The sequence below is a fragment of the Chamaea fasciata genome, unplaced genomic scaffold (genome assembly GCF_029207755.1).
Source record: "Chamaea fasciata isolate MVZ Bird 193981 ecotype frontalis unplaced genomic scaffold, bChaFas1.0.hap1 SCAF_6, whole genome shotgun sequence".
NCBI classification, from domain to species: Eukaryota; Metazoa; Chordata; class Aves; order Passeriformes; family Sylviidae; genus Chamaea; species Chamaea fasciata.
In genome coordinates, this window is record NW_027094091.1 from 31,331,004 (window position 1) to 31,564,254 (window position 233,251).

At 36.9% G+C, this 233,251-nt stretch overlaps 1 protein-coding gene across 7 annotated transcripts; it reads left to right on the forward strand.

The window, feature by feature from the left end:
- Nucleotides 1–84,529: 84,529 nt before the first annotated feature.
- SORBS2 (sorbin and SH3 domain containing 2) lies at nt 84,530–232,990 on the forward strand. 7 transcript variants are annotated; one of them, XM_066185869.1, is made up of 30 exons: nt 84,530–84,820; nt 103,240–103,363; nt 153,011–153,060; nt 159,934–160,026; nt 160,625–160,651; nt 161,655–161,779; nt 162,778–163,395; nt 170,800–170,835; nt 176,162–176,306; nt 178,655–178,830; nt 184,151–184,217; nt 185,023–185,067; nt 186,246–186,429; nt 189,522–189,636; nt 196,806–196,889; nt 198,992–199,048; nt 202,772–202,824; nt 203,496–203,683; nt 210,171–210,262; nt 212,710–212,756; nt 214,070–214,184; nt 214,279–214,407; nt 216,126–216,329; nt 219,569–220,055; nt 220,101–220,357; nt 221,550–221,660; nt 223,680–223,787; nt 227,306–227,355; nt 230,090–230,196; nt 230,957–232,990. In XM_066185869.1, the coding sequence occupies exons 3-30, from the start codon at nt 153,051–153,053 to the stop codon at nt 231,016–231,018; spliced, it is 3,792 nt and encodes a 1,263-aa protein (XP_066041966.1). In that variant the 5' UTR covers nt 84,530–84,820; nt 103,240–103,363; nt 153,011–153,050; the 3' UTR covers nt 231,019–232,990. The 7 variants fall into 7 exon arrangements, with proteins under 7 accessions (XP_066041966.1, XP_066041967.1, XP_066041972.1 ...); XM_066185870.1 differs by lacking the exons at nt 162,778–163,395; nt 170,800–170,835; nt 219,569–220,055; ... (1 more) ...; nt 221,550–221,660; nt 223,680–223,787 and having other exon boundaries at nt 84,535–84,820; nt 210,174–210,262; XM_066185875.1 differs by lacking the exons at nt 159,934–160,026; nt 162,778–163,395; nt 170,800–170,835; ... (2 more) ...; nt 221,550–221,660; nt 223,680–223,787 and having other exon boundaries at nt 84,536–84,820; nt 210,174–210,262.
- The last annotated feature ends 261 nt before the right edge of the window (nt 232,991–233,251 follow it).

Consider the following 233,251-nt stretch of genomic DNA (forward strand, 5'->3'; position numbering starts at 1 on the left):
CCTTTTAAAAGGGAATTTAATTATGAAATACAGTAATAGATTTAATTTCTAAGAGAGAAAATAAAATAGTTTGTATTTTAAACCAACAAATTGTTTTTAAAAGTCCAAGTTAAAGTTTCAGGTACAGCTTTCAGATGTGTGTTCTCTTCATACTGTTTGTGGATCTGTGTGTCCCTGCTTTCCCAAAGGAGCTGACCATCAGTATTCTGGAGGGGACTTTATCAGTACCAGCTTCTTGACATGTCAAGAAGTACATTGCTTCAACAACATTGGCATTCATGAATATTCTGCAGAACTGATCCAGCTATATGTACAACACACTAATAGCTGAGGTCATCTGACATCTTTAAGTAGTTGTGTGGTCACCTCTTAAGTGAAGAGTGGGTAGCTGCAAACTAACCCAGAAAATAATAAAGTTGGGCTTTAATTCTTTATTGGAAGTGTTTGAAATTATAACCTGCAGCAATGTGTTAACTGCCTGCCCATCTGGAGCTCTGGGGAGGGAGGGATCTTGTGCTGGTTTCTGCCCTAAATCTGGGACTACCAACAAATTTGCTGGCCGGGAGGTAGGCTGGGTAACAAAGAGGTTGAGGCCTTCACTTCTGTTGGGGGTTAGGGACAACTTCCTACTTCTGTTCTCTGAATTCTTTCAGCAATTGCCAGATGGAAATCAATTTTTATTCTTGAAGTTGGGACACAAATTGAGACCAGAACCAAGACCCTGTGGAACTGAAAGACTCTAAAGCCTTTCATTCCATTTCACAGTTAAAGAACTTAACTTGACCCTCCCTTTCTTCTTGGTGTGGGAATGGTAAATTTCTCTTCCATCCTGTCCAGTGTTCTCATGTCAGGATAAGGTCATTTGATCAGAAGCACAGCCAGCTGAAGTCACATTAAGTTAATCTTAGAAAAGGATTTTCGCTTTGTGTGTTATAATTCTGCTGCTTTAGAACATAGAAGATCACATTGATGGTAAAAAACATAATAATTAACAACCTTGCAGATCACTATTCCAGCATAACAATACTGTCTGGTATTTTATCTTTCCCCACTCCATACTCATAACTACAGATAAAGTGTGCTCTTTCATCTCACCTCACAATTTATTGCTTCTCAAACCTCTCTTTCCTATGTACAGAGGAGACTATTAGGAAGCTGCAGTTTTCCCAGGCACAATGGAGGAAAACCATCTGATGCTGGTGAAGCTGTTAATTTTTTCACTGAGGCCTTTTCAACACTCTAGCCTCTTGAAAATATCAGTGGCTCAGGGAGACAACAGACCATGGGTGGTCAAAAGCTCCACTCTTCTGGAGCTCTTGCACTGGGGTTAAGAACATTTCTTTTAGTACAGAAAATTTCAAAGCAACGAAGCTCTTGTAAACATTTTGCAGTGTGATTTACAAGAGCCAGCAATAGTACTGTGCAAGGTATGCTCTAGGGCATAGAGAGCCAGTGCAGATCCAACAAGTATGGTTGGTAGTTCTGAGGCAGGCAGCACAGTGGATACATTTATGCTTACTTCAGTGGTGTGCAATCTCATTAGGTTCCCAAGTTGCCGTAACTCCACTGTGTAGCCTACTTTACGCTACGCTTATGTTTTCAAGTTCTGGAAAAAACATGACAGCACATAATGGAGGGCATAGTCAAGCAATCCACATGTCCAGAGAAAAATTTAGAAAAAAAGCAGTAGAAAAATTAGGCAAGGCTCTCACATTGTGGAGAGGGTAAGCTTGAGTGAGGTGGTTCTGAATGGTGACAGAACACAGTCAGGCAAAATACTGGAGATGCAGCCATTTCACTTACATGTTTAAGAGCAGAGTAACCAGCTGCTGCACAGACCCAGCTTAAGCTTATCCAGTCTACAAACACAGAAGAGTGGGAATGTACGTGCATTATCTCACAGAACACACCCAGAGCTAACATGCCGCCAAACTGAGCCAAGAAAAAAAGGAAGTCTACTGATCTTACCTGTTCTTCAGATACAAAAAAAGAGTGTATTATCTTAGCACATGGCTAATGGGAATTCAGCGTTTTTGTAAACAGCAAGTCATGCTGCTAGCGTCAGGGGGAAGACCTAAAATGAGAGAACACACGCAGACACTTCAATGACTGTCAGCCACTCAAGAGGTGAAAGCACCTTTTTTTGTGATTGGATTCAGACTTCCTATGCAGCAATGGACAGGTTCATGGAAACAGAATTTAAAGATGTCTGGAAGTGAGCACAGCTGCCAGGAGAAAGAAAGCAGGGAAGAGCAGACCTGAACACTAAGGATCTGAGTCAAGTTTTGGTAGGGGGCTTCCTGCAACATCAAGGCAGCTGGAAGGGAGGACTGTGTGGCAGACAGGGTTAGCTTGGATCTGCCTCCTGAGACAAGAATAGATACTTCTTCTCTTGTGATTACATGAATTTGGCTAAGTTTAACTGTACTCTTGAAGTATCTAGCAGGTCCTGTGACTTAGGGGTGAGTTAGTTCCTCTAAGGCTGCTCAGTCAATACTGCTAATTTACAAGTTGTAAAAATTAAATTAATTACATTGGCTTTTTTTTGACACAAAAAGGGGGAAAGAGTATGCAAGGAATCACAGGCAGAATATGTTCATTAGCATCCTCCCAAACTTCAAAGGCAGAAGAATTTGCTTCCATGGATTTCTTCATTTAATTCCTCTTGCAAAAAAAAAAAAAAAAAAAAAAAAAGACAAAAAAAAAAAAAAAAAAAAAAAAAAAAAAAAAAAAAAAAACAAACCACTTTGTGAATAAAACCTAGGAACATTACCTGGGCAGATAGCTAAGAACTCCAGGCATTTTTTGGGATTTAAGCTATCTAGTAGCCAGCCAAGAGCAGTGACTCTGACTGAAGTGTTTGTCACTTGGAAGGAACATTAAAAATGCCAGTGAACATGCAGAAGAGATAAAGTACAGCATTGACTCATCAGCTTTGACACCGTGGTGTACACTTTTCTGATGTGTTGCACTGACTGTGAAGATCAACTGCAACTGCAGAATAGGTCGCATTACCTGAGCAGAACAGGTATTTGAAATACAACAGCATTCACAAAAGCTCATTTCACTACTGTTAGGTTGCTTTACTTAGCCTAGCTAGGAGGCGCATTAGAGAACTGAGAATTCAGCTCTAGGATGGATTTGTGTTCAAACATTACCTCTCCTCTCTTTATTGGGACAGGCAGCCTTTGCAACCCTTTTCACTGCATCTTCCACTGCTCCAGCAAGGATGCATCAATACTAGCACACATATTATGTCAATGCCTTTTCTTTTTATTCAGAGAATTCTAATCCCAAAGAGAGAACCCTGGAGCCAGACAGAGATGTCAGTAACTTTTAAGTTAACCTTTTAGACAGGGTTAGAGAAAGTCAAAATATTTCACTTCATTATGCCACCATTTTGTAAAGGAAGTCCCTCAACATTTCAGGTTTGCAGCACTGAATTCATGTATATATAACTATTGCACCTAAATGTTTTACCCTTTTTTCATAAGGAAGTAGTAAAGAAGCTAGGATTTAGGACTTCAGTACTCTTGTGTTGTGGAAATATTTTTGTACCTCCAAGAACTCTCCCCAAAAGGTAACAGCCTTCCTAAAATTTCTTATCCAGATTTCTCAATTAAGCATGCATATTAAATATTTTTGATTAGAAATAGTTTCTATTTAAGAGCATGTCCCCACAGTATTTATTTGTCTGGTTTCAGAATCCCTTCCTTCTTTTTCTTCCCCCTTTTTCTGGCATATTGCCACGCATGTTTTCACAGTATATTCCCAACAGGAAATCCATATCCCAGTGTGGGTCATGTACAGTGGCTCCCATGCCAAGTGGTTTCACTGTGAACACAGCAAACTTTAATAATAAAGTAGAAATTCCATCAACTGATTTACGCTCAGGCTTGCAACACAAAGGGCAAACATTAGGACAAGCCTACCACTTTAAGAAATATTTTCCCACTGTGCTTTGAAGACAATGTAGTCTCTGGCTTCTGAAGGTAACCTGTATTTAAAAGAGCCACAGCTGCATTTTAGCTTTCTATTTACTGAAATCTCTGTCCAGTATCTTTCTGCATTGATGTTTTTTCCTGAGGAATCACTGTGGCCTCAAAGCCCTACATGCTCAGGTTCCCTTTGAGCTCACACCAGGTAAGATGCTCAGAAGTAAACAGCTGTGAAAACACAGCATAGTCCACATTTTTAAATTCCTCATTCCCAAGTATTTGGCTTTACTGACAGCTGACTTCAAGTCCAAAATTGCTTCTTTACAATGGCCCAAGCACGTCTTTTCCACACTTATTTTCGAATGTCTCTCACTGAAAGTATGAAAATATGGAAACAGTAGCAATAAGTTATTCATTAGGTTGTTTTTTCCTCATGAAAATAAATGTATTTTAAACTCTGTCAAATTTCAGTGCAATGAAAGGAGACAATCTCAGCTGCCAGGCATTAAAAAGTATCTAAGGTGTATCACAACAGCCATATACGTGTGTTGCTACATCTAACTTCCCTTATAAGGTGGTAAGAAAATCATGAGCATGCTTTTAAATGCAGTGAATATTGATTGTGAGCCTTCAGGAAATATCACTGTTTACATGGACTCCACACAGATGATCCTTCTGTGTATTCTACCTAACTGTGTGGGATTTTTGGCAATGCTTTGTTTTATTGTGTAGAATTCAAGGATATTCGCACATTGCTCTTAAGATAACTTTGTTTAATTTGCCTTCAATTAACTACTAAAATCAACATAATACAATTGTAGTTACAGATTTGAGGTTGCTGAGCAGGATAGCCAAAGAAATTGTAGCAGTCCTTATAAAGCCAGATTCTGGTATCTGGGGAACAACTACTTGGACAAAATTATTGAAGAAGAAATACTAAATAATTTCATCTTCCTCATTAAAATTTGACATGTTAGAATTTATTTTAGTAATGGCAAATGTGACCTATGTAACCTTAAATGTAATAAATATAACACAGAAATAATGAACTCAGTAAAAGTATAGGACGAATTAACATGATTCAGTGTTCTTAAAACAAAACTTTGGTTCTACAAGTGTTTAAAATTTCTATTTTTCATTCTGAATCCAAGTGTACACAACAGCTATTTGAATCCAATCAACAGCTCTTTTAGGTCCATTGTCTACAGTGCCGTTGTAGCCCTCTATTTGCAAGACAGAGTTAGAAAATTATTCACAGAGAAGGAAAAAAAGAAAGGTCAATCATAACTACAAGAAAAAATATCAGGCTTTAACTGTAATCTTGTTAGATTGAAATTTGAGAACCTGTGTGTTAGATTATTACCAAATTCGTCTGCAGACCTTAAATATCTGTTGCTTTTTTTAAGATTAAGAATATGAAAACTTTTTTCTATAAATAAAGCATAGAACAATATCTTTCAATTCCTTTTCCTAGCTCAGAACAAGGGCACAAAAATAGAGAAGTGTGTCTTATTGTGACTGGCTAAATAAATACTAGGTTTAACAGTTGATACACATTTACAATTTCACGTAATTAGTATTTCAAATTTTATGTAAGTAGTGGAAATATTAGTATTATAGGCAGAAAATTTATCTATTAAAATTCGTGAAATTCAAGAAAACATTTTAAAAACAATTTGTAAAGTGCTGGGCCTGATTCAATGCCTTGAAGCTAGAGGCTATTACGGTTTTTTTTACTGTGTTGCACAAAATGCATTCCTTGAGGTCAGTTTCTTCTTGGCTACAGCTTATTGCTTTGAGCATACAAAATAAATTTGGAAACAACTGTTTGTAAATTCAAATAGGCCTTTGCATATAAATATGTTCCCCTGCATGGTAATAGCTCTGCTGTTCTCCATTAACCATCCTGATAGGTGGATTTAATTACCTAATGCACCAGTAACTTGGCTGTAATTTTGACCCAGTGGGGAATTTAATGGAATAACAGCATAACATTCAGACTGATTTGCATTAGGGAAAGCAAAACTGCAGAACAATGTTAAGGAAGTGTGAGTCACCTCTCTGTTTAGCACAACTAAAACAGCATGTCTGTAACATTGGAAATGGGTTATCTGTGGGGTTTCCATTTTCTAAAGTATGAGGGGGTGCTTGACAATAATACAAATGGGCAGTAAAGACAAGAAGAAATCCTGCAGTGTGTTGTACATTTATGCAAAGAACAGAAAATGAGATATAGAGTTTATGTACTTGAAGTATGGGTCCTTGCTGCAGTAATGAGACCACCCTAGGCACACAGAAGCTTAAGAAGCATAAGGACCAGGGATCAGACGAGAGCATATAGAAAAATTCCATCTAAGACAGGCATCTTGCTTCACAGCAGGTTACATTGGGTGAATTCTGACTTGATTTACCAGAAGTAAGGATTTATCATTCGCTGCTAGTAACACAGGAAATAAGCTAGGTAACCTGACAATTGAAGGTCACCACAGAGACTACTTAAATCTGTCTAGTGAGTTTTTAATATCCATTTGAAACATTGTATTATGCAACCAATTGCTGATCATTGTTAATTTAAAAAAAGATACTGAGAGCTGGAAAGATTCTGCAAGAGATGATTTTATATTCTACGGAAAATCTTGCCAAGCGACACAGCCAAATAAAACCTGTAAGTGACAGTCCGTGTCATTGGGATCTGCTTCCTGCTTTTACAGTCTACATCAGGAGGATCTGCCAAACATCTGCACAGGTCACTGTCACAAACCACAAAACACTACCTACAATAAAAGGCACCACAAACCTGCAGTACAAATTGTAAAGCAAAGGGAATGTTGCACAGGAAAAGTGCAGGAGAGAGAACATACATTGAAAATGGTAGCATCCCACAGTTAGAAAATTTGTTATAGACCTGTCAATATGTACAGGGCAAAGAATTATTAGAAAATTGTCGCATGAAGCAAGACATTGCCACCTGTCCATTGATAGCTTGCTTATGGTTTATAGATACTATACCAGTTATCTGAATTGCTGTATTGCTCAGAAATGCAGAGATTAAGGCATTACTTTTTCAGGAAACTAAAGCTATTTTTAATGGAAGAATAAGAGATTTTAGAATCCCTGTATTCTATTTCTCCAAAATGAAAATGCAAATTTAACATGTTAATCTATTGGTTGTAATCATGTCATTCACATTATGCACAGTCAAAAACTATCTTTTAGAGACAAGTTTATAAGCTCCTTGTCATTTGATCAATAGAAATCAAGTGAAAACTAGCACTCTGATATTTTTCTGGATTTGAAGGTAGCCTGAAAAAAAATTCACAGATTTAGTTTATAATTTTTATTAAGGTTTCAATTCTGTCATCTGCTTATTGAATGGTGAAGGCAAGGCTGCTCATTTGGAAGTTGCTTAAGGAGAAAGCAAGTGTAAGGAGACAGACAGCAACAGGAAATTATAAGAAGAGCATAAAAAAGTTCTGTGAAAAGCAGTTACATTAATGTTACAGCATTACAGTCTGTAGAAGCAACACACACTGGAAAAGAAATAGGGACAACTTGCCAAGCAGTGATTTTTGGACTGTCTAGAAGCCTTCTGAAGCACCAGTTTCTGCATGTGCCTTGCATGCTGAAGGATTTGGGAAAGTTTTGGTGGGTTTCACCAGCCTGCAGCTCATTGCCCTGACATCACTACTGAAGGTGAGGGAAGTAAACCGAGAACATGGATTTACCCCAAACACCATGCCTACATTCTGGCTTCCTTGGAGCCCTTCCCTTTGGAATATTGCCTTTTTTGATCACTTCAACCTTAGTGCAAATCCTTTACAATGTTGGGTTTCCATGTTTATACTGTTTCTGATCATGTACACGTGTGAAAATAGGACTTGAACACAAAGATCATTGAGAGTTCAAATTTACAGCATAGACTGACCTTCTGAAGGTCATGTACTAGGCAGTAGGAGCATCTTACATCCTTGCCCTAATACTGGCTGAATGAATAAACAAAACCCATCAGGAATTTCTTATTAATTGTCCAGAGATTGAGTCTACAATTGTAATTCAGCCATTTTCTGCATCTATCTAAGTTAATACCTCCAAAGCTTTTGATTTCCTGGTATTTAAGTGAGAAATGAAGTCTCAGTATATCTAAGTAACCTACTTCAGTTCAGCATGCATGGCTATAGCAAACATAATGTATAATCCATATTGGGGAAATAAAGTACCTAGGCTGTATTTTCTAAAAGGGACTTCGCATCAATTTTTCCTTTCAATTACACTACATAAGTTAGGTGCTGTATTATGTTCTTCATGCCAGATCACTTCTGATCAGACTGTGAAATACTTTGTAAAATCAGGGTCATCTATCTACATAAACATGGCCATAAATCAATTTAATTTCTCTTCAATTGAAGTTCAGCATCTTAACTCTATATACCTAATATTTGTACTGGTAATGAAAACAAATGCATGTGTATATTGCATCAGCCAGAGTATCTCAAAACCATTATTTGTATCCTCCAAACTACATAATTGAGGTTTCTCTAACTGCTAAGAATCTACTTCGAAAGTGATATCCCTTACTGTACTCTATAAACAGAAAATGGATACTATGCATCTCTTCTGATTTGAAGTCCTTGTGTTAACAGTATTGGAAAGAAAACCCGAACAAACCAAAACCTTAAATTAAAATTAAAAGAAACAAAAAATGAGCTTTTCAATTGAAGAAACCATAGGAGGTAGAAAAGACAACAGATTTAATCCCTTATAGCACTACCTGGCCAAATACATAAGCAAATACTGAAAAGGTTTCTTGAAATTTCTTGCGATATTTAGATCTGATACTATTAGTCACTGCTTTACTATGGCTAATAGTTGAAATACAAATAGATTGATACAAAAAAAATAATGGATCCAGATTTTTTTTTTGCACTTCATTATTTAGCAACTGACCTAATAATGGAACTTTGAGAAATATTTTATTTTAGGTACTTTTATTATAAGAAAGTTAGGAGAAATGCATTGAATCACCTTTTCTGTGTGAGAAAAGCATAGAGCTGCAGTTGGTGCTATTGGCTCTATTCCACCCCACCCGTCCCAAAGAAAGCTATTTACAACAGGAAATGTCTCATTTTATTATTTTAAAAGGCAGCATCGAAGAATCAGGTTGGCAGTTGCACTTAGTCATGAAGGTGTCAAATTTGTCAGGGTTTAGTACTCTCAAAGAACACCACTAGATGTCAGCAGTAACTTTCTGCAAAATGCTAACCAACCGGTTGGTTTCTGTTTAGAAATCGGTACAAACCCTAGAAGTAGCTCATGAAGTCCAAAGTTCGTTACGGAAAACATGTATTTGATCCTTTGCCTCAGAATGAGGGCCACATAGCTGGCCTGCTCAATTTGTTGAATTAAATTTAGAATTACAAGAAATTTCACAGTCTTATCCCTAGTAACTGAACATTTAAAACACATAGAATGAATCAATTTATTCAGCTGGAAAAAAACCCCAACCAAACAAACAAACAAACAAACAAACAAAAAAAAACAAAACAAAAAAAAAAAAAAAAACCAGGACCACAGCATATAGAATCTGGTATATGTATTGCAGTCACTGCTCCTGAGCCGCCTGCTGCTGCTACTGAATTTGCCAGAATTTTATCCAAATAACATAAGGAGTAACATATGGACAGAACTGCACTTTAACAGTTTTATAACAGACTACATCCTGTAAAATTCAGAGGTGCGTCATTATGACAGTGCTGAGATACCTAAAATACATGGCTTATTATTCCTAAGATACAAGGCTTAACTTTCCCCAAGACTGCCCACAAACTATTCGTAGGATTTTCTGGTGGTGGATTAATTACAATTAGGGAAAAAAAACAAATAAACAAACAACAAAACACCAAACCAGAAAGCTGCAAGCACTTGGAAGTTTTTTTTGGCAACAGACAAAGGACCTGAGAGTTTCTCTTCTGATTCAGCTAAGTGTCCCTTCTGTCAGCTTACTTTACTTCTTGCCATGAGGATATATATGCCTTACTAAAATGCCTTTGACACAGTTTTTCTTTCTGAATTCTTATTTTCTTATTATTCTTATTTTCTGAATTCTAACTTGTAGAAACAAGCAGATCTGAACAGGAAGTGTGAAAATTCACAATGTAGGAACACTTGGTATTGGAATCTAGACTTTTGCACAGCTCAACAAAGCTATCTATGAAATCTATTCATACACAGCCATAAGTTGTTTTGAATTGGCAGCATAGGTAGTGGAATGTTTTTGTACTTAAATTGCAATACAGGTTACTGTATTTAAAAAGACATGAGTTGAAGACAGAAGTGATGAATAATTTTGATTTAATACTTTTATTCCAAACAATGTCATTAGGAAGTCATGTTATTAGTTTTGTTTCAGATAAGGGTAAGGGCAAAGTGAGTTGCAAATAGTATGCAGATGATAAGAAATTCTGTCCTTTGATATTCCCCTACAGTGTAAGTCTGGGCTGGCTATTTTACTACTCTTTTATCATTTTCTCTATCCTGTAGGTGGAGATGAAATTAGGTTTCAGTTTTTAGAGCAAACATGGGCACCTGTAGATAGAACATACTGCATATTATCAGCTTATTTGTGTGTGCAGCCAGGAATGAACAGCCTAGAACTGAACTGGTTTTCCAAATCAGTTCCTTCCATGAGATTTTTCCCACCTGTATTTAAAGTGAGCTGCCCATGAAATCCAAGGCCTTAACAGCTTCCTTAAGCCGATTATTGTATTGCGATTTTCTCCATTCTCTCTTTTTCCATTGAAATGACTCTTACAGGCAGTTGGGTATTGTGTGATTTAAGTTTTAAGTCCTTTAGCAGAGAGAGTATCTGGATTTTTAGAGCACCTGACAGCCTTAAATTCTGAACATTACCATAGTGTTAGTGCTGGTTGAAAGATTCAATTTTGAAATGTCAAAAAAATCTGCAAAAGAGCCATAATGCAAGTTCTACAGTCCTTGCAAGTTCTGTAGTCCAAGAACACTTCTGGGTGTGCAACAGCATTGAGCTGTCTTATCTAAGTCACAATGGCTGGACATATCTAACCACACAGCAAAACTGGTTGAGTCAAACAGTGCTTCCTTGAGCTGTACTGTTTAACTTCCAAATCATTTCTACTACTAAGACTATTACAGTTGGTACTCAGGAAACAATAGGTAAGAGACACCAAATACTTCAAATTCCAAATAAAATCACTTCTGTCAAGAAGCAAGATGGTTCACAGCACAGTTCTCTAGTTTGACTACTTTGTAGACAAGTGCAGAGGTGAACTGCAAAAAACAAATTTAAAATTATGCAGGGAGACAAAACATTTACAGATTTAGAGATAAAGGGGTTCAAATCTTATCTTAATTGTCTGTTGAGTTACCTGGATAAATTTTTGGCTACAAACAGTTACTAGGAGGAAAAAAAAATTTCACAGAATCCGGAATCTTAAAGCTAAAATGAGTGTTATGTCTTGAAAAAATGTCTTTTCAATAGGTAATGTTTACTTTAAGTTAAACAAGTACAGAGAGGAATCCAGGGCAGACCAGCAGATCTCACCAGTATTGCCAACTGGAACCATGACATACACATAATTTAGATTCTCAGAAAAAGTATGCTTGGCTTGAAATTGACCTTACATCAGGAGTAATACTTAGGGCTAAGAAAGCCTTATTTCACATGTTAGTCCAATTAAGTTGACAGCTGGAAGCTGTTACATAAATATGACAGCTAATGAATAACCTTCCCTCCAAACATACTGACATTGTTTAGGGTTTTTATTTTTTAAAAAAATAATTATTATTAAAGTTATAGCTTTAAACACGAAACAGTGAGACAAGCAAGAAAGCTGTGGATCAAGAACACCAAATGTACAGAAAATTTTTGTCAGTTCTTCTACACTTTAAAAATTCTCATGGTATTTTTAAGTTATCTCATGCCTCCTTGCTACAGAGATACTTGTTTGTACATTCTCAGAGCAACGATTCAAAAGCAATTTCTCTCCATCTGAGGCCATGCCCTTCACAATATTGACAAGGTCAGTGAGGTCCACAGGAAGTCATTTGCTGAGTAAGTGCTAGTCATGCAATTTACAGCTGCTTGGATGAGCTGTTTTAATTTACAGCACAGTTTTTCAAGTTGTCAACCTGCTTTAAAGAAAAACGCTTAAATTATTCTCGTCACTGTTGTTGTATTCTCTCCACAATTGAGAATGTTATCCAGATTTTTAATGCCACATATAAGTAGGATTGTAGTTTTATGTATACCAGGAACTAGAATTGGAAGTAGAGCCCACTTCTTTTTTACAGCCACTTTTCATTCCTCTCACATGTAGTGTGAGATAAAGAAATAAGATATCAGAGCTCTGGAAGCAGTTCAGGGACATAATTGAAGGAGTGATTAATGCTGTTGCATAGACAGGATCTCCTTCATCATTTGGATACAGAATAGATCGTGACTCTTCAAAAATACTTATAAGCAGGCATTAGAACAACATTCTCTGCCAGTTACCCTGCTTTGTTTCACAGAAGTTTTACATCAACAACTTGAAAAGTTGAAAAGAGGGAGTGGCGGGGGGAAGGTCAAAGGATATCAAAAAAAATTATTAGTTCTCTTAAGCAAATAAACCACTGTGTGCATAAATACATTCCTGAACAGTGCCTGGAAACACATCACAGAAGGGTCCTCTAATAAAGTAATCATATTATTCATTAACATTTAAAAACTATTCCAGCACTATGCTCTGTGGTATGTTCTCAGCCTGCTTTGCTGCAGTTAAGAAAAAGGTCCAGGGTTCATAGGGGAGGGCTTGTAAGCAGCTCACAAACAACGTGCTTGAAATTCCTTCCTTTTGTAGCAGGAGTGCAAAACTACAGTTGAATAATCAAGCTATTGAACTAGGATTTATGCCAAAAAGACTAATTTGTAAGCTGTGTCCAAAGTGTCTGGGTTTGAAGTGATTTGCATATTTCTTCCTCTGTTATTCTAGGAATGCGATGGGAAACTTGCTACCCCAGGTCTCAGCAGTAGGTTTCTCATGCATACCTTTCCAAACTTGTCTTTTGAAACATGAAAGCAATGAGTGTGACAAGCATCAATGTTATATTCGTGTAGCTTATGAATACAGGTATTCATGAAACAGGATTCTAACTTGAAATTTCTTACAATGTACAATGAGATTCTGTTTATCTAGGTCACATTGAAAACCAATCATAATGATTTATGCAAAAGCATAGGGGCTGTGATAAACATAAATTATGAAAGTCTGCCAAATGTTTATGTGCCAAGATAAAAGGCAGTCTTATAGCTGTGAAATAGGAAATAGAGATGACACTGCATCGAATGCTGGGCAACCCTGGGCATTCCCCATCACAAACTTATTATTCATTACTCTTCTACAAAGCCTGCTCTTGCAACTGGAACTGAGCAAAAGTAGATTTTTTTCTGTGACACTTCAATATGCACATTGTGGTCCTTATTTCACCACATAATAAATTTACTATTTTAGTCATGGGAAGTCATTAAGCTAACAACTTAAGTCACTTATCCCTATGAAATTACTTTCAAATGCTACTTTAAAGAATGGACAAATGTTATGGCAGAAGTGTTCACTTTGCTCCAGTCAAATTACATTGAATGGGGAAGCTGATGCTCTGCAGTGGATATTCAGTTTCAGTTAAAGAAATAAGCAAGCAAGCTAGGCACTAAAGGCACAGTTGGCTATAGGCTTTTTTTTGTTTACTTCAGCCCACACATACAGATGTATCTTCTTCCGAGGTTTGACATTTTACCGGGATGTTTTGCTTTTGACATACTTCACTTCTTGTGTGAGCTATTATGTTTGTATCTCCTACACAGGCTGAAGCAGAATCCTTTGGAAAGAGAGTGGAAGTTGTGCTGAAGGACAAGTGAGCATGCCTAATGGAAAGAAGGTTCAGGACACTGCAGAGAGTATTGAAGTACTGCCTCACTGCACTGACCTGCTAAGCACCAGGAGCAGGGAACCTTTCTAGTGCTGAGTGTGGCGGGGAATGTATTCAGTCATCCCTGGTGAGTCCCTAAGATGCTAAAAGATAACTTGTCATCACCTCTTTTCAACATCAACCTTGTTGTGCTGTGAAAAACCTTCCTACAACCACAGTCCATTAAGGGGGTGGAGTTACAGACCCTTAACTTCAAAGCACAGCAACTTAAAGTTAGTCCTCTGAAAAATCATCCTAAAAGGACTTATGCTGTAAAGACAGCCTCTTGCTGTTTACTTATAATTGAAGTAAATATACCCATTAACTGGTCAAAAATACAAAAGCTTCTTCCTCTGCATCTAAATTGATGCTTGAACATTTCAATTTTCTTGGTGTCATTGTTATTTAGAATGTCTCAAAAAGATGCTTTCAGTGATCTTTAATACCACATTTATCTACAGAAGACAGAGCAATATAAAAATCAAATTCTTTGCAGCTTGTACAGTATTTTATGATTTTTACTGCATTTTTTTATTGATTAGCAAATTTTTCCACAGCTTTGCTGTTTAACCAAACTTATCATGCTTTTGTCAATGTGTAATGAATTGAAATTAATTTAAGGCCATAAGATAAGCACAATCATCTCATTTCTTGATAGCAATGAAGCCATATTAAGTCTTTCCATGTTGGAACTCTGGAAGCTGAGGGTTTTGGGCTTTCCAGGCTGCTTCCTTGACTACTTCCCCAACTACTCAAGATCTCTGTTGCAAATCTGTCATTGCAACAAATACATATGTTGTGGCAAATGCAACCTAGTTGGCTTTTACGCTCTTTAACTTTCATTTTGGTGCTTGGAATGGTCTTGCAAAGACATGCAGCAAAGAAAGCTTTCACTTATGATTATATTACTACCCTGGATCAAGCATTATTAAAAGGGAAAGTATCTTTATAGATGCACATACACATGTGGCCAGCAAGGGTAGGAGAGCAGTGACATTATAACTAATCACTCAGACTGGAAGCATAGCCTAAGCTCACTACCAACGGCTGCATGAAAAAACTAAACCATCACAAGAAGCTGATTTTAGATATCCTAAACAGGACGTTTGGGGGTTTTGGACTGAATTTTAAGGGTGGTTTTGGATAAATATAACCTTTGCAGATGCCAAAAACCAGTCATGTGGTTTGGAAAGAAGTATTCAAAGATCATTGCTTGAATGGATTTTGGCAGGGTCAAGGCGAAATTCCAACAGTACATACCACCAGTGCCACCCACTTGCAGCACTGCACAAATCGTTGTAGAAAATAAAATCTGGAAGAGGCACTTTGTACGAAACTACCAGCCCTCACTTGCAAACTGCATTTTCTAGGAGATATTGGGGAAATACATGGTGAAATTAGGATAAAGTGACTGTCTATATAAACTCATTTTACATCTGTACTTACCCAAAAGTTTTGATTTAAGGTTGCAGTATTTAGAGCTGGCAAGGTCATGATTTGTTTTTCTGATTCCTGTAGTCCTGCCCAAACTCAAACCATTTTGCTATTGCAGCTTTATGTAATCTCTAAGAAAAACAGAGTCTTTCAGTAGAAATACTTTTTAAGGCTAATCCTGATAATCTAAGGGATGTGCAAAAATCCTTCACCTGAGGAGAAATAACCCCAAGTACCCAGGCACACAGGGATGCATTTGAATGGAAAGTGGCATGGTAGCAGAAAATCTGGAGATCTTCATGGAAAATGAGTTGAACCCAACCTGTGCAGCAAAACATGCCAATATGTTGTGTTGCATTAGCCAGCAGGCTGATGGAGGCAGTTCTCTCTCCATGCTCAGCACTGCTGACACCACTGCCTACAGTCTGGGCTCCCTGGGTACAAGACAGACATAGATATGCCAGAGCAAGGGCAGTAAAAGCAAGTAAAGGATTGCAGTGTTTTTCATATGACAGTTTGAAAGTACTATGAATGTTCAGCCTGGAGAAGTATCTGATGGGAGCATATGGATTCTGTACCAGACTCTTCTCAGCAGTATCCAGAGAAAGGATGGAAATTCTGGGAATTGTTTAAACAAAGAAGTTTTTACTTAGGGTGATGAAACACTGGAACAGGTTTCAGAGGTGATAAAGTCTCCATCCTTGGAGATATTCAAGACTAGGCTGGACACAGCTAATATCAAGCTGCTCTACATGACCTTCCTTTGCACAGAGCTTTGACTAAATAGTCTTCAGAGGTCCTTCCTCCATCTTCAACTATGACTTCAATGATCCATTCCAAAGAGATCAGGCCAACTTAGTTTCCTTTTAATGTGTTTTCACTTGGTCACGTTTGAGTTTGATTAAAGGAAAGCACCAAATGTACCACTTACAATGAAAACAAATTTCAGGCTCCCCTTTACTTTATATGTGATTGAGGAAAATATTTTCTGATAATATTATTAGAAAGGCATGAGCTTTAACTGAGATCTTTACATGATGCTGATGAGAAACCAAAACAGCCAATGCCAATGCACTTATTTACACATTTAAGCATTATTAAGCATGCATTTAAACAGAGATAGTGTAGACTATGCAATACTCCAGCAAACTCAGATGAATTGGTACACAGGGGTAGTCTACCTCTGTATTCAAATTTAGATTTTAAATGTAGTTTTATTCCACCAGGAACAGGGTATAGTGATTAATCTGAAATCAGAGATTAACATCTGCTCCAACAGAGTCTGGAATTTTTGCTGTAACCCATTTGTATTCACTGGTAGCCTAGGGTGGAGAAATAAATACCCCTTTCAATGTCTGGCAGTAGGTAAGAATTAGAAATGTGACCTAAGGCATGGTATTTTCAGCTCTGCAGGCCTCTATATAATCTAGAGGGAATAAGTTATATAGTGCATCAATTTAACTAGCCATTAATACTCTCAATGTCCTGAAATGAGAGCTTCTGTTGACTGTTCTCTCTGTCAGAAGTGCTGGATCGAAGATAACTTTACCTAGAACTGCTTCTGATCAGCTCTGTGTACAAATGCCAAGACTCATTAACATTCTTTGTCTTATAGTGTACCTCATGTAGAAGTCTTCAGAGTCATCACTGAAGATATAAAATTAAATATTCAAGAACATACAATTTAACATCAGTAAATATGTAATGCCATTTTCTTGCTGTAAATACCTGTGCACTAGAAAAATGTGAGGGAGCAAGAAAGTTTCCTCCACTGTCATTTTAGCTTTCGCCTAAAATACAGGGAAAATGATACTAAATAGTATATAGCAAACCCATAAAATTAGTATATGTAAATCAATATTATAGCATTAGAAGACTGTTGGATTTTTATTACTTATATGTAGGTGAAAACAAAAAATTTAAATTTTTTTAGGTAGCAGATATATTCAAAAAATTATGAGTGACATGTTTAATTTTGACACTCTTCTAAATATACTCATTATATATCCCAAATGATGCACATATGGGAAAAATATGATCATGTAATAGAATAAATTTCTTCATATTGGCAAAGCCAAAATATTTACTGAGCTTTAAAAACCTGATTTTTCAATAGAAGCAAACATATCTTTACATCCTTTTATTCCTTCTAAAGAAACTGATAATATAACTCTTTCACAGGCAACTGTTATATGGTGTTTTCTTTTTTTAACTCTCACCATTCTACCACATAGCAGTAAGCAGCCAACACATGCATAGGAAATCTAATGCTTGTTTTGTCTACAGTCATAGAGCTGGACCTCTCCTATTCCAACTCTTCTGAGATGATATTAGCTATTGACTCTCCATGCTGGACCTGGGAGTAAAAGTACAGGAAGTAGAGTTTTTCTCGGGGTTCTGGTGCTCTAGAACTTCATGGATGCTCCAGTAAATTAAGAACCTCATTTCAATGACTGGTACTACTGACCAGGCTGACAATACTTACTGAGCAGAGGAAAATTAAAACTATTTCATTCACTCAGCAGCATTTACTGAAGCCTGTTGCAAGCAGTTCTATAGGGCCTCAAGAGAAAACTTCGCAAGACTTCTTTTCAACCAAACCTGATTGTGGGACGGTAACAGCTTTCTACCCAGTACCTTGTTGTATTGTAAAGGCTCAACACAGCCCTGTTGGAATCAATGGAAGTTATACCCATTTGCATCAGCAAAGGAAATGGTTGCAACTATTTAGTGATCAACAGCTGCTCAAGTATATTCTAAAGAACTTGTTTGTTTTGCATTCTCTTGACTTTGAAAACTGTTCAGTTCATGTATAAAAACTTGCACTGTTCAGGAACATGGATCTATTTGCAAGAGGTGACTCATGCTTTTGCTGGAGACAGAATTAAAAGTAAAACAAACTGAACTTAAGTTAGAAAGGAAATAAATACACTGGCAGACAGAACTAAAAGGCTCACTGATGTCACGCTATTAAGTCCTAGAAAATTACTCTATCATTCTGCTGCCTGAGCTTAGGATTCTTTCCTTTCTTCTTAATCTCACTTTCTGGACATTATCCAGCTTACTTGATTCACCTCTCAACTTGTAGCCTCTGTCAATCTTTAGAAAAAGAAGCCTTTTAGATTTTTTTTCCCTTTCTTCTTGTTGCCAAGGATTCTGTTTAAAAAGCATGCTTGCTTGACTTTCAGGAATTTGCACCAATGTAGAATAGCGATGAGTTACAGCATGTTCAAGAAATGCACACACTTCAAGCCCAGAAAAAACTGATGACCAACAAGGCAGCTACAGTATTATGGTGCATATATTGCACAATTTCCTTCTTATCAGCAAGAAAGTTTATAAATATTTAGTTGGATTTGTTTGAAACTAACAACCAAGATCCTAATAAGCCTGACAAACATTTCAGTTTGCTTTATCAAGTAAAATATTACAAGCCAGGTGGATATGAAAAGTATTTCTGGAAAGTTAAGAAACTCCTGCTTAAAAACAATACTGAAATCCTTTGCATGGATTTTTGCATGCATAAATTTTTCATGGTAATTGTCAAAGCAATTGGGCATGCTGTCAAACATTAACTTTCAAAGTCATGTCTATGTATTTTAAATTCCAAAATTTCTCACTAAGCTCAAGCATAAATCAGAATTTCTGTCTTTAAGGGAAAGGCCTAAACCAGAAGACAAAGACAGAGAAGCAGCCTTCCTTCCTTCCTTCCTTCCTTCCTTCCTTCCTTCCTTCCTTCCTTCCTTCCTTCCTTCCTTCCTTCCTTCCTTCCTTCCTTCCTTCCTTCCTTCCTTCCTTCCTTCCTTCCTTCCTTCCTTCCTTCCTTCCTTCCTTCCTTCCTTCCTTCCTTCCTTCCTTCCTTCCTTCCTTCCTTCCTTCCTTCCTTCCTTCCTTCCTTCCTTCCTTCCTTCCTTCCTTCCTTCCTTCCTTCCTTCCTTCATCACCTAGGACAGCAACCTGTGCCTTCCACAAAGTGGGATTATCCTATGCACCTCCCTTGACTAGGGTTTGTCCCCATGTCTTGTCCTGGAACTATCTTTCCCTGTGGAAAGCTACTAAAACTTTTTGGCATAAATTCTTGATCCTGAACATCTCAGATCCGTGGACACAGCTTGAAATTAAGTCAATGTCCTCATCAGCCATTATTTTATTTCTGACTGAGGTGCTCTTAGACTTTCTATCTTGACATTCAGAGACTCCCTGAAGAACAAAAAAAAATTTTAAAGCCCTTTCACTTTGTTGGTTTTTTTTAAGTTTGCATTTTCTGCTGCAAATTCTCACTAAAGACATCACCGGCTTCATATTTTAAATATTCACTTGCATGCCATGAGGAAAAATGCTGCTACAAGATATCAGATGAAGTGTGTTTTTCAATGCACCATTTCTCCAGTAATTCCAATATATGAACAACATCATCCAGTGTAAATTTCACTAACACCCCTTCAGTTAATGCTCACTGCTCTCTGGCCTTCGGCCTCTAAATATGTTCAATAGCACATGCTCAGTGCATGGACTTAGGGGAAAGGCAGTAGCAACTTCCTTGGCCTTAAAGCTTCTTGTCATCTTCATTAACATAACTTCCCATTCCCTGGCATCTATCTTTTTACAATCCTGATTAAGAATAATGCTTCAAGTTTATGATGCAATTCAGATACAGATAGTCAAATGGATTTCTGTTGGGTTAGAAGCAGATTAAAAATCTGGTCCAGAATAACGCTCTAGTCTAAATAGAAAGGTTTTAATGTTAGTTATTCCACTGTCAGATGTGTATAACTTCCCCACACCTTCCCCACATCAAGAGTTCTGTGTAGGTAGCTTCCTTTATTGTGAACATAGCTTTAATGTAACAAAAAGTAATCCACCTTCTGCTAAAATTACCAGTTATAGAGATTGGAATAATATACCTCAGTTTCTCTCCTATCACTTCACGAACTATGTACAGTACAGAACACTTACAGAACATTTTCAGAAGAGACATGCTTAATGCACAGATTGCAGCACTCTTCGCTACTTCATTTTGGTCTTTGGCAGAGAAAGAAGGTCAAGACTGTCAAATAAGCAGCTACCATCAGAATATGGGTTTGGCCTGTGATTCATTCCCTTGCCAGGACAAGAAATTCTTAGATGGTCAAAAGGAGGGTGCAAGCCAGGTGAATTACCTTGGCAGCCTGGGTTATGGTCCATAGACTATTACATCACTATATTTATCTAAGTGTAAAGTTATGCAGGGAGCACAAGCAAACACCTGGGCATAGATAAGGCCTGCTAAAAGCTAACAAGATTTTTCCCTTTTTGCTGGACTCAGAGCTTTCATAGTTTTCCATTGTCCAAATTATATAAAGTATTACAGATTTCAGTACTACAGGTTATGAAAATCTTGTTCTTTTCCATTACTCTTAAGGAACTTAAATTTTTCCTTCTAAATAGAATCTACTATATTAAGTGTTGTGCAGAAAAAAACCACTCAAATCAAAAACACTTTCCTACCCAAAATACATTAACATGCATTTACTTCATTGTCATATTTCATCTACTACTTCTGTCCTTGAATATGACCACATTTCATTCAGAATTTCATTCAGGTTGCTTGATGTCAGATAAAATCTTGCCCAGGAAGGGTTTCATGGAGACAAAATGCTCATGCATAAAAATGGACATTACAGGGTATCTCAGCCTACCAGAATTTTACTTGTTCTGAGTTTCAGGGTATTAATCCCCATCCAGAAGTCCTACAAACCGTTTTATTTTATGGCTGACAGAGTGGTTCAGCTCCACCTTTCAGGTGAGCAGGTGCCTGCACTGGCTTGCTAACTGGGGTTAAACCACAATGCTTGGCTTTAAAAACAAGACACAATACACTGAAAAAATCAAAACAACTTTGAAGAAACCCATTGTGAGCAACACTTAATCTTGTTTTTCTCTGTGCCAACAATCACTCTGGAAAATATTTTGAGGATAATTAGCCGGGCTGTGAATTAGACAATAATTTAGGACACTGTTCTCAAATTAAATTGTGAGTTATGGGGGCATGTTTCACAGAACAGAAGGAGTCGAGTATGGAAGTCCCACTAGGTTTTCCACAGAAAGAAAATGAAGCTGATAAATTGAATCAAGATGGACAAATGGAAAAATTATAATGTAACTATTCACAACAAAGTCTCCTTTTATTCTTTAGTCAGACATTTTCAAGACACAATTCAAGATTAGTCCATCAGCAATAGAATAGTTTTATGCAGAGGAGTGCTTGTAGCAAAGTCACCTTTATCTTTCACAGTGAGAAGGCCAATTGTCTTCAAATATGTGGCCACCAGTCACTATTGTTATTAGTGTAAAAATATCTGACCCTTGTTGCCAAGCACCATTTTTAGTTACACCTCAGCAAACACAGCACTCCAACTGTTAAGCAAACATTATGATGTCTTTCAAAAGCAATAAAAAACCAGAAGGAATCCTGGTAAAGAAGCGGGACAACAACATAAAGGTAGAATTGGTGTGTGCTTTACACACATTTTTATCCTTGTGAACTCTTATTATCTCTGCTGTTACTGTTCACATTACTTTGCAGCTACTAGCAAAGGCAAGAGAAGTTATCTGGAGATGTAGGCAGAGTCCTTTGCTTTCTAAACATGTAACTAAACACCTTCTAGAGATTTGAACTGTAATTATAACACATCACTGAACCTTTCGTTTCTGTTAAGAAATTTATACCAAAATATTATTTAATTGCAATGTAAATACCTTTAATCAAACACAAACTATTGTAACTATAAACACCAAATTTTGACCCTCACTTGGTGTTTCTGTTGGCTCCTGCAATCTTTTACATGCTGTGAAATGTCAGGCTGGCAAAAACTTTGTTACAGTGCTATACAAAGTGTTATTGCTCTTTAGAAGGGCCACTACTTGTGGTATGAGAAAGTCAAGCTGAACGTGATGCATTTGAGGACAATCTTCCTTTTCATCCAACCATTACTAGAAGATTAAGCAGGACAGAACAAGATAGAATCTTCATTTAAAATAGGAGATGCCCAAATGCAGCTTTCTATGGAAAGTATACTACTGCAAAGTAAAGAATCTCTAAATCTGCACTACCCAACTCAGAAAGGATTATTTTAAACTTCTTTGGTAACAACTTAAAATTCTTAAACTTATTCAGTATCACCAAAACTGAAACAACTACTGGAAAAAAAACAGAGAGCCTAATTTCTTATGAAAAATAAAGTAAAAATGGTACAAAATATTAGTACGAAAACATTCTGCTTTGAGAAGGGAAGACACCCTTAAAAGATAGCACAAGTATCTAAATTGCCTCGAACATGTTTAGAAGGTGCTCTCTGTAATTTATGCTTCATCCTAGCCCCAGGAAAGATGTAGAAGTTTCCATATTTTTTATGCTGGGCCACAAAGAAGGGGTATTTGTTGCAAGTCATTGCTTGCTATAAGAAGGCATCTGAGTGTTTCAAGCACTACAGTTACCTCACTTCTGAACCATTCACCAAGACAGGATGGCTGATGGCAGCAGTACCTCCTTTTCATAAGCTCTGCTTTGCCATGATTCCAACTGAGTCATTCATAGACTGCTGTCTTTCTAACAGGCAAGAGTAGACCTCCAGTGCTGGCTTACAGCTTTCTACCTCCCCCAGTGATGTAGGCAACAGATTGCTCACTCGGCTCCTTTTCAGATAAAAAACTCTAGATGATGAAAGCAATCTGTTCCATCTAAAGAAAATCAATGTTAAACAAAACCATTGCAACTCTTCCTACTGACTGCAGTGTCATCAACTATATCTGCAGCCACTGAAGTTGCCTGAGTGTAGGTGTATTCACAAGCCTACTGTATGAGCAGGATTACCATAGCAATCACAGCTCCCAGAAGCACTACCTTGAGGCATTTAAAGATCAAGCTGATTTTGGTGGAATTAAAATTTAGCACTACATGCGAAGATCACAGCAGTACAGAGTGCACCACACCAGGCAGAATCAAGCCTAACACTTCACAGGACACTTCTCTATTTTGATAAACTGGGTCAGTAGCTGCATTTCAGAATCTAGATCTACAAACACAGCATAGGTGAGTAACAGCCCAGCAAAGAGAAGTCTTCAAAATAGTGCTGTTAAGACAAGAGCACTGAAACTTAGTGATTGCAAGAGATGACAGATCCCATCTTTACCTGTTGCTGCAGCCAAGCACCATCTTAACTATGCCGAAGAGAATTCTTAATAGCCATAAAAAATAATGTAAAACAATATTATCTTTTAACTGCTATGACAGCACACACAGTATGTCTCAAAACCAATAAATCCATACAGTTACAGTTGCAAGATTCATCATGAAGACACTTTATAATAAATTCCTCCAGTGCTATTACTCTTGGTAAGTTTTCAGAAGGACGAACCTATAACCAGCATCTCAAGTAAGAACTGTTTAGGTGTTAGAGTACCATACTCACTTGTCAGATTTTCCTCCTTCTCTGCATTTCAACTTTTGCCCACCACCTCTTTCTTCTACAGCAAACAAAAAAATTTGGACGTTATCGGTCACCTTTACCCTCTCTCTGAACACCCCAAGTGTAACAGTGTGCTTGGCACAGCAAGCAGTATTTGGAATGAAACTAGTTTCATACCGATCAAGTTAAATTATAACCCATACTAGCCTCAGTCCAAATTCTAAAAAGACCACCAGCATTAGACAGAAAAACGTCAGTGATTTCTAACCTGGGAACTTTAGCCAGCTGTACCACACCAGTAGAGCCTTCCAGGCATCACAAGTACTTGCAGCTTCAGAAAATCACCTTGCAAAACCTAACTGCACTGCTTTATCCTTCTAGTTCCATCTGGATTGTGCATTAGGACAACAGCAAACAAAAATCCCTGCTGAATTGAAGTGACTGGAAGCAGGTAGGTGCTGAGAGGGGATATGAGCTGGCTGGGCATTGGGTAGCTTGTGTCTCTGCTAGACAATAATAAAGTTGTGAAGGATGGGAAAGAGAAATAACAAATTAAAGTGTAATAATCCAAAAAGTTTGTGTTCTAAAGCAGTGAGTCAGAAGAGAATAGTCAGAGTAGAAGCTGAAATCTGAATTGGGCTAGAGCAGCTTTCTGTGAACTTGTTTTAAAGTGGGTCTCAAATCTTTCCAGAGAAAGGTGGTCAGTTTAAGTATTAAGGAGGCAGCTAAGAAAAGCAGCATTAAAAAATCCATAGATGATAAGATAACACATGATTTTTAACTTTTTCTAAGGTTGTTTTTTGCTTTGTTTCTCCCTGTAAATAAACCTAAAATGTGGGCAAGGGAGGTGGGTAGTTAACTAAGAAAGTCATATACAGAAGTTCAAGTCATCCCTCATGCAGCTTGTCATTGTTGCAGGCACCTGCCATTCACAGGCACCCATCCCCACTTGCTAGAATGGCCTTTTTCCAAGATGAGACTCCCTCAAACATAAATCACTGCACTCATCACACTATTGTTGCCTACAAGGCCCACACAGCAAATGGAAGTTGCACAAAAGCAGTGGTCACTCCAGGGCAAGGTTTTCTCCTTACCCCATAGGACATGCCTTTTTGCATGCTACAAGCCTGCCCTAACAGGATTCACTTTGCTCACAATCACCACAGCAAGCTTTTGCCCACCATGTCTTGCCTCACAATCCCGTCACCCCTAGACAAGGCTCCTCCCTACATATCCCCAGTCCTTTCTCAAGACCTTCTGTCCCACTCAGTGGTGGCTTCTGCTTTCCAAACAACCACTTTTCACAAGACTGGAAGCCTGCTCCAAACACGAGGCACTCTGCACATGGGTTAGGCCCCCCCACATAACAGGTCCTCTCTTGGAAGACAAACCCACCAAAACATGAGGCACTCAGCCCATGAATAGCATCAGTGCGCTCTCCTGCCACCCCCACCACCTTCATACCATATGGAAGCTGCACACATGCATGTGCAAGCCTTTCAGAAGGCTGTCCTTCCCCCAACAACTCACTGCTCACAAGCCCACAAGCTTTCCTCAATCCCTTAGCCTATGGACCTTTGCTGCCACAACACACTTCACCCTGCCACCTTCTTCTTCTGGACAAATCCATTCATCTCTTCCCAGCCATCCCCACTGCACCTGATCCCTTTTTCATAGACTGCAAGTCCACCCAAATGCTTATACAAGGGCCTTTGCTGGTAAACACCATCTGGTGTGCACCCTTCCTGTGGAAGGCATATACTGCTCTGCATCTTTCCTGTAGAAACCTTTCCCGACATCATCCAGTGAGTACTTTCTCCACAAGCCCAACAATCTGCTTCAGAGGAGACCCTCAGCCTCTGAACACTACTGCAGCCTCACTCCTAGTGGTCCCACAGCAAGTAACTGCTCACAAGCATGTGTCACTCGGATGAGGTTGCACTGGTCACTGGCAGTTCACTTATCACAAGAGTGCAAGCCTGCCCAAAAGCTTCACTTCAGGAATACCACCATGGGATCTCCTTACCCATGACACCCACACAAGCATCTGCCAATTCTTAAGAAGGCTTGTGCCCAGCCCTGCAGGACATACCCACCTCTCCTGCACAAGGTCTTTTTTCACCATTCCATATTCTTCCTTCTCTAACTCCACAATTTACTTCAATTGTGAATGCAATTGTGAGCAACACAAAATTGTTGTTTCCATGTCTGCAGTTGCAAAATAGTTGTCATTACAAAGAGCATGAGAAGTGACACAAATGTTTATTCTTGGCTTTTCTTGGGGTGCTAATGATTGATTCTTAATGTTTCACACTTCCCCCTTAAACATTTTAACACAGGCCTGATAACTAGAGTGGAATGGGTAGGTCTTTGATGACTATTACTAGGTATGATAATAGCTATAAAAACAACCAAGAAAAGGCTTGGTTTGAAGACTATTTTAACTTAATTCCTAGAAAGGTTCCAATACTGCTTTGTTTTATATCCTTTTTCTCTTGTCAACCTTTTGACAGTTTCTTTAGCAGTAATGTGCCAAAACTAAAGAATTAGTTTCTGTTAGAAAGCAATCATTTTCTAACCTTTTATAATTTTTAAAAAAGTTTTAATCTAGTAGTTATATGAGAGGCTAACATTGTGAGAGACTTAACTATGGAGAAAGATAGCACACAGATATTATTTGAGATAAAGAGCCATACCAATTTCTATAATCTAACAGTATCCTTTACTTTCTGCAAGATGAGGGAAGTGGATTTTGGTATTTTTAAAGAACAGTTAAACACCTTAAACCCTAGAGAAACTGAATTTCTCAGTGAGAACTTAGTGGATGTTGCTATAGTATTAAAATAAAAAACTTGGTATCGTCTACGAGAAAGCAGAGCATTTAACTTGGCAATATTTGTTCCTTGTGGTAATGAGTCCAACTGTTTGCTGTAATAGCCACCCAATGGCACACAAGCTTTGGAGCACCAATAGCTATGAAATCTTGTTTTCAAACCACAAAATCTCTGGACCTTGGGGCTGAATTGTAGGCATGGTTAAAAATCTTGTTTTCCCTAGAAGTTAATTCTGTGGTGTGAATGAGGTAGGCTTATTTCTGTCCAGTTCCCTCCTGTTTCAAGATTTTTCAAATTATGCGGATGTGTGATGTTTACCTCTATTCTTTTTACCACACCCTCTAATAACATTGCTTATGGGATTGAATAGAGTCTTATTTTTTTTCTTAAAAGGTGAAAAATTTTATGCATAAAATTTAAATGTATACCATACTAAGCTTCTAGTTTGCTGGCCCTGGTAGATTGTCACTTATTCAACTTTCATATATTTTATTAAAGTCACTCATTGAGAAACTCTTTCTGTGAGTTTTCATTTCAGTACTGAATGGCTTACTGATAGAAGCCTTGAGTTGGGTTGAGAACATGGTCAAGATGTCTTTTCTTTAAAAATACCAACAAAACAAATGAGTGTTTTATGCTTACTGCTGAGGAGAGGAACAGCTTCAGTATCTCTCCTAGTCTTTTTCCAAGCCTTTTATTGCTTTCATAATATTGGGTTAAGGAAGGCAGAGTCAACTAAAATAACATGAATTGTATGCTTACCAAAATGCAGTAATTCAAATTTAAAAAACCATATTGCACAGAACATGACCAGGCTTCACACTAATAAAAACTTAGTATAGACAAAATCACTGTAATATGTCAAGAAATAGTGAAAGTTAGAACAAGAACTAAGTTGTCTTCACCCTGGATAAAGCATCTGTAGATGGAATTTCATTTTGCTACTATGAACTAGTATTATTTTCTATGGCAAATGTGCTTTAAGAATTAACTCGTTCATGCTGATAGAGGGATTTTTGGTGCCTGTGGCTCCTGAGCTTTTGAGACAAGTGAGAGGAAACTAGCAGAGCACTTACTTGTTTTGCCGTGGCAAGATATTGAAAATTCAAACTCTGCTTGTCTTATAAATTAAGGTAAAAGTTAGCCACACAACTGATCGCAATGTACCCCCTCTGCCTAGTGCTGCTGCGCAGGGCACAAGAATTAGAGTGTAACCCATTTATTATGAAGCAGCTGAATTCTTGTGGTGTGGAATATGAGCTAGAGTTATTTGCACACTTTCATTGGTGCAAGGCTGGAGGAGAGTTTGCTTTTCATGGAAACTGTATCAACTTTGGCAGAGGAACACAACTTGAGTTTCTTCAGAGAGTCTTACATCTTTAATATTTTCATTTCTGAGGAAACAGTGAACTGTTTCAGTGAAGATTTTGAAGTGTAATGTATGTGTAAAAATAACAAGTCTACCAAATACCAGCTCGATGCCAAAATAAATCATAGTTACAACTGCATTTACTACAAGAAATGTAAAAGTGACCTTTCAAAAACCAACTGATAAGTGAAAAGACTCTGTAATAGCATAGAGTCAGAGTAGGTATTTTCAGATTTTCCTGCATGTGTGTGTGTGTGTGGCTTAACTGAAGAATCTCTATCTCTTCACTGTTACTGCTGTTACAGTCATACTGCTGTAACAAAGTTAGCTGTTTCCTTTGCACTTGTTGAGGGTATGGTTTTGTCTGGGTACAATCAAAAGTGAGGATTGTAGGCAACAAGGTTTAAAACTACAGTGGTAAAATATCTTCTCATTAGATGTGAAAGGATAAAAAGTTACTTTTAAGTCATGGAATCTGCCTAGTATCTGTTGACAGGTAAAGAAAAGCACAGTTTTCAGTCCTGGTTGCCTCAGGTAGTCCACTTCTGTTTAACAGTATAACTAAATAGTAGAAATAATTACATCTTATATACTGCTTTCATTTATCCCTTTTGAACATCACCTGTCTCCTGGAACTTCCCATTTAAGACATTGCATCTGATCTTAAGTTAGGAAATACAGTTCTGAGTGAAAGAAATGCCAAGTGTCTACTGTAGTATAAATGGTATTTCAACACAACTGGCCACAAACCTCAACTAATTTTCTGCCAATGTATTCTTAACCCGGGCAAAGTGCTATAAGTAGTCTTACCTGCTGTTCCTGTAGTTGCCCATTCTGCTCTTACATTCCATGTTAACTCCAGGGCATTTTTATCTAGATTGATATCAGTGATAAGGGAAAACTCATACAGCAGAAGCAAGGCTGGGAGGAGAGGAAGTGTCAGGTCTGGGGCTTCTGCTGTGTGAGTTGTGAATTGAGGGGTAAAGATGCTTCTGTTTTTCTATTTACACAGTTTTACTATTGTGTAACATTCTGTTCCAAGCTCTTTTCTACTTTTTCTCTCAGAGACAACAAGTTTGCAAGTACTTCCAAGACTCTGTCAAATTTGAAGTAGGCAGTGAAGACTGATGCTATTTCTGCCCTAGACAGCTGCTTGCCTTCTGCCTTACAGTATTCAGCTGTGACTAATAGTAAGTGGGGGGATATAATGAACAACTGGAAGCTTGCACAATAATGTTATTCAAAGTAGTGTGTACCATTGTCAATATAAACTCAAAGATATTAAATGCTATCATAATAACCTAGCAGCCTTCCAAATTGCCTGGTAGACTCTGAAAGCCCTCCTTAATTGAGACTTCTTAAAACCCTGGCAGATTATATTAAATAAATGGATGTTGTGCTCTTAAGCTTTTCTAATGGAGATTAAAATCTTTGTCAGTTTTGCTTTCTACAGTGTAACCTTACATAGGCCCATATGTTGTACTTGGATGTGCTAAAGAGTCTTGCTGTGACTGGAGAAAATGCCAATTCCCTGAGGACTTGAGCACCTCCTAGGTTTTTTCTTTAATCTCATGGTTGTACTTTTTATTCATTCTTTGAAGCAGCTGCTGTTTTTTCTGACATTTTTCATTTTGACACATAGGATACTAACACTGACTTCTGGTCAAGGCTTTGCATTCCAGCAGTGTTGAAATCTGGCTGCTAGTACATCATGTACTTTGAGGTTGGGTCCCATGGATAATTTGGGTCCCATGGATAATGTACAGAAACACTGTATTTAGAAGCAGGGTGCTAGTTCCACTAGCTGTTTACCTTTTTGAATAGTAGGTGCTGTGAAAATAAGCGAGAATTGTTTAGAAGAACTTGCGGTTTAAGAACTACACATCCTGTGACTTGGTAGCCTAAGGGTACAGATCAAATTTATTTGTGGGAATGAGTTTTCAAGTGACGGCTACTGCACAGAAAGGAGGCAACAAATTCTCGATTAGCTGCAGATAAATCTGTCTGTGCTTTCTTGAAGCCCAACTGCCTCTGTCCCTCATAGCTCTGGGAGTGCCCCAGATCTGCAAACAGGGCTTATTCTATGCAGAATTGAGTTTGCTGTAGGACTAATGCCTCAGATAAGAGCAGCATGTCTGCATTGGTAGCTTTTAGCCTGTTAACACACTAACTGGTATTTTTCAAGTGTCCTTCAAGTAGCACACAACATTTTTCAAGGAAAAATAGAGGAATATTGACTCTGTTGAATATTTATAGCATTTACTTGATCAGTGATTGTTTCAACTCAGTAACCTGCTAACTTTTGATAAATCTTGCTTTCACTGGAGGCAAGTGGCTTTTTTAACATTCAGAGCTTTTGGAATCATATGACACTTGACGTCCTGCTTTTTATCTTAAAAAATAATTTCTAGTTCATGAAAACATAAACCAAGTGCACTGTAAAGGTGGTGCAAAGACAAGTTATTGCAGACTCATTAGTAACTTGACCTATTTGGGAAAGGTAAGTAGCTGATCTTTGTTTTTAATGTTGAGATGCAAGAAAATTAAATTGTGATACACGCCGGGGGGCGGTGGGGGTGTTTCTGTAATGCTTTTCTTGTGACTTGAGACACATTCCCTGTGTTCTTTCAGGATCTGTTATGATTACAGAATTGTCTTCACTTCTTCATGCTAGTCTCCAAAATATTGCTTTAAAAAAGCATAAAGCCATTTTACATGAAACCTTTTAGATTCATTTTCTCAAGACACATTTAGGAAAAGACACCATTCTTGTTTAAGGGAACTTCATGAGGAATTCTGATATAACTTGCCGGAAGTAACTTAGAAGTCAGTTTAAGGTACTTTCAAACTGAAATATACCTGTGTTGCCTAACGAATACCTGTGCCAAAACTTCTACCATATATGAAACGGCTTAAAAAACACCTTTAAGTAGAATAGTGAAAACTAGCAGTGTACTGAGATTAATATACTAGCTCTTTCTAAATGAAGGTTAATTGGAGGGCTTTTATAGATAAAGCTCTTCTTTAGTCTTGATGTTTGATCTCTTTAATGAAACTAATGAGTCTAAATTTTCTTCTGGTTCTATAAATGCTGATGTTATCTGAGTGATGAATTTTAATTTCACATAATATACTTGCCTTGAAATTATGTGTTTTGTCACTAGCAAAGATTCCACTTCATATCTCCACTGCAACTTTCTCTACTGAATAGAAATGAAAGTGTATATGTGATTGACCAAACACAGATTTAGAATGCTAATTCTAATCTCCTTTCCTTCTGAGTGCTGATTGAATTTAGTGTTAGTGAATTATACTGCTCCGTTAGATATCAGTTCAGTTACTTTAAATCCTGGTGGATGGCTAGAATGTGCCCATATAGATATTGTTAGTGCCCTGCAGCTGGGAAAATGTAGCTGAACATTTCAATAGGTGATGGTTGACTTAGCGCAGCTCTGTTATACAAAAATGCATAGGGAAAACTTCAATTATGTGGATCTCTGTTAATAGCTGAATGCAATTTGTAGCTGAATAAAATGCTTTGTTTAATCTTACAAAGGCCATGAAATAGACAGGTTGATTCCTGATCACTTTGCATTTTCTGGTGCAACAAAAGTAGTAAAGATGTCAAAATCATTAGCAAATTGTATATTAAAAATAGGTGTTGGGTCATTTACTTTCAAAAATAGATACATTGAAAAATTTTGTAAAGCCTCAGTCAGACTTTCAAACTTTAAAGTTTACAGTGGCCGAACTTTAGATGTTAGGTGCTCCAGCTGGATTAAACTGTCCATGTACCTTTGACCTTGATGTTGGAAATCCTTGAAAATAATTTCCAAGCTGGTTGCAAAATGGGATTTACTTCAATATAGACATCTAAATTCAGAAAAGTGATTCTGGAAGCCAGTTCTGTTACCCAATCTTCAGTTAACCTTGGGAACTTGGATTTGTTAGTCTGGGGATTGTAAAGATGGGGGCAGGGAAGGTTTGAAAAAGATACTTTATGGCTTTTGTACATACATAGCATTGAGATAGCATTGTACCTTTGACAAGTCTCAGCATATTAACACCTATTCATACCCAAACAAGATTCATAAATCCTTTCTCTGCCTGGAAGCTGGTTCTGGCACCTCTCCTCAGAAAATGTGTTTAACACGACTTCCTGCTTGGGTTTCTGAGCAGCCTGTTGTCTCCCACAGCAAGGGGAAGCTGCATAAAGGTGCCTTTGCAAGATGGCCTGGTGCTAAGAATTTACCCCGTGCATGTGAGGTTTTTCTTCCTCTGATATGAGCAGGATCTTCACCATGTTTCTCACTTCATTTGTATATGACTAGAAGGCTTTAAGCTAGTCTGGCTGCTTATTGAAAACTCTTTACTGAGCTGAAAAATTTTCCACGGGAAGAAAACATGGTGTTGGTACAGGAGTGGAAGCTTGAGGCGAGGTTCCCACTCCGCTTGTGTAGACCAAATAATGAAATATCACAGACATTTTTATCATAGCTACGGTAGCAAGAACAAGCCCTTAAAAGGCATGTTAATAGCTGTTGCATTTAAAAGACAAGATTGTTAACTTAAATTTGTATTACACACTTTGCACAGGTAACAATAACAATGTGTTGAAAGATTTGAAGGGCTTGGGGAGTTTTAGGTTTTGTTTAAAAGAACATCTGAGAAGTCTGTACCACAATGCTTGAAGGTTTTAGTGGTAGAATTCTCATTCTCCCTAAATAGATACAATATGCTGATTTTTAGTATGCTGATCTATTGTGCTCACCGGTGAGCATTCACTATGTACTGCAACATCAGAAGAATTATTACCTTCCTTGTTAAAAGATCTGTATGAAAGTCTTTCAATATCAGGAAACATCCTGGTTTTTCACTAAAAAATGGAGATAAGTAGGCATGTATTATGTGCAGGCCATTGGTTACATTGTGTTGGTAGTTTCATTTAGTCTTGTAAAATCAAAAATAGATACAAGAGTGCTATTCTTGCTTAAGTGATGCAATTTATAATACCCTTCTAAGATGGATTAGGTAACCTTATTTAACTCTATCCTTTAGAGGTCTTTAATAACCTTAACATATCTGTCATTCCCATCTGTTTTAATTTAAGGCTGATTATGCTAACATGCTTTAAAACTGCAGGCCACCTGACCATTCAATATTGTTTTAAGCAGATAGAGCTCACAGTATTTTCAGAATATAAACACAAAGCTTGCTATTGTGAAGCAATTAATTTTATTAGGCTTGTACTTGTTTAGTCTGCATGTAAGCTTGGAAAGCTATAAACCTTTTTTGAGAGGCTTTTCTTGGTTTGGAATTTCCCCGCCCCCAGGCGAGCTCTGCTAACCTGCTACTGTTCCTGTAACTATCAGTTTTCTGAATGTGTCTCCTGGGAAATAAATGAGCCCAGCTGAAGGTTAAGGTGTGAGTAGTGAGCTCAGCAGCCATCCTGTCAGGTGGACAAGGAGGTAAAGGTTTGATGCTTCCTAACAAGTAACAGATTTGATTGTGCCTCTTCAGTGTGCATGAATGCAACACATACGTCGTAAATGCCTTATGGGGTAGTAAAGGCTGCCATGCAGGACAGAGAAGAAAGGGCAACACTGGAAGGGTACAGGCATATGCTGAATTATAACCCTGCACACTGTCTGGCATGCAGGCTGCAACTTTTTTTTGCTGGAGTCTTCTCCTTTCAAGGTATTCAAATTTTCATTGTAATTGAATATTTCCTGCAAAATAGATTTTTTGGGATTGCTAGACTATTGATGCATTAGGTTAAAGGATATATTTCAAGAAAGCACTTTTGTAATGTAAACTATCGTTTTTTAAAGTGATTAAATTGCATGTATTGGTAATTTATCTCCATTGAATATTTTGTGTCTTGAAATTTAAAATAAGCTGGAAAAGATGGCTAATTACAGAAGCCTTTTTCTGCTTCTAGAACTTGGTTTTGTGTGTTGCTGTAAAACAAGTGGCACTTAAATACATAGAATTGAAAAGAAACTGCAGCTGGGGTGACAAGGCGTATCTTATTGATGATCTACATGAGCATATTTAAGGAAGGGTGAAAGGAGACTATAACCTGCAGACTAATAACTGAGTCAGACCATGGCTATGCAGTGGTTTATAGTAGTGGAAATGGAAGTTTGGTGAAAGTGGACTGCTTGAAATATGCTTAATGGTAACTCTGAGCAGTGACATGAGGGCTATCATAGTAACGTAGTTAACAGTTATAATAAAAAAGCTGGTATTAGTATGTGGAATACTTTTGTTCATCTTAGGACAATTTCAAAAGGCAATTCAATAATCTGAAGCTAAAGATGTAGAGAAATTTATTGGATCAGAAACTCTATAGGTTTTTTTTTCCTCTCAGTTAATGTCATCTTTTGTCAATAGCATCCATCTATCAGATAGGTGTAGTGTATTTAAATGAATGCAATACTTCTAAACTGAGGCTGGCATTTCTTGTTTTGATATTTCTGTTGCTGCAATACTGGAAAGTAGCAACAGTTGTATTCAAGTAAGTGTTTACTACTAAAATGTGACAAATGTCAAGTCAGTCCATGTGTGCCACATGTGGGTAGTGTGTATAAGTGTAATACAGAAACTGATGACATGTTCTGAAGTTATAGGGGCAAATCAAAGTTCTGATCTTTGTTCACTTGCTAGGATTGCATCTTCAAAGCTCATTTAAGTTTATATCCTGATTTGACATGCAGGAACAAATTGGTTAACTGCTTACATCTGTCATTTTCTCAACTTGAACTAGTTCATATTCTTACCAAAGCACTGGCACATCTGAACTTCAGTGGATGCAGGTTATATCTTGTGTTATTGGTCAAACACCTTATTTGTGAGAAGCTCACCAATCATTATGATAGATTTTCAGTTCTAGATACCATACTTTCTTTTAAAGGCTTCCAAATTAACTAAAGGATACTCTCTAATATAGCTGTACAGTCTACAGATAATGTGTTCTCAGATGAACTGCTAAACACAGGCAATTTTATTTATTTCCCTGTCAATACTCTGATCACACACTTTTGTTACCCTGCTTTATTTTAGCTGCCTATCCATTTCCTCATGTTTAAATACTTTGTGCTTTGCAAATATTTTGATTTGTGGATTCTCTACAGAAAAAAAAACCAAAACAAAACAAAAAAACCCCCAACAAACAAAAAACGCCCTGTCATTATAGTAATTAAAAGGCATGCAGAGTTAGATATAGACAGGAATGCAAATAGATAATAATTAGATTATCTGGATAGTGAAGCCTAAATGTTCAATTCCTTTCCTTCAGACATCTTTAAGTGGAAAGAAGGAGAAAAAAGGTCTCAGTGTTTTTCCAGCTGTTCTGTGGCAGTTTGGAGTATTTCTGTTTCATGTACATGAATATAACTATATGTATGAATGTATATATATATATATTCAGATAATAGGAGAACTGGGCAAGTACTCAGCCCTTTTTTGTGTGTGTGCCAAATTTAAAAAGTCATCAATGATTTACACTTCATAATAACAGTGCTTGGAGGAAAATTTCTTGGGGTTAAGTAACTTTGAACTGTATATTTATGTGGAAAAAAAAAAGCATTTATTTTAAATAGATTTTTAATTTTTTTTAGTGTTCAACTTTTTTAAGGATCACTTGCCTTTGGCACTACAAAATGGAAAACCTGATCTTAAATAAACATTAAGAAAAGGTGTGCATGAACCTGAAAACTGATTTCCTGGGGTAAATGGGGTAAGGGTGAAGATGAGTTCTTTAAAAGAACAAATGGGAGAAAATAAACAAGAGTACCAGTCCCACTTAGAAAAGTTAATGCACTTCATTTTTGTAGTTGTACTTATCTTCAAATGTTTTTTCTTTGCAAGGAGACAAGGTTCATGGGAAGTTAGTTCCAGAAAAGTTGCAAAGACTAATGGACCTTAGGCACTAAATTTTGCTAGTTTTATGGAGGAGTCTCCATAGTAAGTGGTTATTTCAGAGTCATCTTACGAGTGTGTCTTTCTAGAGACACCTTCTTCAGCCCATAGGTTGTTTCAGTGTGATAACTGAGCACCAGAAAGGACTGATTTTTCCTATAGATCCACAAGAAGATAGAGAACTATAATACTGCAGTCACAGATTGGGAAGCATGGGAATATCTTTATTAAGGCCTTATTAAGAAACTGCATTAGAAAAGAAAGTCAAGGCAGCTGTTCCTATTTCATCTGTATATACTAAGACCAACAATGCTTCTTTATAATTCTAGTTAATATCAACACAAATTTAAGGTCCCTCTATTAATGGCACATAAAAAAACCATTTATGGAGGACCTTCAGGTGTTTCCATTAACAAGTGATGTAATTAGACAAGACGGATCTGTAAAATATGTGATGCCACAGATCTATTATCCACACAGCACTTAAGGTGGAAATACTCCACAGGATCATGCTAGAACTAGCCCAGACTGAGTGAACCAAGATGGTATATCTACCAAAAAAAAGACCACGTCATTTGTGTTCTTGGGGAGTATTTTTCAATATAGCTAATAAAAGATAAAATCCAGACTTCAGAGCACATCACACGCTAGGTAGTCAGAGTTCTATAAAGTTAGGCTTTTTATATTTCCATGTTTTCTTACTTGTGTAGGCCTTCAAATTTATTATTTCTTGTATCTTGTTATGTACACCTCTGAGCTGATGTATCATAGATTAAAGTTAGTTTACAATGTCAATTACTTAAAGTTAACAAATTAGAGTATCACCTAAAAGAAATACTAGAAAGTCTCTGTGTAATCAAATTAAAAAAAACCTAATAAAGAACTACCAGATAGTTATTTTGTTCTCTTAGTATTTACTGGATTTTAGCTGTCTGAGTAGGCAGCTTTGGACAACCATTTCTATTATATGCCTTCCTTGAAAATATATGGTCTTTAAGTAATTTAACTATTACTGGTAAGGAGGGAAAGGTCAATCTTTATATAGAGCAGTGAAGGATAAATTGACATAGTCATCAATGCCTCAGGGCTATAACAGAAATATGTTTCCTCAGATAAAGTAAAGCCAGACTTCTATAATATTTGCATTTTAATTTGTTTTGCTTGCTAGACTTAAAAACAGGCAGTGCTTTTTTTATAGACATATAGGCATTTTGTGTATACTTATTTGGATATTGAACACATGTTCTCTTTCTGTAGAAATGTGTTTTCTTGCAAGCCTGACGAGTATGGCATACAAGATATGCCAAGCTGGTTTTATATAAAGGTAGTGCTTGCAACTGTGCTATAAAAGCTTGAAAATTGGGCCCTGTGTTTCTCAGCAACAGACATGGGGAAGCAGAGGTTTGAAGCCCTTGCCAAAAAGTCTCTGAAACACACCAAATATTTCATAAAACTATTGAAATAATATTTATATAGACTTAGAGTTCTAGTGCTTCAGGGAGTCCTTTCATAAAATCCTGTTTATGTTTGGCAGTAGTGCCTCTTAGTGCTGTAGGTGTCAAAGGAGCATTTAAATATCAAGGAATTAATCTGCAATATTAGTTTATAGAATAACTATTAGGAATAATGCAGAAATGTTAATATCACTTTCCACTGTACAGATGAAAACTTAGATGCATCATGACAATTTAGATGTAATAATCTGAAATCCAGAAAAGCAAAACTGCTTTAGTAATCTGTGCAATTGATGAGTTCTACTCGAGGTAAAACTATGAGGAATCTTGCCAGTATGGGTCAGAAAATTATCTGTGTCTAGGGATTTTAACAATATTTCTCAATTGTTGGATCACTTAGCTCCATTGGAGTAGTTAGGGAAAAGTGTCTTTGGGAGGACCAGCGAATGAATGGTGTTCTTGATGAATGGTGTAACAGTGCTTTCAGTTTTTCCATGTGAAAATTGATGAGTTTATTCTGAGCTATAGGTGATCTGGGGAATGGCTCAAGTGTGAAATGAGGTGCTGCCATAACCTGGTGAAAAAGAAAACTGCTGCTTATACTAGATTTCAATGACTGAGGGGGAAGAGGGTGTGTAGTCTCTCTGTGTATACCTCACTGCTCTACAACAAGAAAATTCTTGTCAATCTCCACTAAAATAAGGAAATGTCATTTGAGTTAGCTTGTGTTATTAGCTCACACTCTCAACTCAAATGTGTTTCACTGAAGTAGCCACAATCCTTGCAGTATTGCTGAGAAAAGGTAAAATAAACTGAATCAATACCATATAATTATAATACTTTTTATAGTTCATTGGCGATACAATGAATATAACCACATCTTGTCAAATTAATGGAAAAAGCTTTTCTGAAGTATTCTAATAACCATTTTTTATTTATTTTATATTTCCCCAGAAGGTATTGTTATTTTTCATTTCTCCAGAAGACATTTTTTCCTTACGGAACGTTCAAAAATATAAAAGTCGTCTATGTCTGAGGGCTACTACCTACCAGTTGCTGTGAGGTACAGGCTGATAAAATTAAGTAGCAATGTCCTGTCTTCTCAGCCATGTTGTTCCATGTAACAACATCAGAGTGATGCAGTGTGGTATTCATAGATGTGGAGATCATGCATATACATTTTATGTAGAGTGCTATAACCACATGCAGGCTGTGCACAGGCACTAGAATTTTAAGTTCTTGCCCTTTCATAATGTCAGCATGGCTTTTGGTATAAAGTGTTTTTTTGCACTTGTAGACCTTGTTTGATGCATTCAGAATAATGATTGCATGTCTTCAGTGAAGAATTTGGCTGAGATACTGGATCAGAAAATAAAGGAACTAGATTATATTTTGTAGATGTACAGTGATTTAACTAGAATCTGCTAATTTTGCTGAGAAAATATAGTTAAAAACAAATTAGTATGGATGTAATGCTCAGTTTTTCTGATGGAAGAAGAAATGCATGTTAGCCAGTTACCCCAGACTACCTACTCAAGGACCTGTGAGATCACATTAGACAACAGGTTTGATTAGAATAATGTTGTAGAAGAACAGAGAGCTCAGTTCTTCCTCCACCACAGAATTTTGGACCTAAAACCATTTAGAATTAAAATTCTACTGTGGCCTTTGTTACTTAGAACTGAACGTCCTAGTCTTTGCTCTAATGCCATTATATTTAGTACACTGTGCTCGGTCTTAATTCACAGTGTATAAATGAGAATTTGGGCCCTTAGAACTAAAGTTAGAAAACACCTTGAGCTGGTACCTGGAACTATTAGTTTACTGTTTCCTAGGATGATAGGAGGGTATCTTGACCCATGAATTAAGGTATGCCTCAAAAAACTGGTTTACAATTGTGAGAACTAAACAGGGAGGAACTCCTGTTGAAGGTCTAATAGAAACAGTTTTACCTATAATAAATAACTTTTGCATCCTGCAAATGAGTTGATGTAAACACATACTAAATGTCCTGTAAAACTGATTAGGTTTACAATTAGCTATTGCTCTGAGATTTCTTTGAACACCTGAAAATTTACACTTGCCTTTTTAAATTAGTTGTAACTACTCTAATTTCTATGGTATTTTACCTTAAAAATTAAACAGAAATAATGTTTTGCAGTTTCCTGTTAAATGAGAAAGATCATATTGGAAAGCTGAAGCCAAAAAGAATTTGCTGCTCTCAATTCTTTGTGAATTGGTGGATTCAGATTACTTTAAGTAGCTATGTAATATGTTGCAAAGGTGGAGAGCTAATGAATACACAGATACTAGAATAGAAGATACTGTGTGCTGAAGTAAACTGATATTCTTGAGTTTCTATTAAACTATTCCCCTGAACAGACCTGAGCTAACATCATAAATTGTGGGAACTGGCTTGCATTCAGGATTCTGTTTTGGTCTATTCATATTTTGTGAAAAGGGATAGATTGAGAGAAACTCTTTTATATGCAGTGTAATGGTTTACTCAGAAGGTATGAAAACATGAATAAAGATTTTTTTTAATTGAGATGATTGAATGAAAATACACATGCTTTTGAGACTGATGGTCACAAGCTTCTTCTAGCTTTATGTCAGCATTCAGATGCACTCAGAGAACTGACTTAGCTTCACACAAGCTAACACAGGGCTAGAAGCACTCAAACAGAATTTATGCTGCATTTGAGTCCAATGAGTCTTACTGACATGGTTACACTGTGTCCAGTCCCCAAACATCTGACCTCTGAGAACCTGTTTGTTGTGCTTTGGGAATTTCTAATGATATTTTTCTGCATTGCCCTTTTCAAATGCAGCATTCTGAAGACATGAAATTATTTCAATCCAGTGAATAATCCGCTCACAGTAAGGCAAGTGACATCCTGGCCTGTATCAGCAATAGTGTGGCCAGCAGAATCACAAAAAGGATCTTTAATGATACTGCATTCCAGTTGTACTGAATTTTTTCATGTATAACTACATGTTGAAATACAGTTATTTATTGGAACCTGCAGAAATTCTCAGAATGGTGTCCCATAGGTGAAGAGTTGCAGCACAATAATGTCTCTTTAAGCACGGTCTCTGTGCAGAGGGCTTGATAGAAACACCATATCAGTTACATATCAGAGTCATAGAAACTAATTCAAACACTACATAGCTTGGCCTAACTACTAGGCTATTCATGGAGCTGAATTAGCAAAATACTTTTCATGGAAATAACTACTTTTCAGGATTCAGGTTATAATGATAGATGGTGTGTAATAGCTCTGCAGTTTGTAAAGATCTTTAAATGCCTAGCGTCTCATCCTGGCCTGCTGAAGCTGTACATAGAAAGTTTAGTTATACACAATAATTTCAGCATTTAGTACAGGCATCCAGACAGGTGGGCCAGGAGTTCTATATGTCACTCCATGATTAAAGTAAGTCAGAACACTGCAGAAACAGTCATATCAATATCACTTCAGTCTGAGTATCATATCCCCGAGCTGTAAAAAAGATGTGTGTGCATATTTTTTGGTCAGCCTATATAATCTGAAATAGTGTCACGAACACAGATGTGTGTGTGTGACACTGCTTTAGACAGAGATCTGCCTGGAAAGCAGGAAGGGCTTAAAGATTCAATTCAAACTGAACAGCACTTTGAAATGTAGTTTATGCAGAGCACTGTATGTGCTGTCTGAGCAGCTAAACTTGCTCTGTAATGCATGGACTGACACAAACTGGTGGTGCCACCGTTAGACAAGAGTAGTGTGAATCGGACTGGGTGAGAAGGTTCTTCATGTGTGACACTGAGCCTATGGACTGAGGACTCTCTGCACCTGCTGCTGTAGTCAGTATCCAAGCCTGCAGAACCTAGCCCCCTTCCTGTAAATTAAATGTGTGCATGCCTGAGAAAATCCTGTCTGCATGACATGCTTCTTAAAAGGAGAGAACTTGCAAAGGCCTGTAGGTAGCCTGCCCAACTGATACTTGTCTTTGCTGTTATTTGAGAAATCTTGGCAGTCTTCAAAATGAATCAGTCTGCTTAATCTGTCATTTATGTCTTCAGTAGAACACAGGGAAACTGCAGAAGATTCTTAGTATGCCCATCTGTTCCAGAAGCATGGCAGGCTTCAAGACAGCTTTAGCTTAATATGCTGCTTGCTTAGGATGTGTATTGGAGGGTAAAAGATATTGAGTGTCCCTTTCTCAAACAGGATTCTCTCTTAGAAGTCAGGTGAATAACTTTGAAGATACTAATTTTGAGTTATCTGCTGTGTTTCTTTAAGATCCAATATTAATCAGATCAAACCCAACTATTTTCCTCCTACTTAGAGTGGGAAATAATTTGAGGTTTTACTTGCTGATGACTACTAGAAGTAGTCATTGTAGCTGAATAATGGTCTTTAAATCTGGACTATGACGAACTTCCAAATACTTTAGGAAGTGAGCCATTTTTTATGAAAAGAAAGCTTTAGAAATGGTGTTTCAAAACCTACTTGTATGAATTCATTAAAATTATTTAAACCAACCAGGTAAAATTATGTCTGTGTAAAAACAAAGAGTATAATGCTCAGTCTGCTGTCTCCAGCAGACCTTTGTTTACATGTGATGGATTTGTTTTGATGAGTCAGATTTCTCTGCCAGGGAGCAATTTTCAGAACTGTCTTTGGATAGAGAACCTGAGGCACTGCATTTTGCTCTCACTCTATCAACATCACTATTTAGAAATTTTACTGTTGCTGTAAAGGTGCTTGTGTCAGGAAGTTTTTATTAGAATTAGGATATCACTGTAGGAAAGCTGTATTTACCATGGGATTTATTGGTGCGAGTCATGTGCTGGAATATTGACTATTTTGTAATTTCATATGTAATACACCTGGCATGTCTGTTCAGTAGCTTTTTCTTAGCTTAATTCCAGCAATACTAATTATCTGCACATTGCAACAGCCACCTGTTTCCAGGCTTTTGAATATCATTGTACTGATTTAAGTGCAGTATCACACCTCAGTACCATAATACAACACACCCTAATTTCTTCTATACTTCAGTAACTAAGCTTTAATATTTAAAACAGAAGCGGCAACTCTACAGTTGTTTATCTTCAGAGCACAAAGGAATAGAACATATGTTGATATAAGTTGCAATACTGTAAATCATTACAGAATTTTAACATCAGGTGTGTCACCAAGAAAGCTGTGATTTATAAGGCAGTCTACACAAAAATACTCTTTCTATTTTTCTAGTTTTTCTACTTTTCTATTTCAAGGACATGTGTCCTTTCATAATCACATGCAAAAGATGAATCTAGTGGAAGCTAATTCAGAATTCTTCAGCACTAATTAGGGGGAATAGACTTTAAAGAAAGCTGGGATCAATGGTGTCATGAGATTTATTTCCCCTGGGTGCACTCTCCCAAACGGTTACTTGATTGTGAGAATGATCATGAAAATTCCCTACTTGAAAAATGTATCTATTAAAGATAGAGTGAACTTTAATGTTATTAGTAACTTATTTCAGGATCAGGATTGTTTCAGCTGCTGACATTGGTGGTAATGAAAGTACAGCAGAATCTGTGTAAACAAATGGAGGCAGTGGCAACCACCTGTATGGCCTTTCCCCTCTCAGTAAATTTTCACACAGTGATTTCAATATAAGGCAAATTCCTAGTGAAAAGTGGGAAATGTGTCCAAATTTTAACACAAGTTGTCAGGCAAAAGATTGAATGTCTGTTCCCCAGTTCAAATGTTTCCTAATTAGTTGAAATGTTCCCTGTTTTTCTAGTGTTAACAAATCCCAGAGCAAAAGTCTGGGGAAGCTGAGAACATGGAACTGTCAAGAAAGAGGAAAGGAGCTTTATTTTTTGTATAATTTGCACTCCTTCAACAAAATTATGATTTATTTTGTATCTTACATAGCAGTGAGCAAATATTTGTAAAATAAAATGTCTCATCAATAGTACATTATGTCAGGTATTAACAAACTGATAATTATAACTAAGCAGGTGTCCTTCTCTTGAATCTTCAAATTTATCACCAGCCTCAATCTCATGTTTTCTGTTGTTTTTTTTTAATATTTTCATCTTTGCTATCTGTCTTCTGTGACCTTGTTTATCCTTGGATGATCTGAATGTTCATGACCCCATCTTGCTTAACAGGGAGCATGTCCTTTATTGCTGTCAGTTTTCTTTGACCTCATCTTAGTAATGTCTGAAAGATTTTTCTGCTGTATTTTTGCACAACTCTAATAAAGCAGCTTCAATTGGTTCTGCTGTTGCTCACTCACCTGTAGCTTTTTGTGTCTGCGTCAGTGTGCCTCTAGGAGAAAAGTCTGTCCTACCTCTAATGTGACTTACCTTTCCTGAAATGAAGCTCCTTTGCTTATTATCTGATTGTCCTTAGCTTGACTGAGACCTGTTTCCACTTGAATAAAGTATTTTAAGTATTCACAGTTCAAAACAAAGGGCTAAATTCACATTGTCCTCAAAATGGGCAATATTTTATTTTTTAATACTTTATGTAAGAGGAAACAAAGCTCTTCTTTTCCAGAAGAGCAATGAACTGTATTGGGACTCGCTAAACCAAATAACAAGAAGCCCTAAAGAATGATAAACTAGAAGACCTAAATCTAAGATCCCAATTTACCAGGTTCTCAGCTATGTGTGTTTAGGAGCTTAAAGGTTCGTCTGGAGCCTCTTTTTCCAGATGAACAGAATGAAATCTCTCATGCTGGCTGGAATGACTGGAAATCTGCATTCCATGGCTGCTGGTAAGGACATAGGCAGATTTCTTTGATCTGAGAAAGTTCATCAAAATATTATTGCCAAGTATTGAAGCATCTATTTTTTTGAGGAAGAAACTATGTTGGAAAACTTAGAGCCACTATAGTTTCATAAAACTTGTTTGTAAACAATTATTTGAAGGGATCCTTTGGTGCCAGTGTCTTGTATTTATGTACTGACATTTTTATTTCTGGGAGTTTACATGTTGCTTTATATAGTACTTACTCTGGAAAACTTAGTCCTGAGTTGGATAACTGTTGGACAATTGCTAGTTACTCATCTTTGTAAATTAGTTCACCTCTAGCATAGCAGTGGACTTAAAACAAGTATTTTTTTCCTGTGATCTCTTAATTGTACATCTCCTACAATGACTATTAACTTTTTATCATTTGTCCAGAACTTAATTTCATGTTGATAATCATGTAGTATTTTTAACTTAACTCCATTTTCTTCTCTGCAAAAAAATCAGCTTTTGACTTTCTGCTGTAATTTTGAGTACTTATTCTAATGAGTTTCATTTCAGCACAGCTGGATGCATCTGAAATTAGAACTCAGTTATATGTTGAAAAAAAAGACTTAATATTTCCCCTGTGTTGCTCTAGGAACTGAGGTCTGTTAATTATAAGGTCTTGATGGCTTTATAGGTAAAATGAAGTCTCACTATAAGAAGGTATTTCTGCCTGCATTATCCCATGTCTTCATTTATTTTCCTTGAATAGAAATGTAATATATGGTTACATTCTAGATTATGAAAGCTACCTAACAGTTCAGAGTTCAGAGCATGTAAAAGGTAGGTTTGACAGTCAAAATGGTCTAAACCAAAGCAATTGTTAGAGGACCAGCTAGTCCATTTGATTTTTTTATTTTTTTTGGGGGGGTGGCTGTTGGTTTTGTTGGTTGGTTGAGTTGCTTTGTTTTGTTTTTAAGTCTCCACCACCACCATCAAGTGATCATTATATTTATTGGTGTAGGTAAGCCTCTGAGACAGTTAACTAAAGCTCTTGCATGGATGGAAAAATTCAGCGCTTTTTGTAGAATCTTTGAAAATTCTTTTTTGAAAATTCTTTTATTAAACTATGGATTTCTTTTCCTTTTTACAGTATTGATAATTAAATATTCACAATTAGAAAGGTTTTGACACAGATTTCTAGATCTCCGTTACTGTGGAATTGTAATCCAGAGCAGAAATAGCAGAAGCTTTCAAGAGCTGTGGGTTTAGGGCACCATTACATTAACCTAAAGTATGAAGCTGGAAGGACAATTTTCCAGCTTCAGCTAAATTGTTTGCTTCCTTCATATGCACTAAACTTGGCAGCTATTCTTATAATCAGTGGGTCAAAATATGTTCTTGGCTATGTTGACCCAGCTGTGCACTGTTACAGTGTGTGGAAATCGGAAGGAAGAAAATAATCAAATAGCTCGTGGAAACTGTTCATTTCAAGCTAGATGACTAAATTGCAAATACATGATTCTTTGCAAGGTAAATCACAGTTCTCAGTAAGGGAAGAAACAGCCCTTTAAAAAGGGAAACTGCTGCTGAGGGGCAGAGATGTCCTCTATTACTACCACTGCCAATTGCCTGAATTTTTCTTCTGAACATTTAGCTGTTTGTGAAGCATATGGTAAGTGGTTTTATTTTCAGTTTACTTGAGGAATTTTTTTTTGCTTAACGAATGAACAAAAAGCTTTCCTCACTTAGGAGTAGTGGTTTGGTTACTGAAAGTAACTCCTAATAAAAACATGCCAAGGAAGCAGTTACACCAATCTAGGCCTGTTCACCGAGTGTTGCTCTGTGGATTTGGTACAAAGAGCTTTTGGGAGTCTGCGAGCAAGAAAGGATCACTAAGGCTGGTAATAAAAATTGCCAGAATGGCAAGAAGTTTCATATGGAACACTGACTGATTGACCAGACTGGCAGTTTGATGCATTTGCCCTTCCTGTGTTTGGACAAGTGAGGACAGCTCCATAAAACAGCCCTGTGACATGATAGTAGGGTTACTTCATATTCTAATTCAATAGCGAGGAAACCTTCCTGTAGTGTCTCTAAGTAGCTTTACAGTGCTTTCTTGTGTTAATTTTTATTCTTATGCAGAAAAGCCTGAAAGTCACAGATCTTACTTAAAAACCCAAGAAAGTGTGTCCTGAGCGAAATCTTAATCATAGTAACTTTATTGCACGAGTGAAAGTAATCTATCAAGACTTCCTTGTTTTATATTTTCTACAGATTTAAGAAAACCAATGGATCACAGAGAAATTTAACAGCAAAACAGAACTACAAAATGTATAATTTCTCTAGCCAGCAGCACCATGAATACTGCCATCCTTCCTTTGCCTTTCCCATTTCTGGATGGGATAAACACTCAAATCACTATTGTGTAGGTTGGTCTGGTGCAGAGCGAGGTGAAGGAAAAGCACCTTGCAATCTCTAATAGAGGGAGGGTATTTTTACAAAACACTGTTTGTTGGGTGGAGCTTTTCTGTTTTATTTTGTTCTTTTTTGGTGGGGTCTTTTTCAGTCCAGAAGGTAACTGTAAAATATAGTTACAGAATGGCTTACATTGGAAGGAATATCTGGAGATCTTCTGGTCCAACTTTTCTGCTGTCTGAGCACATACAGCTAATTCAAGTTGCCCAGGACTGTGTTAAGATGGGTTTCAAATATTTCCATGTCTAAAGTCTCCAACATCTTCCTAGGCAGGCTGTGCCAGGAAGGGAGAGTGGCACTGAAGTGTGGAGTTCTTGTCTTATGTTTAAATTGAATTTCCTGTGTTTCAGTTCGTGGCCTTTGTCTCTTGTCCTATTCCTTCAACTACTGAGAAGAGCCTGGCTCAGTGTTTGCTTTTACACCATTGGGGAAATAGATACACAAGATCCCAAACATGAAACCTATCTCCAGGCTGAGCAGTCCCAGCCCATTTTCATACGAAAGATGCTTCAGTTCCTTAATCATTTTCCTGGCCCTTTACAGGACTTCTAGTAAATGAGGAGCTTCTGTGTAAATGAGAAACCCAGAACTGGACCCAGGACTTCAGATGTGGCCTGACCAGTGCTGAGGGGAAGTTTCACTTCCCTGAGCTTTTTGACAGTGCTCTCTCTGTTGTAGTCAAGAATATTGTTTACCTGATTTGCAAAGATGACTCACTGTTTTGTGTTCAGCATTTTCTCCACAAGGATCACAAGGTGGTTCTCTGCAGAGCTGCTTTCCAGCTGGTCAGTTCCCAGTGTGTGCTAGTGCAAGAAGATAGTCCTCCTCAAGTACAGGACCTTACACTCTCCTTTGAAATCTATTAGCTGTTTCTTGGCCCATTTCTTCAGTCTGTTGAGGTCCCAGTTATCAATATTGGCCACTTTCCCAGATTTACTTTGGAGGCAAAGAAGCTGAAGGTGCCCTGTTTGCATTGTCCAGACTGTCAGTGAGGATTGACCACAGGGTGCACCCCTGTGCACACCCTGCTGTGAGCATGCTGTTGATCATAATTCATTGAGCTTGGCAGTTCAGCAAGTTTCTTTGTATATCTCATTGACCACTTGCCTAGTCTGCATTTCATTAGTTTGAGGATTTTATAGGAGACTGAAAGAATCAGTCTCAGAATCCTGACTGTCATGTCGAGAGAAACTGCTGTTCTCCCCTCCTCCACTGAACCAGGCATTTCATTGTAGGTCATTATCAGTTTGCTAAGTGTGATTTTCCCTTCATAAATCAATTATGAATATTTGTAATCACATTATCCTTAATTTGTTTGGAAAATAAAGAAGCTAAGATACTTTGAAAAAAGTTTGAAGACAGGAACCCTTTAAAGTATCGGATCCCTATGACTGTTTTTAAAAGATATTGTCAACCTTATTGATGTCTAAACTCTTTTAAACTGGGTTGTGTATGTAGTGTGAAGTGATCCTGATATATTTAGGCTGCAGAAAATCCAGGGCAGAAAAAACGTTGATGCTACTCTTGATATTGAACTGATGCTTGCTGGATTTTATAGGTACATGAGGAGGAATTTATCTTTAGAATGATGCAAAATATTTCAATTCCTGTCAAAGACAGCTGGAGTTCTGTTTCTGGTGGACACACTGAGCTCATGAAGGAACTTTATTTTGGTGTCTAGCAGTAAATAATTCAAGTCTTCTATGTTTTTCCTTTCTGTAAACTGGAGAGATTTTTTAGGTTATATTGAATTCAGTAATGAAATCAGCCAGTTACATTTGCTACATAATGTGAAATATAATTTTGCTCTGGCTGACTCAGGCTGTTTTTCACAGACATGCTAATCCTGTTAAAGGATTATTTGCGATTATTTCCACTTTTGCTGTAAAAAGTAAAGTAAGGCAGAAACTAGTTATCCTTTTTCCTTTCAGTGTGATATCTTGTCTTCCAGTGCAATTTGTAATGATACAGGTGTTCTTGTAATGGCATACATTGTGTTAGCAGTGTTATTCTTCAAACGAAGGTAGGAAGCAATGTTGAGTGAGCTTTCGTTCAAACAGATATATTTTTGCTTAGCAGTAGCGGAAGGAAAGAAAATAAGAAATGTCTGGAAAATGATATTAAGGACTGAAAATCTGCATTACAAACCAGTAATTTACAAAACATATTTACCTTAAAACACATAAAAAATAACAGCACTGGCCTATCAGCACTGCAAACAGTGGGAATTTCTTTATAGAATCTGTTGATTTTACCATTTGCTTCCGTGCTAGCCTACCTTGAAGACGCAGTTGAAGTTGTGCTGTGAGGAAGCTTGTCAAATGGGTATTACTATGGGTATTTTACAGCCCTTTGGTCACCCAAATATACCTTCCCTTTCCAGAACCTGAAATTTCTATCTGTAGCTGTGAGTGGGACCAGATGACCTCCAGCAGTACCTTCCAGCCAGAATTTTACTTGGGTTTTTTTGGTAGTTCTTTCATTGTTGCATCAAGGGATGCAAAAAATGCTGGTGAAAAAATCCGCTAACACTTCTCTTGCATGGAAAACCAGGCATGCAAAAACCAGACAGTCTGAACAATACTTTCAGCTGGTTATTACTGCGTAATTTGGGAAGGCTCTGAGAGCAACAAGGATGTTAAAATAGATGATGTAATAAATGTTGGATTAGACAGGCAGATAAGGACTGATGTCCAGTGTGCAAAATGTTCAGGACTGTATCTTACAACATAGTTCAGTCGGGTTTTGTACTAGATTCTCCTAGAGCACTTGGCTTAAAAGCTGTTGCCCTTCAAGCAGAACTTTTTGTGATGGGCTTGAATGCTGCTCCTGCAGACAAAAATACAGAATACTTCAGTCTTGTCTTTTTGATACTGAAGACTTTTGCTGCACTTCAGTTACTTGTTTGTCCTGAATATTTTTTGTGTTAGGTAAGCAGGCACTAGTAGGAAGGCAGTGCACTATTTCAGACTCACAAAATATCACCATTTTGTAGACTTCAGGAATTCTGCTCACTCTCTGTGTTGGGTTTTGTTTATTTGCATGTATGTTGAAAGCTGGAAAGCATATAACATTGTACTGAAGATAAACCCTTTGCAGAATGGAAAATCTACCTATGTTTAATCAAGTTTGAAAACTGGGAAAATTTCCAGCAGTAATTTCATTTAAATTTTTAATTTTAGTCCTTTCCCTTTTTGCCTGTTGCACAGTGACTTTTTCAGTGCAAACAAATAAACTTTTCAACTGCTATATATAAGGGAAAAAATCTAATGATGTATATCTAGACAGCACTGCTCATGTTACTGTTTGTCCATCAGCATTTTTTTAGCAAGAAAACAGAGCAAAGCACTTAACATTCTATTTACATACAAGAAATTGTTAAAATGAAGTGGCTATTAATGCAAATTAAATAATTGTGCCAATACAAATTGTTCTTGTTTCAAAATAAGACTCAGAGATTTTATTCAAGCAGGTATTCAAACTTTTTACACACAAATGTTTCATCAACTCTGTCACCATATAGATATGGGTTGAACTATATCTATTACTATATCCATTATTATTGTGTTGCATTCCTACTGTGTTTCTATTTTTCCTAGTTTTGTTTAAGGTTATTGCAGTGTTTTTAATTGGATAAGACAGTTTTACCAAGCCCAAGTACTTCTGAGAAATATGGATGCACAAGATGAAAAGAGAGTGCTCTTGCCTTATCATCAAAACATTCAGGAGACAAGATAATTTTGCAAAAAATTGCCACCACTGTGCATGTAGCTCAGTGTTGTAGGTCTCAGTATAAGTGTAGGGGTAAGTAGGTCCATTCTACTACCCTGATATGGGGATATATGTGTAGTCTTTTTGAGAACAGTGTCATAATAAATGACATGTGTTTGGGGTGTATTCCAAAAGCCATTCTTTAAAAACAGTACTTGAATTTTAAAGTTCATGAGATAAAATGAGAAGGAAATAAATACTACACCCAAAAACTTGTAGCGGCTGAATTTCCTTGAAACGCGCTGTCAAGGCTTATTATTTAAAAGATGGGTGACCATAAATAATTCACTTTTTTGCTTTATGCCAAGTGCACTCATGTTTCTAAGTGGACTGTGTTGATGGCATATTAAAGAACTAGTAATATTAGCAATTTCTGACAATTGGTGCTTAACAGTATAAATGTGTTTTCTTTTGCACCACAATGCTGTGGTCACTTAAACTGCAGTATAAAATTCTGGAGTTCAGCATTCTGAACATGTAGTAACCTAAAGCTCATTATGAGCAGCATTATAAAGAATTGGATCTTTCTTTCAACTAGAATTACTTCATAGCATCATCTGAAATTGCTAAAAAATCTCCTAGTTTTCTCCTATATTACCTTCTGCAGGAAAATATTTCAGCTGCTCTGGACTTGGAACCTTTCAGTTAACTCTGTGCTGTAATGTCATAATTATTCAGGTCAGACTAATGTGTTCCTTTTGCCCAGCAAGGAATTAGTACTGACAATTTAGATAACCTTCTTTGGCTGATGAAAAATATAAATGTAGGAAATGTAAAGCTGTAGATCCTGCCCTGGAAGGGTAGGGCAGGGGGGTTTACTAGCCAAGGATTTACCTAAAAGTCAAGTGGATTGAGGGAAGTGGCTGGAAAGTTAAGTAGTGAAATACTATTACATTTTACTGCATTCTTCAAGCTGAGGATCTCTGGATGATTAATAAACACTGAGCTCATTCTAAACTGAGAGAAAGTCTTTTGAAAGGACATTTTAAGGAGAGAAATTTTGGATGTTGTTGCTGTCTTGATCCAAAATATCTCTCCTTTCACTGAGATGTGTGATTAAAGTTTTGAGGGATGGGATGGTACTGGTTGGGTTAATATGTATGATGAAATATAATATAACAAAGAGAGAAGGCGATTATATGCATCAATAACTGGAAAATGTATTGGAATGTAGAATGTAGATTAAAGTATTCTTATATTAATTCTTCATAAACTGTTATATTAAGCATGACTCTTGTCCTTTTTATCATGCCACATGCTTGACTACCCTGAATTTCAATTAGCTAGTTGCATTACAAGCTTTAACTTTATAGTTTGTCCCAATTTTCTTTTTAAAGAACTAATTCTGTATGTTTGCTAAACTTTGCAAAGTTACACTTTGTTCTTTATCATAAGTCAAACATCTCTGCTTCTGGCACTGTGTAGCTCTTTTATTCCAGCCTGAATGGTCTATGTACTCTCTCCTTCCATTTATTTAAATAAATGGGGAAGCTTTCTTTTCATCTGTGGTTTCTACCCTGCTATAATATTCCCTTTGGCTTTTTTAATTAACTTCAGAAGGCTAAATTTTTATCCACCCGTTCTTTGGCTATCCCTTTTTTTTCTTATTTGTCCTAAAATCTCTGAGAAAGCAGTATGAAAGCTGCACTACTGGTATTTGAGTAAAATATTTGCTCACTGTCTTTTTTCCTAGTGCTGATTTAAGTTTTATAAATTGTACAGTTCATGTCAACAATTTTTTAAAGATAGTATAGGTGGTCAGCATGGAATGTTGCTGATGACTTCTATAGTGGCAAAGGCTTTTGAAACTTCCTTTCATGTAAAATTTTATCTATAGATTCTGAAAATCTGAGTTAGTCTCGAAGAAAGCCTGTAGCACTTTCGGGGCATATACAGTTGTAATAGTCTCCAGCTATGGCATACCTATGTTTTGCATCATATGTATGTCTATAGTTGAACAAAATTATGAGAGTTCACATAGCAGTCTAGTAGAATAATTCATAACATCAAAAATACAGTCTAGTTTCTGAAAAACCTGAGAAGGTAGACTTTGATCTGCAGCTATTTTAAGTGTGTGAACACATGGGCTGAGATATTCTTGTCTAATCATACTGGAGGTGATTTTCCAAGGGCGGTCACAAACTATTTCAGATAGTTCTTAGCTAGAATGGACAGATCCTAGAAAAGATAGAGCATAAAGGGTAGTAGAAAAACTCTATTGTTTCAGAGGTGGGGATGATAGTACCCAAGGCCAGAGGTCACATTCTGAATGGAGAATTGCTCTTTCTTGATAAGACTGATTCTTGTTAGTGGCTCAGCTCTTAAAATGATCATGGAAAACAATGGGAACCAGAGCACTATTGGAAAATTGATTTCCATGTACTCTGCCAAGTATTTCAAATACACTACAAAGAAAACCAAAAGTCACAAAAGAAGTTCCCATTTATTAATCCAGTTCTTTTTGTTAAAAAGACCTTTAAAAACAAAATCATCTAACCCACAAAGATACAAATATGGAGAACACTGATCTCTTTATCCTCATTACAATTATAAAATATCAGCTTTTGTAGCTTCTCCATGAATATTGAGAAGGGTAGAGTTTTCTTAACATAGCACTGAACTTCTTTTTGATAGATTTAATTAAGCCAATGGGGTAGACTGATTCTCAACAGTCCACTTTAATGTAGATGGAAGTTTTGTAATTGAAAGACAAAGACCTTGGCCTTTGTAGAAATCTACATACATGGAGTATTTGACCAGCTCACATCCCTGTAGTTATGATGCTGACAGCAAAGTAGAAAGTACTGACATCACTCTGTTCAGACAATCCTTTTTATGGATTCAGTTGGACACTGGAGAAAGCCTGGTTTTATTTAGGGTAGTATGAATTTTAGTGTTAGAACAGAAATGTTTACACAATTTGTGAACAGAGATTTTTTGTGGTAGGAGAGTTTAGAAACTATTTAGTGAGACTGGCTTCAAACTTTAGAACAAAACATTTCTAAGTTCAAGCATTAACAAAAGAGTAACTTTTTGCCTGTAACAATAATGTAATTATTGTATGCACCAAACTGCTCTTTAAGCATGTCTTGTGCTAGCTTCTTTACAGTCCTGTGTACTTATATTGTTCCACATCCTGGAATTTTAGCGACAATGCCTCCAAAATGCAACTAGATTGATGATCTGGACAAGGGGATCAAGTGCACCCTCAGTCAGTTTGCAAACAACACTGAGTTGTGTGGGGGTGTTGATCTGCTGGAAGGTGTGAAGGCTCTGTAGAGAGATCTGGGCAGGTTGGATCCGTGGGCTGAGGCCAATGGTATGAGGCTGAGGAAGGCCAAGTGCCAGGTCCTATATTTGGATCCCAACAACCCCCTGCAGCACTGTGGGCTGAGGGCAGAGTAGATGGAAAGTGGCACATCAGAGCCAGGACCTGAAGGTGCTGGTTGACAGCCAGCTGAACAGGAGCCAGCTGTGCCCAGGTAGCCAAGAAGGCCAATGGCATGCTGGATCACATCCAAAATATTGTGGCCAGCAGGACCAGGGCAGTGATTGTCCCTCTGTACTCACCACTGGTGAGGCCTCACCTCGAGTGCTGTGTCCAGTTCTGAGCCCCTCACTACAAGAAAGACATTGAGGTGATGGAGTGAGTCCAGGCAAGGTGAATGAAGCTGGTGAAGAGTGTAGAGTGAGTCATATGAGAAGGGACTGAGGGAGCTGTGGGGTTTTAGCCTGGAGAAAAGACCTTATTGCTCACCACAACTACCTGAAAGGAGGTTGCAGCCAGATGGTGGTCAGCCTCTTCTCCCAGAAAATGAGTGACAAGGGGACATGGCCTCCAGCTGCACCTTGGAAGGTTCAGATTAGACATCCGGAAGAATTCCTTCTCAGGAAGGGTTGTAGCACAAAGGAATGAGCCACCCAGGAAGATGCTGGAGTCACCTTCCCTGGAAGTCTTCAAGAAATAGATGGGTGTGACACTTTGTGCTATGGCCTAGTAGACAAGGTGGTGATTGTTCCAAGGTTGGACTCGATGATCTTGGAGATCTATTCCAACTTAAATGATTCTATACATAATTTTATTTATACTTTTGATGGTCATGTTACCTGCGATTACATAAAATAGTTTAGTTTGGCTGCATTGTTAAGTTACAAGGTATTTGTGTGCTGTTTGCTGTGTTTTCTGTAAAATTAACCATTACTTTCCTGAAACACAAATATTCAATATATCCAGATTACATGTATTTATGGATATCACAGCCCTGTGCTTTTAGTTATACAGGGAGAAACAGAAAACCTTCTGTTTATTGAATGTAAGAATTCAATTAATTTGAATCTCATCCTGATAGTACTCAAGAGGAGAGCACTTCTCTCATAAAATGAGGGTGAGTTCAATGATGTTTTAATGCAGTCAAATCAAAAATTAAAATGAAGAGGAAAAATTTTAAAAACCATCAAGAAAAATATTCACTTGACAGGTTGACTAGAAAGTGGATCAGGGCTATTAATGAATAATTGATGAATAATGGCCAGAACATGAACTCCCTGGATAATGTTGTGGTTAAAAGCTTCATCTCCTTTTAAGTTCTGATAACAGCAGAGGGGTTTACTTCTTCTATGTGTTGAAAAGACCTACATTTTCTGAAGAAAATGAAGTGTGAAGAGGTAACTAACATGCCTTAAAAACAAAGATTTCCCTACAAGAGAGTTTTTCAGTCTACTGCTAAACTGGGAAATAAGATAAAGCTCTGTCTTATCCAGAGCCTGTTATATAAATCTAGGCTCAGGGAATTTGTATACATATATGGGTTCTGAATCTATATACATACCAAAATAATATGAAAATACCTGATAGTGGCCTTGTCAAAAATCCAGATATCAAATTGTCTATCATGGAGAAAATGTTAAGTCATGTTTAAATGTCTTTGTTAGTAGCTGTGGACCAGTTGCTTATGTTGCTGGCAAGAGGAAACTTAAACTCAAGACTAAATTATGGTTTATTAAATATATACCCACTCTTGTCATAGCAACAATTCTTGTTCTATATCACATGTTTAACAAGATAATGCAAGTCATAGTTGTTTCATGAGACTTTTGTAACATCTCCATACTGCTTCTTCTAGTACACATAGCAATTTAGAATTGTGGTCCTGTGAATCCATGACCTAAAACTCTCTTGACAGCTTGTAATTGAAAATTTTGCTAAATTTTGCCTATTTGATCAGTAAATTAGATATACTTGATTTAATCAAACTTGATCTTGAGGCTGTTATTTGTTCTTCACAGTATTATAGAATACAGTAAATGATGAGCACAAAAAAATTGTCTTATCAATACTGTAATTTCAGAAATCCAACCAATGTTACAACCATTTTTCAAATTTTATTACAACTTTTCTAGTTCAGTGCCTGTTCAAGAATACTGAATAAGTAAGACTATAACCGGAAGAAGGATGTAAATCAGGCTTTTTTATGAAGATGTGATTTCTCTAATGAAGCACTGTTTTTTCTACACTGCTACAAAGAATCACTTACCAAACCCTTTGGTTATAGACATAGCTATTCTTAATTTCCAGGATAAACTGGATTTTATTAAGGCAAGTTCTGTCATCTGTATACAGATCAATATGATTATCTATACAAGGAGAATGGTCTTTCTAGGTCAGTTTTTTACTCCACAGAGTCAATAACAGAAGCATTTGCTGTGTCCTTGTTCTATCCAGGTGTGAGGAAAAGGCAGTCTTTCCTTAGCTGGTAACACAAATGAGGTGCATCAGGAGGGTGAGCAAAACAAGACGGACCTTGAAAGCCAAGCAGACAGCATGACTTGATTCTTTTGAAGCACATACTGAAGTCAATTCGGCAGCACGTGCTACAATAGGTATTATCAGCCAAAGAATCGTGTAGTTTTCTTCAATGAGGAAGATCTATCCAAGGGACAACACTGAGGGCAGGACTGTACTTGATTCCCTGCACTTCTGAGCAGGGAAACATTCCGTGTTTGTAACGTAGGTTTTTCTGGTACTGGTCATTTAACTAATTTCAGTTGAATAATAGAACTTTACCTTATTGTATAGCAGCATGATAAAATATCAGGAAATTAAAGAACTTGACTCAGTCTCCCCTTGCCTTCGGTTTTAGTTCCCTGTTTTGTCTTACAGAATACTTTAATTGTTGTGTTTTGACTTCTGCAAGACAAGCTCTCCTTTATGTGTTCAGGAAGATGTCCTTCCTTTCATGTTTCCACATACCAGCGAAGGAACAAGAGCATGGGTACCTACCTGGAAGGGCCAGTCCCAGGTTTGAATCTAATTGAAGGGCTATGATATTGTAGCCTTGAATACTTGAGGGAATGCCCACGGTAAGCTGGAGTGTCGCAGAGCCTTTGTCTGAGCTGTTCTGTATGGGCTGACATCTCAGAAGGCAGTGCTACTGTGCTGCACTTTGGGACTCAAATATCTGTGTATATCAGAGTAAGCCAACTGTCTCTGGCCCCAAGCTGATATGCATGTAATCCTGTCTGAACACAAGAAAACTTATGTAATGAGAGTGATTAAACACTGGAAAAGACATGCCTGTTGAGGCTGAAAATCTCCATCCTTGTAACTGTTAGACCCAACTGACCCAGACCAGAAAAACCTGCTCTACCTCATCCCACTGGATGAGCTCCTAAATTCCCTTCCAACCTCACTGCTGTTGTGATTATGTGAATATGTTATAGAGATCTTTGGTGTTGAAGAAGGAGGGCAAAACAACTAAAAATAATGTAATGCATTAAAGAAGTGCAGTTATTTCATCTAGTTGCTCCTGTAGTAACTTTTGCTCAAAATCTTAACAGTGATAGAAACAAAATTAGTACAGCTGATGTATGAGAATAAAGCAAATACTCCAGTATCTTCATCTGGGGATGAATTACCCGGAAATATTTGACACTCATAACCACAAAACATCACTGTATCTATGATACTCCTAGGCATTGCAGGAAAATTTCTACACCAACTTTTCATATTATGTTGGAATTTTGCAACTCAAAGATATCAAAGTCAATCCTTAAAACATTAGGGAATGAAATGCACTTTTTGAGTTGTAATAGGAGAATATGCTCCTGGCTAATTTTTCTTTCAACTCAAACAAGTTGTGGGCTTACTGGGGGAGTATTCCATAGCAAAACTGTTGCTATTGAACAGAAAACTATATTAAACCACTCTTCAGTATTCTAGTCCTTTGAGCTCATGTTTTCAAATCATCTTGTCTAGCTTTTTCTAGTTATTTCAGTGCATATGAGTGTCAAACAGACGCTGTCTGCGTTTGTCTCCAGTTTCCAAAGGCAATTATGGAAGTTGTGCAACAAATCTTAAAATGCAGTGCTAATACATATTTTTGACAACATGTTTGATATATTATGTTAGTACTTCTAAATAGCACTGTGTGCCTCTTGGGGAAGGCACAAATCATTTGTTTTGTGCAATGACAAGCATGTTCTTAGTAGTTGGTGGTCCGAATAAACCAAAAGTTAAATAATTGTTAAGGATTCATGTATAGAACAAGTCAGCAAGAGTATTATGTTCAAGCTTAAATGATTTTAGGGCACTTGTGAGATGAGAAATAAATAATTTGAATTTCCCTTCTGTACAGAAAACATGCTTAGCACAACACCTGTACTTTTTAAGTAGTTCCTAATTTTACAAAGTAGAATTTGAAAGGTATTTATATGTTAACAAACATGGCTGAGTATAGATGTCTCTGAGGTGGCCCTGCTGTTATACTTAGGAAATGCTTTCTCCTGAAAATATAATCTAGATTTCTCATTTCTGCCACTGGGTAATTATGCATAATTACTTTAACTCCCAACTGTTTTTCTTGCCTAGTCTGTCCTTAAAAGGATACATTTCTCAGTTCTCAAAAGATGAAGTGTAACAGCTTACATACAAGCAGTAATTCCTGTGTGGATTCTGAGGTTTCTGTAACAGCTAGGAAGGAAATGCTGATGTGTGAAAAATGGAGGGACATAAGTGTTCTCGTGCCTTCCAGGTTTTTTCTGTCATCCCTTTTGTCTCTTGGGCTGGCATCTCCTAATGTATGAGGCCTGATTATATTGCTTGTCTGTGACAACTTTAAAAGTATAAAAATGAAATCTGGTCTAACTGTGATAATTTTCCAAAACTTTTAAATAAAATAGAAACATACCACATGCCATCTATATTCCTGCTCCTAATGAGATAAAAACAGTTCTTCAGGATTTACCACAAGTGGGATTTTCTGTATTTGTCATCTGAACAAATATAGTTATAGACTGAAGAATTCAAGAGTACCATGTGTGTTCTTTCTAGAAAATCTCTGCTTCTAGTTCATGAATCCTAAATGCTTTAGCAAGGATATAATAGGCTTTGAAAATGTAATTATTAAATGTTGTTTATGTTTGAGAGTGGCTGAAATGGTTCCCTTGTCAGGCAGCTACTTCTATGGTGTTTGCTCATATTCCTGCACAGATTGCATACAGGCTCTTGCACACACTTGCACACTCAAGTGAGAATACTGACTGCACATACTCTACCCTCTATAGACTAGGAGTAGGCAGGTGCTTGCTCAAACCCAGTACTTCCCCTGAGGTGCTTCTTTACGGTCATTTGTCTGAAGTAGCAGCTTTATTTCCACAGTTCAGAGCATTCAGAGAATTGTTCATTGTTACTGTTCATGCTGATTATTGTAGCTAATTGAAATTCATATTAGTGACTTGAGCTTATTTTGCACCAAAAAATATCCAGTCCTCAGTTCATTAATCAGTTATGTCAATTCAGTGTTTTCTGGTTTGAACTCAAAAACGCCAAGGCTTCTGTAGTAAATATTTGTAGTCTAATAGCACTTCCGTAGAAAGAAATTGGGTTTTTTTTCATTTCCATACTTTGTGGTGAATCTTAAACTGAGACCTAGAAAATCCCACAAAATCCTAAGAAACAAGCTACTTGTAAAACTGTGTTTTGAGCTTTTCAGCTAGAGTTATTGGTAGTATAATTAATTCCAAGGTTATATTTCCTTTTTGCTGTATTTTGTTTTAATTCAAAGGAACTGAATAATAAAAGATATCAGATACGTACTGGAACCTTTTAAGTGCTTTAAGGTTTGCCTGTTCTCTGTGGAGAACTGACAGTTGCTTGGTCTTAAGTGAATCTGCTCTTTCCATCTGATACATAGATCACAGGCTGGAATGAACTTTGTGCTGCTTCTAGTAGGGATTCCTTAGAGAACACCTATTTCCAGGCTGGCTGTCACTCTGCAATGTACTTACCATAGGAACTGAGTTTATGTGCAGTTTTACGTTATTAAGCTGTTAAGTGAAACCATCTAGTTATTCAATATCTTATATTTCAGCTCAATATAGCATTTTCCACAAACTTGTGATGAATCCCAAATTGTGCTCTTGAGGAATGATAGACGTGTAGTACAAGCTAAAGGATGTCGTGTAGGATCAGTGACATAAGCAGATTAATCTCTAGCCTGACCAAGTAAAACTTACTGAGGCTGAACCTGGTGAACTTCTGTTCAGACCATGCTAGTACCAAGGCACTTTTTTCATGAGCTTGAATCATGCTGGTTTACAGTATGCAACCTAAACATATTTTCTCTACTGTCTGGGGACCAGAGGCAACTGGTAGCCACAAAGAATATCCGGATTTTTCTCAGGGGTATGGTTGTGATTATATTGGTATGGGTTGACAATTGGATTAGATAATTTTGAAGGTTTCTTCCAAACTTGATTCACTCATTCTGTGTGATATCTCTAGTGCCAGACTACCCTGTTTTAAGGTGCCCTATTTGGCCTGCATATTTTATAAGATGGGTGAAGAGCAAACTGATTCTCGAACATTAGGACCCTGTTAAAATTTCCTACTGTTTGCTTGAATCTAGGCGATCAAGAGGGGGAAAAAAGCAAGAAAAGAAATCTGAAGTTCAGAATCAAAATCTTTTTACATTTTAGTCATATTCTTAAGTTCTGTGGAAATTCAATGTAGTGAAAACCAACTATTCAAGCAGCCTTAGGAAAAACCAAAAACCTCCTGTGTCTGGTTTCTGGAATTCAGACATCCTCTTGTTTTACCCTCTGCTTTTTTCTTCCTAAATTGGGTTAAGGTATCCATACCAAATCTTCTGTTGAGATGGGTGGTTTATTTCTATCATGACAGTACATGATGGGTGTAAATTATGAAAGTGCTCCAAGTGCCCTAATCTTGCACTCAGGAATCACTTACCATGGGGACACTACTATTAATGTGGATTCCTGGTGAGTAGTAATGGACATTTTATCAGTTTCCAGAAGCATTTGAGTGTACCATATGAGTATGAATAAAAGAATATTTTCACATTTTAAACACTTACTAAGATTGTGCTCAGAAGTTAAAAGACTTAATTAACAGTTTGTCTCTGAACTGGAATTTATTCCTGCAATGAAGAATCCTCTACTGTGTAAATTCCTATGGTTTTTGTGATTATATTGGGTATCCATTAGCCTGAAAGGTGATCTTGACTGTGGTTACTCAAATGCACTGAACATCTCTTCCCGTATATGCACCTAAAACTTGGGCAGAACAAATTTATCTGTCTTCCCTGGTGACATTTATCTACTACTCTCTGGTTTTGTTGTCTAATTTGTGTTCTGTGCATTGTCACAATTCATAAACTACTTTGTATCAATCCAAGTGAAGACTGCAGGAAAGGTCTAGCTAGAAATTGCTCTCCAAGCATTTAATACAAATACCACTTTGCTATTCTAAACTACTTGGAATGCCTTCCTCTTGAACAAGGAAGTGGGCTGAGGCACTATTGCTTGTATTGCATCTCAAAGTATACTGCTATCTCATATGAAATTAATTAATTTACATTTTTTAAACTGTGAGAGTCAAAAATGCTTGTTTGAATTTCAAGCTTGACACAAGACACATGATCACAAACTTTTAAATTATTATTGTAGTACTTCGGGTTCAGAATTAAAAAAAGATAAAGGCAAGTGCTTCAACATCAGGGACCCCATATGGGGATTCTGGTTAATTTTTGGTGTGGATTGTTGTTTGTTTCTTTGTCCTCAGGCACATCCTATTTGCTACGCTAAGAACATTATTGTAAAAAACAAACAAACAAAACCAAAGTCTTTTAAGATGCTTGGGCAGATCAATCAAGAAGTATTTGAACCTTAACTTGTGACACAAAAAAAAAGTTAATGGCATAACTGGTTAATGTTAGGGTTTCCGGATCAGTAGAAAGAGGAGAGAATGATCTTCTGAAACTGCCCCTGAATTTGATTTATAGTCAATCGTGACATAATTTCATTGTATGAAAGAGACATATCTTTGGTTTTCTTTCTAATATAAATAAAAATAGAAGTGTAGAAATATTGGCTTTACAGGACAGTTTAACTACTTAATGCTATACTGAGTGCTATACAAAAGGAAAATCTGCCTGTGGAGTATTAAAGGCAGCCTTACATTTCCTAGATTACTTCTGTGCAACATATGCTTTGTTTGTCCACTAAGATAAACACCTGTAAATCACAAATGTTTGCAACAAATGTAGTAAACTTCGGGTTTGTCTTGGTTTATTATCAGTTTGGTTAAACTGTTGTCTGCTGCTTTAAATACAAGGGCATGTCTTCTGCCACATCTCAAAACAGTCGTCTTGAAATACTTAACGCTAAATAATGCAGCAGTGGTATACTCATGTTTTGGAAGTTCAGGACTTCTTTTTGAGTGTTTAGTAGGTTCTGTTTGTTTCTTGTACTTCTGTATAGAAGATAGGTCTTGAAGTTTATTTCTTAATTCCTTTTTGTTTCTCAAAGGAAATGTTGATTTTTTTTTTTTGCTGTCAAAAACATATAGACCCTCTGCTTTTTGTCAGGCCTTGTCTGACCTCTCACTGGCCAAGAAAATAAAGCAGTCCTGTGGGGCTGTTGCTTTTGGGAGGACACCAGTGATTAAGGGCTTTCCAGAGCAGTGGGCATTCCATACAACTTGATCAGTACAGTACAAGCCAAAGTAAATTTGGTGTGTTTTCTCTCAATGCTCCTGGTGAATTACAGGATTGCAACATAACTGAGGTTTAAAAAGACTTAGGGAGACTGTCTAGTCCAATCCACTCTGCTCAAATCTGGATAAGCTGCAGCAAGTTGCTCAGAACAATGTCCAGACAGATTTTGAGCATCTCCAAGCCTGGAGATTCCACAACCTCCCTGGGAAACTTTCTCCAGTGTTCAATCACAGTTAAGTTTAAAAATGGAATTTTTTGTTTCAATTTGTGCTTTTTGCTCTCTTATTCTTTCACTGGATGCCAGTAAGACAAGGGAAAGGAGCACTGCAACCATATACTTAGTGAGGTTAGCCTTGTTATTTTTCAAAACCATGCATGGTACATTTATGTCTTTTAATGGTTACTTACAGAATAAATACTTCCAGTGCAGTGCTTTCTGTCTTGTAGGCTTAGCTCACCATTTTAATCAGTGACACAGGCTCATCTTTATGACACAATACTTCAAATGTGTTAGTGGTTTTGAGTTTTTATGAGACCAATGCCTGTGCTGTAATGCAGACTAAGGTTTTCATCCACTATCATAATGAAGACCATTTCTACCTTTTCTAATTCTGACGCTAGGAGGTAGATACTTTTCCATGTCATGTATCTCCATTCTCATGGTGTGATCCTGAATCGAGAGTCCTTTACAGTTTTCAAGATTGCAGTGCTCATGTCCAAAGAGCTATGGGTACAATATGTTTTGAGATTATGCACTGTATAAAAATGACAGCCAAAACCTAGAAGCAAATAGAAAATTTGTATCACTGCAGAAAATCTCAGAGATGGACCTAGCAGATCATAAAATGGGTGTGCTGGTGTATTCACGTATTTTACCCCTGCAATCTAACTTACTGTTTTGGTATGAGTGAATGCTGTTGAAACAACAAAGTATTCTTATTTTTTGAGAAATGCAATCCACTGCATGTTGTTATTCAAACTACTTTTGCTCAATTTCTCACATTATCACTGAGGTAATTGCACACAGAAATACACCCAGGGTATTTCAGATATGGGTGGTGTTTTCAGGATTGGGAGTAGAGATGTGGAGTTGCTGCCATGCCACTGACTACCTGCTGTGAAACTTGACACGCATTTGGCTTCATCCTTGGAACTGCTTCTGTAAAAGCTGTGCTTCTAAGAATGGTTGGAATGAGCTGCTCAGCCAGGAATGCCGATTTGCCCAGCATAGTGATATACTCCCAAGAAAAGCTTCTTTTGTGTTTAAGGGATGCAGATTAAAACAGATAAGAATTTGTAGTAAGCCATCTAATACCAGTTGTCAGTTACTTACTTAAACATTTATCACATGAAAATGCAACACACTTAAAATAATCAAAATTAAACAGTCTAAAGTAGCTGCTCTGTCAAAAAGCTGAATATAATTATGGACCTTGGGATTCTACACCTTTAAATTTCAGTCCCACAAAGTTACTGTATCTTTCTCTATATGAGCTGTCTTCCCGCCAATCATTGTAACTTCATTAGGTAAAAAGGATATTTATCTTACCTCGAATATTCACATAGCCTGGTTCTACTCAAGACAAAATAGGTACTCTCTGCATTCATATATGTGATTGCTACTGCATAAGCAAACAGGTTTTAGTGCACTTAATGTTTGTATTTCAGTGTTCTGAAATGTCCATATTCTTTTAAAAATGTTTTGAATGGTACAATGTCATTGGGTGATAGTGATTACTGAAAACCCTCAGGATTGCCTAATTTCCATGTGCATCGCTCACCATTGGAAATTAGCTGAGACTAAAGCTTGTTAGTGAGTGTAAATGTTTATGGTTTACTAGAAAACGCTTCTCAAAACATTGCTTCTTAAACAAAGCTCTTAAAATATCAGTATGAGTGGAAGAGGACCACAAGGATCCATCTTGAATAAGGAAACTGCCAAAAATCTGCTATGTCAATATTCCAGTTTATTATGCTAAACCATAAACAAAGGGCTCTTGGCCATGATTTATGATGATCTCTGGCTAGACCTACCTGTCAGAAATTATGCCTTCAGTAATCCAATTACATGAGTGAATATAAGAATCCATGGTCAGGGCAGTTTCTAGCATAAGAAAGGCTTTTTAAATTTTTATGGCTTTTGCCAATTAAAATTATTCATGAAAAATCATAAGCAAACAGCCTTGTGATGGATCATACCAGTGTGGCTGTATCTGTAATCATAATACTGGGAATCCTGTAGTAAGGCCTCAAGTAGAAAATGGAACTTTCTTCTCATGGGAGTGGACATGTTGCTGCTGCATTACTTTACACTGGAAAGACAGAACTCTGGAGGAGAGTTCCTTTCTAGCAGGACCACGTGTGGTTGCACACTTGAGGGTTTTTCTAGTGATGTTTTACATGTATTTTTTTGAGCTTAGATTCAAGACTAACTAGGTTGAAATAATCAGTGCGGGGACGAATTGCCTTAATGCTTAAAGTTTTTCAAAGAGGAGAGAGAATTTTGCTAATCTTTCCCAGGCATATCCTGTTTCCTGTAACAGAGAGAGGTACAGTGCATACAAAAGAAATGCTATATATTAATGTCGTTAGGTAACCTATTTGCTGTGCTAAAAATCGCCATAATGAAATCTTTGTGGCATCCTAATTTTCTGACCCTTAACAGCTGATGTACTACTTGAAAAAAAAAAAAAAAAAAGAATTATAGCTCAAATTCTCAGTAATTTCATACAGCTAAAATATTTGTCTTCTCTTAAGGTTTGGGATCTCTCCTCTTGAGAGGAGCAGGGAAGCAAGAAAATTATTTAATTGCTTTAAAGAGAATAATTAAATTCAGAGCTGAAGTTTAGTATTTATTTTCATCTCATTCTGAGTGTGCAAGCTCTCCCAAAAATGAAGTATTGATGCTTTATGCAGCAGGTCAGGGATGAAAAATACAAATCTAAATTTACTCACTGATTTAAAATGATTAATTTATCTGGTTTTGTGATGTTTCAGTAAGTGTCATCATTGCTTTATTAATACATTTAGATTTATTTTTTTCAGATCAAATATATTTATACACTATTTTTGTACAATAAATACTTAATATGCAATCGTTATACAGATCAAAATACTCTCCCCATTTTACAATTGTTATTGAGCTCCGAGTGTTGTGAGGGAGTGAATTTTTTTCTGCATCTTAGATCAATTGGTTCGTTTGAATTCAGTAATACCTAGACCAACCTTACTACTTAAAATTGTACCTCTCATTACACACAACTGAAAAAAAAAATGCATTGGCTAAGGGAAGTGAATTTGCACAGATGGGACCTGGGATGATATTGGGCCTGAAGGATGTCTTCTGTGATCATGTGAATCTGTGTGACTATGATTGTAGTATCAAATCTCATTGTGAAATGAGACCTAGCATTTGAGAAAAGAATTTTACTGGTAAAATGGAGTGAAAGTCATCCAGGAAAAAAAAAAAAAAAAAAAACAAACCCGCTTTACAATGTTACTTTTACAAGCACTTTAATAACTCCTACCCTCATGAAGGCTGGATATCCAATGAATGTTTTTCATTGTATTTTAAAATAAAATATTACTGTTTCAAGTGTGTATGTAATGATATTTAAGAGAATTAAGTTATCTATTTGGAAAAAGATAAACTTCTAAGTTTATTTTAGGATTGCATCAGCTTTCAGTTATGCCACATCTTTTTATAGCTTGGCTAGTGCTAATGATCTCATTCTCTTAAACTGATAATAAAAATAATGGAATACTTTGATTAACTTGAATGGCAGCTCATATTTGATATGGTGGTTATAATTAACCACACTGCAACAAGTTGCCACCCTGTGCTTTGTCTTACCTTATACAACCAAATAACTGGAATAAGATGATGGTCTGTTTGAAAACAAACAAACAAAAAATTAATCAGCGAATGTCATAATAGGGATGTGTATAATTTCTTTAGAAAAAAAAAAAATCTGCTTTCTTTGTTTTCCAGAACACTTAAAAAAGTGAGACCAATCCAATACAGACAACGTGGCCAAAAATACCATCAGTATTTTCACATCTCTCTACAGACTATATATAGTGCAGGCAGGAGAAGCCTTGCTGCTTTCAAGGATATCAGAACTCCCCTGAGGGAAAAGACTGGAGAAATTTTTCTGTAAGGGCAAATTTTAAAAAGAGTACACTGAGATGTGGATAACCCCTTTAAAACAGATAACTAGCTTTAGAGTTCTTAGAGCTCCTTTCTGTTTGGCTGCCTTTAGCTTAGTCTGAGATAGGTGGGGAAATGTTAGTGTTCTCTTACCAGTTCTTCAGGTCGACTGATTGTTCTGACATCTGTTCCCTCCTGTTTCATGCCCCAACCCAACCAAAACAAACAGGCAAGACTTGTCAGATTGGTAAGATATCTGCTTATGTTTCTGTATTTGCTGCAAGCTTTGAAATGCTGGAAATGTGTGTGAATATATATGTATGTTCATTATGGTAGAACCAAATTCTTATTAAAATAGACAAGACACTATGAGAAGATATTGTTATAGCTAAACTTCTTTTTAAAATGCCTTTCTGCACCTAGGTTTCATTTTTACCATCAGTTCACTGCAGGATGATGCCATTAAGAAGTGCAGACTCTTCAATAGCTTCTAGTAACTAGCAGAATGAACCTTAACTGCATCATCAGCTGTTTAACTACAGTTTAAGTATCCTTATAATGATATGTAAATCAGCATGAAATTATGGAAGACAAATATGATGGTAGCCTTTTAGAGTATCTGGAAAACTTGCAGGAAAGTGTAAAAGGAGACACTTATTACTCTTGATGAAAGTGGAAATTTGTGAGCTCTTAATGATAAACATGGGTTAATACAGTTCTGAAGTGTGTGAAACTTGAGGCTACTAAAACTAGTGCAAGCCTTGCAGAAATTCAGAACAGGTTCTTTTGAGTTCAGCATATCAAACACTGACTTCTCATCATACAGTTTTCTATACACTGAGTTCTCTACTTACACAGTTAGGGCTCCTACCTACCACTTAACCAAATGTTATTGCTAATTGTGGCATCTCCTGTAGGTGGGAGCCCAGGCAGTAGAAGAGGTTCAATTTTTTTTCTGTTCTCTTCTAAAGTATGCCCTTAGCAAGCCAGTCTTTCAACAGACTATATATAAATTAAGCTGACGAGTCTCAGAAATGTACATATCACTCTGTTTATAGACTTTCAATGAATGTTAATTCATTGAAAAAGTGTGAAAGTTTAACTTTTCAGCTAAAAAGACTAGGTATCAGCTCATTTGTTTGGAATGTACAGTATGTGATTATATAACTTCCTGAACTGATGACATCACTGAAGACCAATCAAAAAAACTATACTTCTGACTATGATTTCTATTTGTAATATTCTAAATATCAAAGATGAGACTAAGTATTTAGCTTAGTAATTTTTGGGTAGAATTATAAACAAAAACTGCTTTAACTTTTTTGAATATTTTAGTTGCTGATTCTGGCAACAAAAATGCTATAAAGTTTTGAAACTAAGTTCTGACTGCACTGGGCTTTCAGGAAGAAAAGGTAGGAAACTATTTAAAGAAATAGCTATTCCCTAGAGTCAGAGTGCTTGAGAGCAGGGACATATTTTAAGTCAGCTGATGTAATGGACACATATTCCTCAGGATGTGGCTAGTAATGAATGGATGTTTTTCATAAGTAGCTAGTGTTCTAAAATAACATCAAGCTACAGCAAATTACAAGAAAATTAAGTATTCAAGTTAAGTTAGCCCTTCAGAAGATTGGAATTTCGCTTTAGACTTTGGCTTCCCTGGAAATTCCTTATGTTTATCACTAGATTTAACACTACTGTAATTTCAACACTAGAGCTTTGCATTTGTTCTGACCATATTAATAGATTTAGAGTTCAGTACAAAGAAGGCATACAGTATGACTCAGATTTTATATCCTCATTGTAGAATGCCTGTTGTAGTCCTTCAGACAAGAAACTAGCTCTGAATATTTTCCAGTTTTCAGTGGAAGTTTTGGAAGGGTAGCTGGGTGCTGTTCTCCCACAAGTTTTTGGCTCTTAGCAGTGTTCTCAAAGTGTATACATCACTGCAGTGAAAACCTTCAATTTCACAAAGCAGATGCTTGTAGGCAGGCTTGGTCACTGGGGCCCTGCTGGTGGTACCAGGGGCACAATTGTGTTATTGGTAGAATATGAAAGAGGTGGGATGGCTGTATCCACACTACATACATTTTGTACAGGGTCTGACACTTGCTGTTCCTCATCAGGAAATTAGGAGCAAAGAGCTCATGTTAGGAAATACAGTGACTTCCCTGGCCTTCCTATGAGTGCATCCAAGTGAAAAGATTTATCTCTTTGCAGCATCATCTATCTTCTTGTTTGGTGTGAGATCTTTCTCCTGTCATTTATCTGTCCAAAGGGATAGGATATAGCTAATCCATAGATAGCAAACCATTTTGATGTGACCTTATCCAAAACACCTTACATGCTTCAGGGTAGTCATGAAAGATGTCTGATAAAACAGACATGAAAGCTGTTCGCTGTGGTGCAGTTGTCTAGAGTATACCCTGGCAAAGGCAGTTAACTCTCTTGTAAACTTGTTTTCAATTATTGCACAAGAGAGAAGTTCAAGCTCTCTGTTTTTGAAAATTGTCTTGCATCAGTATGGAACAGTAGGCTGAGTTTTATTTGGAGCCTGGGAATACACATACACCCACTCAGTACTCCCTTGAAAGGTGTTAACTGTGCAGAATTAGAATAACTGCTCAGTTCAGAGTTGTTATCAGTAATTCCATTGTAGCCCCTTTGTTACAACTACCAGTTTTTATCAAGAGCTATGAAAATTCACACAGCTACTCTTGTTGAACAGAGTTCACACTTACATTACTCTAGGAACACAAATCCTGATACCTTATGAAAATATCTAGATCTCGGGGGGTTTTTTTAATACTTTCATCAGATATAACAGTGTAAATTCTATCACTTCACCTATTTCTGCCACTAGCTTTGATTAATAAAGGTATATAAAATGTAAAAGCAAATATAAAATTGAGAGAAGAACCCTGAAATTGATTACCTGTTTCACAATTTTTTTTCACTTGCTACCTTACAGTGACACATGCATGTTCATCTGTTCATTTACCAATGGTAGGTACATTGGAAAATAAATGTCTGTAAGCAGGAAAAGAGTTTACTGCTTAAAATTTACCAATTTCTGATTTTAAATTATTTCTGATTTGAGTGATTTCTGAATGCTCTACAGGGGTTTCTTGGAACTTTTTAAAAAATAATTCTATTACTGGTCAGGAAATCAAATTATTAGAACTTAAGAAATTTAATGAAAAAATTAGGAAAGCAAAAAGAAACAAAACCAAAAAGAATCCAATACAAGCCTGTCTGATTATTTTTGAAGGTGTACCCTTTAAATATTTTGCAGCTTGAAATTTTTATTACAGTAGGAAAACTTAGTTAAATTAAGAACCTGAGAACAATGCACATCTTTAGAATATTCTTTTTCCCCCTAACATCTCTGCCTAAATTCTAAACCTGAAAGAAGGAAGTCTTCAGCTGTATACAGTGAACCTCTACCTCCCTCGGGCTCTTGGAAATTGCTTTTCTCATAGTGAAATAAAAGTCCCCATACTATAACTTTGAATATTCTCTATGCTGTGAATCACGCTTTTCAGATCCTTTTAGTAACAAGGAATTATTTTTCTTTCAATAAAAATAATTAGTTCCACCTACATTTTCTTTGGGGACTCCATGATTACTGTCAGAACAGAAACTTCAGGTGTACCTCAAAGCATACCTCAAATACCTTGTTAAAAAGAGCTCTATTAGTAACTAGCTGTAAGTAAAGTTCCAGTGCAGAAGCACTGAAAACAATTGGCTGTGAAAAATGTTTTTCATCTCAATCTACAAAACCATGCTGAATGGATGAAACTGAAATTTATTTTTTATGTTGTAAGACTGACTCACTGCCATATCTTTTCTTGATTCTACAGGTGTTGAAAGGAACTGTCTGACAAGAAAGTGTGTAAACTGACTACTGAGATTTGTCATTATTCAAATCCCATGACTCATTCCATAGGCAATAAAATTTTCATTGTTCTTGAATTTCATTTTCTAATACATTTGCATCCTTCATCATTCATAGTATTAATTATGAAGTCTTATTTTTCCAGTTGTGCATTAAGTTTTTCTTAGCAGGGACACTAGGTGTTGAGGAACAGTTCAACTTTCACCACTATATCTTTATTCCAACAGAGCCATGGCCACTACCCACCAGAAAGATTATATGTTTTTTTTAAAAGCAGGGGAGCTTTTAACTTTTTCTGAATTCTCATAGCTTGCTTTCCATGGTTGTAACTAGATTTTTAAATTTGTAAATAAGTTCTGGATGAACTCAGACAAATAACATAAGATTACGTGTCAGCATAACTATTCTGTAAAAGCACATTAACCAGATGATCTAGTCTGGCCTAGACCAATTTAGTAGATTAGAATTTAATAAGTGGGAAGAGGATAATAAATTTGGGTAGGAAATGTGCATCCTGAGTCCTAGACTGCTTTCTTCAAGAGTGGCTCTGGCTGTGGTTCTCAACCTGTGGGGCTTTCCTGGCCTAACAGTAAATGGCCTGGAGCTGTAAAGCTGTGGTTTAGGTCCTAAAGTTGTGATATGGCAAAGGTACTGTTAACTTGGTAATTACCAGTGCCTTTGCAGGGAAAAAGTGGCAGGGTGACAGAGTACTGTCATGTGACTTGTTGCTGCCATTGACAGAAGACTCAGTATTTGGGATTGGACCTGGCTTCCAAATTTGGGGTGAACAGTTATAGTATGATGCCTCTCTCCTTCCCTCTTCTAGAATGCTGACAAAAGGTGGACAAAATAAATGTTTAGTGTTTTCTCTATATGGATAAAGAACTTGTACAGGCTAGAGGTGGACAGAGAGCATGCCCTATATTTTTCTTCCATATCCTTGAATTTAGAGCTAGAACCTAGTAGTGTGAGGATTTGCACTGTGAAGTTGAAACTAGGATTGCACTTTACAGTCAGCTGAGCAAATGCAAGTTGGTTATGTGCCCCTAACTGGGAAATGGAATTCTGTTTCATTTTGGACTGGTACACTAGAAATACCAGTTCTGTCTCCTCACACATTTTCAAAACTCTGGGCTCTTGTTTCACTTAGAAGCTTGAACATTTCCTCAATTTTGACCTTGGCCAATGAAAAAAAAACCCAGCTTGGTACTCATAAATGTAATAGTGTATTCAGAGTTTCTCTATTTAAAACATATGCCACTGGAGAAGGAGAAGGTGATACATCATTAAGTTTCCTGATAACACTTTAAAAAGGAGGAATGTATTTGGAATTCTTCTTCACACCAAAATGCAATAAGATTTCTCCTGTCTCTTCCTGACTATTTGCTTTAGTCACGTTGAATACGAAGTCAAGTTTATTAACTGTATATCAAAATTTTCAAGCGAGATGTTAAAATTCAAAAAGCTGCTACTGGAAGCAGCGATGGGTTTAGAGGAAACCAACCTGACCAGGACTAAAGGCAGTGACAGTGCAAATCATGTATCTGACCACGTGGACTGATGGAGGAACCTGAGGCTGGCACTCGTGTGATGTCAGATCTCATGGTATGTCTGGGAAGCTGGAGAGAAAAATGGTGAAAAAAGCAGGAAGGTGAAATTTCTTGATGCTGCAGTCATTGGCCCATTAGATGATTTGGGGCAACTTGCTTGTCTATGCTTGCTTACCTACCTCAAAAGTGGCAGTATTTTTGTCTTTGAAGAGCTTCTTCATTGTTCTAACATTGTTCAGATTTTCTTCAGCTTCAGGCGTTCTGAAGTCACTTCAGAAAATCTTCAGCTCTAGAAAAGTTGAGATGTTTTAATATTAGCTAGCTAAACAAAAGAAATGTTGAATGAATATCAAAACTGAGTTCCAGACACTGATAGCTATATGTTGTAGATACATACGTTTTCACATCTAGTGAAACCCTTACAGAGGATTGGTAAATTGAGTATTACTAAGATTAGCCTGACTGTGTATTGCATGGAAAACAATTCCAGAGATGTTATAGAAACCTTGCACCCTCATCCTGATTGTCATCTCTCAATTTTAAGTCAGGCTTTTCTATTAATTTTTGGCACTGAGACATCTTTCTATTCCTAAATAAAAGATCAGCTATTCAGAGATGATACCAGGATTTTCATATTTCTTGTCCAGCTTTGTCACTCCTTGAGAAGACATAATAACGTCCTCCTTGTTCAGATGCATTCAGTAGAAACCAGATGAAAAGATGACATTTGCAATGAGTTATGGGAAAAGTCACAGGCCTGTCACAAAACAGTAGTGTCATGCTGTCCCACTGCCCTGTAGTCAGTCAGAAAGATTTGTTAACCCTTGTGGCTTTTAAGCTTTAGTGTTGTTGCACTAAAATTAAAAGTAGTTACTTTACCTGATAGGCATAAGAGTGCTGTGGCTTACACTAAGCAAAGTGCTGTCAGCTAAAGGTGGTCAGTTATAAATTAAAAGCAGGATAGCTTCTTGCAGTTATTGACACTTGTGGTTCAAAATGGTTTTGGATTGATTCACAAATATCTTTGTGTCTCTGCTGAGCAGAACTAAGAAAAGTTTTGGTGTTTCCCTCAGAGAGTATCATGTTGCAAACTACCGCTTACTAACTTCTGTGAAACCGGGAGCCAGGGTTCAGTGTGCTTTGTGAAGCTTGAACAGCACAATTCTGCAGTGTACTTGGGCAAGAAAGGAAGGAAAGCTGACAACTGCTATGCACCAGGAATACTAGTCTGCATAACTATTTTTCTTCCTGTTTTGCTAGTCTAAATTCTTACTAATCAAAACTACCCTTATCTGGAGAGCCCAAGTGATTGATTTCTTTCCTTACCAAAATTAATTTTTAGAAACATGAGCCTGAAACATCTGAGGAAATCAGAAATTTTCCCCAGAACTGCTGTTTTGGCATTAAATTTTGTAGAATTACTTAAGAATTTCAGAGAGTGGAAATGCCCAGATGGGTGTTATAATCCCCCAGACATAGCATTCCTCAGCATAAAGAAGAGTAGTGGTGTCAGGATTCTCCACTGCAGTCTCTCAGCATTGTTTGACTACTGAATATATGAACATGTAGGCAAAAGCTGGAGCTGATGACATTTAAACTGGCTGCTGCAGAACTGCATAACATAACTGTAAATGAACTCTCTAGACTCCAAAAAGAAATTAATTTTATACATAACCTTCATTACGGACTGGTAATCACTGCAGAGCAAGGGGGTTTTGCAATTATATAGAAATTTGTATGCAGTGAAGTCTCACTGAATTTGTTTCACTGTTTCATTTAGGGATTTTGTTTGAAAAAGCTAACTTGTTAAGTAGGACTACCCGGGCAAATGGATTTCTTCCATTCTCATAATTCTGAGATTAAAATTTGAGGCAATGCTACTTGAAATGAGCTGCCTCATCCCTGTAAACTCCACTTTATGAAAAGCCAGTAAGAGGATCTCAGTGGTACAATTTTCATTTCACTTAATGCACAGTAAACTTCTCCAGGGACATACTAAATAACAAACAACTTTTTTTCTTGGAGTACTGAATATCCCAGTAACAAATCAGTTATCAAACAATACGTATCAGATCTCTGGTCGGATTTTTCAGCAATAATAATTATAATATGGTATGATAATTTTTAACTGTTAGAGGGGTATTTCCCAATACTCTGAGAAAAAAAATCCCTAATTTTTGAGGTAGTATATATTTTTAAACTACCCAATCTAGTCTTTATTTTCCAGTTATTTTGACATAGATGTCTGTCTTACAATTTTTATGTGTAGTTTTTGTTCAAAATGCTGTTAATGTATCAAGTAAATTAAATTACACGTCCTGTAGAAACTGAAGACTTTCTGAGGGAGTTCAAAACTGAGCTGGAATTTTTTGATATAGTTGTTCTTTTTAGCTCTTCAAATGCTGAGAAGCTCATTCTGCCAAGTCACCTATTAAGTGCCTAAGCAGTAGCTTTTATCGACATTTTTTCAGTGTTACACTATCTAGTGCCTTACAATTTACCTATTTTAAAAAGACATCTGCTGTGCTGTGTTGTTGAATGCTGCCAAGCTTGATTGCTAGCCAAGGCCTGTTTGTCCTTTAGTCACTGACAAATGCGTGACTGTGTTCCAGAGATGTGACAGATAATCAGCTGCCTCGCAGTGTTGGTAAAAGGTAACCCCGACCTTTCCTACAAATAATTAGTGTCAATTATAGTCCCCACCTACATCCTTTTCACCACTGTGGTGGAAAAAAAAAAACCCAGACCTTTCCCTTATTTTTTTCTGATAACAATTTATTAGTAAATTTTAGCAATCCAGTGCCAGAATTTTCTGCATAATTTGAATATTGAAATATATCAATCCGGGAAATATATAAATATTAGATAAATTAGAAATATATAAAAATATCAATAGTTTGAAATATATCAAACTGGGAAACTCTGGAATCTGGTAGATTTTATTTGGTAATGTATTCTACCTCTTGTATGGATGTTCAGATACTGATTTCTAAAAAGATAAGGTACTTGAAAGAAATTCCACATGAGGAACAAATCAGCTGAAGTGGTCTTGGGCAGATGTTGACTTTACCTGTTGATTATTGGCAGAACACTTGAAAATTATTATTACACCAAAACAAGTATTTGAAAATAGTACACTGAACTCATTTTGTTTAATAGACATTAACTGCCTATCTCTGAAGATTCTAAGAGTGCTGTTAGCACCCTTCTGAAACTTTGCTTAGACTGATCTTTCCATGACGTTCCCTTTTTATGATAAGCAAGAATGTCTTTGCGATCCTTCTCCTGAAAAGTCAGTTACAAAGGGTAGGAGTCTGGCACTTGTAATTTGGAATTCCTTTGGTTCGTGTCGCTGTACATGTGTGATGATGAAACTGCATACAGCTATGCTATGTGGCTAATTAGCTGGAGATTGGATTTTGCTTCCCAAGTAACTTTTATGTGGTTGAAAATTCTGAAGCTTTGCTATCAGATGCAGCCTGATGTACTATAGAAACACACAGGTCATAAGGCTTTTCTGCCACTGGTGCAAAAGCCATTTATTGAGCACAGACAGCACTTAAATTACAAGTTTATGCTATTTCATTTCTCAGAAACGGTGATAAATGGAAGAATTGTACACAGGGGTTTAGTCTTTCAGAGGTCTTATGCCTTCTGTTAGTATTTGCTGCGAACGAGACCAGTTAAGGCCTTGATCCAACAGAACTGTAGTTCCACGTTTATTACCAAGCATTTTTCCACTACTACATATTATTTCTAGAACTGACATTGTCTTTCTTTGTCTTCCCTAAGCTCAAAAAGTATAAATTATCTTCTTTGCTTGTATTTTTTTTAATGAAAAGGGTAATTATATCCATGCCATCAACTGCATGGGCAAGAATCTATGAAAACATAAGCATTGCAAACCAATTGAATCATCTGATTCAGCTTAGTGCAATGCATGCTTCTTCTTATCTACCTTATCCTGTCTTTCCTTGGAATCACACAGGTCATGTATTCTGACTAATGAGGGAAATAACACTGGACACCGCCTTTGACAGTGAGTGGTGAGTGCCCAAGGCACAACTGCATTAACTGGTAGTGTATTGTTCATTTTGGTTTTAGCCTGCTAAAGAGTTGGAAGATAGGCTGTCAAGTACCAGGGGTGCTTCACTGTGCTGCTTTTATTCTTTCACTCTTATTTTGTTAGTAGGGTAATTTCTTGGACTTTGGAAGTCAATTGGATCTTGACTCCCTTAACCAGTGATACTTCTTGTTATAAACTGCATCATTTCATCAGTCCAAACCTCAGATTATCAGTGGGTGGGCAGTATCTGCTTTTAATCTGTATGTGGTGCTGTCCTTTAAAATTCTCACCCTGTTTTTTCCCTGCTTTCATGTATATAAGTTGCTATGGAAACAACATCAATGTTGTGAGCTTCTAAATCCTGAATACATTTGAGTCTCTTGTTTTCTTTCGTCTTGTTTATATACAGTCGTTCTTTTCCTCCCACACTAAATCTGCAGCTTATTTCAGAAAGTGATGCTGAGCAAACTCTCCACTGCTGCTTCCTTAAAGTTAAATGCTAGGAGTCTGTAGTATCCAACCATCTTCATATCACAGATTCTGATACTACTTTCTGTGTTTCTGCTGATCTGAGTCTGATTCTATTTGGAGAAATCAAAGATCTAAATTTTTGTGCCAGAGAGTAATAAATATCTATAGTAATTGAAACACAAAAACTTAGACAATTGTTTTTTCTTGTATCACAGAATGCTTGAGGTTGGAAGCGACCTTTGGAGATTGTCTGGCCCAACCCCTCTGCTTTAGCAAGAACGTCTAGAGTCAATTGTCCAGGATGATATCCAGAAGGCTTTTGAATATCTTCTGTAACAGAGACACAACACCCACTGGCCAACCTGCAGCACTGCTCAGTCACCCTCACATTGAAAAAGCGTTTCCTAACGTCCAGACAGACTTTTCTGTGTTTCAGTTTGTGCCCATTGCCTCTGATCCTGCATACCGCTGCATGCAACCTGCAGTCAGTGCACACAGCCTCCCTTCAGGTGTGTGCAGGTAGATGAGATGCTGGCCCTGCTGCCCCCCACCAATCTTCTCTCAGTTTTACTGGGCTAAACAGTCCCAGGTCTCTCAGCTGCTCCTGCTAGGAGGGATGGCTCTCTTAGTCCACTGTGTGTCCCTTTGCTGGAGTCTCCAGTGTGACAATGGCTCCTTGCACAGGGAAGCCCAGATCCAGACACAGTGCTGCAGCTCTACAAGGGTGGCTCCACCAGCACTGCATAGAGGAGAAGGATCACATTCCTATTTGAATATTTCACCTTTCCCCTCCCTAGTGTGAAGTATAGATGAAGTTTCTATGATAAACTCTTAATGTAAGTGAGGTACCTGATGGAAAACTAGCAGCAGACTTTTTAATATAGTCATGTTTCATAGTTTTTTATCTATTGCTTGAACACTGTTCAAGACCAAAACTTAAGACAGAGTTGAAAGTCACTCCAGGCTAAAAGGAAGTGAATATTAAATAAAGTTTAAGAAGCCAAACCAGAAGCCAAATGAGAAGGCAATTGTAATCTAGAAGTACTATAACAAAAAAGGTGATTCACTTCCTAGAATAAAGGATACATCTGGCAGGTGGTCTGCTAAAATTACTAATGTGTTATGTTATGTTATACTCTAGAGAAATAAGCTACCAAAAAAGTACAAACTTAACATCTAAGTGGAGGTAAATGCTGCTATTTGTTTAAGCAATTCTGGAATGCTTTGGCATTGTTTCACTTCCTAGCACAAAAGAAGAAATGACCTCTTCATGAAAAGAATTCTGTGGATAAGCTGGTTGCTACCTTATCAACTCTGCTATTGTAGTTATGCCAGCCAGACATGTTAGTGTGACTTAGACATACCCTGCTATGGTATTTATACTTTGTCAGAAGTGTTTTGAGATTGATTTGTGACCTCATCTGGCATTGAGAGATGCTGCCAAGTTCTCAGAATTGATAAATTTTAAGTCCCCTTTCCAAGTTTATTTAAAACCTTCTGTCTTCAAAGAACTTGGAAAAATATGCTGGTTTGCTACCTTTATCATGCTTATTGTCTGCTGATGTTCCCATTCATCTGCTCTTTCCAGATCTTATTGCTTCTAACAAATGATGATCTGAAATACCATAGCTACTGGAATTTCTTTCTGATACTTTTGAGCTTAGATTTGAAATAGTAATTTTTCCAGGGGGACTGTGAAGTTGAAAAAACGCTGCATTCAGGGTGTGTGGATCTAACTGTAAGGAAGGGCAGATCTTTAAATGTTCTCTGCTTAGCTCTGAGGAGAGTCAGAGATAGATTGGACTAGCCCAACATGCTCTCTATCACTTAATACGCCAATCTAATCAGGCAAGAACAACTCTTTTGAGATGAGAGCCACAAGTATGGTCATGTCTAGGGAAGTGCTATTTTTAGTAAGCTGATTCTCAGCATTGTGCAATGTTGAAAGTAATGGGTGGGGGAGCTGGAAAGAGATCATTTGGAGTTGATTTTGTTACTTAAATTCTTCTTTGCCTTTCCTATTGAACAAAATTAGGTTGGTCAGAGGTATATTAAAAAGTATACTTATTGTATGCTGGGTAGTAGTGCAAGGGGTAGAAAAATACAACAAAATGCAAGTGGCTGAAAGAGATTGAGGCTACCGGGAAAAGAGAGTGTAGATATGGACAAACAAATTTTTTTTTATTTAAGAGTAACAAGCCCCATCCTAATTATTAGCAATGACTCAGCTATCTCCAGATTATTCAAGTTGTGCAGAAATAGAACAGTTTTAATTGATTCTTGTTGGTTTAGATCTTTGTGCCAAGCAGGCCTGAGGTAGGATTTGTGAGGAGGTCTAGGTCAGTTGTAAAACTCTCTTGCAAAGCATTTGCAAGAATTGTGGACAACATGTAAAAATCAATGTTCCTGCCCCATTTTTCCATTGACAAACTCTTCTTCCTGCCATTTTTTTTCCATTTCTCACAATTGATATTGTATAAATGTAGTGATTAGCTGTTAAGAATGGTTTCTCAAAATGGGGACCAGGAATGCATATCCTAATTACTACAGCATGAAAGAACAGCCCATGAAGTGGTATGAAGCAAGCTTTTGAAATGAAGGGACAGCAAATTTGGAATACAAGGGCCAGAGGCTTTCTGGCAGCTGCTCTCAATGAGTTACAAACCTGAAGCAGTGATTTAAGGAAGAGGAAGCGTTGCCAGTGGAGAAGGTGCAGTTCAGCAGGACAATAGCAATAGCCCAGGGATGTGGCTTTAGGTTTTAGGTAAGGAGAAGGTGATGAAGGATAACAGTGAAGTAAGTAAGAGTTTCAGATTTATGTATCATAAATGGAGGAAAGAAGAGGCTTGGAGGCTGACAGCTTATCTTCCTAAATATCTAAAAGTGATGTTTGAGCAATACTTACAAATTTTCAGCATAGAGGAGTTGGCTGTTGGCATCTAAGCAGGGGGAATAACCTTTGTCCTGGGTATTTGTTCATTATGCTTCCTCTATAAATTGCAATATGTGAGGAACCTCTTATTGAGAAGGTAATATAATTTTCACTTCAGAATTGTTTGTCCTACTCTTGGAGAAAAGATGGGAAAACAGTTCCTTTTCATTATGTAACTAAAAATCTCAAATTTATACTTCTCTATTCAAGTGTAGAATATGCAATAAGACTTCATAATGTATGCTGCCAAGTTTGGTTTTCCAATGCAGTGGGAAGCAAAAATTTCTAGCACTGTCAGCAATTCAGGCCTCTGTGCTGAGACTGGCATTTGATGTTCGCAGGAACTCAGGCTTGTAGGGATCTCCAGTTCATAAGGGAGACAAAACTTGGGTTTTTTGGGTTCTGGAAGCTAGGTGGCCTGGGGTGCTCTTCAGAGCTTAATCTGAACTCTTGCTTAGGGCTATAAATTAATGTACATCACACAGTCAGGACCGGAAAACTTTCAAGTACAAATTGACCAGATAAACTATTAATTGTCTTGACAATATCCTTGGCATTCTCTGGAAGCACAATGCATTTCAGAAGCAGTTTCTCATTTTTTTGGGTTTTTTTAGGTCACAGTTGACCTCTTTGTGATATTTCCAAAATTCTGAGGATAACTTGAAGACACTTCCTTTCTATGTGTTAGTTCTGTTTTGAAGGTTTGCTATTTTCTCTTAAAAGTGCATGTTTAAGCATTCATTTTTGGGAGAATCTTGAATAGTATGTCTTTTTGAGCTCAAGTTCACATTTCTTCTCCTAAATACCATCTTAAAGATCTGAAAAGTGAATATTTATCCATTCTGTAGTTCTCCTTATTTAAAATCTGCTCAATACACCATAGAATTTGGGGTGTTTTCTGGGGATAAGTGCAAACAAAGTTGTATGTACGTTATAGTGTGTATACATATATATGTAAAGCTTTTTAACTTATATAATCCATTAAATAATACAATTCCATAGCCAAGCAAAAAGAAAAAAAAATAGAGTTCATTTTAGATTATTTTTAATCTTACTTAAAATACAGCAGAAATTTATCCATAACTGTATGTCCAAACCGCTAAAAAGCAGCTTAATTTAACTTTTGCATTATTTTGTATTTGAGGCAGTTATACCTTCATTGTTGCCTTTTTGCTAAATTATATCAGAAAGTAAAATACTAAACGTAGGATAGGAAATAGTGTGGAAATTGCTCCAGAAATTCAGCAGCGTTTTTAACCCTGGTATAAAACATAAGGGATCTAGTCTTATTAGGTTAAGACTCTTTCATCTCTAATTAATTACAAAATGGCTTCAGGGTTTCCTTTTAAAAAATTTAAATATTTGTTTTTAAGAAAACCAAAGTTGCTTCTCTCTTCTCTCCTGTTTTATGGCTGTACTCATGTGATGAGGAATGTGTCTCAAAGGGCAACTGTGAATAAAAGAGTATATTTGCTGTGATAAGAATTTCCCAAATTCCCAACTGTCTAAAAAATCTTTCTGCAATGCTCTTGTGATTGTTTTATTTAAATGCATTATGCACCTTAGATACTTAAATCAACTCATTGCTTTATTCAACATAGATAGAATTCTCTGACAGCATCTTTGCCAAGTACCTGACTGAATCCACAGTACAGAAAATTCATCAGAGTTGTTATTGGTGACAATCTGAAAATACAAAGCCAATAGAGTTGCACTCAGTGTTCAGTAGCTGGAGGAGCTACAAACAAGTTTGACCCTGGATAAAATTAACAGTTAATGTCTGAATTCCCGTTTGCTCATCTACAGGTTGTGTCTCAGGCAGTTAATTATAGTCATGTCTTGGGAATTGGATATCAGTACTTTTTTTATTGGGTTGTCATCACCCGGAACCTTGGAAAAACATTATCAACTACTCTGTGCTTCAGCATACCACCTACAGGTATTCATCATGTTTATACACTGCTTTGCATTCTAGCAAGTTGACCAAACAATATTAAAAAGAAAAAAAAGGTCTTTTTAAATTTGAGACCTTTGATAGATGATGATTTCTTTATGATTATGACAGTCCAATTTGCCTTCATGAGTCTTTTTCATTTGAATATATCATCAAGTGATTACAGAAATTAAATGAGGGTCAGAAAGATCAGTAATTGTTAATGATATTCAGGATGGCTCAGCACTAGGTGTTTTCCTACCTGGATAGTTAATATTTGGAGGAATAATTTCAATGCCTTGCAATAAATAAAATGTTGATTTTAATATAGTAATTACTTCTTAACTTAGGATCTGTCCTTTCAAAATTTCCTATCCAAGAGTGACAATGCCTTTTAAAATTTTTTATTGTTCATGCTTTTAAAACTGTTAGAATGCAAATTAATTATTCATAAAAGAATGCATTTTAATACATTGTATGCAAATCACAGTTCTTGTGTTGATTTAACAATTAAATGTTGCATTAATAGAGATATATGTTTTATATTGCATGGAGCTGGTTTGAGACAGCTGGAAACCAGTTTGTGAAGGAAAATAGCAGGACAGGCTAAACTACAGTGGTAAATGGTATGCTGATACAAGTATCTATAGATAAGGCTGAGAATAATGTTATTTCTGTCCCAAAACTGAAGACTGTTAGCAATGTTCTGGTGAAGGATTGGTGAATACTAGTTTTCTTTCAGCTCTGATTGCTCTGAGCAGCTGTTCTCCAGGTACTACAAGTGACATTAGGAAGCTCATTTGAATTAATGTGGGAGTAGGATTTGAGCAAAGATACCAAATTATGTGTTCTATTTTCAGCTCTGTTCTAATACAGCAGGCAAGTGGTTATCTTTAAGCACTTAAATACTCATTGTAGGGTCAGTATGACTCTATGCCTTGCACTTACATTTTTATGTAAGAGGAGCATGCTAGCAGCCGCTATTTCAGCGGTTCTGGAGCTTTCCTAGAAACACAAACATACCAGTGTACCTGAGCCTTGGGGGACTACCAGAGGTTATTCAGTCTCACAGCTTCACTGTTGGTCCAGTTCACATCCTTTGACGTTATGATTTTAGTGGGTTTTGCCAAAAGAAATTTTATGACTGTGCAGAGCTAGCATCAGAAACTGTTTATGGGACTTCCGTGGAGCTTTTAGGTAAAATCAGGTTAGCTTCTCGCAATTTGTGTTTTAATTGTTTGCTGAATTGGAGCTGTAATCTGCACTTGGGTTAAGCTTCTTCTAATTTCTGCCTAATCACTTATGAAACTGCAGAGAAAGAAAGGTTGCGTGTACAGGTATTGTTAAGTCCTATGAGATACTGCAGGAAAAAGCTCCATCAGCCTTTTCTGGATAAAAATGTACCTGCACTACAGAGTTCTAGATCCCTAAATATTGAATTATGAACTTGAAATCTTAAACCAGGTTTTTATTTAAAAATGGATTCAAAAACATTTTAATGGGTATATTTCCGCTGTACTTTAAGGTGCCTGCATATGTATAGATACAGAGATATGGAGATGCATCCTGAAACTTTTCCAGGCTGTAACATATTGTTTAAAAACTCATGGCCTCTATGTTTCCAAGAGCTATTTTAGCCTGTCTGTGGAGAGTATTGTGATAGTAACCACACTTAGCGCAAAAAAAGTGATAGAAAACCTGTTTGTGTCTTCCCTTACTGAAGAGCATTTAATTTTTTTTTAAAGTCAGTGACTGTATCAATGCATAAAAAAAAAAGAGACTGGATGTGCAGTCTGTCTCATGTTGCTTATTAACAAAAGAAGTTAGTGAACCAATCATGGTGAAATGGTGTACTTGTAGTGCAGCCTGGTTTTGTTTTAATACTTAGTATGTAAATAATTACTTCAGTAGTTTAATGTTTTCCAGGCAAAAGCTTCAGAATTGGGTTGCCAAATCAACAGACATCCCTTTTTGATCAAAAAGTACTGCTGAACAGTAGTCATGGCTCCAAAAGTATGTGTTTGAGTCACAGGAGCAGGGAGTACTTTTGCCGGATGCTAGAACACACTCTTACTCCCAGCTGCAGTTTGAGAGATGTGGACATCCACCCATCTTTTTTAAGAAGGCTAAGAGGCACAGAAACAAGACTAAATTAGCATTTGTGTTGAAGCACCTGTTTAAATATACTGGAACGTTTCCTGGAATGAAACTCCAACACCTCAGAGATCTAAACAGAATTTAGTTACTTGTTTCCTTGTGGGCCCCTCCCAGGTCACTTTCACAGAGCTCTGTACTCAGTTTCAGAGAAACTTAGACAAGGAAAAGAGGGTAAAGATGCTGAGGGAAGAAATGTGTAAAATCCACCCTAGTGGACCTTAGTTCTCTGCCTAGGAATCCACTGTGACACCTCTGCCCTTGGATTCTGAGAGCAGCGAACTCACTTGGAGTGGTGGAACAGCAGAGCTTTGTCTACAAGTTATATTCAAAGGCAAAAAATCTGCTGTAGCCCTCGAAAAGTATAACTGAACAAGGAAATGCAATTATTTCATATATGTATTAAGTCAATCCTTGCTAACAACTGGGAAATTCTGGCCAATACTCTGAACTCTTGTGTATGAAATGCAGTATGCTTGCTTAGATATATTTAATGCTTCTAAATTACTTTTTGAGAGCTTTAGGCTGATGGGTACTGCTTGTGCTCTCTAGCTTATATTCCTGACTCCTTAGGCAGTTGAGATATGAGTTCGTGACAGGTCTTGAAGAGCAGGAATTTTTATGAGCAGTTTTAAATTGCTCACAAATTTTTTCCTACTTCTAACTGAAATTTTTAAAAAAAAAAGTTATTCTAAATAGAATAAAATTGGTTTACATGGTGATTGCAATGTACAATCTTTGGAAGTCGTCTGACAAGCAGCAACCTTTAACCATTTAAGATCAACCGATGTGCTCATGAACACTAGGAATTGTGATGTCAGGGGTTAGCTTATTGTGAATGGATGGGGACTTAGGCTTTATTGTTGGAAAACCAGCTGACTATTGTATAACGGTTATCCCTAATGGTTATTTCCTCAGTAAGGACAATTATTCACCCTGAGCGCTTAGACAGTGCCCCGTCAATTTTGGCGTTTCAGTTTGGTGCATCAGAGGCGCTTCCCTGGCCGCGTTCACACGGTAATTCGCGGCGCCGGGGCCCGGGCGGCTCTCGGCGCGGCCCCATCGCCGCCGGGCGCGGGGGGCGCGGGGCGCTCGGCGGGCGCGGGGCCGGGCCGGGCCGGGCCGGGCCGCTGTTGGCTGTTGCCATGGCTCCGGCAAGCCGGGGGAGCCCAATGAGCGCTCTGCGGCGGTGCCGAGGGGACCAGCCATTTTGCTTATGGGAAACAATGTGACATATTATGCTGTGCCGTGCCGGGCAATAAACAAAAATCCCGTCGGGGGACGCAGAAGAAACGGGCGTATCAGTGAGTATTCGCGGCAGCAGAGCGGGCTCGCGAGCTGCCATTTTGACAGGCTGGCGGCTGCCGCTCCCGCCGCTGATCGGGGGAGGTGGAATGCGGGGCGATAGTGCTGCATATCTGCTGTCAGGCAGCGGAGCGGGGGTTTGTCGTGTGAAGGCAGGGTTCCTCCGCAGTGCTGTCTAGGCAGCTCGCTGGCCGCCGCTCGGAGCGGGGCCGGGGATCCAGGGGAAGGGCAGGGAGTCGCCGCCGCTGCCGCTCGGAGCGCGGCTGGCGCCGGGCGCTGCCAGGAGCAGGTGTGCGGCTCGGCCCGGCCCGGCGCCGCTGCGGCTCCCGGGCTGCTCCCGCCGGGCGAGCGGCTGCCGCTGGGCTCCGCCACAAAAGGAGCCGCTGTGCGCCTCGGCTGCTGCGGGAGAGGTACCTGGGCACGGGCTGGTGCGGGTCTGTGGCACAGCTGGGCACAACTTCGTGCGAGAAACAAGCTTCTCTTGGTATCTGTGGCTCGGAAGGTTGGCTTTGGTCGGTGGCTGGTTTAGAGTGGCTGCTGAATTCACTGATCGGACTGCGTTGTCCTTAAACGTTTCGATGTGAGTGATGCTTCCATATGGTTGCTGATTCAGAAGGATGCTTTCAATAGATGATAATTTTTTTAGTAGATAATTCTACTAAAAGGCAAGGATTGTCTTTTTGTTTGGATTGTCATTGTGGTTTTTATTGTCAGGATAGCGTGGGTGAAATAAAATATTTTAGAACTCGTGAGCATGTTTGCCTTACATCACGGAGTTCATCACTAGTGGATTCCATGCATTGTGTTCAGCCTCAGTGTTAGATTTAAATTGTCCAACTGCTGCTGTGCAGTATGTAGGTCATGATAAAAAGCAGCTTTTTCACCAGCTTTCAATGGGCTGCATGGCCCAGTGCTGTGGTTGATTAGTTTGTGGTACTTGTGCTGTTAAGAGTGGTGGTGTAAAGCCAGCTCACACCTCCTTTTTAAACATATCGCACGTTCCGTGCTAGACAGAGCACAACACACCCATTGTGTCCCTCTGTTTGGCGTTCAATAAAAGGAAGGAAACGAGCACTCCACATGGAGCACCAGCACATTAATAGCGCAAGACGGTTGAACTTTTATTGAACAATCCCAGTGATTCTGAGATAATCTACTGTAGGTAGAGACAATAAAAACACAGCCCGTATGTAAGGAGCTAATTGGAGTGGGAGAGGTCTTCTGATAGGGACTATGTGTTAATGCTATAGATTTTCAGTGAAAATGGATTGTTCTGAATAGTTATTAATCACAACACATTTGTTGTAGTTAAACCGAGGTCAATAAAACCTCAGTCCCTCTGAATTCGCTTATAATGAAATGCATTAAATTATTCTGACAACTGATCCAGATATTCTCATTCACTTTGCATCTATAGAAAATAAGATGATATTTTGGTCTTAACTCGTCTTTAATAATTACATGGGTTTAAATCCCACTGAGATGAGCCATTTGTTTGGACAGTTGAGTGGGCATGAAATCAAGAATTTGAGGTCTGGTATCTTTATAGTTAAATCAGTAACCAGCACCCTGTAACTAGGAGCCAAATTCCAATGTTGTTTCTGTATATATCCTGCAAAGGCATTTGAGCAAGCATGTTCAGCAACTATCCCCCAAGTGAGACATTGCATATGGAAACAGCAATATATAACTGTATTGCTACTATGTGTTCTCCCCATTAGAAAAACTCCATCTTACTTGAACCATTTCAGGATTTAAAAATAAAAAACACAAAATCACCGACTTCTTTCTCTATGCCTCTGTGTAGGGGTCAGACAATAAGTGGTTTAGAGAACTGCCTTCATCTGTGTTCTAGAAAGTGGCATGTGCCTTTACAGTGTGGTATTGCATGAATATTTATGATTGAGTCTGTAATTATGATGAAAATTATAAACAAGCAGAGCTAGTATTTAAGACGTTGGTAAGTCTTTAACGAAGAGGAAGCTTTTGTTACAACAATAAGAAACATGGATATAGCAGTATACAAAGTAAAGGATCTTGCAGTTCAAGGTGAATTGATTCTTACTGTGGATTCTTCTCACTATGAAGAATTTATGATTTGAGGAAAACAGGTGAAGATTAGCAATGAGTAATCACTAAACAGTGTGCACCCATTAGGTGCTGATAGATGAATCTTATTAGCCAGTATTATTTAAACCAACATTCTGTGCTCTTTCCATTCTGCTTTTTTCCTTTTGTTATTTTTCTCTTATCGATTCCCAGCTTCCCTCTGCTTCCTTACTGTCTCTTTGGCAACATCTGATCCCATCAGAGCTATTTGTAAATCAAATCGGTGACTGTCAGTAGTGGTCATGGAGGTGCTGCAATAGAAGCTGATGTGGAGGAAGAATTTAAATGAGTTAGAGGTAAGAAACAGCAATCAAGTAATGAGCGTATCCAGTGCGAACTAATTCCACATCATGTAAGTTTTAAAGGCCTAGAATTGGGTCAGTGATGTAGAAATCAAATGGGCACGCTTGGAGAGGGACATTTTTCCTCTCATGATGAACTGAAGTGTATTTATAAACAGAAGGTTTACAAGATCTTGACAATAATATGACATAGGATAAATTGGAAAGTTTTGTATTAGAAATGGTAGCATAGAGGTCTTGTTGAAGTCTAGAAGTTTTTCAGGCTTCAGTGGAGCCATGGTTTTTATCAAGAGGTGATTATGCATTATTGGAAAGCCTCTAGGTTATCCAAAGTCAGGCTCTCTCTTGGTCAGCAGAGATGTAAATAATATCAGCCGTCATGCTTTAACATTACAGGCGCTTCAAAAATTTTTTAGACAGGTGACCTTAGAAGGTGACTCTGGGGCCATGTGTAGCTCTTAAACAGAATACCAACAAAGCAAAAGCAGGCAGATTAATCCTGAAATGCAGTGTCATATTAGCAGGTGCAAATAGTAATAGAAATAAGAGACCAGGATGACCGAAGGAGGTAAAATGAAGTGGTGTAACAGCTTATTTTGTATGCTGTTTGTTTAAAATAATCAGGTTTGGACAAACAGTGATAAACATCAAGCAATCATGGGGTATGTGGAGCACAATAACCTTATAAGAGCTAGTGTGGAATTGTGTTGTCTACCCTCAGCCTGTGGACTCTGCTTGGTGTGCTTACATACATGACCAACCTGTGAGGAGCAATACAGATGGGATGTGCCCAGGGAAGACACTCAGATGTCAAGTGAGGTGACTGTCAGTTCTGCACCGGAAGGATCAGGTGTTGAATGTAATATGTCAATTATGAGGTTGTCTGGAGTGCACAACCTCCATCAAATGTGACCTTGGAACAGTATTTCTGCTCCGGTGAGGCTGTCTGCACAAAAATAGAAATAAAAATTGTCAACTTCTACTTGTTTGTAAACTAGAATTGTACAAATGGATGCTTTGTTGTTGTGTCCTACTGTTCTGATACCAGTTCTTTCTCATGCCATTATTTCCTGTTGGATTAAACATGTTACTGTTGCCAGTCTGAATTTCCTCTCTTAACTGTTGTATGTAGCGTGTAGCTTCCTATTTGAGAAAAGACTGTGCCATAGATGCTGTGTTCATTTTTATTCAAATAGTCTGGTGTCTTTTCATGGAAGTGTTTTGACAAAAGCTGACCTTTCTGAAATTATGAAGCTTCTTAACATTTAAAAGCTAAAACAAAAGCTAAAAAGACTTTCAAAGGCATTGATGTAATGGAATAGTTCATGTATGAGAGGGAAAAGGGAGAGAAGTACTTAAAAGGGCAACATGTATCTTTGAGTAAAGGCATGCTTGTCATGTAGATGACAACACTTTAGGACTCCAATTTCAGTGTTTTTGAACCATGTAATGTATTTTTCTGTTCAGATGTATTATTCCATAACAGTGATACATCATAGCTAATGCTGCTGTAAAGTAGGAAATTCCAAAGGCGGACCCTTTTCTTCTGTTATTTCTAACTTCTTTCCCTAAATAGGTTGATTTTTTTTTGGTCTTTCTGTACTGAATGCAGATAGTGTTCTGACTCATCCACCCTTAAAAACCTCACCAACCACCATCAGGGGATTGAATAGCACAGATGTGGTTCTGTGTTCTTAAGTAACCTGAGTAACATATTGCACTTTTGAAGAGGTGATGCTCAAGGTCCTGAGTCTCAAAGAATAGTGAGAAAAACACTCTAAAAGGAAAAGCAAACATTCTTCCTCTCAATCATTACTGTGATCCAACTATACACCAAACTTTTTCATTGGCCTTTTCATAAAACAGCTGTTAAATAATGCTGAGAGTTAGAATAATGAAGGTCTTACTTCTCTGAAGGCTACTTGTCTTGCATTTTATGTACAAGTATTAAAGCGGTGTACTACTGAACTGTTTGACAGGTACCTAAAGCTATCCTTAGTTTAGCAGTAGTGGCTTATCAACTAAATTTGTCCACAAGCATCGTGGCTTTATTTTTTTTGCTTCTTCAGAACCCAAAAGAATATGGAGGAATGCATGATGAAACCAAATGGAAATGGAATCAGTAACTGCAGTTCTCACAGCTGAAAATCAGATTCATTGAAGTTTATAAAAACAGTAAAATGCATTGATTTCTAAGCGTTGTGTTTGGTTGTAGGATCATGGGTTATGCTAGTAAGAAATCAGTAGTTGTGACTGAAGGTCAAAATAGGTAGAAGGGTCTTTGTGTTTTTCAAACAGTTTAAAAGCAAAGATGTGGTTTCTTAATGTATTGTTGATTTTTGGTGGGTTTTTTGGGGGATTTTTTGCTTTGTTTTGGTTTGAGTTTTTTTTAGGTTTCTGTTTGTGGGTTTTTTGTTTGTTTGGGGAGTGTTTTTGTTGTTTGTTTTTGTTTTGTTTTGGGGTTTTGTAGGTTTGTTTGTTTGTTGTTTTTTTGGGTTTTTATCGAGCAGCACCAATAGGCGAAATCCCAGTTCAACTTCAGCAAGGCTGAAAGGTGACTGTAACCCTTCCTAAGAGGCTTAGGGTTGGATGGTGTAGCCTGTGATTAGGAGGGGTAGGGACTATGTCAAGAGCAGGACAGCCACAGAGTGTTCTTGTCAGCATGATGCCATGTTGCCTGAGGACTCCTGATTAACCACAGCTTGAATGTAAAGCTTCATCACCATAGTGTACCTTGAGTGCTATCATGTTTAATAAAGCCACATATATCTTTGTGGGATTAATTTGCTAAAAACTAATACTTTGTCAAAGTTTAGTTTTAGCAAATGGTGGGGTAGGGAAGGCTGTCCAAGATTAAGCTATCTGGATCAATTCTGGTGTCTGAAAAATGCATGAACTAGAAATTACATACAGAGGGTCTCTGTGCACATGAACAATATTTTCACTAGTTGAAGTGACTACAAGTGAAAAGTAGTGATTCAGACAATAGATCAAAGCATGGGTTAGATAAATTGGGTGCTTTGACTGTTGTTTTTCTTTTAATGTTCATTTTTTCTTAATAAAAATTAAACACCATTATAAAATAAAAATATGTTCATTTTTAAACATAAATAAACATGTAAACATTTATGTAAACGTAAATGTAATCCGATGTGTTGGCATCAAGCAGGTGCAAAATGACATTTGTAAGGTACTAAATGCCTGTTTCTTACTGAACTTTGTTTTCATTTGAGAACTTCAGATTCTCTTATTGGTTCTTTTGAGAGCTTTTCTAGTACATTGAACTATGATAAATAAGGAAGAGTAAATACTTGGTATGTGGCAATTATTGATTGGTGAGAATTACAAAAACTTGTATTTCAGGAAGGTTATTTAGTAAATCTCTAGCACAGGATGTTTTTCTCTCTCCAATAACGCAGCCATCATGGACTGTCACAAGGAGTGGGTTAATGGATTAGATGGCCCAAGTTTGTCTTGGTATTTCAACTGCTGTTTGTAAACATCATGCGAATTTTGCATTTCAGACTGTTTCAGCTTGTGAGACAATCCTAAATTTTAGGGATTGGCCTAGGGGAAGTATACAAGAAATAATTCCCTTTTGAACATCCAGGTTACACTACTGACTTTTGGGTATTTTGTGCTTTGCACTTGTTAAAATCTTACGCAGTTATTGTCTGATTTAGGCATCAACCTTGTATTTTCTTTCTTCCCACTAATAGTAAAGATTTCTAAGAAAAGCAAGCAGTAGCAACCCAAAGGGGTGCCAGTGCAAAACACTGGTTATGTTTTATTTAATTCATGTATTGATCAGGTACGTCACACTGCTCCTTCTAGCCAGTTACGCAATTACACATTTTAATAAGCAAATTCTGACAGAAGACAGCAGTTGTCAGCACAAATTTAATTTAATTTCGTTTCTAGTGAATTTCTAATGAACAGGCAACTCTAAGCAGTGACATTCTCCAGATAATCAAATTCATGGTAATTGCAGTTTTTCTTCTGGAGAAATCTGTATTTGTTAGGAATCTGAAGGAAATAATTATTTCAGTGTGACTGATGCAATCAAATGGTTTACTTTGAATAAGTAAAATATAAAAGAGGCTAATCAAATGAAGTGCTACTGTATGAGAGCAAAACGAAAGGCTGACAGGTTTGACAGTAGAATAAAGACCAAATCAAAGGCTTTGTTTTGACATACATGCAGATAATCAGGCAAATTCAAGTCTTTTAAGAGACCTCTTCTATAAGGGTCACTTTACTGATACGGATCATGTAATCTGAGCCTTGCAGATTATCATTCTACTTTTAAACATGTACAAGAGAGAGGTTTTTAATTTCTTATTTGCATAGCTGTAGATTTACACATTCATATGTTTTTGCCATTGGCATTTGATTCACAGATGACTGATTTATGGTCTTGAGCAAAGGCCAAATTCAGGACACACTTTTAACTGCAAACTCTACAAAGATTGTTTGAAAGGCAGCACCTGTTGTAATTAATACAAACAAAGCAGTAGGAGGATGCCTTCCAGCTTGAGGAAATACTCCTCTTATGAGCAACGCAATAATAATTGCAGAGATGATATGCTAAATTAATTCGGGTGTGAATTTGTTTTTGGTATATTTAGTGGTGTAATTATCTTAAACACAATTCTCTGAAGTCAGTCACTTCTTAGATAAAGAACAGAAATTAAAATAAACATGTCAGTAAGAGCTGCCGAAAGTTCATCAGGGTCAAGGTCTTTTTGCAATAGGTGCTGAACATAAAGGATGGAACAGGCTTGATGCAAAGGTAAACTCAAAAGCAGGTTTATTGACAGGTGGCTTTGACCACTGCTTGACTACAGTACCAGTGGTTTCTTGATTTCCTGTAGCAGAAATGAAAATGTAAAAGGTGTTTGAGGAAGAAGAAAACAGTAGCTTTGTAGATGAACTTGGGAAGCGTTCTTATGATAAAAAATTACTGCTTCTTATGAATGGATGAAAGGTATGTGGGAAAATTTGATACTGTGAAGAGATTTTTGGGAGTTGCAAGAGGTGACAGGAAGAGAATTACAAAAGTGCTTGAAAGGGAAAAGGAGAAGGATAGATATAACTGCTGCAGTGAAAAGACAACGAGCCATCTATATGTGCCCTCTATTCTGGGGCAAGGACAGCTGCAGTGGCTACAAAGAAAAAAAATTAGACTGGTCTCATGGGGTGCATTTTGCACAGATCAGAATGTGTTACTTAAAGCCATGGGTTCAGATGCTGTAGTTAAATTGTATGTTGACAAGAGGCTTAAACAATAGCATTCCTTATGGGGGACCAAAAAAAAATTAGAAATCAGAAATCAGATTTCAAAAGTGCTGTGGAGAAATCAGTCCTCTCAGGAAAAGCTACAACACAAGCTTAGAGTGAAGGGGAAACAGGTGTGAAGAAACATGGACCAGTTCCTTGAGGAGTTCACATACTTGAGCATTCAAGGGTTTTTTTGGGGGGGGTTTATTTAAAAAAAAAAACAACCCAAGAAGTCATGTTTGCATTCTAGTCAAATTTCCAACCTATACACAGTGTGCCAGGTCAGGCTATAGATTTAATTTTTTAATTGTTTTTTTTTTTTAGTCTTCTTGTGCACACATAGTAATTCCAATCGAAATTTTCAGATTTGAAAACAAATTGATCTCCTTCTGTGGTTTTATTCTTTATGTTCTATTTTATTCTTGGGAGACCCAAATGGTAAAGTCCTGTCCCTTCACAAGCACTGTAAATGAAGCTTTAGAAGTTTACATTTTCAATGTGATTACCCATCATGAAAATAGGATTCTCTCTGGCAGTCCTGCACCAGCAATGGAATAATGCAGTTCTGAGGGTGAGGTCAGGTGGTAAGGAGCTCTAATTTCTGTCCCTTGGTTTTGCACCCATTTGTTTTAACTGGGACAAAATCTGTTAGAATGTTGATGGGATATTTAATATGTTTTGCTTTATACACAAGTGTATAAGGGCTTCAAATTTCTTTAAGGAAAATGTCCATTTCTCAGTTTATTACTTGGCTTTAAAATTATGAGCTGAGCTGGAGCTTGGAGGTGGCTTGAGTTCAAACATGGCTTAAAAGAGTAATTGTATTGCAAGCTTTCTTGTGTTTAGTGCTGTCAAATCTGTGTAATTCTACTGTCATATTCAATATTGTATATATAGTAGGTAGACTTCTATGGACTTTATCTTCCAGTATGTTTAGGAACAGCTTCTCTTTATATTCATTAGAAATGGGGTTTTTTTTCTGAACTAATTGTAGATAATGCTGTAACAATTTCACATTCAATACCTAAAATTGTCAAAACAAGCTATTAATATATGTAATTTAAATCTTCATAAAATAAACCACTTCTGTTGAATTCTGGACTTATTTTCTCTAGTGATGACATGTGGGTAGTTTTTACTAAGCACTTCCTTAAAGGGCTAAAAGGATTTTTAGTTCTGCTTTGCCCAGAAGCAGGTCATTTTTTAATTAACTTTTTTAAGGATAAGTTTGGAACTATACTCGGAGGCTTCTACCCTTTTTGGTGGGTACAATAAACAATTGTAGAAATTTTACCCTTACATTTACAAAACTGTGAAATCTAACTTCTTGTTTCTCATAACCCTAAATTAGAATCTTAAGTTGTTAAGTGCTGAAATGATGATTCAAGTTTGGCCTTGTAAGAATCCAGTCTGGATAATATTTTTAAAAGCAAGGACATGACTTCAAGGCAATTGTTTGTCTGTGACTTACCTCAAACCTGGGTGTTTTCTTCACCAAGACACATTCTAAACAAGGAGCTTAGAATTTATTTAAAGGTTCGTTGGAAGAGGGCAGAGAAGAATTTAGCAAAATGACACAAGTGAAATAATGATAGACTATGGTTTTTTTGAAAGCTCTTATTGATGTTTTCTCTCTTCGAATGCAATGGTAGGAATACTTCCTGAATTAATTAAAAGCAGTTACAGTAAATCTGTGTGCTTTTAAAATACCATTTAAAAGGCCTTAGCATCCAGCTTTTTGCTAGTCTAGCTTTAGGTTCAGCCCAAAGTGACTGTAAATTTCTTTTGAAGAATACTGGAAAGATTTAGATAAGAGATGAAAAAAAGTGTTGCACTTGTATTTATTTGTGTCCCTTGATATAATGATTTTTTGATTATCATTACTTACATAGGCATTTAAGTCTTACTATCATTAGTAAGATCTGGCCTGAAAAGGTTGGCACCATCTTGAATGAATCTGCTAACCTTATTTACAATGTATTTATTACCGGAATTAGCTTCACCTGTTTATATGCACAAACTTTACTGTATTTTGGGGAGGTTCTGTTAGATAAATAGTCCTACCTCTTAAAACTTGCTGAACATAAGAAGTTATGTTCAAATTATGCTGTGCATTTCAACTTGGAATCCTGCAAATGCTAACCAGATTTGCAAACTGAGGTCAATGCAGTTGTGATTTTTTTTAATCTTAAGTTTTCTGTGCTGTCTATATGAGACACACCTGTGAGTTTGAAATGTCACCATCACAATCAGGGTAAGCGGTCACTAACTTAATGAGGAGGAATCAGGAAATAGAGATGTCTTTGTGTTGTCATTTCAAAGGCAGCAGTGTTTCAATACGGCATCATAAAAAGGTTTTGTGTGTTGACTTTTTAGGTGTGGATTGCATAAAAGTTAGCATAGAGGTTTGATTTTTTAATATATTTATAAATTTCAATGCTATCTCTTTTTTCAAAGTACTATTAAAATGATTTGAACAGCTCAACTTATGGACAGTTTAGACTTTGATCTTCACTCACGTGTTTCTAGTTCATGCCACCCATCTATCGTAAGCTGATTTTGTTATAAATAACCAAAAGCTGTACAGACACTATGTAAAACTATTAGTGATTTCCCCCCTCTGTTGTTGCCCTCTGGTTTCAAACTCCAGTCGCCAGATAACTGTCAATCAATCATATGTAATTTTTTTTTCACCTTGCTGATCAGAATGTAAAGGCTGAAGGAAAAACATCAAATGCTTTTCTAATGTTCTCCTTATGAGCAATTTATTTAGTTGCTGTAGGAATCAAATGTGCCTGAGCTTAAATTTAAGTCAATGGGTTCAAAGCAGAAGGCAGGGCAAACAGAACACAAGCAGTTTAATGTGCTTTTGGACACATTACTTCACATTAAACTTCTGCTAAAATATGTCTGCTGTCTATTTTTGACGTCTTTATATACTAGGCTGTAATTTGACAAATTTTTTTATCTGTACCCTCTCTCTCGAGAAGTAAGATAGAAAACTATGTGATTAGGTATTCTGCATAAATTTTGTAGGGAAAATTTACCTTTCAGCTTCTCAGTTTTGTTTCTCCATTTATGTAAAGCTTTCAAGCCACTCAAGAAGCAGCAGATACCACAAGTCACTGACTTCATCCTTCAGGTTTATTAAGTGCAAATGTTACTACTCTGTTGTTGCTTGTAGTGATCATTGTCTAAGGATTAAAATTGAAATTCTCTGTTTTGAACAGTCATTTCATCAAGCTGATGAACAGCAAGCAGCCTTAAGGGGAAAGAAGGGTCTTTTGAGCTGTTATTTCTAATAGGTGAATGAATTTGAAAAACAGAGGATGTTAAAGTTCTGAGGAAGTAAACAATTTCTAGGAAAGGAAATCCACCTTTCCATGTGTTTATTTTTCAAAGAGAGGAAACTGCCTAATAGCTGTAAAACTTCATGGATACAAAAGAGGATATCTACTTCAGATTATGTTACCTTTGACTTCCAGTTCTCACGTATCAAGAACCCCTCTTCCAGCCTTCTTTTGGGCAACTTCAACCGCCTTAGATTTATGGTATGACACAGGTGCTCCTTCCTCTACCCAATGTGCAAAATATGTATAGTCATATTATTCCAGCTTTCACTTTGTTGCTGTTTAAGAATATTTTTAAGAATCTTTTCTCTCCACCTTTCTGGGTGGCACTTGCCTTTGTCAAATGAATTGGGGTCTCTTTAATGGCCTAATTTTCCTAAGGAGTATACACTGCATCTCATTAAATGTGTAGTCATACTGGCTACTAAAAGCAGAGATAGCAAAGAAGTCTTGTTTTAGGGTTGTGTCTGTAGACTGTGTTCCTTGTGGAAGCATTTTTCCATTCAGGGAGAAAGTTTGCAGTGGAAAATGTGGCTGCAGTTTTGAATTCTTTATTACTGCTGTTCACTGATCAGCAGTGAAGACGTACTGATGGAGTAGAATTAGGAAATTTCTAAAGATCCTTAGTACTGTCACCCATGGTGACTATGCTCTTCTTGTCTTTTATTTGCCACTTAAACGAGGGTCAAATTCTATTAGCTGAAAAATTAGTTCTGACCTACAGATAATTCAACACAGAGCAGTTAACTGGCAGCACAGCTGTAACATCCTGCATTGCCTTGGGTACAGCAAACATCAAATTGTCTTTCCTCAGCTAGGAAAAGCATGAATGTAGCTCAAACAAATGTTTCAAACTAATAGCCTGTTCTGCAATTAACAGTCCTGTAAAGAACACAAACACCAAACAAAAACTGTGAAAGACCTCTCATTTTCACTTAGCTGAAGCAATGCATGATAGATGACTACATTATAATGTGCCTCTGTTAACAAGAAGACAAAACAAACACAAGCTCAGCACCGATCTCCTGAGCCATTCTCCATTTGGGCTAGGACTAAGTGGGGTATAGAGTATCCACTGGGGGGTGTTGGTATCGTGCTTTAGGAGCTGTAAAACTTCCTGGAAACCTTTCCTGGAGTTTCTTTCCCTCCAAGGTACTAGTATGAGGACTTGTCAGATCTTTGGGGAAATTACGGTCTTCTGGAACAAAGAGATTTGAACAGGAAGGGGATCAATTTTCTGTTTTAGGTGCTTCCTGTTGAGTGTGCCACATCATACTGCAGAAAGGGGGGGGGGGGTTGTAGGCTCAGGCATTTTGGCAGCACCTTTTTTTGCTGATAAGCAGCATGAAGGTGGACAAAGGTGGAGGCAGTGTAGCCGCAAGTAGGTTCAGTCTGCTGGTGTCATGTACCTGAGCTCTTGAAATAACTACCTTCTTTGCAGCCTGAAGGACTGATAATTGTCATGATTGTGTGAAACTGAGCAGCAGAGAAAGAGTTTGCCAAAGCAGTGGTGTGTTTCTGAGCTTTGCCTGACTTCAGTTGTTTCTATTACGTCAATATCATATGTTGCCATTAGAGGTAGGAAACATAAATACAAATGTCGGGTGGCTGAAAACCTGATATTGCCTTTGAAATCAGATTAATGGGGGAAAAGAGAAATCAGAAAAACACAAGACTCTGGTAGTATTGTGTTCTAAAATGCTGAAGAGTTATCTTTTTAGTTTTCAGTTAATGGATGATAGTGGTAAAATTAATAAACTGACTAAAGGAACACTGATGGAAAGATGGTTCTCTACGCTGTTGTTTGACTTGTTGTGAGAAGTTCTATACTCATTTGAGGCGACAAGTATTCACCCTAGGGTTCAGTGCCTGAAAGCTTCTGTTGCAGTAGCTCGGCTGTTTCCTACCTTCTGTGCTATGAGTAGCAGAAAACATTAGAATTACTTAATTGGTAAAGCTAAGGACTGTTTTTCATATAGGTCCCTTATTTTTTCATTACTAGCCTGGCAGCTCAGCAAATTGGCAGGAAACCATTGTGTTAATTATTGAGAAGCCTAAACTCCCTTGTGGATTTATTCATGGTAATTGGAATAGAAGCTCAATACAGAGTGCGGAGGTGTAAAGCTGGCCTAGCCATAATCTGGTGGTTTAAGACGAAGCAGAATGGCGTTAGGCCTTGTGTGCTTTGTAACATAAGTCTTTCTGAAGCGGAAGGAAGGATTTGGGACTTGTGTTACTTCTGTGGATTTCTTTTTCCTTACATGGACCAGCAGCTTGAGAGTGGAAGCTGCACACGGGATCATGTCCCCAGAGCTTGGTGATGGCAGTTCTCCCTTGAGGAGTGAGCAGTTTTATCCATAGATAACTCTGGGAAGGTGTTAGTGTTTCAGAGTATATTGTTCAGGTGTAAATATTTCAGAGTAACTCAAGGCAGTTGCTCAAACTTTCCTTTCTCCTAGGTAAGTTTTTTCTTTCTTAAGCTTATGAGAGTGAGTCAAGTTCTTGCTTTGTGAGCCACATGAAGTATGTGATTACTCTATGAAAGAGAGCCGGTGTCCTCAAAAGACCAGACAATAGCTTGACACTTGGTATGGTGCCACGGAAGTGGGAGATGTGACTGTAAATCCTTCTGGAAGTTTAATCCAGGTTTTCCATATCCGTGGCAGATGTTTCAATGTCCATCAGTATAGTGTTTTTCAAAATAACGTGGTAGCATAACATCGTCTTCCATGGTTTTGATAAAGAGTGGAAAAGACCTGAGAACATCTTCTGGATATTTTTGCCTCAGATTTAAGATTGATAAAACACAAGGCTGTACAGGACAGCTGTCACCAAAGTAGTTTCACTGAGGCAAGGCATTGCTTGCTTGGTTCAGGAGGAGAATTTTAACTAACTGTTAAAAGACATACAGATGTTTAGTAATTTCGGCATATATACATACAGTGGGTATTTTAAAAATTGCCACTTTTCATTTGAGCTCGAAAGACCCTGTTACTTGCATTGGTAAGTCACAGGTTGAGAGTCCTAGCTTGTTTACATTTCTGATGTTTAGGTCTTTAGGAAAACCTGTAATGCCCTCAGCACCCTCCCCAAAAAACCCACAGTCTTACACAGGAGTTAAGCACATTTTAGCAGAAAACAGGCCTGAAGGACAAATAACTTTGTACCAAGTTCTTGGAACAATGGCCTAGCAATGTATATTAAGAGTGAGATTAACAATTAGCTTCTGTTCCCCATTTCCTGAAAAGGCCTTTTCATATTTATTTTCCTGCTCATTTTTAACTGTTTGCTCTTGGAACAGAGGAAGTTAGTTTTACTAGAAAAATAGGCAGGCATGTTATCCTGTTGGGCCAGTTTCACAATGATAGCTGCAGTGGCTGTAGTCATTTTTCACATCATTATGAGAGTAGTTACATGGTTTGCACCCATTTATGTGGAATAGGCTAAAGTATTGTAATTGGTTCTAACAGATGACTAAGAGGCTTTAAATATTTAGATAATATGCTTTCAATAGTTGGAGGGGTTTAAATGCCTGTGATTTCATTTCAAAGTTGAGAGTATGTTTTAATGTAGTTATTTGGTACTGATTTAAAGGTATAATAATTTTAATGGATTCTATATGATATAATGGTGTTATTAAACATTAAAAATTATAACAGCTGTTTATTATAACTGTAAAATGTCTTACAAAAAATAGCTAGGGGTTTCAGGCTAACATAAATCTAAAGTCAAAAATGAGAACTCAGTATAGGCTTAAGAGATTTGGTGTCTTCTGAAGAGAATGCAGGTCTGTTGTTCTGCAGAACATCAGAGTCAACTCTTCGTCAAACATGCACCATTTTTCAGACCAGTTCATGTTAATGACGTGAGAGTGTGATTCTTGTTGTCTTGATCCATGTCTTTCAAATGCATGTTATCTGTAGAACTCTTCTATGACAAATTCAGAAGGCTGCTTTGATACTTTGTTTGAGTAAAGACATCCCTGGCACTAAGTTCAGTTAACACGTCCATGCATTTTTACTTATATTATATAGGATTAACCACAAATAATGTTGTATATGACCTATGTGTAGCAAGGTATTCCATCCTGTCCAGGAGCATGGCCACCCTTCTTCATAGCCCCATTGCTTTTCAGGAGTGAAGGTTACTGAAAACACACTAACAGTAAAGAAAAAAGTCTTATTTGTATGATCCATCAAGTTCATATATGTCCAAACCACTTTTGGGAATAGGTGAAATCCAGGACAAAGCATGTGATCCATAGCTTTCCCTCTGTCGATTTTTTTTTTCCTGCACTCTAAAATACACTAATTTCAGAGATTGAGATGATCAGATCTATGGATGAACACTCCCAAGGGAGACTTCTGAAAACAGAGAACATCCATTTTGCTTCCAATCTCGAACATTAAATTCATTTAATGTTATCTGTCATAGTTCAGATAAAATTCAAGAAATGTGGTTGTTTGGAGAACAAAAAATGAACAAATGAAAGAAATCATATCCATACTCTTCATTTCTTCCTGAGGCAGGTAACATGCAATTCATTTAGACATACTATCATACTACTCAAAGGTATTGCACTAATATTAAAATATATTATTGGAATCATAAATAGAATAATACAAGGAAAAGGAGTCATTACACCTGGCTGTGCCGTGTTCACCTGCATATCTTGAAATCTACAGGGACACTTCTCAAAAGGAGTATTCTCCTTCAGCCATTCCATGTGAAGCTCCAGGGCCTCAATTGTGTTTGAAAGGTGAGGCTTAGAAAAATCATGACTTTCTTTGTATGAATCTGTGCAGTGGAGCAGGCATGCAAATTTTGTCTCTCAGTATTTTGAACAACCTTCTGTATCTCTTACCTATCAAGATTTTTTCCTCTGGTTTATGAAAATCTCTATAGTGCCTGTCCTGTAGTGTCTGGCCACGGAGCTACTGGAGACTTTCACCAAGTACCTACATCAGCAATGTGAACTATACTTCTTGATCATGTTTGAATTCTTTAATCATACTGGAATATCTAAACACACTAATCACACTGGAAATATAAAGAAACTATATTCTTAATTTTCCTATTGCTGATAGCAATGAAAGAGATTATTGTCAGTCTCTGAAAAGCATAAGGTGACTGTCTTGGTAATAGTGACATATTTTTTTTACTAATAAACATACATATACGTTTATCTTTGAGACCTCGATGATATATGTGACACTTCTGACATCTCATGTTTACTGTGGATAAAGATGATCTGGTTTGTATGCAGTACCTAAAGCACCTTATTATATATCGAAACAGTGCTTATGTCCTGTTCAGTAAATGCTAATAGGTAAACTGTCATTTACCTACACAAATACAGTTGCAGAGAGTGTGTGAAGAAACAAGGCATCAAAATGGTTTAAGTGCTGATGGTGACTCAGCTAATGGTAAATCTGTCTTCTGAGAAAATGCCTCTAAAAAGAAATGCTGAGCTGCAAAGTGTTGTGTATTAAATTATGTCAGTAGTAGATTGATACTGCTAATAATGACTTTAACACATACTTCTAGTTTTGCGTTTGTGTAGTATTAGTATTTAGCATGTGGGTATTTATTGATTTAGCTTGTAACCATCAGATGAAGGCATTATGGATGGCAAGGTAATGTAGAATCTGACACTAGTGGTCTGGTATACAGGTCTTGTATTTATTTACACACTATACTGCATGTTCCACCTGACCATTACAGCTCTCAAGCTGGCTATAACTCACACAGTATCTGAAAGTCCTTAAATAGCTTTGTTCATGAACTCAGATATAAACTGACCTTTTTATCTTTGCTGAACTAGTTTTTTGTGGTAAAATGGTGGTCTTAAACTAGACATCAGGAATGAAATAGCAATAATGATTAATTTAACAGGTTGGTATTTAGAGTTTGTGGGTTTTGTTGTAGCTTCTTTTAACTACTGTAACACTAAAAATAGCTGAGATCAAATGGAAAGGATGCTTTTGAGCTAACATAGAAAGAATTTGCTCTATATTTTAACATTTAGCAGCTTTTTCATTATTGAGTGTTCTATAGCTAGTTGTTTTTATGCAACTCTTCAGGAGAAAATGTGCTTTTCATGTTTGTTTATAATAATGAGCATTGCTTTACTCTTTTAACAGTTTGCTAAATAGCTTGTATCTGGCATCCTGTTTCATGTGTCCATATAACTTCTAAACAGCTACTGTTCATTAATAAATCAGAAATTAATGTGTCCCATGGCATTTTAAAATGTTATCAAATGAATGTGTTTAAGTGACCAAAAATTTAGCAGATATTGAAACATCTTGCAATCTTACCACACAAGCCTGTTTTAGGTTTTGAGCTGTGAGAGTAACTTTAAGTCTCATAACGTTTCCGTGAACAAAAGTAATAAAATTTTTGTTGATGTTGTTTGAGGAGTTTTTCTGAGGAAGCAAAACCAAGAATTGCTGAGATATATAGAGGGAAGTTATAGAGAGGGATATGTTGGAAGCTTACCACTCTACCAGAAGAATCTGCAAAAAATTAGGCAATGATAATTTTTTAATCACTCAGTTTATCTGTGTTTTCCTAAACTTCAAAGTAATTAGCTTGTATATACCCATTAGGATGTTTGGGGTCTTTTCCTAGAGTCATTAATTTGTATTGATACTTTCTGTTTCCCAGTATTTTTACATTTTGGGAAATGTAAATTGGTTGGTTGGCAATGTGACAGAGGAGGACAGGGAGATATTTGTCATGACACTGAATGTCCCTGGTCAAAAAAAAAAAAAAAATAAATAAAATAAAATAAAATAAAATAAAATAAAAAAGATGGAATGCCAGTGGCTTCAGGTCTCTAGGCTTCCAAAACAGTACTGTTGCTGAAACTGGAAACTTGAGATGCAAACTTCAGTCTTAGTATACTGATTTGTCCTGTCCTTGGATGTGTATACTAGTCAGATATGATGGACTTCAGTGCAAATAGAATTAGACCCATCTCGGGTGAAACCTTGTGTAAAGAAGGCAAAACATCTTCAGACATAACCAAACTCAAAAGATGTCCTTTGCATTAAAAATATGGTAGTTCATTGTCTGAGCTAAAAGTTATAATCTTCAAAGTCCATGATTTCCTTTTAAAAGTAGTTTGGTTTGTTTTTTTCCATCAACAGTGGTTGTTCCCTGCTCCTTCTGTTTCTTTAAATAAAAAATTGGACAAAGAACAAAGTTTTTTTGCTATGGATTTCCTGATTTTTTTTTAGCTTGGGTTGGGAGGCTGCTTGTTCTGTATTACATTTTCTTGATAGTAGGCAAGCCCATTACTACTGAAAATAGCTCAAATATTCTTAGAAAAAAAAGTCAGCAGCTTAGACTCTTTCTCTTTTTCTTTTGCAGACTCTTGAATGTGAGTTAAATTAATTTCTTGAGAGAAACCTTCATAAAGGGCTAAATAAACAAGGTCTACATATACAGAAATTTCTTCTGCTGCATTTGAGACACAGCTAAACTCGTCTGTCTGGTAAGTCATACTTTTCTTAAGGATTTGTTTTTCTTCCTGCCCTTATGACTTGCATTCTTGAGTTTCTAATTAGTGCTCAGAGAAAACCAGCTATGGCTTGCTGGTAGTTCTTGTACATTCTGTATATGAAATACAAAGATTAATCTCCAAAGTGAAAGATTTGTCATTACTGTGCCACTTTTATAAATTTCAGAATAGTATCTATAATTCTGTATGGTACTTCGGTATACATGGGGTTTAATCAGTTATCTATCTTTGTTCTCAGTGTTTCAAAGCAAAAGTTGTGATTGTTCTGTCTTGGATTTACCTGCTTGAATGTTCTGTGTTTAATAAACTAACTTAAGAATGTATTGCAAAGTATATTCGGGTTCAAGTCAGAGTTTAAAAATAAACTTTCCCAACATTCATTCATGTTTCATTGAGTTTTGGTTTCACCTCTTCTAGATAAAATAGGTGGATACTATTAAATACAATACTTTCTTTTTCTTGGTGATGTGCCTATTTCATGGGACAGTAAGCATACTTATCAGTAGTCTTTAATTGATCATGTAATTCTGTAACAGTTCTATTAAAAGTATTTATGTCTTATAGTTTCTTTGGGTTTTGATTGTACAGCTTGAAACAATATTTTTTTCCTTTGGTTATGAAGTAATCATTGAGTTTGACCCAAACAAAAGCAATTTTGTCCACTACCTTCTTTTTAATTCTTTATTGCAATAAAATGAAGAAGGTCTTGGAAGAGTGGAAAACGTTTTGCTCCATGCTGTTGTTTTTCTAAGCAGTTGGCTGGCATTAGATGGCACCCTATATATACCCAGTCCATCTAATCACTTATGCTGCAATGCTTTTGCTTGCCACAGTTACTGTGTGCTTAGATACTGCACACCCTAGTTCTGTACAGTTAATTTTGCAGACTTTGCTATAGTCCTAACATGCGTTTATTTCAAAAAATAGGTCAAAAACAAATCCAGTGGCATATTTAAAATATTATATTTAATGTAAAGCAATAGTTATCCTTTCATAGAAAAAAAACCCCAAACAAAACAGATCAACACCTTACATAAAAGCTGTTGAGAGGCTTTCCAATTAATTTAAGTTTTAGTAAGAAGCTTTCCATCTTATTTTTGGATAAAAAAAGAAAAACTGAAATAGGCGTCTAGATTTCATAAAAAATATCTTACTTGTCTTACATTAATGGTTTTAGTATAGAAAGAGTTTGTTACCTCAGAATTACTTCTCAAAAAACTGAAGCTTCTGAAGGAAATTAAGACACCTCCAAGGTCATGCTGCAATTCTGTTTGAGCAATTTAGAAATATGTGACCCCTTAACATGTCAGAAAACATAGCTGGAGGAGAAATTACACATAAATAGGCTGCATAATAGACAAAAATCTGTTCCAATTATTTTCAATTAAAAACGGTGCTTGAACTGTTCAAAGTAAGGGCCAGAGATGGTCTGTTAATGGTCATTTTATAATTCATGTAGGTTTGAATTTACCGTATATTTTGCACTTAATTTTTGAGTGAACAACAGGGCTGACTTAGAGGAACTTGTATCTGGCATGCTAACACAAGCCAAACTTTAACTGAGTGAACTTGGCACAAAATTCAGCTTAAGAGAGGAAATCTCAGGAGAGCAGTGGAATTCCTCTCCTTGAATAAGTATACCTCAGCATTCGTGGGGAACAACTGGTAACATTTTGTGCACGTTTCTGCTTTTGACAGTGTGTCCTTTGTTCACTTCCCAAAAGGGGTGTCAAATACATTGAAGAAAAAAAAAAAACAACCCCAAAAAACTTCCTTATTTTAATTTTTATTTTTACTTAATTTTATGATCCCAAGGAACCCATTAAATCTGGGATGGCCTAACACCATTGTTTCTAACTCTTTTTGTGTAGAAAAAAAGGCTCAGTTAGAACAGTTTGGTTACACAACTGTGTTCCTTCCTTACTGTCTTTGTGAGGTCAAATAGAAAGGTAGGAGGCAGGTATATCTAGAAACATTTTATGATGGAATTATTTTGACAAAGTGTCTCAGAAAATGTTTTCTTTTTGCCAGTGTAAGTGTTATCCAAACAAAATATGATATTACTGAACTGTTACCTTAAGAAACAAAGGATCATCATAACTTAGATTTCTTGTTAAAAGCTTTGTGCTAAGAAAGACCTTAAATTAATGTGCTGTTTAGTCATGATGTTACTTCCATGGTGTGGTCTTTTGTTCGTTTACTGGTAACAGTGGAGTTTTATTGGAACTGTTCTGTATGAGGTTCTCATCCATGATCTAAGCATATCAGCAGATCATAGTAATATGGTGAAACTGCACGTATTTAATATGTGGCAATATGCTGGAGAAGAAAAAGGTGCTTCGAAAACTTGAAATCAGGACCTGGTGATAGAGGAAGTTAATCTGAGTAAAAGGCCATCATGCAGCCATCTCTTCCTCACATTAACCACAGACTGGGGATGTACCAAAATGGACATGCTGAGAACATTCATATGTGAGACATGTGAGTTGTATCTGCACTAGGCTACCTGTCCTTGTGGTATTTTCAGATGGCAATATATAGCCCCGGAAAAACTCTATGTTGGGATTCTGTATGTGACCAGCTGCTTTAGTGGTTTGCAATTTTTATGGCATCCTGGTTATCTCGTGTCTGCAGTAGTACAAAATTGCAATGCCTCTTTGTTGGCTTTTAAGCTCAGGCTGTGCTTAACCTTTCGATTGATCCAAATGAAACAGGAACTGGCAGGATTCCCAGCTTCTTGCAGTAGCCTCTGCTCATCATCATTTATCTGTGGTTTGGGGGAAGAGATTAAACTTAATCAATTTATTAATACTTAAGTACAGCAGTCAGCATCTTTTGTCAGAATTAATAATTTTAACTATAATATCTAAGCTTTTGGTTGCTTAACTTTTCTAAGAAAACCGCTTTCTTTTAGATAACCGTTTTCCATGTTCTGTGACTTCAAAAGTATTCATTTTCCATCTTAAAAATAAAAGCAATAGTTGCAAGTCAAAAGCAGGTGCTTTTGCATATGAAACAATGAATAATTTTTACTTCTGCTCCAAGCATTGAGTTTCGTTTGATTCTAATTTGTGCATAAGTTTGAAGAGTACTGATTTGGGAATAAAGTTGCATGATACATGGCAGAGAATTCACATTTTCAGCCAGAGGACGACAGAATGGATAGGGTTGGAAGGAAGCACAGTGAGGTCATCTGGTCCAACATCTCTCCACTTGTGTGCTTGTACTTTATTAGGAAAAGCATGCTTTTAAGCACCTTCTCTTCCTAAGTAATCTTTCGAGGTGGCTCGCATAAGGCATCATCTGTTTATACTTGTAAGACTGCATTTTTCTCCATAATATTAGTGTCTTAAGAATTGGTATGCTTCCTTAGTGACTTTAGTCCCTAAATTTTTTTATGCTGTTAGAATGTTTATTGCTGTATCATCTTTAGTGCTGGACATGACTTGGGCACCTAGGCTCCTTCCATACTTGAGACTGCTAATGACTTGTTTCCCAGAAAGGTTACCTGTAATAGTCATTTAGTACAAATACATTTAGAAAGGAACTGTCCTGGTGCAAAGGAGACTTTTAGCATGTGTATCTTCCCTAGTCTGTGCAAAAACAAAAGGTGAAAAATGTAGTAGCAGCTCCAGCCTTTTGAAGATGAAAGTCCAAGCTCCAAGTTCCTTTGTGCAAGTAGCCTCTCAACTTTGAAAGTGCTCCTTGAGGCACCTGCAGAGGATTCTCTCACTTGTGTGATTTTTCTTGGTAGATCTAGTGAGCTAAGACGTGAGGTGCAGCTGAATGCAGCAGAACTGTATGTGTGACCCTGAATCTCTGTGAGGCCTCTGGACCTTCTGGAAAGCAGTGGATTTCTTCTCCAAAATCAAAAACGGTTGAAATAAGAACAATCAAGATAAACAGTTTATGTATCTAATAAGGTACTAGTGTCTTATTTAATTCCTGGGAGGGAAAGAAGCAGAAGAGGTGCAAATGGGAAGGTAAGATATGTCACTTATGTAAAGGGACAGTTGATTTGGAGAATGAGTCCTCTGTCTTGATAAGACTGAGTCTTTCAGAACAGTCAAGTTCTGACCAGTGGATAGAATTTTTCAAGAGTTCATAGCCTTCAATATACACAATTAACTAGTTACTCTTTCCACAGTGATGTTTAGTCAAATAAAGGCATTTGGAACTTTGCAGTGAGAAGCCTGTTGGATCTCCAAATATGTGAAATCACCTTTTGATTCCTACTTCCCTTCTGGGTCCTGCGCAGAGCTTTCCAGTACTGAAAAGGGAGGCTGATGGCTGATTTTAGGAATGTTACAGCTCAAGCGCAAAGTAATAGTTTGAAAGTGAGAATAAAACTCGTGTAAGACTTGGTTAAAAACAAGGATATGACATATGTGTGCATTGAACAAGAAATTTAGATGATATGGCTTAAAGTCTGGAGACATTCTAATGTACTAAAAGATTCTGCTTTTTCCTGTGACAAAAACTGTATTTAAAAATGACCTTAGACTTCTGTAAGCAGAATTAAGCTGGTGTTGAAAGTTTTTGAAAAATCTTCCTTAGAGTGTGTCTGGACTTTATCTGCAGGCAGTTTCCTGAAAGCCTACCTGTAGTGCAACAGCTGAATGTTTAAAGCTGAAGTTTCACCACTTCTTAGCGATACCTCAGTAATATGTTCACACAAAACATTTTTGCAGTAATGACTTTGCATTAAAAGAAAGATTCTTTATTAAAATTGAGCAGATGTACAGTTTTAATCTACTATTTGAACTGGAATTCAATTTTGACTTGAGGGTGAAATTTCTGAAAAGCGCTATTATCAAATACCTTTTTTAAAAACAAAACCAAGACCAACCAAACAAAAAAAACCTCTAAAACTTTGGAATCAAAAGGCTGAAAAACAACTAGGCAAACATCTGAATTCTTAAAAGGCATATAGATGTATTGCAAACGGGTTGTTTGAATTACTTTGAGCTTTTAAGTCCTGCATGGTTTGTGTACACTGGTGCAAAGGTTTCTATACACTGACCTCTCCACCCCTGTCTGGATTTCCCTCCTTTATGTAAATAGAATAAGCATAAATCCACTGACTTGAAAATAATTGTACAGTTTCTTGCTTTGTAGCAGCTGACTGCATGGTGGTTTTCTAGCAGAACACTTAAGTGACAGGCGGCAGGTCAGCATGATGTTGATCTGTCTTCCTGGGATCTAGGAAGCCTCATCCAAATGACTTAGAGTGCTTAGATTTCTGTAGTGAGATGTGCCAAGTGTTAGGTTGCAAAACCAAATTATTCATCAAGAAAATTTACATTTTTCTAGATAGGTATCTAAATGCATATATTAATAGTAAGGAATGGGTAGAACAGCTGAAATCAAGAGTGCTGACTTTTAATCAGAACTTGAACAAAACCATTCAACTTACTTCAGATTGAGAATACCATTATGTGACATTGGTAAGGAGCATGCTTTTGTTAAATTTTCAGATCTTTGAATTCTTTGGGGCCAGATAGAATGAAAAGCAATAGTGCAACAGGAGTGCTCTGATATTTGCAGTCTGTTCTGCTCTTAGCAATAATATTTAAGTGCTTGACCAGAATATTTGTTTAGAGTTGGAGAGCTGTTTCTAGTTGAAATCTGGGCTCCATTGAGGGAGTCATTTACAGGCCAGCAAACACAGCAGAGCAAGTTTGAAAGACCTTTGAGTCAGCTGATTGAACTACTTATTACAAAATGTTTTTTTCATTGAGTTTACCAACTTGTCTGTCAATTATCTGACAAACCAGAGTGGCCTGGACAAAGGTTGTTTATAATCTTAAGACTTTAAAAAATTTGCGTATGTGTCTGAGCCTTTTGAACTGTCACAAACAGCTCTGCACTTGCAGAATACATGACTGTTCAGCACTAAAAGCTCTGTCTCCCTATCTGTGCTAAAACTCCATGCCAAGATTGCTGGTGTAACCAGCAAATCACTGTCCTGCTGTGGGCAGGTGAAATGAAGAAAACAACCTCAAAGTTCAGTATTAGACCATTGAGTTTAGACCATGGTAGTTGGTTTGGCCCTTCAGATATAGCTGTGCTACTGACATGAGCTGTGATATGTCAAACCTTAGGCTCTCAGTCAGTTCTTTGACAGCTACTTCATTTTATGATGTTATTGGCAAAGTGTCATTGCCTTTCACACTGGCATCAGTAGAAGTCACTGGGATTATTTTCTGTTCAGCATTTGCATGTTGTATTCACAGATAGTTTTCAATCACAGCAATTTGGTCTATGTGAAGTCAGTGAAATGCTTTAGTCCATTTGACACAGGCAATTCTCTGCTGGCAAAGCAGTATCTCCTGAGATGAGACCTCGTGTGTTCCCGTCTGGCCTGGCCTCTTCTGTGTCTGGAATGAGCAAGACATTTAAACTGCTCTATCTCTCTGTCACTACAGGGTCAGCCCAAGATATATTTATCAATTGCTGCTAGGATGGGTTTGGTTTTGCATTTCATTCCAAACATTTTTTGTGGAATATGTACTGGTTGGTTTGTTTTGGTTTTTTCTAGGCAGTATATGAGACATAATTACATTTCAGAATTCAAGTGCATATTTCCAAGAAACATGTTTAACTAATTGTGACTAGGTAAAGCTTCACACTAGATTAGCACTCAGTTGGAAGATGCTCAGGTACAGCTAAAGTATAAAGAATTAAGCTGATGTGTCATACTTCAAAATCTGTGGTACAAAAGATCTTTTGAACCAGATGTCTTTGGGCTTTTTTAAATAGGCTTATTTCTGACCATAATGACCTGCATGAGAATTACCTGATTTCTGAATTATATCATCAATTTAGCTATGGATATGAATTTATGGGAAGAGAAAAGAACAACAAGCTACAGCAAGAACAAAAATCTTTTTTTCTCTGTAATGGACTTATCTTAACACTTAATTCAGGCTGCTTATCAAATTTTGTCTTTTTGGAATAATTCTACCTTGATGACTGTGATAGATAAAAAACTGGATTTTTTTTGTTGTTGTTGTTTTTCTTGCTTTCTAATGGATTTAAGAACTTGATGACCTTTGCTGAAAATAACTTGATCGGCTGGAGCCATAACAAGACACAACTTTCTGAGTGCACGTGGTAAAGGCTCAGCTGTTTGGATGGTATTTATCATTCCACAGATAGGCTAGCTAAAGAAATAGAGGAAATAGAAAATCAGTCAGGAGGGTGAAATATAAAGCTTAAAAACTTTCCTAAATTGTTTTTTATAACTAATTATGAACTTGAGCAATATTTTAACTATTAAAATATTGTTACTCAAATGCATGTTTTCTCATCTATATTGGAGATGCATATTGGAACTTTTATGCTTTGCCGGTGCTCATGCTGAGGGACTCTGATGAGTGAAACTAGATCTATAAATTTTCCAGCCTAGAGGCAAGTCAGAGTGCCCTGACTTTAGTGATGACTTCATGATCTTCTCTCAGCATTGTTGCTGAGTGTTCAATGTTAATTTCAGTTTTGGGGTTGCAATTACATTGCTTTTTGCAATTCAGTTGCAAGTGAGGACATGGTCTTTTGATCCTTTTGAAGGCTTTCTTCGTTTTCATATTTGCTATGCCTGCCTACTAAGAGTCCAGTAAAAAAGTTTTCTTGGAACTAAGAAAAATATACTGCTTTAATAAATAATTTTATCAGAAATGTTACTGCTAGCTTTTTTAAAATGTGATAGACCAAGGTCATGATACAGTCAAACATTCTGCACATTAGTTTCCACAATGCAATTTCAGTGCTTGAAAGGGTGGAGAAATTCAAAAGCTTCATTAAGACCTTTGGTACAGTCATCTGTTTTTCTCTGCTGATGTTTTCTGCCTGTGAGCTTGAAAGCTTCAGAGTGGCTTTCTAGAGATGTGTCTTGGAGACCACTGGGATGCTACAAGCTGCCCTGCAAAGGTGAGGTTAGAAGGGCAGCTCCCTCAGTGGCTGTGGTGTGGCAGCTGCTGCTGGGCCTCAGGATACAGGTGTATCCTCACACATAACCTTGTAGCAATACCAATAGCCATTCCTATAAATCCATCAGTAGGTATAAATGGTAAAGTTTGTTATGTGTGAGGAAAGCCTAATTGAAGGAAAGGAAGGAAGCAGGAAGTTGTCTCAATTTTTTTTAATGTTGCAAATAGTTCAGTGATTGTCAAATGAACATTTAACTCTATATGAACACAAGCCTAAGCCAGCTTCAGTCTTGATTGAATTTACTTTTCTGAAAGTAAGGGGATTTCAGCCTTGTGATCCGAAGGAATTTGTCATATGCTTCAGGGATGCTTGGGTGAATAGAGATGCTGTTGCAAAGTGCTTTTTCTCAATAGCTTGGTTCTTGCAGGTGCAGCATTCCCATTTTCTGCCTGGCCCTCTATTACAGTTTTTTTTTTTCAACAGTATACCCTTTCACATTGACGGTTGCTTAATACTGGGAATTAAAATAGTACTTGTGAGAAATTAGTTCTGTTTAGACCAGGCAGCTTACATGAACTCATTCTGTACTGCTAAGACTGCAACTAAATTTCAAATTACCTTTTAAATTGGATAACTTATTTTATTTTCTGTTACTGTATTTCAGAGATTGGGAGTAGCTTTCATGCAACAATGATGCTTTTTAAGTAAACACTAATGGTGAAAAAGATTTTTAAAACTTGTTAATCTGTTGGGGTTTGCCCTTTTGATACAAAGTATAGTGTTCGTTACAATGGACAGACCATTCTTTGGAAATGGCATTTTCTTCTGAGTATGACTGAGTGACTTATTCTGTTCCTATTTCTAATGTCACAATTTGTTTAAATACCATCATTCACCTTTGTGGCCATCTCTTAATCTTCTCCTTTTGCTGTTACATAGTAGAAGAAATATTATTGATGTCAGTGTCTAGAGCAATGTAAAGGTTATATAGCTAAGAGCTTTTTTTACTGTTTGTTTGAAGCTGCAAGTAACAGAGCGTTATAGTATTGAAAAATTAGAATATTCTGGCAGGAGATGGTGTAAGTAGAAATATTAGAACAAACTGTCTTTCAGAATTATTCAGTGCTAGGTCACTGTGTAATGCAACTAATGTGGTTAATCAGTTGTCATTCCTCAGCTTCCTTAGTGTGCTAACTCCTTGGAATGATGAAATCTTTCTGGCCTGGACAGAGGTACTAGTTTGACAGCTGATACCACGGTCTCAGATAAGCTTGTCTGACTAGTTGCTTGTTTTCAGTGGTACAGTTAAGGACATTAGGCAGTGAACTGTTAATCTGAACCATCTTGCATATGAAGTCCATATGAACTACAGGCCAACCATGCTCACATTTTCAAAATAGCATTTAAATCATTATAACTTACCTAACTGAAAATGCATATGCAAAAGCAGGCATTAGTTTTTGTTTCTCGTTGCAGGATTAATTCTAATTTATCCCACATCAAGTGATCCGTAGACCTAACACGGGGGAAGCAGAAATGAGAGGGAAAGGAAATGCACCTTTCCTGGTGAAGGCAGGATCCCAGATTGAGCTGAACCAACTATAGAACTGTGTAACTTGTCTTTGGTAGCCTTTGTACGAAATGGAGAAAAATGACTGGTTTGTACACAACCTTCAAATGTAATATACCCTAGCAGTCTCAGATCAGTAGTCTTACCTTTGAATGTAACATTGAGTAGACATGAGTGTTTATTTTAGGATTCCTCTGAGATGTACAATTTAACAGAATCTGCTTCCTGAGTAATAAAAGTTAGATTCCAGTAGTATTTTTAAATAAGTCATATCATTACTTTCAGAGCAGAAGATAAGGGTGGTATTAACAAATGATAACTCTAGCCTTTTTGGGCCATTCCCTGTGACTGCTTTAATGTGTGACAGAACAATATTGTCAAAGGGCCAGGCAGGTTCAGATACTTGCCTGTCATTGCCTTCTGAAGAAAGCTTTGTTGGTCTCTTTCAATAGACAGGGATGAAACATGGGGGAAATAAGCTGTCATCACTAAAAGTTAGCCAAAGTTACTTTACCGTCATGCCACTGCATGGCCCATACACACCATTTTCCCCCCTTTACCTCTGAAAGAACAGATGACTTGAAAATTCAAAGATATCACTGTTACGTGGTATATGCTACCTTTACTGCCATGCAGAAAATACCAGGTTTGCCTGGATCCAAGCAACCATGTAAAGTTAAATTATGTAATATGAAACCCCCTTGCATGTACACAATAGTTTTATTGTATATTTTACTAACTGGGCATCTTCCGTCTAAGATGTTTTTTCTACACTGTGGGGCACAGTACTGCAGGAGGTGCTTCATAGCTGGCACATGGGGTTTGCAGTCACAGTGGTGGTACCTTGCCTTGTCCCTCCACTTGCACATATCTGGATGACCTGGGCATTTGGAGCATTGCATAGAGAATGTGTGTGGTGCTGTAGAGACACTAACTTGGAAGCTAGGCTCTTCACTTTCCTTGAGCTGTGGAATTCCTCTTATCTGATGTCATTAATGACTTCCAGTTAGTCCCAGGGTGTTTAGTTTGGGTTTTCTTTTCAACAAACGGCTGGAGCATGTCTCCTGTGAACACAGGCTTAGAGAGTTAGGGCTGTTCATCCTGGAGAAGAGAAGGCTCCAACGTGACATTGTAGCCCCTTCCAATACTTAAAGAGGGCTTAGGAGAAGGCTGGAGATGGACTTTTCATGTGGCTGTGTAGTGACAGGACAAGGGGGAATTGTCTTAAGCTGAAAGAGAGTAGGTTTAGGTTAGATATCGTGGAGAAATTCTTTACTCTGAAGGTGGTGAGTCACTGGCACAGGTTGCCCAGAGAGGTTGTGGACTCCCCATCCCTACCAACCCTAACCATTCAATGACTCTGTGAAAAAGAGTTTTAAAAAGCCTGTTGCAAGGCTATATTTAATTTTTCTCTTTTGTCAAAACTGCATTTAAATCTTCCCCTTTCCTCCATATTTTTCACTTATGTTTCAAAAGTAATCATTCTTAATGTTAACATTTATCAGGTTGGTTTTGCACAGGGTAACTGCTTGTGCAGTTCTTTGAATGAAGCTCATTTCAGGGGTAAGTTTATACCTGATTTCATAAAAAGTTATGTTACACCAGTTAGGAAGGTGATGAACTCTAGAAATGGATGGGAGTGACTGGGAAGGCAGATGCCACTGCAGTAGTTTTTGTGCCAAAACAAGTTCATTATTTAACTATATCTTTTTTTCTTCTGCTGGAAAGATTTTTTTTTCCCAAGGGACTGTACCTAACGTATACAGTGAGTTGGTTTCATATGGAGTGCATTTTTTCCTTTGTTCTTTTCAGGTAACATCTAGTTGGGTGTTGATGACTTCTACTGCTTGACCTACACATAAATAAAATAGCCAGCACAACTCCTTTCTCTGTCTCAGGATAAGCTGCACCAAAGCAGTTGTGAGGTACAGGATTACAGAAAGTCAATAAAAGCACACCGAAGTAGAGAAATCTCTTAAATAAACCATATCTTCCTATATGCTTGAGGTGCCCTGTTTTTAATTCTCTAATTGTATATAAAGACTTATCAAAGAGATTGTGTTTAATGTGAAGTGCCCTTTTTGAGCTGCTCAGGTGAACTCTGGGTGAACTAATATGATGGAAGAAAAGCTGGTCTAAACAGTCATCTTACATCAGTGCACTTGAAAAATTAGTAGACATGTGGTAAGCAATGGGGTATTCATCACAGCAGGTAGTAGATAATAGTCAGCTTTTCCAGTCCCCTGAGAAGAGATAAGTATCCATTTATGCTTCTGTCAAAGCAACCGTACACTACCATATAGTAGATTATTTAAAAGGCTTCTGTTTAATCAGAAATGTGACTGTGCTGCCTCCTTAACAACAAAATTTTAGCCGGATTTTGGATAAAATCCTGAAATACAGCTGGATTTTGGATAAAATCCTGTAATACTTATGCTAAAACAGTCTTTAGTTGTATAGTTTCTTGAGGTATAGCTCACTAATGCAATAGAAGGCTAGCCATTACTTTCTTAAAAAAAAAATTCACCCCATGTCTTCTGCTACCCTAAAAAGCAGAATCAGTTAAACATGAGCTTAAAACCACAGAGATAGTAGTGCATTTCAAATCCCAAATTAAATTTTACTATACAGCAAAAACTGGAGAACAAACACATGCAAATTACTGTTTTGATAATTTTGTACTGGAATTTTAAAAATCAAGAGTGTTCCCAGAATATAAAATATTCATAGCTTATATGGAATTTTCATAACCCCTTACATTGGGTGCATCTCAAGTTTTACTGTACTTTGCCTTGTTCGTTAAACATTAAAGTATCTTCATATATTGACTTCACACATCATCTTTAATGTCAGATACTGATAATCAGAACTTCTAAAACTTGTACTGTGCATGTGGAATTTGTTTATTGATATCTATCATAGTAGTTGCTGCAGACATAAATCCTGGGGAGTATAGAAACTTTGGATGCAGTAAGTAGGAAATCTGTCAGGTCCTGCAAGCAGATGAAAAGACTTAACATGATGGCAGTGTTGATAATGTTAAATCATAATACAGTACTAAAGACTGGATATTGGGAAAAAAATCTTGGCAGAAAGGGTGGGCAGCCATTGGAACAGGCTACCCAGGGAGGTGTTAGAATCACCATCCCCAGAAGTATTCAAAAAATGTGACAAGGTGTCCCTTGCAGTCATGGTTTAGTGATGAACACAGTGGTGCAAGGTTGGGCTCAACAATCTCAGAGGTCTTTTCCAAACACAACGGTTCTATGATCATAAGAATCACAAGATCTAAGATAAGGGAATTCCTCCACTGTTTTTCTAGCTTGTTCCTTGAATTCTCCATAGAACAGTATCCATGATGATTTGTATCCCATCGAGATCTCAGCTGTATCTAGCAAGAGGGAATAGATTAGGATTTCACTGTAGTCTCCTCACATTAGTAGTTGTTTTGGAGGGGGTTTTTGTGTAGTGAAAACTAACTTTAATTTTTAATTTTGGGGAGGAAAAAGAAAAATTGGAACTCTGTAGCCTAGACACCTTGTGAGTATCCTGGGGGCAAGACCTGTTTTTTATGTGTTATGGGCTATAAACACTTAGATTATTGTCCAAGAGATGGTCTCAGCCATTCTCTTAAAAGAAGTCTCACACAATTAGATTAATCTTTTGATAGTTCCTGTGTCTTAAAGGCTAAAAATTAATTACACGCCTCCCTTCTTCATACTGTTTTTATGAGTACAAATAACTCTGTCATTACTTTAATTTCAATACCTCATTTCACGTGTCAACAGCAGCACTACTGATGTTGTAATAGCTTCTACCTTATGAATTCCTTTTTAGTAGTGAATGCATTTTCAGATTGTTTCCATTTATTAGCAAAAATACCTCCCTCTATGAATTTCGGTGGTTATGTTTTTGTTCTGAGCTCTTGTTCTTAACAGAATTCACAATTCTGAAAGCTATACTACATTTTACTTGTATACTCCTGTTGCAGCTGAGCTGCTTAGGTACAAAACAACCTTATTCCCTGTGCACAAAGAGGCAAATGCATCTGGATTCTCCTATGCTATGCAAGCTAGCCTAACATTTATCCACGTCCAGCATTTCTATCAGAAGATTATCAGCAAAACCAACAATGCAGTTATATTGATTATTATTAAAATAACACTCTGTCTAGGAAAGTGAAATAGAGAAGTAGATGGTGCCATGAAATCTTTTTTTTACAGCTAAAAAGGTACAAGTGTTCAGGGTGAACTAAGGTGAAGACTTCAAATTCTGCAGCTGGAAACCTGGCAGTACTCAAGTGATGTAGAAACTTGAAACCTGTTGTATTAACTCGTCAAAGAAATGTAAACTCTTCAAAAATCAGATCATAATGATGATAAGCATTTGGGCTTGGGGCAGATGTACGGTAGAACTTCGAAGGCATTAATATCTGTAACTCAAACCATTACAATATGCAAAGATGCTCCTTAGAAAGGGATTGAGGGTCCTCTGAAGTAACATTTTAAAAATTATAGACCTAAAATTAGGTATTTCCACAAGACTTGGGTTGGACCCACTGAACTTTAGGCTCTTCACTAATGTGCCAGAACTGGAATTCCATATGGAGTCAACAGCAGCTCAGTCAGAAGGAAATTTGATCTGGAATAGGTTTAATCACTCCTTGAAAGTACTCATATGGTTTGCTCATGTAAGTAGGAGTTCCAAAAGAAATTATTCAACTTTAAATAAATGCAGTGATTCTAGCCCTTTAGTCTCTCTTGCCATCTCTTCTCACTTCATGCACAAGTGTTTGTGTGTCATGAAGTCTCACTTATGTATCTCCTAAAAATTTCAACTTTGCTTACATTTAAAATATCTACCCAAAGCTTGAAAAGACATTCTAGTTGTCCTCAAATCAGAAAGTAGGTTAGCTCCAGGTGTAGAGATAATGAAGTATTTCATTTTAATTCCTTATAAAATTTCTATTTTGAAGTTTTAACTGCCTTGGCCTAAATAGCTGATATTGTCAATACTGCTGAAATGTAGTGTTTCTGCAACTGCTAAATTGCATGCATTAAAATAAATTAGGATTCCTGCAGGTATCTGATGAAACAATTTAGAATGTTTAGTTTAAGCTAGTTCTAAGCACCCACTCCTGCCACTATTACTTTACATAAGTAATTTAGATTCTAATTTTCATTTATGGGCTCAGCTTGAGGGAGGAATGCTTGTCTCTGCTATTCTTCCTTGCATGGCTGGAGGAAAACTTGTGAAATACATCCTCTTGGAAGAGACTGAGTCCCCAAAAATAAAAGTTTTCTTGGGCAGCACCAGAATTCACAAAAGCATATGCTGCATTTCTCTTGGCATGACGCAACTATGGAGCATGTCTCAGGGGAGACTTTCTGTCTAGGCAAGCATGCAAATCCCTTCTGTGCTGAGGCCGTCAATTAGTGCCAAATAAGGTGGTAATTCTGTTTTCTGATAACTAGTAAATAAGCTATGCACAGATAAATCCGTTCCACACTTTGAAAAATTGTGAATACTTTAAAGTGAGGAAGGTAACAGTAGTTGTTCAAAATGAGAAGTTCTGACCCCGAGTGTGAGGTGTTATATAACAACAAAGGAATTACAGAGAAATAAGCTTAATACATGACAGAATACTTTATTTGGAATATATTTGACTTCAGGGTGCCAGTGCCATGCATGGGAGATGTTCAAAACAGTATCTTTAGGATTTCTTTTGACAGAAGACAGAGCTTTAGGCCTTAGAATTCTTTTCCCCACTGCTGTCTCCAAGCAGTGTGCCCTAAATCCTGTGTGCATGGCTTGGCTGAATGAGCTTTGTCTTCCTAATGGCAAACTTCCTACACCTAAGGGATAGCAGGTGAATTTTGACAAAGCTGGAAGAAGGTTTTTAATTTAAAAAACAAACAAGCAAACAACAACAACAACAAAAAGTTGCAGAATGTGCTGGTTTTAAAGAACATTTTAAAATTCTTTTTGTGCAGTGGTAGAAATCTTTCAAAAGATGACCTATCTAATATCCGGATAGAACAGAACACTGGAAATTGCAAGTCAACACAAAAATAAACATGAAAAATCCAACTTTTCTTCCTTATTTAAAGGAAGCAAACTTTATTTATTTAATGTTTTATTTATTTAAATGGGGTTTTTAATTTATTTTAAAATAACAAGCTATCTCTTAAGTTGTAAACATGTAATCAAGTATCAAATATGTTGAGGATTTATTATATGTATGAATAGATTTCCAGTGACTCTGGAGTCCTGAATGGGTTTTCATTATCAGCAGTTTTTTGGTGGCAGGAATGTATCTAATTACTCATCTGGGAAACAACACAGTTTGAAAAACCAACTTTCTGCTTTTAGAACCTCTTGATAGAGAAGACACAGTTTTTCCATGTTAACTCATCTTTGAGCAGAATTCACCCCAGGTTGTCAGAATTTTTCTTTTAAATCAAGTATTGTGCTAAAAAAAAGTTGATCTGCAGCATCATCTCAGAAGCAGAGAAAATCATTAGGTTTAATTAGGATCAAATATTTATTAAGCACTGGTAGATGAATTGAGTCTATTCAGTAATAGAGAAATTGTTTTTGGGTAATTTGCTGTAGTAGTAACAGATGAGGCATGCATGATTGAATAAATCTGAAAAGAGATCTTTTTTCTTGTGAGTTGTTTTTCATTTAGAGCAGCAGTTTTATTTACATAGTGTATGATTTTTCCATCATTCTTAGATATTTGAATGAAAATTTATTTTGAAACCTCCCTTGTTAAATTGTTAGGTTAATGTTCCTAAAGGTATTGTATCTCCTCAGATATTCTTAGGTATCATTTTTCACTTGTAGCAAATGCAAATATGGAGAAATTGGTAAGTGAGATGATGAGAAGCCCATGAAGAGTTTGTGCAATGCATTTTTAGTGTCTGAGTATACTATTCTGTGATAATGTAACAAACAAGAACCCAGGTAAGAAAGCTGAATATTAATTAGAACCTAGGCTTTTTGTATTACAGCCTGTAGGCTAAATTCTGGGCCTGTCAATGAGATGGATTTCTTGTTTATTTACTTGAAATCAGTCACTATTGAGAATAAAAAACTTCGCTCTGTAGCTTCAAGGTGCAACCTTGAATGCTTACAACAAACATTCTTACTAAGGACCTTCTTACTGAGGTCTACAATTATGACTCAGGTTAAGAGTTCTCTTATTTTGAAGCTACAGTGCTTATTTTGTCTTCAGTAGAGACAAATAGGTAAAACCAAGTGTAAATGCACAACGTGGTATGGATAAGCTTGAACGGAGGAAATAATTCAGCCAGCGGTGGTCTGCACTTATTTGTCAGCTGTGTGACCTCTAGATGGATGCTAAAGCTTTACCTGTGTTACAGGATTTCAGAATGAAGAATTATAATCAATTTTTTGTTGAGTCACAATGTGAAAATAGTTTACAAAGATTCATAACAGTAAGTAGCAATCCTAGGGTAATCTGACTTGTTTTTAGAAAGAAATTTTAAAATTAGGGCTGACCTTTTCCAAAAACCAAGAAGCACTGCTCAAAGGGAGTTCATTTCTGCACTTAGTGTCTAAACCCCAAAGAGATTATCTTTGCAAACTAATGAAGGTAAAATTAAGTACTGTAGCCTGTGGCACCTCCTTTAAGGCTTTAAATGTAAGGGTAGGAATTAGGTCAACCATTTTCTGGATGTATTTTTCTAATAGTGCTTAGTACTCAGTACTTTCTACTGAAATTGTAGAAAGCAGTAGTTTCTACATCTCTAAAATTGTCGAGGAGCAGTGGAGGGAAAAGCTTGTTTGCGAGTGGCCTCATGGCTTTGAGTGCAGCATGTTGATGGCATTTCAGTTCCAGTCTCTTAGTTGTCATTAAAAAACGTGATGAAGTAGTTTTATCCCTGCTACTGAAGTGACGATTTTGAAAATGGGGGGATCCACACATGGAAGGCACCAAAGTGCTGGGCTAAGATCTCTGGGTAACATCTTTGCCAACAGCCCATAGTGGTCAATGGTGGTCCCAGCAGTAGCCAGCCATCTTCAGCATTTAAGTAACAGGTGAGGAGAGACTGCAGTTTCTCAGGTTTAATAAGGGCACTGCAATGTAATTATTGTCTTTGGGTGGACCAATGCACACAAACCCTGAGATCATTCAAGCTGGGGAAATGCTTTGTGCAGTCTGTGACAGCAGCCAAACTCTTTGCTCTCAGATCCCTCAAATGGTCTGGCAACTGATTCAGCACAGGGACAGGCATACTACTTGCTGAAGGTGATTGTAAACAAGCCACAACAAAAGTGCTTGGCAGTGTTGTCACTGAGGATTCTTTTTTAATTGGGTGTTCCCAAATGGTCAAGAAACCCCAACCCAAGTTTTTGCATAGTGCCTTTTGTCCCGTTGTGTCCAATTCCTGAGTGCTTTCCAGTTAATTGTATTAACTTTCTCCTACTGAGATGAGCACAGTTGGTTTGAGAACACCAAAGTTGTGGCTTCAGTGCCTATATGGGCCATTCATTTAGGAGCTAGAGTCGATGATCCTTCTAGGTCTCAGAATATTCCGTAAACTTCTGTTGGTGTCATGAAGATGTCCTCAGAACTAAACCTGGTCAAAAAAGGTACTTGCTAAAAAAAATAGGCAATTTTTTTGGTGGCTGTTGAAGAAAAGGTGTTTCTATAAAGTGTTCTATCACAGGATGGGAATGTTTTTATTAAGATTTATACAAATATTATTCTGCTATGCAAACTACCTGACATAACAGTAGATGTATACTTTGTAACTTAGCAGTGATGCCACTCAAAATAGGGTTTGTGAGTTTTTCTAGGAGACAAAATCAGAAAATTCAGAAGCTGCATGGGTTCTGGTACTAAGGGCAGATATTTATGTTTGGGGATAGCATTTGGGTAATACAAACCAGCAGTTACTCTGAAGCTTGCCACCTCTTCCAAGCCTAGACAAGTATTTCATGGTTCCTGGTGTCATTCTCAGGATTTACCTTTCCAGACAAAAAGCATATATGTGTGCAGAAACAGGAATTTATTGTTAGTCTGTCAGTGTTATAAATTCAGTCAAAACAGACCAGTATAAAGCCTTCTACTTTTTGGCGTTAATGGCAAGGATTCCATTTACTGGGCTATTCTGAACCTGGCAACAGAAGCACAGAAGTTTGAAATTTCCTACGGCCTGTCTGCCAGCTTTGATTTTGGAATGAAGGTGATGCCTCAAATCTTGGAATTTTTTGTGTGTGCATCTGGAATCTTCTCCTATTGGAGTTGTTGACTGCTCAGTGTTACCCTACAACCAGATTTACCTTTCGTTCCATGTTTACAAGAGTGAGTCTAAGAAGAGTTTTTCTGTGTCATTTATGTTGGTTAGGAGTTTTCTAATTTCTTCTAGTGAATGAACAGTTGGTTTATGAGGCCTCCACTTCTCTAGTTAGTGGTTTTGGAAATAGTTTATTAAGCTTTCAATTGAAATTTACTCTCTTGGTAGTAGAGTTGCAATTGCTGTGGTCAGAGAGATGATCTCTAGGACAGTTATTCAGAAGGACATTTAGTTACAACTTACACTCTCAGTATATAGCATTCTATAATTAGATTTAATTGTAGTGACCTTTAAAGAGAATGTGAGTAATCTTCAGTTTTTGGCAAGGAGAAAAAAAATCACAAAATAGCGTCAGAAGAGTATTTGAGGATTTTTAAGTAGAATTATATACAGGTGGATAACACTGAGACTGTTATTACAGTTAAAGTGTCTTTAGTAGATAATAGTAATGAGTATTTTTTAACTATTAAAAGAGTCAAAAATTACATACTGGAACTGCACAGTTTGTCAAACAAATACTATATGCCCATTTAAAATTAAGAGGAAATAGTCTTTTCCGTGTTTGTGAACATACTTTTCTGCTTTCTTTGTGGAAAGTGTATGCATTGAAGTTTCTGGCTCTACAGTTTCTGGCATTGCAGCTCTAGTACCAGAAAAATGTGAGAACTAGGACCTCTGTAAAACCATAAGGAAATGTGTCAATTTTTTCTGCAAGAATGTCTTGTCGATTAGAAATATGGACTCAATGTCATGGCTATCCAACAGCTGCTGTTTAAAAACTCCACTCTGCAGACAGCAGCTGAACCACTCACACTGTAGACTGGATTGGAATAAGCATGTTTGATGAGCATCTGAGAATGATAGCTGGAAGGCAACACTCATGACAGCTGGACCAGTGAATATAGACACTCATGCTTAGTGCTGTGTGAAGACCAACACTTGAGGTCCTGGTGAGTAGACAGGGAGCATGGAAGGGTACAGATGACAGAGGATGCATTTTCAAATACAGTCCATAATTATATGCACCATTTCATGTATGTGATACTAATTGCATACATAATTTCTGGCATGCTCGTCCTCGTGTTTACCCAACTATGGAATTTACATGTGACTTTTCTTTGTGCATATGCAAATTTTATCACTTATTTTTATCACATGCAGTCATCTGAAAAGATGAGGACACACTGCTGTATGCACCAGAGTGTACTCATCTCTGGGCTGAGCCAAGGCTGTCCCAAAATCATACCCAATACTTGCAGTTGGGAGAGAATATGTGTTTTGGTTATGAAAGAAATTATTGGGCAAAATTTTTAGTGTAATCAAATCACAGGTTTTTAAATTATTGTATTTTCTTGGCTCTTTTGTATTCCAGTCAGAGTATGTCAGATGCTGCATTGATTTAAAGCAGATTGTTCATCTAGGTATTAGTAATGTTCTGTACAATTCAATGTGGCTAATGAAGCACTGCATGCTACCTTCAGGGCTATAACTGTGGCTTGGAATAAAAATATGACCTTGACATTCTTTGAACTGCACAATGAACTGGTCATTAGGAAATGACTACAGTGTGTTATCCTATGTAGTCACAGAGTAAACACTCATTATGTTCCCAAACAAGAAGGGAAGTAAAAGCTGAAGAGGAATGTGACTTACCACTCTTAATATATCCAAGTATACTGTACATTTTCCATTTCCTATTGTACAACATACACTTTGTTTACAAGCTATGTTTACATCGAAGTGATTGGGCACCCTTTTCAAGTGATTAGTGGAACAAATACAATCATATGCTAGGTATTCTAGTGAGACATGATTCTGACAAGATACAAGATTCAAGTTCATTGAAATGCCTTTTATCTTTGTGGTATAACCTCCTGGCCATCTCAAAGAAGGTTGCTTCAAATTTGGGGGAAAAAAGTAATTTTGATGTTAAAAAATGTGGCCTGTATCTGTTATGTACTTATGTAGTTATGTTCATAACCACACTAAACAATGGGAGCAACTCTGGAGTAGTGCATTAACTTTTCTATTTTTCATAAGAAATTTCTGACTCATTGTAAGACTTTAAATCTGAAATTATATTTTCCCAAGTTCAGTTCCAAGATAGTCTTGCAAATTATATGGATAGTTTTAAAATAAAATAAATTGAACTTTTTAAGTATGCCTCTGTTCCTGGAATGACAAGGATTTAATACATTAATTGTGTTGGAAATATGTAATTTTGAATAAAATTCTTGACACCACACTACAGTTTATAGTTGAAATAATGCGAAATTATTAGCAGTCAAAAATGGCATAGTTCAAGAAGTTACAAACAACAAGATTTTTGTAAAAAAACCTTGCCCCTATTTATATGCTTTCCTTCACTTTCTGTCAATGACTTTGATTCTTATCTCCTTGTCAATCTAAACCAGTCAAAAAAAAAAAATCTAGCCATTATTTTTCTCTATGTATTTCTTGTTCCCATTTTCAGGATTGGATGTGTACTTTGACCTTAGCTGTGCTGTTGAGATCGTGGAACTTGTTACAGTTATAAGTAATGCCTGTTGGTTTTGCTGCTGTATTTTTAAATTATTATTAATATTTTACTTATTTTTTATTTCTCACTGCCTTCTGGATAAAAGCTTTAGGTCTGTACTTTTCCGTGGCAGATCTTGGCTTTAACTCTTCTGCCTAGTTGGATGCACCTGAGGAGTGCTCAGGGATGACTGTTGAGCATATTTAGGCTTCTGTCATTTTCCCAGAGAGTGCTACTGGAGCAGAGCTCTAGCTGGACTTTTATTAAGCTACTCTTTTTACATTCTATTATGTGAAGCTTGTAGATGTTTCCTGTTCTCAGAATATTTTTGGGCAGAGGTAGCCCAAAAATATACCAATCAGGCCAAAATGTCTGCAGGCCTGGCCTCTTCATCGGCACTTTCCCCAGTTATCTTTTTGTCTTAAGGCTTCATTGCCCTTTTCTAGCTATCTGTCTTTTCCAGTTGCTGATTTCTTTTATTCTTCAGCAAATATTTTACTCCTACTCCTATTCATCTTTCTGAGATCACATTTTCTGAAAAAAGCAATGGAAAGTGAGTCTTACTCTTTTCACCAGTGTGTTAGGTGATCAGTTACTTTCACATTATTCACCACATTATTCATCACTCTCAGCATTTTAGAGGCAAAGTCAGGTTAGTCCGTATCAGGTTTAACCAAACCAGGAGATTTGAATGCTGTTGCCTAAGTGGAAGCCATCAGGTGCTAGTGATTGTGTGTTGTTCCTGCTCTGGAAGAAATGAAATGTCAATTCATTCTGTACTGTAAAAGTGTTAAAAGCTAATTTAGAGCTCATAATTGTATCCAGAGATTTCCTGAAGGAAACTGGCGAGTTTAGTTTCTTTGCTCCAATACTGTGTTATATGTGGCTTCTTCATCTCCTGAACACCAGATGCATTGAAGTAGGTAAATCATGACCTTGGTCCTGATCTTTCTGGCTAGTCTATGTTGGTATGCTGTGTGTCGATTTATTATACTTTTTATATGCACATTTCTTTTGTAAAATGTTTATAAATGTTTTATATACTTGTAGTTGCAGGGTTTATGTAGAGGCAGTAGTCACATAGTAAACTACAGTGAATATTACATGTAGTTAAACAAAAACTGGTTTCATTTATGCTTTCAAAAGAGTCCAAATTAAAAAATCTAAGATGAGATCTTGCTATTACAAATCCATGGAATCATCCAACAGGGTTTGTTTACATTGTCACACATTTTGGTGTTTCTGCTTTATGCAGGGAGATGTGTCATTTTGTCTTGCTTCAAGAAGTCATGCAGTGTAAGAAGATGAATGAGCTGTGGATTTTGATTGTTTTAGAAACACTTGTCCAAGTTCAGAGCTTCGCCTTTGATGCTACAAGCTTAATAGAGAATTTGGCTAGATGTTGAACATCTGCATCATTAACAAAAAATGTAAATGAAGAGGAAAAGGAGCTCTACAATTTAGCAGTGACGCATTTGCATGCTTTCTCTGACTGTTTAGGGTACAGAGACACTCTTCCCTGAATGACATAGGACACACTGCTTCCAAAACGTCATATAGTAAGGTCCAAGCTAGAATTTACTTCAGTTTAGAAATTCAGACTCTTCTGTATTCTATAGGGAACCTAGATAGGAGAGTGAGCTTGAAATCTCTGGAATTCCTTCAGGGCCTGTGGAAGAAAAGTGTATGAGCAATGAGGATTTAGATAACCCAAACAAGCCATGCAGAATTGTGCTAGTTCTACAACAGACATGTAAATGTGGCACCATACCTGAGCTAGTAAGATGTGTGTGGGAAAATGCTGGACCCTTGCTACTCTTAGGATTAAATTATCTTCTGTGCTATACTATGCTTTAGAGACCTGGGAGTTTGAAATGATGCCAGGTTGGGATCTTGAAGCAATGGCAACTGAATTTTATAAACCTATGCTTAGAAAGCTGGACATGCTAAACTCAGTAATATGATTATTTTGTGTCTGAGTTCTTCAGTTGGTTTGGTATCCCAATCTAAAGATTGTATCCTAATTCTGTGTTTCTGTATTTACATGCATGGCCTCCCTGGGAATTCTGCAAGAATTTGGATAGCAGATGTTGGCACTCACACATACATCTCTTGTTAAGGAGAATTTACTTCTGCATGCTCTGTCTCATAAACAGATAGCACTGTACCTCTGTTACTATTAGTAAAAGTTTAGTGAAATATTTGTCTGTTTATTCTTGTTGGCAGTTGTGTTCTGAATTTGATTTCACTCAGCAAGAGATTTGCAGTGGTCTGTGTATTTGTTCCCCTTGGTTTCTCTCTCAGGCCTATCTACTATTCATGATGTTCATCAGTTATAGAAAGCAGCACTAAAAGAAGATATATAAAAGCTCAAGTCACATATCCCATTGTTTTAAAAGCTGACACACAAGAAAATGTTTATTTCTTACCTTTATAGGTATTTGTCCTTTTTAAAAATTAATAATCATTTTCAGTTTCATTTCTCTTCTTTCAGCAGCTAGTGAAATACTTGTTTGCAGTATAAAAATACTAAATATATAGAATGAGCTTTGTTTATGTGCATTGTTCCCACAAATATATGATGCCTTCATCTTGTTCTCTCAAGGGCTGAGTTTTCCATCATCTATATTTTATTAGTGTTGTTACTTAACCCATTGCAGAGGGTAAAGAGGGGGATGGGAAGGTGTCTGTTCTTGTTGCCATCAAGATGCTTTCTCCTCTCATGAAATGTTTACTGCTAACATTTTGTAATTTGAAATAGCAGTCAACATACAGTTAATGGCATTTAAATGTATAATGAGCAATTTTTATATGTAGGGTAGGAAGGACAAATTAAGAGGCTGGATTAAAGATCGTATCAACAAAATCCGGCATTTGGAATTTATCAAAGGCAGGGAACATTAAATCCTAGCAAGCCATGCCTGTTCAGCCCTAAGGTTCTGTCACCTTGTCACTGATGTGAGTTTCTTGGTATTGCAGATACTTTGTGTGTGAAATAAGGTGGGGGTAGGTTCTGAAGAAAATGATTGGGGTTTTTTTGTCAGCTCTTCAAGTGAGCGGGGCACCATTATCTAAACCTGCTGTCTTCTTTTCCTATTACCATAAATACAACCTTTCATATACTTCATAATGCAGAAGTGAGGCAAAACCATGCAAACCAGTAACAAAGGGCTTTGTGTTTGAGAGGTGATGGGAAAAATACACTAATAAAAGAATCTAAACAACGCGTAGTATAGTTTTTTTATTTCACTGTGTATGTTAAGTGGTTAATTTCTAAAACTACTACTGGTAGTTTCTCAGTAGAGAATTGCTATAAACAGATAAATAATCTGGTTTCAGAAACCATTTATCAGGCTGTTCCTTGACTCAAATGTTTGATAGCATTTAAATAAATGAATAATTGTTTAATGTGTATCTTTTTTTATTATTCTGACAGACTTGTAACCTTCTGAATTCAGAGGTGAATAGATTTGGTTTAGGTTTTTTAGTTGCTCAATTTTGCAGTAGTTGCAGTTTTTTCAATATTAACATAATTTAATCTTTACTGTAAGGCATGATCAGTAATGCAGTATCAAATGGTGAATGTCAGCTTCTTAAATTTTTCATATTAGTATTCAACTTGACAGCTAATTTACAAGCCCCCTCCCCCCATCATATGTGATGCTACAACTTTTAGTATGGATGAATCCTCTGACTCCGGCTGGAAATGCAAATTTAATGCAGTATGATCAGGATTCTTTTACATGAGCAACCATATTCAGTATATTAGAGGCCAAAGGTATGCATGACTTGTCATTTAATGCAAACAGGAAAAATAGAGAAAAGAAGCAAAAGACAAATAATCTCATAGTTTCCACTAGAAATTTCTGTAAGTACAACCAATCAGGTAGGTAGGGAAATCTGGCTTTAGAGGTTCCCACCTAATAGGGCTGCCCCTTTGTAACCACATACCACAAAAGAAGGCTTTGGATGCTTTTACTATATAAAGATATGTTCACATCAAGGAGTTTGACTGACAGTTTTGTAAACTGAAGTATTGTATATTCTTAGAAAAGAAACAACATCTTGTGTCTAGTTATGGAAAAAATATTTGAAGGGAACATTTTTGGAATGAAATAAAGAAAAGAAATAGTCTATAAAAAGTTTGACAAAGCAGAAAGCATAAAAATATCCCTGAAGTTGCTGCATTGCAAAACTGCAGAGTTAAAGCTGCTTTTCCAGTTCTTACGGTAGCCAAAAAATTGTTTAGGCTGCTTTTAATATAAGCTAATTGAGCTCAGTTAACTATGTGCAAGTAGAAAATGTATGCTTCCTAGTATGCAAAATTAGGGCTAAAAAACTGTTTCATGGGAGGGTTTTTTTCTTCTCTGAGGCCTAAATCCAGCAGATTTCTACAGTGCATGGTTAGTTGTAGTTTGGGAATAATCCTCTCCTTATACAGAAAAGCCTGTTTTTAGATCTCAAAGAAGACCATGGATTCTATGAGCATATATTAAAGACTTTGATTCAGAGCTCTATTTTTTTTTTTTTAGTGGGAAAGCTAGGAGTGGAATCCTACTACAAGCCTGGTATTAGCCATAATTACAGCTTCAGATATTCTAATCAGAAAGCTTAATTTCTCCACAATATGCACAGATTTGTGTCTATGAAATACAGCATAGCAATGTCTGTTACAGGGAATACATCAACACTGTTGTCAGTAGAAATAAAAAAATCTGGTGGCAGCAGTTTTCCTTTCCCTTGGTTTTCATCATTTCTCAGCTTGCAGATTGTCTCATGTCAGAAAACTCTTGTATCATACCAGATAATGCTATTATTCAAGGCTAAAATTGATAAGTAGGCAGTTCTTGGGCTGCCAATTCTATTTAACACATTGAGAGCGAAGTTCACCCTTGGCCTTCCTTTTCTGTGTGCAAATTCCACATATTGTGCATGAACAATTGGCATCTGCAGTGGGACCAAAACACCAAATAGAGGGTGTGCAATGCCCAAGGCATGTGTTGCTCTTGCTTCCCAGCTGATGCATCCTCAGTGCTGTAGTGATACTGTAATTTTGTGGCATCATAATTTACCATAGCAGCATGACACAGTATTAGTACAAAGCCTTGAAGCTAGTGTCCTCATTTGAGAACCTGTGAAAATCTGAGGTTATTTTTGGACCTTTGCATCCTTCAGATATGGTTTATGAGATGTGGAACAGCCTCATCTGTCTTTAGACAGCAGAGGAAACTTGCTTCAGGCTTTTCTATCATCCAGCTCTCAAAGTACCCTGTGTGTACCTATCCTATTAGGGAGGGTTGTATTTTCAGCCAAGATGACTGAAGACAGAGCACTAAGATTAGCTGAGATTTCCATGCCTTTGACAGGAGCTGAGCTGCCTGAGCCATGCAGGCTGGAGGAAAGGCAGGAGCAGTGTGTTGCTGCTTTTCCTTTCAGCTCACCTGTCTTTGGCCAGTGTGCCAGAAAGCATTGCACTGCTTGGTCAGTACTCGCATGGGGGAGGTCTCTGATGAAGCCATTGTATGCCATGAAACAGAAAGGTCTGGAAATTGCTACATGAGTTGTCAATTATTCCATTATTTGAGGCAACTTTGGGTATCACTGCATAGTTTCTGTAGGACTTGGAATTTAATACCTTTTCTGTGATTTAGTATTTACTCTGGGAAGAAAAGCAAGTCATAAAATACGACTACCTTATACGAGTACCTTATCATGACTGCTAATTTGCTTCTGGTGCCTTGTCACCTTCCCCTACACTGATTTAGTTTCTTCTTTCATAAGAAAGTAAAAATTCAAAATATGCTTCTGTGCTTTTTATTTTCGATGAACTTTTAATGTTATGTAAGACTTGTACTTTCTGATACACCTTTCTCAAATAAGAACTGAACATTTCCTCTGAGTGCAAGTAGGATGGAAAAAAAGTTAATGAATGGGTTTAATGAATCTCATGAAACAATTGTTTATATACAAAAAGCTATTTTCACATATATGGGCTGGACATGTTTCTAAATAGGACCCACAGTCCTAATTAGACACGCATGGCATTAGTAGGCATTTTCCCTGCTGAAAATTTCCGTTAAAAAGATAATTGCATGGCACGAGGTCTTTTTAAAAACCTTGCTTAAATTTTTTCCTGTTTTTAATTAAGTTCTGCGATCTAGACTTAAATAGACTGAAAATAGAAAAAGGATTTACTTCTGTAGGTACTAGAATTAATCATGTCAGCAGTGACTATGGAATTGTGAAAGATTCAAAAAAAATTGTTTTGCTTATAGTTTTATGATCTTATGATCCTGGTAGAATTGAGTGTTTGGTGTATATACAGATAAATTATTTTGTATTTTGCGTGCATTATGACAGATTACCTCTGGTTAGTTAATAACTAGAGTACCTAGGTGTGTGCTACCACTACCAGGAGGGTCCAAATGTTTGGGGTTTTCTCTTAAGATGAGTTTTCTAAGAGTTTTTATTCTCCTCCATCACCCTACTGGATTCAACTGTGTGAAAAGTTGATGAAGGCAGAGAACACCAGGCCACGCTGGTATGTTCCTTAACAGGAAATGATAAAAAAAAAGAAAAAAAAAAAAAAAAAGAAAAAAAAAAAGCCTGGTTTGTGTGTTAGGTGGGAGTTATATGCTTTCTTTAAAAATTTAAAAAAAAAAATGTGTAAAAAACCCAGCGCAGACTAACCATCAGTGACTGTGAAAAATGCTGTTGAATTAATTAAAAAGTTGCTTTCACTGATGACATCAGTGTGAACCACTAAAACTGGATAAATAAGTAAAGAGGCTTTTGCACATTTTCAGTCAGAATTGGAGAGCAACCAATAGAGTGATTACTGGGGTACTTTTACTATGAAATCTAGATGGAACCTAAAGGAAGTATGGTGAATTTCAGCTTAGTCAGAGGGGCTCAGTGTAGGGGCTATAGGCTGCATTGAAATAATCTGTTATTCTTGGTCAGCAGAAGGAAGAGATGTAAAGTCTTAGCTGTACCCTAGTTATGAAGGGAGTGAGAGAAAGGCAGGGTGCACAGATGAAAATGTTCGGTTACAAACCTTACGTGTTGTGAGATGATGCTTGCAGCACGTAATAACACCATGAAGAAGGAAGAAGCTTTAAAGAATGGTGTTTAATACATCTGAGCTCTTTACATTGTCTTTCTGCTTATGTGTAGCAGGCTTACTGAAATAATATTTAGTGGGCACCTCCAGATTGAGGAATGACAACAGATCTCAAAGTATGTTCACCAAAATTGTAGGATGGAAACTAAATCTGCTTCTCAAGGCCTTAGCAAGGCCTGGAAGAGAAAAACAAAATACATGGCTTGTGGTTTGTAGAGGTTCTCAGTCAAATGGTTATTGCAGGTTGGACCTAGCAAAAATACATGATTCTCACATCTCTGGCCAGTACAAGAATGGCAGGTTACAGACCTAGTATTGTACTCCTTGGGCTGGGTTTGAGGAATTGCAAGGACAGTGTCTGGACCTGAGAAGTCCTGGTCCTTTCACAGGCAATAGCTGACAGCTGATGATTCCTGCCACATGCACATTCTTGCACAAAGGTCAGTGCACTCATGTCAAGCACGAGTTTGTGCTTGTTAGGAAAACCAATTGAGAAGACAGCCCAAGAACAGCATAAAACTTTTGAGAATTGCTGATAGTCATCTGTGCTCTGTTTACAATTTCACAAAGGTTTATTCCGAAATGTTATAAATGCACAGGGATTACTATTTCAAGATCTGTAATTAGCTAAAGAATCATATAACCACACAGTGGGATGTCTTAAAGGTTCCTGTCCTTCTAGCTGCCATTCACATCAATTTTCATGAGCTTTGGAAAATCCTAGGAGGATATTTGTGTAACCTTTACACAAGAAACAAATTAATATATGTGTGTATAATTTTTACTTATTGGAATGCAGGTTCTTGCAATTCTTGGCTCTTCCACCAATTTTTACGTAGCAAAATATAGGTGTAAAAATAAAGATGTCAGGAAGATTCAGGATGGCATTTGAATGCTAAGTTTCCTCTCAGAAAAGCAACAGTCACAACAGAAGAGTACAAATGTAAAGACTAAACCCACAGCAGCAAATCTGTCCCATAAAAACTCCAAATTAGGTCAAACATTGATGCAAAAACTGATCCCAGCTGGGGGGTGTGGAACTGTGAGTTAAAGCATTGAACAATTCTACTGAGGGAAAGTAAAAATAGGTAAGCTACCTATTTTTGTCTTTGATGCTTTCAAATGTATGTGATAACCTCTGATGTATTGGGTTGTCCCATAGTCTTTTTTGGAATGTTGTTTTAAAAGGTTGGGAAAATGTTATGCACATACATCTGCCATAAAAAGTAGCCTTTTTCAAAAGAGAGGCAAAATTTGCTTCATAGCTAATAAGTGCTTTAGATGCGTTTATGGGAATGAAAAGAACCTCTTCAGGCCTGTGCTTTAGCCATGTTTTGCCTTGAATCAAGCCTTGTATCCTGTCTCAGCTACCAGTTTGTGGTTAGGTGGTGGGGGTTCTTCACGAGCTATTTTTAAAAAATGGTAAAATATTCACTACAAAATATCAACCAAACTTCTTTCATCACAAACGCCTAGTGAAAATGTGTAGTGAAAAGGTAACTAAGATGGTTGTCATATCCTTGGCTATTTGCCTCTCTGTGTTACTTCTTGCATTGTGAGTTGTTTACATTATGGGATAGATTTGGCAGGTAATAAACTAGCTATAGCTGTTGAACATGACTCTCTAAAGCTACTTGCCAATGTGTTAGCATGGCCAGTCCATTTATGTTTCTTTACAGGGTAAAATGGGAATCTTTTTGAATTTATTCTGAATAATGGATACATTATGTGTAAACATCTGTATGATCTTTTTGCTAAAAAGCTGAAATATGAAATTCCTATAATGCCTAGACTGGTCCAGGTGGCATAGTCCAGAAATAATTTATCAAAAAGTTAGCCTGTAATTACAGATCTTGAGTCTTTTGTGTAATGATTTGTCATGGACACCTCTTTAGGAACTTTTGTTGGCTAATGCCAAAACAGCTCTAAAAAAATTACCATTTTACCTACAGTAAGCTTAAGCCGAAAATGAGCTTGTGCATAATAAAATTGTGTCAACACACTGTGAACAGAACCCAGTACAGTTTATTGTAGATTAAGCATGTACATTTCTTATTCTGAAGCTGAGCTACAGAAAAAGCAATTCTCCCTTACCTCTGCAATGTTCACTCACTTTAATGATGATACACAATGAGCAGTTGTTCAGGATGCACTCTAGAGAACAGCTAAAACCATTCTCCTTCCCAGGCTTGTTTATTTCTGACCGTCATTTTCTTGGTTAGATCATCAAGCTTATTTTATGTCATTTCCTCCTATACTGCCATCTGTTGAGTTTTTTAGTTGGTTTATTTTTTTTCTTTGTTTTGTTTTGGGTTTTTTTATACAAGGCAAAAGAGCCCCTTTTCACCACTGCATGTTTTTTCGTGATTTGCAAAGTAATGGCATTCAAACTCAAAACTCTGGAACTGCCTGAGTTTACACAGGCTGTCCACTGCTGTTTCCAAAGCACAAAAATAGAATGTGTGGAAGAGTTAAAATGGGGCTGCAGAGCCAACCTGTAACTACCCCTGACATACCTGTGATACTCTTGCTAGTGTAGCTCCTGTGCAGGTGACTGTTGTTGCTCTAAAGGCATACAATCCACTTCTGTTCCTCTTGGGAGGTTCACAGGTTCTGTTTTGCAGAGCTGCTCCTTGGACTGTAAGTGCTTCCTGGAGTTATTTCATCCTTGGTGCAGGACTGGTGAATGTCATGAGTTTCCTATCAGCCTGTTCCTCCAGCATTTGAGGGTTCCCTCCACTGTAAAAGAAACTTCCCAAGGCTGGTGATCTCCATGAACTTGAATTTGCTTGGTACGAATTACCCATTAAAGAACAGTTGCACTGTTTCGATGGATGTTTACTTCTTTAATAAGGAGGCAAACTTATGTCTGGTAACCTGTCTCTTTATGGCAAATGTGCGTGAAATTCCAGAAAGTTCAATACAAAAATTCCTGGCAGGCATTTTTTCTTGCTCCTTCACAGAATATTTTGTTTCATTTTTTTTAAACAAAACGATACTGCCAGAGTTCATATTGATTCTTTGTTCTCACATTGAGAAATGAGTTCTCGTATCCTAAGGTGCAGTCCAGTACCTAAAACCATATGATTAATTTACTGTGAGATCATTTACATATTATTTGTTTAAAGGAAGCCTTAGCAGTCTAAGTTAATATAGCAGAAAGTTCATTAGCGTGTGCTCCACAGTGTCCATTGTGGCTACTGGGAGTTAGTTCACATCTGAAAATTGCCACTTTTTGCTCCCGTGAGGAGTTCTCCAGGCTCCTCTCAAATGCCTTTTAACAAGACTTGTCAAAAGCAGTGCAGGAAAATCACTCTTACAAAACCACTGCCTGCTCTCTCTGTTATTAAACTCTTCCCCTGTCTGCCTGCCTGGAAGCAGCTACAGGAGCTCCCAAGATGAGACAAACACGCGGTGGATTAGCACTGCTAAGCCAGTGGGACACTGTGACAGCTCTGACCTCTGAGTGACTTGCTAACTCTACATTCAGTGGAAACTCAAAACAATTACAGGCTGTCCAGCTACACCCACATTAGTTTCCTGCTGTCATACTTCAAGGAAGTTTGTGTGGGACAGGGGTGTATAAAATGTTCTACAGCAGCCGAACAGTAGCAGCTGAAAACAACACAACTTATTGGTGTTAATGCCCATCGTCTTCATGTGTGAGCCATACATGCAAAACTCTGTGAAATAAAATATTTGCTAAACATAATTAGCTGAGATATGTTGGAGTGTGTCAGTTCACTGTAATTTAGGTTTATACTTCACTTAGCCTAGCATTCTTGGAGAAATAAGTGAATGGTTTGATAACCTTCTGGACACTGTGGCAATGAATTATAAACTAAAGTGCTATGCTCAATAATTTCTTATCAGACAAATTTCAAAAGTATGATTTTAGTAAAGGCAGGACTGATTTTCTGTGAATCTCAACATCTCTAGTGTCTAGGTTGGTAGATAGTGTGTGGCTTTTTGACAGCAACTTTCTTGAATAACATATCAGCTCATGTACAGTACAAAAATTCTCAGATGAAAAACTGAGATCAGGGGACAGGAGGGCTCTTCATCCTCTCATGTCTTGGAAGCAAGGCTTACGGGAAAAAAAAGTGCTTTTTACTTGTGTATGTGGTGATATTTATGTAACAGGTTACAACACTGATCTTGGTTGCTTCTATAAAATAATGTTTGTACTGGTGAAGTCCTCAAGACCTGGTTCAAATATGCTGGTAATGGTTAACCTGTAAAAGGAAACAATTTATATTTTAAACGTTAAGATGAAGTTCTTAACATAAGCTGCTATGGTCAAGTTTTCAAAGCACAGAAGTTGATGGAGTACAGCAATGCAGGAATCTTGCTCATTTGCTTCAAGTACCCGTTTCTACAACAGTGTTCACTGTGTCTGCTCTTTTAGAATACAAATCTTTAGTTGTGTAATTATATATTTCATGGGGAAAAAGGAGTGACAGGTTCTGTTCCTTTGAGATAGCACAAGCCAAAATGTGTTGCCCCTGAATCAGGCTGTCATGATTCTGTGAAGTCAGGAAGCCATTAGATATCCTTGGTGGTATGGAAATAGGACTTCTGTAATAGAAAAAGATAAAACCAGCATAAGAAATTTTCATTGATTTGATAATCATTAATATGTACAATGAATTCTGCTGTTATAAACTATACTAAAAACTGAAGTGATGCATAGGAGAGAAAATGTGACAGAATGGCTTCTTGATATTTGTTGATAGTTACATCATTTTTGACAAAGGTCATTTGAATTCCATAATAAGGTGATACTTTGGAGACCCTTGCATAGAAGTTATCATAGAACTTGTATTAAAACACTAAGCACAAATTGTGTACGAGAATTTAAGACAAATGCTTGTTCCTTGTAAGTGTATCTATTACAAAACAAAAATTGTGAATTATCTGAAATGAAAAAGCCCAGAAATTAGTTTAGAGCCACTGAACAGATCTGCTTTGTGGTGCTTCTGCAAGCAAGTCCTCATATAGCAACATTCCGAATATCACATGTGCATTCTGTATCTGCTTTCTAGAGGCAAAATGTGAAACTTTTGTATTGTAGTAGTTGTTCTGTCCCCTTCTATTTGCTGTATGGTAATACCACAATATATACTGGTTTCCATTAATGTTGACAGGCCACTACAAATTGTGATTTATTGAACGTCAAGTGTAGCAATGTAGTGGTTACTTGTGGGTGACTTATTAATGCGTAGTAGTAGTTGTTTGTATCTACATAGTCTCTAAATTAAAAACAACAAACCAAGAAAGCCTGTATTGTGTTTGATGTCGTAGGCGGTGGAAGAAATTCCATAATCTGTAATGTCTGTTTACATAGAACTTCCTTGTATGAAACAGGTTTTTAGTAAATGTGAGATAATTAAGGGGTTGGATCTTAAACTAGAGTAAAAGGGCACCATTAACCTCAGTTGAACTTCACGGGTTTATAACGGCTGAGGAAATAGCAGGAAGTATTTGCATTCTTCACTTTTTCTAAGACTGGAAGATAGAGAAAAGAGTTGACCAGAGGGCAAACAGAAAAAATTACGGAGTGCTACAGAAAATGATACATTTTAGTTTGGATAGGACTCTCTTTTATTGCTAATATTATGCAAATAGGTATATATTAACTCTGATGACTTATTTTTTGCTTTCAGTTAATTTAAGTTGTGATTTGGTATCATTTAAATGAAACTGATACCCTACTCATGCAAAACTTTAGAAGTCATCAAGTTTAAGCACAGTTTCCTTGCTTTTAGCAGAAAACTAGAGGAATGCATGCTTATATGAAGTGCAAAACTTCCTCTTGGGGGGACATAACGTACAGCATCTATTACTGTATGTTTATGGAAATGAAGAGGCTGTATGTGGGCAGCCTTTGTACAAGTTCAGGTGTTTGGAAGAGGTGTGCCTGATACCCAGTAGAAATGGGGTACATAAGAGCAGCCGTCTACAGTCACTGAATTGGGGTAGAGGGTATGACTGAGGTATGAATTTGTGTCCTTCTTGCTCTTTAACTCAGGCCATAGCTTCATCTGGTATCACTGTTTCTAAAATCTGCTAAACTGAAGGAAATTATCCAGTCTAAAAATGCTGGGTAGAGTGGAAGCATGGATTGTATTTGCCAGGCAGCACAGGGGCCGTGAGAGACAATGGGACATTCAATATAAAATAAGAGTACCAAGGACACAAGGGAACAGTTAATCATTTTTAATACCTAGAGTTCTGGTTCACTTAATATTCAGAAGCATTTGCTGTTTCAGAATTTCTGCACTTCATAAAAATTCCGTGGTTTTTGGATGGCATGGCCTTAGTTACTAATTCACTGCTGGTATGTTCATAGGGCCTTGTCTTCTACTCTTAAGTTCTGTTTATGCTGATGTCACTCAGCTGAAGACAGTGCGGCACAGTCCTGCACTAGAGCACAGATGCAGCTTATATCTTTCTTTAGACATCCACACAGCCTGTAATCACATCTGATACCGTGTCTAGTAATACAGTTTTTCACATAGTTATTATTCCAGTAAGATAGCCTGAAATTCTCAAACAGTCATATTCAAGAACCCTCTATTGCTAGGCACTGATTGTACAGTATAATTCTTTACCACCATAATAACTTATCGAACAATTGCAAAGTGTTGGTTTCTCTTTATTTGCTACATATTCTATTGGCTTTGATAGGAGAGAATAAATGTTTTAAAATACAAAGGCTTCACACCACATTAATAATTTTATGCAGCAGTGTTGATTGCTTTTACGAATGGATCAAATTTGATGGCTGTTGTCAAAGCGAACTAAGAATGCATGTCATGGTTTACACCCAGGCAGCAGCCAAGCCCCATCCAGCTGCTCCCTCACTCTCCCAACAGCAGGACTGGGGAGAGAATTGGAATGGTAAAGGGTAGGAAGCTCGTAGGTTGAGATGAAGGGGAAGCAAAAGCCACACACTCAAGCAGAGCAAAGCAAGGAATGGTTTCACTGCTTCCCATGGGCAGGCAGGTATTCAGCCATCCCTAGGAAAGCAGGGCCACATCACACGGAGCAGTGACTTGGGAAGGCAGAATGGCAGAACCACTGTGTAACAGTGTTGATTTTCAAAATGCTCAGTGCTTTTTGGTATGACCATTAGCTTACCGTGTGATATGAAAATTTCTAGCAAGAGTGATTTATCTGTTGTACAATCTTTCATTGTAGTGGTTGTGTTGAAACTGACAGTTTTGTACAGTAGTGAGAACATGTGTTCTTTAGTAAGAAATAATAATTATACTGTAAAACAGTGTGAAAGACACTTAGAAATTAGTTGGAAAGTACATATATGCAGACATCTCTTACCTAAGCAAATAAGGAGTTATATTAGATTACTCTGCTATATCAAAAAATCAATGAAATTAATTCTAAACAATGTATCACAGCTAGGAGTAGTATAGAAGATTTTTAAAAAGGAAGTATAAGCATGATAACATGAGGCAGCTGGTTTCAAGGAGGTATAAATTATTCTAAATAAGAGGAGAATTCATATATTATAGCTATATAGCAGAAGGGAGTAGGAGAAAAATAAGAACTTTATCTTCACTTAAATCTGGTGTTTGCCTCGTGGTTTAAGGTAACTAATACTACATTAAAATATGCTTGAAGGCAAGGCAAGTTGCTGTGTCAGTAGTTAAATTGAGGTGAATCATAGGGCAGAGCTAAAGAGCTGAGTGGAGTTGCATGGGAAACTGTTACTTTGCTTTACAGAAATTGTTTTGAAATTACAGAAAGTATTCCAGACTTTCTAAGCAAATCAAAACCTGAACATCAATGTCAAATTTCTGTAAGTGGGAAGACCAGTTTAAGATAAGTTTTTGAAAAATTTATATTGTGTTGCTCTTCAGAGCCAATTTACAGTGAACTAACTTATATCTAAGTAAAAGCTTATACTAGCCAAAAAATCAAACGTAATTTGAAAACAAGCTAATAAGTAAATAAAGTCAAAACAGGACCTCTTAACAGTTTTGCAACTTATGCACCATTTTCCATAATTGCTACTCTTTTCTATGAATATTTTTCTATGAAAAAGTATTTTCCTACAAAATGTTGTATTTGGATGGTAATTTCAGCCTCATCAAGTTTACAAGGGATATACACAGTGTTTATTACAATAATCCTGTAAAGAAATGCACATTCGTCAGGAGCAGAGGTGATGCTTAAGAATGAGGCTCTGAGTGAGAGGGAGACTTGCAAGAGGTAAAACAGAATGGGATCAAATTACAGCCAAAATACCAGAAAGCAGTGAGACATTCACAGCCACCCCTTTGAAATGAAGGGACCTAATTTAGGAACTTCTGAACCTATGCCATTGATAATACGTAGAGCAAGTGGACAGGAGAAAAATTATCTCAGATCACCTTCAGAAATGAGAATAAGATGCCACTGGGAAAGTCAGACAGTGTAGAGTTAGATACACAGGTGAAAACTGAGTATGAAAAGAATTATAGTACTGAAAGAAGGGAAGTAGAGAATTTCAGCAAGACTGTAGAATAGAAAGAAAAAGCTAGATGTGCATCAGCAATAATACAGGTCATTTATTCTCTAAAACTGTTAGCTTCTCAAGAAATACATAATTTTTAATTATTTGAAATAGAAATCAGGACACTAATCGGTCTTGGTCAAAAAATTCCTTTCAAAGACAGATTGATTCCTACATGCATTCCCTTGTTCATGCATGTAGGAATCAGAATTAGCTCATTTTTTGATTGGAAAATACCATTCTGATACCATGCCTCTGAAACCATTTCATTTAGATGGGAGAAAGAACATCTTACTACTTCTAATGTTACTGATTTTCAGGAGAAGTATTTAAATCTCCTGGGACCAATCTAAGGTGATGACTTTGTGGAGATATTAAACTAGCTTTTTACATTTTAAAAATTATTCCTTCTTTTAGGCTCCTGGTTTCTTGTACACTGTGTTTTGTTACCAGCACCAGTAACTGCTGTAAGGAATGAAAAAGCAATTGTGTTTTCAGTTCATTAACTTTATTAATTTGACAGGTTTTCACAGATAGCCATTTCATGACTTCAGGAAATTTCAAGACTAGTTAGCATACCTTTTTTATTGGACTAGAAAGATGCATGTTGAGAAATGCTGTGTGAGTTTAAACCTTCCTCCTTTTCATCCATAAAATTCAGGGGAAATACCAGTAATTTGAGTCACTCTAAATTTCTTAAATCAGATTTAATGTTGGTCCTTTAAATGTTGAACCCTTTAAAAAAGGAGACACTTACTTCTCTACCCATTCGCCTCTCTTACTGTTTCGTGTGACTAATTAGACATTTTTGGATCTGAATGATTGTGAAATAACACATTCTAAATAATACTGCTAAAAGCCAGACTTTTAAATATAAAAATCCTTACAAAACAGATATTGATGAATTCCACAGCTAGTAGGTTTTCAGGCCTATAGCCTAATGATTTATTAAAGATTAAAAATTTTTTACCAATCTCCTATGTAAGACCACGATCTGTAAGATAATTGAAATTTACCAATTGCCCCTGCAGACTCTTCTGTCTGCAGAAAAATCTGGAAATGGTAACTTTAAAGATGCTGTACTCCATTGTGAGGATTGCTGGGCTGCTGCCTAGTAGCTTGTAAGTAACTTATGAGTGCTGAGAAACTTCCCAGAAAGCTGCTGAGAAAACCAAGATCTGACAGAGCACCCTGACACTTCTTCCTGACAAAAAATCTTGTGGGTTTTAATGTGGTTAAGCTGAAAGGAGAGGGTGACAGGCTGCCATGACAGTATTGGAACATACACTGTTCCCATCAGTGTTCAGTATGAGGTCTGAATCCTGTTTAAAGTTTTAGATTTTCATACAGTGGTGGGTAAAAAGCAGTAGAAAGGTAACAGGTTTATCCATGTTTCTCTGTCTAGTTTCTTGATAGTAAGATTTGTTTATAATTAAATTTCCATTTTTCAAGCTATTTTAAATAACTCTTCAGAGGAAAAATTACTGTAGCTAGTTATGGCACTTAACAATCAGTGTCATGTATTAATTAAAATCATAAAATGCATTTACCTTAATGATAGTTTCTTCTCCTGAACACTCCTAAACAAAATCAGCATGCCTCTATGTTAACTTGTACACATTCTTGTGAAATACAGTGTGCTGGAGTCAAAACCTATGTCTTGGTTACGTGCATGTGGGTTGGCATACAGCTGAAATCAGTTGTGCTCTACAGAGCAGGGGAATTTAATGAGCAAGGAACAGTGGCTTTCAAAATTACACACTGCTGCAGTGCACTGTATGGTAGGTGGCTGTAGTTCTAACACTATGATTAAGAGTGTGGGAACTGAGAACATCTGCTAAGGGAATCGTCCTTACTGTAGCCAATTTAAAATAAATAAATACATAAAAATGCCTAGTGCTGTAAAACTGACATTAAGATACTGGATACACAAGATGAAGCTGAGGACATAATTTTAATAATTATATTAAGTAATCTGTGGGGTAGTACATGAAGGAAGATATTCTGTCATGCTGCATTATGTCATCTATCCCCCTTTTCGTTATTCATACTGCAGTTGATGAGGTTGAACAGCTGGTATTACAGCAAGGCATGTAACTGATCTATGTGTTTTCCTGAAACAGATACCATCCCATGTGCAGGCACTCCATGAGTTAGTTGAGTGACACTTACCAAGCAGAACAATGAGCCCTAAATAGCACTTGTGGTGGCGTCAGAACTGGGGCTGCTGCAGATACATTTGAACTGATCTGATAACCTCAATGTAACACACTGCGTTTGGAGCCAGTGCTGAGCCCACTCAATCCTGCTGATATCAGTGCTCCTGGGAGTGTACCCTTGGCAAAATGTCCCTGGGTGGTTAGAAAGCAGAACAAGCTTTATGTACTATCATATGTCATTGTAATAATGAAACAAACCTTCTCTTAAAACTAAAATACTCAATCATTTTGTTTAGAACTGCACTACTGACCTCTGCTAACTAGCTGCAGCAGGCCCTTTATCTGTTTAACTATTATCATAATTTGCTCGTTTAAGATTCTAAGTTTCTTGTAAAAAGCTAGAGGTCATGATTCTACAATATAATGATTTTGTTTGCATTAAAAATTCTGGTCACCTATAGGTTAGCTGAATTTGGACTCGCTGGCTGGAATACAGTGAAAAACTTTACCAAAGCTTTAATAGCAATGTGACTTTTCCCTCTCATTACAAAAATTCACAAAAAAATCAGTTTGCAGGTGCTCAGTAGAGATTTGGCAAAAGCAGAATCTGAAAAGCTATTCCCATTACACATGAATGGAAAATTAGAATTGAGTACTTGAATGCCACTAAGTGCCAGGGCTAGTATAGGGAATGAGTGGGACTATTCATGTAGTTGGTACTGCAATGAATGCTAGAGCAATCCGAAAATGAGGTGCTGGTGTTTGCTATTCTTTCAGACCCACTATAGACCAATCTTTGTAGAGGAAAAGGCTGCCTGGCTTGAAGACTGAGGGAATAAGAGCAGTAGACTGTGACAAATTGCCTTTGGCAGGGGAAGGAGGAGTTTGGTTTGGAGAGTAGTGGCAGCAAACCTGGAAATTAAGTGAGTTAAGAGAGATAAGACTGGCTTGGAAGGGATCTGGGGCTCAGAGCTTAGAAGGTGGACGTTTGTCTAATGGCTCTAGAAAAGTGATTTGGGTGTCCCTATGATAATGAGACTTCAGTATTTCCCCTTCCTTTCAGAAGGAAAGAAAATCTAGAAGGTGATGGGCAAAGAAATTATCTTAGCATTGTGAAGGCTGTGGTAGGAAATGCCAGCTAATGCTACCTCTACTGTTTCAGCTTGTTCCCTCTGTGTGAATGTAGTTATTGCAATAGTTTTATAGCCACTTGTTTCTGCAAATCTATGGCCTCATCCAGAATTCAAACTGGATCTCCTCATGGGATGTGGGAGTAGGTTTGGGTAGGGAATGGAGTCAGTAGTAGACTATGTAGGGTGCTTCTTCCATTTGCTGGCACAGTTTGCTTTGATAGTAAGGAACTAAGAGAGTGAAAACTCATCCTGATTTGTGCTCTTCCCTCTTCATTCCCGTGGTGGTGGGTCTTGTACATTATTGTGGAAGAGCACAGAAAGCTCTGACTCTTGGGTGGCTGGCAGACAGATTCCAGTGCACTGCACAGCCACACATGGCAGTGCTGTGCAAGCATCCAGTCACCTCTTGGGTGATCCCTAACCTTGTCCCATGTTTGCTGCAAGCCTGGCACAAACCTCTGATGTCTTTTTTCAACATTTCAGTGAAGATTGAACCTCTTTTCTGTGTCATCTCACAATTGTTGCAATACCATTCTGCTTAATCCTTCTGAGTTTTAGCTTTAGATAGTTTCTGATTTGCTCTAGAATCAGTAAAGGATGTGCTCATTAGCAGAAATCTTAAATGTGCTGGTGAAGAATAAGGTATTGAGAGGGGGAGAGAAGGATAAGCATACAATCTGAAAATTATCAAATATCTAGAACTTTTGAAATTCAGCTAGCATGTACAGGTAGTTAGTATTAACACTCCTTGTTTACATGCATTTACTCTGTTCCCAACCATAATGGTTGGTAGTTCTCTCTTTGGCTATTTACATTAGAAAGAATTGCAGCTTTTTTGTTGCTGTTCTATATAGCATTGAGGCATATTGGATTTCATGAGGTCTGAAATCAGCTGCCAATACAGTGCACATACTCATGTTGTAAACAGTAGTATGGCATTATTTTGATGTCTGTTATCTGGAGGACTGAAACTCCGTGAAATGAAAACTGATTATTGTGCCCCACAGGGAAAGGCAAAATACAGTATCAGCAAAACATTCAAATTCAGACTTGCAAGGCTGATTATTCTGGTTGTCATGTGTTGTACATAAGGAGTTTCCCTATGTTTCGAGAGCACATAGTATTGGTGCTGTTAAATATCTTCTTTCCTGTAAACAGTTAAGTCTCTAATGGGACTGCAGCTATGCAAAGCAGTGCAATGATTCTTGAGAAATAACAAAATGTGCTAGGAGTTAATAAGATACACTGCATGGTGTAAGGCAGGCGTTATAGCAGGGACAGAAGTTTATAGCATTTGACTTGCTGTCACTGATGATTCATTTAGGTATTGAAGCATTATGATGTAAGTCAGCATGAAGATTGTAAGGCCAGAAGTATTTCTTGGGCAGCAGAACTGAAGAAACCATATGTCCCATATGTCTGTTCAGACCAACAGTGAATAAATCTACTCTAGGTTTTGCTTCACAACTCCTTAATCTAAACTAAAATCTTATGATCTTTCCCCCATTTTATTGCTCTTTAGTTCTTGTCATTTTGGGTTCACAGAGTAGATCGGCAGATGTACCAACAAACCTAAATTGGAAGATGTGGCTCAGGGAAGGAGCCTCACATGCTTCCCATGCCAGGAGTTCACTGCAGTAGGTGTGTCAGTAGTATTCTGGTCTGCAAGGCCAGAGTAGAGCTGCTCTGAAGTCAAGCCCCTGAGTGGAGGTCAGGCTTTGACACTTACCCTTTTGCTGGAGAAAATTGCGTCTAGTTGCGAACACTGAGACAACCTTTGGAATTGAATCACACCAAGGCAGTTCAGTGAGTTCCAACTGCATTAGTCATCAATCCATGCCGAGCTTGGAATGAATGTAATGGAAAAAGCTTGGGTTCAACTCTTCACCTTTTTAGACAGCAGAAATATTTTGATTGTTTTTGTTGTCTTCCTACTGCCTAACAAGGCAAATTAAACTGGTGTGGGAGAGAGTTTTGTGGCTGGGTTTTTGAGGTCCATGCATTTATCCATATACAGCTCCTAAGTCTTCCTTCGTGTATGAATTCACTTTTATTTAACAATGCTAGGGTATACTGCTCATTTGGCTCTGGTAAGGTCCAAATTCCCTGTGAGAATTCCTTATGAAACTTGTAAGCCTTCACTGTTTCCAAGACCTCTACATCTCTGTCAAACCTAGCCAAAATTGGTCACAGGTTTTAAGTACTCAGTGGGGATACTGAAAGTTTTCCTATACAGTCCCTTCAAAATAATGTCTTAGAAAATAATAAGGATTAAAATCTTTCACTTGTTATCTTCTTAGTTAGTCTTTTAAGTTATAGTTAATCTTTCTGGTTTAATGCGTCTGTTATAGAAAGATTAAAGCAAAATGCTGCTCCTTTAATATACTTGAAAGTATATATTAGGGATTCTTGTATCACCTCACCAATTGGTCCAACTCTGTTAGCTATATGTGACATTACCCAGTAGTTCAGGGAAGCATATTTTATATTTAAGACAAAACCAACACAGGCAAACAGAAATGGACTTTCCTTTCATGAATTAATAGTATTCCCACTGATTCTCTAGGGAGTGGTATTGAATTATGGGGGGGAAAGCCCTGTTTGAAAGAGTTCTAATTTAGGTGGAGATTATGCATATTTAGTCTGAAATTGATTTATACTACAGACCTAATAGAAAAGAGTAAGAATGCATTGTTTGTCATACTGTATAGAATGAGAAAATTAGACAACACTTGAAGTATTCAAGCCACCGGTAATTTGCCAAGTTCTGGAAACAAAACTAAAACTGTCTTTTGTTCCTCATAACTCTGGTAGTTACTGCAATCTAAAGAATCCAGATTTAACCCTTCAATGATGAATTTTTAACAGGAACATAGTTCTAATGATATTTGTCTTGAGAAAGATTATGATTCTTGGAATATTTGGATCTTCTTGGAAATGAAACTTTAAAATAAAATTTTAAAGAATGTCTAAAAGATTTGACAGGTGAATTCTGGGTACCATTGTTTAAAAATTTTATTACCTAAAAGACAAATACTTCATCATGATAAAATGAAAACTTTCAGAAGTACTAAGAACATGCAGATTGCCTTTAAGACACTCTGTCTTATAGTGGAGGTTTTTTTGTAATTATATCTGTGCACACCAATCCACTGCATATTTACTTCAGTGACATACTCCCATACAGTAATCTTGAATGATTTCCAGCCTATGGAAGGAGTCCATTTGAAGAAATACAGTTCCTGTAAAACAGCAGCAAAGGTGGAAGACACAAGCAGGGAGCAAAAAATAACCACCACTAAAGGCTAGAAATTTAAAATTTGATGGTAGGTACCTGGATAAAAGGGTAAGAAATGTGAATTGGAGTCAGCAAGTTAATGGAAATTTTCTTTTAACTTTTATTCAGTTAATGGAACTTTTCTCCTTTTTTATTTATATTGAAGTAGTAAAAATAATGAAAAAAATCAAAAACACCACAGGCATGACTGGAATTATTAATAAAATTTTCTCTAGTGGTAGAGGAGGAGATGCAGAATGTAAGAGCAGCAGTTTGTCCTCCTCGTTCCTTTTGCAGCTGTAAAAATAACCAGTAAAATGTACAGAATGTTGTTGGCTTGAATAACTTTCTTGGTATCCTCTTAGACTTGCAGTATCATTTTAGGAAAATGTTCCTCTACTGAAGTATCTGAGATGTATTTTGACATGACAGCAAGTACCTATTTAGAGCCAAGTGCAGAAATTTTGTTTGTTTGTCACTACATACCAAGTCAAAATAAGTATCTAGTAAAAATCATGCTACAAGCAGGCAAAATTTTAAGCTTCATGTGTTTTCTCTAGAGGGAGAGACTTAAATTGATACCAATTTAAATGCAAGTGTTTGAACTTTTTCCACTGATGTGCAAGAACAAAGATTGCTGTTAAAATCCTGCCGTTTAGAAACGTGTGGTCTTTGATTTTCCTGTCAGACAATTAGTAAATTTTCTGTTTTATGAAGAAACGTGGGAAAGGATGGTATTAGTTTCTCTTAATCTTGCATTTATAGCATTCTCAGAGAAATTACATTAGGATAAGTGTCCAAAAAGAGTTCCTGCGTCATCAGGTTTATTCCCCTGCATTCAGACAGTCACATTTTTCACATACGCAAGGTCAGAGTCTTAAGTCTGACCACAGCACTCCTGACAAGTGCTTCAGACCTTAATGAGTCTCATGAATAGAAATTACCTTACGATTTTCAACTCACATTTAAGATGCATGAAATGATTAATAGTACTTTTATTTCCTCTTCTTGCATCCAATCCCTTGATGTGCTTATAGAGAATGATCAGCCGTAGACTCCTGTGGTGGAGTTTCCTGTATCTGATACTCTTTGAACATTTGTATGTGGGAACTAGAACCACTTGCGAATTTCCAGCACAAAGTCTTAGCAGTACGCTGAAAAACAATGTTAGTATTGTATTTGCTGAGGAAATAGGCTCAAATATCTGATCTACTGTTAAGTTAGATATCAGCCTAAGATTGTAGTGCTGCGGATGATCCAGGAAACAGAGCTTTTGTGTGTAGAGATTTCCCTGGTCACACACTTACCTGCTGCTGAGTACAATGTGACTTATTTATTGTGTTCTAGTAGAAATTTATGACCATGTATAAATTATTCACCATCCCAATTGTTTAATGACCTGACCAGTGCATTTCCAGATAATGTGCATGAGTAATCTAGGCACAATGGCACTGGACTTAGACTGAGAAGCTCTCCTTTTCTTTTAAGAAAAATTTAAAATTACAGAAACTGTGATGTCAATTGTCTGCCTATGTTTTTCTCTTTGATTATCTCTCTGAAAACACTTTAATTAGAACTAGAGTTCTAGCTTCTGAGTATTCAGATCCTTTTAGAGGAGTGGTGGTGTGTTCCCTGGGGCAAACAGTATTTATGCCTGTACTTAACATAAAACATAGAAATAGTTCTGTGAGGTTTTCATAAAGCATATCCCAAAGCATATGTTCAGCATATGCCTTGTTGTGTTGGATCTTTACTAAGATCCCCTACCATTTTGGGGACTTCTCATTGCATGTTAATAAAACTGAAACATGGGGGAACCATTTTCACTATAAGCATTATCTACCTCTGCTCCATCAAACATTTTTTCATAAAAACAATATATTTGCATATAAGCTTTCTACCTGCTTGTAGGCTCAGCAGTAGAGACTTCTTCTAGCAGGGAAGTTTCAGGACAGTTGTTTCTTTGTGCGAGTGTTGTCACAATCTAAACATTTGGGGTTTATCAAGTTTTCATTGCATTCTCGTTGCCATAGTTTTCCTGCTAACAGAAAACATCTGAAAGAATTTCTTTTAAATAGGGAGAGAAATAAAATAGTCAGCTTCACTGTACTTTCAGAACTAATGCTTCATACTTTTTTTAACCCTCCATCACTGAATGTATGATTTGGCACTTGAAGCATATTGACTTGTTGCAGGAGAGCAGGAATGCTCTGCAGAGTCTCAATGATGTGCATTAAAAGAGTATACTGCCACATGCAAAATAGGATCCTGCCTGGTACTAAATGCGTGTTTGTAGATCACCTGCAGTGTTGTAACTGACTGAATCCTTGTAGTAAACTCACCACTGATTTGGTTTCTTAACTTTGCAGATATTTTCTTGAGTAGATTACTCTCTCAAGCTGAAACTATGAAACTGGCAAACATTAATGAAAGTCGGATACACCTTCTCATGCAAGTTAGGAAGCCCCTGTCCTCTGCAAATGTCGGGGAACTGCTCTGTACCTAAGAAAATGAAAATCTGTAATTTTCCAGCCAGACACACATACCTATCCTGCTGTTGATCCATCTGCACTCTGTGTTCTAAATCAATTGCTCCGCTCACCAAAGGTCCTTGGAGTAGAATTCAATACAAGCTATAAAGAGCACATACTAGAATTAGATTTAGAATTAATATAAACACTCTATCAGAAAATTATGTTTTAAATCTGTTTTTTATAGTATCTCTTGTGAAAGCAGCAAAGAATGAATAACAGGTAACTTAGAATCACAGAATTGGTAAGGTTGAAAGGGCCCACAACGGGTCACCTGGTCCAACCTTCCTGCTCAGGCAAGGTCATCTGGGAGCACAGTGCACAGAACTGTGTCTGAATTGTTCTTCTGCCTTAATGTCTGTAGGTGATTGAAGATCTGATAAAGAGTGGAATTAAACCCCTAACAGTAAAGTCATGCATCTTGATTCATGAATAAACTGAGGGTGGGGAAACCTTCCTTGACTTCTCACTAACCCTTTTTATAGCTCCTTATCAATGTGGAACAGAAGGGGTGACAGAATGTTTTCCTTCAGCACCCCACACTTCAGAACTTACTGGGAACAGAAGTAATTACAAGTAGATATCAGGGTCTCTTAGAGAAAATAGAGCAGATGTCAATAAGATTCCCACAAGTCTTTTTAGTAACCTCTTGCAATGCAAAAAATTTCTGAGCTGTTAATCATTGTAGTATTATCAAGGATATGTATTTAGTGAAGCTAAATGTAGCAATGGTAACTACATGCAGCCCAACAGACCCATTTTTATGCATTAGCACAGTCATTCATTTCCCGCTGCATTTAGCTCTTCCAGAACAAGCCAACTATAGAAGAATGCCATGAAGATTAATCCAGGATCTCCCTCTGCAAAAGTTAGGCCTGCTACTGTGTTTAAACTTAGTGTTCTTTTACCTCAGCATCAGAGATCAGATGTGAGCTGAGCAGAAGACTTGCCCGATGTAAGTGGCTGATTTTGAAAACTCATGCATTGCAGTGGTGCTTTGTGTTCACACGATCCTTGCGGGCCTTTGTTCTGTCACAGCATTAGCTGTCTGAGAGCTGAGTATCTCAGCTGGTCATTGGTGTACATTTTGGCACTGAAGTGTCTGATGCTTCCAGTGGAATGTTCATCTCCCCTCTGTCAGGGGCAAACCCAGTCCCAAAGAACAATGTTCAGGAGGAAATTAAGAAGGAACAGAAGTACAAAACAAAACCAGCCCTTTGCTCCCTGTTCCTCCCCCCACCACTTCATTCTTGAAGCAAGGATCTTAAAGACTGATTGAAACAATGTTGAATAAAATAATTTCAGGCATATGACATTTAATTCCATTGCATTCATTTGGCTTCTACCCCAGTATCATTAAGTATTTGAGTGGTGCTTTAGCTCCTTAGAAGCAGAGAATTCAAAATAGCTTCAGTATTAAATACAAGGCCTGCTGTTTCCATGTGTGCGATTTGGATTGCCTTATTTGCATGCATATCTTTTAGGTATGCAAGACTAAGTTGTTTTTCAGCAAAATTAGATTAAATGTGGAAACATTAGTGATTTGTTTGAGGTCCCTCAGTGAGTGTCAGCAATGTAGCCTAAACTGTTGATAGAAGTTGTTAGGAGTATAAAGCTGTAGTGCTGAAACTGAGTTTTGTCTGGTAAAACTTAAGTAAGAGTTAAGCATGCTTTGGGTAAATATATCGAAGCCACCTGCTAGAAATCATTTTGGCTCTGCAAGGTTCCAAGAGTCCTGTGCTTGCTGGGTCTGAAAATAAATAGCATGTTGCACTTTGTATCTTGTATGTGGTACGGTCAGCGATTCAGTTCCAAGCTAAAAGAAGGCTTGGAAATGGTGTCTCCTCTAGCAGTCTGAAAATGCACTGGGAATTTGAGGCTGTAAGAACATTATGAAGCAGTTAAAGAAATGCAAAATTTCAGTCAGAGACCATATCTATATATTTTAAAAATTGCTTTAGTTTTTATAAGATCTTTTAAAAATTCGTAGCAGTAGTTTGCTGATGCTGCAGAATAAAAATAATATTATAAAACTTGATTAACTGCCAGTTATTTATTTCCATAGTTCCCAAGAAATTTAGCTTACATCTTTTTTGTCACAAGACTGATTGAATAATAGAAGCAGAGATCAGATAGTTTCTGAAAAACAGTAATTTTTTGAGCAGTGGAATGTCTGGCCTTGTTATGAATAAGAAGGAATATAGCAATATACATGTTACCTCAGAGGTACAGTTAATTCAGGGTTCCTGTTGAGTTGAACTGAAACTGGAATTCTGTTTTGATATTTCATTTACTTGTTTCAATTAGTACATTTAGTCTCCCATCATAAAATGATCCCTCATGCATACCTACCAACTTACTCCAACACAGCCAGGCAGTTTGTATTTTTAATTTATATTTTGAAGCTGTATTACATTATGAAATCTGATTTTCCCTTTGTTTTATCTTGGACTTGATGTGGGAATAATGGAGGGAGAACGATACCTTTATATATATATATATATATGTATATGTATATATGTATATGTATATATATATATATAATTTTTTTTCCCTCCTCAGTGTTTTGGCATCTAGTGTGTCTGCCCATTTGCTGAAGTAGATTATATTGGACAGTGTATATGTAACAATACAGCTAAGACTGGCTAGTAGGCAGATGCCACTTTATCCTGAGATAAAGCTGTGACATAAACTGACAGTGAGTAGAAAATAGTGTTTGCTTTGTCCCATGACGTGAGGTTAATGTTGGCTGTTAATATAGCATCTTATGAGTTTTCTGCAGTTGTAGTTTGGCTTGTTGTTTTACTATTTGTTTGTTTAAAAGTACTGCATAGAGTTTGAATATCTAAATAGATTCAACCTTTATGTGCACTTTACATTATTTTGGTGCAAATTATTATCTTTAAAAAGTGCATTGATGTATAGTGACCTGATTTGCAACCTAGTGATTCCATTAGGAGTTTTGATAAGGATTCCTGTGAGTGGCAAGACGCATGTTCTGATTCTGCGCAAAGAAATACATCAAGCAACATTAAAAATGTCAGTGTTTTCTGGGGAGACATTAAATCACTGGATGAAAACAACCACATCTGCTTATAAAGCATTGAAAAAGACTTTGTAACTTTGGCTGCATAGAAAATATTTGGAGAGACTTACTCTTTACATCTTTCAGTTTGTCAAAGGAGTGAATAAACCTTATAAGCAGCTTTTAAAAATATTTCCACATTCCTGTATGGAAAATATTTTTAGTTTATAGTTTCAAGACCAGAAGTTAATCACTAGTTTTTTTTATCCTAGAGCAAATATTTACATGAAAGCTACTAAACACTTAAAGATAGGGTGGCTTATAATGGAAGTGAGAGCTCATCTTTAACTTTGGAAGGGCAAGCAACACCGATTTAATTAAAGCAGTGTTAAAATAGGACTGCCGTTTCTATCACAGTGATTCTCCACCCCTCCAAAAAGCCCTCCTGCCATTTTGTACCACACATTCTTGTCCTGTGCAAATTAATAGATCGTTTTATTTTCCACAGGAAATCTGAAGACTTTTATAGTAAACCCTCCAGTGTCAAAATGAACACAGGTATGCTGCATCTGTGTGATTTTTTTTTTATGTGTTGTTTTGTGAGCAGAAAAGATCCCAAATTTACTAGAATTTTCGTAAACAAATTGTACTTTAGTTGGTGCTGAACTCAAAATAAGCAAGATATTTTAATAGTATGCCTGCTTATATGAATTTGTATCCCATATATAAAATTTACATACATGTTTTTCTATGTATGGACATATATGGATACACAAAATAAAAGTGCATGTTTAGCCTTCTGTGCTTAATTTGATAGTATCAGTTTTGTGCGTGTGTATGTTCTATGTGAAAATACATAGTATGAGAATAGAACAGTGATGGAAAAGTGTTATTAAAGCATCACATTTTCCTAAGAAAATACGCATGCTTTAAAAAACCTTTAGTTCTGTTCTGTATTGCCGCTAAATCAAGGGGCATATGAACACTGCCCTGTATTATAAGCTGCACTTGCATATCAGCTGGGGATAATCTTGAGGATATGTTGTACTTACAGTGCTTTGTATTTTCTCTCAAGTTGCTGTAACAGATGTATTGACCAAATTAAATACTCTATAGAAAGTTATCTTCATGATCTCTGACAACGTACTAATATTTGCTCCTGTACTTCTGAAGTCAATAAGCCAGTGCTGCTCTTTGTGCTGGAAGAGGGAATAGGCCTCTTGAAAGCAGACTGCTGAAATCCTAGCCTCAGTCAGGTGTAAATTTTCAGTTGCAGTCAGCTCTTTTAGACTCCATAGGTGAACTGTCTGATTTGCAGATTCACTGTGGTGCAAGGATAGACCAATCCATCCTTTCCAAACCAGTGGCTTTATCATTGACCGCAGTGCTTCACCACGACATGATATGTGGGACCTGAGGACCAGAACTGCCTTTGAAGTCTGAATTTCTGCAGCATGCTCTAAATCAAAGGGATTAGCTTTTTCTGTGGTACAGGTGCTATTATCTAGATCACTGTATTAATCTGGCTTCATGTCTTCCTGTTGTCTCAGACAACTGGAACTCAGTAGGATCCACTTTTTGAGCATATCTTTTAATACAAAGTTAAAATATATTGTCTCACTTGAAACTGCTGCGTTCATAAGTAGAATAAGCAGGACAAATTAACTTTCTCATTTGAGAGTGTACTTTTGCTCCCCAAAGTTCTGGTTGATTTCAATTGTTTTTCAAATGCTAACCAAGATGGTGTATTCTTCATTTATAAAAATGCTATTTGAAATTTGCCCCGTCCTCTCTCATTTTTAGTGAAGATGTCTTTCCTAAACACGTCAGTCTGCATCATTAAGGTAGTACTAAAATATGACTTGTTTCATAGAACTGTAATTTCAGATGTAACTTTGCTAATCGTCATACTGTAATTACATTGTACATTGCCATCATGAGTCAAAATCATATGATAGATATAATTTTATAGCTTCTACTTCAAAAAATGTGAATAAAGAGGTAAATGGCCAGTTTGTCCTACTGCCTGAAGTATGACTTTGTTCGGTGTTGTACTAAGATTTTTGATGTCAGTTATGAATTCCCAAGAGAAAAGACATAGGATTTAAATAATTTGTGGCTGAACTACTTCGCTTTGGGATTGGGAATCTTCTGATCAGACAGGAGCCTTAAAAACAGACCTTAAAGACCTGAACACACCTTAAATCCTCTCCAGTTACTTAGAGATACCATGATTTTAGGTTGAACTTTAATCTACTCTGCACTTGGACAGTGAAAACATTTTTCCGTCTTCTATATGCTTGATATTAATGTGCATGCTACCAGCTGCACTGAAAGGAAGGTATTGACAGAAAATGTGGCATTTCTTCTCAGTTCTATTGATGTAGATTGTTTTCCAACTGTAAAAAAAATTAAAAGCCTGTGAGTACGGTGTAAAAGTGGACATCTTGCATCTGTCCTTGAACCCATCCAAAGCATTACTTCATTAAGAAAGAGAGTGACTCAGGTGGAAGCTGTTCTGTGTGCTGTTCTGGTCTAGCTATTTCCTTTTTTTCTTTTTTATTTTCCCTTTTTTTTTTTTTCTTTATACACTACACTGTGTTTTGAACATGAGTGTTATAGGTTTGGTTTGGGGTTAGTGGTCTTTTTTATTTCACTGCTTTATAACAGAAATTTGTGCATGGTGCAATTGAAGGTTATCAGATGCTATTGATTCGCCATCAGTTTGTTTTTAAAATATGTGTTTCATTAATGACTCCCGCAGATAAATGAGCTCTCTAGTTTGATGCCAGTAAGTGGTAGAGAGGCAAAGCTAATGTATATGCAGCTTAAAAAATAAAAAGTAAATCTACTGCTTAGACTGGGCTCCTCTAATCCAGTGTTCCCTGTGGCTGCAGACTTGGCAGTCTGTCTCAGCAAACCCTCTGGATGATATTTTTGTCTACAGAGAAAATGTTTTGAAGAGCTTTGGTTTGCAATACTCTACCATATATGGGAGGGATTTTTTACCATTTGATGTTAATTCTGTAGCACATGTTACGAAGGGATATTCAGCAGCATAAGGCAATGAAACATTTTTGCAAAAGCAAAGAAACGGAGGTAAGATATAGAGGAGTTTTTTCAGAAGTATTAAGGGTACTTTGGCTCATGCTTCCTTTTGGAGTTCAAATGTTGTCATAATTTTAAAATAGGAGTCTCATAGAATGTATGTGTGTTTTTAAACCCAAACTAAGCAATCATCAACAGAATAATATTTTAAGCTATATTTAGGAGGTTTCTTCAATAAATCTTCAGGTATTCTAAAGATTGATGAACATCATTAAATTGGTTGCTTGATTAACTAACTCACAGAAAACATGAGCTGCCCCTGAAACTCACATCAGGATAAATGTCCTTATTGTTCATTATACATATGTGCGTGTATAGCTCATGTTGGAGGAGAGGTAATTGCATTGAGGAATAATAAATGGAAGTTAATTGTTAAAGCAGATTCTTAGTGTCTATCTGTAAATATTTTGGTTGAATTTCACACAGATCATTCTTGATAAATGCATCTAATTTTGAAGTTATTAAACGAGTAAGCTGTTTGCATTAGATGAAGCACATAAAGAACAGCCAAGAGTGAAAAGTATGCAGTTCTGGAAGACTGCAAATATTATCTATTTGTTAAAATTAGAAAGTCATTACATGGTCTATTCTCTTATTCTCTTACATTTTGTCTGGGAGACAAGAACAGGATTTCTTGTGTCCATGCAGAGTTCCTGAACAGATGGTTAAGCCACTTTTAGATCACTGAAGTAAATTAGGTAGTCTTGAGTTCCAGGCATTCTACAAAAGAATTTACTTTTTAGCAGCATGAAAGAACCAAATAATAGGTTTACCTGTCAATGTAAATTATGTGGTAAAAAACTTGTCAGGACATCTGAAAAGGAATTCAGAGGAAGAGTGGAAGGAGAGGAAGCCCAAGTAATAGCCTGCCCTGCCAGGATACTCCCAGGGCCATCACAGGAGCCACCAAAGGCCTATCAATCTCCATAAACATGGAAGAACGCAGGGACTCAAGGGCAGGCAAGAACACAAATTAAGGAAGTCCAAGAAACAAAGGGTCTCCCTTGTCCGGGTCCCTCCCAGGGCTGTCACAGAAGAGCCAGGCATGGAATGAGTGGCAGACTCGATGTTTGAGCCCAGTTGCTAGGAGGATCCACTCTGTCCACGTGTGCCCTAATGGACCTTCAGCCAGAGAGGGGAGGGTGGTGAGGCCATTGTGCCGTGTTAGTGTGAGTGTTTGGAGCTGTGTGTCCAGCCACGTATGGATGTGCTATGTACATCTGTCTGCTGGGAATGCATTTCTGGTCTCCCTCCTGGTTGGACCTGGGGACAGCAGCAGCCTTGTCTGTCTGCCTGTCTGTCTTGGGTGATTGGACCCAGCACTATATATTTGCCTCAAAAGGTCAGAATGCAAATAAGGAATAAGAAGCCCTGTTCTAAAGACTTCTAAACTTGAGTTCACTGTGCAGACAAAAGGAAAAATGCTACCATTCACAAGTAGACTGAACAGAATAATAATCAGCAAACCTAATGTTTGGATGCCATTTTTCTTTCCTTTAATAAGCTTTAAGAGCTTATTAAAAATTCCTTGCCCCTGGCTGCTCTCTCTCATCTCTTCACAGAAGGTCACCATCCTTTCATCTTTGCCCCCTTGGTTTATGCCACTGTTTTCACTGACTCTCTGAAACAGTCTTTTTAAGAAACCCAGCCCTGGTTCTTAAAGGAAATGGTGGTGTTTTGAATCCTCTCCATCTGGCTTTCGGGCAGGACCCAACCAGTTGACTATTTGCCAAATACAGATACCACTCACTTGGGGTGGTGCTGTCTCTAGTGGGAGCAGTTCTTGGGGCTATGAATTTAAGGAAAAGAGTTAAATGTGGAAACAATTAAGAGAGGGAGAGAAAAAGAAGCTGCAATTGCATTTTAGACAGCTGTTTTGGTTGTGAATTGCTGTCTGACTTCATATTCTAGCACTGCCACAGACCTTAGCTGATTTGGGTCTCCTTTGCCTCAATGTTAAAGCAATTCCTAGTGAGACAGGACTCCTTCCTGAAGAATTTTTCAGGTCAAAGGAATTATGAGTGTGTGTATACCTATTTGTGCACATGTTTTTTATATACGCAAACATTTTATATAGATCGTTTCATATAACCTCATTTGTTCCTTAAGTAACAGCTGTGGAATATTAATTGCTTGTAGTTTGCAAGTGAAATGGGCAGATGATCATTAAGTTGGTCTCCCTTACAGTTTCTTAATACTCCACACTCCACTTAATGGGAGCCTGGCCTGAACATAGATGAGAGGACAGAATCCATCATGCATCAATATGTGCTTACCCACACATGTTCCTATTCTACTAGAAATTTTGCACAACTCAGTATCGTATAAATGTGAGGTTATGTCTTAACTGAATGCTAATTAGATCTCATTATTTTGTACAGATTCTGATAAGTATCTGATAAGTAATGCAGGTACAGACTTGTGAATATATATAAATTATATATATAGGGGTAAATACTGTATGTAGTCAGTTACAATCTGTTTTATTCTACTTGTATGAAGCCAAAACACTTTGCTAGATTGTGGGTCCATGAAGTATAAAACTCTGACTCAGTTGAGTTACATTAAAAACTAAACTGAAGCAGAATTTCCTGAAGTTAAAATAATTAAATGTTTGTAGTCAGTTTCTCGTTGTCTTCAGTTTCTCTATCGTGAAATTCAGGAAGGCAACTCTTGAAAAATTATAAATAAATTATCATTTTGTTTGCATTAGAGCTGTGACAGTATAACAAATTCTTTTGCCTGTTAGCTTATATTAAATGTAGTATGCTTTCAAAGTCTGCCAATATTCAGATTAGAACAGAACCTCAGTATCAACACATCATCAGATCTCATTGGAATTACCTCTGATGTATGTCGGTGGTGGAGGAACAGGAATACAAGAATGGAAAATGTAATTTGAATTACCATTTACATTCCATATTTATGTAAGCACACTAAAATACCTGTGCAGATTTGATAGCCACTGCCTTTGTTTCACATGTACAATGCCAATAATTAATGGCAGGTAATATATTACTTTCAGCTACTGCTGGCTGAAGTAATGTGACCTTTTGCCTTGAGCCTTGGAATTGGCAACAAGTCTTTGGTACCACTTACCTCTAAGGCAGTGGCTCTGATGTTTGCCACTACTTAATGCATATCCTGCAGGGCCTGTGGCCAGGGGAATATGGGAAATATTGAAGTAGCAGGGGAATATTGGATTGAGCAAAGGAATACCAGGAGATCACTTCTCTTGCAGACCTGGGTTAAAGATGACTCTATGGCTCAAATTACTACTATTATAGCAAATACTTTCTGCAATAGGTTGCAGGTCTTCATTAAGACCTTAATTTTATAAAACTCCTTGTCATAGGTTACAGAAATAAAAAAGGCATTTATCGTACTTGTAGTTCTTGACTTCATTGAAGCACTAAATAAAATTTCAGTAGCATCAATTATTAAAATTAAAATAATTATTTTAGTGAAGAGCAGAAAAATATTCTAGTTAAATATAATTAGTAAGAATATTTATTAACTTTCTTTTACAACTATGCTAGAGTTGCTAAAAATCTAAGTTGTGGGAAAGCTGCCGTCTAATAATAAGAGAGTATTTATAAAAGGTAATGGCAGCTCCAGTGAGAGAGGAGTAGGATAAAGAAAGGAGTTGGGCAAGATCCAGAAGGGAGTTTTTCTATACCTCATTTTAAAATTATTTTAGATTTCCAGTCACTTCCTCAGAATGTTATTCAGTTTCAGATATACATTTCTTTTATTTTTTTTACATAGATAAAGAAGGGGAAGAGAGACAGCCAGTTTGTTCCATCAAAATGAAAAAAATTATGCCTTCACTGGTAATTTTGTTTCTTGAGCATAAAGGATCTAAAAGGCTGAACAAAAGTACTTTTTCAGTTGATCAAACATGAGTTTAGTTTATGAATGGTGTCTTTCTAATGCATACAATGGAATTATTTTACAGTGCAGATTATTGATTAATATTATTCTGGAATGCTTAAGCCTTTATCTTGATTATTTGTTTGCTTTTACTAATTAGCTGTAATTAAGCAGTCTTTCAGGTATCAGAGTGTATATATTTCCCTAGGTGATTAAGAACTAAATACAGCTTTCTTCACTTATTCCCTGTGAGGTTTATTGTTGTTTTAAGACGGTGAAATTTTATGTATTCTGCTAATCTGCCAAACCTGCAAATTCACACATTTCTGCAGCAGTTCCCTAACTGCATGCTTATTTTCATTTATGTTTGGCATATCTCACACTGTGATATGTTGCATGTGCTTGCTCCCTTTGTCTGGGGCTGCTGTCTGTATTGTTTTGTGCTTCCAGATAGCGGCGGGTGTGCTCGCAAACGTGCTGCAATGTCTGTCACATTAACAGCTGTGAAGAGAGTTCAGAGTTCTCCAAACCTATTGGCCTCAGGTATAACCACTAACCACTGAGATACAACTTCTGAATGGCTTTTTTACAGTGTTGTGCATTCCTGTCATACTACTTTGCATGAAGGAGAAGGGTAGCACTATTTTGTATTACCCTGACAGATGTATAACTTCTGCAATGCTTTTTCAAAAGTGGTCTTAATTTCTCTCTGCCTATGTTAAGTAGCCATTCATGAAAAAAAATCAGGAATACCTAGGAAAAAATGAATTCTAGTTGTAAATAATAAATTAGTAAATTAATTTTGCCCTTGATATCTGTTTTGCGTCTCACATCCCCTGGATTTTTTTCAAGATTAAAAAGCATGAAAAAGAGGTTTTGTTTATTGCAAGCTTTTTATTGAGACTTGATTTAAAAACTCTTCTCGAGGAAAGGCTTCTGAGTGTTGTTGTAAAATTATTGTCAGAAGCCAGACTAACTTTAAAAAATCATTTATGAAGATTGTTTACCTAAAAATATTCATAACAATTAAAATATACTAAATATTTATTAGGCAGAACTACTTCTTTTCAATACTCCTGTGTGTTATTTGCCAAATTAATTTATTTCTAACACAAATTAATATTGGATATTTCTTTTTCAGGGTCTGATTCTCAGTCTCCAGATTCAGGTAAATAAAACACTGTATTATTCATATATTAGTGTAATACCATGTAGGTGAATGAATTACAACAATCTTCTATTTATTTGATTTCATTACTTCATACTTCCTTGTTCTTCAAGGAAAGCACCATTTAAATTGTAATCCTAACTGTTAATGGTTAAGACCTTAAGTTCAGGTCTCGTTTGAAAGCAGTTATTTCTTGTAACACAGAATATGTTGTCAGAAAAATGAATTGTGTGGGAAAAACCAGACTGCTGATTTGCCACCTTTAGCTTCATCACTGTGGCACCATTCAGTGGTACTTGCTATTTCCTTTTTAGTGCCTTACTCAGGATTACAAGTTCTGCCCACCTTCACTTAGCAGCCTGCTCAAATAACGTGTTACTTTTCCCAGCCTCTTACAGTATTTTGTCTTCAACATCTCCCTCTATGTTTGGCCAACACTTTGAGGGCATTCCAGGTCTGAGGATAGAGAAAAAAATCATGGTTGGTTGGTTGGAAAATAGAGGTGTCATTCAGATTTGGCAATGATACACTATTGGAACAACTAATTGGGTACTGCGGTGAAATTTTGTGAAACTGCCATGGCCAGCTAACTTTACATGAGCTGAGATGTTTTTCGAAATCCAGCACAGCCGTCAAGTCCAAGAATGTAATCTGAAAGTGAAAAAACTTTTTATACAGGGCCTGATTTATTCAGGGGTCAAAGCACTGGCATCTTTTAACCCGCCAAGGTTAAAAGACTCTCAGGGTTAAAATCCATAGTCTGTATGAAAATTTCTGGAAGATGTCTAACGGCCCAATACCCAGACTGTTGTCAATGCTTGAATTTTCTAAATTTTAAGAAATAATACTTTGCAGAGTGGCAGAGTGTTCTTTTAACTTCCGTGGTAAAACAGCGTCATTGCCAGCTGTGTGGTTTGTTTAGTAGCTGTGTTGCTATGTTGAGAGCAGTGTAGATGTACTAATCACACCAAAAAATGGTTTCATTCTTTTTCATTTACAAAAGCTTGGCGATCTTACAATAATGGCAGCAGAGAGACACTGAATGGAGACTCTAGCAGTTCATCTCTTTCAGCAAAAGGTTTTAGGAGCGTGCGGCCAAATCTACAGGATAAAAAATCACCAACTCAGGTAAAACTGGGCACACTGCGTTTAATGCTATGCCATTGCTGGGGGCGTTAGCACGTGTGGATGGGACACCTCTGTGAAGCATTGTCATGATGTCTTGCAGATAGTGTGAATCACCTGCTCACATGGGTCACAACAAACAGGCTGGTTTGCTGCATAGAGAAAGCATACTCCACACAGGCTGTATGCCCCCAGGTTAAGTAGCAGAAATTGCTTTCAATGAGCAAGACAGACAGCTAAATAAAACTCGGTCATACACAAGTAAAAGCTTTCTAGGAGTGTTCCCGGACTTCAAAGAGTATTTATTAATAGTTTACACTTGGAAAAATGCTCCAGTCGTCAAAATATCTGAGAATTAAAATGTATTAATTATATAGTAGAAAATGCTTCTGCCTGTTTTGCAGAACAGTGTAATTAGAGCACACTAAAAACAGAAGGAAACAACAACAAATCAAGCAAAAAACTCCACAACATGAACGAAGAAACGACCCCCACACTTGGAAACATTTTTATCTGTCCAAAAAATATCAACAGACCAACTTTAATACTCTCTCTGTTACTATTTTAATTCAAAAATTTAAGAGGTTCTGTGTTTTATATGTGTGTGTTACCTGTGAATAATTTCTTGCTATCTAAGATCATGAAGTACTTACATACCTGAATGCTTTCACAGCAATAATTCTTTTTCACTGTAATAATTATTTTTTTAAAGAAAACAAATGATTGTGGGCTCCCTTATGATCCTTTCTGATCCCACTTTGGTCTGAGTGTATGGAACATCTGGCTTTTTAAAGAGAAGTTGCACAGGAAATGGTGGTGGGAACCTGACCAATTTAGTTGTCCATTGAATTTAGCAATGTTGAGATGAAGCCCTTTAATTTGCTAGTTCCTTTATTTAAATATAAAAGTAAAACTGAACTGTATCTCCTACTAACATATACTTTCTTTCTCTTTCTTCTTCAATGTTATTTTGCTGTGTGTGGATGCTTTTGGCAAATAAGGCACCTCTGCCACCTCCTAGAAAAGAAAGCTTTTGGAAAGCAGGAGTAACTAATCACGAGAACAAAATTAATCTCCAGGCAGTAACTGCTGGTCCAGATAAACACCACCCCACAGATACTGCCTATTACACTAGTGAGACGTCTGTTCAGGAGACAATGTCTTCTCAAATATCTAACACAAGTGTGTCCTATGCACAAAAAATCATTAAACCGCTGACCTCAGTCTCCAGTGCAGACACAAGCACAGTAGCTGGCATTAGTACTACTCTCCATCAAGGCCAAAGGCAACAGTCTCAAAAACGTAAGATATCTACCCTGAAATTAACCCGGACACGTGACCCAGCAAGCGGCATTCCTTGTAATTCACAGCAACAGCTCAAGCCTGTTGAAGAGCTAGTATTTTCACAAAGGCCTATCTCACCTGCCTGTAATCCCATGCCTGAGATACACACAGCATCTCTTTCCGTTCAAATAGTTCCTACCCCTGACAATAAAGCAGAGCCTGAAATCCAAGATCATCCACCTAGTATTTCTCCAGACACTTCAAAGATGTCTTCAAAGGATTTGGGACAAAAGTCTACAGTTCTTCCTTCTTCACAGGCTGCAGAATGCCATGTGGTATATTTAATTTTTCCATCTTTTATTTTAGATCTTCATGAATCACTTAATAACCATCTGTTTAGTTATACTTACATTACCAAAGTTAGATCTTGTGTTTTCTGGGTAAAACTACCTGTCACATGGATCAAAACAGAAATGAACAAAAAACTGAAGGTTTTGCAAGGTTATTGAAAAAAAAACTTATTTAGCTGAGATGGAAGGCAGACTTCTTTTTTCCTCTGTGAGCACTTTACAGAGTGCAAATGCACCATAGGAAATTAGTGTACTGTTGAGGATACATCTGCTCAAGTGGCTCATCGTAGAGAGGATTGCCTTAGGGGGTTATGCTGCCATGGATGCTGGAAGGATCAAACATGGATAGTAAGATTAGGTTGGGTTGGGTTGGGGGGTGCTTAAATGCAGCTCTGCCAGTTTTCTAGGGCCACAAAAAGTACATTTTGTCAGTCAGTGCTTTCTGCAAAGCTGGGCACTGCTGTCTCCTATGTGTCCTGTGCAACAGAGCTTTTAAAAGAAAATGGGTTTGTAAATTCTTTGTCAACAACCTCCATGTGAAACATGATGGGGCACTGAACTTCTAGTTCCCTCTGTTTCCCCTATACCTAATGCCTACTGAAATGAAAATTCTTTAACTATACTAATCTCACCTAGTAGAAATGGGAACATCAGACACAGTGTAGGACCAGAGGAGTCTGAGCAGGGTTTGTCACCATTCAGAAACTCACTGAGTCAAATAAAATAAGCCTGGACACAAGAAAGTGACAGTGAATACATGCTAGGCAAAAGGAGAGCTCTGAATAGACGTTGTAATTTTTATTCTTCTTTACCTAGCCACATTTGGATTTCTCTCTTTAAAAAGATAATTATTCTAGTATATCTAGCAGTATAACAGCTTATCTGTGTTAGAAACAGATGTACAGATTGCTATAGGTCTAGGCATGTCTGCCTCAAAGCTTTGTCTGAGTGAAAATTCCATCATGGCATATTTGTGCTCATCTAGTTCAGCTGGAATCATTGAGGCTGCTCTGAAGTAAATACAGCACTGTCTTGTAAATTAAAAACTCTGTTGACAGACCTGTTGTGAACGGTAGCAGCGGATCTGCTTTTCCAGACTGAAGTTCTTTCAGAGCATCACATTCAGCCAGGTCTCTACTCTGGAAAACCTAAGTATCTGCATTAAAAGCAGGATGGTTTTAAAGTTGTAATATGTCTGTCTCCCCCTTCAAATCCCAAGTAAAATTTTTGATCAAAACAAAGCTCTTTGAAATTATGGGGCAACAATCTGGAATGCTCCTTTTCAGTTCTCTCCATTAAAAAATAGGAGCACAGAAGGATTAATCACATTTTTCTTCCTCAAGACTAGACACAAAACTGTCATCTTAAATCCTTGTTTTAGACTGCATAAAATTTAGAACATTTTGAGAAAAACAGGTTGCTTTACCCTTTAGAAGAACCAGTCTGCTACTCAGTGGTTTTTGTCAGGTAAGACAAGACAGTTCAAGCAAGAGCCACTGTAAAGAATGCATGTCAAAAACAGTAGGGAAAGCTGAGCAACAGCTTTTTTCAGGTAGATGGGGTAAATGTGGAGACCTTGCAAGTCATAAATATGGGGATCAAAGGATACTGTTGAACAGCAGAACAGTGTAGGTGTGTCGGTGTATAGGTGTGGCCAATACAACTTTTGCATCTGTTATTGTTTCACTTAAAAATAGTTGCTTAGCCCATTAGAATATGATGCATTATATATGAACAGATAAATCTCTGAGACAGAAAGCATGATAGTTAACAAGGATTAGGGGAAATACCTTTTTGTGATCAAGAATAATACTCAAAGTCTAATCAGAAGAACTAAAAATAATTCGTCTTCTAGCTGCTTTTGTTAGAATTTTAAAAGTCAAAACACATTTTGCATTTTCTTTTTAATTTAGAATCTTGTCTAGTTTCACTTCAAGCTAAAAAAAATCAGAAAAATATCTGTGGCTTATTTGGCAATTCTGCACTTAGTTTTCTGCCTTCTCCTTGGTTTCAGTATGTGGGAAGCACTATCACAAATTTGGCGACTGGGTTGCTCTGAATAAAATGAGAAAAATTTCAGTTAATCACAGAGATCATTAAGGCATGTTGCCATCTTTTCAAGCCGTATCCCTTTATGGATCTCTTATCTGCAAAATTCAGCTGACATTTTCGGTGATGTTCAAGTTTGAAATAAACTCTAATGAAGGGGTGTATTTGGCAGTACAATTGAGTTGTGGAGCCAGTGGGTTTTGTAGCCCCTTGTTAAAATACATACCTAAAACTAGAGTAAAAATCAGCATGAGGTGGTGTAACATTCTGCATCAGGTGAGTTCCCAAAATAATGATGCCATGAGCTAAAATTAGAAAAAAAGGCTGCAGCTATATGTTTAAAAATACTCATTTTCTGACTCAGATCTCAGTGGAAAACCTTGAATCTGTTCTAGCTCATGCCAAATATTATGGTCCCTTTAGTGTTATATATCGTAGTATTTGCAAAGTTTACAATTTCTCTCACATAGAAAATTAACTTTCAGGATAGTATTTTCATTTTTTAAATTGTTTTAAATCTGCAGGCTCTACAAGAGTAGAGGAGTATAGGAGTTCAAATACTTTTGTACATGCAGTTTATAGGTTGTATGTCAAGCTGTGTCCTCAAAGGATGCTCTCAGAGTGTAAATTAGGCCTGCCAGCACTGTTTAAAGCTGCCACAGAAACTCTCAAAAAACCAAATACATTTAGAAAGGTGCAACTCTCCCTCTGCATCTGGGCTTATGTATGTTAAGGAGAATGAGGTAAGATCAGGTCATCACTTCTTAAGAGGTAGTAAAGAAGAAATACTGTGCATGTGCAGGTATCTGTGTCTAGCCAACATGTACAACTGTATTATGTGACAAAGTATGGAAAAACACAGCCCAGAGGGAGCTTGTGTGGTCCAAGTTAATGTATCTTGCTATGTTTGTGCTCCTATTTGCACTTAATTTTAGTGCTTATCTGTTGAAACTTGAGGAGCAAGCAGAAGTTTGCTGTGACTCACTAAGTGACATTTTCTAAACACTCCTACTCAGAGAAAGGTTAAACCTCCTAAAAGTATATATGAAAATAGAAGCGTTCAGGTTACTCAGTTTTACGGGCTTTTACATTATTACAGTCTGGAGAGATGCTGCTTCTTTGAACCACACTGCAGATACAGGAGAAATAACTGTATCTATTTCAACAGAGAAATTTGTATTTGCTAGTATGAAACCAATGGAGATAAATTTTCTTGTCCAAGTTTCTTATAAGAAGTAGTTATAAACTGCTGAAGAATTCTGAACTGCATCTTCAGAAATAATCACCTGATATTATTATTATTATAATTAATATTAATATTAATAATAATATTAATATTAATATTAATATTAATATTAATATTAATATTAATATTAATATTAATATTAATATTAATATTAATGTTATTTTTTTCTATTATTATTACTATTATTATTTTGTTCCGGGGTTACTGAGTGTCCTATTGTTCTAGATATCAGACTCTGAAACTGAGGTTGCAAAGCATTTGTTCTGTTATTTGAATTCCTCAGATGAACTGAGCATTTGGTTTAGTCCTGCTGGCCCAGAGGAGTAAAACATCTATAGCAGATATTTATGGAAGTGTTTCTTTTGACAGCCTTATAGCTGTAGAAATGTGCATCAAAGAAAATAAACCTGGAATTTAAAAAACAATTCTAAATCAATTAATCTAGTATATTTCTGAGTTTTAGGTACTGACAATATGTAGAGTGATATGGAAGAAAGAGAAAACCAGTTTCAGCATTCTGGGGACAAATGTGAAGCAAAGAAAATTGAGCATGTATTTCTCATTTTACGGTCTGCATCACTACTATTGTTTTAGACAAGAGCTGAACTCCACTTCCTTATACTGAGTTTAGAATAAGAGGGCTAGGTATAAAAATGGGCATTGGAATATAATTTGCAGCATTCGTTTGGAGATTTTGAAATCAGCTTTTAATAATTAAAAATAGAGGTATTTTTACCCATTTATGCAGATGTATGGGTGTAATTTGATTGTTGATTACTAAACTCTGCTATGTATTAACACAATGAATTTATTCACTTATCTCTGAGTCTCCCTATCTGTGTCTAGACTGTTGAAGCAAGGCCAGTACTCTGGTGTCATTAGTAATCTCACATTACTCCCCGCATATCTTGAATTAAAACCATAGCTGACTGACTTTGAAACCCATACTAGGGTCACCTGTCTACTTTATATGAATTGGATACCAACAGTGTTTTTCAAGCCTGACATTTTACTGTTTGATGGAAGAGAAGCATTTCAAGGGACCAGAAGAAAGCTGCAGCAGAAGGCTGCTCTTCAGACCTTCAATTCCCATCAAGACTGATGACATTTATCTATCTCTCAAGTGTTGCTCCACAACCCAAGGCAGCCATATAGTCTAGCTAGTTTTTCATCAATCTAATTTATGAAGTATTTCTTTGGCATTTAATCTGCCTGACTTCTGCTAGCATTTCTTGTTTGTATCAATAGCAAACATAATCTGAAGCATGCTGAATGGAACCAGTTTTTTGCTGAATTGAACCAGTTTTTCTGGAATGCTTTCAGCCTTGTCTTTCTCATATTTTTTCACAGTGAAAAATATATTAAAGTATGATTCATGTACGAGATTCCATGCTCAGTAAAAAATATTAATTAGTAGTAGCCAGCTGTATGTGTTTGAGATTACCAACATTCCATGTTTCGTAAGTGGTGTTAACCAGTTTTCAAACACAATGCTGTTTTAAATCACAAAATCAGCCACTCTTTCCCAGAGAGATGATAAATACAAAAGTATTTTAGAGCCAGGCAGTATAGAAGTTCTACTCTACAAAGACAAGAAGCTTCATGTTGGGAATCAGTACCTAGAATTGCTGCATTCCTTCTATCTGTGTTGCAAGAATAAAAACTTGATACTCTCTTTAAGAATTGCCTTGATGAAATCAGCTATTATTTGCCAAAAACAATGAATTAATTCTTTAAAATCTCAGTTTCATTGGCTCTCTGGATGCACCCTGAATATCTGTCTTTGTGTTGCCCATCCCTTCTTTTCCCAAGCATGCAAGAAACCTTCTCAGTTCCGAGCCAGAAGGTTTATTAGATTTCTCAATTTCCCAAAATTTCTTGGTATTTTAATGATATAGAGATTAATTTACACATTTTGCCTCAGTCATATGTAACTTTTCTTCTGGGGATGCTGAGAGGATAAGTGGTCTCAAGAACTTCAGAGCTTCTTTTTGGCTCTGCCTCAGAATTACAGCATGATCTCCTGGTTCCTGTCTTTTGCTGGAGATCTTGATATGATGATCTGATGACAGAGATGATGACAATCATCATGAATGAAGATTCTGTCTTCCCTTGATGTACCTGTGAAAAGAAATTACAGTTTCTTATATGTGCATTTAAGTGCACACATCTTAAATCCCTGGTAAAATATGCTGAATAATCATCCTAATTTTTCATTACATTATTTTTAATAGTATTCCATTGTTCTTTTGAAGTTTCCATTGGCAAATTAGTTCTCTATGAAAATCCTGTCCTTTTACAGTCATACACTCAGTTATTGATTATTTTAATAAAGAGGTAATCTGTTCAGATTTCCTCTATGTAGAGATAAGGTTGGGGGGATGTTCAATTGTAGATTTGAAACATTACTGTGAATAGGATTTGGATTTTAAGCTGTTTGACTAAATTTCTTCACTCTTTTAAGTGCAGATTTTAACAGCAGCTTTTGCCTATTTTTGTGTACCCTAGAGATCCAGTGATGCCAAAGATTTATTTTGAATTAATTGGAACAAGTAATAGATATCTGTTCACATACTTATGATTTTTTCTGTAATGCTTATTCATAGGGATGGTCCCATTGACCTCAGTAAGGTTATTTGTGTAAATTCTTGTTGATCTCAACAAGAATTATGCAACTGGAACCCCAGTGACCTCTTGTAAGTAGCATAATCTGGGTTGTGTTCCAAGTCTTCCATAAGGGCTTTAGAAGATATTTTCAGATTTTGGATTAAAATGCCAAAATGGCATTTTAATCTGACGACTTGAAACATTTTTTGAATGATTAAAGACATCTGCCTAGTCTAAGCATAGGAAATACCACTATTACTGATAACAATGTGAAATGTATGACTGAATGTTACTTTTTAAAGTAGTTTACTACATATAGTGTCTCACTGTCCTCTGTTTTACATAAATTTTAAATCTCAAACACTCTTTCCCAGTAGCTATTCCAGATGTCCTCAGCCCCATTAACAGTGAAACCATTAGTGCTGAAGTAGGCAGTATTTTGAAAACTTAGGAATTGATGGAAAGCTTGTGGCTAATATGTAGTATAGAAGGATTTGTGCAGCTGTTTAACAAATATTAGATGCCAGCATGCATGTTCAAAAGGAGCTGCAGATGCTAAAAGCCAGTTGCAGGACTAGTTTAAACTGAGTGCCCTGTGACTGATTTGAAATGACAGAACATAAAGCTCATACATTTTGTGGCAGTTTTCAGAAGCACTCTCATGAGACTGTTCCCTTCTACTTTTAAGGAACTGGGCTGAATCCAAACAACTGGCATGTTTTGTTTCAGTATGTCCTGTTCTTGTGCTCCCAGTCTTTGTTCCCCAGATTTGTACCAGTTACCCTAACAATCCTTATGTCCTCTAATGTTGAAAAGACTTCTATGCATACACCTTATAGAGTAGGTTGACAGGGTGCTTCCAGGGTGCTGGGAAATTCTAAGATCATCCAAATATTTTTATTAGAGAGGCAGTGGAGAAGATGTCTTCAGTCACAAGAGGCAAAAAATTCCATCACCTATTACCTGCAGATCATATGAACATTCATTCATAGTGTTTCTGTATAGCTGGCAGTCCTGCTCATCTTTGTATTACTGTTAATTTCAAAATCATACCTGCCCCTGACAAAAAAAAAGTGTAACATTTACCAAGGTCAGACTTGGAGATGGATTTTTGTTTTGAGAACTACATGGACATGACATTCTCTAGCCTCATATTTATGTGAAGTATAAAATAGTGTGAACCCTCTCAATGTACAATGGAGATCATTAATATATGCAGTGCATTATGAATATTCATCCTCAGCACACTATGGTTTCTGGCATTGCTTCCACTAGTATTTTATGCATTCATTTCTTTTATGTTGTCCTACTCTAATATAGAGCATGGTTGATTTATTTCCTAATCTTTGTGAATGTGAACTTCCTCGGGTGGCTGAAAAACTTACACTTCTGTAATTCCCCTACACCCAGCAAGAGGCAAAGGGAAAAGTTCTTTATTCATTAAGTAATCTGTTTCTTTTCTTATTTTTTTTTTCCTCAAATCTCAGCTTGGAAACCAGAAAGTAACTGCCCCTGTGATGGAGGTAAATGCTTCACAGACACACAGACAAACAGCAACAGAAGCTTCTCCACTGCCTCTTCCTTCTCCTGTGGTACCAGTTAACAGAGCCTCTTTCTCACCAGACAGTGGCACCCATCTAGTACCATATTCTTTGCCAACGCTTGATGATTTTTTGCCTTCACGCTTTTATAAATCCCCAGCCCTCTCACAGTTTCCATATAATTGCCCGTTCCTAGTTCCCGACAGTGTTGTCCACAGGAATGAAACAGCCTCTGTGAGCACAGACTCTGCCATGAGCGAGTGCTCCTCCCGCACAGTGAGTGAGTCCTCCACAGCCATTCTAGATGAGCTGCAGACTTGTAGCTATGATACTACTGACTGCTCTGAAACACCTTCCCCAACCTTGAGCCAGATGTCTGCTGTGTCAGATGGCACCACCTTAACCAACACTGCTGCCACTTCTCATGTAATTATGCTTCCTTTTTTCCTCCTCCATTTTGTTCAAACAGGTTGTCCAAGGGGAACAGAATTCGACCTTGTCTGTTAGCCCATTACACAGACAAGTATTTTGTTAGTAATTTTCCATGGTCACAGTCTGACAGTGCTTTGTAACAGTTGTTAAAAAAAAAATCATTGGCATAGCAGATTTGGGAGTAGGAAATGATTGTTGCGCAGTTGTCTGGTCAGCAAAGGTGCATCAAACGCTTTGCTTAAAAGAAAATAAATCCAAGAAATACTTGTTCGAAATATATTAAAAGCAACCATTCCATGGAGTTTGAAGAGATTTATTTAAAATATTTAAAATATTGTTAACAGTTTACAGGTTTTTGGAGTCTGGACTACCATCAGTTTTGATTTACACGGAGATGCAGATTTCAGTAATGTAATTTGTAAATTGATAGTAAATGTTGACGGTATTTAATGCAGTTTTTTCCCCAGCCATGACAACTGACTGCACAAAACTGGTTTTCTCTCCTCTAATTAACCTTTTCCTCTCCTAAGCACAGTTTCTTATAGGACTGAACTGCATAAATAATCTTGAATTATTCAAGTGTCCTGATATTTTTCTCTTGGTTAAGTCAAGGGAAAAACCAGAGTGCAGTTAGACACTTTATACATACATTCATTTTCCTGTACCTTAGGATACTCATATATGGGGAGAAAGAAGGTATGGAATCTGGGTCAAACCCAGATCACTTCTGATTTCTTTTGAGATTATCCACATGATTAAAATGAGTCAGAACAAAGCCTTCATTTAAATTAAGCAATTCATTGCTGAATTGCAAAACAGAGAGATGTTCTGAATCCAAAGTTTTACTGGGTCACAGCGGTGTTCAAACTTTGTACAAATACTTTATCATACAGTAATTTTCAAGCCTGAAAAGAACAAACAGCATACATATTTTTTAAGTTTATGTATTTTTAAATAATAATTTATAAAAAATATTTTGAGTCCAACCTTGCACATAGTCACCTGGAAAGCCAATGATTGGTTGTCATTGCTCTAGATGCTGCTAAAAAATAATACTAATAGCAGGCATGTAAAAGCTGTAATTCTTAACTTCTGTAACACAGTTCGGAGAACTTGTTTTTTAGAAATCATTACTATGAATCTATATATGACACAGTACTTGTTGCCAAAGATACCATAATCAGTATAGACTGGTCAGACAAAGTAATTATATGACCATTTACTAGCTATGGGAAGCATGGAATATTTATATTTTCTTGTAGCCTACTTCTAAAATTGTCAGCTAACTGTATTTGTTTTCTTTGGGCACCACATTTTGCAAGCTAAAGTGAACAGTTGGTCCTTCTTTCCTTTTTTGGGTTAGTTTCCCAGTAGAAGGCTCTGTAATAGTCAAGTCTGACCACCGCTTTCTCTTTTAGACATGGCAGGGGTGAGCCTAATGTTTGTTCCTCATTAATGGACAAACCAAAATAAAAAGACACTCACTCAAGGGCAAAAATCCCCAAGCAGTCCTAAAAGACCCACAGAAATTAAAGTCCTGGCTAAACGCAACTCTGCAGTGTAGAAAAGTCATCATCTCCCACTCTCTGTAGAGAAGGGCCAGATGACTAAAAATGCATCTGTGAAATGACAAAATGATGGGGAAACTGGTGGCACACACGTGTTATTAGTGGCTCTAATCCTGGAATGATCTTCATTCCCCAATTGCTGTTCATTTTGTAGGTGAAAACCTCTGTGAGAATGATAAAAGTAGTATAGGATTGGGCCATCCACCACTCTGCCTGCATAAGATATAACCATGCTTTAAAGATTTTATGTCCACATTGGGGATGTGTGTTTATTTTTGAGTTTCTTAATGAGACTAGACAAAGAAGTTGTCAAACTTCTAAGAAGTATTAGCATCAGGAAGAGCTGAGTCAACAAAATTACAAATATTCGAGGCAAAAGGCAGAGCTAAAGGTAAAAATGTGGTCAGTTTTCTTTACCTTTAGTCAACAAATTACAGGTTCTTTGAAAATCTGAAGTATGAGAGTTGCAACTCTTATTTGGGCTTATGCTTAGAATTGGAGTTAAAATTAGAGAACATCTGGTTTTGGAAACTATCTTTCTGATTGTATTCCAATTATGAACATTCTCCCTATAAAATAATTTCCCTGGGTTTTTCTTATGTGCTTTGAAACTGTGGAATCTAATGGAAACTTGGAAATGGAAGTACACAATAGATTTTTGCGTTTTCTCAGGTTCCATGACTGTTGTGAGCTTCAATTGATTCTGAGTATTTTAACCTATTTCAGTGTCTTGAGGTCAGCTGTGTGCTGTGCAGCATTCTTTCAAAGAACTGCTCAGACATCCATAATGGGACCTCTTCTCCCTGTCTCAGCAGAGAGAAAGTTAAAAAGCAGGTCCAGTCCCAGATGGATGCCTTCTTCTGTTCTGATTCAGAAATCCAAAGAGCTACTCTTTCTGATGCTCAGGCAAATTAGAGGAATTTTAAACCTGATACCTCATAGGAATTTTTACAAGATCTTGATTATCTTGCTGCAAGAAGTAGGTGGCTTTACTTGCAGTGGAGGATAGGTTAAGTATACTGGAGAAAAAAATTAATAGAGGTTGCTAGGGAAAGGAACACCATGAAAAAATTATTATTTTCCTAGTAAATTGGAAAATGGGTGCATTTTTGGTCGAATAGGGGTTTTTTCCCATATTGTCTTCTTTTCCCACAAAAATGACCTAGGAAAGCAAAACGTCTAATTCATGAATAGGCATCTTAAAGGATTTTCACTTCCTTGTAAAATCTGGGAATAAACTCTGTCACCTGGACCTAAAGCATCACATTCTCAGATTGAAACATCAGTAACTACCAAATGATTCCAAGGGAAGAAAAGGCCTTTGAAACTTCGTAAAACTATCTTTTTTAGCTAGCCCTGTAAACCGTGCAGGATGCATCAGGTGAACAAATGAAGTAGCCACCTTCACAGACGCTTTCCTCAAAGAGAAAATCATTAGAAACTAAGAAATTATAGCTGACCTTCAGAAGCAAACCCAACAATGTCATATATGAACATGTCACATACACATTTATGGCTGATACCCTTCAACTACTTGTGTGGGTCTGTTTTCATGATATTTTTTTACTATTTAGTCTAAGTGCCTTACTGTCTAACTGAGCTATTTGGTAAAGTCCTTCTCAGAAATATCTCGATTTTTTATTACAGAAATTCATAGGAGTATCTTTCCAGTCTGCAAAGAACTCACACCAGTTCTGCTCAGAGAAACAAAAGCCATAGTAAATGAGTAAGAATGTGTAAGGTTCTTCACATAGTTGCATCCTGCCTTCCCTAGAAACAAGCTTTCCCACAAAGACAATGTGTAGCAAAAGAGAATGGGTGAACGCTTGAAGCAGAGGAGAGATGGCTGGCCTCATTTTGAAATCTTATCTGAAAACATGCCTTCATACTTCTTGAAATGCTGTCTTTGAGTTATGTAGCTTTTCTACTCTTATATCTCTGAAGCTTTTTTTTTTTTTTTTTTGAGAGGATCACATAATAATATAATAAAAGCCAAGTTGCTTTTGGTTCTAGAGTTTACTAAGAGGGAGACGTTTAAACAGAAAACTTCCAAATGAGACATCACCATAACAGCTCACTTCTGAAAACAGGTGTCCTTAAATTGAGAAACCTCTGAATGCATCTAGGAGTTCACATGATGTCTGCATAGGACCCAGAGATTGTTTTTCTCTCTTAGCTGTGGGAGACCAAGAAGTTAAAAAGTTAAAATCAATTCAGTAATCTCCGAAATACAAATGCATACAGAAGGTCATGAATAATTTTTTTTTATTTGTAAAAATAATATGCATTTTAAAATGTTTTTATTTATTCTTTGCTGCTTCAGATAGTCTCTTTTTTACATCTGCAGCATGTTTTAGTTTATTTGCTATATAAAGTTGAGCAAAGTTTGTAGTTCCTCTAATTCAAAGAACAGTTCTGCACTTAAGGAGATGTTGCAGAGAGCTTCCCTTGCTTTTCTGCTGAAATATTCACTGCCCTCTTATTTCATTCGATGCTTTCTCAGTATCTCAGTTTGATTCTTCCAATACTCCCTGTGAACGTGATACAGTCCCAATGCAGGGATTCTAAACCTGGGGGCAGATAGTTTCCTCTTGTGAAGTACCTCTAATGACTAAAGCCTAAATCGCTTTAGGTGCTTGCTGCTTAATTGCCAGTTTGCTTAGCTCTCCCATTTTTGATTTTGTTCTGTCATTTTGTGGTTGTGGGTTGTTGGTTCTTTAATTGGTGCTATTTATTTGTATTGTAATATATGACATATCAGCATCTCACAGTCACTCCAGCTGGCTTCCATTTTTTAAAGAAACTTTTGTCACTCTTTTCAGCTAGCCCTAATGAGACTTTTCCCTTCAGTCTGCACAGAAGTTCCCATTAATACCCATAGTGCTTGTGCATGTGCACTAAGGGAATATGTCTCCTGGTGTGAGGGATCTGTGGCAGACAGCCTTTGTCACACAGTGTTGGGAGCTTTTACTGCCATCTTCACTTTATATTGCTGTCAGACATCTGTAAACCTTGTTTGTGCCATCTTCATTGCCTTGACCGTGATCTCTCTGTCACCTTCCCATGGCAGCATGCATCACAGACAGCACACACAAGGAGGGAAGAGGGGAGGTACAAGGTATATAAGGAACACACTCTACTCCCTTTGTGATATGTTTTGTGTTTCAGTGAATGCAGATGCCATTATGGCTGTGTACCTGACAACTGGTAATTGTGCGTGGATGACAGTCTTGCATCACTCTTTCTTTGGGATAGCAGTTGGAGAGCTTTGTTTGTAGTTTAATGGGATATTGTTTTGTCTCTCTCAGGCTCAGATCACAGTGAATGGGAATTCTGGCACTGCTGCCAGCCCAGTGAGTCACTTTCAAAGGCCTTTTTCCCCTTCTTCAGCTTACCCTCCACCAGCTTCACTCAATTCCAACATTGTTATCATGCAGCATGGCAGGATGATGGGTAAGCCTCACACAGAATTTTTGCATTATATGTTACACAACATATTGTGATTCATGTGGCAAAGACTGCAAACAATTACAGAGTGCTTCACGTCCATAATGAAGGTATTGTCTATTCATCTACCTTGGGAAGTAAATGCAAAAAAACAGCATTTATTGTTAGGTACAGTAGTGATCCTGAACTGGAGTTACTATCAAGTTTTATAACCTAGGTTTGTGAGCAAACCTCCTCACAATTTTCTACTGGCTTTACCAAGGAAAGGGCATCTATCAAAATAGCTCAACTGTCCAGCCCTTTCAGATTTTGCCTTAAGAAACCAAGGGCCCACTTTGTACTTTGCTCCTCCCTACAACTTCCATAGTTCTTCAGCAAAGGGAGAGGCTCTGGGCTTTTAAAAACCTAAAACCACATGAATCTAAAATTTGTTCATGTATTTTTTTTAGGGCATCTTTAATTTAAAAATTAAACCGAATACCATCAGCCTTAGGCTCTTTGCCAGTATAATCCCATTTTTCCAGGAGAATCATTTACTTGCTGCTTTTTCTACCAGTGTTTTGCATATTTAGAAAAGATTATACATGCAAAATAACGTGAATGTGGTCCCACAGTTTACATTTTTGTTGTGCTTGCAGGGAGATTAGGTGACAGTTCTTGCTCTGAGACATCTTAGACAAATGCTGCTGTCATCATAGTGATAAGTACAAAAAGCATATACATGGGTTACTCCACATCACAGACTTCTAAGGTTTTTGATTGCTTCTGGTTTGCTGATCTAAAGATCTATTAAGCAACTGGTTTGGATATACCTAAAATATGTATTTTCCCATGACTCTCACTCTCGTATGATGCTGAAGTTCAGTGTTCCACAGTAACAGCCTGATTTAATTCTCTTTGCTCATGTAGAAATCCCTCTGATGGCCCCAGTTTGAGGCCTGTGAAGAATGAAGGAGCAAATCCAAAATGTTTTCTAAATTTAACATCATGCATTTTGGGAAAAAGTTCCAAATATTCAGATGTTTGCCACAGAGTTGCCCCTCGCCATATATGTGTAGCACTGAATTATTTACAGGATTTCAGACTTGAGTAAACAGCTGGAACAGCCATGCCAAATCCAGTGCTGCAATGGGAGTGAGCAGAAATACTCAAATTAAAATTAGAGCTTTCAGTCACCGGAGCTCCTTTTGCAGGCTCATATTACAACTCATATTTTATTTCAGAATAATCAGTGGATGTTAATGCCACATGAAAGTCAATTTTAATTGTCACCATTAGTGTTAGAAGAGATATTTTCACTCCCTGCATTCATTTATCCTGCAGTGGAATCGTCTCACTGTACCTTCACTTGCAAAATAGAGGCTTTGTAATAGCAGGCCACTAATTTAATGAAACCTGCTGCCTAAAAGAGTAGGGCTCTTTTTCTTGTGTACAGGAAAGAGTGTATTTTCTGCAGAAGTACAAATTTTCATGTCACATCCCAGCACAGAGGTGTTTTTTGTTAAGTAAAATACTCTGCGTTTTAGAAGGAAATGGTAATAGTGCTGTAATAATTTAATTAGTTATAAAGGAAGATTCGAGGGGGAAGGGTAGAAATATTGCAAGTTACTACAAAACAGTAGCATCTTGTACACTACACCTCAGTTACCGTAGGTGGATCATCGTGTTGCTCTACAGATTCCAGGTTAGCAAAAACCATTTTTATGGATTATACATGGAGTCACATAAACATATCAACACACGTTACGGGAAGACCACTGTATGTCAGAATTTGTCTCTTAAAAATATTAATGCATCAAAACTTCATGTTTCTTAGCACATATCACATAAGTTTTTTTGTGCAAGGCTGTTTGCTGTGCTTACAGAACAGCAATTTTCTATAGTTTGCTAGACTTGGTGGGTGGAAGTTTTGAAATTAAGTCACTGGTTTCCAAGGAACAGGTAGAAAATGTGCAGAAGTTTGATTTATAGGAGAAAGGCTGCTGCACCTTTCTCAATAGATTTTGCAATCTTTGTTGGGGGTTTTCTCTTTTTAGTAAGCAAGGTGTTGTGAAAAAGAACTTCTACTTTAAATAATTCTGAATTTAATAGCTTGTCTGGTCCTTAAGTAAGTTTATAATTCTCTTAATGAGAATTATATTAATAAGTATATTAGTTATTATATTAATAATATAATTATATTATTAAGTAGGGCAAATCCGTAGTTCAGATGATATTTCTTTTAAAAAAATTAGTACACATATGGTTAAGATTGTCAGCTTTTGTACAGCGTACTGAAATGGGGAAGTGTGTTTTTAACTGCCAAGTATGATTATTGTGTCATTACACATTTTTCTGTCATGTTATCTTTACAGAGTCCACAGAGACATACTCACAGCATGTTCAGAATATTGGCAGCACCACCACCACCAGTACAATACCAATCTGTAGATCCTCAGAAGAAGAAAAAAAAATTACAGTAATTAAAGCTCCGCATTATGCAGGGATTGGCCCGGTAGATGAATCTGGAATCCCTACAGCAATTAGAACGGTAGGAAATTCTGGGAAATCTGTGTATGAACTCATACAATGAACTGATTGTTGGTAATGGGTTTTTCACATTCTTCTACTCTTATATAATTTGGAATAGGGCGTGCGTAATCAGTGGCCTTGTGAATATAATATTGTGTGTTGACGAAAAGGAGAATGCTGATGGGAGCATAATTGGGCAACCTCATGTTTCTAGTTTTAATTAGAAGTAGCCAAAATTTTGTGTCTTTCTTGTGTCTCTTGTAGTTCTTGCCTTTTGGAGATGCACGGTAATTGCATTTGGTTTATTTCTAAAATAAAGTTTATGCATACTCTATATATATATATATATGTATATGTGTGTGTGTGTTTGTGCAAATATTCCTATATACATCTGTGAGTGTGTATATGTTATAATTTTATACTTGTGCATTTCTTGGGGCAGTGTTCTCATGTCATCAGGGTAGTATAGAAATGCATAGTTTTGTTCTGATGGCAGTCTAAGGGAGTAGCATTTTCATGGCAGTGCAGCAAATAATCACTGTGCCCTTGAGTGACACGTAAGAGAATAGCTGGGGAGCCCTTTCTTTGTGACCAGCCCAGTTTTGATCATCTGCTGCTGGTCACTGCTTGAGTGGTCCCAGGATGTCAAACTGAAGAGTTTTGTTTTCACTATGCTGAAGCATTCTTTCCACTCTGCTGTCAGGGCAGCCTCTTCTGGCTGCTCCAGAGAGCACAGAGGCAGCTGCGCTGGGTCTGTAAAGGCAGCACTTACTGGCCTTCCCAGCCAGAGAAGAACTGCTGTGCTGGACGGAGAAAGTGAGAAGAGTGGGAGCCAGGATGAAAGCGGCAGAGCCCTTGCAGGTGAAGTCTTAGTGAGGTTACAGGGATGTAGCAGCTGTAGGATGTATCTTGTCTGCCAGTATTGGCATATGGGTCTATGTTGTATTGCCAAGAATTGCTTCAAGGGACTCAAAAACTAGGGGGGAAACCAGGAATTAATGGAGAAAATCGATAGGAAAAAATCAGGATAAGTAGTAAGATGGGAACAATTTTTATAGGAATGGGGGAGAAACGCTGGCATTTCTTGTTTTATTTTTGATGAAAAAAGTAATACGATCAGAATCTCTTAAAAATGAAGACATTTCTTTGCAGCAATGCTCTAGCTTCCTGTCCTCTTTTTAAGTAAGTAGTCCCTTTGCTTTAAATTGGATATAGTAATTGGTTTTGTGCTTTTTTAGTAGCAGATTGTTCTAATAGGGTGCATATCAGTTATATAAGATTATAACAGAAATCCCCCTTAAGTGTGCCTAATGAAGTTGGCAATCTGCCAAAGTATATTTAACTTTCAGGTTCTATGATCTGAGTCTTTCAGATTTTCTCCTAAAAAGATAATTCAGTTTTAATAAGGACATTTTTGTGCTGGTTTTGCTCTGGTTTTTTTTCTGTTTCAATTTCAAGAAATCTCACAGCCTGTAACCTTAGTATTATAGAAATAATTCTCTCAATGAGATATAAGTTAAAACTTTATGCTAGCGTGTGTATGTGTAAGAGTGTGTCTGATGTGCCATTCTGCATCCTTATTCTGCTTCCTTAAGACATAGCTGGTAGTAAAATTGTTTTCAAGATACTTATTAGAGATTACTTTATAATTGTGCACAAGTATATTTGAGCCCTGTATACCCCAGATGAGCAAGAATAAAGCTGGTATAGTTGTCAGCAAAATACCCAAATATGTTGCACCTTGAAAAAGTGCTAAAACTGCATTTGCCATTAATAGTAGAAGGTAGGGTGTATCACCTTCCCTTGCTCCAAGGTCAGCAAGCAATCCAAATAGGAATCTTCTCCCAGAAGGTTCAGCCTCAGTCCATCTGAAGAGAAAAGTTTTCAAATTATCATTGCATGTAAAATTTAGAAGTTTCTTATACTTCCATCTTTGTGAAAATTGCAAGAGTCTATCAAAAAGAGCAGTAAATGAAGATCCAGGGGTGATAGGTAACAAACACTGTATTCCAAAATGCTGTGCCGCTCAAAGTTTAGCACGTCACTTAGAACTCCGGAGTATCTATGTTCCACATTTTGCGTGTTTCTCAGGAGTAAAGAGGTTTTTCAAGATGTGATAGTCTCCTCCAAGTGTGTCTTTACTCTCAGAACATGGTTTGTGACAGCTGTTTAGCCAAGGAAAACAGAAAGAGGTTCTCTTCTTTCTATTCCTGCTAACCCATTCTGTTTCAGGCTTCTGAGAAGTCAAAGACTCCTATAAAGCTTTTTCTTCACTCAGAGCCCCCATCCCATGTTAACATGTTTCTTCTATGCCACTTTAGCTCCTTCTAGCTCTGGGAAATGCAAGTTTGAAAATTCAGATTGTCATTAGGTTCTGCCTTTGTGCCAAGCCCTGCCCCAAAGATGGTAAAATTCCAAGACACTAAAAATGAATGCTCTGAAAAAGAGAGGGTAAAATGCTGTTCACTCAGAAAAGCATTCAGTCAAATATAGCACCATTTACCACCAGCAGGGACCTGGGAAAGGAAAAGCCAGATTCATGGAAAGCAGTAAGACTGCACTGTAGTAGTCTATCCAAAATGATTGCTTTATATCTAATTATCAAAATTAATCTGTAGACTGAAAAGGCCTCTACTTAGTAAGAATAAAAAAAAAATCAAATTCCACTAGGTTTCTTTTCCATACTTCATGATTTAATTTTTCAGCTTGAAAAAAATGTAAGAAACAAAGCCCAAAAAAACAGAGGTCCACTGAAAGTCTCAGTATATTCTGAGTTGGAAGGGACTCACAAGGATCATCAAGTCCAGCTCTTCAGTGAATAGCCCATATGGGGATCCAAGCATTATTAGCATACTGTTTCCACCAGCTGAGCTAATCTCAGGATCAGAGAGGCCTCCTTTAATTGCATACTTCCTGATGGATGATTACAATACTGCAGTGATTATGGACTCTCCTAAGAAGCAATTGCAGTTACTTCTTATGTCCTCTACATGCTATTTGGCTGATTGGGGTTTTTTCACATATGATGATACCATGTTCCAACATTTAATTGCATCAGCTATAATATATGCAAAGCAGGATGGCATCTGAATGGCTTTGTGCATTGTGAATACTGTTAATCCCTCAAACAATGTTGGTGTGTGGGACCAGTGAATATAAGCTGAGAAAATGTATTTCAAAATTAATGTATTCTGTTTCTTAATCCTATCTGGTTTATAACTTAAAGCCAAGCTATTGGCTGAGGCTTGAACCCCCTAGGAGGGGGTTGCTGGGGAGATGATGATAGAAAGGAACATTCAAATGTCCAGAAAGATGTTGAGAAACCTTCTTCTGTACTCATGCTTCTCCATACCGGATCTCTATGTGGGAGCCTCCTTTGACGTTGTGGAGGACCAGGCAATGCTTGACAAACAGCAGGGACATAGCAGTAGTATTTATGCATTATTTGCAATTTGTTCACCTACCACTGGTTGGATGACTCTTCTCCGTTCAATTCGATCAGAAAGGCAGTAAGAATATCATGGGTCTGTTGCTGTGGGAAATGAGGAGAAGCCGGGAGGTTGTGCCCATCAGTGTGAATTCCTTCAGACCTCCTGGAATTGTAAACTTTTGGGCATATATGATCCTGGAGCACCAAACAGCATACTTGTTTCAAGTCTAGCTAAAGTATTGTAACCAGAGTTCCACTAGTATAGATATTTAATACCTTTAGGGAAACAATATTAAAATGACCCAAATCTGCTTCTGAATAACTTACAATTGGCACAACTCAGCAGTATTGGTAGGTGGGGGAAGGGAGCTACCTTATCTTGAGACAAAACTGAATCTCCTTTGTCTTGCAAGCAGGCCTAGGTAAAAAGCATAATTCTGCCTAATTTTTTCTTACCCAGGAGATTCTCAAGTTCTTCAACTGACTTTCAGTTCTTATTTTAAACATTGTTCTAATATATTTTATTAGAATTTTTATGACAACTCAATTAGTCCCCTAAATACAGTAGTATTTCTGCCTAGTCCCTTATAGTAAGAGCTCCCCATTGTAAACAAAACATATTCGTTATGTACAGATAACAAGTAATCATGGCAAAGGTGTGATTTAGTAAAGATGGCAGTATGTGGTGACCACACGCAAATCCGTCCAGTATTCTGTAGGGAAGAATTTGTAGATTTTCACTTTCTCTGGTAAAGAGGAGTAAGCAAAGTGATTGCAAATTTGGTATTAGCTGGTGCAAGATAATGCACTTCAAGAGAGGTCCTTTGAATTTTCCCAGTGAATCATGAAGTTTGAACACAAAGGGGTTTTTGTTTGCCCAGAGAAGCTGTGGATGCCCTATCCCTGGAGGTGTTCAAGGCCACACTGGATGGAGCTCAGGGCAACCTGGCCTAGTGAAAGTTGTCTCTGTCCATGGGAGAGATGTTAGAACTTGATGATCTTGAAGGTCACTTTCAACCCAGGCCATTCTGTGATTCCATGATTCTTTGCATTACAACTTCTGCTTTTCTTGACTACTGTGGTATAAGTAAAATTTTAGCACCTAAGAAGGATAATACTGAAAACATGTTTGCCTTTGTGTTAATTCTTTCCTGAAATACTATCATCCTACCTCAAAAAAAAAAAATTGCAGCAAAAGAGAAAATTCAGAAGGGTAAGAGATAAAAACAAGCACAAGCAGGTGTTAATATGAGCAGAGGGAACCTTGGGATTACTTAGTTTGCAAAAGTAAGGATAAGTATAATTTAATGAGTGATTATTGAATAAGTTAAAATCAAGCTGTCTGGAAAGGGCTTTTAAAATTGGTAAAAGGAATACTCTTTGTTTACAATCCAAACATTAACTGAAATATAGTATGATCTCTTCTCAGCAGTATTACAAAGTTTTTCTGCATTATTTAGCAATTACATTTTGAAAGTAATTTAAGCCAGAAATTGCCAGAAGGTCAAAAGAAACTCTTCTTACATGCTTGTAATCATAACTTCTGTTATGATATCGATATAACTTCTGTGGTGTGTCTGTTTTCCTGTAAAGAATCTAGCATTCATTGTTGTCAGGTATCGGGCACTAAGATGATGAACTGTTGACCTCGCAATAATTCCTGTGTTCTGAACCATTATACCCTCCCAAGATCAGAGTCCAAGACTGACTCAATCTTCAGTGTCTTCCAGAATTTGTTACAGGAATTCCTCGATAAAATGCATAAATACATTCAAAATACATTAGAATTATTATTATTTTAAATAGGGAATAACATATAATATTTCTGTCCAGAATGACTTTGAATGTCTGATCCGATCTGTACACATGGGTATTTTTGTCATTAATTGTTAAAACTGTCTTTTTTTAGACAGTTGACAGGCCAAAGGATTGGTACAAGACAATGTTCAAGCAAATCCATATGGTTCATAAGCCTGGTGAGTATGTTCTTGTCTTTGTATCCTCATGTCCAGTTTGAGGGATGAGAAATTGTCTACTGTAAATCTCCTACCATCTGTACTGCCTTTCTTTTGGAGAACTCCAGTGTTAGAACAGCGTGGGCTAGTAAACTGGCTGGTTTAAGGATAAATTTCATGCCTGAATTTAATTGTTGTCATAGAATATCTTACTTGCTTTTGCTGAAAAGGAGCTTTGGTGACACTGCTAGCTTTAATGCCCTTTGTGACTTGCCTCAAGGATGTCAGGGAACTGTATAAATGGCAATTATACTCATTACAACTCCAGAAGGAAAGAGACTTTATTCATCTAAGGTAGAGCTAACATTCAGTATGGTCACACAGAATGTTAGTGGGAGAATGAGAAATGTAGGCAGGAGAATGTTGGCTTACAAGCTCTATTTTGAACACTAGTCACATAGTAGATATTTAGGATTGCCTTTTGTGATAGGAACAACTTAACAGTCTGTAGCAGAAGCTGACAAAAGGAAGGAATCAACTTGGGGAGGGGAAAAGAACAGACAAAAAGTAATTTGCAGTTTGGTGCTAACTTAGTAAGTATGCAATATGAGTGACATGACCAGAAGATAAAATACAGTAAGATGGAAAAACAGCCTAATTATAATGGGAAGACAGAGTCTTCCAAAATCACCTATGAGACGAGGAAAAGAAATACAGTGCTTGATTGCCTACCAGTCTTCTATTTGTATTTCCAAAAACAAAGCTCAGTTTCTGTGATGAACTGGCATGTATGGCACTACTGTAACATATGCATTTCTTTTTGTAGATGACGACACAGACTTGTATAATACTGCATATGCATACAATACTGGTAGGAATTATTCCATATTCCAAATGACGCTTTTGTTAATGTCAGCAAGTAATGGTGTAGTTAACTCTTCACGCTCGCTTTTATAATGCTTGTAGACACACTTTTTATTGTCTTGTTTAATCTCAGTTGTTCATGCCCTTTTCCCCCAAATGAAACAAGTTTGATTTTAGTTTCATTCTTACTACAGAAATTAATTGCAGCTGTGGAACTGTTACTGTAGAAGGAGACACTTAGCACTGTGGTTACTTGATTACATTGCATTTATTTTCACTAGTGATTGTTAGCGACGCAGCCTTTTCTTATAGAAATAGAAAGGGAACTACTGTGTGAAATTGAAAATACTAATTACTGACATGAAAAGACAAGAAGAATGTACTGAATACACTTTTAAAATATGCAGCATGAATGCCTAATAAAAATTGTTTCACAAACTTGTCCATTTTTGCTATAGGCAGTCTCATTGACATTATTTAGCCGCAAGAAAAGACATATTCATCTAAGATATATAATTATTGTTTCTTAAGAAGATTATACCCATATGGTAAAATTATTTCCAAAAAAAAGCAAAAATGAAAGCATGAATAGACTATGTGCAAAAAGGCCATAATGCCTTCTGCAAAAAAGCCATTCAAAATTTTTTCATTTCAGTTTTTGTTGCATTAAACATGCTCTCAATAGTGTCTTCTTCTGTGCTGTTCAGATAATTTGTTGTGGGTCAGAGGTTTGACATCTCTTTGTACTCTTGTGATCCTCTTCAAGATATGCTATTGCCTCATCATCACAAACCAACCAGTTATTAAAACAATGAAAAAAGGTGTGTTTCCTGCCTCTTCTCTACCTTCTGAACATGGAACAACTGAGCAACAGGATGAGCCTGGAGATTCATTACAGGCTGTCATTAACAGATGTGATGGATGTATACACCCATTAACTCCTCCATCAAATTAATTTATTTTAACTGTGATGCACGTTATCTGTTTGTAATTTTGTGTAAAAATATATAAGAAGCTCTCTGATAAGTTACACAATACACAGCAATCTACTTGTAAAACTCATTTACGCATTTTTGTAATCTTGCCTTTTTATTGAGTTCCTGTGGGTTCTTGTAGCATTCCACGTTGTGTTTTTTTAAGACTTACTCTCATGCTATGACTGTTTCTGGTTTTGTTTTATATTAGGTAGCTACAGTCCATCCTTTTCTGCTCAGGCACACCCAGCTGCAAAGACACAGACATACAGACCACTGTCCAAAAGCGCTTCTGACAGTGGTTCCGATGCCTTTAAGGTCTCATCCCCTTTGCCCCCCCACGTGCCACCACCAGTACCACCACATCGCATGAGGCAACGGTCTACACCAGAAAAGTAAGTTAGGGAATTTTCAAAAGATGTTCTTGCTAAGTACAGTATTCCAATTGCAGAATAAAACAAAGGATAAAATAGCAGCTCTAGAATGATATGACTTCAAGGGCTTTATTCAAGGGCCAGTGAGGTGATGAGGGGTGATCTTCGCCAGGAGTCTGGGCATCACGCATGGTGCTGTCATTTCTTCAGTGTGCTGAAGTGTTTATTCTTATTCATGATGGGACCATGAGCATTAAGGATTTTGATTCTCATTAGTGGTGTTGTCCTGCTTGTTCTGTTTCAGAACAGTCTGTGCTCTAGGAGCTGTCTTCAATGGTTTGTCTCTGAGTAGGAAAGGCCATTTATTGTATCCAGCGTAAAAGAGGGAATCAAAAAGATGATGTAATTCAGAATTCAAGGGAGAGCAAAACTGCAAGACTGTAGCAGTCAACTCACATTTCCTCGGAGCTTAGAAGTGTTTTATACCCCCAGTTTTTTCAATCTCCATTTTGGTAGACCAAGACAGTGTTTACAGATTAAAGAGGCTTTTCAGATATCTCATAGTTTTCTATCCAAATTCTCTGCACAAAACCAGGTACCACTGGTTAGAGTCCAGTCTGGAAAAAGTTAGTAATTAATAACTCAGGAAAGAAGTGTTTATCCTTTTGATAAAACCATGCAAGAGACCTGCACACAAATTCTGTTGACTTCAGCATATATGTAGGTACTAACTCAAGCAAAAAATATTTTTCTTTAGTGTTGACATTAATTAATACTACATGTTAATATAATATTAAGCTATGATAAATGTATATGTGTGTGACTATATATATATTATCTATTACATATTATCTATTGTATATTATCTATTATCTAGGTAATATTTTTCCTTTCATCTGTGCTTACAAGCTCCCCTCTCTTGGTTACACTCAATAACAAAAGAGAATTTGACCATTTTTGTCATCTTGGACATTGTAAATATATTTATATGTAGAAATTTAATTATATTAAACAGTTTCAAGTAGTTAGCAGTTAGAATAAAATATTATGAGGAAAGACCATGCAAAGTGTTTAAAATGAAGACATGACTATAGCTTTTTGAAAAATTTGTAGGTAGTGGCAATCGAAATTGTAATTCAGTAGATACACCTACTTCAGAGGAAGATGAGGTTGCTTGATGGTTGCTGATTTTGGCTTCCCTGTTGCCAAGGGCAGGTTGTCAAGAGGAAATGCTAAAGGTGCAAGCTGGTCTGCGTCACAGAGGCCATGAGGCTTGAATTTTGTTAGCAGGTCATACAGAAGTGCAGATTTTTTTAGCAAGACACCAAAACGTGGAACTGTTTAGCTTTGATCTCTGAAGTTGTGTGAGTTGTTGTCCTGTGGTGGGCCTTGGTCACAGAAACTGAGGTCTGTAGCAGTTTCTTTTGTCAAGCTTGGAAACAACTGCTCAGCAGTGAATTCGGCTATTTAACCTCCCCTTTTAATTTCCTGCATGATATGACAGGTGGTGGAAATCTGTGTTCTCCAGGCCAAGGGATGCCAAACACATTAGTTATGCTTTGCCCACTGCTGAAAGCTATTGCTCATCAATCTTTTCCTGCCATTGGGAGAATCTTTTTTAAATTGCCCTTAAAGCCAGAGTATTTAAAATTTCATGTAAGAGGCTTAGGTCCACATATATCACATGTTTCATAGCTGAGAGGCAAGATACGGTTTACAGTAGCAGTTGAGCTCAAAATACAGTCCATACAGGATAAAAGGTTTAAACTGTAGATTAGCTGAACTGAGTGTGAATCAGAATTTCAGTAGCATCCTTTTTTCTTCAGTGGCTTGCAGTATAATGCAACTTCATAAGAATATTTCCATTTTCTCAAAAATGGAAATTTTTCATGTGTTCATTCTCAAAAAAAATGCAATCTTTTCTGCTCTGAAAATAATTTTTTCCTCAGTGAAAATAAACAATAACATGTAGAACTACTTCCCTTGAAATGTAGGGCATTTTATAAATAGAGATGTCTGTGTCCCTGAAATGCACTTGCAAGCATACTATAAACAAAAGCTACCCCATAGATTTTTTTTAAGGCACATGAGATGTGCATTATGATGTCAGGTCACATCAAACCAAGTCACACCAGAAAGACCAATAGAACTAATAAAAATTAATCTGTGTGTGCTCTTTCTTATCATAAATACAGACAATAGCTGGTAGTATTTCCCATTCCCTTTCCTCCAACCTTTGAGTTATTTGTGGGTCATTTTACACAGTGTTAAATAAAAATATGTATGTTTTCCAAGTACAATGAAGGTAGGTACTACAAGAACTGCCAGGAAAAGGTAGCTCTCACTGTAACTAAGTATTCCCCCATAACATATAGGTAGTTAGTAATATGACATAGTAAATGACTGAAAAAACAGTAACATGATACTTTTTATTCTTTGCATAGCATTATTATATTGAAAGTAAATTTGTAATTGTAGAGAAAATGGATACATTCCTAATCCAAATTCAACCGCCAAATTCTCCCTCTTGTTAATCTGTTCAAGATAGAGAAACAATATGCTGCTTACAAGGATATTCAGAAGCAATTCTACTACAGATCAGGACCATCACACTGTCTTTTAAAATATTTTTTTTATTTAAAGTAATATTTTAAAATAACATCTTAAAATAATTCCTCTTTTTTTGCCTGAGAAGACTTTATAACTTTTCAATATGGCCTTATCATCATATTATGTGATGACAAAAATATCTACCGTTTGCCTATATTAGTAGAGTGCACAAAATATGTAGAGTTATTTGCAATGGTTAGCATGTTTTTTGACATGGTATGCCAGGGTAGTTTTTAAACTGGTCTACTTGTTGAAAGAAAAATATGAGTGATCACAGGCTGGACATCTCTAGCATTTTTCTGCTGTACTGGGCATACCTGCTGTAAAAAGGTCAAGATGACACAGTAAAACGCTGGGATGCCAGGCTAGGTGTTCCACAGCTGAGATCTGGAAAGATTAACTGTTCTGAGCATCATTTGGCTTTGCGGGTTTCTGTTGTACACACCTGTAAAGCACAAGGTGATGACAGTAAATTAGCTCAGTTGCTTGTATTTGTTGTTTAGGAACGACTGGGATCCTCCTGACAGAAAGGTAGATACTCGCAAGTTCCGTTCTGAACCAAGGAGTATTTTTGAATACGAGCCAGGAAAGTCATCGATCCTTGAACATGAAAGACCGGTAAGACACATAAGTGAGATGGGTAATACAGTAAGAGATTTGGTAAGAGGTTATCTTTTTATTATTTACTATTATTAATAACTACTTAGAGGAATATTGAAGATTCATTTTCAAATACAATTTTGCCGCAATTTGTCTTTGCTCTTATATGATGGTTATGTTGAAAAATGGAGTTTGGCTTATTCGCTCAACTTACTTCTTCCGGTGTTTCCAAGAAATCACTACCGTGCAAACCTCATGGATGAGAGGCAGAACAGATGGAAACTGCTTTTTCTAATTAGTGTGCATCTACAGCACTTATTTTCAGTAGTGTTAACAGCACGTATAATATTTGATTAATTAATGCAGAAAAATAAAATATTTGCATTTTCAGGATGTGCTGAATTGTATGTCTAAGGAGATTTTTGTCAAATACTGGCCAAGGTTGCCCAGACAGGACTCGTCTGAACACAGCCCTGAGCAACCTGATATGATTAGACCTAACTTTAACAGAAGGTTGGGCTAGATGACCTCTGGGGGTACTTTCCAGCCTCAAATACTCTGTGATTTGAGGGAGTGTACATTAGCATGTAATTAGAAGTCTTTATTCCTGCTTTCTAAATAATGATTGAAATGTGGAATAAAGCCATGCTTAATGCTTGCAAAATGACAATTAACAGAAGTTTCCATTTGCTGAAAGACATTCACCCAGGCCTTCTAATTTAGCTTTGTGCATTCTTAATACTTTCTTATTTTAGGAAAGCTGTTATATATCAATGGCAATATTTTCTTTTCTTGGCCTTATACTTTGAGGTTGCAATGTTTGAGGGAGTCCAGTTTCAAAAAAGAGGTTTATGAAATCAGTACTGGATTTTTATTTGTGTCTGTATTACATGCTTGTTAACAGAATTTATTTTGCCAATTTAATGCAAATTAAGGAAATAACTGAATTTCTGAATATGCAGTATATCAACAGTGTGAAACACCTGAACCAAGCACCTTTTCCTTTGTTTTTGTGGTCTTTGCAGAAATCTAATTTTTGTTAGCTAGAAAACACAAAACTCTTCTCCTGTGAAATTGAGTTCCTGCAGAACTGATGTGTTTTTCAAAGAGGAAACTGGCATTTCTGTAGGAACTGGTAATGAATCAATATAATCAGTATCTGAGTGCAGATGAACTTAACAAATGATTTTATTTAAAAGGCAGTGTCATTTGACCTGAGCACTTTTTGAGTGTCATGGTTGCATTATAAACACTGAAGTAATTTTCCAACTACCAATTTTCCTTCCCAATGCCAAAGAGTAATAGCAGATTCAAATTAAAAATAAGAAAAGTGCATGGATTTCAGTGTATTCCAAGAATGGCCTCACTTTTCTAATAAATTACATTTTCCCCTAATGTAATGGGAACAAAAATAATTCATGTAACAATTGCAGTGCTGATGAATATTGTCAGAACTACATTTTTTCAATTCTAGCAAGCTGATGAAATACCAAAAAAGTGAGGGTTTATGATTATTCCTTTTTCCCACTTGCTTATGCATTTTACTTTTGCTAATCTAAATCAAGAGTTGGAATTTTGAGCTTTGTTTGGTCCTTAAAATATTTTTATGCCAAAAAGCTTTAGTCGTGTTGTACCTATTTAAGCAATATCCATCAAGGTAAGGTCATACTTTGTCATCTGAAGCTTAGACTAAAAGTTCAGGCTTAGCTGACATACATACAAGGAACCATCTCATTGTATAAGAATTTTTTTAAAGCTGAGAAGAGTACATTAATGTACAGAAAGGAGAGATTTTTTGTTTATGTATTATTCCGAGCTGTAAAAAATTGCAAATTGATATGAGATGAAAGTTGTGCTGACACTAGTTTAACATACTTGAAAAAATAGGGAGCTATAACAGTTTCATCCGTCTGGAATGTCTACTGTTGATAAAGATGCTATTTAGCTTTATGTAATTAAGATACTTCCTTTAGACCATGTTATTAACAGAAAATTAATTGATTTCACTGAGGTGTTTGTTTTCCTTGTATTCATTGAATGGGATATAGAAAGTAAAACTAACTTTGTAAAGGATGATCAGCAAAGCAGGTCAAAAGTTCTTTTCATTGTGCATAGGAAGAGCTGACATCTGAAAATAATGCATTGGTTCCAAATTCAGATGAAAACTCCAAATTCTCAAATGTGTCAGTACTGCATGAATTAAGTCTTCCACATTGATGATCTCAAACTGTCTGAAAAATGGTTTCAATGATACTGAAGGAAAGTATTAATATTAATGTGGAATATAAAATAAATGCAATAAATTAATATTGCAAAAGATGGACGTTTATTGTGTCTGAACTAGAAAGTCATACTTTATTAGTTTTGTCAAAACCAAAAAAGTCAAAGGGAGTTTTTCTAACACTCCAAATCCCCTTTTTTAAAAAAATTAAATAATTTACATGTCTACAAGATTGTAGTGTTGATGGCAAAGTAATCTGTTAAAAATATAAAATATTTACAGCTGCCTTGTATCATAATAAACAGGACAAGTCAGAATTGACAGATCAGCATTCCCTTTATTGGTGTAGGTAGTAGATTGGAATCAGTTGTGATTAATGTGGAGATGAGAACATGAGAAGAATAAAAGAAGCTGAGATTCAGTGTAAAACTAACATTTAGTGGGAAATACTATTCAGCAGATCCTCACTGATCAAAAGAAGATCTGCATTAATCAAAACAATGTGCGAAATAATAAACTAAAACACTGACCTAGTAACAAAGATAGATTGGTTAGGGATAACTGATTATCTTTCTTATAGATGCAGAAGGATGAGTGTACTTTCAAACTGCTGTATCATGTAGTAGCCTCTTCCAAGAAACAGTAAATTAATGTGTTTTCTTCCATAATTTGAATTTGGAAGAGTATAAAACATCAGCATAAAGGAGAAGCTTGGGATTAGTATTTTGAGATTACAGTAAAAGTTTGTGATATTAAGGCATTAAATAGTCTTACAAGACATGGTGATACAGCTCCTTTTTTTCCTATTTCAAAAAGCTACTGATAGGGTGGCACGTAAGTTGTTTTGATGTATGTTTCCATCTCAAGTGTCTGCAATTCAACTAAATATTCCTCTTTTTCTCCGACATCATCCAAACGATGAACTTGTTTCCTAAAATGGATGTTTGCTTTCCATTAAAAAGACAATGGCAATGTAACAAGTTAATCTTACTCATGTGGAAATGAAATTAAATTTTATTATTTACTAGTTTCTACCTTGTATATATGAGAAGCAATTCCTCCATACATATACATATATCTATTTCTGCAGTAGAGTATGAATGAAAGAATCTCAACGTTACTGTAAAAAAAGACCTCATAAAATTGGTACAAGCAATGCCTCTGTTTTCACTAGTTGTTTTATTCTAAGCATAAAAGTATACATGTGATAGTCAAATAAAACTGTGAGGGTAAATTTTGGTTCTAGATTTTTTAATCTCTGTTCAACATACAAATTTCCTACTGAGTTTATATGAAAGAGGAATTCATAATTAGAATTTTTAAAAATTACTCTTTTGTCAAATACAAGAAATAGACTGGGCTTGTTCCATGATATACATCTGTTGTTTTTGATTTAGTTTTTAGTGTAGTGAAAAATTGGAAATTTTCTTTAGAACATGCACATTTTCTTTGGAACATGCACAGATGCTTCTGACATCTCAATCTGGTTATCTGACTATTCTGCTTGGTATGCTTAATATTTCATTTAAAAATATTTCTTTACATAAAGAAATAGACTAAGTCCATCTGGCAGTAGACTTGGAGTTACCACAGCTATTTTAAAGTAGTCCAAAAGAGGGGAAAAAAAAAAAAAAAAAAAAAAAAAAAAAAAAAAAAAAAGAGAGAGAGAGAGAGAGAGGAAGAAAAAACGAAAGAAAAGAGAAAATTCTTTAATTCTTTAGAGGTAATAAAATGCCAAAGACAAATTTGCAACAGGCATCTCAGCCCACTGTTCCAGACAGGCTTCAGATTGGTGTCTGAACTTAGAAATGCAAAATACTGGTCTCCATGTAAGAACCATGTAATTCATGAGTTTAAATGCACAGTTTTGATTATTACCTGTGGATGTCTATTTGTGTATCAAACCAAGAACAGGTAAAGCTACATGTAATACTACAATGTAATTTTTTTCACTGTCAATGTTCTATACTTGAGTATCCTGATGTAGTGTTTTGTTGACCAGCTGGTGCATAAGGCAAAAGGAGTGAAGTTACTTAGTGGTCTTTAGTAGCATATTTTCAATAAATAATAATATTACAAAATTGCTAGATGAAGGATAGATTGTAGGATAGATTACTTGACTGGCAAGTCATAATAAGGGATTTTCCTTTATTGCTTTTACTTTCTATTCCAGTAGTTTGAGAGGTACTTTGTGAGACTAAGCCAAGTGCAGCTTTAAGTCAAACTGATGAATTCATTTTAAGACTCTTAGAAGGGGAGATAATACAAAAAGGTCTGTCCGCAAAACTCGCAGCCAAAAAGCCCAGCAAAATCAATTGCCTGTGTATTGATCTTGGTAGAACAGGGAATGCAATCCTCTCCAAAATTGCCAGGAAGCAGGGAATTTGCACCTTTAGTGCTCAGTTTCTTTTTGTTTGCTGCCCTCTGCGGTTGAAACTGTAAATTAAGGTGGATTTGGCCGCATGGAGTTAGCTTTACATACTTTGTAGCAGTCTCATTTTATTTGCAACTGCTACACAAGAAGAAAGGAAAACTTAGAAACTAGATAAAATACATTATTTCTAGCTTTTTATTTACTAGCAGAAACACAAGGGTTTTTAAGCTTGCAGCTAATTGCAAGAGTATTTGAAGTTGAAAAGGGAGGCGACTCCCATTCTCAATTTTATCTTCTTGGCTGGCTTGGGGGAGCCATCTGATTTGTCCGTGTGTTCTGCCTCCCTGCAAGGAGGGACATGGTTCCATCACTGTGTAGGTGTGGGGCTTCTGCTCTTCAGGGCACCTTGAGGCTCACAGGGTAATGTCAGTAGGCTGGGACTTCTCGGGCCTAAAGCTCCCCAATTCCATCTCTATATACATTTAAAATTAATTATTTGTTTACTTATTTGTTTGTTTATTTAATTAATGTAAATACACCTGTTTGTTGATACCAACATTTCTGTGAAAATTAATTTTTTGGTAAAATATAAAGGTTAAAACATGCAATATTTCAACATGTTGAAAGAAAAAAGTTTGGAGAAAGGATGGAAAAGAATTGTTTAGTAATGTCTTCTCAGATTATCCAGATGCAATTTGTGGATTTTTTTTAAGGTAAGCATAAAAAACCCTTTAAACATGGCAAGCATTCTCTGTAATGGGAACCAAGTTGATATACAGCAAAGTTATCTTCTGCGTTTTGCATCTGTCAGTTTTTGCCCTTATGCCTTCATAACCCTGTAGAAGAGAATCCTGTGGTTTTTTCTTAAATTAGTCATAATCTCTTTCAAATTCATACATTTTTAGAAGTCAGTTCATGGAATTAATTTCAGTAGTGTTTCTCTACGAAATACTTGGGTGTCTATAGTTGAGTTCAAGAACTTGTCATTAGTACTGCTGAGATACGGCTGTGGATGGTGGAAATGTAAGGGCAAAACTCCAAAGGAGCTTCACTTCCTAACTCTTCTGTGGAGCATAGCAAGTTTTTCATCTATGACATTCACTTCCCTCTCATTCACAGGAATTCTACTTCTCTTACTTGAAAGGGCATTGTGAAGATGAGTGTGTAAAACAGCTGGGCTCCAGATATTTCATGAACAGCTCATAGATACGTGAGCACCAAAGTAGTTGTGAAGGGTTGTTGACCTTTCAATAGAGCAGAGTTGGCAGGCTGTCCCAGTAACATCAAAAGCGGCAAGAAAAGTGCTGTAAGATGTTTAATTACCTGAAATGGTCAAGAGCACAATGTTATCTCTTGCAGAAAAGAGAAATAGCTGTATCTGATTGCTCTGGTCTACTGTCTACGGTGACTCTTTGGCTCCGGAGGAAAAAGTGTTACATACTTGATCACCAATGTCATTCTTTATGCAGGACCCTGTCTTCTTTGATGATTGCTCTCTAGGGCACACCATAATTAGTGTCTAGGTTCTGATAATTACAGTTATGGAAAAGCAAATTTTAAATCCAGAAACGTCTTTAACAAGAGGATTTCTCTGTTTCAGAGATCTTTAAGCCAACACTTCACTGTAATTGTGTGCTGCATGAAAGCCTGCATCAGATGCTACAAAGAAACTGAAGCTAGTTAGAAAGTAATTAATGCAGCCAAGTTTACAGTTGATTAGATATCCCATTGAGAGCTGCACTGTTTTGCACCGTCATGCTTTCATGCTGCTTGAATAAATCTGTCAATTATTCTTCTGTTCACTGGAGAAGTTCCTTAATACTATCTTCAACTCCTACTTTATCCCTTGGCTGTGAGAATTTTCAGATGAAAACAATGTATTTCACTGTTGAAAAAAATGCTTCATTATGTCAACAAGGCTATGAGAGAGAAAGCAATTCACAGTACTGCTGCAACAAATATTATGGAATGCATAATTTTTTGTTCCCTATGTTTGACTATAGTATGTAAAATACACCAGTTCCTTTTCATATGCTGAAGTGGCTTTTTAACATAGTGATGCTTGCATGATGCATATTCTTTATCTCTGCTCAGTGCTTGCTTCAAGACATCAAGATTCAGAATTAACATGCTTTTTGAGAAGACAAGGAATGACTGAACACAATACAGATAAAGTTGTGTCCTTACAGCTGATCAGATGGGCACTTTCTTGCCTGTGCTGGAGAAGACAATCATTTAAACCATCTTCCTAACAAGGAATCTTTAGCAGCATTGAATGTAATTAACTAATGCAGTGATGTTAAAGAAAAGGTCAAAGAGCTCCCTTAGCTTTAAAAGTATTTTACAATGCTTAACATCTTCCAGTCCTTGGAAGAACATCAACAGAAAGAGAAGTTAAAGCTACCAGTGAATGACAGCTCTTGAACACAGATATTCTCTATCTTAAATACCATCTTCATTCTTTGATTTTATTCCATTTCTTTCCCTGTATTTGTGTTATGTCTGTGTGTTTGTTGTTAAAGTGACATAGCATTTCTAGCACTTTGCTCAGTGTGTGCCTTTTCCTTCCCTTTTCCATCACAACTGCTCCAGACTGATCGCATAAACCCAGATGACATAGATTTAGAAAACGAACCCTGGTATAAATTCTTTTCAGAGCTGGAGTTTGGACATCCGGTAAGTGAGGACAGAATATTGATATTTACACTTTAGGAAAAAATATTTTTAGAAGGAGGAATTTAAATTACCAAATTCAGCAAGTATATGCCAGTAAAATTAATATAAGGGTTTTTGGGGTTTTTTTGAGGATGGGTAGTAAAGTCCCATGAATATAAGGATTTTGTTCAAATAAACTCTTGCTAGAGTAGTTATAGTAATAGCTTTAATAAGGAGTATGTATTAGACATATAGTAGTGTGTAAATATTTATTAACAAGACAAATTCCATGATAAACAGGGATGATTGCTAGTTTCCCTAATTTTTTTGCATTTGGCTGGATTATTTTTGTACAATCTTCTAGGACAGAAAAACAGGACAGTTTCCATTAGGGATGCTAAGTTACAAATCATATATTTTACTTAAAGGAATATATCTAAATTTAAATGTATGAAGCCATAAACAATTTTCTTATAGCAGGAAATACTGAGATGTATTTTTTCCCTTTTTTTAATCTCTTATATGAATACATGCAGAATACTAATTTTGTACCTGAACACAGAGATATGGGTTTGCTCTGTTTTCAAGCTGGACACCTGTTTGAATGGACAGACTTCAGTTCTGCTCCAACTTTCACAAATAGCCGTTACCTAAAAAGAGGGATCTGGCAAACAGCTGCTGTTTTGGACCTGCTGCAAGCACTTCTATTTAAAATTATAAACCTGAAGAGTTCCATTTGGCTGAAACACCTAAAAATCAGAAATATCTCAATTTTTCACCTTCGATTTCTTAAGTACTTGCAGTTCTTCTGCAAATGCCATAGGTTTAATTGTATCTAAGCACCTAAGGCTGTTTTACCATTTTTACAATGGTAAAACAGTAACATTGTCCTTGAGGCAAGACTGAGAACTAGGTTTCACTTCCTCCCTGCACAATGCCTTAACAACTAGATTGGAGATGCACCTGCTCTTGCTTTTGCACACTCCCTCTCTGGCTCCACAGAGCTCAAATTCTTTCCTGTACACTCTAACATCTCTAGGAAAAAGGATAGCAAATTTCTTCATCACAGAAAAGTGTCTAAGAGAACAGCTGGAATATCCAGACAGGCGGAAAATTAAAAGAAGTTAAAATCCCCTTAGAAAAAGGACGGAAGTTAACCCAAGCATTCCCTCAGTCTTTTTAAGCATTCTCATAGCTCCCCAGGATCCTCCCAAAGACTTTTTGAGTTTAAAAAGCAGAAGCCACAAGTCACAGACAGGAAATCCAAAGTAGGCATGAGCTTGACAGTATCAGGATTTAAAATATCCCCATTCTTTTCTTTCCCTCTCAGCCACCAGTTCTCTGGAGGCCTATCAGAGTTTTAATTAGTGACATGCCAGGCTACATGAGGAGCCTGGGCAGTTGACACAGGGCCCTGGAGGACACCCTGGAACCAGGCACCTTAGTCCCTTTCTGTACCTAGCCATAAACCAAAATCAGGACTCCCTGCTACTTCAGGGAGAGCAGAAGAAAAAAAAATCATACACTCTTTTAAAACCTTAATGGTTTAATCATAGCATTTAAAAAAAGCTACCCATTGAATGCCCTCTGAAAATATATTATTTTAAAAAAAGGTAAATATATCTGGGTTTAATTTCTTGTGCAGTGTCTATAATGTTATCACATTGTCATGGATTACTTTTATCTCCATTATCCTGCCATTCAAGTAGTTTTGGCATTCCTCCCTTTAGGTGGGTAGAAACAGTATGGATAAATTCTTCTGATGAACCATAACTCAACAATATTTTACTGATAACAATAACTTTTAAGATAAAGTATATTGAAATTCCTCCAAGAGAGCATAACTGGGAGATACTTCACATTTTCTCTGTCAGTATTAAAAACTGCTGGTATTTATTCAACCATTCCAGTTGTAAATTTTACCACCTAAAGTTACTAACATTTTATTAGGATATTTTAAAAATAACACATTTATCCTTCCATTCTACCCATGTGTGTCACTCTTTGTATCTGGCACTGTCAACACTTAATTTCTAACTGTGTCACCTTTTCCACATGTTTCATTCCTTGCTGCCATTGATTCTACTCCATTTCATCTCTACATTTCTGCTTTTATGATGCAGCCACCTAAAAAGCTTTTGGACTATGTTCAAGACTGTTCTTCTGGTGTTTCCAATGAGGTAAATGAATGGTTCTTTTTCAGATGATTCTCTTGGGAAGAAGGGTTGAAATGCTCACCATTTATGTCTTAGGTTTGTTAAAATTTAGTGGTTTCCTTCTGATAGCTATGAGACATTTCTAATGCACAATCATTGTATCTTTGTCTTCATATCTTTCCAGATCACTAGTGCATTTGGATGTTGATCTTATTATCCTAGGAACTGTGAGTCCTTATCCCCAAAACTTCTCAGAGATTAACACCCAGAATTACACAACACTCCATACGTCTCTAACTCTTTGACAAATTCCCACTTTTCAGAGTTGGGCAAGTGCATTGCACAATTAATCCATCAGCACAGTATCTTTTTTATTAAAATATCTGAGTGCAAATTCTGTGTGTCAAGTGAAAGCCTTTGTGGCTAAGCTGTCATCTCTCCAATTAAGTATTTATGACTAAGGTTGCTCATCAGGTAAAACAGCAGTTAATAGTACGGTTGGAATTGATAACTCAGGATTGACAGTTGCTGTCAGTACTCCAAATAAAATTCATCAAGATCGGGTAGTGGGCTGACATTGCCCTACTCTGAGTGGGAGAGATTCAGCCTTTCATTCCTTCTCCACTCCCTCACCATTTTTACAGCGTTAGGGCAAAAGCCAGTGAATCTTTTACTGGCAACTTTGCTTCATATGGTGGCTTTACTTCATTCATATTTGTGATTCACTCTCATCTTCCGTAGTTTCTCCAAAAGTTAAACTCAAATTGTGGTCTTAAATTGTTAATTGTTCACAATTTACTCTGGTTTGGTTTTAAGTTCTCTGTACATCTAGAAAAACCTCATAGTTATGAAATTTGGGTCCAGTTCTCTGATAGAAAAAATTTCTAGGTCTTTTCTAATTCCTGTTGGTTTTCAATATATCAAGGAAGACAATTTAAACACCCTAACATGACTGAAATATTCCCATGTTTAGTAGGTCTGGGTAAAATGGCTATTAAGTAACACTGATTTTCTCTTTGATTAATTTACAAAAAGTCCTGTCTTTAATTTTAAAATTTTAATAATCTTTAAATATGATAAATCATGTTCAAAAACAACAGGAACTTAATATTTCTCTGGAGGGGGAGACTATTCAAAATAACTTGATAAAGTATTATAAAAATCATGCAAACAAGCCGATTTGTTATTTACCTTTTACTTTTGCCTACTTTCCCTAGCTCCATTTTTAGTCAACATTAAAGCCTTGATGAATGAAAGCAGCTAAAATACAGGCTTAATTTTAAATGTATATCCATTTTTTTAGTAAAACCGAAGTATTCAAAAAAGACTGTATTTGGTAGTTTGGAGTTGTCATCTCCAATATTTTTTTTTTCAAGTGGCCTTTATTCATATAGAACAGTGTTAAATATTGTGGAAGATGGCTAATTATCTTAGGAGGTGGGAGAGAGGTGTTCAGCTGGGCCATCTAAAAGTAGGTCAGTAAACGGCCAAGAGCTGACAGGACAGCTGCAAACAGTAAAACAAGCAGTAAAAAAACCCCCACACCCAGTCTTTACTTTCACCTTTCCTCTTCATGTCACGTCAGTGAAGCTCTGCCTGTGGAGAGAAGGTATAAACTCCACACGTTCTATAAACAATAACATATGTCTGTAGCAAAAATTAGTGTTGTAGAATGGGCAACATACAGGATCTATCATACAGAAAAAACTTCAAAGCCAGCATCATATAAAGGATAAAAGGGCAAGTTACATTCAAAGGTGATAAGAGAATCTGATAGGATGAAAAGTAAAAGCCATATAGTAACCCAGCAGTCAATTTTGGCATGATATGCACTTCTAGCCATCTTAGGCTGATTAGTGACACACTGTGTATGGCCTGGGGAATGCTGTGGATAAGGAAGATCCCTCTGGTATGATTTCCATTATGTGGTTTACCCGTAGCCTTCCATAGGAGACAGTGAGGATCTGCTCTGCCTTTGGGAGTGACATTATGGTCTGTACAGCCATGGAGCTGCTACAGGTGGTGAGAAGCAATCACTGCCTCAGGGCCCTTTGGCCACTGTCACCTCACAGGTGGTCAGTGGTTGCTAGTGGAAGTGGTTGGCATCTGCACAAAAGAATCCACAATGACAAATTATCTGCAGTGTTTGTACCACCTCGTGCAACAATTCTGAGAGATCACCTGTGGTCCTGAGTTTACTTCCTGGCTGGTTGCAGACCATGGCAGTGACTGGACAAGAGTAGGAAGATGGTTGTGGCCAGTTTTGAAATGAGACTTGGAAGTTTTCCAGGACAGGCTGAATGTGCATTTTATGGACAGTGTAAGGAAGCACACAGACCTGAGGTTTTTGCTTGCTGTAGTTATACTGGCTGTAGGTGTGAGCGACACTGTCTGGCTTCTATAGTTTTACTGCAGACAGACCTCAGAGTATTGGATATATATCTTAAAATCATTGAATTTGGAGAGTGATGGAGGAATTGCTACAAAGTACTTTTAAGCCTTCAGAGAGTGTAAAGAAAAACCTGAAAATATGAACTGTGTGAACATTTGGAAATATCTTAGCTCAAGTTTTAGATAAGATATGTTTCATATTGCAGCATGTTTGTGTGGCTCTCCCTGTCCCACAGTCCTACAAAATCTGTTCCCAAATATTCTAAGACTACTGGTAACTTCTGGAGGTGTACCTGAGTATCAGTTAACAAATTGGGTGAATTCCTCTTCATGAACTTGCAAATCAAATCACATCACTGGGGGAAAAAAATCTGACAAAAGAAAGGACTTATACAGGCCATGAGTGCCTTTACTTTGGCAGTCCTTCAAGACAAGGATTTTTCCATGCAGGAAAAAGCCAAGAAGACTCTCTATAAAGGGGAAAAATATTTTCTGCACCTTAGAAATCAGTATGATAGTCCTATTTCTAGTCCACTGGGTTATGGAAAGCTGAAATGATATGCCAGGAACTTGAAAGAAATTTAATTCTTGAACTTGACTGCTTTGTACCCATGAAGAAATACCCCAGGAACCACGCAGTTCATTCTAGATTCATACCTGGTTACCAGAATCATAATATTACTTAATTCTGACTGAAGGCTTGAAATGGTTGATTTAAAATCAGTAGTCATTCAAGGCTGACTTTGTGTTAATAATACAATTATGGAAGTTACATCTCCCAGAGTTCATGCAGCAGCTACATCTGTAACTCCAGAAGCAATGACTAATGTTCTGTGATGAGAACTGTTCTTACCAGGATTATAAGGTATATAAGGCCAGTTGATGACCACAAACAACATGGGATTGACAAAAGTTTCTGGCTATTATTGACAGTGTGATTTTGGTGAGTAACTGAGGGATGAGGAGAAGCTTTGCAGACCTCACATGTACATGAAGGAATAATTGTTAGTTTTTTATGATTTTATAGTAAAGATTTGTTTCAGCTGTTTTGTGTCTGGTTTTGAAAAGTCTATAGAAAAGCATGATTTGGGATCATTATTTGGCAGTGCTTTAAAGGAAAAAAATATTACTGAAGTAGAATAGGAAATGAAATCTAGTGATGCTTTTTAAAAGCTGCATAATTTATTCTCATGAAATGTTGCTGTGTCGGTGATGGAGTGCCCAGGATGTTAATCATCATGGGCTGTTGTTATAGGATTTGCCAGAGAGTAACAAAGAGTTATCAAACATGGTAAACAAAAATTGTCAATCTTTTTTCAAATACAAACATAACAATCCATGTGCTTGTTTTCACAGGCTTCCTTGTATCATCACTATTCAACAGACAGAGGCCTGGACAGGCCCTCTAGGTAAGAAATACTATCTATTACTTCAGCAGACACAGATTATCCAGCCTGAGCGTCTTCTTTGGAACCTGAAATCAGCAGATTTTGTGAAGAGTCAGATTTTAACATTCACCTTGTGAGCTACTGGCAAATTAGATGCTTGGAGAGAGTGTTGATTTTGATATGATGTGTAGATTTTATTTTAGTTTTCCAAGGACTTGGTGTTCACATTCAAATTTACCATACTGTGTTCTAGGTCTTTCCACTAACATCCCTGAGCCTCTCTCTCAACAGCAGTGATTTATTCTTTACCCTTACTGCCTGAAGCATATCAGTGCTGTTTTCCTGAGCATGATGCCTTGACTGTTCTCGATCTCTTTTTCCTATCTTTGCATTTAAATTCTAGTTCCAAAATGTAGTCTAAAACAACTCAATGCTTTTATTTCAAAGAAAATGGCATAGTAATGTTGTGTAAAGATTTAAATCAATCAGGTTAAGAACAAATTAATCTTCTCACTGGGAAATAGGCTGTAAGATGTGTGAGACCAGTTGCTTCTTCCCTTTACATGTTTTTCATGTATTTATTTTGGTATTTTTTAATCCTTAAACCAATTATATAAATAAGACCTTACTTCTAAAACTCCTGAATTCTGATGTCAGAATCAGAAGCGTACTGATACGCTTTTTTTCTGCAGTTCTGCAAGTACTGCAAGTGACTACAGGAAGCGAAGGAAGTCAGAACCTGCTGTAAGTCATCAGAGGGCACCCAGTGATCAGAATGCCAACAGACCTAACCTGGGCCGTACAGACACACAGGGCCCATGCACCACCCTTAGGAAGCCTTTAACTAGCTCATCTCCTTCTTCTCCATCAAGAGCAAAAGGTAAGAGGGGACCTTTTTTTTTGTTAACAGAAAACTACTGATGATGTGTTGTACTATATGTTGGTAGCAACTGCCTCTTGTCACTCGGTGCATTGCCCCAGGGGATGTGATGTGAAGCAACAGCTTTGGGCCTTTCATGAAAGGCTAACTTGTTTATTTATTCTTATGGGTGTAATTTTAAGCTGAAAAGCTGGATTTGTAACAAGGATTTTCCAGTTTCAACTGGTTGTTCTAACAAAAGAGAACTGAAGACCAATTAAAAGAAGACTATGAATTCCACCACAATATATAAACCCTAACATTTTTATTAACTCTACTACCCTCTCACTAGATTATTGTGATTTTAAAACTAGTTTTATTATATTGAGAAAGTAATTTGGACAAATAACCTGTAAGATTAAAGATGGGTTTCCAGGATAACAGACCTTTTAAAATCCATAGCTGATGTCTTAGACATTGTCAGTTATCGGGACCTAATGTAATCAAGCAAATATCCACAGTTATCAGGACCTAATTTAATCAAAAGAGCGTCCATAGTCTGATTTTTTTTTACTTTCTAAATCCTTGAAAACACTTAATACAGCTGATGCAATCTAATTAGCTTATTTTTGGCAAGTAACTCACCATCCTTTTACTGTTTTCCACTTCTCTCCAGGAAAGAGATCACAGAGTCAGTTGTTCATTTGGGTTGGGAGGTTTGGGTGGGTTTTTCTAGAAAGACAAAAAGCTTCCAGTAAAATATAAAACAGAAGTAATATATAGAAAAATACTGCATACAATATGTCTCCTTCTGTTCAAATTACTACTATTCTCTTAATTGCTCTATTTTGCAGCTGTATTAATCAGTAAACCTCTGTAAAAGTAAATTCTCAGTGAAAAGAACATAATATCTAGACTGCAACAGAATGTGTCAAAGAAAAGCAGTGAGGAACATTGAGAGTGAGGTGGATGAAAAGCAAATGTATGTTAAACATTTAAAATATTAAAGTGTTATAGCAGTAATTTTAAAAGTTGATTAACTCATCCATATGGTTTACCAGGCCAGGCAGTAAAAAGTTGATAAATTCCACTTGCATGCACATGCCTTTGACTCCACCACCAATAACAAGCACTAAGCATGACTTCAACACTTCCTGTGTTTGAAAATCCTTCCATTAAGAATATCTTCCACAGCCAATTAGCTTTCAGGTGACACTGTTCTTTTCCAGCATTATGATCCCTGTATAATTTTTCTTGCAATTAACCAATTTGTTAAAGAAGGGAGCACATTATAGACTTTGATCAGCATGAGTTTTGAACTCACGTGTTCCAGTTTCAGATCTAGATTGAGTTTTTTCTAGAAAGCAGACTGAGCTGTTTGAAGCATCCTTCCTGAACTGAATGTTGCCACTTGAGACCATTTTGGAAAGTTCAGTACAATTATGAAAGACCGCTATTCCAAATTTGTCTCATAGTGTCTTCTAGATCTACCATGCACATAAAAATATGTCTTAAAGCTTGAAAATTCAGGCCTTTTTTATGGAAGTCAATCTAAGGATTATTTTTACTTCTACATTGTGGTTAGGCTCAGTAAACTGACATACCTTCCTTTACATTTACATAGCACTTCCTGAGCTGCCTTGTTCTGCCCTGCATAAGCTGTACAAAACACTGCTCCTGTCAGTGCTATCACACAGGGAAGGAGCAGGATACCTGTGAATGACTTCGAGAAATTTCCTAATTGATCGGATACAAAGATTAATCTTTATATTAACTATCTTAGAATATGTGGATGCTTTGAACTCAGAGCATTATACAGGTTAAAAATCCTAAACAACTTTTTTCAGAATGCCCAGGTGGAAAAGTCAGTATTACCCTGAGGTCTAGATTTGTTGTGTGGCTGCATCTTTAAATCCTTTGCGGCTTTTATTGTCTGTTGACCTGCTTAAAAATCCTAATTAATCCCCAATTAATGCCTGGTTTCTTATGTTGCTTTAATGGCAGGAGTTGTGGAGGACGTAACATCTCCATAATTAATAAGGAATTCTTTTTGTTGTTCAAATTATCATGAGTGCATTTTTGCAGCTGGAAAATAATTTCATTATTAGTTCTGCTGTCTGACCTAAGCTGATAGATGCACTAATTGCTATCTCTTTTCTAGTCCTTCTGATACTTACTGATGCTAATTCCAACTTTCTGAATCTTTTAATTTCTGGAAATGTCTCTTTTTTACCATGCTGCTCTATGGATTATAAAGGTGGGGATATTAGCAAAGTATATCCATCCCTTTTAAGTTACTCGGTGCACAACCACAACACCTCAAATGAATTAGATTACTGTAGCACTTACAGACAACATTTAGCTGTTCCAAATGATTCAAGAAGGGCAGCCAGCTACAAGAATGGCTGGCAAATGACTCGCCAAAATGCAGAAGTCTGGAGTAGCACAGAGGAAGCTGCTTCTCCAAAGAGGAAATCCCGTAGCTGTGATGACCTGTTAACAGATGATCACGACAGCTACCCTGATGCACAGGCCAAGGCTGAAAGCATGGGCTCTCTTTTATGTGAGGAAGACTCCAAAGAAATTTGCTCAATGAACTGGAACTCCCCATATGTTGAGAGCCGCAGTAGTGGCAGGTCAAGGGTTCGTCACAGATCTGCACATGACACTCCAGGTTTCCTGAAGATGTACAAAAAGATGCATCGCATCAATCGCAAGGACTTGATGAATTCTGAGATGATTTGTTCTGTCAAGTCCAGAATACTGCAATATGAAAAAGAACAGCACAAAGGTATTCTTCAAGGCTGGAGAGAGTCTTCTACTGAGGAGGTGCCCAGAGACATGGTGCCAACCAGAATATCTGAATTTGAAAAGTTAATTCAGAAGTCAAAATCAATGCCGAACCTTGGTGATGACATGTTGTCAACTGTTACATTAGAGCCTCCTAAAAATGGCTTGTGTCCAAAGAGGCGATTTTCTATTGAATCCCTGCTGGAAGAAGAAACTCCAGTCAGACATCCCTCTCAGGTACAACAGAGCTACAAGTCTAAAACCCTGGTGCCAATTCATATTGAAGTAACCAGTGATGAGCCACAACGATCACATATAGATTTTTCAGACAGCGATCAAGATGGAGTGGTTTCTGATCTCAGTGACTTTATCCAGATAGAGGGTTCATCCTTTTGTAGTGAAAGTGACTTTGATCACTTTTCCTTCACTTCATCTGAAAGCTTTTATGGATCTGGCCATCACCACCATCACCATCACCACCACCACAGGCATCTCATCAGCTCCTGCAAAGGGCGATGTCCAGCATCCTACACCCGCTTCACCACCATGCTAAAACATGAAAGGGCTAAGCAAGAAACCACCGAAGATCCAAGGAGACAGGAAGCAGAATCTGGCCTGTCTAAGATAGCATTCCTCGTCAGTCCAGTGCCTTTCCGGAGGAAAAAAAGTGCAGCTCCTAAAAAACAAACTGAAAAGAAAAAATGCAAGTCATCTGTATTTGAAGCACTAGATTCTGCACTTAAAGACATCTGTGACCAAATTAAAGCTGAAAAAAGGCGGGGAAGCTTGCCCGACAACAGTATATTACACAGACTTATTACTGAGCTGCTTCCAGACATTCCAGAAAGGAATTCATCTCTTAAAGCTCTGAAAAAGAGTCCCACGCACCAGCCTTTTCATCCACTGCCTCAAGATGGTGCTATCCATTGTCCACTGTACCAGAATGATTGTGGAAGATTACCTCTTAGTGCCTCTTTTCCAGACATGGATGCAACTAACAACAATGATAGTGCACTGTGTTTCCAAGGTGGATTAACTTTCTTCCTCTGTCCTTGTGATTGACTTATCCAACCTTACCTTACTCCCTGTGTTTCCCACCCTTTCTCATTCCACTTTGTGTTGTCTATAAGAAGCTTTCATTCCACAAAATGCTTAGTGAAGGACATCATTTTCACATAGGTGTTGAGGATAGATAAATTTGCTGTCTATTCACAAAATACAGTAATCAGGACAACGGAAGTAGCAGTGCATTTCAACTGATTGAAACTAAATTATTTCTATAAATTATAAAGATGTTATTAAGCAGTGAATTCATGCATCACAAGATGCTGGTTAAACTGAAAACAATATGCAGAAAACCCTTCCTTTATCACTGAGATAAAAAGAATCAGAATCTATAATGTGTTTTACTATATAATTTTGTTAAATGTAAGGGATAAAAATGCTGTTAATTCTGCCACTATCATAGCAAGTTGATTCTGTTTTCTTATGAATCCACTGCTTTGTGTTACTTTTTGTGAATAGATATTAAAGGTCATTTTAGGAAGTTTCCATTCCCACTGTTCAAACAATACAATTTCCAATTTCTGTGGCAGCAAAACTAATTCTTTCCATAGAATTTCAAAATTTCTATAAAATTTTGAGAAATTTCCTGTCTTCTTAGAAGGGAATTTCTCAATAACCAAAACGTGAATGAAATTGTCAGGGTAAGTACGACCAATCTGTTTCTAAAGGTACTACTTTGAGTTATTCGTTGCTCTGCTTCTTTTTTTCCTTTTTTCTTTTATTTTAATCAAAAAAAGAAAAAATTACATGAAAGATATTATTGAAATCCCAAATGGATGTAAGAGAGAATGTCTTTAATATAGAAATTATACAATATTTGGTCAGACTCATCCTTATTCTCATATATTTTTGTGTCACTTTTGCAAGTAGCGCAAAAATAAATATGTATTTCAAGAGAAATCAGAATTGAAGCTATTACCATCTTTTCTTAACGAGTTGTAATAGACATATTTAGATTAGAAAATGTGGTAAAAAACAGCTATAAAACACAGCTCAGAATTGAATTAGTCATACTTGAGGCCTGATCATGATTAACCCTGGCAGACAGTACTACATGATGAGACTTAAACTGTTGAAAAATGTGCTGGTCACATATTATAGTCTCTAAATGAGAATTTTCCAGTATGTGAAAATAAGGAAATCCATATTGCAAAGTAAATGTGGATTTCTAATAGCTTTTGCTGCTCTGAAGGAGCCTGGCATGAGGAAAGCAATAAACTCTGTCAACATTAATATCCCTAAAATAGCATGGAGAATGAGTAAAGCGGAATATTCCATTAGTTTCTATCAGCAGCAGTCACGGCTGAGCTCTACTTTTAATCAAGTTTCATGTTTTGTTGGACCTGTGTGCATCTCTTACAGCCACACAGAGACCTGAAGGTCATGACAGATAACTGAAAACTACCAATATTGACTGCATAAGGAGCTGTAGAGAAAAGAAGGAAATCGTTTGTCCTAAAGTTTCTGCATTTTCAAGATCCTTCTCTTACTGCTAGAAGTCAGAATTTGGAAAAAAAAAGGATGTTTTTGGAGTCATTGTATCTTTATGCAGTAGGTGTACATCCTCATTCAGGAACACATGGCATAGCAAAAAAGCTGTCCAGAACTGGGGCTATGATATACTTACTGGAAATAACATGCTTACAGCCAATGGCATAAATAATAAAATTACCTCTTTACCTCCATTGTATTTATCAATAGCCTCAAGTTTTTGTGGCTTAGCCAACAACCAGTTAGAACGGATGAGATGCTTTCAGTTCTTTTCTTTGTTCCACCTGTATTTCTTTAGAAATGTATGAGCTTGGTAACAACAGATTGTGGGAATGAAGTCAAAGGAAGACAAACATAAATCACATATCCACTAGGAAGTATCACTGTGGTAGTAGGAGACTAAAACAGTACTTATCAGAAGTTAAGAGGCAGTTCATTAAATAGTTCTATTTTCATTTCACATTGGCAACTTGCAGAGCTTTAGAGTGTATAAGACTTTGGTTTTACCCTTATTAAAACATTACAAAATATTCACCATCCTGTAATAAACCTTGGTAAAGTGTGCTCTAGAAAAGTCTGCCACATAGATTGGTGAGTAATATGATTTGTATTCCATCTCTTAAAAAAGAGTCATTTTTATGAAGTAACATCCTTTTAAATTCCCTTGTGCTGCCTAACATGTGCCCCTGGTAAAGTAGAAATGCATCTTAGATCACTTAGGAGGAAACAATGTTTCTTCACATTTTCTCATTGAAGCATGCTTGAATCATGTGTTGTGCATGTAATTATGTGTTTACATTGTTGACATTCCAAAACAATGTCATGCAACCTGATGAAGTCCAAGTACTGCTGTCATGTCTTCCACTTGGCCCAGTAGGGGAGCATCCCTTTTCACAGTGAGGCATAAATACGCTCTTTCGATCCTCTGTCATATCTTCTGTCTTCTGCTCTGGATCAGAGGACAGCCTTAGCCTTTGCTTAAAGTTAGTATTTTTTTTTCCCCCTTTAAAGGCACTCCTAACCATCCTATCATGTGCTTTTCTTTCTATTAAATGTAAAATAATAGATTTTAATATCTTTTCACCCCCCTAAATGAACGCAAGCAGCATCACAGATTTAAATGGTTTTGTTTATAGTAGTTTCACATAATTTCTGTTTTCAGTAGACCAGGAGTCTCCTGGAAGCTATTCTTCTGCTTTCACTGATGTGGGACGATGTACTCCAAGGGAGAGAAGAGGAACTGCAGACAAAGAGGTAGTGAAACAACAATGAATAACGCAGCAATATCTATTTGGAAAGCTGGTAACATATTCAAGACAAGTTTTATATTGGTTTTAAGACATGATAATGATGCAGACCAAAGGAACGGCATCTTCCTTTTTCATTAAGGAGATTGGTACTTCAAGAAATTTAAATAATAGCAAACTTTGTAGGATAAGCTGTATTCTTCTGTTTATTATTAAATAGATATGGTTGTAAATTCACTAGTTATTGATCAACTCTCTGAAAGCTGATTGGAATGTGTGTTTGGAACAGAGAAAAATAACAGATGTGACTGGGGAAAGGCTCTTTAGAAACCCAAAGTATTACACAAAGAAACTGCCTTGGTAGTTTCAAAACTGATAGAAAACATCTGTATTTCACCATTATTTTTGTTTGGAAAGCAAACCACTGCTGTTAGTGGATGAGACAAAACCAGTTATCCTAAGAGCAGTCTCTAACATCTGTAGCAGTTGGTGACTGTAATTAGATACTGTTTGTTCATAGCAATGCTTTGGAAGAGGAAATGGAAGCAGGCATACCACCTTTAAAATAACACAAAGCATCACTGAAAAGTACATATTCAAAATAAAATCTATTATTCTGTATCTTAAGAATGCTTATAGATCTAGAACTATAAATGCTCCCCAAACAACGTAAAAGCTTACTAAATTTTAATTGCTAATGCATAAGATTTTGCTCAGAGCTATATACCTTGGTAAATGGTGGTGTGCTTAGAACTGAATTCAGATCCATCTATACCCCACTGACATCTTTATATTGCTGCAATTTGATTAAAAGTTTGATTTTTATTTTTAAGACTTCTCATTACAAAATACAGGCTAAAAAAGCTCCAGGAGCCATACTGTGTGTTTCTTTTAAAGAATCTTGTGACATGGAAAGTCATCTTTCAATTTGAAAATATGTAAAATACTTAAATTACAAGCCATTTTTAAGATCACTTAGAAAGGTTTAAAAATGTGAAAGAGGAAAGGCATCCCTATATCCAGTATGTTTTGTACATTTCAAAGTATCTTGTATTTAAACAGTCCCACTGTTCTTTTAATATCCACTTTTTCTGTTATTTGCTTTAGTAGTTACAATACCAGCTGAACCAAAATCAGGCAATACTGAGTAGGGCTTAGCTACAGTTGATATGAATCATATGATGATATGAATATCCCCTTCTGTCTAAAAGACTGTTTTTAATAACAGCAAGGAACAGAAAAATGCTTTTAAATTTAGGCAATCTTATTTGAAGGAGATCTGTAATGGAAAATTGTATTAGTATTGCAAAGTTCAAGTTGACAGGATCCTTATAATAACTTCAGGGACTTATTATGTTAGTGAAGACAATTCTGTGTGTTAAATCTGCAAGTCTTAAAATGACGAGAAGGGAGAGAACCAAGTCAAGAACAGCTGGCCTGGAATAAAGGTAAAATGCAAAATTTACAAGTGTCTCTTTTGATTCCTGTCATAAGATGTGCACCTTTACGTCATGACAAGTAGTATCTCTCAGAAATAGCATAAGCAGCTCATTCCAGTCACTAGTCCATCCTAGGGAGGCATTTTTTAGAATGGGGCAATATTATCTGTACAAGTACTTGCAGAGAAAGACTAAATGACTTTAACAAATGCCTTCATGTGGTTCTGCTTATCACTTCCTCTGAAGTATCTGGTGCTGGGTACTTGTCAGATGCACACACTCCATGAATGAAGTCATTGGGTCAGATCACAGTTCATATTTTCATTACAGCTTTGAAAACAGTGAAAGTGTGTCAGCCATGCAGGTGAGGAGACTTGGGGCAGTTTTACAGAGTTTTTTTAAAACAATATTGACATGGTGACAAACATGTATGAAAGAAATGTTATAATCTGATTGCCTGTAATAGCAAGAGAGCTGCACAGATGACTCAGATCACCTCCAGTCCTCTGCTTTCTTACAGCATGAATGAATGTAATGATAGAAATTAAAAATATTCCAACCATTTCCAGCTGTCAGTGTGTATGTGTATATATATATAAGTGTAATGCATCATTTGCAATTAAAATTGGCCTACAGATAACAAGTTTAACATTGAAAGGCAGCTAAATTACTACAGAATATTAAGTATGTGTATTTATGTTGTACCTAGAGATCTAGTTGCCGTCAAGTCACATTGACATAGTTAACTTTTTTATTTACTTTGGTGCTTCTCTTAAACATCAAGTTGCAAAGTAGTCTGCATTAAAATTTAGCTATTTCTGTTTTAAGAACACTAAATCCCAAACACCTATCTGCCTTAAAAAAGAAAGACATATATTTAATTGCCTATTTTTTCAAAAACCACTGTAAAGCTCATCCTGTTCTTTTTGGATCTTGGTCACCTTTTAAAAATTGAAACACATTTATGATATAACAATACTACCTGAATATATTAATCAATTTGCCTGTTTTTCAGAAACTGCCAGCTAGAGCTGTATATGACTTTAAAGCTCAAACTTCTAAGTAAGTACTAGACTTTGGTTCATTTAAGAATTCGTAATTCAAGCAAACTCTTTGTACCACTTAAGTAGTTTTTGAGCCAGTTTCAACAGTGAATGCCATGGACAGGAGGACCCTGCTTGCTGTCACAGTAGTCCCTGCATTAGCAAGCTGTGTGAGAAGTTACTTTGTAATAAAATGATCTTAAATTATTATATTCTCCATTGTATCTTTTTGAACACATGAACAGCTGTGCATCTTCAGCCTTCTAGAGCACAGGTTGTGAGGGACACATCCTGAATGCTCTTTGTTGTGAATTACATTTAGGTGACAGAGGGTAAATTGCTTAAGCTACTGTCATAGGTAATGAGTTTATCAAAAGTCTGTATAATGCTTCAGCCTGTTCTGTCTGTCTTAACATACACAGGCTTTCTGTGGGTTGCGACATGCCACATACCAACACAAAAAGCAGCAGTCCACAACAAAAGACTGGGAACCACTGATTTAGGATATGAGAGAGTCAAAGTAGAATGTCTATAACTAATTTCTGCTGTTGTTCCAATGATCCAAGTAATTTTAAAAATCTTTAGATATGACCAAATTAGATTGACACTAGAATTACATTAGCTGTGTCAGGACAAAACTCGCAACTGAAATTACCAGAGCAGCACATAAGCTCTTGAAAAACCAAATGGATGATACGGCAAAGATCTCCCAAGCCAGGATCTGAAAATATTCTTAATGATTTTAAAAAGTCCCTTTCTAGGTATCCAACATTTAACATATCACAGTCTCTGAGTATCAAGAAATGGTGAGAACATAATCCTGTGTTCTTCAGGCTTCTTAATAGCTTTTATAAAAAACATCTGTAGAGCAGAAGCACACCAAGCTCTTATGCTGCAGAAAGATAGTGACAGGCCATAAAGATATGGAATACAGTCTGTGGTTTCCCTACTGAATTCATAAAGAACACACCAAGTGCCCTTCTGATGCCTGTCATAAAAGCAGTACTTAAACAGGTGATGCAAAAGACATCAAATTTGCATGCAGACATCATACTAAGTACTCTGGTTGTAACTAGCAATACTTCCTTGGAATCACAATGTAAAACAGGCCTTTCTAACCTATAGATACTGCATGGGATTCATAAATGTGAGTCATTTGATTTTATATGGTATGATCATTTGGTAAATGTACCACAGCTGTGACACTTTTTCTTCAAATGTTTAGTTGTTACATTCTGTTTCAGTTGCAAACTCTAAAGATCTCAGGAACCATGCAGGGAGAAGAGTCAAATGTAAAGCTATAAACATCTGATACAAATAAATTTGTTACAGAGAGCTGTCCTTTAAGAAAGGAGATACTGTCTATATCCTCAGGAAAATTGATCAAAACTGGTATGAGGGTGAGCACCATGGAAGAGTTGGAATATTCCCAATTTCTTATGTTGAGGTTTGTTCTTTGTTTTAATTCCTTTACTTAATTTGGGTAATAGGCCCACGAACCACGTGAGAATGATGAAAATCTGGTTTTTCTTTTTCCTTAGAAACTTTCTCCCCCAGAAAAAGCACAGCCTGCCAGGCCACCTCCCCCCGCACAGATTGGAGAGATTGGAGAAGCTGTTGCCAAATATAATTTCAGTGCAGACACAAATGTGGAGTTATCACTTAGAAAGGTACAGTGGAGAACTGTCTTTCATCAAAGTACCATTATAATGTCTCCTACTACACAGAATCAATATATAGGTAAATACTGTGCTTTGTGCACTCTGCACTCAAGATTGCAATGCACAAAGTAATGCCATGGTAGGAAACTAACATAATAGCTTGTTGGCTTGCAGTCTGTCTCAGCTACCTGCAAATACTGTAAATGGCACAATGCCTTTGATTTGGAATTTGGCAGAGTAGCATACACAATCATCTGCTAACTGCCCAGCTAAATTTTGAGTTTTCACTTCAATTATCTATTCCTTTTTTTAGTTATTATTCCTGGCTATCACAATTATTATAGTAGGGATTTTAATGCAGAATAAACAGAAAATTACAAAAGATAAAAGATACAAAAAAAAAAAGCCTCAGAGATATTTTTGTGAATGTAAATATTTTATTTAATAACAGTTCTCTGTTTATAATGTTCTATTATCTTTCCTATGCATATCCTGGTAGCTATACTGAATTGCACTTGAGCAAAATAACTGTTTCATTTCCAAGTTTGTTAGACACTGGAATGTTAATACTGTAGAAAAACTTTATAATTGCAGATATTACATACTTAGTTATAAGTAGCATGTACTTCTCATCCACTGGGAAGCTCTACCCCTTACTTTTTTTTTAAGAAGTTCATAGAAGCTTTTCAGTGTTTGTTTTTCTTTTGAACAAAAAAGCAAGGATAGAGATGTTTGTTGCTGACCTAGAGCCTAATCCAGCACTACTGAAAATAATGGATGTTTTTAACTCATTAGAAATTTGTAAAAGTGAGAGAGGTTTAAAAAACCGCAGAAAGAGGAACGTAGAGAAATTAGGCCTTGGGGGTAATTTGATGTTATATTGCTTTCTAAAATTAGCTTTTGTGTTTATGGTGGTGATCATAATCTTGACAGCCCAATTTTGGTTTGTTTGAAAAGCTGATTTGCACTGGTTTTCCTTTATTTCATCTCACTAAAGACAACTGTAGTGAACTCCACACGCCAACTACAGAAACAAAATTAAAGAAACGCAAAAGAATGCAAAACTAATTGGCAAGGATTTTTTTCGGAAAGACATGGTGTAAAGAACATCATGTAAACCAAAGAAGGGTGTAGCTCATGAAGTAAAAGGTTTGAATATAAAGTTGATGTTTTCAATTTCTACAGTCTCTAAGAACAATGAGACCCTGCCCATTTTACCTAGGAAAAGCACTTTTTTTCTCTCATATTTTCAACAGACTCACACTTTTTAGCTTTCTACCTTCACTTATTCCAGTTTTACTGATAACAAATTCTTTGCATGGATTTAATTGTTTAACTTTTATCCCTCTTAAGAAAAAATGGGCATAGCAGTCACTGTTGCATACAGTAGTTAGGGCGTTAGCTAGTAGTTAGGCCAACAATTAAAACAGGTTATGTTCCAAAGGAAAGTGTTAATGTTAATCTCCCAAGCAAGAGGAGAGGACTACATGAGATACCCCTCAGATAAAAGCACAGCGTTTTCAGTCCATGCCTAACTTCTCATTTTACTGGGATGGTAGTTTTATATATGGCTATTATCAATGGGAGGGAAAATTGAGATGATGCTTGAGACTGATGGGAAATAGCACTATAGGGAAGATACTACTATGTGTTAAAATAATACCTGTTATGTACAAAATTAACTTTCAGTGTATGTGCTGATAACTCATTTTCATAATGCCTTTCAGGGAGACAAAGTAATTCTTCTTAAGCGAGTTGATCAAAACTGGTATGAAGGTAAAATACCAGGAACCAACAAACAAGGCATCTTCCCTGTTTCCTATGTAGAAGTCATCAAAAAGAATCCATCAAAAAGTGTTGATGACTATCCTGACCCTCCAACACCCCAAAACTATTCTAGTGACAGAATACAGCATTTAAGTTCAACTAAGGTAAGGATTTTCTGATGTTAGCTGCCACCCCTAGAGTGGGTTTAGAAGTACTTGTAATTCTTTTGTTAACATTATGCATAACTTAGGCATTAAGTACACGTTTTCCCTCTTGCACAGGTAGAATTGCATTACTATGTTGTTAATAAATTATTTTTAATAGACAAATGTGTCTCATATTCTGCCAGCTCTTTTCTTTATTGGCTGTCACATTATTTTTAGTAGAGACAGGCCAAATTTAGGCAGAAAAGTCAGAGTTGAATTTTTTCTGAACAGAGAAAAATTTATTTGGCAATCTTAGCAAGAATTTGAGTGTTAAGGGTATGTCTAGCAGACGTCTAATAGTACAATGTGAAGACATTCCCAAATCACAGCTGTCCTAAAAGCCTATGGTTCCATAAGCATGCAGGACACAGCTTGCCAAGACCAGTTCTGTACCTTTTGAAGTAAAGGAGAACAGCCAGTGATTCTGTACCAAAACCTTCCTCCTTTTGCCATTCATAGTCTAGGAGGAGGCTGTTGGTACATTCTTTAAAGTGGTTCAGACTGACAGTATTGTTTCATTTAGGAGTGAGATGATTGTCATCACATTGTCAATAAACTTGGATTCAGACCTTTATGGTTGTATATTTTTCCCACCAAATGTGTATCATAAGTTCTGAATTGTTTTCCTTCCTAGTCTAGATAACCACCACAAACCATACTACAGGATGCTGCAGAAAGATTCCTGTATTCTGGTTTATCATTGACTTGTGAGGCTTTGCACTCACCTGTGCAGCGAACATAACGTTTTTGGCAGTGATAGAAACTAAGGAACTTTCTGCATACAAATTGTGCTTAGAATTAACATGTTATCAATTATTTTGAACACTCAAGATGGAAACTCTCTAGGTCTTCCTCTTTACCTTTGTTGTTTATCTCTTCAGCATGGGCAGCGGGTTTTGCGTGTAATTATAAACTTCTTTATTCTGCTATTATTCCATGTTTCATTTGGTTTTGTCCCCTTTTCTCCTTATATCTACTTCCATACTTGGTGGTCATCCACAGGCTTCGACTTTGAAATAAGTTCCACATTTACTTACTGCTTTGGGGTTGTAAAAAGCTACCAAAAGATGTCATTTATAGGCAACAGTAGCCTCTGAAAATATTCCTTATTACTATTAGTTGGTTTGTGACAGTTGCTAGAACAGGTCTTGTCTGGTTTTCCAGAATGTGTCACAACAGAGAACTAGATCCTATCTCTTCTATTCCCACGAAACTGTCCAACATCAAATTCTGTAGCTACCAACTGAGGTATTCATAAGCTAGGTCCCCTTATTGTTACAGGAATCCAGAGGGTCCTGAAGGCAAGTCAGGACTATGATGCAGCTTAAGTGCTCCATATCCCAGAGATGCCTCCCTGTTTTATATGGAGCAGGCTTCTCTCTAAGGGATCCTGCTAAAACTCCATAGCCCTTGTTGAGCACAGGTGATGCTTCACAGGATTTACATCCATATTGCAAAACTATCCTGCCACTATTATTAAGTTTGTTATTACTAAATTAGTTCATGACGGAAGGAAACTGGTAGAAGCCTTCTTTTTAACATAGGATACTTCTACAATAATCAGGTTAAAAAAAAAAGCAAAACCACCTTCCACTGAGACTCTTAAAAAGACATCTTTTTTCTGGATTCAGCTGTACTCAGAAATGGCAATACGATGAAGAAGACAAATTGTTCCTGGCTACCTAGAAGAATTTCATCAGTCCTGAAGGTGTTCTAGAGTTTTCCACACTTTCTGATACCACTTACCCTATTCCTCTGGAGTTTTTACCACATATTGCTCCTTGTTGCTGAACAATTGCACTAGACTCCTCTGGCCTAATGGCAATAAAATAAAGAAGCAATACAAGTCATAAGCAAGTGTTACTCTCTGTAACTTGGCCTAATCCGTCTATATCTTTAGATCTAGTGCAGCTTATAGCCATGGGAAATTAAAGTGGTGGTCTCCTCAGCAGTATTATTTACTTTAAAACACAGGTTAGGGGCCCTTACTTAAGAGGAATGATGAGGGAAAGAGACTGAGTATTTCTGTAACAGCCTAGCTCTGCTTTAGCAGATTGCATTGTATCAATCTATACTGTTTACTTTGGTACAGAAGGCTCTATAACAAACGTTTGTCTAACTATAATTTAAAGCTGTTTGCCTCAAGAAAATTCAAGCAGAAGGTAAGTAAACTAACCTCCCTATTCTACAAGATTAATGTAGACTTTTGAAATTATTTTTCTCTATTACATTCGTAATTAAAAGTCTATAGTAGTCCAGATAACTTAGAGGTGTACATGTAATTATTTTGGATGGTTGTAATGATGAGATCAAAATATTTTTTGCTCAATTTTTATTTTGAGGATTAATAGTAACAAAAATGCATTTTCAGTATTTACTGAAGCAATGGATATCTACTGATGCTGTGTACGTATGACTCACCAGTCTCTCATTCTTAGAAAAGGACGTTTCTTTTACCAGAAGGATACTTCAATCAATATTGTGTAACGGTACTCAAAGCATACTGTTGTGTACTGTGCTATCACTATTTAAAAGCATTGTTGACTGCCTATGTCCAGTTCAAACTGAATGTACCTTTCACAAATGTTGACATCATTTTCAACTACTAGGGTTAATTTTGAAAAAGAAATTCATTCTGCAGCTGCTCATGCCTTAATAAAAGTATGCAGTGTATTAAAGATGTTTCTTAAACATTTACCCAGAAGTACTAAGAAAAAGTAGAAGTATTAACAATTTAATAATTAGAAATTACCTCAGTTGTTATACTTGAAAAGAAGTACTTATTGACACCTGAAGTGTACTTCTGAAAATGCTATTCTCAAAATAAGAGTAATGGTTTGGGAAAATTTCATTAATAATAATTGTATGATTTAATAACCTGTGACAGGCTCACTAACAGAGCACCATAAGTAACATAACTTTAGCAGATCAAATGCAGTTGCCTTCATGAATGTAATGATTCAGATCTGTCTTAATGTTTGACATTTATGCCCTAAGCCAGAACCTGATAGTTTCATGTTTCAAATGTCTTTCCTGCTGTTCTGATTCATGTAGTAGTGATTTCAGACACCCATGGTCACTGAAATTGTATCCTGTAATCCAGATGATGGCACAGACATTCTTCTTTTCCAGTTTACTCATATCCTAATTCTCTGTCATGTTTATATATTTAAATTCCCATGTTTTTCTTTTTGAAGTTGCCTTCCCAAGCACTGACCCCACTTTCCAGACAACTTCCCTCATCTTGGTCACACACTGATCAAAAGATTCTCCAGGCTGATTCTAGTGACTTGTTCTCAAGGACTGTTGGGTTCTCACCTTCAGGCATGTGCAACTTAACTTCTCCATCAGCTCCAGACAGTTTTCTTTGTGACTTAGAAGAACTCAATTCTTTGGCATTAGCAACCTCCCAAACTGTAGCACTCTCCCCAAGTAGTAGCACTCACCACGTTAAGGATGGTCACTTCATGCCAAATACAGAGGTGTTTCTCAGCTCTCCTACAGCTCTTCCTCTGTCCTTTCTTGTATCTCCCTCTGTCTCGTGTTCAGCCAGCTCATCTCATAACATAGCATATAAGCATGTCACCAACAATACCAAGTCAGGAAAAGATAAAGACTTAGAAGGCATAATTGACCCTTTTGTTATGGAAGTACCTAGAGGTTTGTCAGATACTACAAGAGAAGGTGAACATGGCATGACCCATAACATCCTTTTGCCATATGAAGAAGGTTCCTTGTCCAGTGTGCTAGCTGCAAGTGCTGAAAACGAAGAGGAAGTCTGTAGTGCAGAACTGTCACTTAACAGAGGGGATCAGTCAGAACCTCAAGAATCAGATTTCTCTGGAGAAGCACAAGACACAACAGAAGAACTGACTAGACTACATATAGAGGAAGATCTGGTACATGACAATTTAGAATTCCCAATAGCAAGTGGAGAAGATTCTATGGATTGTTATGAAGGATATACTTCACCAGATATTGATAAGGTATTTTAATTTCTGAGAACCTTGACTTCTGTGTTCAGATAACTTAGTATAATTATTCTTTGCCTTCTATTTACATGTTTGTATTGTGCACAGGCACACTTTTAAGTAATTGCATTTGATAAAATTGAGCTCTGAGCAAGCTGGTTTAAGAAGAAAGGTGTTCCTGGCCTTGGCAGGGAGGTTGGAACTAGATGATCTTTAAGGTCCCTTCCCACCCAAACCATTCTATGAGTCTATGATTAAAAATTGCCAGCATTAGTGGACAGTCCCTTCTCAGAAGCAGGCATATGCATAATTGTTAATTCTATGATGTATCAATTGTGCTAGTCCTTTCCCTCCTGTCCTCATTGTTTGCCAGGGAGCTTCTGATGTGAAAAGCCAGTGAACCATTTCCCTCACTAGCCCATTTTGTGCTACCCTTTTTGAGAGATAGGCCCCATAAGCAAATGCTGTCAACAGCCTCCAGAGGGAGGGACATGCCTCCTGAAGAGCCTCTGTGGTTTGCGCTTCGCATATGTCAGTTCACCAGCTGATGTATTTATAAGCTCTGTTATGAGGATCTGACTAACAGTAACAGATCAGATTATGTTTGGCAGTTAGACAAATGCTTCCTCCTGAAGCCCTCCCCGGTTCCTCTTTGGGACAGTACATCACTGAACTATCCCAAATGTATGCAGACCATTAAATGCCACAATATAATTATACAGTTTGTGCAGTTTCCAGGCATAGATCTTTTTTCTGTCCAGCACCTTTTTCAACAGACTATTCAGGTAGTTGCTTTGACTGTCAGCATGCAAGTCAGGTGCTTAGGACAGTATTAGGCCAAATGTTAAACTGTTTAATTATATTTTTCAGGCTACCTCTACCCTTAAATGACCTGAAAAACTTAAGAATAGAGGTGAAATCCATGGCCACAAATGGCGACTTTTTAATGCTTTCTGAGGCAAGAAATTTCTTCCAGAAAAGTAGATGACTAATAATAAGATTAGCATGAGATTTGTGATGGTTTGTGTTAGTTATATGCCTCCTTACTGAGCATTCAACATCCTTCAGCTTATTTTGTAACAGTGTTATAGCACAGCTACTTCTCATAGTCCCTAAACCTTTAAGCCAGCTCTGCTTTCTGCTGGAACATCAGGAGACTGATCTTCTTTTCCATCTTTCTTCTGCTGTTCCATTTCCCTCTGCCAAGGAACCTACTTTCCTCTCCGTTCCTCCAATGTCCCTGTCTACTGCTTCCCTCTCACCTCCTCTCCTCTCTAAACCCTTACATCAGCAGGAGAAAGACTCACTACAGTTAAAGGTAACTGCACCTCTTGGATATGGATTGTTGTAAATCTTTGTGTCTATTAAATAACTGCAAGTCTAACACTGAGTTTGATCTTCTCAGATTTACTGCTTTCTCTACTAATATTAAATAACATAAGAAATGGAGGATTGATTGGCCTTTTTCAAATGAAACACAAAGTAAAACTATAACCATTATGACACAATTAAATAGTTTAAGAAGATACCAATGACAGGAAAGCAGAAAGCCTTCAACTCAATTTCAGGTCGATACCCGGACAGCAATGTAACTTGGTTAATTGAATGAAACAGAACTGTATTCAAGTATGCAGAAACTAGATAACATTTGTGTTTCTGTTTTCAACTTCAATCCAAAGCCTGGGAGAAAAGTAATAAATTTCACAGAAAAGCACCACTGCAGAGGATCATGTTCTAAATACCAATTCTGTTAGTCAAGGACTGGACAAAGATTATTCCCTGTTCAGGACTACAGTTTGTACCAGCATTGAAGCTCTGTGGCAGAAAAATGAAAACTTGCTCTAGAAAGACAAAGTCAATTTGCAGTGCTGACTTCCAGAAAATTCATCTGCTCATGAAAAGGAGAAAAAGTCACGTAAAGAGAAACTATCCTAGAAAAGTGATCATTGCATCATTACATCTGTGTCATAAAAACACTCCTTCTTTTTTTCCTTAAGATGAACCCCATTTTACAATGTGCATTCATAGAAAACACAGACATAATGGACTTAAAGAAGTCATAAGATCAAGAGATCTGTTGTTTTTTTTTCTGAAGTAGGGAAGACACATAAGGCTTCTTTCCAGGGCATGAATCTGTCATGAGCTTAGGTTTGTTTCACCTCAAAGAAGGGATAAAACAGAGTACTGCCCTTGTGTCTGCATCTTTTAATAATTTAGCAGTCATCAGAGTGCATTTGGTGCTTTTGCTTAGCCTAACCAGAAAAAAATAAGAGCATTCCTCATCTACACTGGAATTCTTTTTAGGTGACCTTTATATTCTTTGCCCTTATTTAAGCAAGGTGTATTAATCCACGCTGGTAAGAAATAGAAGGAATATATGTTCTTGAAACTGTATACTAATACTTCAGTAACTTTTGTTAATTTAAAAATAAGTACATGTATGTGTGTGTGTGTATATATATATTATATATATATATATATATGATATGTGGCTTAAAACTAAATGGAATACAAGGAGCTATGGGTGGGAAGTGTCACTTTGCACTCTGTTGGTGGGAGGGATGGGTTCTCCAAAAGAAGTCTGAAGACACATCCTGAGGAGAAATGCTGACATTTTTCTGCCTCCTTGGCCTCTCTTGGTATCCCTTTTTGTTCTTCTTATCACCTCTCTCCTAAGAGAGGGCTGGTTTTTTGTTTAGTCACATTCTACTGGCAGTCACAAATACCTAAGAAAAGGTTTCCAGTATAGCACTCCACTCTCCTCACATTCCCCCCAACTCACCCCTGCCCATGAGATTTCACATTTGCTGCACGCACCCCCCTTAGGGACTGAATTCTGACAAACATGAAGCTGATTTGTAGTGATACTAACAAAACAAGGATATTTTCATGAAGTACTTTCCACCGAGTATTTACTTGCTTTCTAAATGCAAATCCAGTGGGTGTGTTCTGTTTAACAACAAGGAATTACATTTTCCATTGGTATTTCTAAGGTAGCATTTTTGCTCTTTGCTGTTGAGCTGTGTTATTGTCTGAGCTACTTCAAGGGGTACACATGCAATAACTGTTACAACTGCATATACTATACATGATTAATCTTTTAATTTTAACATATAAGGGCATGTGCCAGAGGAGGAAACCCTTGGGGAAAAAAGATACAATGGTAGCAATGAAAATACTGTATACAAATAGTACCCTTCCTTCTACCTGTAACAACTGCTTTTTGTTACCAGGAAAAGCATGTCTGATTTGCATGAATGAATGAATGAAGCAACAAAAATCCCACGATGCTTCATTCTTAAACTCTCACTTGACAAAGTTTTTGTGGTTCTTCTAGGCTAATTTAAAGAGGGAGCTATTTGTTATGGGTAAACCTCCTCGTAGCCCAGTGATGACTAAGAGATCCTGCAGCTCACCTGTCAGAGGTCACAGCTATTCACACAGGGTATGGTACTGGATGCCCAGTGTGCAATAACAGCTTTTCCATGGACAAGGAGCTCAGTGTCTAGTCTTTCAGTATTTCGCTTTTACCGAAGTGTCTCAATACCGTCAGTATGTTGTGTTTTCTTCCTGTTGTGCTTCTGTGCTACGACTGAGTAAAGGCAACAGGTTTGTGTGTGCCTGAACTTTTTATATAAATCCATTAGTGTACTGCATCTCTGCAGTACTGCATGGTATTTCCAGTGCTACAAGGTGTTTACGTTTAGTCTGGTTCATTATAGTTAGTCTAGTTTTATTAAAATTACTCCTCTCTTTCAACACATTTTTATTTTATTAAAATTACAGCTTCTAAGAGTGAAAAATTTATTCTCCATTACACGTATACAGGCGTTTGCATGTATACAGACTGAATTTTGGTTTTGAATTCATGTCATTCTTTTCAAAATGTTTTGCTCCTGCTGAATTTTTTTCACTCAATACTGTCCTGTTTATCCAAGCATTACAGATTTTAATACTTTCTAACCTTTCACTTCTTATCTGTAACGTAATCGTAACACAATTCTAATATTTTCACCTAGCCAGAAAGTCAGGTTATTTAGAATTTGCATGGACTTTGCTGAAAAAGGTGATCTACATTATGAAAAAGGGGAAAGAACAAGAAAAGCACAAAAAGTCAAACAAACACAAAAAAACACACCCTCAACCTAAACTGTATGAGAATGAGAATTCATGGCTTATGTTTTACTTTCAGTTTAAGGTTTAATTGTCTTTTGCATTGGTTTCTTAACATTTAGGTCTTAAAACTGGTAATGGGATGAATTGTTTTCCATGCTGCTGGTGCTGATTTTTGGTGATCATTTTTCTGGTGTCTTCCTTTTTAAAATCTGAATCTTAGTTTAAGATGTGCATGTTTGTGTAACTTCCAAAGTCTTAGCTTTCTGGCAGGCCTCTTGTTTGTTTTCAGGTATTGAGGGGACAGTGCTTTCTTCATTAATGAAGAAAAACAGTTCAATCCTAGGCAGGCCAGGACTCTTGTAGACGCAGACAAACCCTATCTCACAGAAAGTCCAACTAGGAATGACAGCTGTAAAAAAGGGATTAAGCCCTACTTTAATTTTGCACATTACTCCAAATGAATGACATGTGACCAGTATATTAAAAGGAGTGTATTGCTTAGTGTGTAGTGTATTTATGACTTTAATTCCAAAAGTACAAGAGCACACACCATGCATGCTCAGGACTCTACGGAACTTTTATATGCAAGTGCAGTATCAACCATGCATGAAAATCAGGCATACAACTGGGACCATTGTGACTGTACACTCCTTAATGTTTTTGGTATTAGGTCCTGCAATATTTCCCAGGAAACAGGATAGTCTAGTAAACTGAGGTGCAGTTGAAAACTCAGAATCTTTGTAACAGTCCCGTCTAACTAATGCAACTGTATGTAGGAATGAGAGCTTAGGGAAAGAAAATGGAAAAAGCTTCTGGATGTCAGCTGAGGTATTATTGTGGAATGCATCCAAATAGAGAGCAAGCGGCAAGGTCCCCCTGTTGAGACATACCACCAGTTACTTCACCCCATTTCTCCAAGATTCTGATTTTCACACAAGACTGTTTTCTCTGCAGCAATAACATAGACCTGAAAATCTAAGTCACCTTGATTCTTGTCTATTTCTACAATAGTTAATTAGCAATAGAACCTTTTATGATGCATATGCAGAAAAAGAAGATAATACTAACCTTCCCATTTTTTTCCTGGCTTGGTGTTATGTTGAAAGCATTAAATCATTTGTAGCATTGTTTAGGACTTTTAATTCCATTGTTTATAGGAGAAGTCCTTAACCTCAGTTGAGTTCTTTTGCATCTCTGACTATCTTTGGCATTCAGCTCAGTTACAGACCTGATGAAAGATTAGCAGCAAATCAGGTCAGATTCCAGCCTAAATACAAAGCATTCTGACTATGCTCTTGCTTGACAACCAGCCATTGAAGGAGGTTTACTGAGAACTGTGTAATTTGCAATCTTCACTGTTTGTTCTTTGGTAAAAATTATCCATCTCTCTTGTACACTGTCACAGGAGAGTTAAGTGAGGGAGAGAAGACAGTAATGAGTATAAACAATTTTATTTTTTTACTTTGAAAATCTCTTTCCCATCTAGCATTCAATAATAGGAATTTAAAAAAAAAATCTGCAATCTACCTGCCTGCATATTTAGGTACATTTTAGAAGTTATACTCTATAGACTGTAAAGTGCAGACTGTTCACAATATTTTCTGCACGAATTCATAGAAACTGCTGAAAATAAATTTAACTAATTTCATCTGGAGATGCTGAGAGGGAAATAAGGGGAAAAAACCTAACAAACTACATGCTGTGTTTTTTTGTTCAATTTTTGCCATCAGCCTGTGGATTGATTACTGCTGCTTTCTCTCTTGGAAGATTTCAAGAATGATAAAAGAGTGACTGAAATAGTCAAACCAAGAGAGAACCATGGGGCAATAAGACAAATTCCATGGCTTAAAGATCAGGCTGCAGTTTACTCAATTCGTGAAAGAAAGTGCTATGAGCAGTGTTTGATATCCACACTCCCAAAACAGATATGGTTCCCAAACTTGTCTCTACAGCATGACCACAGGGCATCCTCAGTCAACAGAGAATATGATCCCTGCTCGTGTCAAGAGCTTTCTCAAGCAGCTGCTCCTGCACTTTCTGCCCCCCACCAGATTCTAATCAGTATAAGTCAATGACTTTCTAAGCAGGATATGGTTTCTGTAGAAGATTAGTATTTTTCATTTCCATTGCATCCAGATGCATTGAATATTATTGCTCAGTAATGCTCCATTAAGAAGGAACCTAGTTCCTTTCAAAAAGCTTTGCACTGGAAATACAGACTACTTTTTTCTGTTGAAGTGTTAATTGTTATATTCACACAATTAAATGTATTCTTTCAAAAAATTTTTCTGTTCTTTGCTTCCCAACAGCCCGCATGGCTTGAGATGAAACGGAATTAGTTAAAGCATAGCATGTTATGCCTGCCGAGTTAGTACTCTGTGTGTGTCATGTAAATTGGTATGTTGTCTGTGGATATTCTAGATTCTGCCATTATGTATAGGAGATTTTATTTCTGCTTATCTAAAAATATATTTCACCCAAAGAACGTATGATGTTCATCAGTTGCATCTGATTGTTCTAATGTTATTTCTGTTTCACAGTGAAGAGGCAGCAGGGTTCTATTCCAGCTTTGTACTATACTATAAATAGAATGGACTGTTGAGGAAGTTCACAGTTTTGTTTAGTTTTTATTATGACCTCCAAAAATCAGATCTTTAAATGTGCCAAGATTAAGTTGTTTGTCATGTCTCTTAAGAATTTATTCTGAGTTGGAAGGGGGGCAGAATGGGCCATGGTTTTACACAAGGTAGAATATGAACTCTTGAACAACTATGTGTTACACCCCTATCCAACTATTTGGACCTTAAACTGCAAATCTTTATTACATTTCAAATCATTTCATTTCAGCCACAGCGCCCTGTGCTTTCTCATGAAAATATACACGGTGGGGGGGAACCGTAAGTATAATTCTTGTCTACTAAACCAAAACCTAATATTTAAGCAATAGCCAGCACGTCATCAGATAATTTTTTAAATTGCCAAGTACAATTATGAAGAGGTTTCACAGATTTATAGATAACTGCATGATGTAGGAAGATATCCAAGAAAGTCCCAGAGGACAAAGCCTTATTTGTCTAATTTTACATTCAGTGCAGCCAGACATGGCAACTTAACAGTTCTCCATTGTCTGTACATTCAGAAGAGACTTTGACTATTTTTATTCTCTCCATTTTTACATCTCAGCAAAATGACAATTACAGATTCAACATTGATTCAACTGATCCACTTTACTGACTTGATACAATTATTCAGAAGCAGTTCTGGATGTGAATAGAGAGAAAAAAGTAACTTGATAATGTTGATCACAGAAACACAGGATCACACTTCTTGGTGTGATTTACAAGTGCAATTCAAATATGAGATACAAGAGAAGCTTTTCTGAAAACTGGAGAAGAACCCAGAACTCAAGTCTTATTTTGAGAAACATTTTAAGCACTTGGGATATTTCAGTACTGACTGTTAAAATGCAAGTTCAGTGCAAGATTGTCTTGAGATTCCCCCACCCCCAGTCCTGCACTGGGGTCCTACTTCAGTGATCACTGAAACCAGCAGCCATTCTGTTCTTCCTTTAGCATCAGAGCACTTCATTATATGCCCTATTACATAATTTTTCATTAAATGCACCTAAGGTTTATTGTGTAAAAATATTTGTAGGTTTTCCTTAGTCATTTGAAGATGGAAAAGAGGGGTACCAAATAGCTACACCACAGATATATAATTAGATTTGGATATTTAATCTCACTAAAACCACAACTTTCTGTTGGTATTGTTGAGCATACTGGAGCACTTAACTCAGTTTTGAAAGCAATAATTGTCTAATTCATTTTGTTCAATATAGTATAAGTAGTTCATGACTAACATTATTGATTCCTAAAATTAAAAACAGAAATATATTTAAATTGCCAACTAACCATTCTTTCTCTTGGATATGTTTTCTTTCTTAGCAGAGTTTTCATACTTACTAAAGTCTTAGATTAACATAGAATGAAATTACTAAAAAGGAGTTTTTAAAATGGATTATCTAGAAATTACTAAGATTCAATTTCTAAAGTTCAAAGAGCTCATTGGGAAGTTCTTGTTACTATACTTAAGTAATTGGCTTGAATCCTATTCATGACACATTACATCTGCAAATCCTGTCCCCTTGGAAGCTGCATTTAATTATTTTTTGGAATATCACCATAAGCTCTGCTTTCCTGGAATCATGATAAGCATAACAGAAAATATTATTGCCATTTAGTTTTTTGCACAGATTGTTCTTACTCCTGCTACACAAATTACCAAAGGTAATTGCTTAAAAAAACAGTCTCTTTCTATTTGGTTAGTGTAATTAGAATATAAAAAGAGACTTTAGGGGCTTGGGAAGATGACTACTAGTGACGAGAAATTAAGTGAATTTTTTTTGTTGGAACATTTTCTTCTTTTCTAATCCCTGAACCAGCAATGTGAAAAATAAGTGTAGTTTCTTCAAGATAACCATCATCAAACTAAACCTAGCATTAGTCTCTATATAGGATTTTCAAATTGGACTTTCAGGAGCAGGAATTCTTTACTAAAGTAAACATCTTATTTAAGCCGTGAAAACTTAGCCAGCATGATAAACACATCAATGAGCAAGCTATCTTGTTTGTACTGGGGAAGTATAATAATGTTATTAAGGTTTAAAACTCAGTGAACTGTTTTAAGAGAAAAGAACAGATACAATTATGTTTTGCTTTAATAATCTGAAATTTAAACTATATCCTTTTCCCAATTTCTGCAGTTGTACGCTGCTGCTTTTTAGACAGTCAGTCATATCTAAGGCTCTGTTGCTTAGAAAAAAAGGCCAGTTATGACTCTGCAGGTCTCACAGACTTCTACAACAATCTTCCTGTGGGCTGTCAGCCCAAGAACCTTCAGTTCCTCCTAGTGAGAGTTTATTCTTTCAATTCAAAAAACTTTAAAAGCTGGCAAGGAATGAAATACAGTGCATTTAGTAATTGCACACCTCTTGTCATTTATCCACCTTATATCCTGCAATCTGCAGCCCTGGCCAGGTGTAGAAGCATGGCTCAGGGTTTGAATATTGCTTGAGTTTCCATCCTCTGATTTGATTCAAACCTCTCCCTCACTCTCAGAGATAGATGGCTTATCTGTGTAGGCACTGAAGAGCCCAGGGAGCTCCCCCAGCCACAGTGACATTGTGTGAGAGCTGCTGTCCTCGGTACCCTCGCTCGTGCTGTTACTGGCTTCTCAAAGCTTAAAGGCAGAACCACAGTGTTAGGTATTGACCATGGAAGGTTACAGGGCTAGCACATCTAGACTCCCCTTTAGAAATCCTCTGTTTGGTGACTGAACTATAAAATAATGCTAAAATGTAAAAAAAAAAAAACCTGTTTTTGAAGCAACTGGTTGAGGAGCCATCAGGCTTGCCTTTAAACCCAGTCTTAAGTGTCTCATGAGTTACCTTTCTAATGAAGGTTTTATTTGGTATAAATTCCTAACCCTCAAATCCACCAAGCAAAAAAAAGTCTTTTTCCCCTCTATTTGCAAGAAGTGTTTCTTCTTAATGTTTAAACCAGCTCCTTTACTTCAGCAAAAGTGCAAGGAACTCTTACTTCTTTTTAAAATGCATCATTTGTCCTATTTAAGGTTTCAGGCTCTATATAACTATACTCCTAGGAATGAAGATGAATTGGAGCTCAGAGAGGGAGATGTCATTGATGTGATGGAAAAATGTGATGATGGATGGTTTGTGGGTATGTTTTAATTTGGTTGCCTTCTTCTTTTTTTTCCCCCTGACCTGTGCTGCCCTCTTTGTGCAGTGTCTTTTTAACACCTTGATTTTGGGCATTTAGTGTAATAACTTGAACCTGGCTTTATCAGGAGAAATCCCAACCAAAATCCAATGAAATTAGCAGGTGATTTTGCACTTTTGTTTTTTAAAAATGATAGATGCAAATTGACACATGCCTCTGGATTGTTGTACAGCACTGCTATTATTTGTGACACAGAATGGACTGTGTATTATTTCTCTCTTTATAAAGGCCAGGGTACTTAAAACCTTCTCACATGAATACATCAACAGCATTGACCACCTGTGAAACCCAAGTATTACTGAAAAAACAGAGATTTCACAACCAGACCTAGATACAGTGGCTTAATCATTTCATAAACCCTCATGCACACAGCAGCTAACTTAATCATTTGACAAAACCTTAATATTTTAAAAATTCACATTATTTAGACTTTATGTTGTTGAAGTTAAATTATTTCTGTGTACCAAGAATTTTAGCACAGCTTTTAATCAGGTCTAACAAATTAATCAAAGATGCCTCTTCATTTGCATTTTTCTTCCTGCAGTTACACTTTGTTAAACCTCACAAATAAACTTATATAGCATAAGGAACTGTAGATCATTCTGTTTGTGCAATATTAAACATAAAAATTTTAAGACCATGCTTACATAGTGATTTTCTGTTGGTATTCCCATCTTTCATCTATTGCTTCTAATTTCAGGAACCTCAAGAAGAACCAAATTCTTTGGTACTTTCCCTGGAAACTATGTCAAGAGGCTGTGAAATTTTATTTTCTACTTATTTATGCTGCATCTCTGCAACACATCTGCATAAAGCTGCTAGAAAACATGCTACGCTGGCCTTCTGTTTTCTTGCTTGCAGTCTCAAATAGAGGCCATCTAGTTCATCCTCATCCCATCCACCCGCCAAACCGTTCCAGCAGTGTTACAGCAACGACCACAGTGTGAATAACTAAGCTTTTCTGAGACAAGAGGAATCATTTCAAGATTGAAATACTCCCTGCTTTAAAGTTTTTTTTTCATGTGAAACACTACAGGAAAAGCCTGATCACAGGTACACAGATGAGTTGCCATGGGGGGTGGGGGGAAAAGGGGGAAAAAAATTATTCTTGGTTTGAACATTTGTGGTACTACCATGAAGCCTGGTGGGATTTTTACAGCATGCATGTAATTCAGAGGAAAGTTGCTGTTTACTATTTTTTAAAAAATTGATTTTACACATTCTTATTAGCTTGGCAGCATTTGTTGCTTCCACATTGCTGTGTCACAGGTTTGCCTATTGTACTGGTTTACAATGTATGACAAACTTTAATATAGATTTTTTTTGCCTGCACTTGTATGCTGTAACAAATGCACAGTGATTGTAAAATCTCAAGCAAGCAAGGTGAAAAATGGAAGAACCGCAAGCATTCTGAACGGGTGCAATGGTATTGGCTAAATCTTTTTTCTTTTTTTTTCCCTAATGAAAAACTGTAGTGAACCTGTAGTGTTTTCTGTTAAAAGGTAAGAAGTGCAAAAGACACAAAGACTTGGGAAAGAGGATTTAAGGAAGAGCAAGACAATGCTTGCTATAAGCATAGACAATAATAACCTGCTATTGATGTCTGATATTAAATGGTTGTAATCAAAATGTGGTAATAGTAAGCAACATGAAGTGTAAGAGGTTAGTGTTTTTACTTACCAGGAAATTAAAGAAGCAGGAAAGTAAACAGTGTTAGTGCAAAGGGTTGTTGGGTTTTGGTTTTTTTCTTTCCTAACATAGCCACCTGAAAAATATTCACAAGCATCATGTACTGATTTATTTCACTATATATGTGTATGTATGTTAATGAAACCCAAGTTACACATTCTTTTTAGGAATTTAGACAGAAAAAAAGTCACAAGTATTAAAACCAATATATTTTAGAGGTGTTGGGTTTTGGGTTTTTGTCTGAATGAACAAGTGTTTGAAAACATACATTTTCCATAAGCAAAGGTAAGCATAAATAGCAAATGAAATTAATGCACAGAATGATAATGACTATGGCTTTATAAAAATAAAAATTTGGATTTGGTTTCTTTGGCACCTTATAGATGGCAAAAGCTTCTGTTGCGTTTTTCATGGGTAAAGGATCAAAATTATCAAAATGTATGTAGTTCTCTGTAGCATTTTGTACATAATTTTGCTTTTTTGTACAGAGCCATTTGGTTGTTGATTTTTAAAAAATTAAGTTTCTTTTTTGCCCTCTTCACATACAGAACATTTCAATGCATTTTTCTTTTCTTGCTCTGTTTACCATAAGCACATCTTGATAGTGCAATTCTGTAAGATAGCATTTTACGCAAAATTTTATTAATTAAAATATGGTTTACCAGCCAAATCTAAATGTACATATGTCTTTATTACTGAGAAAGGTCATTAAGGCAAAGGTAAAGAAACATCTTTGTGCAGCATACCTTTATTATTGCAGATTTCATGGCAAAAGCTTTATATTCAAAGGCTTTCAATTTTAAACTAGATCTGCATGCAGCTTTGCTGTGAGATTAATACTATCTTTGATGCCATTTATGATTGAGGACTTAAATATCTGTTGCCTGTGATATTTAAAAAGTACTGTTTCTACTCTGTATCTGATTTTAGAAAAATACAGGTTTTTCATACCTGGCTTTCAGGTAACTGACTTTGAATTCCTACAAGCAAAAGGTCTCTGTGGTTTTTTTTCTTGAATAGACTTCTAATAAATTTTGCTTGGAGTACAAAACTGTTTCCCCCATCATTTCTCCAAATACAAGTAACTTACCACTTAAGTATTACAAAGTGCTTAACTCTTCAAGATTATATGCAAATAGTTACACCTTGTACTTACACACACCCACATCAAGCCTACACCAGTTATATATATGGGCCACGAGCGTTGCCCACAGCTCTCACTTGGTCCCCTTCTGTGTCATCCCTGAAACACCTGAATGCAAAAGCAACATTATGGACTTTCTGCATAGAGTGTGCCAATTTGAGA

Excerpts from the sequence above, each read along its gene's own strand:
- SORBS2 (XM_066185869.1), top strand. Across the intron at positions 160,652-161,654 it reads TTCTCAGTCTCCAGATTCAG|CTTGGCGATCTTACAATAAT; the intron begins GTAAATAAAACA and ends CATTTACAAAAG. Across the intron at positions 216,330-219,568 it reads AGCATTTAAGTTCAACTAAG|TTGCCTTCCCAAGCACTGAC; the intron begins GTAAGGATTTTC and ends TTCTTTTTGAAG.